At 43.0% G+C, this 270,607-nt stretch overlaps 18 protein-coding genes and 3 long non-coding RNA genes across 46 annotated transcripts; 12 read left to right on the forward strand and 9 right to left on the reverse strand.

Moving 5' to 3' along the window:
* Positions 1-1,262: 1,262 nt before the first annotated feature.
* pold3 (polymerase (DNA-directed), delta 3, accessory subunit) lies at positions 1,263-13,222 on the reverse strand. 2 transcript variants are annotated; one of them, XM_021618679.2, is made up of 12 exons: positions 13,075-13,222; positions 12,528-12,583; positions 12,340-12,439; positions 12,109-12,148; positions 4,297-4,429; positions 3,939-4,185; positions 3,771-3,843; positions 3,306-3,453; positions 2,974-3,083; positions 2,756-2,847; positions 2,549-2,627; positions 1,263-1,894 (listed from the first exon to the last, which is right to left on the reverse strand). In XM_021618679.2, the coding sequence occupies exons 1-12, from the start codon at positions 13,129-13,131 to the stop codon at positions 1,692-1,694; spliced, it is 1,338 nt and encodes a 445-aa protein (XP_021474354.1). In that variant the 5' UTR covers positions 13,132-13,222; the 3' UTR covers positions 1,263-1,691. The 2 variants fall into 2 exon arrangements, with proteins under 2 accessions (XP_021474354.1, XP_021474353.1); XM_021618678.2 differs by having other exon boundaries at positions 2,756-2,856.
* A 3,074-nt stretch (positions 13,223-16,296) lies between these two features.
* LOC110534047 lies at positions 16,297-18,455 on the reverse strand. Its single transcript, XR_002475077.2, has 4 exons — positions 17,609-18,455; positions 17,355-17,488; positions 17,181-17,273; positions 16,297-17,086 (listed from the first exon to the last, which is right to left on the reverse strand). It is a non-coding gene; the product is annotated as an uncharacterized LOC110534047 (long non-coding RNA).
* On the forward strand, positions 18,253-19,077 carry LOC118966785. The gene is made up of 2 exons (XR_005053677.1): positions 18,253-18,344; positions 18,450-19,077. It is a non-coding gene; the product is annotated as an uncharacterized LOC118966785 (long non-coding RNA).
* A 2,303-nt stretch (positions 19,078-21,380) lies between these two features.
* LOC110534041 (sialidase-3) lies at positions 21,381-24,067 on the forward strand. 2 transcript variants are annotated; one of them, XM_021618682.2, is made up of 3 exons: positions 21,381-21,536; positions 21,747-21,995; positions 22,136-24,067. In XM_021618682.2, exons 2-3 carry the CDS (start codon positions 21,765-21,767, stop codon positions 23,129-23,131), a joined length of 1,227 nt encoding a protein of 408 aa, XP_021474357.1. In that variant the 5' UTR covers positions 21,381-21,536; positions 21,747-21,764; the 3' UTR covers positions 23,132-24,067. The 2 variants fall into 2 exon arrangements, with proteins under 2 accessions (XP_021474357.1, XP_021474356.1); XM_021618681.2 differs by having other exon boundaries at positions 21,381-21,532.
* Positions 24,068-24,164: 97 nt separating this feature from the next.
* Positions 24,165-26,662, reverse strand: wdr73 (WD repeat domain 73). Its single transcript, XM_021618680.2, has 8 exons — positions 26,544-26,662; positions 26,227-26,294; positions 26,031-26,116; positions 25,836-25,924; positions 25,687-25,754; positions 25,327-25,491; positions 24,833-25,201; positions 24,165-24,681 (listed from the first exon to the last, which is right to left on the reverse strand). Exons 1-8 carry the CDS (start codon positions 26,603-26,605, stop codon positions 24,443-24,445), a joined length of 1,146 nt encoding a protein of 381 aa, XP_021474355.2. The 5' UTR covers positions 26,606-26,662; the 3' UTR covers positions 24,165-24,442.
* Positions 26,663-29,620: 2,958 nt separating this feature from the next.
* defbl2 (defensin, beta-like 2) lies at positions 29,621-31,387 on the reverse strand. Its single transcript, XM_036934578.1, has 3 exons — positions 30,914-31,387; positions 30,398-30,509; positions 29,621-30,139 (listed from the first exon to the last, which is right to left on the reverse strand). The coding sequence occupies exons 1-3, from the start codon at positions 30,969-30,971 to the stop codon at positions 30,118-30,120; spliced, it is 192 nt and encodes a 63-aa protein (XP_036790473.1). The 5' UTR covers positions 30,972-31,387; the 3' UTR covers positions 29,621-30,117.
* A 993-nt stretch (positions 31,388-32,380) lies between these two features.
* LOC118936928 lies at positions 32,381-32,974 on the forward strand. The gene is made up of 2 exons (XR_005034355.1): positions 32,381-32,486; positions 32,706-32,974. It is a non-coding gene; the product is annotated as an uncharacterized LOC118936928 (long non-coding RNA).
* A 7,850-nt stretch (positions 32,975-40,824) lies between these two features.
* Positions 40,825-56,851, forward strand: LOC110534032 (nuclear factor related to kappa-B-binding protein-like). Of its 5 annotated transcripts, none has more exons than XM_036990450.1 (26): positions 40,825-40,886; positions 41,156-41,299; positions 44,875-45,076; positions 45,163-45,290; positions 45,376-45,547; positions 45,693-45,791; positions 45,880-45,953; positions 46,120-46,204; positions 46,328-46,508; positions 46,761-46,872; positions 47,575-47,701; positions 47,809-47,886; positions 47,998-48,077; positions 48,180-48,226; positions 48,345-48,408; positions 48,533-48,707; positions 48,800-48,906; positions 49,031-49,154; positions 49,539-49,618; positions 50,375-50,547; positions 50,664-50,805; positions 53,791-53,982; positions 54,166-54,867; positions 55,092-55,198; positions 55,310-55,445; positions 55,628-56,851. In XM_036990450.1, exons 2-26 carry the CDS (start codon positions 41,174-41,176, stop codon positions 55,763-55,765), a joined length of 3,651 nt encoding a protein of 1,216 aa, XP_036846345.1. In that variant the 5' UTR covers positions 40,825-40,886; positions 41,156-41,173; the 3' UTR covers positions 55,766-56,851. The 5 variants fall into 5 exon arrangements, with proteins under 5 accessions (XP_036846345.1, XP_036846340.1, XP_036846344.1 ...); XM_036990445.1 differs by having other exon boundaries at positions 50,664-50,916; positions 55,628-56,850; XM_036990449.1 differs by having other exon boundaries at positions 48,348-48,408; positions 50,664-50,916; positions 55,628-56,850.
* Positions 56,852-57,827: 976 nt separating this feature from the next.
* LOC110534044 (transmembrane protein 45B) lies at positions 57,828-62,595 on the reverse strand. Its single transcript, XM_021618684.2, has 6 exons — positions 62,446-62,595; positions 60,169-60,371; positions 59,824-60,036; positions 59,453-59,637; positions 59,209-59,351; positions 57,828-59,045 (listed from the first exon to the last, which is right to left on the reverse strand). Exons 2-6 carry the CDS (start codon positions 60,359-60,361, stop codon positions 58,943-58,945), a joined length of 837 nt encoding a protein of 278 aa, XP_021474359.1. The 5' UTR covers positions 60,362-60,371; positions 62,446-62,595; the 3' UTR covers positions 57,828-58,942.
* A 502-nt stretch (positions 62,596-63,097) lies between these two features.
* On the reverse strand, positions 63,098-67,413 carry LOC110534046 (guanine nucleotide-binding protein G(I)/G(S)/G(O) subunit gamma-8). 2 transcript variants are annotated; one of them, XM_021618688.2, is made up of 3 exons: positions 66,257-67,413; positions 63,650-63,797; positions 63,309-63,465 (listed from the first exon to the last, which is right to left on the reverse strand). In XM_021618688.2, exons 2-3 carry the CDS (start codon positions 63,731-63,733, stop codon positions 63,337-63,339), a joined length of 213 nt encoding a protein of 70 aa, XP_021474363.1. In that variant the 5' UTR covers positions 63,734-63,797; positions 66,257-67,413; the 3' UTR covers positions 63,309-63,336. The 2 variants fall into 2 exon arrangements, with proteins under 2 accessions (XP_036790475.1, XP_021474363.1); XM_036934580.1 differs by lacking the exon at positions 66,257-67,413 and having other exon boundaries at positions 63,098-63,465; positions 63,650-64,567.
* Positions 67,414-75,707: 8,294 nt separating this feature from the next.
* Positions 75,708-86,170, forward strand: LOC110534034 (zinc finger protein 541). Of its 2 annotated transcripts, XM_036990451.1 has the most exons (16): positions 75,708-75,932; positions 76,721-76,944; positions 77,120-77,333; positions 77,927-79,085; positions 79,179-79,225; positions 80,036-80,135; positions 80,307-80,438; positions 80,535-80,883; positions 80,979-81,033; positions 82,725-82,867; positions 83,402-83,505; positions 83,604-83,679; positions 83,862-83,950; positions 84,609-84,725; positions 84,861-85,015; positions 85,208-86,170. In XM_036990451.1, exons 2-16 carry the CDS (start codon positions 76,770-76,772, stop codon positions 85,395-85,397), a joined length of 3,105 nt encoding a protein of 1,034 aa, XP_036846346.1. In that variant the 5' UTR covers positions 75,708-75,932; positions 76,721-76,769; the 3' UTR covers positions 85,398-86,170. The 2 variants fall into 2 exon arrangements, with proteins under 2 accessions (XP_036846346.1, XP_021474346.2); XM_021618671.2 differs by lacking the exon at positions 75,708-75,932 and having other exon boundaries at positions 75,983-76,944.
* Positions 86,171-89,837: 3,667 nt separating this feature from the next.
* Positions 89,838-94,114, reverse strand: LOC110534049 (zinc finger BED domain-containing protein 4). Of its 3 annotated transcripts, none has more exons than XM_036990452.1 (2): positions 93,915-94,114; positions 89,838-92,899 (listed from the first exon to the last, which is right to left on the reverse strand). In XM_036990452.1, exon 2 carries the CDS (start codon positions 92,877-92,879, stop codon positions 90,258-90,260), a length of 2,622 nt encoding a protein of 873 aa, XP_036846347.1. In that variant the 5' UTR covers positions 92,880-92,899; positions 93,915-94,114; the 3' UTR covers positions 89,838-90,257. The 3 variants fall into 3 exon arrangements, with proteins under 3 accessions (XP_036846347.1, XP_021474364.2, XP_021474365.2); XM_021618689.2 differs by having other exon boundaries at positions 93,844-94,113; XM_021618690.2 differs by lacking the exon at positions 93,915-94,114 and adding an exon at positions 93,657-93,812.
* A 176-nt stretch (positions 94,115-94,290) lies between these two features.
* On the forward strand, positions 94,291-98,596 carry LOC110534050 (alpha-soluble NSF attachment protein). The gene is made up of 11 exons (XM_021618691.2): positions 94,291-94,500; positions 94,843-94,925; positions 95,020-95,136; positions 96,129-96,175; positions 96,325-96,402; positions 96,548-96,603; positions 96,728-96,812; positions 96,896-97,000; positions 97,091-97,159; positions 97,333-97,383; positions 97,472-98,596. The coding sequence occupies exons 1-11, from the start codon at positions 94,406-94,408 to the stop codon at positions 97,571-97,573; spliced, it is 888 nt and encodes a 295-aa protein (XP_021474366.1). The 5' UTR covers positions 94,291-94,405; the 3' UTR covers positions 97,574-98,596.
* A 3,312-nt stretch (positions 98,597-101,908) lies between these two features.
* Positions 101,909-105,822, reverse strand: LOC110534051 (radial spoke head protein 6 homolog A). The gene is made up of 7 exons (XM_021618692.2): positions 105,441-105,822; positions 105,127-105,355; positions 104,704-105,006; positions 104,161-104,610; positions 103,919-104,063; positions 102,548-102,665; positions 101,909-102,418 (listed from the first exon to the last, which is right to left on the reverse strand). Exons 1-7 carry the CDS (start codon positions 105,533-105,535, stop codon positions 102,178-102,180), a joined length of 1,581 nt encoding a protein of 526 aa, XP_021474367.1. The 5' UTR covers positions 105,536-105,822; the 3' UTR covers positions 101,909-102,177.
* A 2,393-nt stretch (positions 105,823-108,215) lies between these two features.
* Positions 108,216-116,386, forward strand: LOC110534052 (heterogeneous nuclear ribonucleoprotein U-like protein 1). 7 transcript variants are annotated; one of them, XM_036990453.1, is made up of 17 exons: positions 108,216-108,352; positions 108,911-109,197; positions 109,336-109,589; positions 109,620-109,719; positions 109,813-110,029; positions 110,497-110,570; positions 110,661-110,800; positions 110,941-111,040; positions 111,167-111,279; positions 111,383-111,649; positions 111,771-111,893; positions 111,990-112,118; positions 113,487-113,655; positions 114,502-114,759; positions 114,862-115,028; positions 115,144-115,317; positions 115,412-116,386. In XM_036990453.1, exons 2-17 carry the CDS (start codon positions 108,948-108,950, stop codon positions 115,511-115,513), a joined length of 2,637 nt encoding a protein of 878 aa, XP_036846348.1. In that variant the 5' UTR covers positions 108,216-108,352; positions 108,911-108,947; the 3' UTR covers positions 115,514-116,386. The 7 variants fall into 7 exon arrangements, with proteins under 7 accessions (XP_036846348.1, XP_036846349.1, XP_021474368.2 ...); XM_036990454.1 differs by having other exon boundaries at positions 108,911-109,173; XM_021618693.2 differs by having other exon boundaries at positions 109,336-109,719.
* A 6,306-nt stretch (positions 116,387-122,692) lies between these two features.
* On the forward strand, positions 122,693-129,028 carry LOC110534054. Of its 3 annotated transcripts, XM_036990463.1 has the most exons (14): positions 122,693-123,040; positions 123,294-123,379; positions 123,554-123,650; positions 123,745-124,028; positions 124,145-124,308; positions 124,399-124,539; positions 124,665-124,736; positions 124,893-125,004; positions 125,797-125,855; positions 125,948-126,098; positions 126,201-126,276; positions 126,398-126,656; positions 126,729-126,812; positions 126,905-129,028. In XM_036990463.1, exons 1-14 carry the CDS (start codon positions 122,912-122,914, stop codon positions 128,434-128,436), a joined length of 3,246 nt encoding a protein of 1,081 aa, XP_036846358.1. In that variant the 5' UTR covers positions 122,693-122,911; the 3' UTR covers positions 128,437-129,028. The 3 variants fall into 3 exon arrangements, with proteins under 3 accessions (XP_036846358.1, XP_021474377.1, XP_021474375.1); XM_021618700.2 differs by having other exon boundaries at positions 122,694-123,040; positions 126,398-126,812; XM_021618702.2 differs by lacking the exons at positions 123,294-123,379; positions 123,554-123,650 and having other exon boundaries at positions 126,398-126,812.
* Positions 129,029-129,181: 153 nt separating this feature from the next.
* LOC110533121 (ryanodine receptor 1) lies at positions 129,182-201,950 on the forward strand. Of its 7 annotated transcripts, XM_036990456.1 has the most exons (108): positions 129,182-129,624; positions 134,901-135,020; positions 135,112-135,213; positions 136,235-136,255; positions 137,548-137,622; positions 138,449-138,527; positions 138,610-138,722; positions 138,835-138,934; positions 139,050-139,146; positions 139,641-139,715; positions 139,819-139,975; positions 140,137-140,301; positions 140,507-140,628; positions 140,837-141,026; positions 141,349-141,484; positions 141,618-141,713; positions 141,824-141,942; positions 142,114-142,247; positions 142,346-142,587; positions 142,667-142,859; positions 142,969-143,185; positions 143,260-143,364; positions 143,453-143,556; positions 143,687-143,770; positions 144,002-144,161; positions 144,629-144,776; positions 144,974-145,179; positions 145,276-145,450; positions 145,583-145,791; positions 145,930-146,288; positions 146,642-146,768; positions 146,943-147,103; positions 147,196-147,358; positions 147,487-147,573; positions 147,797-148,023; positions 154,369-154,813; positions 154,903-155,469; positions 155,582-155,782; positions 155,862-155,973; positions 156,104-156,247; positions 158,625-158,898; positions 159,000-159,114; positions 159,231-159,363; positions 159,613-159,707; positions 159,812-159,947; positions 160,053-160,242; positions 160,367-160,481; positions 160,595-160,715; positions 160,939-161,108; positions 161,291-161,511; positions 161,787-161,877; positions 162,036-162,176; positions 162,307-162,470; positions 162,936-163,014; positions 163,106-163,195; positions 163,318-163,461; positions 163,576-163,653; positions 163,755-163,830; positions 163,949-164,072; positions 164,151-164,266; positions 164,391-164,458; positions 164,586-164,707; positions 164,915-164,964; positions 165,056-165,116; positions 165,223-165,349; positions 165,454-165,565; positions 165,738-165,819; positions 165,917-166,047; positions 166,171-166,491; positions 166,582-166,822; positions 167,410-167,497; positions 168,138-168,230; positions 168,928-168,942; positions 171,546-171,716; positions 171,856-171,915; positions 172,015-172,149; positions 172,588-172,700; positions 178,538-178,634; positions 178,735-178,841; positions 178,955-179,006; positions 179,128-179,220; positions 182,692-182,791; positions 182,968-183,047; positions 183,128-183,204; positions 183,341-183,414; positions 183,959-183,976; positions 186,758-186,838; positions 186,960-187,048; positions 187,279-187,407; positions 187,505-187,609; positions 188,470-188,475; positions 192,493-192,574; positions 192,678-193,987; positions 194,096-194,202; positions 194,366-194,531; positions 194,664-194,750; positions 196,500-196,787; positions 198,757-198,887; positions 199,002-199,044; positions 199,141-199,274; positions 199,433-199,493; positions 199,626-199,772; positions 199,860-199,994; positions 200,121-200,277; positions 200,414-200,478; positions 200,614-200,714; positions 200,803-200,854; positions 200,979-201,950. In XM_036990456.1, exons 1-108 carry the CDS (start codon positions 129,577-129,579, stop codon positions 201,072-201,074), a joined length of 15,318 nt encoding a protein of 5,105 aa, XP_036846351.1. In that variant the 5' UTR covers positions 129,182-129,576; the 3' UTR covers positions 201,075-201,950. The 7 variants fall into 7 exon arrangements, with proteins under 7 accessions (XP_036846351.1, XP_036846352.1, XP_036846354.1 ...); XM_036990457.1 differs by lacking the exon at positions 188,470-188,475; XM_036990459.1 differs by lacking the exon at positions 183,959-183,976 and having other exon boundaries at positions 179,128-179,202.
* Positions 201,909-210,231, reverse strand: LOC110534055 (tyrosine-protein kinase receptor UFO). Its single transcript, XM_036990465.1, has 18 exons — positions 209,782-210,231; positions 209,221-209,428; positions 209,016-209,116; positions 208,752-208,934; positions 208,532-208,612; positions 208,123-208,434; positions 206,372-206,511; positions 206,122-206,266; positions 205,832-205,961; positions 205,627-205,721; positions 204,929-205,024; positions 204,705-204,782; positions 204,512-204,604; positions 204,255-204,376; positions 203,987-204,096; positions 203,126-203,285; positions 202,842-202,978; positions 201,909-202,730 (listed from the first exon to the last, which is right to left on the reverse strand). The coding sequence occupies exons 1-18, from the start codon at positions 209,858-209,860 to the stop codon at positions 202,265-202,267; spliced, it is 2,736 nt and encodes a 911-aa protein (XP_036846360.1). The 5' UTR covers positions 209,861-210,231; the 3' UTR covers positions 201,909-202,264.
* Positions 210,232-214,522: 4,291 nt separating this feature from the next.
* LOC110534056 (B9 domain-containing protein 2) lies at positions 214,523-217,948 on the forward strand. 2 transcript variants are annotated; one of them, XM_021618705.2, is made up of 4 exons: positions 214,523-214,656; positions 214,923-215,036; positions 215,144-215,269; positions 216,026-217,948. In XM_021618705.2, exons 2-4 carry the CDS (start codon positions 214,949-214,951, stop codon positions 216,337-216,339), a joined length of 528 nt encoding a protein of 175 aa, XP_021474380.2. In that variant the 5' UTR covers positions 214,523-214,656; positions 214,923-214,948; the 3' UTR covers positions 216,340-217,948. The 2 variants fall into 2 exon arrangements, with proteins under 2 accessions (XP_021474380.2, XP_021474379.2); XM_021618704.2 differs by lacking the exon at positions 214,523-214,656 and having other exon boundaries at positions 214,669-215,036.
* A 1,957-nt stretch (positions 217,949-219,905) lies between these two features.
* LOC110534057 (transforming growth factor beta-1 proprotein-like) lies at positions 219,906-226,897 on the forward strand. Its single transcript, XM_021618706.2, has 7 exons — positions 219,906-221,350; positions 224,559-224,828; positions 225,082-225,159; positions 225,272-225,419; positions 225,888-226,038; positions 226,212-226,322; positions 226,464-226,897. Exons 1-7 carry the CDS (start codon positions 221,011-221,013, stop codon positions 226,509-226,511), a joined length of 1,146 nt encoding a protein of 381 aa, XP_021474381.2. The 5' UTR covers positions 219,906-221,010; the 3' UTR covers positions 226,512-226,897.
* Positions 226,898-244,062: 17,165 nt separating this feature from the next.
* LOC110534059 (spermine synthase) lies at positions 244,063-264,329 on the forward strand. The gene is made up of 11 exons (XM_021618707.2): positions 244,063-244,470; positions 245,539-245,659; positions 258,749-258,836; positions 259,096-259,160; positions 259,287-259,462; positions 261,405-261,559; positions 261,730-261,819; positions 261,962-262,076; positions 262,307-262,386; positions 262,759-262,874; positions 263,026-264,329. The coding sequence occupies exons 1-11, from the start codon at positions 244,425-244,427 to the stop codon at positions 263,054-263,056; spliced, it is 1,083 nt and encodes a 360-aa protein (XP_021474382.1). The 5' UTR covers positions 244,063-244,424; the 3' UTR covers positions 263,057-264,329.
* Positions 264,330-270,607: the final 6,278 nt, after the last annotated feature.

Here is a 270,607-nt window from a genome sequence, read left to right on the forward strand (position 1 = left end):
CCAGCAGGCCAGATTGGACCCACACGCTTGACACCCCTGTTCTAGACTCAGGTAATTATAGAGTATATTTGATGTGCTGTTGTTGGGCTCTGAAACTTCAGACCTGCGAATAACAAGTCCTTCAAAGTGTTGCAACTTTTATTTGCCTGGTTTCCTTTGTTTTGACGTTGTTTCGTTTTCATGGTTTCTGTTTCTTTGAGGATGGGTTTTTGTCAGTCTAGATGTAGACAGTATTGTTTTATGTACCAAACTACAATGCATTAGTCCAAAATACATACCTGCATGCCCCATCCACTCAAAAAGATTGATGACCAACTGCCTGCTTTTGATAGTAAATGTATCACCCAAGTCCTCCCTCACACAAACGTACCTTTGAAGAAACCTGGAAACCGTTTATCATGTTCCCTCATTGCATAGCCAAGTCTCGGAGTTGGACCATCCATGGCCTGTTTTTCCATTGCATGCGTTTGCTTAACCAGTTGCCTTTTACTCATGAAAAAATAACTTATTTACTAATTATTATTTACTTTTATAAAATGTGACGTTCATTATGTTGGCTGCTAAAATGACACATGAACCTTCATGTTCGTGACTCAGAATCTGTGTTTACACAAGCAGCCCAATTCTGATTTGCCAATAAGTCTAGTCTTTGACCAATCTGAGCAGACATTTTTGCCAATAATTGGGCAAAAGATCAGAATTGTGCTACCTGTGTAAACGCATCCAGAGCACCAAAAGTAAGATTGGGGTTAGTTCAGATTTTGTTCCTGGCGGTCAAAGCTGAACTACTGTACTGCGCAAACGTTGTTTCCATTGAATTTATTAAATTAATCCAGACATACATTCCCAAAGCACATGAACGTTGTTTAATCTTATCCTGGGAATTTCTGAGAGCCAGTTGGTTTATAAATTATCAGACTACAGCCTGTCAAAGGGTATTCTCCTGCATCAACGTGTGTAGTAAACCATGCAGCAATCAATAACACCGCTATGGCACTGGATCAGACACTTCATTTGATTCCAAAGTGTGCTTCCAGATTCAAGCCTTGCCAACGGCTGTCCATTTTCTAGCAATCACAATCGGAGAGCCTGAGTGACGTGTCAAACCCACAGGAAGCAAACCTATTACTCAAAGATAAGACCGGATACAGCTGAAATGCCACACCTGTATTTTCTACACAAACCAGTTACGTGATTGTTCATATACTGTGAATATTGAACACGGTTCAACTTGGCTTTAACATATTGTACAGAACACAATATATGAAAATAGATTTAATGAACATACACGTTCAAACATTGAAGAACATATTCTACCAGCAAAAAAATAGCATCATAGACATGTTTGTTTGTTTTGTACTGGTTCACCACAGCATGAACCCTTCAATACTTGCAGAATTGCAAACTAAAAGTAAAAACCAAATATAAATGCTGCCATGATAAATGAGCTCTGATGGTACTTTACAATGCAAGTGGATATATTTATTCAATCATATACAGTAATGTGGAAATGGATTGAAAAGTGTGATTTAAAAGAGTAGAGCATTCTACCAAATGTTGCCAAATGATAGAACATCCATCCATCCATCCATCCATCCTCTGGAGCGTTTGAAAATGTGTCCGTCTAGATTCTCTTCACTTGGGCCTCAAGCTCCTTATCAGTGTTCAGTGCAACAACATGAGTAGGTCTGTCATTTCTTCTGGAAGAATCCCATAATAGAAGCCTGCTTAGTAGATTTATTAGAGGCTACAGCAGCTTTCTTACTTTTCTTCTCCTCCTCTTTTTTGCCAGTTGATGGTTTTGGTGGGTTTGGATTCTTCGGAGTTGGTTGACTGAACTTAAAGTCATCCTCAGTCTCGGAGTAGGATTCACTCTCATAGCCTTTCTCGGTCACTGGAAGGTAGACAATATTTAAATGATTGTCAGATCAGACAGCCTATAGAATATATTTTTTATTTTGTATATAAAAGAATGGATTTAGTAACTTTGGGGAATATACAGTACCAGTCAAAAGTTTGGACACACCTACTCATTCAAAGGTTTCTATATTTAAAAAATATATATTTTCTATATTGTAGAATAATAGTGAAGACATCAAAACTATGATATAACACATATGGAATCATGTAGTAACCAAAAAAGTGTTAAAACAAATCTAAATATATTTTAGATTCTTCAAAGTAGCCACCCTTTGCCTTGATGACAGCTTTGCACTCTTGGCATTCTCTCAACCAACTTCATGAGGTAGTCACCTGGAATGCATTTCAATTAACAGGTGTGCCTTGTTAAAAGTTAATTTGTGGAATTTCTTTCCTTCTTAATGCGTTTGAGCCTATCAGTTGTGTTGTGACAAGATAGGGCTATCTTCCGTACACCCCCCTATTTGGTAAATAGATGGTAAAAATGAAGAAAAACCCTGGAATGAGTAGGTGTGTCCAAACTTCTGACTGGTACTGTAAATAACCTTCATGTTTATAACAGAGGAGTTAGGCCTAAGCAAAATGTTTTGATGTAAAATTTAAATAGAAACAAAACTCAATATATTACCGATGCATCCTTCGTCATCCACAAATGTGCGCGATTTCAAGACACGTCTCCTCTTCCTTCGTTTACAATCTGAAAGCTCCTGCATGGATCGACAGGTAGTCGATCACAAATTGGTGATTAAAACTAAATGAAACACTGCAATTATACATCCTGCAACGTCAACAGTTTAGTACCCAAATTAAATAGCAGTAAAATGTGAAAGCTTACATCTGAATGTGAAACAGCAACTGGCTCTTTCTTTACTTGAATCTCAGGACTTGGTGATGGGTCCCTCTTTTCTTGCAACTGTGGAGGAGAGTCTGGAATAACTGTTAAAATAGAATAGTTCTGTTTTCAATCATGAAACAATTGAATAATGAAGTCCAGTGTGAATGTCGAGGGGAGCCCGAGCAATACGCTTCCCCTCCCTTTACAGCTGGTCTTACCCTCATCGTCACTACTGTCTGGCTCGGGCTTCTTTATCCTCCGTCTCTTCTTCCTCCGACTCTCGTTCTTCTCCTCTTCACTATCAGAATGTTCAAGACGCTTGGTCTTACTATCGAGAGGAAAATATCCTGTTTAAGCATACTCCGTTCGAAATGTCAATGTCGACCGCAAAGACAAGATAAAAAATAAACGTTTTTGTTCTAAGATACTACACAACCAGTGTCCCAAAAAATACCTCCTTTTATAAATCGCTAAAGTACCCATTCTACTTTTGTTGGGACAAAAGTTGTATATTCATACAAGGACTCCTACCAGGTTTAATAGTACACACCTTGTATCTTTCTCAACCACAGCATCCTTTGCTAGTTCCTCCTTGACAGGAGTCTCTGCTTTAGGAGGTGGACTTGTGGGCTTCTCATCCACTGAGGAGGATGTCTGGGCTATTTCTACCTCTTCCTTGATGGATTTGTCAGGTTTTTCTGTGGTGGATATACATGATTTATCTTAAAAGATTTAAAGGACAATAGTAGTATTTACATGTGAAACTATAGAAAGACATCCACCATATACAGTGGGGAGAACAAGTATTTGATACACTGCCGAAATGCAAATTAATTACTTAATCATACAATGTGATTTTCTGGATTTTGTTTTAAATTCCGTCTCTCACAGTTGAAGTGTACCTATGATAAAAATGACAGACATGCTTTGTAAGTAGGAAAACTTGCAAAATCAGCAGTGTATCAAATACTTGTTCTCCCCACTGTATATGATATGGGATTGTTGAAATACTTACTGGCTGCTTGTTTTGCAAAGAAGTTAGTCACAGGATTTGTTTTCGGAGCAGGTTTAGTTTTGGAGGTCTCAACCTACAATATCAAACAAATGTGACATCGGAAGTTAACATTACGTCTTGCAATTTAGAGCACATGTACACACTAACCAAAGAAACACAAACACATACCACAGGTGTAACCTCTTTCTGCTCCAATTTAATCTCTTTGCTTGAATCTTGATTCTTGGAGACATTCTTGTTTGCAAACATTCCCATAATGCCTTTGGGTTGCTTGGAGGTGGGTTTAGAGGCCAGATTAGAATGGTTTGCTTTGATTTGCTCCGTCTCTGGTGGTGGGGCCTGTGTCGTCTCACAGGCCTGCTGCACCTCTGCCGAGGACCTAGGCACCGCATCAGCACAACGAATTGCACTGTACCTGCGAATAGATATTATGTTCTGATAAATAGCCTAGGTCACTAAACCTTTGAATATTTCGCCAAAATTTCTCAATCTATTATTTTCACTTTAAGTGTAAATACCGATGTACCTGCTGCAATTTCTTAGATTCTCTTTCACGGCGTCATAATCAGCACTGTACAGAGGACCACTGTCTTTCAGCACAGCCTTCTGAACACTGTACACATGTACGCTGACCGTCAGGCTCATCTTTGACTTCGCATCTAGAAAGGATGACAGATTGTGTTTTGGTGACAATTTCAGAACACTTCATATTCATCTTGATGAGAAGGAAACACCATAACAAATCAAGTCAGGAAATGAGGCAGGTGAACAGATCCCTAGTAAGTTAGGTGAATATTTCCTTTCAAGCACAATTCGATACACATCCATTGTAGATATGCCTTCAGAAGGTATTCCTACCTAGACTTATTCCACATTTGTGTTACACCCCAAATTCAAAATGTGATGAAATATATCTACACAAAATACCTCATAATGACAAAGTGAAAATTTTAAGACATTTTTGCAAATGTATTGAAAATAAAAATACAGAAATCTAATTTACATAAGTGCTCACACCCCTGAGTAAAGACTTTGTAGAAGCACCTTTGAGTCTTTCTGGGTAAGTCGGAAACATTCACTTCTTGGTAAGCAACTGCAGTGTACATTTCGCCATGTGTTTTAGGTTATTGTCCTGCTGAAAGCTGAATTAATCTCCCAGTGTCTGGTGGAAAGCAGACAACCAGGTTTTCCTCTAGGATTTTTCCTGTGCTTAGCTCCATTCAGTTTTTTTTTTTTATCCTGGAAAAACTCCCCAGTCCTTAACAATTACAAGCATACCCATAACATAATGCAGCCACCACTATGCTTGAAAATATGGAGTGGTACTGTGTAATGTGTTGTATTTGCCCCAAACATAACACTTTCTATTCAGGAAAATAAAAGTGAATTGCTTTGCCACATTTTTTGTACAGCCTTCGTTATTTTCAGTCTGACAATTAGGTTAATATTGTGGAGTAACTACAATGTTGATCCATCCTCAGTTTTCTCCCATCACAGCCATTATACTCCAACTATTTAAAAGTCACCACTGGCCTCATGGTGAAATACCCAAGCATTTTCCTTTCACCTGTATCTTTGTAGAGACACCATCCACTGCTTTTTAAAACTTCTACCCAGCTACCAATAGGTGCCCTTCTTTGCGAGGCATTGGACAACCTCCCCTGGTCTTTGCGGTTGAATCAGTGTTTGATATTCACTGCTCGACTGAGGGACCTAATTGTATATGTGGGGTACAGAGATGAGGTAGTCATTCAATGTTAAAGACTATTATTGCACAAAGAGTGAGTCCATGCAACTTATTAAGCACATGTTTACTCCTGCTTATAACAAAAGGGGTTGCATACTAATTGACTGACGACAGTTCAGCTTTATTTTTTTATTAATTTGTCAAAATAACAAAAAACATAATTCCACTTTGGCACTATGGGGTATTGTGTGTAGAACTGAGACAAACAGACAAAAATCACAATTTAATACATTTTAAACTCAGGCTGTAAGACAAAATGTGGAAAAAGACAAGGAGTGTGAATACCTTCTGAAGACACTGATAGTTTCAAACAATCTGGTTTGATTTAGCTTTTTGTCCCCACCCCACTACTGATTAACTTGTAATTTTAGGAACAGCAAAAATAGTTTGAGCAAGCAATATGTCAATATCTTTATATTGGCGTTGTCATAGCGCATCACTAATGTATTTCAATCACCATTTTATTTCAGCGGGCTTTATCTCGCTTTGAAAAAACTTGAAGCCAATTCCCAATGATATTGGGCTGGATGCTAATATGGGAAAAACTGCTGAATGATCAGAGAAATTATAGTCGAAGCTTTTCTTTTAGGCTATTTACAGAAAAATAAGTCCTGGACGCTTTGCTAGCAATAAGACAAGAAATCCACAGGGGCCGACCAATTGGATCCCGGTCTGCTTTAGTGTGCAGGGCCCATCATTGTTGGCTTAATATCCCACATTAAACATTGTTATCACGAGAAAAAAAAGCAACAAAAAAAAAGTATAGAGATCAGCTGGCGCTGCCACTTCATAAGGGCACGGATAGTAGTGATCTTAAAATCATTTTTCGCCCCATTTCAAGGCTTCCTTGTCGAGATAGGAATCTTGAATCTTTAGTAAAATGTACAACTTCGCTCTTTTTTTTTTTATCTGAGAAATGTATTTAGAATGTAAACCAATCAGGGTTTAGGCCTGGGCATAGCACCATCACAGCAACCACTTTAGTTATTCATGATCTTATCCATGCTTTAGACACTAAAAATAAATGCTGCTTTGTTTGTGGACCTGTCAAAAGATTTGATTGAATAAGTTGTCCTCGATAGGCATGAGCTCTGACGGCTGTTCATGGTTTCATGATTATCTAAGTGACAGAACTCAGGCCATCGTGATTGATGGGGTTAAGTCTGAATTTCCTGACGTACATAAAGGTGTACCACAGCGAGCGTTTTTGGGACAGTTTTTTCCCCTCACTATTTATATGTACACACCATTGGTCAATCTGCACTTCCTCTACAGTGCATTTGGGAAAGTATTTAGACAGCTTCACTTTTTTCACATTTTGTTACGTTACAGCATTATTCTAAAATGGATGTAAAAAACGAATCCTCAGGCCTCCCGGGTGGCACGGTGGTCTAAGGCACTGCGTCGCAGTGCTAGCTGTGCCACTAGAGATTCTGGGTTGGAGTCCAGGCTCTGTCGCAGCCGGCCACAACCGGGAGACCCATGACCGCACAACTGGCCCAGCGTCGTCCGGATTTGGCGGCAAGGATGTCCTTGTCCCGTCGCACTCTAGCGACTCCTGTGGTGGGCCGGGCACAGTGCACGCTGACACAGTCGTCAGGTGTACAGTGTTTCCTATAACACATTGGTGCGGCTGGCTTCCAGGTTAAGCGAGCAGTGTCTCAAGAAGCAGTGCAGCTTGGTTGGGTTGTGTTTCGCCTCTCCCGAGTCCGTACAGGAGTTGCAGCGATGAGACAAGACTAACTACCAATTGGATACCACGAAAAGGGGGGTAAAAAATTTAATTTAAATAACTTTCCTCAAACTACACATAATGGAAAATGTATTGCAAATAAAAACTGAAATATATATATTTTTTTACATAAGTATTCAGACCCTTTGCTATGAGACTCAAAATTGAGGTCAGGTGCATCCTGTTTCCATTGTTCATCTTTGAGATGTTTCTACAACTTGGAGTCCACCTGTGGTAAATTCAATTGATTTTACATGATTTGGAAAGGCACACACTGATCTACATAAAAAGGTCCCACAGTTTACAGTGCATGTCAAAGCAAGTACCAAGCCATGAGGTTGAAGGAACTGTCCGTAAAAGCTCAGAGACAGGATTGTTCGAGGCACAGATCCGGGGAAGGGCCCCAAAACATTTCTGCAGCATTGAAGGTCCCGAAGAACACATTGGCCATCATTCTTAAATGGAAGAAGTTTGGAACCACCAAGACTCTTCCTAGAGCTGGCCGACCGGCCAAACTGAGGAATCGAAGGTGGTCAGGGAGGTGACCAAGAACCCAATGGTCACTCTGATAGAGCTCCAGAGTTCCTCTGTGGGGATGGTTGTCCTTCCGGAAGATTATCCCATCTCTGCAGCACTCCACCAATCACACCTTTATGGTAGAGTGGCCAGACAGAAGACACTCCTCAGGACATGACAGCCCGCTTGGAGTATGCCAAAAGGCACCTAAAGGACTCTGACCATGAGAAACAAGATTCTCTGGTCTGATGAAACCAAGATTGAACTATTTGGCCTGAATGCCAAGTGTCACGTCTGGAGGAAACCTGGCACCATCCCTACGGTAAAGCATGGTGGTGGCAGCATCATGCTGTGGGGATGTTATTCAGCGGCAGGGACTGGGAGACTAGTCAGGATCCAGGCAAAGATGAACGGAGAAAATTACAGAGATCCTTGATGAATACCTGCTCCAGAGTGCTCAGGACCGCAGACTGGGGTGAAGTTTCACCTTCCAACAGGACAACGACCCTAAGCACACAGCCAAAACAATGTAGGAGTGGCTTCGGGACAAGTCTCCGAATGTCCTTGAGTGTCCCAGCCAGAGCCCAGACACGAACCCGATCAAACATCTCTGTAGACCTGAAAATTGCTGTGCAACACTCCCCACCCAACCTAGCAGAGCTCGAGAGGCTCTGCAGAGAAGCAGTGGATAAGCTCCCCAAATACAGGTGTGCCAAGCTTGTAGCATCATACCCAAGGAGACTTGAGGATGTGATCGCTGCCAAAGGTGCTTCAACAATGTACTGAGTAAAGGGTCTGAATACTTATGTAAAATGTCATATTTCAGTATTTAATAAATTATCAAAACAATTCTAAACCCGTTTTTGCTTTTTCCTTATGGGGTAGTGTCTGTAGATTGATAAGGAATACATTTTTGAATAATCCTGTAATGTAACAAAATGTGGAAAAAGTCAAGGGGTCTGAATACTTTCCGAATGCACTGTATATGCGGATGATACTAGCATGTATGCCATTTCCCCGACTGTTGATCTGGCTGTGTCAAAACTAGTCAGAATGTATAGCTGTGCTGGAATCCCTTGACGATTTAAAACTTGTGCTTAATACGGGCAAAACAAAATATGTTTTTAAACTCTCATAAGAATGTTTCAGATGAACTACATGTTCACTCATTAGATGGCTCATCAATCACACCTGTTCCCGCATATAAATACTTAGGCATTTGGATCAGTGGAGGACGACTCATAATAATGGCTGGAATGGACCTAATGGAATGGCATCAAACACCTGGAAACCATGCGTTTGATACCATTCCACTGATTCCGCTCCAACCATTACCAAAAGCCAGTTCTCCCCAATTAAAGTACCACCAACCTCCTTTGATTTGGATTGATATGGAGTTGACGTAAAAATAATAAAAATAAACATTTTGACGAGTTGGTTAAGTCAAGATTTAACGTTGTCTTTTTCTACCTAAACAGATCATGCCCCTAAGCAGTAGGAAGTAGATTATTCAGTCAATCTTTATCTATTCTTGATTATGGTGATATTATTTATCAAAATGCAGCTGCTGCTACTTTGAAACCTTTGGATGCCCTTTTCTGATACTCACCACTGCATCCTGTATCAAAAGGTTGGCTGAACTTTGCTAAAGACCCGTCGATCTCTACATTGTTTAGAAGGCCCTACTTCATAAACGTCCGTCTTATCGAACTTTGCTGCTGAAGTATATGTATCGGAGTTGCTTAACCCGGTCACACGATTGGTTAATTAACTCGAGGTTCCTAGGGTCTCCGACTACGTAAGTCTACTTTCAATGCACTGTATTCCTGGAACAAAATTCAAAATACATTTCATGTTGTTGTTCTGGTGCCATTGGGGCAATTTAAAGCTTTGATTGGGGACTTATTTGGGGAGGAATGTAACTATTTTTCTGGTTGATTTGTAATGTTTTATCTGTGCTTCCCATGACTGTTTATACAGACACACATAGTACCAGTAAAAAGTTTGGACACCTACTCATTCAAGGGTTTTTCTTTATGTTTTTACTATTTTCTACATTGTAGAATAAAATTGAAGACATCAAAACTATGAAAACACATATGGAATCATGTAGTAACCAAAAAGTGTCAAATCAAAATATATTGTAGATTCTTCAAAGTAGCCACCCTTTGCCTTGATGAAAGCTTTGCACACTCTTGGCATTCTCTCAACAAGCTTCCCACATATGCTGAGCACTTTGTGGCTGCTTTTCCTTCACTCTGTTGTCCTACTCATCCCAAACCATGTCAATTGGTTTGCGGTTGGGTGATTGTGGTGGCCAGGTCATCTGATGGAACACACGATCACTCACCTTCTGTGGTCAAATAGCCCTTACACAACCTGGTGGTGTGTTTTGGGTCATTGTCCTATTGGAAAAACAAATGATATTCCCACTAAGAGCAAACCAGGTGGGATGGTGTATCGCTGCAGAATGCTGTGGTAGCCATGCTGGTTAAGTGTGCCTTGAATTTGAAATAAAATCAGATTATTTGGGCTGCAGTTAATTTCCGATTTCTGAGGCTGGTAACTAATAAACTTGTCCTTTGCAGCAGTGGTAACTTTGGGTCTTCCTTTCCTGTGGCGGTCCTCATGAGAGCCAGTTCCATAATAGCGCTTGATGGTTTTTGAGACTGCACTTGGAGAAACTTTCAAAATTCTTAACATTTTCCAGATTGACTGACATTTGACTTCAAGTAATGACGGACTGTGGTTTATTTTTGCTTATTTGAGCCGTTCTTGAAATAATATGGACTTGGGTCTTTTACCAAATAGGGCTATCTTCTGTATACCAAACCTACCTGTCACAACACAACTGATTGGCTCAAACGCAGTAAGGACAGAAATTCCACAAATGAACTTTTAACAAGGCACACCTGTTAATTGAAATGCCTTCCAGGTGACTACCTCATGAAGCAGTGGATGTCTTCACTATTATTCTACAATGTAGAAAATAGTAGAAAGAAATAAAAACCCTTGAATGAGTAGGTCCAAACTTGTCCAAACTTTTGACTGGTACTGTGTGTCTATATTAGAGGTCGACAGATTATGATTTTTCAACACCGATACCGATTATTGGAGGACCAAAAAAAGCTGACACCGATTAATCGGTCAATTTTTAAATAGATAGATATATCTATCTTATCTATGTGTGTAATAATGACAATTACAACAATAATGAATGAACACTTATTTTAACTTAATATAATACATAAATAAAATCAATTTAGTCTCAAATAAATAATGAAACATGTTCAATTTGATTTAAATAATGCAAAACCACTGTTGGAAAAGTAAAAGTGCAATATGTGCCATGTAAAAAAAGCTAACGTTTAAGTTCCTTGCTCAGAACATATGAAAGCTGGTGGTTCCTTTTAACGAGTCTTCAATATTCCCAGTTAAGATTCCCAATATTCAGTTCGCAACAAGCCAGGCGGCCCAAACTGCTGCATATACCCTGACTCTGCTTACACTGAACACAAGAGAAGTGACACAATTTCAGGCACCGCATTGATTATATGCAGCGCAGGACAAGCTAGTTAAAACTAGTAATATCATCAACCATGTGTAGTTAACTAGTGATTATGTTAATATTGATTGTTTTTTATAAGATAAGTTTAATGCTAGCTAACAACTTACCATGGCTCCTTGCTGCCTGCACTCAAGTAACAGGTGGTCAGCCTACCAGGCAATCTCCTCGTGGAGTGCAATATAAATCGTCCATAATTGGCAATTGTTATGAAAACTTGAAATTGGCCAGTCCGATTAGTCGGTCGACCTCTAGTGTGTGTGTGTGTGTATATTCATGTTGTATCCTGCAGGGCATATTTGAAGAAAAATAATACCCAGGTGTCAATAGGTCTTCCCTGGTAAAATAAAAGGCTAAATACAAAATAAAACATAAATTCTACCACAGCTTTAGATTTCACCCAGTCTCAAAAGCTAATAGTTTTGATCATTTGGAACTTGCAAAATAATTGCTGTCCCCGTCATGAAATTACAACTTTACCCTGTTCATGTAAAAATGACCAAATGCACTTGTAGATCAATGTCCTACATAGTTACAACCATAGAGGTTTGATAGGCTACAGAAGGAGAGGACGCATCAATTCAGTCAACAGATTTGAGGTATTTTCAGAATAAGACAGAAAGAAAATAGTATGATTCATAGCTTTTGAATACATTTTCTGACCAATGAATACTTCATTCGGATCGGTTTGGACTCCAGCGGACCGATGCGCTCATATCTTAAACATTTGAAACGGTATTGATGCATATGGGTGAATTGTTAAATCCTTACAACTTACCCTCCAGCTGATCCTCTCGCACTACTGACACCTTGTGACTCTGAAAAGAAAGCATGAAAAAAACAAACATTGAAAAGACCTAAGCACTGCATATAACACTGGAACTAAAACAAAGTAAGAATCCTAAGTCCAAATAGGCTTACTGCTTGCTGTATGTCATGTTCTGAAGGGGCATGGTGAGCAGTTGTGTGCATTGTGCATACAAATTGGCGTGTTGGCTTGTTCTCTTACCGTGGTACCATTCTCAACAAACTTGCCAGACACAAGGTAGGTAGCATGGAGCCGAGCAGAGCCTTCTTTCCTCTTTTGATCCAAGTAATGGTAGAGCATTCTGAAATAGACACATTGTGGTGGAACCATAGACTCAACAAAACGTTGGAAGGCAAGTAATGTGGGTGGTTCTGGATAACGTTACTCACTGTTTGGCTAGGTTGACATGGACCCCAAGGGTGAGACTCAGCCATTTGTAGGTCACCTGTTTGAACACACACAAGAGAACACAACAGTCTGTCAACATAGATATGGCCGGGATGCACTAAACTCGGTTAACCGAGAACAAAAGTATTGCGTAATTGGTCAGACGTTTACGCAGCTAACGTGGTCTGTCCACGAGAGATTTGGGATGCATAACTAACTACAGTACCTAAGTAACGACGTAACTTACACCACAACAATGTATTTAACCCTGACAACTTCGCAAGCTCTGGTGTACTCCTATCTTCTAGGATTGCAGCTCCAACCTTCCCCAATTCAACCAACTGTAGCTAGTTAGCTAGTCTCAAGATGTGGGGCCTGCTGATGCTGTCCTAACCCACTGCACCATTCAAGCTGGGCGAGTGATGGCTTAAGTTAGCTAGCCAGCCTGAGCACAGTCAGATAGCTACTGTAGCTAACTTCTATTGGCCACAGCAGCAAGCTAAGAGTAGGTAGATAGATCGAGATATATTAGTTAACTAGGTGACTTACGATTTTATTCTGGTCGTTGACAAATTCATCAATATTATCCAAGTAAAGGTCATCCATTGTGCAATGTATGACGCTAACGAGTCGATAGCTCTTCTACCTCCGTTTCTGTTTCAGGCGGGAAGGGAAGACACTGACGTCACGGACGCGCTTTATTTACTTTCTTTCATCGGTTAGCGTGGGATGTGTTCAAGAGCATCAAGGGTTCGGGGTCTGTGCATTGCATTTGTACGGAATCATCATGACACACAAAGTTGATGCTATATCACATTGGTCCCTTGTAAGATGGACAGTTTTAGAAACTCATTTATTAACACAGATGTTATTGCTACCCAACTGAATTACAAAAATATTCCAGAAGCCTGGGTGACAGCCCAGGACATTTGCAAGATCCACCATCACCCTCTTGTCAAGGTTGAATAAAGTTTAAACAGCTATTTGAAAGAACACGACAGACTATCAAGGCAAACAAATGCATGATGTCATACATTACAGTTGTAATAGGCTAAATAAACTCAATCAATAAGGTTTTCCCTGCTTTCCACTGCTTTCACGTGAACCATCTTGCCAAAGCCAGAGTCAAAGCCTCTTCCTTGAAAAACACCCCTGCCCTCTAAGACGCTGGCTACAAAACAAACAGGATTACATATTCAACTAATACTATTACATACAATAGATATGCACTTCATGTAATCGATGAGGATAAAAATAGGTTTAGTAGGCCTACCTACTTAGAGAGATTTCGCTGATTGTTGTCCTCTCCTTTATTTGTATGAGCATCTCTTCAACTATTTCCCCTTTCTGCTGTATTGGTCTCAGAAGATAGATTTCCAATCTGAGAATTAAAGGTTGTTGTTTCATTATTAAATACGGATGACTGCCATTTCATTTGAATGCAGATTCCTCGTGACAGATAAAATCATATGTTGACATCTTCATTAGGCACATCCTTCAATAGTTATTCACATAGCTCACCTTTTGTCCCCCCCTCTTCTATATGGTTTCTCTATGCAATCAAGATTTTGTTTGGGATTTCTTTAAACTTGGAGATTCTTGAGTGTTTGTTCCAACTTTCTCATCACATGTTCTATTCCTGTATGACACACATTTACATTACTTAAGGTACTGCAGTGTAGCATTGAAATTGTACAAAATTGCTTTGACTCGTAGAAAAACTCGACTTCAAGTAATCATAAAAGGGCCTTCACCAACAGGCTCTGCAATGTTTGGCAACCAATATTTTTTATTTTATTTATCTGTTATTTTACCAGGTAAGTTGACTGAGAACACGTTCTCATTTACAGCAACAACCTGGGGAAAGGTTACAGGGGAGAGGAGGGGGATGAATGAGCCAATCGTAAACTGGGGATATATTAGGTGACCGTGATGTTTGAGGGCCATATTGGGAATTTAGCCAGGACACCAGGGTTAACACCCCTACTCTTACGATAAGTGCCATGGGATCTTTAATGACCTCAGAGAGTCAGGCCACCCGTTTTTCCTGTTTGGCCCTGTCCGGGGGTGTCCTCGGATGGGGCCACAGTGTCTCCTGACCCCTCCTGTCTCAGCCTCCAGTATTTATGCTGCAGTAGTTTATGTGTCAGGGGGCTAGGGTCAGTTTGTTATATCTGGAGTACTTCTCCTGTCCTATTCGGTGTCCTGTGTGAATTTAAGTGTGTTCTCTCTAATTCTCTCTTTCTTTCTCTCTCTCGGAGGACCTGAGCCCTAGGACCATGCCTCAGGACTACCTGACATGACTCCTTGCTGTCCCCAGTCCACCTGGCCGTGCTGCTGCTCCAGTTTCAACTGTTCTGCCTTATTATTATTGGACCATGCTGGTCATTTATGAACATTTGAACATCTTGGCCATGTTCTGTTATAATCTCCACCCGGCACAGCCAGAAGAGGACTGGCCACCCCACATAGCCTGGTTCCTCTCTAGGTTTCTTCCTAGGTTTTGGCCTTTCTAGGGAGTTTTTCCTAGCCACCGTGCTTCTACACCTGCATTGCTTGCTGTTTGGGGTTTTAGGCTGGGTTTCTGTACAGCACTTTGAGATATCAGCTGATGTACGAAGGGCTATATAAATAAATTTGATTTAACGACCCATCTGAAAGACGGCACCCTGCACAGAGCAGTTTCCCCAATCACTGCCCTGGGGCATTGGGATATTTTTTTTAGACCAGAGGAAAGAGTGCCTCCTACTGGCCCTCCAACACCACTTCCAGCAGCATCTGGTCTCCCAATCCAGGGACTGACCAGGACCATACCTGCTTAGCTTCAGAAGCAAGCCAGCAGTGGCATGCAGAGTGGTACTATTATACTCATGTCACCATACTGTACATAGGCATGTTAAACAAAGCAAATTACTATCCTCCTGAATATCATGAAAGAGACCATGACAATCACCTGTCACAAATACAGGTTGGTGGCACCTTAATTGGGGAGGGCAGGCTCATGGTACTGGCTAGAGCGGAATGGTATCAAATGGTTGTTTTTGATGCCATTCGCGCTGTTCCTACCATTATGAACCAGTGGAGGCTCCTCAAAGGAAGAGGACCATCCTCAGTGAATTTCATAAAAATATAAATAGTAAAACTGAGACCGTTTTTTTTCTTAATATGAAGCAGTAAGAATCCATTTTTCTTCATTTTCACTTAGCAAATGTAGCTGGGTAGTTCAGTTACTCAAATACCTGGCTTTTCAGAGGGATGCCATGTTAACTAGCTTGCTATGACTAGCCAACAAAACACTTGAACTCTTCCAAGGTAATCTTTTGATTTTACAAATTGCCACCGGGCTCCGCTGGTGTAAATGCTAAACTGCTTACTGACTGTACACTAACGTTACTGCATGATTGTGTGGTTACTAACACGTTAGTTCTATTAGCTATGACGTTACTTTAGCTAATATGGGGACAACGATGTAGGCTGTGTGTAGCGGTTATGGCATGATTTGGGTGGAATATTCTTCCCCCCCACCTGGTCACATGCAGCTGATGTGTTCTTTTGTGGATTTCAATGAAGGGGAAAGGTGAAAGTGCATAGAGCCGAGAGGGAATACAATATATACTATGAAAGTGCACTTTGTGATCAGGGGTTTATTTATGCTGATGATTCTGTTGAATCACATTACTTAAATGGAAGCAAACAAAACAGAGATTAAAAAAAACTGAATTTGTCCCTTAGAAACTGTTCGATTAATGATTACACCCTAGATAAGATAGCTGCAGGCAAGGCAGTTTTGAATGCGTCACCAATACCAAATTACATAAACTAAGTTGTAGCAATGTCATGGTGGGTATAGGGAACATTTGAGAATACTGTAGTAGCCTAAACCCATCGATGTTACATTGAACTGGGTGAATAGAATATGAATGACATCATCCAACATGCTGTAATAGAAGACATGCTCATGATTTTTTAATTTTTTTTATCTTCCTCCCTCATCATAAACGGCACTGAACGCCACTGTTATGAAAAGTCCTTCCCTCAGCAGCCACCACAAAAAAAAAAATGGCACCTCATTTTGGAAGGTGTCATCTGATGACCATTGTGATCAATCTTTCATCTCCAGAGAGCATCAATAAAGGCACCATTGGAATGTATTTATACCTAGAGAAAGATGAATGTTCAACAATTAGTTTCAACATCAAAAGTGAGTCACTTAGACCAAAATGCAGCGTTTACCAAAATATTGAAATGAAGACTGCAGTCATATTTAACTTTCCAGGTGAATGCAAAGCCAAAATGTGGATTCAATTGTTTTTGCATTTGAACCTGTCGTTTGGAATCAATACATAATATCAAAAGGTGGTTTCACAACGTCTGGTGCCAGTTTCCTAGACACTGAAAGCCTAGTCCTGGACTAAAAAGTATTTTCAATGGAGAGTCTATTGAGGATGTATTTTAGTCAAGGCTGAATCTGGGTCTTGGAAACCAGCCCCGATGTCTTCTTGCACCTAATTCTAATACCCAGCCTTTCGTGGAGGAAGTCAGTCAGCAGTACGTGGGTCACCTGGATGGGAATACAATGAATGATAAGAAAATATTTAAGTTAATAAAATCTGTTAATACTTAATAATGGCTTCACATAAGTAGAGTTAACATACCACTTCCCCCGTGTGGTCAGTGGGTTGGAGTGAATAACAAGCTCATTGAGCATAGGAAAACACAGCTACAGACAGTGCTTCTTCCTCAACAATCTGGAGGCAATAACAAGACAAGGAACTTCACTGACTCGCAGTATATAGTCTTCCTGAAATATATCTTGACAATGTACATACCTTATGATCAGCCACATTGAGGAAACAAAGCTCTGGTAGTAGCAAACCGTACGCTCCATACAATTCCTCTGTCCTCAGCTCCAGCATCAAGGAATGTGAGTGGGGGAATCGTTTTTGGATTGACCACACTCATCCTATAAGAGAAAAAACATGCAGAAAACTAGTACATGTTGGTTTTATAGAGCATGAAGTAGTAATAAAAAGCAAAGTGAGCAAAAAACAGCTACGTTACTTTGACAATATAGTATACCAACCATTAATGTATTCAGTATCCAACCCCTCAGAGACAGGAGGATTCCCGAAGTCCTGTTCATCACAATTTTGTTCCAGACACACCTGCTGGTGTTACAAATATCCCTTCTGTTGCAGGTTCCTCGGTAACACCTTCGGTACTACTGAGATGTGGTTCTCCTGCAGGTGTAAATGCTGTAGTCAAAAAACAGACAAAGACCTACACTGAGTTTACAAAGCATTAAGTGCACCTTCCTAATGTTAAGTTTCACCACTACCACACCCTGTTCAAAGCCACTTCAATATTTTTTTTGTCTTGCCCATTCACCCTTTGAATGGCACACATAGACAATCCATGTTTCAATTGTCTCAAAGCTTAAATATCCTTCTTTAACCTGTCTCCTCCTCTTCATCTACACTGATTGAAGTGGATCTAACAATTGAAATCAATAAGGGATCATAGCATTCACCTGGTCAGTCTAGGTCAGTGATTCTCAACTCCGGTCCTCGAGTATCCCCAAAAGCACACATTTTTGTTATAGCCCTGGACAAGCACGACCTGATTCAACTCATTTAGGGCCTGATGATTAGTTGTCAAATTGAATCAGGTGTGCTTGTCCGGGGCTACAATAAAAATGTGTACTGTTGGGGATACTCGAGGACCGAAGTTGAGAATCACTGGTCTATGTCATGGAAGAGCAGGTGTTCTCAATGTTTTGTACACTCCGTGTATTACCACGGCAGTTTCCAGATATGCAGGTAGGTGTGCATTATGCACTGTAATGTACTACACTGTTTTCTTTCATTTACCATACTGTGGACGGGAATAATACTACGTTTTGACACTATGACTGACCTTTTCAGGTTGGCAAGGCTTCTGAAGACACCAGGGGACAGCTTATTGTCATCTACTGTAGCATCAGCACCTCAAGAGTTTGAAATCGCATGCCATTATCCTTTGCCCTATTCAGTAGGAGTAAATATGAACATATTCCAGACACTTCTAGAATTCAAAAAGTTACTTAAGTGTCTATTGCCTATCACTATTAGCAGGTATTCTGTTCAAAAGTGTATGAAGAGAGAACACTTGGTAAATTTCTTCTCTTTGTCATCCTATACTTCCACCCAGTGGAATATAAGGTACTACACCCAACTTTTACCAGATAACAAATCAAAAGAGCCACATTTCTGAGCACTTGCACACCAGGAAGCCACTCGTTTCATTCTAGTGGTTAAACCCTGTTGAGCAGGAAGGTTTAATCTATGACTGAGGGAACTAAACCAGAAAACGGCACTTACCTACAGTTTAAAATCTACAATAAAAACAATGTGATTCCAATATGAACATGAACTCACAGCTGTGAGGGGTCATAGCGAGGGGCAGCCTTGTTGGGAGGAAGGCCTGAAGCTGATTTTGTTTGGCATGTTATTTTGGCATTAATACGTGTCACATACATTTGCAAACTATGTAAAAATATATATTGAGTTAATACAAACATGGTCTCTTTTTTTTGTTTTCTTGAGTAAGGCAGCTCTAAAATGCAGGTGTTTCAGCCTAGCTCAGTGATTTCTGTGGTGGTGAGGCAAGCCAGCAGAAAATATGGAGCATTGCGTCATGATTGGCTCAGTGTTCTGTCACTCATGGGGACACTACGTCACCGCCAAGTCTTAAGGGTAGAGCTAGAACAATCTAGCCCCGTGGGTGCTGCCATAGAGTTACATTAGTAGTGCCCATCCAAGAAGAGTCAAGGTCATTGGCCACAGATAAAATTACGGCAAATCACGTATCTACAGAAACTTTGATTGGACTGATCATGTCAACATCATACTTTCAAAATCTTAGCTAGCAGTCATCATCATGAATCAAATCGACAATCTACTGGCAAATCCTTGTCATATGAAGAGAAATAATGAAGATAAATGTAGATAAAATGTATCGTTGCGTATCGGCAATTGAACATAAACATTACACAAGTTGAAAATCGCAAATTCAACAATGAGTGGTTTGGAAGGAATCCGTGACAGTGGCTAACTGCAAGCATTGCAAAGCAATCAGTAGCCTGCTATTCGGTGGAGTGGCTGTGTGGTCCCATATCTGGGATTAAGAGTCTCTTTTCCAAGTTTAAAATGATAAACATTCAACATTGGCCATGCTGTCAATGAAGCATGATTTGTGCCGCGCTCAAAACAACCGTTAACTCTGAACTGCGAAAACTTGACTTCAGTGAGTTCAAGACAACTGGGAAGTCAGGAATAAACAAGCTCCGACTGGGAAAATACGTTTTGAACGGTCATCCAACTCAGAATTGTAAATCCAACCTCTTTCTAGTTCTACGACCTGAAGATCATGACGTCATCATGATTCAACAATGTTTTTTTATGAGTTCCCAGTAGTTTTGAAATCATTTTTTTATGGTGCTGCATAAATGATGTAAAATACCAGGGAGATATGTATACTGTAGCTAAGAAAGTAATACTAAGTGCATGTTATGTAGTAAGATGTTAGTAGCCCATGTGCCTCACCCTAATAATTTGGTCTATTTACCCCTCTTAATTTTGACTACTTTTCTGACTTGGTGGTGCACATGTAGCCTATAACCTGTTTTAGAGAAATGTAATCATCAAAAATTGTAAGAGCTTTCGATAACGACACAGGGTGAGACCCAGATGCAAACACAGGAGGCAGAAGCGTCAAGTCTCTGATATTTATTAGACAACAAGGGGCAGGCAAGAGGCAGGTCGAGGATAGGCAAAAGTTAATAAACCAGGTCAGAGTCCAAATGGTACAGGGTGGCAGGCAGGCTCGAGATCAAGGCAGGCTGAATGGTCAGGCAGGCAGGCTGTGTCAGGGCAGGCAAGAGGTCAGAACCGGGAGGACTATAAAACAGAGACTAAGAAAAAACAGGAGTTCAGAAAAACACTCTGGTAAGCAAGACAAGACACACTGGCGACAGACAAACAGAGAACACAGGATTAAATACACTGGGAATAATGGGGAAGATGGGTGACTCCTGTCTCCTGTCTCCTGTCTCCCTGTCTCCTGGGCGGAGACAATCACAAAAACAGGTAAAACAGATCAGGATGTGACACTTTAATTGTCTGCTTATATACACCCTTTGTTTATCCTAGGGTTCTGACTTGAACAGGTAGAACACTGTTAGAATGGCCCATGCTCTGAATTCTGTAACTGTACATTTCAAAAGTGCTGAACAAATAGTTATATTGACTACGTCCGTCCTACCTCGCTCATTAATGTCTTAATCGAAATTACAGGTTGCTTGTCGTCCCCTTATGTCATAGTTTGTACATCTCAATTGGCATTAGAAACCACATTTGTTTAAGCAAGTCAGCCATCAGCTATGTTTTTTTTTAAAGGCAGTAAATGAGGCTGAATGAACTGTTTCGCTGTCAGACAAGGCTCTGCTGAGAGCCAGGTGTAGCAGTGGTAAGATGTTGGGACTGTTGTTGGGACAGCTTTATGTAGGCCCTAACAGTTTGTGGGCACCGTTTGTCAGCGTTATAGTGCAATTAATGTGTTGTTTAGTATTGTGTAGTGGCTTTGTTGGCATGCATCCCACTTCCATCCCATACTAAAATCGCCACTGAGTAGGCAACCTATGTTTGTTGTGAGCTGGTTAAATATTTACACAACTTACTTTCCGATGTTATTTTCTCTCCCATAACTGTATTTGTGGGTATCCTAGCAACACGGCAACATTTGCAGTCTCGTACCACATTCCCGCCAGCGGTTGGCGGTATAGAATGATTTTGGTCTCTTTTGCGGCGCTACTGACGTCACACAGCACAAGCGATGTGCCAACTACGCTTCTATTTCACGACACGCTTCCAAATTAGCGTACAAATTGTAAGAGAGAGATAAACTTGGACCGTTTTAACTGGGTCTCACGACACAACGGTGTGATTTGTAGCCTAAAAAGCCAGCTCCCGTAAGTATGTGTTTTGACTAATTTCGACGTTAGTACGAACCTATCTTTTTGCATGTTGTTTATTATTTTTCTTGAAAGTCAGCTGTCGCGATATAACAGCAAAACGTTAGCCGATTAAACTGAGAAACAGTGTTTTCATGTCCAGGCAGGGAATATTGTGAAATTTGTGTCTAAAGTGATTTGTCATGTGTGTAAGTAATCCCTCTGTTTGCAGGAACCAGGACATTTAGCTATGGGGAATACCTCATCAAGGAGTTATTTCCCGGGAATCAAAATGCAACCTGCTAAAACGACTCTGTTCAAACGGGAGCAAACTGGGACGACATACAGAATCCCAGCTCTCATCCACCTAAAAGAGAGTCAGACATTCCTTGCCTTTGCAGAGAAGCGCTCTTCCCCCAGTGACATTGATGCAAAACTTATTGTTATGAGGAGAGGCACTCAACAAAATGGATCCACTCAGGTAAATGTCGACTTCAAATCTAAACACATCATAGTCATAATATACAGTTGAAGGTTTTCATGTTTAATTTAGTTGAGTTACATTCATATTTTTTTTTTCTTTATTGATGATTGTTTCAATACTTTCACATTGTTCCCCAGTGGTCAGAATCCCAGGAGCTATTATCAGCATGTTTACCAGACCACCGCACCATGAACCCCTGCCCGGTGTATGAGAAGAATACCAAGACTCTATTCCTATTTTTCATCTGCATTTTGGGTAACACTCCAGAGCACCATCAGATCTGTACAGGCAAGAATAAGGCACACCTGTGTTACATCACCAGTAATGATGAGGGCCAGAACTGGAGCCAGACAAAGGACTTGACAGAGAGTGTGATTGGCAAAACGGTCAGAAGGTGGGCTACATTTGCTGTGGGACCAGGCCATGGCATTCAAATGGAGAGTGGAAGATTGATCATTCCTACCTATGCCTATTATATCCACTGCAAATGCTTCTCCTTCCCCTTCCCCTTCACGGTACAGCCACATGCTCTCTCAATATACAGTGACGACTTCGGTCAGACATGGCAAATGGGCAGGATGCTTCAAAGAAAGTCCTGTGAATGTGAGATGGCAGAGATCATAGACCACGAGGGCAGCAGTCACCTGTACTGCAACGCCCGCCATAGAGGTCACAGAGTGGAAGCTTTGAGTGAGAGCAGTGGGGTTTACTTTGACAAGCCCCGCTTGGCTCCAAGGTTAGTGGAGCCGTGCCATGGTGGTTGCCAAGGCAGTGTGATTGGCTTCCCTGCCCCTGAGCAAGGTGAAGAGGGTATGGGTGGTACCACATTACCACCACTGGCCTCAGACACGCAAACCTGGCTACTCTTCACCCACCCGACCAATAAGAGGACAAGGAAAGACTTGGGAGTGTATTTGAACCGTTCCCCACTGCACACGTCAGGTTGGGACCGGCCCTGGATCGTCCACAGTGGACCCAGTGGCTACTCAGACCTGGCCTACATTGAGGACACGGAGCACTTTGCTTGCCTGATGGAATGTGGCGAGAATAGTGAGCTTGAACAGATTGCCTTTGTGTCTTTTCCCCTCAGTGATGTCATGCAGACCGTTGATGAGAAAGGAAATACCTTCTAGTTGTGTTTTTATTTAAGTACTACACTCCAATTCCAATCAGATTCCGTGGTCAGTTGAGGCACACAATCATCTTTGTCCTCAATTTATATAAAAAGAAGCATTCTGAAAATGTATTTATATCAAAGTTGTTTCGTGTAAAAAAAGGCAACTGACGCTACGATTTCTTGAAATGCGATCATAGTTAAATCAAATGTAATATAATATGTAGATGTGATCATTTTATGAAGTCAGACTGTATGCACTGCAATGCATGCTGTCATTGGATGCAATCTCTAAGCAGTGGTATATTTAAATGGCATACTTTTACTTGCATTGTACATGTACATTGAAACTCCTTTCACCTCAATGTAGAGTCATGCAATTCCTTATGTTTGCCAAGCACCCTTTGAAGACTACAACCACCCACAGGCCACGATCAGGCAACACTTCTGCTCCTCAGGCGTTACTTTAAGTCATGCGCCCTATTGAATGAACAGACATCCCTGTATCATCAAGTGGTTGCTCATCTACTGTGACTCATTTGTTCCAACTGCATTGACTTCCTAAACCCACACTCCATTCTGGTCTTTAAGCACTTTCTATCTCATGTTGGACTGTCCACAAACAGTACACATAGCACTGTAAATGTAGGACTACTTAATTTCTAAATGTTTTTTTGTAAAAAATGTATGCTGTTGTTCAGACCCTATGTAATGCACTGACAGTGAGCCTCTCTGTAGTGCCTGCTAATGCACAGGTGATAACTCCAATGTTCAAAATGAGTTGAATATGTTCCTTATCTCTAAATGATGCTACAATGGTAGTTCTGCCTCAACTACCTCCACATTACTATCCTGCCTGCATCCTTGGCTATGCAGAAGATGCATAAAAACATTGTTAATCATTCATGTGAATGGCATGCAGAGCTCTCTTTTGAAAATACAATTCTAACAAGCTGTGTTTATCTTTTTGATTGACATAATATTGTGAGCGAAGAAAATGCAATGCAAGTGATACTGCCGTCCACCTTTAGGTTCATGGTCCAGGGTTTGTCTTATTTAGCAGGTACACGAAGAGATCAGTTTAATGATAATGTTATAGTCAAATGTCTCTTACAAAATATAGTAGTACAAACCCAGAATACCTCTTCCATGCAAATGTGTGTACAGTATGGGAATAACAACTACTCATAAGAATGGGAAAACAAACAAGTGGCATCTTATCACAAATAGTGCTTTACATATTCCTTACATAATGAAAAGGACATGTCGACTTCAGGCAAGGTTTAAAGCTGCATAATGATTAACATTGAGCTGCAAGTGTGTTTGAATGTCAACAGCTGGCAGTGGCTTTGTCGACCCAGTCCCATACATGCACAGACCCGTCTACAGCAGCAGAGAGGACAGTCCTGGGTCGACTTGGATGCCAAACATGAGTGGTGACCACAGCTGATGAAGTGTCAAACTGATCATCGGACATCATGTGACCTTGGTGGATAAAAAGAGGCTGGAATTCCATCAACTCTGGTCTCCAAGAGGCAGTGTCGTAGATTTGCACCATTCCATCAAAACCTAGACGGGAAGACAAATTCAATGGAAAAGTTCTGTATTACAAGAGACTTCAATTGGAACATATATTTAGAAAGCAAGAAATGACTTTGTACTATCCATAAGACATGAATTAATCACATAAAGCAGGATGAAGGCGTGACATTTCGCTCACCTGACACAGCAAGACAGTTGTCTAAAGCGGGCGCCCATGTCACCTTCATGAAGTCATCACTGGTAGTTTTCCTCTGGACATGAAGCTGGGCTTGACACAATGGGGCTCTTAGGTCCCTTAGATCAGACACAACCACTTGGCAGGCAGAGGAGAGCCTTGCTACACTACAGGAGGATGGATCTGATGAGAACAGGTCTGTTTTAACACCCATACACCAGTGGACGCCCTCTCTCCCTCCAGCTGGGTTATTCTGAAGTGCAGAAGGCTTCCGTGTGTCCCCCACATACAGGTCACCATTGCAGGCACAAGCGAGAAATACACTGCCACTCACAAATTGCAGGGAGCTTAGTAAATCTGGAATGTCTTTCCCTGAGATGGAAGGAAAAAAGATATCCGTGACTGTTATACATGTGTTTGTACAATAACATTATACTCTATAGGAAATTAGAGTTGCGTGGAATGCTTCAGTGTCACTGTATAAAACAGGTGATTACCCAGAGAGTAGAGTGGCTTCCCTGACGTCAGCTCAGTCAGTTGAATGTCGCTGATCTGAGAGCCATGAAGAACACATGGGCCTCCAGTTAACCCAGGGGCTATTTTGACACCTTTATCTGATGATGCACTCTTCAGTTGTAAAACTCCTGTCCTCTTTATGACATCTAGCATTTGAAGACAAATCCCGCAAGAGAAATAAGATTTCAATGTGGGTAAGACCGATGCTGTCTGGGGCCTAATCAGGTTTTAAATCATCATTTGAATGTGCAGCACTATAAAGTGGAGAGCAGATAGGAACTGCAGTCTTATTATACTGTAATATACAGAAAAGGAGACAAGGAAACAGTAGGTCTACTCACCACAATCGTCTCCTCCTACGTCCCACACCTGGAGATTGGAGTTGAAGCCATCATTGGTAACGACACACCTTAACAAGAAACAACAATTTGAAGATGAAAGCTCATGGCAACAAAAGGAAGTTACATAATCAATGGCTACTATGATATACCTTGTTCCTGGAATGTGTTTGAGGCAATGAATGGAGCCAACGGAGAAACCTCCATGGACCACTTTGAAATCTCGTTCTGCACAAAGACCCTGCCCACATTGAATAGACAGACACATTGGTAGTCAGTGACGTTCCAAAACATAGCTGGTATCTTGAAACGTTTTGTTTCATGCTTTAATCATTTCAATCCATTACCTGATTATCATCACTGAAAAGTTTCAGTGGCAAAAGCAGCTCTAAAATTTCATTTTTATCTGAACTGTAACCTGCAACACATATAGCTGTGGGGTAAAGACAAAAAGTAATTTAAACACAATCAATGTGGTTGGTTGGTTATAATCAAAACATACTATATAGCGTTGTAAAATGTGAAAATTATGAAAAGGCCTACTTTTTTCTGATGTCCATTCAATTACTCTTGTAGGATGTTCAAGTTGATACTCGTGAATATTATTGTATCTGAAAGAGAACTACGTGTGTAAGGTGAACTCGGTTTAAAGCAGGTGCATCACATTTAATAAGAAAAGCAGCAAGTATATACTGTTAAGAGATATTCTAGTCTTATCTGGAACGTCCTAAAACATTGCGCCTGTGAATGTACCCCTAGTGTTTTCCCACAGAGACACGTGAAGCATGATTTAAGCAACTTCAATATATCAAGGAAGTCTCAACTCACTTTCACTATTTTATAAAATAATTCGTACTTACATTTTCAAAGACTCGATAAACCAGTCATCAAATTCATTCTCAACCGAAGAGGTTTCACCCATCTCGTCCACCGCTAAACAACTTCTGTACCTCCGCCTGTATTTGATTAGTAGCAGATAAGCAGCCGTGTTGCCACCTAGCGGATTGGAGTGTAGATCAGAGCAACTCTGTAATGCGCATCCAGTCAAAGAGTGGGCAATGTTCACCAACCAAAACATAAACAATGAAGCAAATACATCCATCCCATTACATTTTCACATGCAAATAGCACTTGATTTAATCTTTAATATGACAACAAAAACAAAATAATGTTTTTACTGCTGCTCTTGAATTATTTGTTACTTTTATTTCTTGTTTGTTTTTTTCTTTTTTTTTTCTTGAAAAAATAACTGCATTGTTGGGTAAGTACTTGTAAGTAAACATTTCACTGTAAGGTCTACAACACCTGTTGTATTCGGCACATGAGACAAATAAGATTCCTGGAAATCTTTACAGACTGTCGCTGTAAACCATAGTCAAAAGTAGTGGTTGATTAGGTGCTTGTCCCACTTGACGGCAAGTCAAGAAGTTGACTGTATGATGTGTCATGGTTGCAACGTTACACTTGGTTTAGAGCAGAAAGGTTAGCAGGTTAGCTATCTGCAGAGATACAGGTTAGCAGGTTAACTATCTGCAGAGATTCAGGTTAGCTACAGGTTAGCTATCTGAAGAGATACAGGTTAGCTATCTGCAGAGATTCAGGTTAGCTATCTGCAGAGATTCAGGTTAGCTATCTGCAGAGATTCAGGTTAGCTACAGGTTAGCTATCTGAAGAGATACAGGTTAGCTATCTGCAGAGATTCAGGTTAGCTATCTGCAGAGATTCAGGTTAGCTATCTGAAGAGATACAGGTTAGCTATCTGCAGAGATTCAGGTTAGCTATCTGCAGAGATTCAGGTTAGCTACAGGTTAGCTATCTGAAGAGATACAGGTTAGCTATCTGCAGAGATACAGGTTAGCTATCTGAAGAGATACAGGTTAGCTATCTGCAGAGATACAGGTTAGCCCTCTGCAGAGATAAGGCCATGAACAGTCATGACATGGAGGTAGGTTTGTTCTGCCAGTCAAAAATATACGTATTTTGATTCACTTTCAAAGCAAAGCATACATTTAATTATCTGCCCATAATTGAGTCTTACTCTTTAATGTTAATTATTTTAATACACATCAAACAGTACAGTACTAAAGAGAAAAATATCCAAAGTTACACCGTGTTGTTCCAGAAAAGAGCACTCATGTTTCTGTTAAACAACGTTCAACTCAGCACAATTATTCTTAATTTCAAATATAGCAGGGTATTTGTTAAAGTCTCTTTTCAAAAGAAAAAGTTTCAGTTGATCAAAATAAAGTACTAGTGAATAACATCAGAAACCCACCCTGTTCACTCCCCCTAAATTGCTGGGCTAAACCAGCTGGTGTAAGGTCTGTGTGGTTTACTGTGATATAACTGTGACGATAGAAAGCCTCAATAAACAGATTTGTGGGGTTTACCCCATTGTGGTAGTGTCACGCTGTGCTGACTGAATAGCAGAGGTACAAAGATAGACTGATAGACGAAGAATACAAAGCAGTGCACAAAGCAGTGGCACTTGTTTACAGATAACATCCATGCCTTTAACCTCTACTGCACCAGGCCAGTCACAAGCCATATCTTCCAGTGGTGTAAAGTACTTAAGTAAAAATACATTAATGTACTACTTAAGTAGTTTTGGGGGGTATCTGTAATTTACTATTTATTTTTTGCCAACTTTTACTTTTATTTCACTACATTCCTAAAGAAAATAATGTGCTTTATACTCCGTACATTTTCCCTGACACCCAAAAGTACTTGTTACATTTTGAATGCTTAGCAGGACAGGAAAATGGTCCAATTCACACACTTATCAAGAGAACATCCCTGGTCATCCCTACTGCCTCTGATCTGGCGGACTCACTTAAGACATGCTTAGTTTGCTAATCATTTCTGAGTGTTGGAGTGTGCCCCTGGCTATCCATCAATAAAAATAAAATAAAAATGGTGCCATCTGGTTTGCTTAATATAAGGAATTTGAAACAATTTATACTTTAACTTTTAATACTTAAGTATATTTTAGCAGTTCCATTGCTTTTCATACTTAAGTATATTTAAAACCAACTTTTACTCAAGTAGTATTTTACTGGGCGACTCACTTTTACTTGAGTCATTTTCTATTAAGGTATCTTTACTTTTACTCAAGTATAGCAATTGAGAACTTTTTCCAGCACTGATATCTTCAGTGATATCTACTAGTCCATAATAGGTTGTTACTAGTTAAAGCACTGAGTAGCTATCAATTAGAATTTCGTGACAAGTTTTAGATAATTTGGTGATGTATTACTATTTGTGAATTGGTCGCAATATATTTGTACTATAACGAACGGTGACCTGGTCCAAGACAGCAGCAGGTAAACAAGTCTAGAGGCTACTGTACATCTGCAGTGTCTGCGATATAAGCCATTCCACTAAAAGGGCAGTGCTATGGCATTGTAATAAATTGTCATTTAACATAGCATAATGGCCTGTGACAGAGTTATGCCATAGAATATGACAAACAAACATATTCATACATAGAACGACTGGTGAGATGACATAAACATGAGCATGAATTATTACACTTCATTCACAAAAGCATCATTCCACCACAGCTGCTGGCTGGCTGGCTGGCTGCTATTGGGGTCAGTCACTTGACTGTCATTGTCCCCTCGTTGTACAAAGCACACCAGTTATTTGTAGAAAGTTACAAAAAATAAAGGAAACATTTTTTTTGTTTTCATTGATTCAACCACGGTTCAGAGTATATAGTCTATCTATATATCTTATGTCTTTCATTCCAAAGCAACATGACAATGTTATTGACTAACAGCATTGCATCAGTCAAAGGATGTAAAATGAAAGCACCTGGTACACCCTTTATCATTGAATTATCATCAGTTCTGGTCAACATAGTAGAATCTATCATCTAACATTATATCATTAAAATACCTGATATTTTGAATAAAAAACAAAACAACAATTCATGTATTTTTATGCCTTTATTGTTAGTCAACCACTCATTTCCAAAGCGCATATCCACCTTTTGAAAATGCATTAATAATAGCTATGGAAATAATTTTCACTGTGGACTATAAGATTGAGCCTACAGTATTTTAGAGATGATTTCAGTACTTTGAGTGCTGCTTTACAAATGAACTCTATTTTAGTTGCATTACCATTGATCATGTTCCACATACTGTAATGAAAGCAGTCACAACTGCACGCTTTCAGGTTCCATAGCAAAATACGCTCAATTGATCTGGACATCATCTGACATTTCCACAAACATTGTCATTGTCGTTTACCATAAGGCTTGCAATTTGTTCACAGTAGGCTTTATCCAAAGGAGTCTCCCAGACTAGTTCCATAGGTGCCACCACGATCATCTATTTCTATGCCCCTTTCAATCCAATCCATGTCAAAAAGGCAGACCAGTCCTCAGCCTGTGATGTCCTGCTGCAGGTAGGAGATTGTCAGTCACTGCTAAAACCGCACGGCACAGCACCTGCAAATAATGAACAAAAACACAGTGAGGGCTTGTGCAAAAAGTCCTCTCAGATACGTCTTAGCTGACAGAACTCAACAGAATTTGAAGGGTCAGGAAATAGCACACAAAAGTGTTACATCAGAACAGCAAAAATCCAACATACGACTGTTATTGTGGATGTCTGACAAAGCTGATCAGACACCATCAAGGTCTCTCAGACAATATACATGATACAAAACGTTACATGTGTACATTTCAAATAGATCATTCATGTACCTGTATCTGCGAGGACAACCATGGTGTCCAACAATATATTCTTGGGCATAACAGAACCGTCTGCAGAGTCCTCTATAACCACACGTCCAATATTGCATCTCTGCATCATCAGCTGTTAGAATAGTAAAACCATCATGGAATAAGTAGCAGAAGAACTTTTCAACTGTACCATTTTCGTCGTTTGCTAATGACTAGAATACTTTCACATCAAATGTTCATCTGATCAAATCAGGAACTGTTATTATATGAGCTTTGATGTTGATCAATCAATGATAACAGTATGACTGATGTCAGGCTAAAACACTAACATTGAAGATCATACATGCATGATCTGTATAATAAGACATTTACAATAATGTCTTTAATGGTAAAATAACTCAGAACGCATATCAACTGTTCCGTTTCATTTCTGCCCAATACACATCAGAAAATCCACTAATATAATCCCATTTTACAGGTATGATGCATACCTGCGCCATGACATAACAAAGCCAAGGTACTTTATCCACTGCTTACCCTCAACAGCTGAGAGCATCAGGAGAAGTACAAGGACAACCAGGCCCAATCCCTTCATGTTTTGGTACCGCTAAGATCTCAGGCAAATGCAATTTCCAGGGGCTGATGCTGCATTTATACAGCATTTCACCCCAGGGGGAGGAGTCGATGGGCACTGCCCAAATCACAATTGCAGAGTGCTATTGAAAGAAAGGTGCTTTTTGGGGTTAAAATGGGTACTATATCCTTACAGAACACATCAGGTGTAGGTTCTTGGAAACGTGGGGCTGTTTTTGTTACTTTTTGTTACTTTGTTACTAGGGAAAGGTTTCTGACTACATGGGCAGAACAACATTGTGGAATCTATCCTATGATAGAGTCCAGCATAGAGCCCAGCATAGATTAAGAATTCATTGATTTAACAAATACTTTTTTTCAACATTTGTGAGACATGAGGAGAGGCAAATTTGGGCTTTTGTTTAGTACCTGATGCAATTTACTTGTACTTACATAAACCTCTATGACTGGACAGCTGCAGCATGGTCCAGCAAAGTGAGTCAGAAGAAGAATGAGCAAAACTACCACCATGAACGATTCCCTCAAAAAGAATGAGGTCTCCAAGTCAGATCACACAGTTTAAGGTGACTCAATCATCTATTTAATTAGAAATAAACCAACCCCTCATCCAGCCGTCTGTCTTTTCCATGGGGTTTCAGTACACACCGCTCTGCCCAGGTCTAAATATGGCAGTCGTTTTTGTGATACTGCTGATGCTGTAAAACTGCAATCAAACTGCACAAAACACACCACTCTGATGATGCTGGAGCTATTGTTAACTGCACAACAATGATAAGCACGTACACTCACAGTCACATGTAGCCTGTTCTACGCCCTCTAGTGCTGCTTGGTCAGACAGACTACTGGCCCTCCAGTGAGAAACAAATATACCATATGTGGCCTCATGAGCGTACCGACTTGTGGTCAGATACACTGAACAAAAATATAAATGTATAGTCCCATGTTTCATCAGCTGAAATAAAAGATCCCAGAAATGTTCCATATGCACAAAAATGCCTCTCAAATTTTGTGCAGAAAGTACACACACACACACAAACAAACAAATTTGTGCCATGGACAGCTACAACATATTTAGCTTATGTTGATGGACACATTTTTGGGGGGGGTTCTTTTAGTTGTCACTGTATTCGACTAAGCATAAGTTATTTGATGATGTTGAAATGTTAAAGTTGAAATGGTGCTGGAATAGTGGAGGCAGCTCCTGTTTTCTTTGCGACTTGCACTAACTCTCTGTGGTTCTAAATCAGTAGTTGTTTAGTAGTCCGAAAATTTCGTAAACATTAACTTGCTTTTCCCATGCTGTAGGTCATGTACTGTTTGTTACATGCAATATGCTGTTTGGACTTCACCGAAGTTTTCTCTCTGGTTTTGTGGTTGAACTTATTCTGCCACTGTGTCTTCTTATTTTCTCAGCCTTAGGCCTAAGCACCACCCTATCCACATTGGCGGGACAGCAGTGGAGAATGTGGAAAGTTTTAAGTTCCTCGTCGTACACATCACGGTCGAGGGAAGGCAGGTGTGTGTAATGATGGTGGCAGGAGTGCGTAATGCAGAGCAGCCTGGCTCCCTTGAGTGCCTGGGGGGAAGAGCGGGAGCAGGGGTGACAGCAGACAGTACATGTACATTTGTTTAAATTCAACCCATGATTGTTATGATTGTTGTTATGATTGTTATTCTTGCTGCTCTCTCAAATATAAATTGAAATCACAATGCACTATGTGTCTGTCCACTGTAGTAAAGGCAACGGATGAAGTGAGGACAATGTAGTGGCCTACTACCTGTCTGAGTTCGAAGTACCGATTGGTCAAGATTCTGCAGCGAAACTCTTGGCTCCATGGATCCGCTGGAGCGAAGTCAGCAAGGGAGGATGGGCATGGGGATGGGCCGCCGGCCAACCAGCTCATCAACAATGTAATGTCTGTAGGTACAGTACAGGGATGTGACATGTTCCCTATACTACCTCAGTATCTCCATCCCTATCTATTAAAGCATATGTTATTTTGACCTTTTGCAGTCATTTCCTTCTAATTCTCTTTTGCAAGGATGAAAAAGAGGTCTGTTAAAGATCAGACCAGATTTTTTGCTTTGCTCTTTACTACTGTCTCATATAAACCTACAGCTCTGAATGCACGTATGACAAAGGCCATCAATGGTGAGAAACATTTGCTGTGTAGGTTTCAACTATTATCTTTTTGGATGTCACAGGCCATCCATGTGCAGCTAAGTGACCTCGTCTACTCTGCCTGTCTGTCCGTCCGTCTGTCTCTCAGCCACTCCAAACCTATTCCTATCACACCCGTAAGCGTTGCACAGGCACCTTTACAGACCTGGCTTTCCTGATTCTCCGTACCCTCCAAACACAGACTTGGCGTGGAGGCTACATGCTGATCAAGGCTACAAGGTTCAACTGGAGTTTGACACCTTCAACTTGGAGGATGACTGTCAGAACGACTTCATCAATGTGTATGACTCCCTGGTGCCAATGGCAGAGTGAGAAAGTGGAGACAAGAAACATTTTCCCATTGATATTTACTTCAGATGCCTGGCTCATGACTAATGAGTTCCATCCAAGTGCAATTGTCTGCCTCAGTTAAATCATTTTTGATCTCTGCGCAGGAAATGTGGATATTATAAATGCAATGAGCATCTGTCGTTCATTTCCTCTGGAAACGTCATGCTGCTGATGCTGGTAACCAACGAGGAGAAGAACTTCCCTGGCTTCAGATCCACTTACTCTGAGCTTCCCCTAGAGCCAAGGTGAAGCTGGTTGCTGTGGATAAACTATGGAATAAATATAATTTTGTGTCCCCAATGGTGGTGATACTCCTTATCCGTTTCTCTTCCTGCATAAATTGTGGCTGTAAACTATCAGGACTTAAAGGCACCTTCACTTCTCCAAATGTTCCCTCCCATTACCCACCTCTGATCAAGCATGGCTGCAGGGCCAGAATACCAAACGACCGCGCAGAAGTGTAGAATTGCAGGATATTAGCTTTGAAACTGCAACATTTTCTCTTAGCCTCATGACATAGAATAGCATTATAAAACTGGGACATTTTTCTACACAAAATATGTTGAAATGCAGGAAGTTGAGCTGATTACTCAAAATAAAAAAAAAGTACATTGTTTGTGGAGCCTCCTGCTGCTGTTGACTTTTGATACAAGTGTGTGTGTGTGTGTGTATATATACAGTGCCTTGCGAAAGTATTTGGCCCCCTTGAACTTTGCGACCTTTTGCCACATTTCAGGCTTCAAACATAAAGATATAAAACTGTATTTTTTTGTGAAGAATCAACAACAAGTGGGACACAATCATGAAGCGGAACGACATTTATTGGATATTTCAAACTTTTTTAACAAATCAAAAACTGAAAAATTGGGCGTGCAAAATTATTCAGCTCCCTTAAGTTAATACTTTGTAGCGCCACCTTTTGCTGCGATTACAGCTGTAAGTCGCTTGGGGTATGTCTCTATCAGTTTTGCACATCGAGAGACTGACATTTTTTCTCATTCCTCCTTGCAAAACAGCTCGAGCTCAGTGAGGTTGGATGGAGAGCATTTGTGAACAGCAGTTTTCAGTTCTTTCCACAGATTCTCGATTGGATTCAGGTCTGGACTTTGACTTGGTCATTCTAACACCTGGATATGTTTATTTTTTAACCATTCCATTGTAGATTTTGCTTTATGTTTTGGATCATTGTCTTGTTGGAAGACAAATCTCCGTCCCAGTCTCAGGTCTTTTGCAGACTCCATCAGGTTCTCTTCCAGAATGGTCCTGTATTTGGCTCCATCCATCTTCCCATCAATTTTAACCATCTTCCCTGTCCCTGCTGAAGAAAAGCAGGCCCAAACCATGATGCTGCCACCACCATGTTTGACAGTGGGGATGGTGTGTTCAGCTGTGTTGCTTTTACGCCAAACACAACGTTTTGCATTGTTGCCAAAAAGTTCAATTTTGGTTTCATCTGACCAGAGCACCTTCTTCCACATGTTTGGTGTGTCTCCCAGGTGGCTTGTGGCAAACTTTAAACAACACTTTTTATGGATATCTTTAAGAAATGGCTTTCTTCTTGCCACTCTTCCATAAAGGCCAGATTTGTGCAATATACGACTGATTGTTGTCCTATGGACAGAGTCTCCCACCTCAGCTGTAGATCTCTGCAGTTCATCCAGAGTGATCATGGGCCTCTTGGCTGCATCTCTGATCAGTCTTCTCCTTGTATGAGCTGAAAGTTTAGAGGGACGGCCAGGTCTTGGTAGATTTGCAGTGGTCTGATACTCCTTCCATTTCAATATTATCGCTTGTACAGTGCTCCTTGGGATGTTTAAAGCTTGGGAAATCTTTTTGTATCCAAATCCGGCTTTAAACTTCTTCACAACAGTATCTCGGACCTGCCTGGTGTGTTCCTTGTTCTTCATGATGCTCTCTGCGCTTTTAACGGACCTCTGAGACTATCACAGTGCAGGTGCATTTATACAGAGACTTGATTACACACAGGTGGATTGTATTTATCATCATTAGACATTTAGGTCAACATTGGATCATTCAGAGATCCTCACTGAACTTCTGGAGAGAGTTTGCTGCACTGAAAGTAAAGGGGCTGAATAATTTTGCACGCCCAATTTTTCAGTTTTTGATTTGTTAAAAAAGTTTGAAATATCCAATAAATGTTGTTCCACTTCATGATTGTGTCCCACTTGTTGTTGATTCTTCACAAAAAAATAAAGTTTTATATCTTTATGTTTGAAGCCTGAAATGTGGAAAAAGGTCGCAAAGTTCAAGGGGGCCGAATACTTTCGCAAGGCACTGTAGCCATGTGTGTGAAGCCTCAGTTATCAACGACCGCTGGCCTGTCACTGCTGCCCACTGTGTCCAGGATGACGTCAAAGTCAAGTACGTACTCACCTTCTTGTTCCTACTATTTCACTCACACTACTGTACGTTTGAGCCACGTTTCCCAACTGCTCTGAGGACTGTTCCCTGTAACCTCTCCTGTTTTCAGTTCAGCTTTCAAAATCATTGTGATCTTTGTGAAATGTGGGATCGTGAACTAAGAGTGTGTATTCCAACAGGTATCCTCAACCTCAACAATGGGAGACTTACCTTGGGCTTTAATGTTCAAAGTCAGACTGAAGATTGGACAGTGAAGAAGAACCTGAAGCAGATCATTCAGCATTCGGTCTACCACGCCCACACCTCTGACAACGACATAGCTCTTATGGAAGTAGACAGCCCTGTCACACGCAACCAGTGGAGGCTGCTGGGGGGAGGACAACTCATAATAACAGAATCTTGAGTGTCATTCACTATCCCAGGTTAACATCAATGTTGTAGAAGGCATAGGTCCGCATCATTAATATCAGTGTGCAACATCCTGAAGGAAGGACAGACCACTTCCAACATGTTATGTGCTGGTGTACTGTAAGGAGGAGTAGATGCCTGTCTGGTAACCCAGCCAGCAGCTAGTCTATCCTACTTGACGCATGTTTTATCCTCCCTTACTTTAGGTTATCTTCATGCCATCTTTGCCCTGCTCCTTCTGACAGGGAGCTGCTGAAGGTCCGTTGTTCTTCATGGGGTCAGTAGACTTATCTTCCTAGCTGGAGTGGTGAGCTGGGGGGGATGGCTGTTCCCATAGGAACAAGCCTGGCATCTACATCACCAAGGGACTGGATAAACCAGAAGACTGGGGTGTAGCAGACAAGGACTGAGGTATAGCTGAGAAGACGGGTGTATCTGAGTGGGAAACCAGGTTGTCTGGCTGCAGCAGAGAAGACGAGCCTGAGCAACACTCAGCCCTCAGGAGATCATTGTCTAACTTCTTAAAATCCACAGGCTTTTGATTAGTGTGCATAACACCGGACTTTACGGTGACTCTACAAGACCCATCACATTCGTTTAAAAAATATATTTTTACAGTTATACCCACAATTCTTACTTTCTAAACAAAATGCCATTCTCACATACTTACAGTACACTCACTTTGGCTGTGTTAGTATCTTGCTTAGAAAAATACCATTAAGTAAGTTTAGTAAGCATTGATTTCTTTTGAGACCTTGTTTGTAAATTCAATCTGGAGTGCCAGAGATGGTTCTGGGCGTTTCTAAAGTCAGGTCAGAGTGTTCAGAGGGCACACTGGACGCTCTGGCCCAGGAGGAGGGTTGATCCAAGTATCTGACCTCACAAGCACCCAAGCTAACTGGCTAACGTTGGCTAGCTTCTCCCAAACACCTCACTCTGACCATTTTACTCACCCTAACAGAGCTGGTTAGGCCGTTTATGTTACCCATAGCATTGGTGACTGAAACTGTGCTGACGTCAACAATTTAATTGTACAAAAAAAAATTGCTGACGTTTATTGACACCAGCCATATTTAATCAAATGTATTTATAATGTCCTTTACATCAGCAGATGTCAAAGTTCTATCCAGAAACCCAGCCTAAAACTCTAAACAGCAAGCAATGGAGAAGCATATTCATATTATTAAATTCATCAGTAATTCTGCGTTCATGCACACTCAGACAAGAGTGCTCTGAAATCGGAGTAGCCAGAGAAAATTTATGAACGCACCCTTAATCAGTTAACTCGAGTACATAATTTATACAGCTAAAATCTACAATGCGATGTGAAAACAAGTCAGTCCCCCCCCCCATTATCTCCCCAATTTCGTGGTATCGAATTGGTTGTTACAGTCTTGTCTCATTGCTGCAACTCCCATACGGACTCGGGAGAGGTGAAGGTCGAGAGCTGCGAGTCCTCCGAAACGCAACCCAACCAAGCCGCACTGCTTCTTGACACAATGCCCACTTAACCCTGAAGCCAGCCGCACCAATGTGTCGGAGGAAACACTGTGTACCTGTGCACCGTGTCGGCGTGCACTGTGCCCGGCCGGCCACACGAGTCACTAGTGCGCTATGGGACAAGGACATCCCTGCCAGCCAACCCTCCCTTAACTCAACCAATGCTGGGCCAATTGTGCAATTGTCCCCGGGTCTCCCAGTCGGCCACGACAGAGACTGGACTCGAACCCAGAATCTCTAGAGGCACAGCTAGCACTGCAATGCAGTGCCTTAGACCACTGCGCCACTCGGGAGCCTGAAAGTTGTGACTAAGGATTTCACCTTTAACCTCAATGTTGAAAATGCCAAGTCCATTTGCGATATTACAACCAAAAAGAAGTTACTGTAAGCAACACTTTTTTTTCACTGACATCATTGCATGTGCAATAGAACAGCATAATATATACTGCATTTATTTTTTACCTTCATGCTCCCCACTGCTTTGTCAACAACACAAAAACAATAACAATGGCAGAGGGGCAAAGAGTGGCACTGTTTCCTCCTACCATAGTGGATTCTCTTTGTCACGATCGTTTGTAGAATTAACGGACCAAGGCGCAGGGTACGTAGACTTCCACATGTTTATTCAGATGAAATTCACAAAAACCGCAACCGAAACGTGCAGCAAATGGCGTGCTCACAGGTAACTAACCAAAAACAAGATCCCACAAAAACCCAATGGGTAAAGGCTGCCTAAATATGATCCCCAATCAGCGACAACGATAGACAGCTGCCTCTGATTGGGTACCATACCAGGCCAACATAGAAATAACAAACTAGAATGCCCACCCTAGTCACACCCCAACCTAACCCAAAATAGAGAATAAAGGATCTCTAAGGTCAGGGCGTGACAATCTTTAAAGAAAGTGAGCTTTTCAAATTCTGCTAAATGTTACTTTAAATCAAGAAGTCAATATTATTCTGTTTTTGTATGAAAAATATTAAATTGTAATAATTTGTTTTTCCAAACACAGCGCAAACACAATGTACAGTCGTGGCCAAAAGTTTTGAGAATGACACAAATATAAATTTTCAAAAAGCCTGCTGCCTCAGTTTGAATGATGGCAATTTGCATATACTCCAGAATGTTATGAAGAGTGATCAGATGCATTGCAATTAATTGCAAAGTCCCTCTTTGCCATGCAAATGAACTGAATCCCCAAAAAACATTTCCACTCCATTTCAGCCCTGCCACAAAAGGACCAGCTGACATGTCAGTGATTCTCTTGTTAACACAGGTGTGATTGTTTAAAGAGGACAAGGCTGGAGATCACTCTGTCATGCTGATTGAGTTCGAATAACAGACTGAAAGCTTCAAAAGGAGGGTGGTGCTTGGAATCATTGTTCTTCCTCTGTCAACCATATTTACCTGCAATGAAACACGTGCCATCATCATTGCTTTGCACAAAAAGGGCTTCACAGGCAAGGATACTGCTGCCAGTAAAATTGCACCTAAATCAACCATTTATCGGATCATCAAGAACTTCAAGGAGAGCGGTTCAATTGTTGTGAAGAAGGCTTCAGGGCGCCCAAGAAAGTCCAGCAAGCGCCAGGACCGTCTCCTAAAGTTGATTCAGCTGCGGGATAAGGGCACCACCAGTACAGAGCTTGCTCAGGAATGGCAGCAGGCAGGTGTGAGTGCATCTGCACGCACAGTGAGGCAAAGACTTTTGGAGGATGGCATGGAATCAAGAAGGGCAGCAAAAAGAGGCCACTTCTCTCCAGGAAAAACATCAGAGACAGATTGATATTCTGCAAAAGGTACAGGGATTGGACTGCTGAGGACTCGGGTAAAGTCATTTTCTCGGATGAATCCCCTTTCCGATTGTTTGGGGCATCCGGAAAAAAGCTTATCTAGAGAAGACAAGGTGAGCGCTACCATCAGTCCTGTGTCATGCCAACAATAAAGCATCCTGAGACCATTCATGTGTGGGGTTGCTTCTCAGCCAAGGGAGTGGGCTCACTCACAATTTTACCTAAGAAGACAGCCATGAATAAAGAATGGTACCAACACATCCTCCGAGAGCAACTTCTCCCAACCATACAGGAACAGTTTGGTGACAAACAATGCCTTTTCCAGCATGATGGAGCACCTCGCCATAAGGCAAAAGTGAAAACTAAGTGGCTCGGGGAACAAAACATTGATATTTTGGGGCATGGCCAGGAAACTCCCCAGACCTTAAACCCATTGAGAACTTGTGGTCAATCCTCAAGAGGCGGGTGGACAAACAAAACCCCACAAATTCTGACAAACTCCAAGCATTGATTATGCAAGAATGGGCTGCCATCAGTCAGGATGTGGCCCAGAAGTTAATTTACAGCATGCCAGGGCGGATTGCAGAGGTCTTGAAAAAGAAGGGTCAACACTGCAAATATTGACTCTTTGCATCAACTTCATGTAATTGTCAATAAAGCATTTGACACTTATGAAATGCTTGTAATTATAATTCAGTTTTCCATAATAACATCTGACAAAAAATATCTAAAGACACGGAAGCAGCAAACTTTGTGAAAATTAATATTTGTGTCATTCTCAAAACTTTTGTCCACGACTGTAGTTCTATGAAGTTTTGTGTATTATTATAATCTCATTTGTCTTTTTGTATTGTGTTTTGTTAAAGTAAGGTGGGGGTTTTAAGGAAATATTTTCATTGCCTGTAAATATAATTTTTTAAATTGCACTTCAGACTGCTGTACCTCAGTAAACCTAACAGCTTGTGTACCTGCCTGGTGTAACGTTAAGCAACCTAAAGGTTGCATGTTCGGTTTTCGTCACGGACAACTTTATAATTTGAGCTAATTAGTAACTTTTCAATTACTTTTTGGCTATTTTGCCACTACATATCATAATAGCTAATCCTCCTCCTAACCCTTCCCCTAACTCTTTAATAACCTAACTCCTAAAGTTAACCCTAACTGTAAACCTTACCACTAACCTAACTTTTTTCAGTCATCGCTTGGCCGTACCTCGAACACAACCCATATTTGGGAAATCGGAAGTACCCAAGGCTGCAGACCGGAAACAGTATCGGGTACGTCTTTATTATGATCCCCCGCATTTGACTCTTATCCGATGTAAGTGTGCTCTATTTTCAGGTAAATTCGTTAATTTTGGCTTTATTAGCCAATTCAGCTAGTTTGCATTGGCTTGTTTTTCACCCATGACATGAGAATATAATATATAGTTAGCCAACTAACTAGCAAAGTAGCTGTTTTCTGTAGAAATGTAGCTAACGTAGGCTAAAACGCTTCTAGTTAAATTTACCTTATCCTAGCTAGTTAGCTGTCAATGCCGGACACCGTGTGTTTTTAGCTAGATACCAATGCAATTCATTATTTTATAGAGCTATAGGAATATCAGAATGGATGTCCTTGATCACATGCTGACAGACCCCCTGGACTCAGAGAAGGCCAATGATGGGCACATCACTGAAGAGTGTATGTTGGGAGACTGTCGAGTGAGCCTTCCAGAAGACCTGCTTGAGGATGTGAGTAGCAAGCGTTTCCATGTAAAAAGCCACCTGAGCACTAACGTGAAGTTCTTATGCTATTTATTTTTTAATTAAAGCATATACAGTACCAGTCAAGTTTGGACACCTACTCATTCAAAGGTTTTTCTTTATTTTTAATTTCTACATTGTTGAACATTAGTGACGCCATCAACTATGAAATAACACATATGGAATCATGTAGTATCCAAAAAAGTGTTAAACAAATCAAAATCAATTTATTTAGCCACCCTTTTGCCTTGACAGCTTCCCAGAGGCAATGGCGTATTGCTGCAGAATGCTGTGGTAGCCATGCTTGTTAAGTGTGCCTTGAATTCTAAATAAATCACAGACAGTGTCACCAGCAAAGCACCCCCACATCACTCCTCTTCCATGCTTCACAGAGGTAACCAAACATCCGTTAAGAACCAGATGTCTCAAACTTGGACTCATCAGACCAAAGGACAGATTTCCACTGGTCTAATGTCCAATGCTCATGTTTCTTGGCCCAAGCAAGTCTCTTATTCTTATTTGTGTCCTTTAGTAGTGGTTTCTTTTCAGCAATTTGACCATGAAGGCCTGATTCACACAGTCTCCTCTGAACAGTTGATGTTGAAATGTGTCTGTTGAACTCTTAAGCATTTATTTGGGCTGCAATTTCTGAAGCTGGTAACTCTAATGAAATAATCCTCTCAGCAGAGGTAACTCTGGGTCTTCCTTTCCTGTGGCGGTCCTCATGAGAGCTAGTTTCATCATAGCTCTTGATGGTTTTTGCTGCTGCACTTGAAGAAACTTTAAAAGTTCTTGAAATGTTTTGTATTGACTGACCTTCATGTCTTAAAGTAATGATGGACTGGCAGTTCTCTTTGCTTATTGGAGCTGTTCTTGCCATAATATAGACTTGGGTCTTTTACCAAATAGGGCTATGTTCTGTATACCACCCCTACCATGTCACAACACAACTGATTGGCTCAAATGCATTAAGAAGGAAAGAAATTCCACAAATGAACTTTTAAGAAGGCACACCTGTTAATTGAAATGCATTCCAGGTGATTACCTCATGATGCTGTTTGAGAGAATGCCACGAGTGTGCAAAGCTGTCAAGGCAAAGGTTGGCTACTTCTGAAGAATCTCAAATATAAAATATATTTTGATTTGTTTAACACTTTTTTGGTAACTACCTGATGCCATATGTGTTATTTCATAGTTTTGATGTCTTCACTATTATTCTACAATGTAGAAAATATTAAAAATAAAGAAAAACCCTTGAATGAGAAGGTACTGTTTATATGTATATACTACATGACCAAAAGTATGTGGACACCTGGTTGTTGAACATCTCATTCCAAAATCATGGGCATTAATATGGAGTTGGTCCCCCTTTGCTGCTATAACAGACTCCACTCTTCTGGGAAAGGCTTCCCACTAGATGTTTGAACATTGCTGCAGGGACTTGCTTCCACTCAGCCACGAGCATTAGTGAGTTCGGGCAAAGCTGTTGGTCGATTAGGCCTGGCTCGCAGTCAGCGTTCTAATTCATCCCAAATGTGTTCGATGGGGTTGAGGTCAGGGCTCTGTGTTGTGGTCAGATCAAGTTTTTCCACACCGTTCTCAACAAACCATGGACCTCGCTTTGTGCACAGGGGCATTGTTTTGCTGAAACTTTTGGCACAAAGTTGGACTCACAGAATCGCCTGGAATGTCATTTTATGCTGTAGTTTTAAGATTTCCCTTCACTGGAACTAAGGCCCCTAGCCCGAACCATGAAAACAGCCCCAGTCCATTATTCCTCCTCCACCAAACCTTACAGTTGGCATTATGCATTGGGACAGGTAGCATTCTCCTGGCATCCGTCAGATTCGTCCGTCCTACTGCCAGATGGTGAAGCGTGATTCACCACACCAGAGAACGCGTTTCCTCTGTCCAGAGTCCAATAGTGGCGAGCTTTACACCACTCCAGCCGACGTTTGGCATTGCACATGGTGATCTTAGGCTTGTGTGCGGCTGCCCGGCCATGGAAACCCATTTCATGAAGCTCCCAACGAACAGTTATTGTGCTGACGTTGCTTCCAGAGGCAGATTGGAACTCGGTAGTGAGTGTTGCAACCGAGGACAGAGGATTTTTACGTGGTATGCGCTTCAGCATTCAGCGGTCCCGTTCTGTGAGCTTTTGTGTCCTACCAATTCACATTTGAGTTGTTGTTGCTCCTTGAAGTTTCCACTTCACAATAACAGCACTTACAGTTGACTGGGGCAGCTCTAGCAGGGCAAAAATTTGACGAACTGCCTTGTTGGATAGGTGGCATCCTGTGACGGTGCCACGTTGAAAGTCACTGAGCTCTTCAGTAAGGTCATTCTACTGCCAATGTTTCTCTATGGAGATTGCATGGCGGTGTGCTCGATTGTATACACCTGTCAGAAACGGGTGTGGCTGAAATCACCGAACCCACTGAATCCACGTTTGTGTGTATATAGGGTATATTTCTATGCTTGGTACAGATTTGGTCCGGTCTGGACCAACTAAATTTGGTATTGTTTGGTGGCAGAGCTCATTAGAATAATAGCCAGTGTGTAGATTAGTATCCAAACATGCAAAGGAGGATATTACATGTGTTTAACTTTTGTGTGCCTGTTCATAATTAGACATTTCTGTATAGTACAGATCAAGGACCCACGATGTCATTCTGTTACTGTCCTTTGGTTACTGGCTGTCCATCCACTTCACTTACCGTAGTTCAATAACCAAAATATATTTTCTCAAACTCAAGGTGTCATATCATAGCTGACACCACCATTCCTTCTGCAGACATCTGAATCTGTGCTGTTCTTTGAATAAATGTGTCTTTGTAACATGTTCTATTCAAATGATTCCTTGTGGATAGAGTTGTATGGTTTGATTAGCTTTGCAATCAATGGTTTTTGTTTGGCATACTTATAAAAGTGAATAATTGGGGCCTCCTGGGCAGTGGTCTAAGGCACTGCATCACAGTGCTAGCTGTGCCACCAGAGATTCTGGGTTCGAGCCCAGGCTTTGTTGCAGCCGGCCACGACCGGGAGGTCCGTGGGACGACGCACAATTGGCCCAGCGTCATCCGGGTTAGGGAGGTTTTGGCCGGCAGGGATATCCTTGTCTCATCGCGCAATAGCGACTCCTGTGGCGGGCCGGGTGCAGTGCACGCTGACCAGGTCGCCAGGTGTACAGTGTTTCCTCCGACACATTGGTGCGGCTGGCTTCCGGGTTGGATGTGCGTTGTGTCAAGAAGCAGTGCGGCTAAGTTGGGTTGTGTTTCGGAGGGCGCATGGCTCTTGACCTTTGCCTCTCCCGAGTCCGTATGGGAGTTGCAGCGACGAGACAAGACTGTAACTACTACCAATTGGATACCACGAAATTGGGGTGCAAAAAGGGGTAAGAAAAAAATTCTAAATAAAGTGAATAATCGGAGTCTCTGCATCATTCTGGTACTCGTGGAATTGCTTCTCGTCATATGCTGTGTATCCATTATGTTGTGAGATTATGTTTACTGTATCGTGATCGTTACATTTACAATTCTGTGTATATGTTGTTTTGCAAACAGCCTGAAATCTTCTTCACTGTGCTGAGTGAAAGCACATGGTCTAAAGTACTGACCGATGAACAGAGGCAGCATCTCCGTCAATTGTTACCTCAGTTTCCCGACGACAACACCTCTGAACAGGACTGCACCATCAGCGACCTCTTCAACAACCAGAACTTCTGCTTCGGAAACCCCTTGCACCTTGCACAGAAACTGTTCGGAGGTAACACTCCCCATCTCTCTCAAACTGCTCATTTTTCGTTTTTTGAGTATGTCTCTGCATTATGTGTGACCCTGTGCTCTCCCCAGATGGCCATTTTAATCCAGAAGTGGTCATGTACAGAGAGCTGTGTGCCAAGTCCCAGAAAAAATGCCAGCTCTACTCTTTGCAGCAGTACTACCACAAACTCCTCAAACAGATCCTGGTCTCTAGAAAGGTACGGCGGACATCTTCAAGCTTCGATCTCAAGCACAAGGCGAATGGCCTCCGTCAGTATGTTCATTTTATTTCGGCGGGTTTAGGAACTACTGGAGTTGGCGGTCCGCAGTGGCCCTGACATCGCGGTAAAGAGAAAGTGCCCCGCCCGGACGCCTGGTGAGATGCAGGAACAGAGGTTCAGAGGAAGAGTCTGCTGGATACTAAGGGAAGTTAAAACGGAGTGTGGAGACCGATACCCATCATCTGACGATGATGGTGAGCCTGCTTTCATCAGCCTGGATTGAAACGGAATTGCATTTAGCAGCATTGATTAAGTGTCAGAGTTCATCTTTCACTGTTCACTATGAGTCAATCCCAATCTGAACCAATCATATGTCGTCCTTTGTGTTTGCGGGTACAGCCTCTTCGCTGCCAACACCTCGGCCTCCTTCCTCTCCCACACCTACTGTCTTTGTCAGGGTTCTGCCCAGTCTCTCCACCCAGGACATGAAGACCACAGGTCAGTTACACTACAGTAGCTGCATAAGAGACTATGTATAGGCTGTGCAGATAGACCGATTGAAGATTTGGGACGTTTGCTCACACAGCTAAACCAGAGCTGGGAGAGAAGGACATGAGAGCCATGCTACGGAGACATAGAGAAAAGAGGAGACGACAACCGGTTAGTTTCTTCTATGCTTCTCCATACACACACACATCCCAGAAATCTGCCATCCATTTGAATCCTGAAATCAATGTGTGAATGGATATGAGGGACACTCTCAACCTAATATCATCTTGCACAACATCCCCTCGCGTCCTAATCCTCGTCATTCTTATTTGCACAGGATCATCCAGATTTGATGACCTCTGACATCCACTTGGGCGACATGATGTCTAGAGTGGACGTGGGTCGTAAAGGAGCCATGATGGGTGAGTACAAACACCAACACCATAAACGTCAAGCGAAATGAATCGTACATAGCTGGACTCTATATGATCCTGTGATCACAGCCAATGTCGAAACAATCTGAACTTGTACCTTCTATTATCTAGCACTGTTTGAACTGGGTCGGCCCAAGAGGAAGATGAGGAGAAAAAAGATGAGGAGAATTAAAGTGGAGTCCGAGGATCCCTGTCAGGCTCTGATGCCTTCAGAAGCTCCAGCTCTATCACTTGACACCCCAGCTGCTCTTCCTGACACCCCAGTCCCTCCACTGCCCAGTGTCAAGGAAGAGTGAGTTAATGTAGTCATCCCGCAAAGATGGCATTTTTACCTGACGAGTTTCTAATTAAATCTGGCATTCTATTGATACATTAGAACATCTGTGGTAATAGGTTTGATGGAATGAATCAAAATCCCAGCTTGACTGATATTCCTGTGCTACGGACATTTCTATGCGGTCATGAATTCAATTGCACACTGCACTCCATGCTTTTCACTCTGCGTAGGCCTGCTCTCATGTGCATCTTCTATCGCCATCTACAGGCCGTTGGGGGAGGTGCAGAACAGCCCTGTCATGGCAGAGGAGATTGCTGTGACCTTCTTCAACCTGCTGGAGAATATCCTGAGACTAGAGGGGCTCGCCAGCACAGCCATGGTATTCACTCGTGCCTGCCTACACAAGTACATAGCCACACAAAGGTTGTTTTTTTGTTGTCAGTGGTTCTCAAACTTTTGACCCTCGACCCTCCAAGAAGAAGTGGTTCAAATCTTGCATTTTGAAAACGTAAGATACAGAAATAAACTACGTTTTATACTTTCATTTTTAGCTGAAAGTCATTCATGTTAGGAGCCAGTATCAAGTAGAGATATCATGCCATTTCTCTGGAGTCCAGAGCAAGCAGCTACAGTAGGATACAGCCTGCTTGTAAGCAGGAGTGGATGAAAAGTATGGCCTTTTTTCTTCCTCACAAATATCGTAATTCATTCGCCAGAACACGTTACATCTTCATCCCATAAGTATTGAAGGAAGTGCGATGTTACTGCAGTTTTGAGAAATAGTTTTTGCCAGGCAAAATCTGGGAAAATGTCACTAATCTAGGGATGCGCGCCTAGCAATTCTGACGGCTGGTCATTCGTCAACAGTCAAGACATGCATCTTTTTGGATGAGAAGTTTGAGACAACAATTTGCTGCAATACCGTAGGCTTATGTTAGTAACCAGATCGAAATGGGTCAGTTTTACACTCGCGACCCCCAGTTTGAGAACCACGGGTGTATGTGATGAGCTGAACTCTATGTATTGGAACTGTTGTAAGACTTGAAAAGGATCTAATGATTCATGCATGTCCCCGTGTTAGTTGGAGGAGAAGGTCCGACAGTGGCAGACATCTCCAGCTAGTTCCCGGAACCCCCGGTTCTCCTCGGCCTCCTGCTGGTCAGAGATGGTGCTGCCGGCCCTGCACTTCCTGGCTGGGGAGACTAAAGGTGAGCACGGCAGACTCCCTCTCCTCTGGATCATTTAAAGCAGTAATGTGTCCCATCGTTATCTTTCTTTCTGCTCTTCGCTCACCATCTTCCGATCTCTCGTTCAGTTGGTATGATGGCTCTTCCCAGTGGCTTCACCCCTTGTGTTGTGTTCAGGGAAAGCTCACAGCAATGGAAATGGATTGGTAAGATCTCTTTTGTCAGTTAGTTGATTCGTCCAAATTCTGGTACAATGCAAATGAAAACATTTCAGAAGTAGGAGACGTAGAGATTTGTCTCAATTTCCGGTCTTGAAGGTCCAAGTGAGAATGGAGAGAAGGATTTGAGTGCTCTGTGTCAGCTGTGGGTCGACTCCAAGGGCCTGGTTGTGGTCAAGGTATTACAATGACCCATTTTCACCTCTCACTCCTCTCTGTCAGGGTGGTCGTTTTCTGTTCCCTGTAATACACTTTGAATAAAATAACAATGTCCTCCACAGGCAGAATGTGAAGAACTAGCAGAGATGACTTCTCCCACCCCTAGAGCGTAAGTTTCCGTGTTTCTCATGTCACGGATGACCTTCCTCAGAATGACTTAGTGTATGTGTTCATTGCCATAGAGGGGTTTTATTGTAATACTGACTGTTGTTCTCTCTGGAACTAAGCAGTTGGACAGACTACGTGGTGCGGTCCAGCACTGGAGACGAGAGGCATGTTTTTCAAGTGCAGGTCAGTGTCACGTCTCTACCTTTTTTTTTTAGTCTTGGATCTCTTCTGTATCGAGTACCATTCATAAAGACCACACACATTCTCTGCAATCGTTACGTGTCCGTGCTCTTGTTTTGATCATCAGGAGCAACAGCGGTATGACCAGCCACACAAAGCCTTCACCTTCAGAATGCATGGCTTTGAGTCTCCGGTGGGGCCTGTTAAAGGGGTCTTTGACAAGGAGATGTCTCTCAACAAAGCCAGAGAGCACACTCTGCTGCGCTCGGACCGCCCAGCCTATGTCACCATCCTCTCCCTGGGTAAGACTGACCCCTGTCGTCAGTGTGAGATGTTGTTGCGGTAGCTTCAGGTTAGATGTGCGGTATGTGACTGGACTGCTGCTCCTCCTCAGTGCGGGACGCAGCAGCCCGGCTGCCCAACGGAGAGGGGACCAGGGCTGAGATCTGTGAGCTGCTCAAGGACTCTCAGTTCTTGGCGCCAGATGTCACCAGTGCTCAGGTTAGAGGTTCACTGTTTCTGGGTTATTGTTGTCACTCGTATACACAATGTTTTGACACAGCTGTCCGGTCGGTGTTTGTCTGTCTGTGACTGAGCAAGGCACCCGATGCGTGGCTTCCTGCAGGTGAACATGGTTGTGAGTGGGGCTCTGGACAGGCTGCACTATGAGAAGGACCCCTGTGTGAAGTATGACATCGTCCGCAAGCTGTGGAACTACCTGCACCGCGACCGCGGTCAGGAGGAGTTTGGTGAGTAGGACATTCTGCCAATGGAATAGGATAGGAATTGTCACAAATGCTGTAACTTCGTCCCCAGGCTATTGTGCACAGCGCATATACACCTGGGATATCAACCACTCAAAGTTGGCCTTGGTGGGAGTGACCTACGGAGTGAAGTATTTGTTGTCTATTAATTTTAGCGAATCGCACGACTGCGAGGCGTGGCTCTGTGCTTTTGGCGTGCTAGCGACTGGGTTAAGGCTAGGGTGGAGGTGTTGTGGGAGATCTGTTAGTAGTTTAAGCCAATGCCTATGCGCCGAGAGCTTCTCCCGGCTCTCTGTATTGGCTAACGAAAGGCCACATTTGACTATTACAACTACTTTAACTACAAGTTGTTATTCTTTCCCCGCCCAGAGAAAATTCACCAGGCTCAAGCTGCCGCTGCCAAGGCCAGAAAGACACTTCAGCAGAAACCTAAACTTGCATCCAAGCCTGTGAGTCCCACCGCCTCTACTCTGCTGTGACTACTGCACTGCTGACAAATAGATGGTTCATAATCTCTCTTCTTACATACCCTCTCTGGAGACTTGGCATCTTTGAATGTGGAAAGTCTTGGCTTGAACCACTTGTCAATGGAATCCTGGTGGACTAATCACACTGTTTCTATATAATGAGCTCTGTTGTTGTCTGACATGCACTGAGTGGACAAAACATTAGGAACACCTGCTCTTTCCATGACACGGACTGACCAGGTGAAAGCTATGATTCCTTTTTGATGTCGGATGTTAAATCCAGTTCAATCAGTGTAGATGAAGGGGAGGAGACGGGTTAAAAAAAGAAGGGGAAAAAAAGAAGGATGTTTAAGCTTTGAGACATGGATTGTGTATGTGTGCCATTGAGGGTGAATTGGCAAGACAAACTATTTAGGTGCCTTTGAACGGTGTATGGTAGAAGGTGCCAGGCTTCACCGGTTTGTGTCACGAACTGCAACACTGCTGGGTTTTTCACGCACACCAGTTTCCCGTGCGTCTCAAGAATACTCCACCACCCAAAGGACATCCGGCCAACTTGGCACAACTGTGGGAAGCATTGGAAGTCAACATGGACCAGCATCCCTGTGGAACGCTTTCAACACCTTCTAGAGTCCATGCCCCAACTCAATATTAGGAAGGTGTTTCTAACGTTCTGGACACTCAGTGTATATTATGGTATGTGTGTTGATGGTGACGAACCATCCTGTGTGTTATAAGTCTGGCAGTAAGGAGGGCGGTGGTAAGACCTCTGGAGGCCTGGAAGCTAGTCATATGGGGGGTCCCATGTCCCCAACTCCCAGCACCCTTGGAACCCCCAAATCACCCCTAGCCCCTGTAGCCACAACCCCCACCAAAGCTGGGATCCCAGATTCAGTCAAGACCGGTCCTGGGTCAGTATAAAACCGCTTCTGTGGATGAAGTCTTATCAGGCTCAATTAAACACATTCAGTACTTGTATATTCTTGATGTTATGGAAGTACTAATGCCCTGTTCTCTTCGCTCTTAGTGTTCTCTTAGTGTCTCCTCCCCCCATTCCTCAACTGGGGACCCTGTTGTCCAGCAGCCAGTGTGGCCCACAGGTCTCTCAGCCAGCTACCTCCCAGCACTCAGCCAGGGTAGTGGGCCATCAGTCTGGCTCTCCGCCTCAGGTAAGAGTGGTCTCTGCCCAGACAGCAAGAGGACAGCAGGCCATGTTGGTGCACCAGACCCCTCGACAGATCAGAGTGCCAGTCACTGTGGGTGCTAAGGGCATCACACAGGTGAATAACTGACCATCCTGTTACCAACAATCCTATTTTTAAACAACTAACTGACCGATGTCTGTTCAATTATTTGAATATCATTTTGTTTGTTCTTTTCCTGTGGGCTCTGTGTAGTTTCTGTAGAGATAAATCAGATCAAGCCTGAATTGTGCGATGTAGTAAGGAGCTGTAGTTACAGGCCAAGATTCTACATACACTGCTCAAAAAAATAAAGGGAACACTAAAATAACACATCCTAGATCTGAATGAATGAAATATTCCTATTAAATACTTTTTTCTTTACATAGTTGAATGTGCTGACAACAAAATCACACAAAAATGATCAATGGAAATCAAATTTATCAACCCATGGAGGTCTGGATTTGGAGTCGCACTCAAAATTAAAGTGGAAAACCACACTACAGGCTGATCCAACTCTGATGTAATGTCCTTAAAACAAGTCAAAATGAGGCTCAGTAGTGTGTGTGGCCTCCACGTGCCTGTATGACCTCCCTACAACGCCTGGGCATGCTCCTGATGAGGTGGCGGATGGTCTCCTGAGGGATCTCCTCCCAGACCTGGACTAACGCATCCGCCAACTCCTGGACAGTCTGTCGTGCAACGTGGCGTTGGTGGATGGAGCGAGACATGATGTCCCAGATGTGCTCAATTGGATTCAGGTCTGGGGAACGGGCGGGCCAGTCCATAGCATCAATGCCTTCCTCTTGCAGGAACTGCTGACACACTCCAGCCACATGAGGGCTAGCATTGTCTTGCATTAGGAGGAACCCAGGGCCAACCGCACCAGCATATGGTCTCACAAGGGGTCTGAGGATCTCATCTCAGTACCTAATGGCAGTCAGGCTACCTCTGGCGAGCACATGGAGAGCTGTGCGGCCCCCCAAAGAAATGCCACCCCACACCATGACTGACCCACCGCCAAACCGGTCATGCTGGAGGATGTTGCAGGCAGCAGAACGTTCTCCACGGCGTCTCCAGACTGTCACGTCTGTCACGTGCTCAGTGTGAACCTGCTTTCATCTGTGAAGAGCACAGGGCGCCAGTGGCAAATTTGCCAATCTTGGTGTTCTCTGGCAAATGCCAAACGTCCTGCACGGTGTTGGGGCTGTAAGCACAACCCCCACCTGTGGACATCGGGCCCTCATACCACCCTCATGGAGTTTGTTTCTGACTGTTTGAGCAGACACATCCACATTTGTGGCCTGCTGGAGGTCATTTTGCAGGGCTCTGGCAGTGCTCCTCCTTGCACAAAGGCGGAGGTAGCGGTCCTGCTGCTGGATTGTTGCCCTCCTACGGCCTCCAACGTGTCTCCTGATGTACTGGCCTGTCTCCTGGTAGCGCCTCCATGCTCTAGACACTACGCTGACAGACACAGCAAACCTTCTTGCCACAGCTCGCATTGATGTGCCATCCTGGATGAGCTGCACTACCTGAGCCATTTGTGTGGGTTGTAGACTCCGTCTCATGCTACCACTAGAGTGAAAGCACCGCCAGCATTCAAAAGTGACCAAAACATCAGCCAGGAAGCATAGGAACTGAGAAGTGGTCTGTGGTCCCCACCTGCAGAACCACTCCTTTATTGCGGGTGTCTTGCTAAATTCCTATAATTTCCACCTGTTGTCTATTCCATTTGCACAACAGCATGTGACATTTATTGTCAATCAGTGGACAGTTTGATTTCACAGAAGTGTGATTGACTTGGAGTTACATTGTGTTGTTTAAGTGTTCCCTTTATTTTTTTGAGCAGTGTAGTTTAGTGCAGAAAACATGGTAATTAACTACAATGCCCATAATCCATTGCGCAGCCGTTTAAACTTGTCCGGTCTGTGCGGAGCAGAGAAGAGAATGCGCAATCGAGAGGGATTGAAAGCATTTGCTTCGAGAGCATGAAAGTACTACGTGATTGATAGTTATTCAGCAGTCATAAAAGTATGCCTTATTTTCTTTGATGTCTTATTTACTTTGAAGAACTACTATAGAGATGAGATTACTTGGAATGAAGTAACAAAGTCATCAAATATTAAAGTAATGTGAATAAATTATGGTTAATAAGTGGACAGTAGTAATGGACAGCAGTGGTTTAAAGTACTTAAGTCAAAATACTACTTAAGTAGTATTTTGACTTATCTGTACTTTGACAACTTTTACTTCACTACATTTCTAAAGAAAATAATGTACTTTTACGTCCCTACATTTTCCTTGACACCCAAAAGTACTAGTTCAATTGTGAATGCTTAGCAGGACAGGAAAATGGCCTAATTCACACACTTCTCAAGAGAACATCCTTGGTCATCTCTACTGCCCCCGATCTGTTGCCCTCACTAACACATGCTTCGTTTGTAAATTGTGTCTGAGCATTGGAGTGTGCCCCTGGCTATCAGTAAATTAACAAATAAAATGATTCTGGATCATTTTCTTTATATGAGGAATTTGAAATGTTACTTTTACTTTTGATACTTAAGTATATTTAAGACCAAATACTTTTAGTATTTTACTTGGTGACTTTTATTTGAGCAATTTTCTATTAAGGTATCTTTATTTTTACTCAAGTTTGACAATTGAGTACTTATTCCACCACTGATGGACAGTCTCTACCATCATGGGATTTTTAGAAATGGTATTATTCTGTGTTACAGCGTTCAACCCACATAGTTCATAGTGCGTTTTAATGTTCCAAAAAATAATCGATACCGTGAAAAAAAATTCAGAATTGAACCAAAACTGAACCGACCTCAATAAGCACAAATTGCTCAGCACTATTAATCAGACATCGTCTTGAACCACAGATAAGAGACATTTCTTTGCTGTAATGCACCGGTGCATGTAAATGAAGGGTTGTTTCTCCTCTCTTCACACTGTTACCGTGAGCAGACCGTGGTGTCGTTACCACTAAGGACCCTGTCTTTTGGTAGCCCCATCCAGGGGCAGGTAGCCAGAGGGCAGACGACCCTGTCGATGTCAGGCCTGACCACTGCTCAGACTGGCTTCCCTGGCAGCCCTGCACACCACACAGCCTCCCCCGCTGTCCTACAGGGAGTCACCAGCCAGAACATCATCCAACAGGTGAACACGAACATTTTATATTTTCGTAGGAGCCATTTTAAGAAGGGTTTACATGGAAATAAGCTTTCAAAGAGAACATTTTAATCTAGTTTCAATGTAATGTGTTCATGAAAGAGCCTTCTTTTTACATTTTGTTGAAATCATTTTCTGTGTTTCATGCTCACATAATTTCTGTCTCTAAAGGTGGCCATCACAGGCCAGATGGGCGTGAAGGCTCAAGGTGGAGCAGCTATTTCAATAGCCGCTACGGATCTCCGCATCCAGGGCAAAGATGTGCTCCACCTGCCCCCCTACTCCAAAGGACAGACGGTGCTGCGGATCACACCTGAAATGATGGCCACCCTCACCAAGTCCCCCGTCACCACCACCAAACTCACCCCCGACATGTTAGGCACCGCCACCACCAAGAGCATATCTGCTACTCTCCATTTGACCCCACCCCAACACTCCTCCCCCTGCAGCCCAGCCTCCTCCTCGGGTGGCGTTCTGACGAACAAAGCCTCCGCTGGCACCACCACCCTGCTGAAGGCTGCAGGGGACGCTATGCGCCTGATGCCCACCCTGGCGGTCGCTATGGCCGAGCAGAAGGACCAAACCTTCTCCACCGTCTCCTCGTCTGACTCCAAGAGTGGCACCACCATACGAATAATGCCCGGACTCGGGGTCATCCCACAGAAACGGGCCAAAGCCATCACCGTGACAACGGCCACCAGCAGCAAACCAGTCTCCACTGGGGCTGCGACTGTCCCCAAAGCCACCAGCGGCTTGGCCGTAGCTGAAGGGGTGACGATTGGCCCTTCTGCCTCAGGCTCCCTGACTCTGGGAACAGCCACAGATACTGTCCGCCAGGTCCCCGTCACAGCCACAGTGGTGTCCACACAACCAGTAAGACCCACAGCTTCATCAACATGACTATTATCTGCCTCTTCTATTTACTGTGGGATTCAGGATGGTTGTATAATAACAGCACTGTAGTTGGGAGGTTTATCGTCAATGGATATGTTTTCATTTCAAGACATTCTTCCTAGCCACGTTCTCTATAGCCCCCACCACCTACCTTTGAAATGGTCTTCCAATGATTCTCCCCGTCTTTGTCTTTATTTCCCCAGGGGAAGCTACCAGCTCGGATCCCAGTGCCTCTGTCTGTCCTCAGCCAACCACTTAAAAGCAAGAGTGGGATGACCACGCCCATACTGAAAGGAAACATCAGTACGAAGTGAGTCGTCATGTTCAGCCTTAATGGTCTGTAACAATATATGTGTCAAGTCTTCCCAGTGGCAGTAAGCAGCCTGGTATAGACTGACTGGGGTGTCTCTGCTCTGTGCAGTATCAGCAGTCTGGGCAGGAACATCATCCTCACCACCATGCCTGCAGGCACCAAGCTGATAGCTGGGAACAAGCCAGTCAGCTTTGTCACGGCGCACCAGTTACAGCAGCTGCAGCAACAAGGGCAGACCACTCAGGTCAGTCAGCAGCTTATTCAATACTCACCCAGCACCCAAACAAACTGAATTCAGTTGTAGGAAAAGTAACGTTTAGTATGCAGGAGCATTTCCTGACCTTGTGATGGGGGGGGGAAACTCCTGGCCCGTGGCATCGGGTATAGTAGTTGGTAGGGCTGGTTGATGTGCCTTGTCTTCCCCAGGTGCGTATCCAGACGGTGCCTGCCCTGCAGCTCCAGCAGCTCTCTGCAGCAGGCTCCCCCAAGTCTGTGTCCGCTGCCGTAGTCACCACCGCACCCTCACCCAAACGAACCCCGGACCCGCCACCGCCGGCACAGTGAGACGCAGTCCCAGAGCCTGCTACTGCTCTGTGCGGTGCCACGACCTGCGCTTCAGAGGCAAGTGATGCTTGGGAGCCATAGCGCATCTCTGCTCTCTCAATGTTTTGGAGGACACTGATGTCTGGAGAGTTTGCAGCAGATGAACGGAGTAATCCCTGGACAGCGTAAACCATTTGGAGACATTTGGTTTCACCTGACATACAGTGCCTTCTGAAAGTATTCATACCCCTTGACCTATTCCACATTTTGTTGTTACAGCCTGAATTCAAAATGGATGAAATAGATTTGGTTTCTCACCCATCTACACACAATGCCCCATAATGATAAAGTGAAAACATGTTTTTAGAAATGTTAGCACATTTTATTGAAGATTAAATGCATATCTCATTTGCATAAGTATTCACACCCCTGAGTCAATACTTTGTAGAAGCACCTTTGGCAGCGATTACAGCTGTGAGTCTTTCTGGGTAAGTCTCTTAAGAGCTTTGCACATCTGGATTGTGCAACATTCCCCATTATTCACTTCAAAATGATCAGCAACCTCTGACAAATTGGTTGCTGATCATTGCTAGCCAACCATTTAAGTCTTGCCATAGATTTTCAAGCAGATATAAGTCAAAACTGTAGTTCGGCCACTCACGATCATTCACTGTCTTTTTGGTAAGCAACTCCAGTGTAGATTTGGCCTTGTGTTTTAGGTTACTGTCCTGCTGAAAGGTGAATTCCTCTCCCGGTGTCTGGTGGAAAGCAGACTAAAGCAGGTTTTCCTCTAGGATTTTGCCTGTGCTTAACTCCATTCCTTTTATATCCCGAAGAAATGTATGATTACAAGCAGTGGAGGCTGTTGACCGGAGGACGGCTCATAATAATGGCTGGAATGGAGTGCATGGAAGCCACATGTTTGACACAATTCCATTTATTCCAGTCCATCCATTACGATGAGCCGTCCTCCCTTCAGCAGCCTCAACTGATTACAAGCATACCCATAACATGATGCAGTCACCACTATGCTTGACAATATGGAGAGTGGTACTCGGTAATGTGTTCTTTTGGATTTGCCCCAAACATAACACTTTGTATTAAGAACAAAAAGTGAATTGCTTTGCCACATTTTTTGCAGTATTACTTTAGTTCCTTGTTGCAAACAGCATGCATGTTTTGGAATATTTTTATTCTGTACTGGCTTCCTATTTCACTGTCAATTAGGTGAGTATTGTGGAGTAACTACAATATTGTTGATCCGTCCTCAGTTTTCTCCAATCACAGCCATTAAACTCTGTTACTGTTTTAAAGTCACTGTTGGTCTCCTGGTGAAATCCTGATTCAGAGGGGTTGTGTTAAATGCAGAAGACACATTTCAGTTGAATGCATTCCGTTGTACAACTGACGTGTGTGTGTGTGTGTGGTGTGTAGGCCAGTGACGACAAAAATCTACATTTAATCCATTTTAAATTCAGGCTGTATGGAAAAAGTGAAGGGGTGTGAATACTTTCCGAGGGCACTGTATCTGTTGTGAAAGGCTAAGAGTTTGCATCACCATGGAATAGATGGAATTGAATTGCTTTACTACAGTAAGTGTCAGGCAAGGTTCGGTCAACCGCTCGCAAATGTCATTATGCAAACTAGACTGAAACTACCCTAGTTTCTACTCATGGTAAACAGACTGGAGGTGGATTTTTTTTCCCACCCGACCTGTTGATCTATATAAAACATTTCAAGTTGATTTGCTATTCATTCCCATCCACTTTAACGCCTGACTAGTACGATGTCTAAGCAGATACATTGTTCTAGGTATCTTTAATCTCATGGATGCAGTGATGAAGCCCACCATAGACTAATCTTATCACTGCGATTAGTGAAGATTTGAGTGCAAAGTTTGTAGTTCCATCTTTTGGGTATGGTATGAAAATATATCACACAATGTAATCTCTCTCCTTTATAATCTTCTTTCATTTGTTTGTGTTAATTTTTGATGAATCTGGTAGCAATAAAGTGTTTTATGTGGTCATGTAAGTATTTTGTACCTAAAATAATCATTATTTAAAAAAATTAAACTACACAGTGAATGAAAAAATATTTATTGGAAATATATTATCTCTGACAATCATTAGACATTCTGTTTTCCGGAGGGAAAGAAGCATGTTGCTCTATAGCAGGGCTCTCCAACCTTGTTCCTGGAGAACTACTGTCCTGTTAAAATCTCCAACCCTAACCTAGCACACCTGATTTTAATATTTAGCTGGTTGACCAACTGAATTAGGCTAGTTACAACTTGGACTGGTGCGAAAACCTACAGGACTGTAGCTCTCCGTTCTGTATAGCCATAGGCAGGACGAGTATGCAAATGTTTCAACTGGCTTAAGAGGAGAGGAAACCCCAGCAGGTAACATTGTCGTGTTACAATGTCGGGTGTATTCATTAGTCAGATTCCATTTTCAAAATGTTTGGTTTCGCAACAGAAACCGTTTTCTCCAAACTGAGTACGTATTGCAACAGAAATAATATTTCATTATTGGACAAATTCAGGTAGGTCCTATCCCCCGTTTTTGTTCTGTTTGGTTTTCCATTGCACAACATAATGAATACACAACAGGTGTTAATGTGTCACAAGAAATGTTGAAATTCTCTCACCTCCATGGAATACTTTTACATCTCACCTATTTTCCTTGGTCTCATAGCAACCTCCTCAGTTTTGAAAATCAGTTATTAGCTTTTATACTTTGAATTACATTACATTTGTCCGGGCTCAGTAAAGCATTTTATTTCAAATTAATTTGGCTTGAATCTTAACTCGACAAGGCATGTCGTTATTTCATTGATAAAATGACACTCAAAATACACATACACAGTAGCAGGGTTACAAACCTCGACTCACCGGTGCCCCCCCACTGACTCTGTACTGGTACGCCCCTGTATATAGTCTCGCTATTGTTTTATTGCTTCTCTTTTTTTACATTTATTTGTATCTTCTTTTTTTTTCCCCCTTTAAGCTGCATTGTTGGGGTCCGTAAGTAAGCATTTCACTGTAAGGTCTACTGTTGTATTCGGCGCATGTGACTAATACAATTTTGATTTGATTTGAAACGAGAGAAACCAGTTAATCAAATTTCAGACAAACAATTGTGGAGAATCGCGTAACAGTGATCTACTACTGGACACACTTCATGATGCGTCTGTCTACTCTTCGTCTGACTCCTCTAGCAGAGCCTTTTTGGAGCTGGATGTCTTTCTCATCATGATCTCTATGTCACTTCCTCTTCCTGAACATCGTTGTACACAGCTGTTAGGACCAGAGAAGAAGAAGCCATGGATTAGCATTGGCTCATGCAGGCAGTGAATTTACCCAAGCAATGGCAATGGAATGACTTTATTTGATGAAGTTAAACTGACCTATTAAAGAGGCGATATGACAAAGGTATATTGATTAAAAGGAAGATGCTCACCACCAGCCCATCCAGTAGTTGATGCCAACGATCAGCAGGGCCACAGCTAGATGCCAGCAGAAACACATGGTGATGAACATGGTGTTATCGTGTGCCTGCAGATCCCACTGTACTCCGTTTAATGGGTACAGCACGAATCCAATCTGAAAGAGTACCCACTTTGCTCAGTTCCTCTGTGTGAGCGTGATGGGATTGACTCGTTTGAAAATGACAGTGGTTCATTTGGTGGTGGTTACTGTTCTACCTGAAAGAACCAGGAGCCTTGCAGGATGGTCATGCTGGTCCTGAGCAGTTCCAGTACGATGTTATCTCGCATGAACACCTCCAACAGGGTGATGGCCGCCCCACCAAACACCGGCACAAACAGCATGGAGTGGATGTGGGTATCCAGAGGAGGGCGCATGTGCACATGGAAGTAAAACAGGAGCCCTGGAGGGGAATGGAACATCCTGGAATATTGATACAATATGCAGATAACATCTAATCTGTCTAGTGGTCAAAGAGCATATGAAAACAGACAATTATACTGATGGTAGGAATACCTGCTAATTCAAATCTGCCTCTAGTCTGGTAAGGGATATGTAACAAATAACATTCAAACTCTTGACACTGTACCTTCAATAAAAAAAGCCAGGGAGAGAGCAAGGCGGTCAAGACCAAGTGGGACTGGAAGCGGTGACATAGTGAGGACTTTAACAACTCCAGCGATACTGAAGAAGAGGTACATAGTGCTGTGCTGCCAGTTCATCAGCTTCACCCAGGACTGGGTCTCTCTGTTGTACAGGTGGGCATGGGGCCCATCAGGCACAAACTGCTCTGCCATGATGCCTACAGAGTGACAGGACAACATCAGGGTCAAACAGCAAGCCTCTTGCAGATCATTCAGAGGTTGAGAGATTCCATAGTGTAAGATCTTAAAGAGAGAGCAGTCCAAATAAGTGCACGAGGGAAGACACTCACCCACAAAGGCAAAGAAAATCATAAGTGTCCCCTCGATTAAGTCTATTCTGTTAAAGAACAGGGGCAGTTTTTGTCTTGCTTTAGGCTGATGCCTCCTCCAGCAGTGTCGGAGAGGGTACATCACTGACCAACACAGGCCTAACAGCAGAAAGCAGCTGCCAGGAAGGGCATGTCCCTTGAAGTTGGCCATCATCCAGTCAACCCTGACAAATGAGAAATGTGAATTATGCATTAAATGTGAAATAAATTATAGGAAAGTTGTTTTGTGCTAAAAGTAATTACCATGGCAAATAACTGTTTGAGTAACTTTACTGTTTACATGAAACTTTAATAAAAATGTGCAAAAAGGTGTGTGTGAACTTGTCAATCATTGGCTTATTGGTGAAATCAGCAATCAGACAATATCTTCTTTAAGTCACACAATATCAAAATGTCAAACCAGACAGTGGTTACTTCTCTTTATCTAGTTCCGGTCTGACTCAGACCAAGCCTGCAAGCACACTCTCACAACAGCCAGGGCTTAACCACAAAGACTAATATAGATGGCTTGTGCAACGTATAGTGGCAGAGTTTTACACACATAGCAACAGTATCTGATAATAAGGCCTGCAGCAAAACCTATGAATCTTAAAGGTCCCCTTAAACAAAAATGGATAGGGTCTTTGGAACCCACCCCCTACAAATAAAAATGGAAATTATTTTAAAATAGGCCCATTCAGTCGTTAGTAATCCAGATTGTAGTATTTGTTCATCTTGTGAGGTCAATTTAGAACAGGCATTGTGTACAGGTAATTCCTTCCATGCATCCAGGACAAGGCTGGATTACCGCATTTGGGGCCCTGTGGCAAATTTCCTGCAATTCTACACATTTTGCCATTGCTTATGACGTGTTCAAGACGAATAGTTTGAGAAATGGGATCTATCTCCTGGAGGGCTGGATTATCAAATGGGCACACAGGGCACATGTCCTTTTTTTAAAGAGGGGGTTGTGGGCCCCCAGGAGGTCATGGGCCCCGGAGCACTTGCTCTGCATGTCCTTTCGGTAATCTGACCCTCCACAATCTTGTGGATACAAGATACAAGTTCAAACCATTTGTCTTGCAAATGGAAAAGGCCTATTAATTTGTGCAGCCCCATAGGAGAGAAGGGTAGAAAGAAGCCTGAGGTGAATCGTAAAGGATAACAAGGCAAGACAATTCTGTAGTTTGCACACCAGTTTGTCGTTTCCAGCCATGTCAGATAATTGACGTTAAAAATATGTCATAAAATATTTTGTTTGTGAGATATTGACAGCGAGTTCCTAAAAAGGCACCTGGTATTATTGTGAATGTACCTTACTAAAAATGGTGTGTTGACTATGCGCTGAGAGGCAGGCTACATTTTGCTATGTTGTCTTTACTTGAAAAGCAAGAGTTAGAAAACCGGCCGTGTGAGTGATGTAGGTGATATCATTGTCCTTTAAGTCATGCTCGCAGTGAATATCGGTTTGTTATTTGTTTATTAGACTTTACACGAGGCTAAAGTGCCATCCTTTTTATTTGTTGGTAGTTACTTTCGCTGTAATGTAATGTAATGTATAGTATACCTTTGGTTGGTTAAAGCTTACCGTTGTTTCGACAGAGGACATATGAATAAGGTGTGTGTGTGTGTGTTGACTTTAATATGCACTCCAGGATCTTAAGCACAACAAAGTTGTAACATATAGTGCAAATTGGATTCATAACATATGAATTGCAAAAAATATTTATAATAATAATAATAATTTGCCGGCCGTGACATATTTTACGAAATGGATGATGTAATACACAAATTGAGGAAGTAGTACACAAAAAGGGGGCCCACTTTTGGCTCGTGAGCACCACTTTCAAAATTACTGGCTGATATAATCAAACGTTTGAGAGTGCATATTTAACATGGAAGAGGAGTGGTCGGTATTTCTACTTGGATTACTATTTGTCAGACAAGGTTTTCTCGACTGGTCGACCTCGCATTCGACATTGCGTAGAATATAGTATTTTTTCTGTCAATTTGTATTTTCTCATTAGAGTGAAAAACTAGGAAGCATTGATTTGAAGTTTAAATGGAGCAATTTCTCCTCTTCTGTCCAGTCCTATAAATGTAGCCTTCAGACCTGTTGACATTTGGACCATTGTCGGGACAACGCCATATACTTTGGACCCTTTACTCATCAATCATGAGAGAACAATGGTTTTACTCTGCTATTCATAAGTTACACAACAACCACAAACACACAGAGACAATTTGAAATGTTCAGACCTTGTTCGTTGTCACGGCGCAGTTGGCCGACCTCTCCCTCTCAAATCAGTGAATCCTGTTAGTTGAGATGAATATTGAACTAACAGTGGCCCTAGTACCTGTGTCCACACACACACCTGCTCATCTACCTGTAGTGTAAGCATCACGTGACACCGCCCTTGCTTGCTTTGCATGACTTGACTGCGACCAAGGAGCACAGCACCCAGGGTACTATTTACAAATGGACAACACATGATATGCTTATGTTGACTATCTGTTTGTTTAATTCATATATTTTTCTTTGATCGCCTGTAATGCATCAATGGAATGATGTGAGGCACCTGCAGTGTAGGCCTACTTCAATAACACAACACTAGTTTTATATGCAAACAGTTTGATCCTCAATATAATATAGCTATTTTGTGTTAAAGTTGTCAATTTCAAAATAACCAAAATTGGGCTATTATTGGCACTAATGATGTTGAAACCCTGAAAAGGTTCACAGCACTCTTAGATGTTAGACATTTTACAGTAAAGTATTGCTGAGGTTTTTAGACGGATTTAGGTGCAATTTAAGTTAATGTGTAATCTCTAATTGTCAGGGCAGTGTGCTGAAAGGGAGAGGCTAGTATGTAAGCTAGGTTTGTAGGCCTCGAATGAACTTTGCTCCCATCGTAAAGAACGTTCTATTTCAGTCAATCAGATCAATCCAGATAAATCATTCAAGCACATACATATACACCTTTTTAAAATACAAAAAATCATCACACTGATTAGGCCTACCAAAACCAAAATGTTCAAGGGTTCTTCAACTGTGTTAGCATTATTTGTCCTGAGAACTGTCAATTACTTATTGCTAATAATGACACAAAACGTAGAGTTATTGTATTTAATAAAGTGAATTTGTGGGGATTAGAGTATGGCACAGAAGAATTTCTTCTCCCGAAAAGGGTTCTCAGAGGATGACACTGGTATCACCAGAGGGTCCTCCTTGGCATGAGCCTCACAGAAGGCCATCAGATCAGCTGCTGCTTTGGACACCTGCACATAGAACACATGATTAACAAGGACAACGCTATCAGATTGGAGAGTGGGAGCCAATGTGCTCTATTTACAATGTAAATTGACAATGGACAGCTTGTTTGGTACCTAAAGAGATCAAAAATAAAACAGAAAATGATCTTGTGCCTAATAACCATTGTGCCTTAAACCATTCCTTGCTCACCATCATTCTTTCGATGTTAACTTCCAGTTTCAGCTGTTCCACTGTCTTGCGGATATCTGTAATCTTAGCCATGTTATTGGACATCCTGCTTCCTCTCACTGTACCTCAGCCTGGTACAACAGTTTGTAGATCATGTATTATGTTAATGCTTTAAAGAAGAATGATCAGAATTTTTAAAAAAAATTATCAGTTATACAGGTATTGCCATATACCATGGATCAGACGTAAATGCCAAAGCACGAGATGGAACCATGCCAATGTATAATGGTTTCATTTGCTTGTTATTGCTGCTGCCTGGTCCTAAGCTGGAAGTGTCACAGTGAGGGCCTCAGAGGGAAGAGGTGCAGGGAGAGGCATGCATAGGCAGCGGCATTATGATTCCCTGATAAAATAAAGGTGAAATAAACTAAAAAATAAATTACCCAGGGTGTTTCTGCTAGCACATCACCTGTTTCCCTGTTGCGTATCTGTTAATAAAATGTGCTGAACACTTGTTATTACCTTGTCATGATAGTCTTACTGTATTTGTGATGATTCAAATTAGTAGCATTAGTTCTCTTACAAATTGCATGTGAATAAAGCAAATAACAGAGGAAATTCCGCAATCACCTCTCTCATCCCTCCATAACCAATTATGTAGCTGGTCATCATGTGGCACAGTGTGGCTCTCAATGACAATTGCCCACTCGGCCCCTTCAGAGGGCAGTTTCTTTTCGTTAATTTGTCCTCAATTTCATAGACAACTGATGAACACTAGCTTTGTTTTTTACATGAACATTTACATAACATGTAGGCCTACTACACTTTAATGAACTGTACAACAACACTGTACAACAACACATATCTCAAACTTTATAGTTTGTTGTCTACATCAGAACACAGACAAATATACACTGAACAAAAACATACAGTGCCTTCGGAAAGTATTCAGTATTTCAGTTGTATATTTGTAATACATTTGCAAAAATGTCTTAAAACCTGTTTTTGCTTTGTCATAATGGGGTATTTTGTGTTGACTGAAAAGAAAAACAATTATTTCATCCATTTTAGAATAAGGCTGTAATGTAACAAAATTTGGAAAAAGTCAAGGGGTCTGAATGCTTTCCGAATGCACTGTAAACACAACACGCAACAAAATGTCTAAGATTTTCCTGAGTTTACAGTCCACATAAGGAAATCAATCAATTGAAAAAAATAAATTAGACTCTAATCTAGGGATTTCCAATGACTGGGAATACAGATATGCAACTGTTGGTCACAGATACCTTAAAAAAAGGTAAGAGCGTGGATCAGAAAACCAGACAGTATTGTGTGACCACCATTTGTCTCATGCAGCTCGACACATCTCCTTCACATAGAGTTGATCAGGCTGTTGGTTGTGGTGGCCTGTGGAATGTTGTCCCACTCCTTTTCAATTGCTGTGTGAAGTTTCTGGATATTGGCGGGAACTGGAACAAGCTGTCGTACAGGTTGATCCAGAGCATCCCAAACATGCTCAATGGGTGACATGTCTGGTAATTATGCAGGCTATGGAAGAACTGGGACATTTTCAGCTTCCAGGAATTGTGTACAGATCCTTGCCACATGGGGCCGGGCATTATCATGCTGAAACATGAGGTGATGGCGTCGGATGAATGGCACGACAATGGGCCTCAGGATCTCGTCACGTTATCTCTGTGCGTTCACACTGCTATCGATAAAATGCAATTGCATTCAATGTCCATAGGTGCCAAGGCCTGCCCATACCATAACCCCACCGCCACCATGGGGCACTCTGTTCACAACGTTGACATCAGAAAACCGCTCTCCCACACGATGCCATTCACACTGTTTGCCATCCGCCCAGTACATTTGAAACCGTAATTCATCTGTGAAGAGCATACTTCTCCAGCATGCCAGTGGCCATCGAAGGTGAGCATTTGCCCACTGAAGTTGGTTACAACACCGAACTGCAGTCGGTTCAAGTCCCTGGTGAGGATGACGAGCACCCAGATGAGCTTCCCGGAGACAGATTGTGCAGAAATGTGGAGGTCCTGGGCTGACGTGGTTACACGTAGTCTGCGGTTGTGAGGCCAGTTGGACGCACTGCCAAATTCTCTGAAACAACGTTGGAGGTGGCTGATGGTAGATAAATTAACATTAAATTCTCTACCAACAGTTCTGGTAGACATTCCTGCAGTCAGCATGCCAATTGCACGCTCCCTCCAAATTTGAGACATCTGTGGCACTGTGTTGTGTGACAAAACGGCACATTTTAGAATGGCCTTTTATTGTCCCCAGCACAAGGTGCACCTGTGTAATGACCATGCTGTCTAATCAGCTTCTTGATATGCCAGTCAGGTGGATGGATTATCTTGGCAAAGGAGAAATGCTCACTAATAGGGATGTAAACAAATGTGTGCCAAACGTTTTTGAAATAAGCGTTTTTGACTATGGAAAATGTCTGGGGTCTTTTATTTCAGCTCATGAAACATGGGACCAATACTTTACATGTTGAGTTTATATTTTTGTTCAGTGTATATCAATATTCTATTTACAACAACATCAACTGTCACTATGGACCAGAACACAATCAATCTAATTTAAGGATTCTAATTAGCCACTTACCGCAAAAACAAGACAGACAGGTTGGTAGGTCCAGGACTCCCGAGTTGAGGTGGAATGGTTGAACAAGGCAATCTCTCTACAAACAATTTGAGAGTTCCAAATGGAGAGAGATTAGTGAGTATGATGGGGAGGAGGGCTTGAATAGGTTCCCTCCTCTCATACAGTAATTACCTCTCGTTCTTCCCCCATGTTGGGCTCAATGCAACGAAAGCAGACGACATAGGGTGTGACCTTCCTCTCTTGACAGTGCCTATCATTTGATTGTCATCAATCAGACTTGTCATTTTAGCTGTTTACTTTAGAGGAGACTCGTACAATTTTGTTGTAAAAGGTTGTCATTTCATCCCCTAATCATTTTTTCAGGCAAATTTGGGTTATGCTTATTGGGTCTGATTATTTATTATAAACAAAAAATAATCTGTGTTGCTCTTACATTTTCTGTTTAAGACTGTATTTATTTTGTATTGTTGTATTACTGTACTACAGTTCTGTGGAAAAAGTAAGTGATTTGCATGTAACCAAGAGCCTTAGGCAGGAGAGGTGTCATGAGAGATAAGCCTAGTGGTTGTTTTCCACATGCTACCCACAACAAATATTTACCTGAAAGATTACAAGGGGGAGGCTTCGTACCACCGTTGTTGTGCTACACTGTGGCATACTTAAATACTTGTGTAGTACGGAGTGTTATAGTGTCTAATACCATATATTGTGTGATTAGGGATCCTGATGGTCTAAAATGGAGTGTGATGTGGAGTCTCTGAAGAGGAAGTTACATTTAGCTTCCAGTAACTCTAAGTACTGTCTGGATTTTCAGTATCTCTAGCAGGGCTTGCAGGGTTGCCAGGCTACAGCAGGGGCTGCAGTGCCTGCCTCATAGTTTAATGCCAAGTGCATCATTAGCAGGTGTTTCCCTGCGTTGATTGGTCGTCTCACTGCAAGTAGAGTGCTTCCAACCAGCACAGCCAGGTAAAGTCCTTCAACACTTACGCTTTCTCTGCTGCAGGTTGATGTTTATTGTAATTAATCTTGCCCTGGAGGCAGAACTGAGCAGTTTCCACTAGATGGGCCAGCTGCAAAGTCAAAATTGGCATTTCCTGAAAACAAAAAATGAGCTTTTTGGTCTTAAATTTGAACCCATAACAGTCTAACCTATTAGCCCGTACAAACGCATTGGATAACAGATTCCCTACATGGATCAACAGATAGTCCGCCCAGAAAATCTAAAGGAAGTTTGTTCTGAAGTGTCTGTCATATATCTGTGAGATATAAGAGAGGTTCATATAATCTCCATATATACTGTACTTCCATTCATTTTTTCAACTGGTACCAGGGGACCTTCGGACTAGACTTGTGAGACCTGTGGGAGTCTTAGAGCAAAGCAACATACATGTACATTACCGTTAAAAAGTTTGGGGTCACTTAGAAATGTCCTTATTTTTGAAAGGAAAGTACATTTTTTGTCCATTAAAATAACATCAAATTGATCAGAAATACAGTGTCAACATTGTTAATGTTGTAAATATTGTAGCTGGAAACGGCAGATTTTTTAAATGGAATATCTACATAGGCCCATTATCAGCAACCATCACTCCTGTGTTCCAATGGCATGTTGTGTTAGCTAATCCAAGTGTATCCTTTTAAAAGGCTAATTGATCATTAGAAAACCCTTTTGCAATTATGTTAGCACAGCTGAAAACTTGTGTGCTGTTTAAAGAAGCAATAAAACTGTCCTTCTTTAGACTAGTTGAGTATCTGGAGCATCAGCATTTGTGGGTTCGATTACAGGCTCAAAATGGCCAGAAACAAAGACCTTTCTTCAGAAACTCATCAGTCTATTCTTGTTCTGAGAAATGAAGGCTATTTCATGCGAGAAATTGCCAAGAAACTGAAGATCTCATACAATGCTGTGTACTACTCCCTTCACAGAACAGCGCATACTGTCTCTAACCAGAATAGAAAGAGGAGTGGGAGGCCCCAATGCACAACTGAGCAAGAGGACAAGTACATTAGTCTCTAGTTTGAGAAACAGACGCCTCACAAGTCCTCAACTGGCAGCTTCATTAAATAGTACCCGCAAAACACCAGTCTCAACGTCAACAGTGAAGAGGCAAGTCTGGGATGCTGGCCTTCTAGTTGCAGAGAAAAAGCCATGTCTCAGACTGGCCAATAAAAAGAAAAGATTAAGACGGGCAAATGAACACAGACACTGGACAGAGGAAGGTTGGAAAAAAAGTGTTATGGACAGACAAATCTAAGTTTGAGGTGTTCGGATCACAAAGAATCGGATGTCTCATGGTCTGACAAACTCCGCTCTAGCTCTGTCACCACAGATGCGGAAGTGCAACATCGGCAGATGCGGTGAATTAAGACGCATCCAGTGCACAAATAAACTCAGCAAAAAAGAAACGTCCCTTTTTCAGGACCCTACCGTTCAACAATAATTTGTAAAAATCAAACAACTTCACATATTTTCATTGTAAAGGGTTTAAGCACTGTTTCCCATGCTTGTTCAATGAACCAAGAACAATTAATGAACATTCACCTGTGGAATGGTCGTTAAGACACTAACAGCTTACAGACGGAAGGCAATTAAGGTCACAGTTATGAAAACTTAGGACACTAAAGAGGCCTTTCTACTGACTCTGAAAAACACCAAAAGAAAGATGCCCAGAGTCCCTGCTCAATTGCGTGAACATGCCTTAGGCATGCTGTAAGGAGGCATGAGGACTGCAGATGTGGCCAGGGCAATACATTTCAATGTCCGTACTGTGAGATGCATAAGACAGCGCTACAGGTAGACAGGATGGGCAGCTGATCGTCCTCGCAGTGGCAGACCACGTGTAACAACACTTGCACAGGATCGGTACATCCGAACATCACACCTGCGGGACAGGTACAGGATGACAACAACAACTACCCAAGTTACACCAGGAACGCACAATCCCTGCATCAGTGCTCAGACTGTCCGAAATAGGCTGAGAGAGGCTGGACTGAGAGCTTGTAAGGCCTGTTGTAAGGCAGGTCCTCACCAGACATCACCGGCAACAATGTCGCCTATGGGCACAAACCCACCGATGCTGGACCAGACAGGACTGGCAAAAAGTGGTCTTCACTGACGAGTCGCAGTTTTGTCTCACAAGGGGTGATGGTCGGATTTGCGTTTATCGTTGAAGAAATTAGCGTTACTCCGAAGCCTGTACTCTGGAGCAGGATCGACTTAGAAGTGGAGGGTCCGTCTTGGTCTGGGGCGGTGTGTCACAGCATCATCGGACTGAGCTTGTTGTCATTGCAGGCAATCTCAATGCTGTGCGTTACAGGGAAGACATCCTCCTCCCTCATGTGGTACACTTCCTGCAGGCTCATGCTGACATGACCCTCCAGCATGACAATGCCACCAGCCATACTGCTCGTTCTGTGCGTGATTTCCTGCAAGACAGGAATGTCAGTGTTCTGCCATGGCCAGCGAAGAGCCCGGATCTCAATCCCATTGAGCACGTCTGGAACCTGTTGGATTAGAGTGTGAGGGCTTGGGCCATTCCCCCCAGAAATGTCAGGGAACTTGCAGGTGCCTTGGTGGAAGAGTGGGGTAACATCTCACAGCAAGAACTGGCAAATCTGGTGCAGTGCATGAGGAGGAGATGCACTGCAGTACTTAATGCAGCTGGTGGCCACAACAGATACTGACTGTTACTTTTGAATTTGACCCCCCCTTTCTTCAGGGACACATGATTAAATTTCTGTTAGTCACGTGTCTGCGGAACTTGTTTAGTTTATGTCTCAGTAGTTAAATCTTATGTTCATACAAACATTTACACATGTTAAGTTTGCTGAAAATAAACGCAGTTGACAGTGAGAGGACGTTTCTCTTTTGCTGAGTTTAGATATCTCTATCTTAAAAACTTATTCGGGATTGGTGTCCCATCCATGGGACGGTTAACCTAACATAGGTCTAATGTAATTAGCATGAGGTTGTCGGTAACAAGAACATTTCCCAGGACATAGACATATCTGATATTAGCAGAAAGCTTCAATTCTTGTTAATCTAACTGCTCTGTCCAACTTTCAGTAGCTATTACAGTGGAAGAATACCATACCATTGTTTGAGGAGAGTGCACAATTTTGAACATGAAAAGTTAACAAATTAGGCACATTTTAGCAGTCTTTTGAATTTTGAACAGAAATCAATGGTTCATTGGATCAGTCTAAAACTTTGCACATACACTGATGCCATCTAGTGGCAAAAAAAATCTAAATTGCACCTGGGCTGGAAAAATACATTATGGCCTTTCTCTTGCATTTCAAAGATGACGGTACAAAAAAACTGTTGGTTTTTTCTTTGTATTATGTTTTACCAGATCGAATGTGTTATATTCTACTACATTCCTTTCACATTTCCACAAACTTCAAAGTGTTTCCTTTCAAATGGTACCAAGAATATGCATATCCTTGCTTCAGGGCGAGCTACAGGCAGTTAGATTTGGGTATATAATTTGAGGCAAAAATTGAAAAAAAGGGGTGGATCCTTAAGAGGTTTTAAACTAACATAAATATAAAAATATTATGCAAATTAGATTTCCGTGGGGGGTGCAGAAATTTACTCTAGGGGTTTAAGATTAGGGTTAGGCATTAAGGTTCTCAGTGTGGTTAAGGTTAGGTTTCAAATGAGATTTTGTGACTTTGCAGCTGTGCCAGTGACCACTCTGCAGACTCTGCAAATCAAATCAAATTGTATTTGTCACAAGCGCCGAACAGGTGTAGGTAGACCTTACAGGGAAATGCTTACTTACAACACCCTAACCAACAAAGCAGTTACAAAAAAAAGTTATAGATATGAATAACAAATAATTAAAGAGCAGCAGTAAATAACAATAGTGGGGCTATATACAGGGGGTACCGGATGCCTCTAGTACATGAGTCACCCCAATAAATGTCAACCTACTTCTCTGCTGCTAGGGGCATTGTAACGATTTTCTTCTTCCTCTGAGGGGGAGTATGAAAGTTCGGACCAATGCGCAGCGTGTTAAGTGTCCATATTTTAATGAAAGATAACTGAACACAAAAAGAACAGGAGAAATAAATGAAAACCGAAACAGTTCTGTATGGTAAAACACAGACAGAAAACAACTACCCACAACCCATTGTGGGAAAACAGGCTGCCTAAGTATGTTTCTCAATCAGAGACAACGATAAACAGCTGCCTCTGATTGGGAACCATACCAGGCCAAACACAGAAATAGAAAAACATAGAACACATAGAGAATGCCCACCCCAAATCACACCCTGACCAAACTAAAATAGAGACATAAAAAAGGAACTAAGGTCAGGACATGACAGGCATAGGTTGAAAGTTTGCCCATATACATTTTGTCTGTAAAGTAGAGATGTTTTATTTGATTGAATTGATGTTATTTTATAAAACTTTTACTCTAGTGTATCCATGGTGTAATGATATGGCAGTTACCACAGTAGTATGAGGGCTATGCAGCTGGATGGGCCATTCAGATGTTTATGGGTTAAATAACAGCAGTTCCATGTACATTTGATGATACAGTATATTGTGCTGAAATCCATAATCCACACTGAACTGGATGAATTCTGTAGACAATAATGACGGCCCATTGTCAGACAATAACTTGTTCAGAATACACGTGAGACTGTCCAGGTGCATTTTTGCAGTTGTTCCTTACTTCATACCATGCTGCCTATCCATTTCCATTAATGTTTAGTCAATTAATATATTCCAAATATATTTTTTAAAGCTGTACTTAGTTTTAAGGCCTGTTATTATGAACTGACCGGAACAAAACATATTTCCTGTAACAAATTCACATAGGCAAAAACACTACCGGTCAAAAGTTTTAGAACACCTACTCATTCATGGGTTTTTCTTTATTTTTTACTATTTTCTACACTGTAGAATAATAGTGAAGACATCAAAACTATGAAATAACACATATGGAATTATGTAGTAACCATAAAAGTGTGGATCAAATCAAAATATATTTTACATTTGAGATTATTCAAACAGCCACCCTTTGCCTTGATGACAGCTTTGCACACACTTGGCATTCTCTCAACCAGCTTCATGAGGTAGTCACCTGGAATGCATTTCAATTAACAGGTGTGCCTTCTTAAAAGTTAATTTGTGGAATTTCTTTCCTTCTTAATGCGTTTACGCCAATCAGTTGTGTTGTGACAAGGTAGGGGTGGTATACAGAAGATAGCCCTATTTGGTAAAAGACCAAGTCCATATTATGGGAAGAACACCTCAAATAAGCAAAGAGAAATGACAGTCCATCATTACTTTAAGAGATGAAGGTCAGTCAATACAGAAAATGTCAGGAACTTTTTGAAGTTTCTTCAAGTGCAGTCACCAAAACCATCAAGCGCTATGATGAAACTGGCTCTGATGAGGACCGCCACAGGAATGGAAGATCCAGAGTTACCTCTGCTGCAGAGGATAAGTTCATTAGAGTTACCAGCCTCAGAAATTGCAGCCCAAATAAAAGAAAACCCCTTGAATTAGTAGGTGTTCTAAAACTTTGGACCGTTAGTGTATATTAATGTATTGTTAAGACACAGGATATCATCATCATGCGGCCATAGACTGTCTTGATTGGCAGACTCTCCTGTTAGCGCGCATTTCTTGCATGATCTCAAACCTCATGATAATTACGCACAGCAATTCCTAGGAATGGGCAGAAGTGTATGGTGAGTGAGGTGACAGGATCTCTACCTCTAGCACCAGCCCTAGCACTCACAGTAGTATCCAGAGATGTATTTTCCCCATGAGCTTAAAAGAGGCGATATTTGATTCCAGCCATGAACTTGGATCTGCTTCCTGTTTTCTTGGTGTAGTCCCAAACAGTGAGGCTGCAAACCTTTGTCACAACCAAGGAAGAGACGCGGTTGATGATATGGACGTCAATTCAACACCTATTCCACGTTGATTCAACCAGTGCATGCCCAGTGGGCGGGTAGGCATCAAGGTACTCTCCCGCGCAAATGTTCTCGCAATAATAGTGACTGTCCTCCAATATGCACGCACAAAACTTCACGCCGTCTGCTTCTTTCAAACTATAGGGTTATCGGCATTGTGCGTTGCGGACTTCAAAGCACAAAAGTGGTCCGAAGCAGAACGATCATCACATTCATGGTTGCCTTGTGTGGACAGAAGGGGTACAGTTATCTCCTTAAGTGACCAGTGTGTACCATACACTCGCGTCAGCTGTTGGCAATTGACCCTGTCTTCTTTGTTCAGTACCACATGCGACTTGTCTTCATGGCCATGCAGAGGCCCAAAGGCACGAGCCCACCAGAGAACTTCAGTTTAGGTGCATCAAACAGAAGGATGATGCGGTCGACACGTTCTGCAAACCAGCGCAGCACTGCTGGGGAATCATATCCTAAAATAAGAAAGAACAGCACAGTAATTTTATGAGTGCATTAAAACAATGGGGGAAAAGTATATGAATAAGGACAACATGTATAATCCCAGTGGACCTCAAATATTGTATTGGATTGAGTGTTGTTAGCAGCTCCACCCATAGATGAATATCTCCACATATATGAATCCATCTGTCCTCCCATCCCATACATACTGTAATTTAGTGTCATCATCCATTCTGCTTCAAATCAACACCAGCTCGTCATGGCAAAATGCTAGATGGATACGGTATGTGCAGTAGGCATGCACTATTGACACGTTTTTTCATATCAAACAGTTGATTTGAAAATAAGGTCTTGACGATGACGGAGGTGAGCACGCACATCGTTGAGGCAGCCACGGTGTTTTGGTCGATGATCGTGGTTGGGTTTACTTATTTGTTTGTTCATTTTTGGATCACAAAAAAAAAATAATAATCTGAGCTACTGAATATTAGGGACACATTACCGGACTGCTTTTGTCCTAAAATTCTGTCATCAGCAGAATATATACTACTGTCGGATTTGAAACCGAAGCAATGGGACTGTGCAATGGAGACACAGGGGAGGTGAGCCGGGACACTAGTGCGTTTCAGAAGGCGAGGACTCCGTGCCCCTCTGCCGGGCATTTTCCTCCCCAATGTGCTTTCACTCGCCAACAAAACCGACCAGCTACAACTTCTGACAAAAAAATGACCTTTATTCACCTTGTGAATTTGCCTCAGTCATTCTGAGTCTACATTGCGCTGAGCCCCTGTACACATACAGTGCAACAGCTACTGGTTGATCAGACGCAGATCACAGAGTTGGAAAGGAAGCACCCGGATTCTACTTTGAATATCATGGGGATTTTAACCACACCAGCGTGTGGTTAACCACACAGGAGCGTCCCAGATACAAAGAATTTGTGAAATGTTAAACGAGGCAAGAAACAATTCTGGACCCTGTTTACAGCACTATTAAATGGGAGGTACTGGAGCGCTAAATCAATGTCCAATAGGCTCCTTAATAGCTTCTTCGCCCAAGCTATAAGACTGCTGAACAATTAATCAAATGGCCAGTATTTGCATTGACCCCCCCCCCCCCTTTTATTCTGCTGCTACTCGCTGTTTGTCTATGCATAGTCATTTTACCTCTACCTACCTATGTACAAATGACCTCAAAGACCTCTAATAACCTGTACCCCCGGACATTGATTTGTACCGGTACCCGCTGTATATAGCCTTGTTGTTATTTTATTGTGTTACTTTTTTTGACCTTAGTTTATTTAGTAAATATTTTCTTAAATGTATTTTCTTAAAACTGCATTGTTGGTTAAGGGCTTGTAACTAAGCATTTCATGTTAAGGTCTTCACCTGTTGTATTTGGCGCATGTGACAAATACAATTTGATTTGATAGAGACCAAGAAAAAGCTCCCATCAGGAATTAAGGCAGCCAAACAGCAGTACAAAGACAGGCTAGAGCAACAGTTATCCAGCAACAACTGTACGTCTGTCTGGAAAGGACTGAAACAAATTACCAAATACAAACCTAAATGCCCTTCAATCACCAGGACAATGCCCCCCTCCACCTACCCCTGCTTGCCACTTCACCCTCACCTATCTACCCTACCCCTGCCATCCCAGGAATCCCCCACTCACCCTCTGTCCCCCCACCCCCCTCCTCCACCCCTGGTCATCACAGAGCAGGTGGTCAACAGACTCTATAGGAAACAGAACAGCAGGAAGGCTGCAGCCAGGATAAGGTCTCTCCAGCCACACTTAAGTACTGCGCTGACCAGCTCTCCCCTGTTTTCACTGACATTGTCAACCATTCACTAGAGCAATGCACTGTTCCTGCCTGAGTCAAAACTTCCATCATTGTTCCAATCCCCCCAAAAACGTTGGGATTTAATATATATATTAAAAGTAAACCATTCCATCCAGTGTAAGTAACATTGTAATATTGAATGAAAAATCAAATGAACCATCTGGTGAACGTTCCAAGGCCGGAGGCTTGCTGTAGTGGCAGTCAGTTGAAAAAAACGTATATTTGACCTGGCTGTGATACCTCACCAGTCATTGAACCTCACACCCACCCTGTCTGGCCTGGGTGAGACAGATCGGGGACAGACAGACAGACAGCTAACCGTCGGCATCCGTTTTCCCTCTCAATTCAGATATTGAAGTGTAGGCCTACAGTTTTTTAGCAGTTAGCTCTCTCTACCTGCCATGGAGAATATCTGGAAGACTTGAGTAGAATTTATAAGAGGTGAGTTCCTATTAAAACTATTAACTAGCTCGTTAGCTGATAACAGTCAAAGAGCTTTCTAATTGGTGATATATAGCTAGCTTTCTCATGAAACAGCACCATAAATAACGTTACTGCCTTTGACCACAACGTCAACTTCTTCGCCTTGCTAGCTAGCTAGCTAACTGTTACTCTCTAGTAGCATAGGAAATTCTGAGGTGATTCTGTTTTAGTAGCTAGCTAGCTAAGTTTGCTTACTACCATGTGGATGAAGATCTTTCAGCCAACCAGATAGCTAACGGTATGTCAAAGCAGATTTAAAATAAATAACGTTTAGCTAAAACACAATTTGTTTAGCGAATTAGCTACTTGAGGCGAATCATTCACCAATTGGAACTAACAGTTAACGTTAGTACTGTAACAAGCAAGCACCTCTTTCTAGCGTTTAGCTAGCTAGCTCGCTTATTGATTAACCAATAAGTTATTGATTAACCAACCGAATTTTTTTCACCCAAACTGTTAACCTAAATCCAATGACATGGTGACATTTGTTATAGATTTTACGTTCACGTTAGTTGACATCTCAACCAAATGTAAATCAAAACTAGACCATGACGTCTGTGCCCAGTGAGTAGACTCCACATGCTGTTGGGCTTAAGTTACTGTTTGTCCTTTACCCTACAAATTAACACATGTCAAGTAATTAACTCCGTTCAATGACTGGTACCTTGTATTTTGTTTTAGACAACATGACTGTGTGTAACGTTAAAGTTACTGTCAATGAAGGAAGTAACTACATTTGGTTGCAGATATGGCAAACAAGCAGACATACTGTATCAGGGCCTCTTAAGAGAGACAATGTTGGAGACTGAGGAATGCACCAAGGGGTGTTTCCCCCCCCATTCTACCAGTGAGCACTTCACTATTGATGATGTTGACGTCCTCAACACCCCCAACCCACCACTTCCCTTCTCGCACCCATTTCACCCAGAGCCTTGGATGGGATGTGAGCCAAATAGAAACATGGAGATTGGTGAGCAGTTGTTGTAGCAGAATATAACAGAATATAGGCAAATAAATGTGTTGTCTGAGTAAGCAGTTTGGGTGCATTGAAGAACGATAATGCCATCCCAATTTGTGTTAGTTTTATGTTTGAGTATTAGCTAGGTGTGCTTAGCTATATGCCTTTTTCTGCAATATCACTTCAGATAACTCCTCTGGTCCTGTCATCGTGGGAGAGGGCACTCTGTTGGAGCCATTTTCATTGACAGTACCTGTCAGGTCTTCACCTTATGAGTGTACGCTCTGCCATAAGATGTTTGGAACAGCCAACACACTCAACAAACATTTACTGACCCACCAACAGGAAAGACCACATGTTTGCCCCATCTGCCAACGAGCATTTAAACGTCATGATCACCTGTGAGTCATATCCCCCCGCTCTAGAAACAATAATTATGTATTAACAATTACACTGAGTGTACAAAACATTAGGAACACATTTTTCTCTCAGAACAGACCCAATTTGTCAGGGCATGGACTCTACAAGGTGTTGAAAGTGTTCCACAGGGATGCTGGCCCATGTTGACTCCAATGCTTCCCACCGTTGTGTCAAGTTGACTTGATGTCCTTTGGGTGGTTGACCATTCTTCATACACATGAGAAACTCTTGAGTGTGAAAAACCCAGCAGCATTTCAGTTCTTGACGCTACTACCAAACCCCGTTCAAAGGCAGTTAAATATTCAGACTTGTCCATTCACCCTCTGAATGGCACACATACACAATCCATGTATCAATTGTCTCAAAGCTTAAAAATTATTCTGTAACCTGTCTCCCCTTCATCTACACTAATTGGATGTACCATGTGACATCAATAAGGGATCATAGCTTTCACCTGGTCAGTCTATGTCATGGTAAGAGCAGGTGTTCCTAATGTTTTATACACTCGTATGTTTTTTGATACAGTCATTTGACATTTCAATGCCCTGATGAAAATGATAACATCTCTCTGCAGCAATGGCCATATGTTGACCCATCAGAAACGCAAGCAGTTCCGATGTGCTGAACCTGGGTGCCAGAAGAGCTACTGTGATTCTCACTCCCTGAAGCGCCACTATATCTCTCAGCATGGTCTCCCTCTCATCCCGCCCATGTCCCAAAGCCCCCCGAAACCAAGCCACCCAGCCCACTCTGCTACTACCCAGTGGGAGCATGTGGATAGTGCTGCATATTTGGGAGGTTCGACAGCTCACTGTAATTACCGTCCCATGTTCCTGACCCAACCCAAACCGACATCAGACACTCAACAGAAGGTCGCTGATTACTCTGGCTTTTTCAGCTTCAACAGTTACAAGGGGTTTGCTCCTCCAAGTGGCTTACAACTGAACAACTACTCAGAGCAGAACATCTCTCAGTCAAGGCCTATCTTAGTCCTGGACACCTGGATGCAGCAGTCTGACAAAGGTCCTTGTAGTGAGTGCCCAGGCGAATTAAATCCACCCCAGTGGGCCCCTGAGCCTAGTAACATCACTGCTACTTTACCATCACTACTTCCTGGAGTGGATGGCCCAAGTCCTCATGGCTGGGAGAGTGTAGTTGACTTCCCTGTATCTGACCTCCAAGTGCTTGAAGAAATGTTGTCCTGTCATCCCTGTAGTGAGGCTGGTAACCGGGAGTGTTTAGTGAAGCCAGCGTCCCCGGAGAAGAGCTACTCTCCATCTAAGCAGGAGCAGTCGACTTATGGCCAGATGAACTCGGATGGAAAACCCCAAGTTAACACTCAGCTGCACTCTTTTGAACCAACAGCAAGCTCAGATTCCAGTGTAACATCTATGTCGTTTCCCAACACTGTTTTCATCCACTCAAGCTCAAGTCTTCCAAACAAGCCCAACCCAGTCCCACCTATCCCGCCGCCACCAGCCATCGTCCTACCCTGCCTCTACAGTGTGCAGAAGTCAGAGACTTGCAATACAAAGAGCGACAGTAAGAGAAAGAGAGAGAGGAGGAAGAAGGGGAGGACTGTAGAGCTTCCTGCTCCACCTCTCCCCACACCTCGCCCCACCTCTCTCCTGGCTCCCCGACGTCCCCGCCCTCGGCCACACTACCTCGTCTCTCCAAGCCAGGTGGCTATGGCCTCTTTTAGCTCAGACAGCAACCCTCGGCAGACCTTCCAGGTATGTGCACTACTAGCAGTGCTCAACAATTGAACACTTGCCAGTTTGTTTATCAATACTGTATTTATAATATTTCTATATTCCCCCGTACAGGGAAGAAATGTCAGTGTGCCAGGAGAGGGACAACAGTGTAGTGACGGGTAATGATGAATAGAAATAAAAATACACTGTTTCATGAGCTGAAATATAAGATCCTAGAAATGTTCCATACTTACAAAAAGCTGATTTCTCTCAAATTTTGTGCACATTTGTTTAAATCCCTGTTAGTGAGCATCTCTCCTTTGTCAAGATAATCCATCCACCTGACAGGTGTGGCATATCAATAAGCTGTGTAAACAGTATGATCGTTACACAGGTGCACCTTGTGCGGGGGACAATTAAAGGCCACTCTAAAATGTGCAGTTCTGTCACACAACACAATGCCACAGATGTCTTTAAGTTTTGAGGGAGCGTGCAGTTGGCATGCTGACTGCAGGAATGTCTCTGTTGCCAGAGAATTGAATGTTTAATTTCTCTACCATAAGCCGCCGCCAACGTCGTTTTAGAGAATTTGGCAGCACGTCCAACCAGACTCACAACCGCAGACCATGTGTATGGCTTCGTGTGGGCGAGCGGTTTGCTGTTGTCGACGTTGTGAAAAGAGTGCCCCATGGTGGCAGTGGGGTTATGGTATGAGCAGGCATAAGCTACAGACAACGAACACAATTGCAATTTATCTAGATCCTCAGGCCCATTTTTTAATTTTTTTCCTGTATCTGAACGACAGATGCATATCTGTATTCCCATTCATGCGAAATCCATAGATTAGGGCCTAATTCATTTATTTCAATTGATTGATATCCTTATATGAACTGTAGTAACTCAGTAAAATCAATGAAATTGTTGTATGTTGTGTTTATATTTTTGATCAGTAGAGATTGGCCTCTTAACTGCTGGCCTTCTTCCCATAGGATATTCCCTAGCTTTCACAAGACAGAACAGAGCTACAAGGCCAGGTCCTCAAGTAGACCATGTGCACCCTCTATTAAAATGGAACCTTACTCTCCAGAGGTAACAGCCATATTATTATTTACATTATGATATTATTAAACATTAGTCATCTTGGGGCGCTATATTTATTACATGTCCAGATGTCAAGTAAGCACAAGTGTCTTTTTTGTAAGTACAAACTTTTGTCATTACAGACTGTATGTCTATTTGTGCCTATGATGTTTCCTGTAGCCTGGAGAGAGAGCACCACAGACTCAGAGGTCTCCATCTAGAACAGAAGACATGCCTCTGTCTCCTTTGGTCATCCCTGTTTCAGTTCCAGTCTCTGCGAAGACTGATCCTGACACTCCTTCATCACTCAATGTAAGTATAGGAAAAAAGAGATCAGTACAACGGTCAGTGCCTTCTTAAATAATTACTTATACACTGATAACCCCCCTGTGGTTGGTTGTGTGGCAGGCAGAGAACCCTCAGAATGGTTCAGGGAGGTCAAAGAGGAGCCGACGTCTTGACTTCATGAAGACTCTGATCATTCCTCCCCCCATGCTCCCACAGCCGTCCCCACGGAGGCTCCTAGGCGAGGAGGGTGGGGGTGCTCCCTGGTGTCGTGCAGCAGGCGGCTACCCCAGTCAGCTACGCTCCCCCATGTACCTGGCAGACCACCTGCTCAACCCCAGCTTCCAGCCTCCTCCTTACACACCCCCACCCATGCTGAGCCCCCTACGCCCAGGGACCGGCCTGTACTTCAGCACAGTGCCTTGGCTTCACCCCGGCCCTCCTCTGCCCAGCAGCTACACCGCCTCTTTGGGTTTGTTTTTCGTGTTAGGAAGTATCTTCCCAGGTTCAGAGTTTTGCCACTGAAATATATGAAGAACTTTATATTTTATGGCTTCTGCTTTTCAGATGGAGCTGATGGAATCTCCTTGATGATGGACGACACAGTGGTCAACATAGAGCCGTACGTTTCTCTCTGAAGTGTGTTCAGCCAAAGCTTTAGTGTTACAATTCATGAGAGTCAGTCTGTCTATATACGGTGCATTCTGAAATTATTCAGACCCCTTGACTTTTTCCACATTGTTACATTACAGCCTTATTCTAAAATTGATTAAATATGATTTTTCCCCCCCCATCAAACTACACATAGTACCAAATAATGCCAAAGCAAAAATTGGTTTAATTTTTAAAACTAATTTATTAAAAATATTTAACAAAAAACTTGAAATATCACATTTACGTAAGTATTCAGACCCTTTACTCAGTACTTTGTTGAAGCACCTTTGGGAGCGATTACATTCTTGAGTCTTCTTGGGTATGACGCTACAAGCTTGGTACACCTGTATTTGGAGAGTTTCTCCCATTCCTCTCTGCAGATCCTCAAGCTCTGTCAAGTTCGATGGGGAGCGTTGCTACACAGCGATTTTCAGGTCTCCAGAAATTTTAGATCGGGTTCAAGTCTGGGCTCTGGCTGGGCCACTCAAGGACATTCAGAGACTTGTCCCAAAGCCACTCCTGCGTTGTCTTGGCTGTGTGCTTAGGGTTGTTGTCCTGTTGAAAGTTGAACCTTCACCCCAGTCTGAGGCCTTGGGTACTCTGGGGCAGGTTTTCATCAAGGATCTATCTGTACTTTTCTCCGTTCATCGTTGCCTCAATCCTGACTAGTCTCCCAGTCCCTGCCGCTGAAAAACATCCCCACAGCATGATGCTGCCACCACCATGCTTCAGAGTAGGGATTGTGCCAGGTTTCCTCCAGATGTAAATCTTGTCATTCAGGCCAAAGAGTTCAATCTCAGTTTCAACAGACCAAAGAATCTTGTTTCTCATGGTCTGAGAGTCTTTCTGTGCCTTTTGGCAAACTCCAAGCGGACTGTCATGTGCCTTTTACTGAGGAGTGGCTTCCGTCTGGCCACTCTACCATAAAGGCCTGATGGTGGAGTGCTGCAGAGATGGTTGTCCTTCTGGAAGGTTCTCCCTTCTCCACAGAGGAACTCTGGAGCTCTGTCAGAGTGACCATTGGGTTCTTGGTCACCTACCTGACCAAGGCCTTTCTCCGATTGCTCAGTTTGGCGAGGCGGCCAGCTCTAGGTCTTGGTGGTTCCAAACTTCTTCCATTTAAGTATGATGGAGGCCAGCCACTGTGTTCTTGGGGATCTTCAATGCTGCATAAATGTTTTGGTGCCCTTCCCCAGATCTGTGCCTCGACACAATCCTGTCTCGGAGCTCTACGGACAATTCCTTCGACCTCATGGCTTGGTTTTTGCTCTGACATGCACTGTCAACTGTGGGACCTATATAGACAGGTGTGTGCCTTTCCAAATCATGTCCAATCAATTTAATTTACCACAGGTGGACTCCAAGTTGTAGAAACATCTCACAGATGATCAATGGAAACAGGATGCACCTGAGCTCAATTTCGAGTCTCATAGCAAAGGGTCTGAATACTTATGTAAATACGTTGTTGTTTTGTTTTTGTAAATTTGCCAACATTTCTACAAATCTGTTTTCGCTTCATCATTAGGGGGTGATGTGTGTAGATTCCTGAGGATTTGTACCTATTTGAGAATAAGGCTTTAACGGAACAAAATGCGGAAAAGGCCAAGTGGCCTGAATACTTTCCGAAGGCACTGTATAAGGAGCCTGTGTGATTTCCAGGAGAATCAACGTGGGCCAACGTTTCCAGGCTGAGATCCCACCCATTCGTAACCTGCTTCTAATGCTATATGACGAGCACCCTGCTCAGCTTGTCTGGGCTCCATGGGGAGACATATCCAGCAACGTGGAAACACAAAAAGGGGGTGTGTTTCTCTTTTTAACGATCACACACACACACGGTTGTACTATATATTGGTATGAGCTACTGTATTGGTAGTACAATTGATACTAGGTTGAATATATGCAGGTTAGGATAACATAATAACTCCAGTTTGAAAATAGACAAATTCATGGGACCAGCAGCGTTGCTGATTCTACAGGATTAGCATTGAAAACATGACCCGCGGTCGGGGAATCAAGTAATAAAGTTGCTGTAGATCATTTTTAAAACTTTGAAATGAATAGAATGACAGTAAAGCAGTTATGATATGTGTTTGCTGAGTAGTTAGCCAAAATTCACAACATATCTCACTGATGGCGAAATTTCTGTTCTGCTAAAACTCACTTCCAGCAATTTTAGCTCGCATTGCTTGTCCCATTGTTTAGAATTATTCTGCATTCATGCAAGGAGTTATGGGATATTAGAATTCTCTTGTCCTAACTTGGGTATCTTCAACCTAGACCTGATGTCGACATGAAATGTGAGAGGTGACTTGTCGTTTTGACTGTTTTTCCAGTGACTAAACTGATAGACTTGTGCTGTTCCAGTGTGCTGCCAGGAGGGGGCACCAACACAGAGCTGGCCCTCCACTGTCTGCATGAGGTGCAGGGAGACATTCTGGTGAGCAGTACAACAGTATGGTACCTGAGCTCAGCTCAAATTGAAGACAATGTTGATTTATGACAACTTATGGTATACGTCGTGTGTTGTGTCCCTAGGCTGCACTTGATTTACTGTTAGTCAGGGGAGACTTCCGTTCCTCAACACACCCTTTGTGTGACTATCACTACCCAGGTACCCAATTTGATACTCTGAAAAGTGGAATGAAGATAAACAAGTTATGAATATTGACGCACATTTCAAGACCATTCAATTATGTTCTTTGATGTTTACATGTTTAGTTCAAGCCATGCGGTACATGCTACTAATACTTTAACTTCTCGTCATAAAACTGTCATAAAACCTATGGCTGACAGGTTCAGATGATTGGAGTCCTCAAGAGAAGAAACTATTTCGTAAAGCGCTGCTCACCCATGAGAAGGACTTCCAGCTTATTCACAGTGTGGTAAGAGAATCATAATATTGAAATGCCCAAATACACTGACTGTACAAAACATTAAGAACACCGTCCTAATATTGAGTTGCAACCCCATTTTTGCCCTCAGAACAGTCTCAATTTGTCGGGGCCTGGACTCTACAAGGTGTCAAGCATTCCACAGGGATGCTGGCCCATGTTGACTCATGCTTCCCACAGTTGTGTCAAGTTGACTGGATGTCCTTTGGGTGGTGGACCATTCTTGATACACATAGGGAAACTGTTGAGCGTGAAAAACCCAGCAGCATTTCAGTTTTTGACACAAACCGGTGCGCCTGGCACCTACTACCACACCCTGTTCAAAGGCACTTAAATCTTTTGTCTTGCCCGTTCACCCTCTGAATGGCAGACACACAATTGTCTCAATTGTCTCAAGGCTTAAAAATTCTTTAACCTGTCTCCTCCCCTTCATCTACATTGATTTGAAGGGGATTTAACAGGAGACATCAATAAGGGATCGTAGCTTTCACCTGGATTCACCTATCAGTCTATGTCATGGAAAGAGCAGGTGTTCATGTTTTGTACACTCAGTGTATACTTGTAATGTCGTGCTGCCATTGGACAGGGTATAGACAGAGAAGGAAGACTGAAGAAATGGCATTGACCTGACAGTTGTCTCACACTGAAGTTACAGACTAAGTCCGTGACACAGTGTGTGGAGTACTACTATGCAATGAAGAAGCTCAAGAAGTTCAAGCAACGCAGTCGAGGATCAGACAAAAAGGAAGCAGTTGGTGAAGAGCTTGTGAGTTTATTGTAGTATTGTGTATAGTATTGTATTGTAAAATATGTATCAAACCTCCTTTACAGTACAAACAGTTATGTCAAACAAGTCGGACAATATTTTCCAGTGAAATAATTTACACTTCCTGTATATCAGCAGATGGAGTCACCTGGCTGTTGTGAGGACAACCATGTGGGACGGAGAGTGCCCAGGAGGACACTTACTAAACCAGGGAACGGGACTAAAGGGGTACAGGAGGAGCAGACTACCACAGGAGGTGCTTTGGAGTACATCTGTCGAGAGTGTGGGCGGTCAGTTGAACTTCACTAAAACGATGCCAGGGACACATCACAATGATATCGCAAAACATTGCTGTCTTGTTGAGCATTCCCTCAGTTAATTAATCCAGGATGGCATATTGACCCCCCTACCCCTCTATTTCTGAGCACCTTTGATCGTTCTCACGTCATCATAGTGACATGTACAATTCTGTCCCCATCCAGGGTATTTGACAAGGTGAAGAGTCGTAGTGCTCATATGAAAACCCACCGGCAGCAGGAGAGGGAGTGGCTGACCAGGTATGTCTGGCCTATGGGCTGCCCTGCAGACAACCCTCATCAAGGAGATCCCGGCCAGGACTCTGCCAAGGTGCCTTTACTCTACTGTACGAGAGGAATCCTCTATAGTACATAGTGGTGAGCACAGGACTGTTTCAGTTACTGGCAAGTCAAGTATATGTCGAAATCTTACACATGACCGAAATTCACTCACTATGAATTCATATTGGCAGGTATTTATTGAAAATCACTTTAAAATAATGTTTACCTAAAGAAAGCAACAACAATTGATGTTTTTTTCTCTCCAAAAAACACACCCTACTTTACTATAAGGTTTAGAACTTTATGTGATGTTGCATTCGTGTTCCTTGTCATTCTCTGTTGTTGGACAACACGTTCTGTTATTGTTGGTTCACATTGTCCTAAAGTTTCTAAACAGCATGCTCTTTTTAAGCAACCTGAAATCCTTGCTAAAATATCCTGTGCTTTTAATTACATTTGCATCAATATGAAAGCCAAAGTTTGCCTGGTATGTTCAATTGAATAATCCATTGTAAAATAATTCAGTTATTATATGAGTTATTACTCTTTGTAAACAACGACAAGACATTGACAATTGGTCATAAAAAATGCATATGAATCAGGGTTAGATCCTGGGCAGCTGAGAACAGAGAATTTATTTACTGAACTGTGGCCCGCTCCTCACAAACAGTTTTGGCCTGAGTTTAACACTTCTGGATTGGATCTTGTGTTATGTTCTTTAAGTTAAAATTCTTGATGAACAATCCACTAGTTCAGAACGAGTACGGGCTTTACCTGACTGGCATGTCCTCTATGTGAGAGTGTTGATGAAAGTTAAACTTGTTGTCTCACTCAGGTGTTGTTTTAAAATAAATGTGTTTGTCTGAACAATGTTGTTTTCAACCATTCCTTTAATTACAACAGTTTTTCTACAGTTAGTGTTTGAGACATTTCTAATTTCTAAATCGACATCATGCTGCAATTACTGTACAAGCTTTTCATTTGAACCAGTGTTTTTACTTTATGCAAACCAAGGATAACATGCATTTCTGTTGCCATTCAGCAAGAGTGACCGTACATCTACAACTTCTCACACATTTACACATAGGCTACATATTTTTGAAAGCACTTTACAATGATGTATGATGTAAATCACAACTCAAATGTAGATATGTTGGCCAGACACTATTTTACATGTAAATACAGACGCCACACAAGTGTGGCTTTGAGTCCAGTAGCTGCATTATTTGCTTTGCCTTGTCGTTGATTTTTCTGTTTCAAATATTTTTATTAAACACACACAAGAATGGTGTATAAGGTATACAAGACAGGTATACAATTCTTATCTAAACATAAAAGAGCATACAAGAACAACAAGACCCAGAGTTCTGGGTGCAGAACAAATAATACAAAACACGACATACAAAACAAGGACATGTAGAAAGAAAGAGGGAAGATGTCCCCCCCTATCCCCCCCCTCCCAACTGCTCGGGTGGCAGGGCCATCACATGCTGCGCAAAGGTAGATTCAAATATTACAATTGAGAGTGCGTTAATAAGTACAAATTCACAGCGCCGACTCGTCCAAGTAGGAGAGGAAAGGCTGCCAGATTTGATCAAATGTTGATAATTTATTGTTCAGAATATATCTAATTCTTTCTAAGTGTACAGTGTTTGCCAATTCACTGAGCCATAATTTGGTAGAGGGCGCTTCCCTCCTCTTCCAAAACAACAATATTAGTTTTTTTGCCGAGATGAGACCGTACGAGATTAGTTGTTTTTGGGGGTTGGTTAATCCGTTTAGGGACTCAGATACTCCCAGGATTATCAGAAGCGGGTCTGGATCTATTGAAGTCTCCAAAACTTCAGAGAGGATCCCAAAAATTCCACTCCAATAACCATGCAAGCTAGAGCATAGGGCAAAGCAGTGGAGTAGTGTACCCTCCGTAGCCTGACATTTATCACATGTAGGGGATGTGTCAGGAAATATCCTATGCAGTTTAGTTTTGGAATAGTGTAATCTGTGTAATACCTTGAATTGTATGAGACGATGTCTGGAATTAATGGAGCATGTGTAGATATACTCCAAGCTCTCTTCCCAGTCTGCCACCGAGATGTCAGTCCCTAGTTCTTCCTCCCATTTTGCCTTGATGGCATCAGTGGAAGGTGTGCTAACAGATTGAAAAGCATCGTATAGACGCGATATCAGTTTATCGGAGGTGGGGCATATTTTTATGCATCCGTCAAACATGGAAGGTTTAGCATTCCCAAATGTTGGGAGGTGTTTTCTAACGTAGTCTCTAATTTGTAGGTATCTGAAAAAATTACTTCTGGGAAGGTTATAAGTTTCCCTCAGCAACTCAAAGGAAGCAAAGGTCCCTTCTATGTATAAATCCCCTATGGTACTTATCCCCAACTCTCCCCATCGCTCAAAGGTCTTATCAAGGTTAGAAGGGGCAAAGGAGGGATTCCTGGCGACAGGGAGCATGAATGACATTGGTCTAAGCTCAAAGTGGACTTTAATTTGCTTCCAGATTCGGACTGTGCTATGTATAATAGGATTGTTACAATAAAGTGACATCTCTAGATTGACAGGCGACAAAATCACAGCGCCAATAGAGAAGGGGTGACACTCCTCACGCTCCATACTAAGCCAGCTGGATGCCGGAAGTACGTCATCCAGCAGAAACGTAACAATGCGGAGGTTAGCGGCCCAGTAATAAAATATAAAATTTGGGAGAGACAATCCTCCTTCCATCTTGGATTTACAGAGGTGTTTTTTACCTATCCTGTGTGTTTTATAATCCCAGATGAAAGGATTGATAATTGAGTCCAGTTGTTTATGAAAGGATTTAGGTATGAATACTGGGATGTTCTGATATAGGTAGAGCAGTTGTGGGAGGAAGACCATTTTAATGGCATTAATTCTTCCGAGCAGAGAAATTGGGAGAGTTCTCCAAAATAGTATGTTTGCTTTGAGTTTTTGTATCAGAGAGGGGAAATTCTCTTTAAATAGTAAGGAGTATTGTTTGGTAACTACAATTCCTAGGTAGGTACATTTTTCTGAAGATAACTTAAATGGGAGATGTTCTAGCCAGGAGGTATTTTGCGACCGTATGGGCATTAATTCACTCTTGTTCCAATCTGTATCCCGAGAAGGTACCAAACAAATTGATCGCATCAAGAATAGCTGGGATACTAGCCTGGGGTTCTGTTACATAGAGGATGTCATCTGCGTATAGGGAGATCTTATTTAGAGTATCTTTAGTATTATAGCCGTGTATTGCTGCATGAGATCTAATCGTCTGAGCGAGCGGTTCGATAATTAGGGCGAAGAGCATAGGCGACAGCGCACAACCCTGCCTTGTCCCCCTGTTGAGGTTAAATCGGGGCGACAATGATTGGTTAGTGAGTATTCTGGCACAGGGGTTCCTATATAAAAGCTGGATCCAATTTATGAACCTATCTCCAATATTAAATTTCTGTAGGACCTTGAATAGATAGGGCCACTCAACTTGGTCAAAGGCCTTTTCGGCGTCAAGAGATATGACGGCAAGGTCCACGTTGGGTAACCTCTGAGAATACATAATATTGAAGAGGCGCCTGAGATTGAAGAATGAGTTTCTGTTAGGGATAAAGCCGGTCTGATCCGAATGGACCAATTTGCCAATTAAAGTGCTAAGCCTGTTAGCCAGAGTTTTTGCTAAAATCTTTTGGTCTGTATTAAGGAGAGATATTGGTCTGTATGACCCTACCTCTTCTGGATCTTTACCCTTCTTATGTATAACTGTAATGAACGCTTCGTCCAAAGTAGAAGGGAGAGCTCCATCCTCATTGGCCTGAACCAACATTTTGTGCAGATAGCGAGAGAGCATGTTGCTGAATGTTTTATAGAATTCACCAGGGTATCCATCTGGGCCCGGGGTCTTGCCACTCTATAGAGATTTAATTGTTTCTCGAATTTCATCAAGAGATATTTCCTTATTCAGGAAGTTAGAATCTTCCTGGTTCAGGGCAGGAAGACTACAGTCCTCCAAAAATGTTTGCATAATTAAGGGTTTAGGATCCGCTTTAGATGTATATAGAGTCTCATAAAACTGCCGGAATCTGTCATTGATGTCTTTGGGGGAAGAGAGTAATTCCCCAGATGCAGATTTAACCCTGTGAATCATTCGGTCACTCACATTTTTTCGAAGTTGTCTGGCGAGTAATTTGTGTGGTTTGTCACCAAACTCAAAATATTTTTGCTTGGCATAGAGAAAAGATTTAGCAATTTTAGCTGAGAGAATCTGATTATATTCAAATTTTAAAGAGGTAATTTTTTGATGTTTCTCCATAGATGGGTGGCTAGCATTCTCCCTATCCAGTAAGTGAATTTGTCCCTCCAGTTCTTCCAGTTTTCCTCTGTTTTGCCTACTCCTGGCAGCCTGAAAGGAGATGATACAGCCTCTCAGATAAGCCTTCAGTGTTTCCCACAATAATGCTGGGGAGGTCTCTGTGTTGTCGTTGGTATCAAAGAAAAATGTAATTTGGTCTTTAAGATATTCACAGAATGTTGGTTCTGTGAGGAGCTGAGGATTCAACCTCCAGACCCTCTCGTTTGGTACAATGTCACCCAATCTCAGGGAGAAGGTGAGTGGACTGTGGTCCGAGATTATAATATCATGATACCTCACATTACAGGTATAAGGGAGTAGTCTAGCATCCAACAAAAAGTAGTCAATTCGAGTGTAAACCTTGCGAACATGAGAGTAAAAGGAGTATTCCCTACCCGTAGGGTTAGCGATCCTCCATATATCAAATAAGTTAGAATTTTTTATGTAGGTATTCAAGAATTCGCTTGAATAGGAGGTAGTTGTCGTTGATTTTTCAAACTCTGCATCCAAGATGAGTTGAAGTCAGATACATCTTGGGCATGAATGGAGGCCTATGCACAACATAGTTCTTTACTTTATAAAATAAGGTATGTAGACTGATCACAACTTCTCCCCTCCCACCCAAGCCTTGCTCTCATAGGACACTAAAGACTGATACAGAGTCTGCTTGGCTCCATTCCTGTCACTGCCCCTCTCTTCATGCCCTGTAGACCCTCCCATCAGTTTCTCCACATAGTCACTGTTCTGGTGAAGGAATAGAATATGATCTAAATGCTGGGGCCCCAGAATGGCCCTGCGTTGAGCAACAGTAGTCTCTCTAGGAGCAAAGGCCCTGTCTGCAGGCACAGCAGTAGCAGGGATAGCCAGAAATGTGCGGGCAAGTCTGGCCACGGCAGGGAAGCGATGCTCCTTAGAGCGCCACCAGTGGAGAGGTGACAGGCTGCGTTTGCACAGCGGCTCTGCAATGTAGTTCCCCAGCTGTTGGTGGATCTCAGGCATTCGCTCAGTGGGATCCTCTCCAAGCAGTATGTCGTACATGCTTTTGGGCACATGACTCACTTGCCTATAAGCAGGGGGCTGCAGGTCTCCTTTTAACAGGCTAGACAGTCCTGCTACTCTCCTGGGACCATTTCCAGCACTGCAGCGCGAGCCTTCACCCAGTCCCTCTCCACTGACCTGTGACGGGGCAGTCTGGGACAGCCCCTTTAACTGTTGCTGCAGCACAATAATGTCCCCCTCTTCATTTGATTCACAGGACACAGGTGAATCCAGAGGAGCAATGGTTGACTGTGAGTGATCCAATCCCCGATTCCTCACTTCCTTTTCCCTTCCCTCTTCGCCATCCTCATCCTCGCCTCCTTTGTCACACTCTCTGCTCATTTCCTCCACCTCTATTTGTGCTTGGGCAGATAATAGTTCCTTGACCTTGTCGTGCAGCCTACTACGTGCATGTGGGCTGAGGAAGCGCAGCTCCTTAAACCTTGGGTCCAGGAATGAGGAGAGGACGGCAGGGCTGTCCAGTAAGGCTTCCTCTTCACCCAGTCTCCACTGTCGCTCCATCCCTGACCGCACCGTCTCCATTACTCCCCGAGCCACAGGGCAGCTGGTCTCTGCGATATGTTGCTCTAGGACACGAGATACACCATGCAGGCACGGCATAAGGGCGGAGATGGACAAATTGATGTCCTCGCTCAAGAAGGAGGCAGCGATGCGCACGGTCTTAAGTACTGGCACCAGTTCCTGGAGGAGGCGCCACTGGTGGTCCGCTAAATTTGGAGCAGCTTTCTGCTCCTCGAGAACGGAGCTCACCACCCACTTCAGCTCGAGCAGACTCTCACACATGTCGATAGCAGTCGCCCAGCGCCCTGGGTCATCCAGCACTAGACAAGCGCCTGCCTTATTCGCCGCTTCTGCCTTGTGGATCAGAGCGGCGGCAGCAGGTGCATCATGCTGGAAATGTGAGATAATCCTGCGGGCCTCCGCAAGAGCCTGTCTGACAGGTTCCATCCATAGTCCGTCCTGGATGCAGAGTTTGAGGGCTTCCCCTGCACAGTGTAACGCTACCCAGCCTTCTGGGAGATCCTGAGGTGATTGGTGTGGTCCAGCAGTACGATTAACTTTTTCTTTCGGAACTCCCATATTCTCAGTCCCTTTGGCCTCCGAGATCCTGGGAGTGTCATGTACAACACAGAAAACAGAGCTCTGGGGAAGATGGAATTCAGAGAGAACTGCCTTCAGCGTGTCCCCAAATTGAATGAACCCTCTTTCACAAATCTTCTCCCTGATATCGGGCATGGGACAGGTCTGCAGCACACAACGGGCCAAGCGCCAGTCTTTGTCAACAAAATGTGCACTTACAGTGAAGAAGAGGCGACCGCCTGCTCCCACCGCACAACCTGCTACGGACTGCCAGTACTCAGTGCAAAGTGTTATGCAACGTGGAGCCAGGCCAGACTGAAGATACTGCTGCAGGTGCCGTTTCAGAACATCATAGTGATGCCAAAGGAGGCTGCCAAGCTGAGAGGGAGACGGCACTGGGTACTGTGGTTCTAAGTAGCTCAATAGAAGACGAAATCCCCTCTCCTCCACCACAGACAGTGGCTGAAAGTCCCTGTACACCATTTCCAATATTAGGTAAGTCAGAACCCCAGTACGCTTGCCATTGGATTCTTTGGTGGTGATACCACTATGGCTGGTGACAGGGATTGCATTGGCACCGCCTCCTACATCTAGGGGAGGAGCACATGTGATTCGGGCACGTTTGGCCATCCCTTGTTCAGGAGATAAGTCAGCATCCTGCTGCTCCTCTTTTACAACTATGTGCAAATCTGTCTGGAACATACATGTGTTGGCTGTGGCAGATGTAGTAGAGATGTTGCAGGGGAATCCGGGCTGGGCCCTTGGCTGGAGTGATGTAGCTGGAATCGGGGCCCCGGCCACTGCTGTGTTATCAAGTACAGGTGGCGCGTTGTCGCGTATATTATGTTTGCGGACAAGGTGCTCCCTCATAGTCGTAGTGCTGTTGTGAAAAGACAACTGCCTCTTGCATATATTACACTCAACATACATCTCATTAAGCTGGATGTAGTAATTCCAAACGGTTGACTTGCGCCTATCCAGAACCAGTCCTGTTGCTCCCCGTTCGCCCCTTCTCCTCAAATTTGGGGCCAGACTGCTGGACAGGGGGTACCCTCGGAAATCCATGTTCCCTCGGAAATCCATGTTAGAGTTGTCGGAGATCACTGGAATGGAAGATAAAAAACATTTTTGTTCAGTGTTCGGTTAAATTGTGTTTTGTTACATAGCTTCCAAATATTAAGATGTACAAATAATTGCCATGTAACTCGATCAGTAGCCTACTACACAGTAACAACTAATTCAAACGGGCACAGCAAACATGCACCAATTGTAGGATGATGATGATACACCATCATTTTTAAAATGTTGTTTTATTTTTACCCCCCTTCTCTCCCCAATTTCGTGGTATCCAATTGTTAGTAATTACTATCTTGTCTCATCGCTACAACTCCCGTACCGGCTCGGGAGAGACGAAGGTCGAAAGCCATGTGTCCTCCGAAACACAACCCAATCAAGCCGCACAGCTTCTTAACACAGCGCGCCTCCAACCCGGAAGCCAGCCGCACCAATGTGTCGGAGGAAACACCGTGCACCTGGCTACCTTGGTTAGCGCCCACTGCGCCCGGCCCGCCACAGGAGTCGCTGGGATACACCATCATTTTTGGCATGCATTGAGATTTTCCTTTCTATATATATTCAAAACAGAATAACGATCTCAAGATGTTCTCCTGACTGAAATATTTTCACCGCCAAGGAGTTTGAGGTTCCTAAACTCCTGGGCTGTCTCAATTCAGACTAGGGACCGTTGATCACCTGAGATAAACAATTATGTCCAACCAGCCACTAATTACCTAGAGTCCAGAATAATTTGAATATGAAAAATAAAACATTCACACAAATATAAGAACCCCACGTGAATACCTTCATAAAATTACGGCGCTCGTTGTTTCTCTATCAACAGCTGGAGATTTTTGACCCGTAAAAGATCAAATACTTTGGGATATAGTCAAACGTTCATGCGCTCCAGATAACCTCTTAAAAACGAGAAACCGTCAAATAACCAAATACAATTTTGCCCAATGAACACATATATGATATCCTAAAATACCTGTGTTTTTTTCCCCCGCAAATGGTATTGCAAGCGTATATTGCTGTGATGGTAGGAAAAGCTTTGCTCACAATGAGAACAGTAGACTGTGCTTTTTTTAGCATCCAATTTAAAGCCAAAACGTCTATGTAAACTTCAACTGAGTGGTTGATAGTCATCCATTGTTTGTAGTAATATTTCGGTGATAGGCGCAATGACACAAATGTATCCAGAAGTATTCTTCCTACAACAACGTATCACAGCAGGAGCGTATTCATTATGGAAACCGTTTACCGAAACAAATGGTACGAAATGGGAGTTGTCCAATAGAAACTGTCGTTTGCTGTTTCCGTTTGTAGTAAACGGAAGCAATTTTGCAACAGACGAAACACCCAATGTTGCCTACCATCACGTGTTTTTATGACAGATCACCTGATTTGTACTTCCGGCTTCAGTGTGACGTGACGGTATAATAACAACGGATGTTACGCGTTGCTAAATGTAAATACAGAGCTTACTGTGGTCTGCATTGAATACCACGTACAATTTCCAGAGCTAACGAAGAATAAATTGTTTAAAAAATATGGATAATTCTGGGAAAGAGAAGGAGGCTTTGGCTCTCATCGCTGAGGCTGATAAAAAGATGAAATCCTCAAGAGGATTTGGGGCTTTGTTCGGGTATGTGCCAAATAAGTTTAGCTATCCTAGTTAGCTTATTTGATTTGTATTAGCTAGCTACGACTAATTCAGATCACCATCCCATATGTATTTTAACATCAAAGTATGGACCTACGAAAGTACTCACCTAAGAATAATTATATATAAGATGACAACGTTGACTAGCAAGCTATGCTACACCAAATTGTGAGCCACAGGGAGTATTCAGTCAAATATTCCCTTCTCATCTAGCCTGGCTATATCAAATTTCTTCCTTGTTCGTTCATTGCCATGCCAAACATGTTTAGTATTGATATGTAGTATTCATAAGGTCTAAACAGCATTATCTGTGTATTTCTCCAGAGGTTCATCCCGGAAATATGAGGAAGCGTGTGACATGTATGTGAGGGCAGCAAACATGTTCAAAATGGCCAAAAATTGGAGTGGTAAGATTTGGTTCGAGTTTTATAGTGGACATTTAGAACAAGCGGGATTATGTTGGATGTAACCAACCTAATATTGGTTCACATTTTGTTCCAGCTGCTGGTAACGCATTCTCCCAAGCAGCACACCTCCATCTGCAGATGGACAACAAACTTGATGGAGCCATCAACTTACTTAATGCAGGCAATGCTTTCAAAAAAGCAGACCCACAAGGTAAATCCCATTTTACTAAAGAGATTGCAATTGCATTATCAAAATTATAGTTGGGTTTATGGAACAGACATTACATATAAATTGTATTATATCCTCAATTGTTGAACAATTTGTGCCACTGTGTATGCCCTATTACAGTGGTCACGAACCTCTGATTCCAAGAACAGATTCCAAGAACACAGGATGAGATGTTACTATCCTTTGTGCAAGCACTTCCAAGAGTTAATGAACAGTGAGCCTGGTGAAATTTGGGGAGCGCATCATCAGTAGTCTTCCAGCTGATGGCGAAACTCTGCCTCATGCACAAATTCATGTTGTTACTCATATGAACAGAGAAAGTGAAATATTCCTTGAAATTAAAAAACACCCAAGTCGCTAATAATAACAACACAAACCTATAGATACACTTTCCTACTCATTCATTACTGCTGCACTGCCTGTTGTAATGCTGAGTGGAAATAGAAAGAACGTGCATTTTATGGCTTAAAAAAGTGTTGACAGTGCTGAGTAAGAACTTAAACATGAACTCACTCATAAAAACAGCAGCTCTTTGCTGTATTTGACAGTCTCTCTAGTCATGGTTTTAAACATTTTGAAATCTCAGTATACATTTTGTGGTAGATTTCTTTTATGCCTGCTACCTTACTGCAGACTCAGTCATCTGAGCAATCTGATTGGCCATGGGTGGCATAGTGCACTTGATTTCCTCTCCATGCCCACCGGGAAGGCAGAGTTTGTACCTTCAGACACATGAAATGGCAACAGTTTGCTTAGGGCAGTGCAGCTGAATTGGCTGCACCTACCACCAACAGCCCAAGACTAATAAAAAAAATAGGAACACAAGGCTTTATCGTTGGGTTCTTTACTGCAATGTTTGGCGATCGACAGGTTGGCGACCACTGCCCTATTAGAATCCTACACTGAAGATCCAAGGTAAACAGTGATTCCTGTTTGACTTCGATTCTATTTGAATGTACTTTTTATCTCCACAGAGGCCATCAACTGCCTGAACCAAGCCATTGAAATTTACACAGACATGGTGAGAAGCTAGGAGTATTTCTGCATTTACTACACAGTGTAACAAAGAACTAAATCTCAAGCCTGCTCAATGAGAGTAAAATTGTGCCTAGTGTTCAGGAGCACTAGCTGTAGGGTGTTGATTATTATTTCACCTCTTCTGGTCTGCAGGGCCGTTTCACCATTGCAGCCAAACACCACATATCTATTGCTGAGATATACGAGAGTGAGCTGTTAGACGTTGATAAGGTCAGTTACCCGAGCCTTATAGGGTGTTGTATCCTGTTGTATCCTGTAATGTACTGTTTTTTTTTATTTTTAGATCTTTCACATATTTCAGCCTTTGATATTAATAAGTGGCCATGACTAGTACATGTACCTCTTTAATCCACAGGCCATTGCTCACTATGAACAGGCAGCAGATTACTACAAAGGGGAGGAGTCAAACAGGTGTTTCAATGTTCTGGCATAATCTCTTATGGTTTTATTGGTCTATTCCATCCCACTTTTCATACATTTCTTTTAGTGTTGTGTGTCTTTTGAACTGATTATTTTCCTGCCAATCTAATTGTAGTGCTGCAAATAAGTGCCTTTTGAAAGTAGCCACCTATGCTGCCCAACTGGAACAGTACCAAAAAGCCATTGAAATTTATGAACAGGTGTGTATTCAATTACCAATTAACTGCTATAGTGGGCTTTCCCAATGACCTTTTTTTATGAGTTTGTTTCTTGTGATGCTTAGATTGGAACATATGCAATGGACAGCGTCCTGTTGAAGTATGGCGCTAAAGACCACTTCTTCAAAGCAGCTCTTTGTCACTTCTGTGTGGACATGCTTAATGCAAGGGTGAGTCTTTGTTTTCCTCATACCTACACATCGACACTTTGCCTCTATGTAGTAGTTTTGACTTTGCTCTGATCTGTTGTCTACCGTCAGCTGTCTGTACAGAGATATGAGGAAATGTTCCCAGCCTTCTCAGACGCTAGAGAATGCAAACTGGTTAAGGTAGGTCTATTATCAAATCATGGGTCACTATGTTTGTGTGTTGTATTTCTGCTTTATTTTCTCTTTGAATGGCTTTAAATCTGAGTGGATATAAAAGCAAACATGACACATTTAATGAGGGATACGTATTGTGACGGTGTACAATAAAATGCCTTCTGCTGTCATTTTAACAGAAACTTCTAGATGCATATGAGGAACATGATGTGGATGCATTCACTGATGCGGTAGGTTTTTCTCATGCCATTTCATGATGACAGAATTTAATCTTTAAATGATGTTTTGTCTGTTGAACCAGTTCTCCTTCTCTAACAGGTGAAAGACTTTGACTCCATCTCAAGATTGGATCAGTGGAACACCACTATGTTACTTCGGATCAAGAAACAAATACAGGATGATGAGAGCGACCTTCGCTAATCCTTCCCCCTGCCAATCCATCAGAACACACCTGGAAGTTTACCGCTATATATATATATTTTTTTTTCATGTCACATTCCTGAATAACTTTCCATTTTTCTCTCTGGCTGGTCTCATCCTTTAATCACAGGCATTGAACCCTTTAAATGAGTGTTTCCTGTCTATCTATTAATCTCTGTGTTGTCAAGCAATTAGGGTGCTGGCCCAGACACCAAAGATAAACTACTGGCAAAATCCTGTGTAGAATAGCACCAGGTAGATAATGAAGTGTAGCTATTAGCTATCCCATCCAAATAAGGTGGATAATTACCTGAGACTAAACATTGTCGTGGTTTATTTCTTGTCATGTGTTGTTTTCTATCACAGTAACTCCACGTCACTTTTAGGTAATGTACGTCCTGGACATTTCCAGAGGCAACATTATATAGTACTGGAACAAACTGTCATGGACTGGTTTGTTAAACAGTGTTTCAGTTGTAAAATGTCAAGGCTTCTAATTTACTTATTTGAAGTATGTTGGGCATTGCTCAATGCTGCTCTTGTTTTAGACAATAGGAAAGTCATCAGCCAAATAAGTTTTTGTTGGGCATCTTATATTGGGTTTAGACTTTGGAAGAGATGGTAAACATTTTTCAACTCTGTAGAAGAGTATACATTATTTCAGAGGAGTCTGCTAGCAGCCATTCCCTTTTTAATTATTTATTCATCTCTTAAATGTTAACATGTTGAATTAATTATTCAATAGATACTATTTCTATGTTGTCATTCCAAAGGAAATCGCTTTAAATTCCCACACAGGGAGTTGGATTTACCTCAGTGCTATGGGTAGAACTAAGATGATTACTAGCCCATGTGCATAAAGGTGGTGGCTTATTACAATCTTGCACATAACCATTTTTATTTATTTCCCATCTTGATTAATCTTTGATTAAACATTTTGTTTTAAATGATAAAATTATCTTGTGGCTTGATTTAATAAGAGGTAACGCAAAGTATACAGTTGATGTCGGAAGTTTACATACGCTTAGGTTGGAGTCATCAAAACTCGTTTATCAACCACTCCACAAATTTCTTGTTAACAAACTATAGTTTTGGTAAGTTGGTTAGGACATCTACTCTGTGCATGACACAAGTCATTTTTCCAACAATTGTTTACAGATTATTTCACTTATAATTCACTGTGTCAATTCCAGTGGGTCATAAGTTTACATACACTAAGTTGACTGTGCCTTAAAACAGCTTGGAAAATTCCATAAAGTGATGTCATAGCTTTAGAAGCTTCTGATGGGCTAATTGACATAATTTGAGTCAATTGGAGGTGTACCTGTGGATGCATTTTAAGGCCGACCTTCAAAACTCAGTGCCTCTTTTCTTGACATTGTGGGAAATCAAAAGAAATCAGCCAAGACCTCAGAAAAAAATTGTAGACCACAAGTCTGGTTCATCCTTAGGAGAAATCTCCAAACACCTGAAGGTACAACGATCATCTGTACAAACAATAGTATGCAAGTATAAACACCATGGGACCACACAGCCGTCATACCGCTCAGGAAGGAGATGTGTTCTGTCTCCTAGAGATGAACGTACTTTGGTGCGAAAAGTGCAAATCAATCCCAAAACAACAGCAAAGGACCTTGTGAAGATGCTGGAGGAAACAGGTACAAAAGTACCTTTATCCACAGGAAAACGAGTCCTATATCGACATAACCTGAAAGGCCGCTCAGCAAGGAAGATGTCACTGCTCCAAAACCGCCATAAAAAAGCCAGACTACGGTTTGCAACTGCACATGGGGACAAAGATCATACTTTTGGAGAAATGTCCTCTGGTGTGATGAAACAAAAATATAACTGTTTGGCCATAATGACCATCGTTACGTTTGGAGGAAAAAGGGGGAGGCTTGCAAGCCGAAGAAAACAATCCCAATCGTGAAGCATGGGGTTGGCAGCATCATGTTGTGGGGGTGCTTTGCTGCAGGAGGGACGGGTGCACTTCACAAAATAGATAGCATCATGAGGTCGGGAAATTATAAGGATATGTTGAAGCAAAATCTCAAGACATCAGGCAGGAAGTTAAAGCTTGCTCGCAAATGGGTCTTCAAAATGGACAATGACCCCAAGCATACTTCCAAAGTTGTGGCAAAATGGCCAACAAAGTCAAGGTATTGGAGTGGCCATCGCAAATCCCTGACCTCATCCTACAGAAAATGTGTGGGCAGAACTGAAAAAGTGTGTGCAAGCAAGGAGGCCTACAAACCTGACTCAGTTACACCAGCTCTGTCAGGAGGAACAGGCCAAAATTCACCCAACTTATTGTGGGAAGCTTGTGAAAGGCTACCTGAAACGTTTGACCCAAGTTCAACAATTTAAATGCAATGCTACCAAATACTAATTGAGTGTATGTAAACTTCTGACCCACTGGGAATGTGATGAAATAATTAAAAGCTGAAATAAATCATTCTCTCTATATTATTCGGACATTTCACATTCTTAAAATAAAGCAGTGATCCTGACTGACCTAAGAGAGGGAATTTTTACTATGGTTAAATGTCAGGAATTGTGAAAATTTGGCTAAGGTGTATGTAAACTTACGACTTGAACTGTATATCCATTACACATTAGTCAAACATCTGTATTACAGCGCAACAGATTAAACAGAAGGATGATGATAGTTAATGATCCTGCTTACTTTCATTTACAGAATTGTTTCTAACCTAATTCACAGGGTTAGCAGAGATTCAACAAATAATGAAATGTTTTACCTATTGCGTTACATTGCCATGCATTCTGTGTTTTATTTTTATGCCAAATTAATACAAAATCTGTCCTTCTTATTCTCTACCTCTTTTATGGTTATAGAGATATACATTACCAGTCAAAAGTTTAGACACACATACTCATTCAATGGGTTTTCTTTATTTTTACTATAGTAGAATAATAATGAAGACATCAACACTATGAAATAACACATGGAATCATGTAGTAACCAAAAAAGTGTTCAAAGTAGCCACCCTTTGCCCTGATGACAGCTTTGCACTCTTGGCATTCTCTCAGCCAGCTTCACCTGGAATGCTTTCCCAACAGTCTTGAAGGAGTTCCCACATATACTGAGCACTTGTTGGCTGCTTTTCCTTCACTCTACTGTCCAACTCATCCCAAACCATTTCAATTGGGTTGAGGTCGGGTGATTGTGGAGGCCAGGTCATCTGATGCAGCACTCCAGCACTCTCCTTGGTCAAATAGTCATTGTCCTGTTTAAAAACAAATGATAGTCGCACTAAGCGCAAACAAGATGGGATGGCGTATCGCTGCAGAATGCTGTGGCAGCCATGCTGGTTGGACTCATCAGACCAAAGGACAGATTTCCACCGGTCTAATGTCCATTGCTCGTGTTTCTTGGACCAAGCAAGTCTCTTCTTCTTATTGGTGTCCTTTAGTAGTGGTTTCTTTGCAGAAATTCAACCATAAAGGCCTGATTCACGCAGTCTCTTCTGAACAGTTGATGTTGAAATGTGTCTGTCACTTGAACTCTTAAGCAGTTATTTGGGCTGCAATTTCTGAGGCTGGTAACTCTAATTAACTTATCCTCTGCAGCAGAGGTAACTCTGGGTCTTCCTTTCCTGTGGCGGTCCTGATGAGAGCCAGTTTCATCACAGCGCTTGATGGTTTTTGCGACTGAACTTGAAGAAATTAACAAGGCACACCTGTTAATTGAAATGCATTCCAGATGACTACCTCATGAAGCTGGTTGAGAGAATGCCACGAGTGTGCAACGCTATCATCAAGGCAAAGGGTGACTATTTGAAGAATCTCAAATATAAAACATATTTTGATTTGTTTAACACTTTTTGGGTTTCTACATGATTCCATGTGTTATTTCATAGTTTTGATGTCTTCACTAGTATTCTACAATGTAGAAAATAGCAAAAATAAAGAAAAACCCTGGAATGAGTAGGTGTGTGCAAACTTTTGACTGGTACTGCATATACTTATTGAAGGCTCACCCCACATGTTCTGACATGGCCAATTAAGGACAGGAGCAATTACTGAGGTATTCAGTTACTTGCCTGCTTCATGTGGAAAGTAATAAACAGTGAAGTCTGCCTTGCCAACACATCTGACAACGGTCTGATGTCTAAAAAAGTATGTCAATTAAATGCACAAACATTGTTTCATTAAAACCTGGTATTGGGGTGGGACACTGTTGGGTCGTGGTGGGTGAGGGTGGGTTGGATTTGGTAGGGGATCAGTGTGTGTTTTGCTCTCTACCTGTTTGTCTGTATAATCTTTAAAAAATGACTAATAAAAAAAACATGTACAAGCATTGTTCTCTCAGTGGACATTGCTGTACGAATTGTTTTATTTGTTCTTAATAAATTAGGGGCTCTATTTAATCTATCGCTGAAGCGTTACAGATTCCGCAGTAGAAATGTAAAGGCAATTTTGAGCCGGCATATGCGGCGTTTACCATGAATGCAGTCTCAGCTAAAGCCGGAACATTGCCTTTAAATTTCAATCACGCTGTAAAGCTGAACTTTGCGACGCGGATTGAACAGAGCCCAGTAAATGTTGCCTATTTTGTAATGTAGTGTTTGTTAACTACAAATTTAATCATCCTCTTCTTCCTCCTCCTCTTCATCTTCACCCAAGGCCTCTGTCTCTTCTTGGGCAGCCCTCTGCTCCTCCAGGGTTGCTTTCAGGGCTTGCTCTTCCTCCAGACTGGGGTCCAGGGACTCTGTGATCTCTGGCCCACTGGGGTATTCTCTCTGGGGCATTGTTGGAACAGTTGGGATGTACCCTTCCCCTGCAAATTTCAGGCCCCAACCAATGTAGATGTTCTCAAACTTCCTAATTTAGTAAACAAACAAAAACATATTTATTCTATTGGGGATATTGTCTGTATCCCACAGTTATAATAATATATAATACATTACCCCTACAAAGTTCTACAAATAAATAAATGATACTCAATCTTACTTTCCACTGGCATAAGTATAAGCCCCCGGCCAGAGGTTTGAGCGCAGCACTGCAATAGCAAACTGAGAGATGAGGGTGGAGGACATCTTGGAGCTCCAGGGAGGGGTGTTGGTAGTCTCTGAAATGCATACACATCATGCATTTGAAAGGAGTTTAACACATAATAATAATAGACATGCCACCAGCATGGAGTGAAAATGTAGGCCAACCAACAGACTGAGAATAGACCAATGATTATATATGAATGGACAAAGCCATCGCTCACGTGACACCATTAATTCCTATGTGAAGACTCAATAGCGCATTGAAGCCAAATGAAGTTGGTTAAGATGGCATCTGATGGAGACATAAAATGCGCAGTTTGAGCTGAAAAAGGCTATAAGGATACGCCTGATGCCCAAACTGATATAAAATGTCAGAATTGATCAAAATTAGGTTAGGGTCTGGGTTAAGGGTTTGGTTAAGGTTATGGTTTCGTCTAGTCGGTCATAGCCGCGGGAAGTAAGGGTCCTGAGGGTGCTGCAGCATCCCCTGATAAATTGTAATGCCAAAACTATATATCATTAAAAAAAATCTAACTATGCCTTCATTACTCCGGCCGTCATGTTTTTTTCAGCTAAATCAGTGAACTAGGTCTTTATTATTCCTGGTGACTAATGAGCAGGTCATTATTTTTCCTCAATCCCCCCTCCCTCGCCCGTTGGCAGATATTTCTCGACAGCACCCCCAAACCATGGAGTCGGTGTAAGCGTCAGCTGTGTCCTTATAGCAGAGTTTCTAAACCCAAAGACAAAACATTGCCAGATTTGAGCCAATGTCATATGCATTTCAACATGTTATTACTCCAACCTTGTGAAAGTGACACGCTGACACATTTTTATTTTCATCAAAAATGAGTGCCTTTGATTTGTTTCTTGCTACAAGTTTGATCAGGGATTTCTATTGGAAAAGCAGTTTAAGCCTATCTTCATACCCTACTGTCTTTGCTTATTGTCGCTTCTGTTTGAAGCTACTCCGGGAAGTGGCGTTGCAGGCTAGCTCAGTGCTGCCACCTCTCATTTATTACCTCAAGTTGAAGGCCGACCGGGGTACTGCAGGCTGCCATTAGCAACTAAATTACCGTTATAACTTCTTCTCTGTGCGATTTTAAAATAATCGGTTCAAGGACAAACATCTGGTGTATTAGAAGCAATTATTGGTACCATGATTGTCTTCAAATGTTGTATTTACTTACACGAAGATGTACATATTTCCATTCACTATAATGGGGGTCCTGTTTTGTGCAAACAATGCCTTCAGTACCGCGGTCGGACTTTAACTTCCATGGCTTCAATGAGAGGGGGCAGTTGTTCTCCGCTGGAATATACTGACCTGCATCCTCAGAGAGTGGAGTGAGGAGGGGAGGCCCCACCTCTGGATCAGGCTCATCAGGCTCCTCCTCCTTCTCCTCTTCATCTCCTTCCTCCTCAAAGTCATCCTCAGGCTTGTCAGCCAGGTTCACCCACACACAGCGACCCTAGGAGAAGGCCATGTGATCATTTTCAGGGCACAAAAAATGGGTTAAAAATGGCTTATCAGAATCACATTAGAAAAGGAATGTGTTTGAGTGTTACCTGTTGAAGGATGTGCTGGACATGATGCACCCAGGTGGATAGAGATTCTGCCATTTCAGGAACAGGAATTCCCTCAAAGTCAGAATTCTCTTCAAAGCTGTCTCGGGCTCCCTCCTCTTCCTCCTCACCTTCCTCCTCTGCAAACTGATAGAACCCGAGGGGACTGACCTGTGTGCCGGCAGAGATGCGAGCAATTTGGGCTCGCAAATAGTTGGCCTCATTGCCAGGAAAAGGAGGATAGCTGATGATGGGGGCATCCAGTCTCCCTGTGAAGAATTTGCGGATGTGGCGTGCAGCTGTGATCTGGGTGGGAGTGACAGTGGGCAGCTTCACCCAGGGAAGGCCAGGCTCTCTGCACACAAAGTAAGTAAACTTGTTCACACCTGTGCGATTGTCCTCCTTTGGCACCACAGGCGGGGGCTTGAAGGTGGATCTTGGGAGCGTATCAATCTAAAATGCAAAGTCATCATAAACTTTTCATACAAGAAGAAACGTAATATGAAAGCAACATATTGTAAGACAGTCATTTGTTCAGTAACTCACCACTTCCACCACATCGGCTTCCTCATCATCATCCCGAGGTTCTCCATCTCTTTCCTCATCTTCCACTGTTTCCTCATTACCCTCTTCCTCCTCCTCCCCCTCTCTGTACTCGCACTCAGCAACAAGATAGTTGCCCCCTGTGCCCAGGATTTTGCCCCAAAGTCGGCAGCGCACTAGCGGTTGGGAATCCACCAGCTGCTTGAGTGCCAGGAAGACCATCAGCATCTCCTCTCTACCCAGTCCCACTCCAGCCTGCTCGAGGAAGAAGCCAAGCTCACTCACATTGGGAAGCGGTGTTTCTACCTAATGAGACACAGACGCGTTGAAATAATTATTGATTACACTATACAACTTGCTCATTCATTCCCCAATTCAGTCTTGGTAAAGTGAATGTGCAAGGACCTGGGTCATTTCTTCTCTTACCAGTTCCTCCTCTTGTTCTCCATCATCACCCCCTCTCCGTGAAAACAGTAACCTCTGCTGCTCAGCCAGGAGCTGTGCAGCCGTTGCCAGTGGCATGTCTCTCAAGGTGCTCTGCTTGTCCTGCAGAAATTCCTGCTTCACCTCACGGCTCATGTCTTCAATTATGTCAACCACATTGTCTGGACGCTCATCCATCACCTTGGTCAGTAATCGTGAAAGATGGTCATAGCTGGAAAGGTTGGAGAACAGTGTCATACTCACTTAACTAGCACGCCACATTCACTATCCACTATGGCAATCATATAAATACTCACAGGTTGAGGTTGCTTTTTGTACTATTCTTGAGCATAAAGGCCTTGAAGCAGATCGCTGTGTGCTCCCTTTGGTTGTTCAGTGCTCCCTCTGCCATTTTTCTTGCGTTCCTAACAACTCAACAGAAAAACGGTCCTGTGGTGAAAACAGATTGCTAACACCCAATGCGCACCACTGTCGTGGTTAAGTTAAGGTTGTTTATCAACACTTTTCCCAAACGTTAAAACTTCAAAAATCTCAAAAGATAGCCATCTGGGGGATGCTAGCTATCCGAGTTCTTGTTCTTCACCAGTAAAAAAAACACAGCGAGCAGCCCGTTGCTAGGGTAAACAATACTGTTGCTGTGCTCGTGGTACTTTGCTATGCATAGAACGTCCATCAAGCGGCAGCACATCCATCACCCCTGGCACTGCTGACCTGCAAACCTCCAAAACGGATCCTTAGCTGACCCCCACTAAACCCTTAACCCTGACCCTAACCAATTCTGAAGTTAAATGTCAGTTTGCAGGTCAGGTGTGTCTGTATAGCCTTTCCCTCCTAAAACAGTCTTGAAAAGTTAAATGACTTGCAGGCATTCTCAACCAAAAACCTTAAATAACGGTTGAATTCACCGTCCACCTTTGACAGAGAGGTGATCAGTATCTGCATAGGCTGTACGTTGTTTGTTTCAAATTGGCCACAATGAAAAGACATGGGACAAATATAACAAACAAAAAGCTGTTTTCTTTTTTTTCTTATGACAGAGATTTTCTATTAAGGACTTTCAAAACAAAAATCTATTACATTTTAGTAAATATTTTCCCTACTAGATTGCCCCAGTGCATTAGGCAATTTCGTCAAATACAAAACTAAGGACACATAACATAGATATTTTGGGATGAACAAGAATCAGTGTCTACTTTCAATAGGTTCATGGTGTTAAGAGCCAGTACAAATATAGAGATGCAGTCACAATTTTGCAACTGTTCATCCTCAGTTTATAATATTCTTCTTTACGCCCTTCCGCAGATGGAGCATAATTCAGCATTTCCTGTGCCAGTCTCAGGTTCTGTGTTACTGTCTTTCGATGACCACTTTTAATTGGTCAGTGACATCTGAAGGTTCGGTAGGTGTCTCCTTCATTGGCTCCCACTGTCTCTATAGGGTCCGGAGTGGGGTTCTTTTCCACTACTGGCCAATCCACCAGGTGGAAACATAATTGAGTTATATTATCTACCATCTATCTACAGTATATCTAATAATAATTCAGCATGGGTGTTATGAGTGTCATTTTGAGGGGATACCCAGAGTGACTGTAGATGATTCTGCTCGTTATCGGTTGCAAGATACCAGTTGTGTCATTAAATCTATACCTTTTCAAAACGTTCACATGAATACAACCAACCACTGTACCAGAGACAAACAACTACAGGATTACCTGTAAACAATTATGTCTGCAGTTTCCTTTTGTCTAGCGGGGGCTGCTCCTCCATGGGCTCCTCTTCCTCTTTTGTATTTGGCACAAAATGCTGGACTGGTGGCTCTGGCTCTTTCAGCGGTGGTGGAAAAGGTTCTTGTTGTACCGGATGGGGTGCGGCCCAGATGGGGTGCAGATGTATGGTCAAGTCCCTGCAATGGGATATGGGATGGTTGATTTCAATCAACCTGGATTCGTATTATTCTGTACGTAAATCTGATGCATTTTAGTATGATATGTAACGTTTCATATGTTATGTATTCATTTGTGATGTCCATCACCCATTTCATATGATATGTTACAGATTATATGTATTATATGTATTATATTATATGTATTATGTATTATATTATATGTATTATGTATTATATGTATTATATTATATGTATTATGTATTATATTATATGTATTATGTATTATATGTATTATATGTATTAGGTATTATATGTATTATATTATATGTATTATGTATTATATTATATGTATTATATGTATTATATTATATGTATTATGTATTATATTATATGTATTATATGTATTATATTATATGTATTATGTATTATATGTATTATATTATATGTATTATGTATTATATTATATGTATTATGTATTATATGTATTATATGTATTAGGTATTATATGTATTATATTATATGTATTATGTATTATATGTTATGAATTTGGCTTAAAAATCCTTCTTTAGCCTGTCTCCTCCGCTTCAACTACACTGATTAAAGTGGATTCAACCGGTGACATCGATAAGGAATCATTTCTTTCACCTGGGTTTACCTGGTCAGTCTGTGTCATGGAAAGAGCAGTTGTACCTAATGTTTTGTACATGTTCACTGAGTGTGACACCTGCTCTTTTTATGACAACAACTGACCAGGTGAATCCAGGTGAAAGCTATGATCTATTATTGATGTCACTTGTTAAATCCACTTTAGTATATTTTGCCATTGAAAAAGCACATGATACAATGTGGCGGGAAGGTCTATTGATTAAATTGAATGAGTATTAGTGGGAGAATGTACACCTGGATTATGGATTTCTTGTTTGACCGAACCTTCCAGGTCAGGGTGGGATCGGAGTTATCAAGAGGAAGTTGGAAAATGTAACTACACAGGTTGGTGCTATTAGTCCTACCTTAGTCATGTTGATGATTGATGATCTCTTTCTGGATATCGGACAGGGGGGCCTTATATGCAGATTATGGTTAGTTAAGAGAATATGGAGGCATAGATAGGTCGTGACCGGTCTCACACTCCAGGACAGTAGGTGGCGATGTATGCAGCTGTCAGTTGGTAGCGATTCGGAAATAAAAACTTAAAGAAAAAGAAACAGACATACAGCGCAAAGATGTTTACAGCTTCGTTAGCGACAGAGTCGTCCATTTTGTTTTAGTTGAGTTGGTCGCTGCATGAATCTCTAGCAAGGACATTATAGGGGTGAGGAAAGAGGTTAGTAATGTAAATTCACATGACCTAGCTACACTATACTATCTATGGGCTCTCGAGTGAAGCAGCGGTCTAAGGCACTACAGACCCTGGTTCGATTCCAGGCTGTATCAGAACCGATCGTGATAGGGCGGCGCAGAATTGGCCCAGGGTAGTACGGGTTAGGCCGTCAATGTAAATAAGAATTTGTTCTCAACTGACTGCATAATTTAAATAAAGGTTACAGAAAAAAAACATGATTGTATACAGCTAGTTATGTTGGTGTGACGTCAGACCTAAACTGGTTCTCCAGTAGAAATCTACCTAGCTAGCTAACTTTAAGAAAACTGTTGGATTTTGACCCGTGCGTTGTTTCGCAGTGTATTTATTGTATGTTTATGCTACGCGAGCGATGTCCGTGCATGGTCCTGTAATGCAACGAAATAGCGAGCTAGCTAGCTCAGGTGGGGCAATAATGTGTAACTAACTACAGTAAATAGCTAGTTAGCCAACGTTACCACTACTAGGCGGTTAAGTACATTTCTAAACTGAATTCCTTGCCTGTGCATTAATTTCGTATAGATTGGAATTTCTGATCACTGAAGAAGTTGCATGAAAAATGAGTGGAATCAATGTGAAGAAGCTCAAAGTCAACGAGCTGAAGGAGGAGCTTCAGCTGCGAGGCCTGGATACTCGTGGGCTGAAGGCGGATCTCGTCATAAGGTTGCAGTCAGCACTTGAGGCCGATGCTGCAGGTGAAGGGGATGGGCCACCGATTGCCGATGTTGGGGAGGAGGGGGATCAGCAAACCGATATTGGCGGAGACGCTGGAGATGGTGGTGACGGTACAAATATTGGGGGTTCAAAGTGTATGTAGACCGTTGTAAAATTGCACCAATACAGCCAAGGCCACTGTTGTTCACAGATTGTTTGCAGATGAAACTGCTGTGCTACTCCAAATATGTAAAACAAGCAGCTTGTGATACTGACACTGTTTTCTTTTTTAGTTAAAGATGATGGGGAAGAAGAAAAATATATTAAGGACAAGGAAGTACAGTTTGTCCCGCAGGCTGATGAGGCGAATGGTGATAATGAACAGAGTGAAGAAGACAGCCGGGATGGGGCGCAGATGTATGGTCAAGTCCCTGCAATGGGATCTGGGATGGTCGATTTCACAGAAGATGTGATGGAGCCACAGATTCCGCAGGCGTATGAGTCAGACAAAAGACCAGAGCCACAGGTGCTAGAACCGGAGATGGAGGAACCTGTGCAACCAGAACCTGTGCAACCAGAACCTGTGCAACCAGAACCTGTGCAACCAAAGCTTGTGCAAAAAGAGCCACTGGAGTCGGAATCAATTGAGCCTGTGGAGATGCCTGAAATTAAGCCAGGTCAGTAATAACTTGTTCATGCTTAGTATATTCTCTCAATTCACACTGTTGCTCAAGCAGTAATTATTGACAACATTGACCTCATTGGTGCAGAGGAGTTTGTGATGAAAGCAGAGTTGAAAAAGGAGCAGGAGCAGTTGAAGGAAGAGAAGGAGTCCCAGCAGCCAAGGGCTCATCATCCAGAGCCAGCCAATGAATGGGGGGCTGAGCAGGCGACCCAGGCCAAAACGGAGGATAACCGACACAACCGTAAGAGGCCATACGATGAAGGCCGTGGCTATGGATACTATGAACATCGGGAGGAAAAAAGGTGTGTTAGAAACATTTTAAGTGGAACAAGTTTGAAATAGGGATGGGGGTTTAAAATAATTTCGCTATTCGAATAGTATCATGAATTTTTGTTGGATATCCAGATATTTGAAATGCATGTGTTGTTTTTTTTAAAAACTGCTGTGCGAGGGGAAAGGCTGGTGCTCTATTGTTTTATTAAATAAAATATTTGAAATGTCATGGTAGGATACTTGTATGGATACTTGTATGACATGTATCACATGGATATTATAATTTAATTTAGAATAAGCATTTCCAGTGTTAAAACAAGTCCATAAAATGTTTTGGCACAACAAATTATACTCACACAATATTCCAATACTAACGCCCGTTTCGGATATTCCAATAACTGCACATCGCTAGTTTGAAAACTACTTCACTAAAGTGTCTTGAAAACATTCTATAGAACTACACCTCTAGCTTATGCTCCACACTCCCGTCACACAGGGGACGTTCTCCCCAGCCTCCAGCAGAGGAAGAGGAAGAAGATTTTGATGACACTCTTGTGGCCATTGATACTTGTGAGTGAAAGAACTATGTTTCGGGATTGTAGTAGGATTTGTTTAAATGGTTTATTATTGACTTTTGATGAGGTCTTGTTTTTTTTGCAGATAATTGCGATCTGCACTTCAAGGTATCTCGTGACCGGTATAGTGGATACCCGCTGACCATTGAAGGTTTTGCATACCTGTGGTCAGGTGCACGAGCTTCCTATGGCGTCAACAAAGGGCGAGTCTGCTTTGAAATGAAGGTAGAGTATTTCCTTTTTAAATGAAGTTGCATTTCACTTAGGTGCTTTGCAGATGGAATATTCCTTTTTATTTATTTTTTGCTGTCAAGTCTCATTCGATTTTTCGGAATAATAATTTGGTGCATGTTTTTCTTGCCCAGATAAACGAGGAGATCTCTGTGAAGCACCTTCCCAGCAGTGAGCCTGATCCTCATGTAGTGCGGATTGGCTGGTCTCTGGACACCTGCAACACACAGCTCGGTCAGTTTAAAAAAAAAAACGCTTCTGTACTTGAGCTGGAACACTTGGGATTATGTCATTGTTACTATCAATATTTCATGTGATTTGAAACAACACACAAACTCCTGTTTTTACTGCTTATTACAGGTGAAGAACCGTTCTCTTATGGCTATGGAGGAACTGGCAAGAAATCTTCGAAGTGTAAATTTGAGGATTACGGGGAAAAGTTTGGTGAAAACGATGTCCTTGGGTGCTACATTGTAAGTATTTGTGATGGTGCAGAATATTCACTTAGATTCATCTGACTCATAGAAGCTGAGTACTCAATAAGCCTAAACGTTTTCCTCTCCATGTCTTGTTCAGGACTTCGATAGCGGTGAGGGAGTGGAGATGGCCTTCTCAAAGAACGGCAAGTGGCTAGATGTGGCCTTCCGTGTGTCACGGGAGGAGTTGGCCGAGCGGCCACTCTTTCCCCACGTTCTTGTGAAGAACTGTGCCATTGAATTCAACTTTGGCCAGAAAGAGGAGCCCTTCTTCCCCCTGCCAGAGGGATACACCTTCATTCAGAACGTCCCTCTGGAGAACAGGATGCGGGGGACTGTTGGGCCTGCCTCCAAGGCTGACTGTGAGGTGAGTGCCAGCCATGTTGGATCATGAATTTTTTTTATTCGTTAGACTAGATTGCTTCTGTCATCGGTAGCTGTGAGGTTCCATGACCAATTGCATGTTTGACCCTCTTGTTTTACCTCAGCTATTGATGATGGTTGGTCTGCCTGCGTCTGGGAAAACCACTTGGGCCTTGAAGCACGCGGAGGAGCACCCTGCAAAGAAATATAACATCCTGGGCACCAACGCCATAATGGAGAAGATGAAGGTCAGTTGTTATCTTTGTTTGAACACAGAATCCTTTAGTCTTGGTCTTTTTTGGTGTCAAGTTCCCCTCTAACGTAATGAAAACCTCCACCCTCAGGTGATGGGGCTGCGGCGTCAGAAGAACTATTCAGGTCGGTGGGATGTCCTGATCCAACAGGCCACACAGTGTCTGAACAGGCTGATCCAGATCGCTGCCCGCAAGAAGCGTAACTACATCCTGGATCAGGTACTGTCTGATTTCTCATCCCATGCTGTGTTTTTGTGCTCACCCTCCCTCCTTCCCAACCCTGCCCACTGTTGTTCACTGATGCACATGTCCATTAATGCACTCTGTGATGCGGTCTCTCTAGTGTAGAGGCCTCGATCAACATCTGAACTCCTGGAAGTTATCACCCTGAACATGCTGCTGAAAAAATTATTTCTGTTTTGCTTAAATGAAAGAGGTGTTGCAATTGTATGTTTTTACTCAATATTTTTTGAATATCCTCTCTATGTTCTGTTCTTAAAGAGCTATAAGCTGTACAAATAGTCCATGTCTATAATAAGATGTTGAAAAACAAGTAAACACTGCCGGGTGGTGAGTAAGAAATACACCTTCTGTTCGTTAACTGTAAGATTAGTTCAAGTTTAAACTCTCATCACCTCTGATGTATGATAGTTGATTTATACATACAGACAGCATATGGAACTTTTAAAAAAAATGTTGTATGTTAAATAAATAAGACCTTAAGGTAAGTGAACTAACATGAATTTTCAGGGCGTTTGCTCAAGTTACTCAAGGTAGGTGAGGTCCTGGACGTTCTAATGGGTGCCACAGTGTGAGTGAGTATTGACAGGTAGGTATTGTCTGTTGTTATTGTCATGAGACAGTTGGGCTATTGACAAAAAGGTAGGTTCTGGTAAGTAAATGGGGACCCTGTTATTGTAGGTGAAATATTACCCAACTTTTAAAAATGCTAAATTATTTGTTGATCTTTTTTTTTAGAGGTCATTATCAGAGCAGTGGTGTAGCAAATACCTGCCACATAGAACAGTTCATTGATTGTCCTTAAGGGTTTACCTGGAGACAATTCATATGATTTTACAGATGTAGTTTTTCTACTGTTAATTATATGGAAGTGAATGTGAGCTGTGTGGCAGAAGGGATTAATGGGCACATTCATCTATTTGCTCAACCTTGTAAGGGTGCGTTGTAAACATGGCAAAAATGTATTAAAGGATGCAGCATATTTTTGTAATAGATTTTTTTTTTAAACGCAACTGTTATTTTGTAATGTAGAATCTGGCCTTAAGTAGCTAACGCTCTCAGCTTTTCACTGGAAACGTTGACCAGTTGAGAACTTGCAAGAATTTAGCCAATAGATGGCTAACATGGGTCCCCAAAGTTCTTTCTCCCAGGAAATGTATTCCAGACACAAAAGTAAGTTGTGAGAGAACCATATGTAGTTCCAGAACAGTATGGGGGGGGTAAAAACTCTCACTTTCACCGTTGCAGGAATCCAATTTCCCTCCTATGGAACGCAAAGCCATAACAAAAGCAAGACAAGTGAACAATAATAAACAGCTTCTACTTTTTTCTTGTCAACTTTGCTAGACAAATGTATATGGATCAGCCCAGAGACGAAAAATGCGTCCTTTTGAAGGTTTTCAACGCAAGGCTATTGTAATATGTCCCACGGACGAGGATTTAAAAGAGCGAACGTTAAAGCGAACTGATGAGGAAGGGAAGGATGTGCCCGATCATGCCGTATTAGAAATGAAAGGTAGGAATTCCATGGATAACAAAAATTAAAAACCACACAAAGACAAAGCATTTCCTATGTTTTTTGTTTGTTTGTTGTTTTATCGAAACTTGGAAGATCCCACCCGTCCCCCGCCCCCCTTCAAAGAGCTATTCCCACTATTTCCCCCTTTATCATCTATCATTCTCTTGTTTTTTTAACCATTTCTTTCATCTTTCTCATTCATCTATTTAGCACTGCAAACTCAGGGTGCAGGGGGATGTCCATTTCAAGTGTTGGTTTGGATTCTGACCCTTGAAGGATGAGATTTTTAATAGATTATCAATTGAAAATTTTAACAAAACCATTGGCAGTGCAATTTCCAGTACCAGGGGAGTGGAAGAAAATCCACATTTATTACTTAAGGACTAACTGAGAACATACGCCCACAGGCTATGCTTCCTTCTGTAAGCTATGCTTGTGGTTTACAACTGAAAACTCTACATATTCATCACTCTCCTTAGTTTTGTTATTTTTCTATGGTCTCCTTTGATTCCAGGCTATATCATTATTGGGAGTCCCATAGGGCGGCGCACAATTGGCCCAGTGTCGTCCAGGTTAGGGTTTGGCCGTTGTAGGCCGTCATTGTAAATAAGAATTTGTTCTTAACTGACTTGCCTAGTTAAATACAATTCCTCCCTAAACTGGAGCAAATTCTCCCCTGTTCCCTTGAGGTAATGTTTTGCTATAATTCTGGTATAACTCTCCCCCACTTCCCTCTTCCCCTTCGTCCTAGTATTGTCTATCAGATAGTAATAATGATTTTCTTTCTTTCGACGGTGCCGCTATACTCGTCCTGACAACGTCCAACCCCTCTGCTTCCTGTAGCCAACTTTGTGCTCCCAGAAGCTGGTGAGTTTCTTGACGACGTGACCTTCATCGAGCTGAAACGAGAAGAGGCTGACACGCTGGTAAAGCAATACAACGAGGAGGGCCGCAAGGCCGGCCCACCCCCAGACAAACGCTTCGACAACCGCCAAGGAGGATTCCGTGGTCGTGGTGCACCCTACCAGCGCTATGACAACCGTGGTGGTCCCCAAGGGGCAAGGGGAGGCTATCAGAGTCAAGGTGGCAACTTCAGAGGAGGTGAGGTGGAAGGTTTCTGTGGAATTTATTTCGTTTTAAAAAAAAATATTTTTTTTGCATGTTAGTGAGCCTACTTAACTGCTTTTGCTTTAAACTTTACAGGGTATAACCATGGAGGCTACCAGCAGAACCGCTGGGGGAGCAACCGTGATGGTGCTGCAGGAGGACAACATGGCTACAACCGCAACCAGCAATCTGGAGTGAGCTACAATCAGCACCGCCAAGGACAATATAACAAGGGAGCCACTGGGAGTTACAGCCAAGGACAGGTAAACTGTGTTAAATGGCATCTCCCTACATGTGGTTCTCCCTCTGGAATATGTTCCTCTGTCAACTCTTCACCAGTCCTTCAAACTTTCTGACATCGTATGTTTTAATTTGTAGCCACAGACATACAACCAGGGATACAATCAGGGCAACTACAACCAGGGTTACAACTACGGCAGCTACAGCCAGTACCCAGGTTACAGCCAAACTCCTGCCGCCTCCGCTGCTCCTGTTGCCACTGGACAGACCTACAACCAGCAGCAACAGACCTACAACCAGCAGTATCAACAGGTGAGTCGGGCCAACCTAGTTTCTTAGGTTGTCCCATATATCATGTTCACCTGTCTAAAGCTCTGTTGATAATGTCTTGCTCTCTCTGATCCAGTATGCACAGCAGTGGCAGCAGTATTACCAGAACCAGAGCCAATGGAATCAGTACTACAGCCAATATGGAAACTACAGCCAGGGTTCTCAGGGCACACAGTAGGCATAAAGTAGTGCGCTGACGAGACGGATCTCGTTCCCTCAGCAGCATTCCATTGCTTATCCTGCCTGCAGGCTAGACCTCTGCCTTTTCATTGTCATACATCTCCTTAATGATTAGCCTGCACTTTCTTATAGCTTACATTTTCAAAAATGTTTAAGGGTCCAGTTTTTCTTCCCTGCCTTTTTAGATACAGGATTTTTATTCTTGCCACGCCACGACGTTAGCATTATGTTTGCAGTAGGTCCTGCAACACTTTAGTAACACGCAGCTTATTTTTCTTGCCTGTTCTCAATGTTGGCTATTTGAAATGAGCAACAGAGGTGTAGTTTAACATGCAGATGTAGGACAGTTTAGTGTTGCGCAAGTGAATGTTTGTTTATTAGAGCTCATAAAAGGTAGCTGGGATTTGCATGTGTACATTTCAAATGTGTTTTTAAGAGATGGAATATTTTTGGACAACATTGTTTTTGTTTTCAAATTTTGCTATTGACAAGACATTTTTTAGTTTTAGATCAAAGAACCATAAGTTTTAAAGAAACTGGTGGAGTCTGGACTTATTATTCTCGTTTTGATTTAACCATTAATATTTTGCCCATATTTATTGAAATTGAAGACTGACATTTTGATGACTTTTTTTTATAAAAAGAGAGATTGTAAAACCACATTTACCAGCATTTTTCACACCATTTAAAATATTCTGTAACATGTCCCTAAAGTCGTTTTTGAATCTTGTGATCAATAACTAGTTTGTGTGGTTGTAAAACTGTATAGAATGTATGTCAAACAGTATCTGCATATGGTTCTGTGTTCAAACAAAATGTAATCTTTTTGTATTTGAGAATATAATCTGAAGATTTTTACTTCAAAATTGAATTTAATTTGGTTGTCTCTTTTTCTTTCTGTCTTGTTTCCTTGAGTACGGCTCACAAAAGTCCAGATTTTAATTATGGATCATTACAAGAACCACACAGCTATAACATTGGACACCTAAAAGTTAGTGTTTTTAAAGGCACATTGTAAAGAAGTAATTAGGTGGCTTGGGGTTAAACACCTCACTGGGTTAAACTTCCTGTAATTTTCACAGAAACCACTTTTTCCACACTTTCATTGGCTGCCACTACTCTTGCTTAACAAAATGTTTTATTTGTCTCATCTCAAACATTTTTGATGTACATTGATATAATCATTCCCCCCACCCCCATCATAATGAGGATATTAATAGATGTGAGATGTGTAATGTCATTTTTACTTTTGATATTTGAGGGGGGGGGGGGGGGGTGTTTTGCCCCGATCTAAAACAAAAAAAAATGATTCTGCCCACTTCTCTTTAAAATGTGTTTGCTTCCGGATAGTTAGTACTGTATGTACATATCTAAATCTTACCAAAGGTTGCTTTTGGTTCTCATAAAATACATTAAGGGGTCGTTTCCCCCCAACACCCTACAACACTGCAGGCAACAACTAATATTATTACAAATGCCCCAATGCACATGAGTTAATTGCAATTTAGGTAAATTTAGAACTACACAGAAGTGGATATCTCATATGTCATGTGTGGTGATTTGATACAATTTATTTAACATTCGCATCGGTGCATCATCTTGACTCAATTATCGACATATGGAAACAGGAAGTTACAGTTTCCGTATCTTTGTCAACAAAACATTTGCGAAAGCCTGAATAAGAACATTACTCTCAGTAAGTACAATAGTACAATTTGTGAATATAATGGGGAGAGATAGGAACAATATGCTATATGGGTGAGTATATTGAAAACTGATTAGATAATGTTGACTTATTTATTTTATTATGGTGTCATGCCTCTTCTCACGGATCCCCAGCCCACATGAGCTTATAAAACACTATTTGCTGTAGCAAAGTAAAATAATATATACACACTTGACTTATTCCACATTTTGTGTTACAGCCTGAATTCAAAATGATTTCAATTGTTCTCACCCATCAACACAGAATACTCCATAATGACAAAGTGAAAACATGTTTTTAGAAATGAACAAATGTATTCAATTAAATACAAATATCTAATTTACATAAGTATTCCCACCCCCGAGTCAACACATGTTAGAATCACCTTTGGCAGTGATAATCGCTGTGAGTCTTTCTGGGTAAATCTTTCTCTGCAGACATGGATTGTACAATATTTACACATTTTTAAATTCTTCAAACTTTTAAGTTGGTAATTGCTAGACAGCCATTTAAGTATTGCCATATATTTCCTAGCCGATTTAAGTCCAAACTGTAATACGGTTGATGTCAACACCCCTCATCGAATATTTTAAAAAGTGTTAAAATAACGAGATGTATCTACTAATCCAAAGAGGAACAGGCGGGAGCTTGACAGCTAAACATGGAGGAGTCTTCTCTGCTTACAGATGTGTGCCATCAGGTAAGGATGAGACAGACTCCGACGGGAATGTGATATTCAAAGTGTCAGCAGAATTGTGCTGTGGATGCACATTTCTCGCACTGACTTCGGTTCAGGTGGAGTCACGTATTGCTGTGACAGAGCCTCTGCTGGACACCAATCTCAACCCTGAGCAATTGGTAGTTTGTCAAAGGAGGGGGTTGGTTTTCCTCATGACAGTGCTGAAGAATGTCTCAGTTTTATAAGCCTTACTTTTCACTAGGTGATTCATTTCTCCATATGTTTTTTAAACCCATTTACAGGCAAATCCATAAGATACATCAAGATCTATTGGAGGACTATTAGTGTCAATGCCAAATGATAATCAAACGTTTTCAGGTTACGCTTCAGTCCTTGGCCTAGGGTAATATGCAGGCTAAATCTATGTCCACATTAAAAGCACTAGAGCGCAAAGATTGAATTCTAGTCAATGGTGCGCAAACATATTCTCAAATCGGGCAGAACGAGACAGTGCAGCTCAGAGGCGTGTGCGCAGCACAGAAATGGATTTGGTTCCTATTATCACTTGTAGGGCTGCACGCGCACCACCCTGAGCAGTCTGGGCAAGGCACATATCATATCTGCTAAATATGATAGTGTGATAAGATATTACCTGTCCAACTCTAAGGGCCGTATTCAATCAGCGCCCGGTTTCCCAAAAGCATTTTAAGGCTAAGTACATCGTTAGAGCTTCGTTACATCTCCGAGCTGTTTCCCAAAACAATCGTTAAATTAGCTAGTAAGTGCAAGCTAACTAGCTAAATTGCCATAAACGTTTAATGCTTTTCGACCTGTTCCCAAATTAATATAATTGGTTCAGAGTTTGTTTTGATATTTTAACCTGCGTGTTGTGATCGCGTTTGGTGTTGGGGAACAAAATTAATTCATGCACGCGCGCAGCCGGTTTGGATTCGGTGTATAACGCTTGCCTCAGACTACCCATAGAAGTGCATCAGTGGATGCTTTGTTGCCCTCCGGCGTCACATATACATATTTAGATCTCCGCTAAACATAACATCACATGGTTTATTTGTCTCTCTGGACCACGGATAACTTCAGAACAAAGTTGACAACAAATACAAAGTTGCCAATGTCTTTGCAATTGATACAAACAAGCGATGTATAAAATATGCTTCAAATGAAAACAGAAATAAAATAAACAGTAGTCTATAGGCCTATTTCAATCATATTGAAATACGTTTAATGTTCAATTACGTTATATTTTTCTACTTGTAGGCTGTCTGTAATTTGCCTCAATATATTTCATAATGTGTAGTTTAACATAGTTAAAACATTCCTAAGCCTAAATTCCAAACTATCGGGAAATTGGGCTCGGGCCTGTCAACTGACCTGTATCCTTACAGCGCTAAAATACATATTTTTAGTCAGGAGCAAAGCTTGGCCTCAGATTGTGAGCTCAGGGAAGAGAACAGAAGAGCAACATAATTTTGAGCACTTAAGAGGGCACAGCAAAGTGCAGTGAGGAAGTCAGAACCAGAAGATGAGTACAGCTCCACAGAGTCAGCAAGAAAATTAGTATGAGGACGTCTGTGTAAGTCAGTCAGCATGAACATTTAGCATAATTATATGAAGTGCATATGGATGTAGACTTTTCTCAGTAACGCTTATATATCCCAAACATATCTTGTTTAGTTATATTTATTTGTATTGTTAATAGCTATATTAATGATGAACCTTTTTCCATGTTCTCCACAGCTGCGCAGCGCAGTGCACCTTGTCTCCCCGTCTCTTCCGCTTGCAGCAAGAAAGGACCAGTCTTACATTTTGCTAGTAAAGGCAGGGGAAAAGCATTGCAGTCTACAAGGTATGCTATAGCTTAGTAACTCTGAGTTTTGTGTTTGACTTTAAAAAAAATTAAGATAAAGAGAGAAACTGCTCTGATTCTCCTCTGTCTCTGTTGACGGTATTGATGGCCGGTGTACCATTCTGTGGGTGGACGGCCAAGAGAAATTGAGGCCCCCACGCCCATGTGGGAGGGCCGGACTGAGGGAGGAGGCAGGCGGCATGGAGGAGGACGTGGAGAGCAACGTCAGCAACATCAGAACTTTTCTGGAAAAAAAGAAACGCACGACTGAAATTATGTGACAGAATTGATCAAAAATGGAGATAGAAAGACACCCACAAGGAGGGAGATTACATAATTCATGCAGATCCACAAAAGTGGCATCCTGACATTTTACTAAAAGTCAAATTCATAAACATTGTGTAGATTTGAATGTGCACTTTCAATTAAATTGTACTATATTTGATGATGCATGTGTAAATAAGAATGGACTATAACCGTTTTATATAATATTATTTTTGTTGGACAAATAGGAAGTTGAGTATATGGATGGATACAAGTCATTGTATTTAAAAAAAAAGATGTGATATATATATATATATATATATATATATATATATATCACATCTTTACATTTGAATCATTTAGCAGACCCTCTTTTCAAGAGTGACTTACAGAAGCAATTAGGGTTAAGTGCCTTGCTCAATGGCACATCCACTGATGTTTCACTTAGTCGGCTCAGGGATTTGAGCCAACAACCTTTCAGTGACTGGCCCAATACTCTTAACCGCTAGGCTACCTACCACCCCGGGAGTGTCTATTCATCGTTTGATTGACATTTCTCAAAATAGAAAGTAATCAAGCTGTATCTGTTTAAATAAAGACAAGTACTTCCTTGTACTTTTTTCTTGTTTTGTCATCATGAGAAAACAACTTGCACAGTAAGATCTGTTAACTTTTATCAAATCAAAATGTATTGGTCACATACTGTACACGTGTTTAGCAGATGTCATTGCGGATGTAGCGAAATGCTTGTGTTTCTAGCTCCGACAGTGCAGTAATATCTAACTATTTCACAACATATACACACAAATCTAAGTAAAGGAATGATGAATTAAGAATATATAAATATATGGATGAGCAATGTCAGAGCGGCATAGACTAAGAGACAGTAGAATAGAATATATACATATGAGATGAGTAGTGCAAGCTATGTAAATATTAAAGTGACGAGCGTTCCATTTATTAAAGTGGCCAGGGATTTCAAGTCTATGTATATAGGCAGCAGCCTCTAATGTGCTAGGGATGGCTATTTAACAGTCTGATGTCCCAGCTTTGATGCATCTGTATTGACCTTGCCTTCTGATGGATAGCGGGGTGAACAGGCAGTGGGATGGATGGTTGTTGTCCTTTATAATCTTTTTGGCCTTCCTTTGACATCGGGTGCTGTAGGTGTCCTGGAGGGTAGGTAGTTTGCCCCCGGTGACGCGTTGGGTATACCGCACTACCCTCTGGAGAACCCTGCGGTTGCGGGCGGTGCAGTTGACACACCAGGCGGTGATACAGCCCGACAGGATGCTCTCAATTGTGCAACTATAAAAGTTTGTGAGGGTTTTAGGTGCCAGGCCAAATTTATTCAGTCTCCTGAGGTTGAAGAGGCACTGTCACCACACTGTCTGTGTGGGTGGACCATTTCAGTTTGTCAGTGATGTATACGCCAAGGAACTTTAAGCTTTCCACCTTCTCCGCTACAGTCCTGTCAATGTGGATAGGGGGTGCTCCCTCTGCTATGTCCTGAAGTCCACGATCATCTCCTTTCTTTTGTTGAGTGAGAGGATATTTTCCAGGCACCACACTCCCAGAGCCCTCACCTCCTCCATGTAGACTGTCTCGTCATTGTTGGTAATCAATACTGTTGTGTCGTCTGCAAACTTGATGATTGAGTTGGAAGCGTTCTTGGCCACACAGTCATGGGTGAACTGAGATTACAGGAGGGGGCTAAGCACGCACCCTTGTGGGGCCCCAGTAGTAGGTAAAAATCTGTCATTCTGCCCCTGAGCAAGGCAGTTAACCAACTGTTCCAAGGGGCCAAAGACATGGCTGTTGATTAAGGTAGCCCCCCCCGCACCTCTCTGATTCAGAGGGGTTGGGTTAAATGCGGAAGACACATTTTGGTTGAAGGCATTCAGTTGTACAATTTACTAGGTATTTCCCTTTCCAGTGTTGAGGATCAGCGGAGTGGAGGTTTTGTTTCCTACCTTCAGCACCTGGGGGCAGCCGTCAGGAAGTCCAGGACCCAGTTGGTTCAAGCTTAACGATGAGCTTGGAGGGTACTATGGTGTTGAATGCTGAGCTATAGTCAATGAACAGCATTCTTACATGTGTATTCCTCTTGTCCAGATGGGATAGGGCAGTGTGATGGCGATTGCATCATCTGTGGATCTATTGGGGAAGTAAGCAAAGTGAAGTGGGTGACAGGTAAGGTAGAGGTGATATGATCTTTGACTAGTCTCTCAAAGCATTTCATGATGACAGACGTGGGTGCTAAGGGGCGATAGTAATTTAGTTCAGTTACCTGTGCTTTCTTGGGTACAGGAACAATGGTGGCCAACTTGAAGCATGTAGCGACAGCAGACTGGGATAGGGAGAGGGAGAGATTGAATATGTCCATAAACACAGCAGCCAACCTGTCTGCGCATGCTCTGAGGACGCGGTTAGCGATGCCTTCTGGGCCGGCAGCCTTGCGAGGGTTAACACGCTTTTAAGAAAAGGCCCTATGAATCAATGTCAATAAATGTGAAATATGTCCATTCCTGTATGGCGTGTATGTATGGGGCTCTTTTTCATTATGTATGGCGTGTATGTATGGGGCTCTTTTTCATTATGTACTGACCATTTCAAACTATATTTGTGACTTCAGAACAGACAAGCGTCTCTGTGAACCGTGCCCATCACACCTACATTACGCCTTATTTGGGCACAGGTGACCGGAAGTATCTAATTTGATGGCGGCGGGATGAAAGGCTCAAAGACGTGCAACAACGTAGGCAACATCATTTTTCTACCTAGCTCTGACGAAATGTCGGTTTTTAATAGTGATGGAGTTTTCAAAAGCCACTACTTTCAACTTATTTAATTTTTAAAGAAGACATCCTAACTGGATCTACCAATGCCAAACTCCATGGACGACCGTCTGCGCGTGGTGGCGGTGATACACGCTTTGAAAGCATCTGGAGTTCGCGTGAAAAACTGGAAGAACTTATTGAATGGGCCATACACGAGCGACCCTGTCAGACAGGTAACCAACAAGGCCAATATGTTTTCTCAACAATCAATCTCAATGCGTCAATAGAGCATGTTTTCCATTGTCCACAACACGATATGCTGTCACAGACTTTTGATTACTTGATTGATTACTGTCAAGGTCACGTTTCTTAAATATTCAAATGTACTTATCATAATTTGCAAACTACCAGTGTTGAGGTATTGATTTGTTGTAGAAAGCCTTTTTAGCACATCACCATGATTTGTTGTTGATGGATGTCTTTCAGGAGAACCAATCTAAATTTGCTTTTGGTCGGGACCTGATATTGCTGCCACAGTGTGATTTAACTGATTTGAGTGGGACAGTGCCAAAGTATGTGAACTTGAGTTGTATGGTTGCTTTAAATACAGTCATAACTGGGAGATGTGATAAAAGAATCTAACAAAATCTAATGTGGCCTATTCTGATTACAATGAACAACTGAAAGCCCAACGTTTTGGTTGGTCATGACTTAACTTCCATTTGAGTGATCTAACTATTCCATAGGTTCTTGGTGGATGCCTGTGAATTTTTATCCCAGCATCTTCATATTGAAGGGCTGTTTCGAAAGACCGGGTCGTTTAGTCGGATGCGAGCTCTGAGGGTGAGGCGGCACAGGAGGGATGTGCAGGAATGTACATTTTCTTACCTCCATGGGTCTATCTTTTCTATGTTGACGCTCTACCTCCTCATGACAGGCTGGCCTGGAGCAGGGGGAGCCAGTCTTTTCTCTGCCACATTCAGCCACTCTGCAGCCCTGTGATGTGGCGTCTCTTGTGAAGCAGTTCTTACGGGAGTTGCCCTCGCCCCTCATCCCTATGGATCTACAGGTGCCACTGTGTCGTGCACAGGGCTTCGACGAGGAGGAGGGTCGGCAGGAGCAGGGCGAGGATGGAGCTCTTCTTCTCACAGCCCTGTTCCCCCCGTCGCATTCACGGGCCCTCCGATACTTCTGCACCTTCCTGAGACAGACGGCTCAAAGGTTTGTTTCCAGAAGTTCAGGAGGACTTCTTCTTTTATCTGGGCTAAGAGAGCGGGAGGTCTGTGTCTCTCTGTGCCTAAGTTTCTCCATCCTCTCCTATCACTCACATTCACTAGATGTAAAGAGAATCGTATGGAAGTGGGCAATCTGGCTCTTGTGATTGCACCCAATCTGCTACATTGTCCAGCTGGGGGCTCTAAACTGACCGCAGGTACAGAGAGACGACTGCATAGACAAGCAGCAGTGATCAAGAAACTCATAATACATGCTCATCGCATTGGTAAGTTTAGAGAAATATACATTTGTATAGTAGCTGATGACGGATGTTAGGTTTAAAGTTGATACTAATTTCACTCTTCTATGTCCCCAGGTGTTGTCCCCCCTTCTATTATGGACATGGCAACAGTAGCAGAGTCCTCCACACCCCCAGTTGATGGGGGGAGGTTTCAGGAGAGGGCAGGACTTGGTGTGTATAGACTTTTAGGACATCAAAGGAGGCGCAGTGTTGGAGGTGAGAGTTTTGCAATGACTGGATAATGAGGTTTATACTGTGATAATAATTTCAGAATAAATACGTTGCTGGAAAATGTATGAATTCAATTCAGATTATTATATTTTTTTGCTTGATCTCTCCAGAGATATTTGTGGATGCTCTCAGTAAATTGAAGACGGGCCGCACTCACACTGACCTTTTACATCCCCCAGACAGTACGTGCATAATGTTGTGGTAATGATGTGATTTTTGCTGCTTGTTAACTGGTTGCAAAGTTCAAATGCTGTTAGTAAAAAGTGATGCAGAAAGGATTGTCGTCAATAAGGGCCAATCAGTGTGTTGCCTCTGACTTTATAACCTTGACCTCACAGGCCAGCAAAATACAAAGACCGCTCACCACAACACACCTGAATCACCAATCACATCTAAACGAAAGTCGACTGAAGATCCTGTCCCTGATGTCGAGAGCTCTGCTAAAAAAAGGTACTTGCATTTAACTGTCTTTAAAAAATAAATACATACACACTACCGTGCAAAAGTTTGGGGTCACTTAGAAATGTCCTTGTTTTTGAAAGAAAATCACATTTTTGGTTCATTTTAAGATAACATCAAATTGATCAGAAATACAGTGTAGACATTTATTGTTGTAAAAGACTATTGCAGCTGGAAACATTTTTTAAAATGGAATATCTACATAGGCGTACAGAGGCCCATTATCAGCAACCATCACTCCTGTGTTCCAATGGCACGTTGTGTTAGCTAATCCAAGTTTATCATTTTAAAAGGCTAATTGATCATTAGAAAACCCTTTTGCAATTATGTTAGCACAGCTGAAAACTGTTGTTCTAATTAAAGACGCAATAAAACTGGCCTTCTTTAGACTAGTTGAGTATCTGGAGCATCAGCATTTGTGGGTTCGATTACAGGCTCAAAATGGCCAGAAACAAAGACCTTTCTTTATCTAACACAACGTGCCATTGGAACTCAGGAATGATGGTTGCTGATAATGGGTCTCTGTACGCCTGTGTAGATATTCCATAAAAAATCAGCCGTTTCCAGCTACAATAGTCATTTACAACATTACCTATGTCTACACTGTATTTCTAATCAATTTGATGTTATTTTAATGGACAAAAAATGTGTTCTTTCAAAAACAAAGACATTTCTAGGTGACCCCAAACTTTTGAACGGAAGTGTATATTTTGATGAACCACGTCTCTGAGATTTTTATTTTAAATGCTTTATGGAGCTAATATTATCCTTCTCTGTATACAGACGCTCAATCCATGACCTTAGAGAAGAAAACCAATCCATGAGCAAACAACCCTCCAATGGTCACGTATTTATAGCCTGTACTGCAGTATAGCTTTTAGTCAGTGGCATAAGATACGGTATGAGAAGTTCTATGTTTTGATTGTCCCAGCAGATTTCGAGGCGGCAGTCGGCCAAAGCCCTACCCGTAGTCACACTTCTGTCCTGAGTGGAGTGGAGGGCAGTAGGGAGCACGAGCGCTCTGTCACTCTCACTGCCCCAGAGAAGAGGAGGAATCACAAGAAAGATTATAAAACATCAAACAAGTTAATCTAAAACATCATAAGCATTGATTCTAGTTCTTCTATTTAACCCTTGTTTGTCTATCGCCTTGTTTTTGTGTCTGACTGTGTCTGTGTTTCCCGAAGGCATCCGGTGCAGGAGGACAAGGCTCATCGAAGGACATCTCTTAGATTCTTCAACATGACAGTCTGGAGCAGCCCTGTAAGTCTGGCGCTGTCCAATATTCTGTCCTAACACTGGGTCTTCACGTTGCTCATGCTTGTCTTTTGACGCTGAGCTCTATTGTTGGACTTATCTACTTTCTCTACGACTTTATTCTCAGGACCCTTCCCCCACATCCATTGGGAATGACACTGAGAATTGGATCATGGGCAGTATATTGGTCACTGATGGTATGACTGAAGCATCCAGCTCTGAGGTTGGACCATCCAGGATTCCTGTCATAATGACTGATGGTATGACAGGACCATCCAGGATTCCTGTCATAATGACTGATGGTATGACTGGACCATCCAGGATTCCTGTCATAATGACTGATGGTATGACTGAACCATCCAGGATTCCTGTCATAATGACTGATGGTATGACTGAACCATCCAGGATTCCTGTCATAATGACTGAACCATCCAGGATTCCTGTCATAATGACTGATGGTATGACTGAACCATCTAGGATTCCTGTCATAATGACTGAACCATCCAGGATTCCTGTCATAATGACTGATGGCCCAGGGCAAGGTTTATATTTTTTAAAATATTTTTTCAGTTACATCCATGTATCTACATGTTAGTCACTTAAATACTCAATGTGACATTTTATCTGTATTCAGTTCTAGTGAGGAGTGAAGTGGAGGATGACCCTGATCTGCCAAATTACAGCTTTGCTGAAAATCCCGATCACTTCCTGGATCTCGCGACATTGGCCTCACCTTCCAGGACACAAGCTGGGGAATCATGTGAATGCTCTGGTGTCAAGTTGGAAACCGAGACGATAGTGGAAACCGTTAGACAGTATGAAACAAACCATGTATTGAGGGATCCAGAGCAGGTTGGGATAAAAGAGGACCCTGACGACGTGGGTCTAAGCAAGAAGCAGTCAGAAGTGGATATATCTGTCAGTCAGAAGCCCCGTCACCCTCGTCGCTCCATCAGTATGCCAGAGGTGGCATTGGACCAACTGAGGATTCAAGATGAAATTTACAAGAAAGAGAAAACAGATTGGATGATCGAGAAAGAAGATGGAGTCTCTGGGGACACACTTCAACTGCCGGTGAAGAAAGAGAAGATGACAGAGTCAGGACTGGGTTTTAAGAGGACACACATGTCTGTAGCAGAGCGCATCAGGCGCTTTAACGCTCTGACAACGCTGCTCCGTAACCCCAGGGTTCCTCCAAGGCCCCCTGAACCTCAGCTCAATGATGTCCTGCATGAGAGTCAGCGGGAGGGGGGTCAGCGGAGCGTTGTACGTCTGCGCCGGCAGGGAGCACGGCGGTTTGGACGCTCCATCAGTCATGATGGTGTTCCCGGACCGTGGCCAGGACAAGCCTCTAAAAATCATCAAGAGGTGCCAGTGGTTGTTCAAAGCCTCAGTGAGCCAGTCCTATGTCCACCTCCAGAGCCAACTCCTAGTGCTTATCAATTTGCCCAAGAGGGACAGTTTGAAATCCAACATACTCCTCAACTACAACAGGAACACCTCATGCAGACCATCCAGGATTTGTGCGCTCCTCCGTCACCCAATCCAAAGCAGAACAAGGACTCCTGCCAAGTGACGTTTAAAGAATCACAATTGAATCTCAAAGAAAGACAATTGGAACCGGTGGAGGAACAACCTAAGGAGTCAGAGCTACATGATCTGCTGGAGATGCACTTGAATACATGCAATCCAAAAGAGGAGCAAGACAAACACCTCACAGTTCCAATTCAGGTGAATAGACCGTTTCTGACCGACACGGTCTTAGATGGTCCACCTCAGACCATGGCCCCCCTACAGCAGGAGTCCAAAAGTACAGAAGTCAAATTCCCTCTCCATTTTCCAACGAAGCCCTCCTCTCTCTCTCAAACAGAAACATGCTCTCCCATTCCCAGTGGACCCTCTCCCACACCAATAGACAGAACATCAACTGACCTCTACACTGCACACTTGGTGGCTAACTGCTCCCCTTTCTCTGTCACGACCTTTGGCTTTATAGAGATAGACATGGGGGTCAGTGAGAGTGATGGGGGTTCTCTCCCCGTTGAACTCTCTCCATCACCAGCCTTGCAGTTCAAGCTCCCGGCCACCAAGAGACGCTACAGAGACTCGCCCTGCTGGCCCGTCCATGAGATTAGCATGGCCACAGGGGACCCATTGCAGATCTGAGGGGTACAGGACAGACTAAATGGTACTCCGTAACTAGCGCATTGGTCTTGAGTAGTAGGGTTTACAAATGGGAAAATAAGATCACTCGCACAAAGAATGCCATATGTTTTTTTAATATATTTTTTAAATGTAATTTTCTGTTATGCCAATAGGTTATCCTAGAAAAGTAGTATTTTAAAGCGGCAGTCAACAGTAGAACAATAACAAAGTGGCCTCCCTGTTTCGGTAAAAATCTGAGGGATGGGGCTGGAGAAATGTAACCACTCTCAAATGTATCGACAAAGCTATAGATGCAAGGCCTGCCTGTCCATAATATAACAATTATAGTTTTAACCATGTATTGAGACTAAATTGTGTTTGTTTACATTGTTTTTCAAACATTGGAGTAAAATAAGCTTATTTTGGGTTCTGATGGTGTACAAATGTTACTAAGCTGTCAATCAATGGGTAAATATCATTATATCAAGTAAATTATATTATGTAGCAACTGCTGATTGCAGATTTTATTATTGTGAAGTTGCGTTTTACATATCTGACTATATAATTTGTGTAAGTGTATGTATTTCAGTTTGAATAAAATGATTTATTTTAATATTTTGATGTATTAATTGATATCAGATTAGTCTATCCCTCTTAGTAAAATTAGAGGTGTTTTCCTGATTTGTTTAGAGGTTGACTTCATTTTTCTGACCTAGTAGGTAGCAAGGTTTAAAAATCTGTGTATTCACAAACCTGTTGCAGACCTCACCAATGGCAATCCCTTTGGGTCTAATGCAACGACACTAACGTTTTAGGCGATGGCTTGGTCACTGACACATATTGTAGATATTTAAAATCGGACACACGTTTACCAGTACATTTGTTAATATGGTACAACAATTCTATAGGACTTCGTAAAGGTGGCACCATGTTTTACAGTTCGCTCCACCCACTTTTCCCTTGTCATGTTGCACGGAGCAAGGAGTTAGTAAACTGTCACTCTGTCTCATAACACAGCCATTGCCACTGAACCCACATTGTCCTTCAGTACGCCCACACGCAGACAGACGCTGGGAGTGAGAGAAAAGAGGTGGGAGAGAGACAGCGAGGCTTGCTGAGGAACAACCAGGGAGAATAGAGTGATAAGTTATACATTAGAGGATGGCGGAAGGAGGAGATGGAGAGGAGGAGATTCAGTTCTTACGTACGGTGAGTGATGCTGGACTCCTTTGGCTCTGTTCGTTTCGATTGTAACTGAAAAAGGCTGTGAGAGAGAAACCATACTGCAGTATAACTACGATAAGTTGCCTTATCTTGCCGTAGGCCTAATGTGTGACTTTGGTGTAACTTCTAGTCCAATGCATTAACTTCCATACGTTTTGATAGTGGCTTCCCTTTGACTTTGGAAAGACCAGATTGACATGGACAGATGCTGGGCTTGTCTGCATTGTTATCTATTTTTATACCAGAGCAGCTTGAAATGTTACTGTTTGGGAGTTGGGCAGTTTGCTGGGTGCCAAGTAACAGCTGACGCTGGCAAATAGAAACGCATGAAAACGAGGGGTAGTAATACAAAAATAAAAAACGAAGAATGACGAACATAAGATGTAATGGGATGCGGAATCAGATTGACTATCATATTGGATTTTACTTTTAGGTGCAGTAATATGGGTTTTCAGACATATCAGGTCATGAGGTGGCAGCATGATGGAAAGGAGTGGTAGGTTACGTTGGTGCATCGGCGCATTTGGTCCAGTCAAGAGAAGGCATGTCTTCACAGCAATTTAGTGACAGACTACAGCACATTTTGAGACCAGCATGATAAAGATGCTGATTTCCACACTGTTCGTTTTCTGAATGGCGAAGATGTATTGTGTTAGACACCTTTTCCTAATGGTGTGTTGTGACCTGTTCTTAGAATGAGTTCCGTCTTCAGCTGTACAGTAATTACAGACTGGTCTGCTTGTGGAGGGTTAGACCATTCATACCACTGACCCAGTGCGGAGAGACACTCTCGCACCACGTCTCACTGAACCTCTGGGGACATGGTGGAGCAGAGACAAGAAAACCTTTACCCCATCAGTTTTCTCACAGGGACCGAAGGCCTCGGATGACTCAAGCATGTCGCATTTCATATCTGTTATATTAAGATACACCGAGAAGCGAGTTAGTGGAAACAAGTATAACGCTAAGCACTGATATTTTTGGGAACAGGCATTGGCATACTGTATTAGAGACTGTACACATTATTTTCAACGTGAATATATCTCTCTCTCAAAGACTACCTGTAAGCTACATAGAATGTACAATCACAACAAGGCATTGACAAAGAGCATGGCATGCAACATGCCTTTTCTGAAAAAGGCTCTCCTGTTTCGATTGAGGCAGAGCTCTTTTCCTCATTAGGGACTCCCATGCTGACGTGAGGCTGAATCACATTTCAAAGGCACGGTTTTTATATAACATGTATTGCTGTGTCAAACCTGACTGATGCCAGGCAGAGATGGAGTGTTGTGTGTACTTGTCGAGGTATTATTCACCACCAGAGCAGAACACTTTCTTTTTATAGTGCCTGCTGCATATAAAGAGCTTTGTCCTACATTGCCTCTCTGCTTTGTTAAAGGCCCAGAGCAGCTGTTTTTATATCAATATCAAATATTTTTATGGGGTAACAATTACAGTGCCTTGCGAAAGTATTCGGCCCCCTTGAACTTTGCGACCTTTTGCCACATTTCAGGCTTCAAACATAAAGACATAAAACTGTATTTTTTTGTGAAGACATTTTTTCCCATTCCTCCTTGCAAAACAGCTCGAGCTCAGTGAGGTTGGATGGAGAGCATTTGTGAACAGCAGTTTTCAGTTCTTTCCACAGATTCTCGATTGGATTCATGTCTGGACTTTGACTTGGCCATTCTAACACCTGGATATGTTTATTTTTGAACCATTCCATTGTAGATTTTGCTTTATGTTTTGGATCATTGTCTTGTTGGAAGACAAATCTCCGACCCAGTCTCAGGTCTTTTGCAGACTCCATCAGGTTTTCTTCCAGAATGGTCCTGTATTTGGCTCCATCCATCTTCCCATCAATTTTAACCATCTTCCCTGTCCCTGCTGAAGAAAAGCAGGCCCAAACCATGATGCTGCCACCACCATGTTTGACAGTGAGGATGGTGTGTTCAGGGTGATGAGCTGTGTTGCTTTTACGCCAAACATAACGTTTTGCATTGTTGCAAGAAAGTTCAATTTTGGTTTCATCTGACCAGAGCACCTTCTTCCACATGTTTGGTGTGTCTCCCAGGTGGCTTATGGCAAACTTTAACCGACACTTTTTATGGATATCTTTAAGAAATGGCTTTCTTCTTGCCACTCTTCGATAAAGGCCAGATTTGTGCAATATACGACTGATTGTTGTCCTATGGACAGAGTCTCCCACCTCAGCTGTAGATCTCTGCAGTTCATCCAGAGTGATCATGGGCCTCTTGGCTGCATCTCTGATCAGTCTTCTCCTTGTATGAGCTGAAAGTTTAGAGGGACGGCCAGGTCTTGGTAGATTTGCAGTGGTCTGATACTCCTTCCATTTCAATATTATCGCTTGCACAGTGCTCCTTGGGATGTTTAAAGCTTGGGAAATCTTTTTGTATCCAAATCCGGCTTTAAACTTCTTCACAACAGTATCTCGGACCTGCCTGGTGTGTTCCTTGTTCTTCATGATGCTCTCTGCGCTTTTAACGGACCTCTGAGACTATCACAGTGCAGGTGCATTTATACGGAGACTTGATTACACACAGGTGGATTGTATGTATCATCAATAGTCATTTAGGTCAACATTGGATCATTCAGAGATCCTCACTGAACTTCTGGAGAGAGTTTGCTGCACTGAAAGTAAAGGGGCTGAATAATTTTGCACGCCCAATTTTTCAGTTTTTGATTTGTTAAAAAAGTTTGAAATATCCAATAAATGTCGTTCCACTTCATGATTGTGTCCCACTTGTTGTTGATTCTTCACAAAAAAATACAGTTTTATATCTTTATGTTTGAAGCCTGAAATGTGGCAAAAGGTCGCAAAGTTCAAGGGGGCCGAATACTTTCACAAGGCACTGTAAGTACCTTACTGTTCTTTTTTTTGCCCATTTTAATCCAAAACTCCATCCCACTACAACAGGCTGAAATGTCATGCAGTCTTTTCAAACAGCTCTCACACTAAAATGGCATTATTAGCAATTTCACAGTAGTATTCCAACTTCAAAATGTGGAAATATACACTGAGTATACAAAAAATTAAGAACACCTGCTCTTTCCATGATAGACTGACCTATGGTCCCTTAATGATGTCACTTGTTATATCCACTTCAGCCAGTGTAGATGAAGTGGAGGAGACAGGTTAACGAATGAGATATAAGCCTTGAGGCAATTGAGACATGGATTGTGTGTGTGAGACATGGATTGTGCGTGTGTGCCATTCAGAAGCTGAATGGACTAGACAAAAAAATGTATGTGCTTTTGAACGGGGTAAGGTAGTAGGTGCCAGGCGCACCGGTTAGTGTCAATAACTGGGGGCGTTTCAAGCGTTCTACAGGGATGCTGGCCAATGGTGACTCCAATGCTTCCCACAGTGGTGTCAAATTGGCTGGATGTCCTTTGGGTGTTGGACCAACCCAGCAGAGTTGCATTTCTTGACACAAACCGGTGAAGCCTGGCACCTTCTACCATACACCGTTCACAGGCACTTAAATCTTTTGTCTTACCCGTTCACCCTCTGAATGGCAGACACACACAATCCATGTCTCAATTGTCTCGAGGCTTAAAAATCCTTCTTTAAGCTGTCTCCTCCCCTTCATCTAGACTGATTGAAGTGGATTTAAAACGTGACATCAACAAGGGATCATAGCTTTAACCTGGATTCACCTGGCCAAGTCTGGCATGAAAGAGCAGGTGTTCATAATGTTTTGTACACTCAGTGTCTCTATAAACACAGGCAAATCACGTTTTTGACTGCACTGGGCCTTTAAGTCTGTTTCGTGCTTCTCTCAGGATCGTTACTTGAGTCGGTTAGATTCTTATTGGAGTTTAATTAGAGAACCGCAGACATGTACTTTATTGTGAAAGTACAGTACTTACTACGAACATAAAGTAGTGTAAAGACATCTACTGTATTCATGTCCACGTTTGTGTGTGAGCGTGCCGTGACTATCGTTATAGCAGTGTGTGGAAGATGACGCTCTCGCCAAGAAGGGAACCATTTTCTTGAGCTGGCCAGCTGAATGTGGAGGTGTGAGAGAGGCTGGCCGTCACTTGCTTTGATGCTGTTCATCTTGAACTCTGCTGAGTTCTATATTTACGGAGTCTTGGGATTAGCAGGTTTATAGCCAGGGCCATGGGAGCACCTGTTTAGTTCTGGCCCTATGAGAACTGCACTCGCTCTACACATTGAGTATGATGAAGTGCTTTCGATTATATTATCTTTTGCCAGGTCAGAGTGATGGCGTCGTGTGTATATATATGTCATGTGTTCTGATAGTTTTGGTATGATTGACAGTGGTAGTACTAGTACAAATGAACTGAAGTACACTGAGTTCTACAGCACTGTAGGCTTTGTAAAAGGTTTCTTGTTACATCGACTTATCGGTGTCCACTGTTCTTCTGTCATAACTAAGGAGTATGTCTTTTGCCCACTTTTGGCTGGTCTCTATGGTTGACTTTGGCCAGGTTTAGTGTGACTTGAGCTGTCAGCCTAAGAATGATAGTTTGACACCGGGTCTGTCTGTCTCACTGCTCTCTGTGTGAGTGCATTACAAATTATTATGCCAGGCCGGGTCTCAAATATCCACTGCTCCACCGAGGGGAATGTGGGAGCAGCAGGTGCAAGGTTCTGAAATAGAGGGCCGGGAGGAGCGGGTGCTTACCCACAGTCCGACTACCAAGGAGATTAGTGTTAGGACAGGGGCAGGGCCCGGCACAGAAGAATGACAAAGAAAATGTGGATGTGAAGGTTAGGAATGTGAGATCCAAGACCAGAGAGGGTCTGTTGACCACTCTTTGTTTGCTTTTTGACCTACTATGTTTCGGCTCCCCGTTACGACGGCTTTATCACTCTGCTGGCTCTATCTACTCTCGTTATTGTTACCATATGTTGGTCAGGGTTGCATCCTTGTTCTTATGCGACATAAAATATGCCTGTTTGGTGCACAGGAATCATATTCACGCTTTTACTATATTCTCTTCCACTACAACCATTACACATCCACACTTAAGCCCCTCTAAATGGGTTTTGGCTGTAACTCTACCCCTGGCCAGTATTCATGTCATATGGGCCTATCAAGGTTATGAATGGCAAGTTAAATATAAAGTACTACTTTTGAAATGTTACCCAAGTGATGAAACATCTTAATGTAAAACAATTAAATAACAATTATGATATAAACTAGCTCAGCTGATTAACGTAATCTGTTTTGGCCTTTGACCTTTTTTCTCTCTCCTGTATGTAGGATGACCAGGTTGTGCTACAATGCACTGCCTCCATTCTGAAAGAACAGATCAAACTGTGTCTTTCATGTGAGGGCTTTGGGAACCGCCTCTGCTTCCTGGAGACCACCTCCAATGCTCAGGTAGAGAGAACCACGTTCCCCACTCTGATTACGTCTGTACTCCAGCCGTTGCCGTTCCCTGGGTTTTGCTGACGGATGTGTTGTGTTGTAGAATGTGCCACCTGATTTGGCGATCTGCTGCTTCATCCTGGAGCAGTCCCTGTCGGTACGAGCCTTACAGGAGATGCTGTCCAACACCATGGAGCTCAACGAGGTAAGAGACCAGTAGAGGGGCTGATGGTTCTGTTGTGTTGGGATTAAAGGAGCTTCTTTTACATTCTTTTACATGATGTTAAACAATTCTACAGTGCACACTGAGTGTACGAAACATTAGGGACACCTGCTCTTTCCATGGCATAGACTGACCAGGTGAGTCCAGGTGAAAGCTACGACTCCTTATTGATGTCACTGATTAAATCCACTTCAAATCAGTGTAGATGAAAGGGAGGAGACGGGTTAAAGAAGGATTTTTAAGCCTTGAGACAATTGAGACATGGATTGTGTCTGTGTGCCATTCAGAAGGTGAACGGGCAAGACAAAAGATTTAAGTGTCTTTTAACGGGGTATGGTAGAAGATGCCAGGCTTCACCGGTTTGAGTCAAGAACTGCAGAGCTGCTGGGCTTTTCACGCTCAACAGTTTCCCGTGTGTATCAAGAATGGTCCAACACCCAAAGGACATCCAGGCAACTTGGCACAACTGTGGGACGCATTTGAGTCAACATGGGCCAGCGTCCCTGTGGAGCGCTTTCGACACCTTGTAGTCCGTGCCCCGATGAATTGAGGAAGTTCTGAGGGCAAAAGGGGGTGCAACTGAATATTAGGAAGGTGTTCCTAATGTTTTGATCACTCAGTGTACAGTACATGGAAATAGTTTTTCTTTGGCTGGAAAATAGAGGTGGTCTTTGTGTAGTGTCTGGTGAGCTTAGTTCTTTCTGAATCGAACTAATACAAACAAATGTAATGTTTTTCCCATAATATGGGAATCAGTACTTTTGGTTAAACATTTCAGAAAATACTGTTATGCCTTATATGGTAGTGAGAACATCCTCTCTTATGTCATCGACACATGGTTGTAAAAGTAGCATTGTCGTGAATAGTTATGTGCTAATGACACATCACTGATGCATTTGAAATATGAGTATTATGTCAAGGCCTTTTGTATTTTTTAGCAACTTAACTTCGTTTTGTCTCTTTTCTGACCCCACACCCCTCACCTCCCACCTGCCAACCATAGGCAGTCGATTTGGACAAATGGGTATGTCTGCTCATGTTTCCCTTCCTGTCACATTTCCCCAAAGTTTTCCCCTCCTCTCCACCCCTTGTCTACCGTGAGAGTGCTCTCATCTCTCACCCAATGTCCCTGTCTCAAACAGTGATGCGCCACTTTCGTCTGCCCTCACTCATACTACCTAACTCCACACTTTGCTCAGTGTTGTCATAGCTGAAATACCGAGCGGCGTTTCAGATGACACTCGAGGAACGATTCCTGTCAGCAACACAGGAGCAACTAAGAAGCTCTCTGCCGTCGAGGGCTTCTGGCTGCCGTATAATCTCTACACTACGTCCAACAGCAGAAACGTGGACCACAGACCTAGTGTTGGATGGTGTCATTTGAAACAAGGCTCTTTACTGCCCTGTGACATTGTCCCTCTGAATGTCTCCTATACAACCTTCATCATACTCCCATCTTCACTCCTCACAGGCACATAAGTCCCGTTCATTGAATGTGGAACCAGACCAGCCCTTTACGTTTTCTTAATCCTTGCTATTCCGTCATCCTGTGAGTTACTGTGGTTTGACCAAACCATCACGGCAATTCATCTTAATCTTCAGAAAGTCTGGAATGTAGGGCAAAGTGTAACCTTGAATATCAAACTGCACGCACGCACGCACGTATACACACACACACACACACACACACACACACACACACACACACACACACACACACACACACACACACACACACACACACACACACACACACACACACGGGTTCACTAAATCTGACCTAGAAGTCAGTCTTGCGCTGTGTTCTGACTCTCCACTTACTCATGGAATAATCAAGATGATAACAACATTGACGGTGGAAATGATAACCACTAATTATAACAAATGTTGAAGAAACAATATAGTTTGATTGTCTGAATGTCACTTTTTCTGCCTTCCAGTTAAATGTGACATGTGACTTTCTGTGGTATTGTTTCTTGCTTCCAGTATTGTTAATCATTTGACTTTTGTTAATCAATTTCCCTTTCCACTCACCCCTGGTTTGTATTGACACAATGTGGACATGTTTGCTGTTGTGTTGGTTCTCTGTGGTGGGCTCTCTGACTCCTCTCAGCCAGATACGTTCAGTACACAGGTTCTCTGTTGCCTGCCACGTTGTTCTCAGTTTGGTACGAGGAGGATGACTCGCTCAACTCCTGTCTCCCTCCTCGGTCTTTAACAGTCCTGTGTGCCTGACCTTAGTAGGCTGAATGTTGAATCATACACGACTCTCTTCGGTTGGATTTTTAACTTCTCGCTCTCCTGTGTTCTGCCCAGTCATCTCAAGGAGGGGGCCACCGTACCCTGCTGTATGGCCATGCCATCCTACTGAAGCACACTCACTCCAGCATGGTAAACAGACTCCTCTGTCGCACTGCGTAGTTTCACATGTTTCTCATTTCACCAACCCACTATCAGTTTCACATGTTTCTCATTTCACCAACCCACTATCATCCACTTCTTTCTACTTCTAACTCACCCAGACTACCACCCACACTACCACCCACACTATCTCCCACACTACCACCCACACTACCTCCCACATTACCACCCACACTACCACCCATACCAACACCAACACTATCACCCACACCAACACTATCGCCCACACTACCACCCACACTATCACCCACACCCACACTATCACTCATACCAGCACTACCACCCACACCAACGCTATCTCCCACACTACCACCCACACAAACACTATCACCCACACCCACACTACCACCCACGCCGACGCTACCACCCACGCCAACACTACCACCCACACCAACACTATCACCCACACCAACACTATCACCCACACTATCTCCCCCACCACCACCCACGCAACACTATCTCCCACACTACCACCCACACGATCACCAACACTACCACCCACACTATCACCCATACCCACACCATCTCCCACACTTCCACCCACACTATCATCCACACACAATCTCCCACATTACCATCCACACTACCACCCACACCACACTTTCTACCTCTATCTCACTCGTCATAACCACATAAGTCCCATTCATTGAATATGTACTATACCAGCCATTTACGGTTTTAGTGTGGGTGGTAGTGTGGGAGATAGTGTGGGAGACAGTTTTGCAGTTACATGGGTTTGCTTTTCAATTAGCGCTTCATTATTCATTGTGTAATTTTTACTCTCTGTGTGCTGCAGTACCTCAGCTGTTTGACTACCTCAAGGTCACTCACAGACAAACTGGCCTTTGATGTGGGCTTACAGGAAGATTCCACCGGTATGGCCTTTACCATAGAGAACAGTGGCATATTAATTTTCTGCACAGTGTTCCGTTCAGTGACGCAAGTGTTCCTCCACAGGGGAGGCGTGCTGGTGGACTATTCACCCTGCGTCCAAGCAGAGGTCAGAGGGAGAAAAGGTCAGGGTGGGAGATGACCTCATCCTGGTCAGCGTGTCCTCTGAAAGATACCTGGTGAGCCGCTTTGGTGACACACTGCCAAGTGGACTTTCAACCCCAGCAGGTTATGGATGGAGCTGACATGTTCTCTCTCTCTCTCTCTCTCTCTCTCTCTCTCTCGCTCCAGCATCTCTCCTACGCCAGTGGTGACCTCATGGTGGACGCCTCCTTCATGCAGACGCTGTGGACCATGAGCCCTGTGATGTCTGGCTGTGAGCTTGCTGAAGGTGTGTATATGTTTTTATTGTTTTTCTATTTCCTAGTCGTTAGCTGATCATCTAGAAACACTACACTTGACTGCCGTGTCTTTCTCTCATTGCCAGTGTAACATCAACCCCTCAGGCTTTCTGACTGGAGGCTATGTTCTTAGACTGTTCCATGGTCACATGGATGAGTGCTTGGCTATCCCTGCTGCCGAACAAGGAGACGACCAGCGCAGGTGATGAACACTGTTGAACTATTCCACATTTACATTTGACATTATATATATATATATATATATGGGGAGGGGGCGGGGTGCTGTGAGATAATTTAGATACTGTTTGAAGAGGTAGGGTTTCAGATGTTTCGGGAAGATGGGCAGGGACTCTGCTGTCCTGGCACCCATTGGGGTGCCAGGACAGAGACGAGTTTTGACTGGGCTGAGCGGGAACTGCCCTCCCGTAGGGGTGGAAGGGTCAAGAGACCTGAGCTGGCAGAACTGAGTACTCAGGTTGGGTTGTAGGGTTTGAGCATAGCCTGAATGTAGGGAGGGGCAGTGCCTCTTGCTGTTCCGTAGGTAAGCACCATGGTCTTGAAGTGGAAGCCAGTGAAGTGTGCGGAGGAGCGGTGTGACATGGGAGAACCTAGGAAGGTTAATCAGATGTTAATCAGATATTTAATCTGACACTGCATAAACACCACCTGTCACTAACAGCCCATCTCTGTTTTCAGAATTGCTCATTATGAAGGGGGTGCTGTCTGTAGCCATGCCCGGTCACTATGGAGACTAGAACCCCTCCGGATTGGGTGAGTGGATGCCCTTCTGTTCATCAGCTTTATGTAACAAAAAACCATTACAATTGTCTTACATGAGTTCTCTCTTTGGGGTTGTACTTATGGCTCTGTGTAGATGGAGTGGAGGTCACATGAAATGGGGCCAGTCGTTCCGAGTGCGTCATATAACCACAGGCCGCTACCTCTGCCTGGATGAAGAGAAAGGACTGCTGGTGGTGGACCCTGAAAAAGCCAACGCCAAGATGTCAGCCTTCTGCTTCAGAATCTCCAAGGTCAGGGTGCTCTGTTCATATAAAGAGCAGTGTGAAAAAACGCACGTGGTCCTTTTCATAGAATGGAACAAAAGCTTCTGGCAGCGTTCATATCATCCCTCCGTACCTAGCGCTGTTGACAGTCATTCTTTCTCCTTGTTGTTCCGTGTTCCAACCTGCAGGAAAAGATCGAGGTGGCTCAGAAGCGAGATGTGGAGGGCATGGGCACACCAGAGATTAAGTATGGGGAGTCCATGTGTTTTGTACAGCACGTCTCCTCTGGCCTCTGGCTTACATACGCCTCTGTCGATGCCAAGTCTGCTCGCCTGGGACCTCTTAAGAGGAAGGTATGGAGAAATCGTGCGGCAAGATGCCTAAAAACACCTGAGCTAAAGGACAGGAAGAACAACAGCAAAGGAAATGCTAAGAGATAATGAAGACCCCCGTAATATAGGGATTTACTGTGAATGCATTTTGTTCAGGCTTTTCAAATGCTCCGCTTTCCCCTGGAGTGCAACTGGTGTTTATCCATGTTGTCAATGTCTCTCTCAGGCCATCCTTCATAAGGAGGGCCACATGGACGATGCCCTGACCGTGGCCCGCTCCCAGACAGAGGAGTTCCAGGCTGCTCGTATGATCTACAACACAGCAGGCCTCTTCACTCAGTTCATTAAGTATGTCCCCTCTCCAGTCCCAATGTCTTCCCTATGGCTCTCTGAGAAAATACTTATCTAGGAATCTCTTGAGTTTGTACACATTATGGACGTATGTATAGACCCCTTCGACTTACTGTTATCCTTCAGGAGGGGCGGAGCGCCTTGGTTTAGTGTTTGACCTCGTGCTCAGTACAGTGACGTTTTCCCCTGTTCCCTGTGTCTCCAGAGCGCTGGACTCTCTGAGCGGTAAGAACAAGTCTTCTTCAGGCCCCCCGTCTCTGCCCATGGACTCAGTGGCCCTCTCCCTGCAGGACCTCATCTTCTACTTCCGGCCCCCTGAGGAGGAGCTGGAGCACGAGGAGAAGCAGACCAAACTACGCTCCCTCAAGAACAGACAGAACCTCTTCCAAGAGGAGGTCAGTGCTCACGCACAACAGATGAGGATTTTTTTTTATTTTTTTTATTTTACCTTTATTTAACCAGGCAAGTCAGTTAAGAACAAATTCTTATTTTCAATGACGGCCTGGGAACAGTGGGTTAACTGCCTGTTCAGGGGCAGAACGACAGATTTGTACCTTGTCAGCTCGGGGGTTTGAACTCACAACCTTCCGGTTACTAGTCCAACGCTCTAACCACTAGGCTACCCTGCCGCCCCATGATGCACTGTATGTTGAAAATATTCTTCCCGCACTGCTCCTCCCTTTGGTGTTCCTATATTATATGTGTCATTCCGCACAGGGCATGATCACCCTGGTGCTGGACTGTATTGACCGACTCAATGTCTACAACACGGCGGCCCACTTCTCCGAGTTTGCAGGGGAGGAAGCTGCCGAGTCTTGGAAGGAAATCGTTAATCTCCTGTACGAGCTGCTGGGTATGTGACCTTCTATTCATCCCGTTGTTTCAGGTCCCATCATGTGTCTGCATGGCTGTGGTTACTGTGGCAACATGCCCTTTCAATCTGAACATGACATAGCTCTGATCTCTGTCATTCTCTTCCTGTGAAGCCTCTCTCATCAGAGGTAACCGGGCCAACTGTGCTTTGTTCTGTGATAACCTGGATTGGCTGGTCAGCAAACTGGACCGTTTAGAGGCCTCCTCAGGTTAAGTCCCACTACAACACACTCCATCACCTTTCAGCACTGAATCACATTGACTTGAACGTGTTACGGGAGTGCCCTCTGTGTTTCATTGCGTGTTATGCTCACCACAGGCATCCTGGAGGTGCTGTACTGCGTTCTGATTGAGAGTCCAGAGGTCCTGAACATCATCCAGGAGAACCACATTAAATCTATCATTTCTCTACTGGATAAGCATGGACGCAATCACAAGGTCAGTGAATACGTGTGCAGGTTATTGAAGTTTATTATTATTATATTTATTATTTATATTATTAAGTTGTATTATTTAGGCCTGTGCTTATCCAGAGAAGTGTTCATATGTTGTTGACAGTCCATCTCCTTATGATTTGAGGGCTGATTTTAGAATTTTCTCTCTCCCTAGGTGTTGGATGTGCTCTGCTCTTTGTGTGTGTGTAACGGTGTGGCTGTAAGGTCCAATCAGAATCTCATCACAGAGAATCTGCTTCCAGGTCGCGACCTCCTCCTGCAGTCCAACATCATCAATTATGTCACCAGGTATACAGACATCTGGCCGTACTAAATATAATTTGTGAAAATACAACCACGGCAATTCGCTTTTTTCCTTCCAACCATTAACTGTTTTTTCATCTCAGTGTGAGACCCAACATCTTCCTCGGAACCTGTGAGGGATCCACACAGTATAAGAAGTGGTATTTTGAGGTGATGGTGGATTATGTGGAGCCTTTCCTGACCGCCCAGGCCTTCCACCTGCGTGTGGGCTGGGCTCTGACCGAGGGCTACAGCCCCTACCCTGGGGGTGGTGAGGGCTGGGGCGGCAACGGGGTTGGCGACGACCTCTACTCCTACGCTTTTGATGGACTCCACCTGTGGTCAGGTACGGCATGCAGGGGCTCGCTTTAGAATGCAGAACTCTATTACTGGTTGACGTCTTATAGATCCGTGTGTCTCCACAGGACGAGTCCTCCGGCATGTCGCCTCCCCCAACATGCACATCCTAGCGGCAGACGATGTGGTCAGCTGCTGCCTGGATCTGAGCGTGCCCAGTATCTCGTTCCGTATCAACGGGCACCCGGTGCAGGGCATGTTTGAGAACTTCAACCTGGACGGCCTCTTCTTCCCTGTCGTCAGCTTCTCTGCAGGTGTCAGGTGAGAACCGACGATAGGGCTTACAGAGCCGCTGTCATTTTACAGTCTTAAGAAAAGGAGTGATGTCAAATGAGTGATCACTGTTCATGTTCTCCTTGCAAACGCCAAGGGTTCGTTTTCTCCTGGGAGGGCGGCATGGGGACTTCAAATTCCTCCCACCGCCAGGCTATGCCCCGTGCTATGAGGCTGTGCTGCCCAAGGACCGACTGCGTATTGAGCCCATCAAGGAGTATAAGCATGATTTCAATGGTGTCCGCAATCTGTTGGGGCCTACACAGTCCCTCTCGCACACTGCCTTCACCCCCTGCCCTGTGGACACAGTACAGGTACAACCCTCGAATGATCTGTGCACATCTCGTTCTCCTAGCTCTTGCCTCCATTCACCGCGTTGTCCTTTCAGATTGTGCTTCCGCCTCACTTGGAGCGCATTCGGGAGAAGCTGGCGGAAAACAGCCATGAGCTATGGGCCGCCACTCGCATTGAACAAGGATGGACCTACGGGTCGGTGAGTGCTTCCCATACTGCCTCAGTCAGATCACATGACTTAAGGATATCTACTTAATCCAATATCTTGATTCTTTCCACTCCTCCAGTTCCGAGATGACAACAAGAAACTGCACCCCTGCCTGGTGGATTTCCAGAGCCTGCCAGAGCCAGAGAAGAATTACAACCTCGCAATGTCTGGAGAAACACTCAAGTGAGTCAAGGTCATGGACACGCACTCTCAAGGTCATGGACACGCCCTCTCAAGGTTTTGGACACGCCCTCTCAGCCTAGTATGTCTGCATGTGCTGGGTGTTCACCACCTCTCCTTCTGCTTCTCAAAGGACTCTGCTGGCGCTGGGCTGTCATGTGGGCATGGGGGATGAGAAAGCAGAGGAGAACCTGAAGAACATCAAGATGCCCAAAACGTGAGCGATACCTCAAGATTGTGATCTGACTTATTTAGGCATGACGTCATTATTCTCTGATATTCACATACGTGGTTGAAAAGTGAATGATCTGTTTGACATTATCTGAGATGGACATTGTGAAATGTTGGATTGTCATTAAAATTGAGGCCTGTTCACTTTAGTGAGATGAATAGCAATAATGACATCTGACTTACTAGTGTAATCATGACATCCCTTTTGTTCCATTAGGTATATGATGAGTAGTGGATATAAGCCTGCCCCTCTGGACCTCAACCATGTCAAGCTGACACCCAACCAGACCAACCTAGTGGAGAGACTGGCAGAGAATGGGCACAACGTGTGGGCTCGTGACAGGGTCCACCAGGGATGGACCTACAGCATTGTACAGGTAGCTTCTCCTCCCTCTGCCTGTCCTTGGTTCTCGCAGGAAACTCGCACACAGCAAGTAAGGCCAAACCTGTGGTAATACTGTAGCTCAAGTCCTTTTCAAACAAGGACTATTGAATCTCAGTAGTGTTTTTGTGGGGTGGGTTTTAATGCGCACGTAGGCGTGCAGGTGGGCACACAACAAGCTCACCTAAAGTGACGCAGCTATAGTACTTTATAAAAGTTGAACTCTGGGTGAAGCATTATTCATACCTGACTCATGAGTCGTTGAAGTCGGGATGTTTTCGGAGCCAACATTTACGCAACTGTTCAAGACAAATAGAATAAAAATCTTCTTTTTTTTTCTGGAGCTAGTGCAGTATCACTCTTTCTAAGATGTATCAAGATGTAAGTCCATGACTTACAGAAAAAAATGTATGACTCCCACAATCGTTTGAGTTGATTTCAAGTCTTTATTTCCATGTTCAGGACATTATGAGCAAGCGCAACCCGCGCCTGGTGCCGTACAACCTGCTGGACGAAAAGACCAAGAAGACCAACAGAGACACTGTCTGTGCAGCTGTCCGCACTCTCATCGGCTACGGTTACAACATTGAGCCACCTGACCAGGAGAGCAGTGAGTCTGTCTGTCTGCCAAGTTGTTCATATTTCAGTACTGTACTGAACTAGCTACTAGTCCTGTTAAATACAGCTAGATATACTGTACACACACATACATATGGTCAAGGGTGCCAATAATTATGTACCTGACTACTATATATATATATATATATATCATCTTAATAATGACACCTGTATCTCTGTTTGTGCAAGGTGGTAATGGAGAAGGTCATTCCCGTGGAAATAAGATCCGTGTGTTCCGGGCTGAGAAGTCATATGCGGTGACTCAGGGGAAGTGGTACTTTGAGTTTGAGGCTGTCACCGTGGGGGATATGAGAGTGGGTTGGGCCAGACCCAGTGTCCGCGCTGACACAGAGCTGGGGGCGGATGAGCTCGCCTATGTCTTCAATGGTTTCAAGGTATGGTCGGTGATGAAGGATCTGTTCTGTGTCTGTTTTAGGGAAAACATTTACTAATGTGTCCTACTCCAAAACGTTGACTTTTCTTTTTTGTAGGCTCAGCGCTGGCATGTGGGCAATGAGCCGTTTGGTCGTAGCTGGTTGCCAGGTGACGTGGTAGGCTGTATGATCGACCTGGTAGAGCAGAACATCTTCTTCACCCTGAACGGAGAGATGCTGATCAGCGACTCTGGCTCTGAGATGGCCTTCAAGGACATAGACACAGGAGATGGTGAGTGACTGCTGTGGCAGATAAATCCTTATAGGTTGGATCTGCTGCCCAAGAGGTGGATAGTATGATTCCGTATGATTCAGTGTCATTTAAATCTATGCCATTCATTAAACTGTGTCTCTCTTTCTCCAGGCTTTATCCCTGTGTGTAGTCTGGGCCTGTCTCAGGTTGGCCGGCTCAACCTGGGCCAGAACGTCAGCAGCCTGCGCTACTTCACCATCTGTGGCCTGCAGGAGGGCTTTGAGCCTTTCGCCATCAACATGAAGAGAGATATCACCATGTGGTTCAGCAAGAGCCTGCCCCAGTTCATCCCTGTTCCTACAGAACACCCTCACATTGAGGTACAGCATATCTTGTTCAGTAACAGTGGCTCGTTATGCTTAGAAATGACTTCTGTTCCCATATTACATGATAGTAAATTGACAAATGTCAAAGTTAGGTTTCTCTTAGATATCCATCGTCCCATGTACCCTTTGTAGGTGTCCCGTGTGGATGGGACAGTGGACAGCGCTCCGTGTCTGAAACTGACCCACAAGACCTTCGGCTCTCAGAACGCCAACACAGACCTGCTGTTCCTGAGGCTCAGCATGCCCGTGGAGTTCCACGAGACCTTTAAGGTTATGGCCGGGACCACGCCCCTCACCCGAGCTCTGACCATCCCTGAGGACGAGGTTCTGGAGGTTGACCCCGACTCTGACTTTGAGGTGCTGAAAAAGTCTGCCAGCCGCACAGAGAAGGAGGAGGAGAAGAAGGAGCCCTCTGTGCCTAAGGAGATCCCTGTCAACGAAGGAGGAGAGAACGTGAAAGATGCCTCTACAGAGAAGAGCAAGAAGAAGGGGTCAGTACTGAGCAGGGGTCAGATGGGTAAAGAGAAAGACAGTAGTCTTTGGACAGGCTACAACAACTCTGTTGGAAAAAAGTAGAAAGTGAATGCTGAAAACCAGGATTGGGGTCAATTTGAATTGAAATAAGCCAATTCAGGAAGTGATTTGAATTAAAAATGTGAAAATCAGTTAATTGAGGAATCGTTGAGCACAGATGCCCTTTTTACCCTATTAAATTGGAATTTCAGTTGACTTCCTGAATTGAACTGCTGAAAACTGCACTTTAACTGCAACCATCGTCGTGTTTTCTCAGTCGTCTTGTATAGGAGGTCCTACTCCACTGCCACGTTGTTTGTGTGCCCCTCAGGTTCCTGTTCAAGGCCAAGAAGGCAGCTTTCACTCCGCCCCCTGTTGTTCCCACCATGCCCCGCCTGATGGAGGAAGTTGTACCAGACGATCGAGATGACGACGACATCATCCTCAACACCACCACAGTATGACCTTTTTACGTGTGACATCTTCAGACCCTAGTGTCTAAACCTAACTCTCTGAATGGATAATCACTTCTCTTCACCAGGACATTTTTGGAGTGAGGATTATTATTTGTTGTTGGGTTTAGTTCAATCCATTGTTAAGTCATGTTTTCTGCCCACTTCCTCTGTGTGCAGTACTATTATTCAGTGCGAGTGATTGCGGGACAAGAACCCAGCGGTGTGTGGGTGGGCTGGATCACCCCGGACTACCACCAGTACGACCTGCACTTTGACCTCAGCAAAGTCAGAAATGTCACTGTCACCGTGGGAGATGACAAAGGCAACATCCATGACAGGTGAGACACAAACACACACATACATACACAAACACACAGAGATATTAAGATATTATCTTAGCGTAATGTTTTCTCTCACCTGTCTCCCTCAGTATGAAGCGCAGTAACTGCTACATGGTGTGGGGAGGGGAGTTCAGCAGCTCCCAGCAGACCCGTGTCAGCCAGGAGGACTTTGTGATTGGCTGCCTTATTGACCTGGACACTGGCCTCATGACTTTCACAGCCAACGGGAAAGAGATCAACACCTTCTACCAGGTGAGATGCTGTACTCACAGTGTAAGCATGTATTTATTTACTCGGAAGCTTGTCACGGGTTAATGGACTTAATGGGAAAAGTACAAACTGCTATGGGCTTCGTCTGTGATACTGGTTGTTTGTTCCAGGTGGAGCCCAACACTAAACTGTTCCCAGCTGTCTTTGTCCTGCCCTCCAGTCAGAACATGCTGCAAGTGGAGCTGGGCAAGCTCAAGGTCAGACTCACAGAGAATCCCTCAAGTACATTTGTCACTGTCTGCTTTTACAGTGTTAACTCATTACTGTCTGCTTTTACAGTGTTAACTCATTACTGTCTGCTTTTAAATTGTTATGGATGTGTTTTTTTCCCTTTAATTCTCTCACTCAACCTATCATGTCACTTCAACGACCACCCTTCTGCTCTCCAAAGTAAGTGTTTGTTCTCTCCTCTCGCCGTAGAACATCATGCCCATCTCGGCAGCCATGTTCCGCAGTGAGCGTAAGAACCCGGTCCCCCAGTGTCCTCCCAGGCTGGACGTCCAGATGCTGACCCCAGTCATCTGGAGCCGTATGCCCAACCACTTCCTGTCCCCAGAGACGGGCCGTGTGAACGAGAGGCACGGCTGGATGGTGGAGTGTAGAGAGCCTCTCACCATGATGGCCCTGCACATCCCTGAAGAGAACAGGTCAGAACACGGCCACATTTACTGACCTCTAAGCAGAGGATTATTGTATTTGATGAACTGATTATCAAGTAATCAAGAATGGTAGGTATTGTTCATATGTTGAGAACTTACAAATACTTCAGAAAGTATTAATACCCCTTGACTTATTAAATTAAATATTTTATTCTCACCCATCTACCTACAATACCCCATAATGACAAAGCAAAAACATGTTTTTAGGAATGTTTTCAACTGTAATTAAAATGTAATACATAAATATCTCATTTGCATAAGTATTCACACCCCTGAGTGAAAATCACCTTTGGCAGTGACTACAGCTGTGAGTCTTTCTGGGTAAGTCTCTAAGATCTTTCCACACCTGGGTTGTACAATATTTTCCTATTATTCTTTTCAAAATTCTTCAACCTCTGTCAAATTGGTTGTTGATCATTGATAGACAACCATTTTCAAGTCTTGCCATAGATTTTCATGTAGATTTATGTCAAAACTCTAACTCGGCCACTCAGGAACATTCACTGCCTTCTCGGTAAGCAACTCCAGAATAGATTTAGCCTTGTGCTTTAGGTTATTGTCCTGTTGAAATGTGAATTCATCTCCCAGTATCTGGTTGAAAGCAGATTGAAGCAGGTTTTCCTCTAGGTTTTTGCGTGTGCTTAGCTCCATTCTGTTTCTATTTTATCCTGAAACACTCCCCAGTCCTTAACGAATACAAGCATACCCATAACAAGATGCAGCCACCACTATGCTTGAAAATATGGAGAGTGTTTTATTGGATTTGCCCCAAACATTATCAATTTTTTGCAAATAGGATTCATGTTTTGGAATATTTGTATTATGTACAGGCTTCCTTCTTTTCACTCTGTCAATTAGGTTAGTATTGTGGAATAACTACAATGTTGTTGATACGTTTTCTCATCTATCACAGCCATTAATGTAACTGTTTTAAAGTCACCATTGGCCTCATGGCAAAAATCCCCGAGTGTTCCTCTCTGGCAACGCGATATCATCCCTGAGCGTACCGGACTGCTTTTCTCCACTACATCACCAGATTCCTGCCGTAAGCTCTGGATCATTACTCCAGATTATCGCAGCTAGCTGCTACCGAGTGGCCCAGCCCCGAAGCTAGCCTTGAGCCAGGCCCATCTCCCGGCCTGCTCAGTGGACCCTATGATCACTCGGCTACACAGCTGATGCCTCCCGGACTCTTCACTAACACGACTAGAAGCCACTATACCACCGGATTCCTGCCGTAAGCTCTGGACCTTTGCATCGGTTCATCACAGCTAGCTAGCTGCTACCGAGTGGCTATAGTGGCTAACGCCCTTGTCCCGAAGCTAGTACCAGTTAGCCTCGAGCCAGGCTCATCTCCCGGCTTGCAAACGAAATTACTCCAACTACAATACCTCTTTTGCCAATTGGCCTGGACCCTTTGTCGACACGGAGCCCCGCCGATCCATCACGAGTGGTCTGCCGACGTAAATCCGTCCATTGTGCCCTCAACCGGCCTTTGCCGGACGTCGGCGAAACACGCTTCTGCTAGCTCCGGCCTGCTATCTTTATGAATGCCGTGTCTCCTGCTTGCTAGCGTAGGAACGACTACCTAACAGCTTCCCTGTTTCCTCTATTACTGTTCACTGGACCTGGCTACATACAGTGGGGAGAACAAGTATTTGATACACTGCCGATTTTGCAGGTTTTCCTACTTACAAAGCATGTAGAGGTCTGTAATTTTTATCATAGGTACACTTCAACTGTGAGAGACTGAATCTAAAACAAAAAAATTACATACCTCTGCTTGCTTTGTAAGTAGAAAAATCTGCAAAATCGGCAGTGTATCAAATACTTGTTCTCCCCACTGTAGCTGATGCCTGCTGGACTGTTCATTAATCACGGTACTCCATTTTGTTTATTTTGTTTATCTGTCAGCCCCAGCCTCAAACTCAGGCCCTGTGTGTAGTTAACTGACCCTCTCTGCCTATTCATCGCCATTTTACCTGTTTTTGTTGTCTTAGCTGATTAGCTGTTGTTGTCTTAGAAAATTAAAAAAGGTAAAGTAGACATCCACCTCAAACCGGGCGTGAAACTGCATATAAACTCTTATTCCAGAAATTAACTTGAAATGCTATCTGGCCATGAATTGAGTCCAGCCAAATGTGTGCGCCCAAATGTGTACGCTATTGTTGTCTGTAAATGTTTGTCTTAGCTAGCTCTCCCAATCAACACCTGTGATTGCTTTATGCCTCGCTTTATGTCTCTCTAATGTCAATATGCCTTGTATATTGTTGTTTAGGGTAGTTATCATTGTTTTATTTTACTGCGGAGCCCCTAGCCCCACTCAACATTCCTCAGATACAGTACCTCTTTTGTCCCACCTCCCACACATGCCGTGACCTCCCCTAGCATAACTAGTGCCTTCAGAGATGCAACCTCTCTCATCATCACTCAATGCCTAGGTTACCCTCAACTGTACACGCACCCTACCATACCCCTGTCTGTACATTATGCCCTGAATCTATTCTACCAATGCACTAGACGACCAGTTTTGATAGCCTTTAGCCGTACCCTCATCCTAATCCTCCTCTGTTCCTCGGGTGATGTAGAGGTTAACCCAGGCCCTGTGTGTCCCAAGGCGCTCTCATTTGTTGACTTCTGTAACCGTAAAAGCCTTGGTTTCATGCATGTTAACATAAGAAGCATCCTCCCTAAGTTTGTTTTACTCACTGCTTTAGCACACACCGCCAACCCTGATGTCCTTGCCGTGTCTGAATCCTGGCTTAGGAAGGCCACCAAAAATCCTGAAATTTCCATCCCTAACTATAACATCTTCCGACAAGATAGAACTGCCAAAGGGGGAGGAGTTGCAATCTACTGCCGAGATAGCGTGAAGAGTTCTGTCATACTTTCCAGGTCTATGCCTAAACAGTTCGAGCTTCTAATTAAAAAAATTAATCTCTCCAGAAATAAGTCTCACTGTTGCCGCCTGTAATAGACCCCCCTCAGCTCCCAGCTGTGCCCTGGACACCAAATGTGAATTGATTGCCCCCCATCTATCTTCAGAGTTTGTTCTGCTAGTTGATTTAAACTGGGATATGCTTAACACCCCGGCCGTCCTACAATCTAAGCTAGATGCCCTCAATCTCACACAAATTATCAAGGAACCCACCAGGTACAACCCTAAATCCATAAACATGGGCACCCTCATAGATATTATCCTGACCAACTTGCCCTCCGAATACACCTCTGCTGTTTTCAATCAGGATCTCAGTAATCACTGCCTCATTGCCTGCATCTGTTATGGGTTTGCGGTAAAACGACCAACCCTCATCACTGTCAAACGCTCCCAAAAACACTTCGGCGAACAGGCCTTTCTAATCGACCTGGCCCGGGTATCCTGGAAGGATATTGACCTCATCCCATCAGTAGAGGATGCCTGGTTGTTCTTTAAAAGTAATTTCCTCACCATCTTAAATAAGCATGTCCCTTTCAAAAAATGGAGAACTAAGAACAGATATAGCCCTTGGTTCACTCCAGACCTGACTGCCCTCAACCAGCATAAAAACATCCTGTTTCCTCCTGGCTACCCCAACTCCGGACAACAGCTCCGCACCCCCCGCAGCTACTTGCCAAATCCTCCCCAGCTTTTCCTTCACCCAAATCCAGATAGAAGATGTTCTGAAAGAGCTGCAAAACCTGGACCCGTACAAATCAGCTGGGCTAGACAATCTGGACCCTCTCTTTCTAAAATGATCTGCCGCCATTGTTGCGACCCCTATTACTATTCTGTTCAACCTCTCTTTCGTATCGTCCGAGATTCCTAAAGATTGGAAAGCTGCCACGGTCATCCCCCTCTTCAAAGGGGGTGACACTCTAGACCCAAACTGTTACAGACCTATATCCATCCTGCCCTGCCTTTCCAAAGTCTTCGAAAGCCAAGTTAACAAACTGACCATTTCGAATCCCACCGCAACTTCTCCGCTGTGCAATCCGGTTTTCGAGCTGGTCACAGGTGCACCTCAGCCACGCTCAAGGTATCAAACAATATCATGACCGCCATCGATAAAAGACAGTACTGTGCAGCCGTCTTCATCGACCTGGCCAAGGCTTTCGACTCTGTCAATCACCGTATTCTTATCGGCAGACTCAACAGCCTTGCTTTCTCAAATGACTGCCTCTCCTGGTTCACCAACTACTTCTCAGATTGAGTTCAGTGTGTCATATTGGATGGCCTGTTGTCTAGACCTCTGGCAGTCTCTATTGGGGTACCACAGGGTTCAATTCCTGTGCCGACTCTTTTCTCTGTATATATCAATGATGTCGCTCTTGCTGCTGGTGATTCTGTGATCCACCTCTACGCAGACAACACCATTCTGTATATATCTGGCCCTTCTTTGGACACTGTGTTAACAAACCTCCAAACGAGCTTCAATACCATACAACACTCCTTCCGTGGCCTCCAACTGCTCTTAAATGCAAGTAAAACTAAATGCATGCTTTTCAACCGATCGCTGCCCGCACTCACCTGCTTGACTAGCATCACTACTCTGGATGGTTCTGACTTAGAATATGTGGACACCTACAAATACCTTGGTGTCTGGCTAGACTGTAAACTCTCATTCCAGACTCATATTAAACATCTCCAATCCAAAGTGAAATCGAGAATTGGCTTGCTATTTCACAACAAAGCCTCCATCACTCATGCTGCCAAACATACTCTCGTAAAACTGTCTATCCTACCGATCCTCGACTCGGCGATGTCATTTACAAAATAGCCTCCAACACTCTTCAGCAAACTGGATAAAGTCTATCACAGTGACATCCATTTTGTCACCAAAGCCCCTTATACCACCCACCACTGCAACCTTTATGCTCTCGTCGGCTGGCCCTTGCTACATATTCATCGCCAGACCCACTGACTCCAGGTCATCTACCATAACAACACCCACGTGCTCCAACAGGAATATCTCACTGGTCATCCCCAAAGTCAACACCTCCTTTGGCCGCCTTTCCTTCCAGTTCTCTGCTGCAAATGACTGGAACGAATTGCAAAAATCGCTGAAGTTTGAGACTTATATCTCCCTCACTAACTTTAAGCATCAGCTATCTGAGCAGCTCACCGATTGCTGCAGCTGTACACAGCCCATCTGCAAATAGCCCATCCAACTACCTACCTCATCCCCAAATGGTTTTTATTTACTTTTTTTGATCTTTTGCACACCAGTATTTCTACTTGTACATCATCATCTGAATATCTATCACTCCAGTGTTAATTTGCTAAATTGTAATTACTTCGCTACTATGGCCTATTTATTGCCTTACCTCCTTACTCCATTTGCACACACTGTATATATATTTTTTTCTATTGTGTTATTGACTGTACTTTTGTTTATTCCATGTGTAACTGTGTTGTTTTTGTCGCACTGCTTTGCTTTATCTTGGCCAGGTCGCAGTTGTAAATGAGAACTTGTTCTCAACTGGCCTACCTGGTTAAATAAAGGTGAAATAAAACAATTAAATGGGTTCCCTTCTTTGCGAGGCATTGGAAGACCTCCCTGGTCTTTGTGGTTGAATCTGTCTTTGAAATTCACTGCTCGACCGAGGTACCTTGCAGATAATTGTATGTGTGTAGTACAGAGATGAGGTAGTCATTCAAAAACACACACAGAGTGAGTCCATGCAACTTATTATGTGATTTGTTAAGCATATTTTTAGTCCTGAACTTATTTAGGCTTGCCATAACAAAGAGGTTAAATATTTGTTATTTATTTAACCTTTATTTAACTAGACAAGTCAGTTAAGAGCAAATTCTTATTTACAATGACGGCCTACCCCGGCAAAACCCTAACCCGGACGACATTGGGCCAATTGTGCACCACCCTATGGGACTCCCAGTCACGGCCGGTTGTGATACAGCCTGGAATCGAACCAGGGTCTGTAGTGATGCCTCTAACACTGAGATGCAGTGCCTTAGACTACTGCGCAACTTGTGAGCCAATACTTATTAACTCAAGACCTTTCAGCTTTTAATTTTTAATTAATTAGTAAAAATGTAATTCCACTTTGACATTATAGGGTATTGTGTGTAGGCCAGTGACCAAAGCATCTCAATTCAATCCATTTTAAAATCAGACTGTAAAACAACAAAATGTGGAAAAAGTCAAGGGGTGTGAATACTTTCTGAAGGCACTGCAGCTTTTAACAAAGATCACATGATTTGTGGATTTCAGTGTTTGCTATAGTATTGGAAAATAAAAATAACCAATAGCCACCCACTCTGGCTCTGATGCAATAGATTTGTCAATCTATACTGCCTTGTGCCATACCGTTCTCTCCCTCTGTCCCCTCTAGATGTATTGACGTCCTGGAGCTGTCGGAGCGTATGGACCTGCTGAAGTTCCACTACCACACTCTGAAATTGTACGGCTCGGTCTGTGCTCTGGGGAACAACCGCGTGGCTCACGCCCTATGCAGTCATGTTGATGAGTCCCAGCTGTTCTACGCCATAGAGAACACCTACCTGCCTGGACCAATGAGGAGCGGCTACTACGACCTGCTCATAAGCATGCACCTGGAGTCGGCCAAGAGGAACCGCCTCATGACCAACAAGGAGTTCATCGTGCCCATGACAGACGAGACGCGCAGCATCAACCTCTACTCAGACACTGACAACTCCCATGCTTTACCAGGGGTGGGCCTCACTACCTGCCTGCGCCCCAAACTCCACTTCTCCCCCACTGGCTTTGTGGGGACAGACCTGGACATCTACACCCTCAGCCCATTCATCCCCCTACAGGTAAAAAGCCTCAGGCCGATGAAAGGAGAGAGGACAGGTTTTCTGCTTGAACTGACCAATGGTGATTAATGTCTTTCTTTCTCCTGTAGGTGCTGAAGGCGAAGGCCCTGACCATGCTGACAGAAGCTGTACAAGACGGTGGTCAGGCCATGAGGGATCCTGTAGGAGGCAGTGTTGAGTTCCACTTTGTCCCCATCCTCAAGCTCATCAGCACCCTGCTCATCATGGGCGTGTTCGAGAATGAAGATGTCAAGCACATCCTGAAGATGATCGAGCCTACGGTGTTCAGTGGAGAGGCAGAGGCTGCTGCAGAAGAAGCAGAAGCCACAGCCAAGGGCGCGGGGAGCCAAACGCTGGCGCTCAAAGAAGGGGGGGAGGAGGTGAAGGAGGAAGAGGAGGGAGCAGTGGAGAGTGGACATGAAACAGAAATGGAGGACGAGGGGATGGGTGAGGAAGATGAGGAACTGGAGGCAGAGCTGGAGGAGCTGGTAGAAAAAGAGGAAGAGGAGGACGGAGAGAAAGTGGATGGAGAGAAAGGTGCTGAGGAGACAGAGAAGGAGGCGACGCCTGGAGAGGCAGACGGAGAGGCAGAAGAACAAGTAGGTCTGGAAGAGGGATTACTGCACATGAAGCTGCCAGAGTCTGTCAAGCTACAGGTTGGTGTGTGTCTCTTATCACTTCACTGTAACTTTCAAAATCCTCCCAAGTTTGACCAATTATACTAATCAATATTGATACATCTCATGTCTTTTCCTTTCTGTATGTCAGATGTGCACTCTGCTTCAGTATTTCTGTGACTGTGAGTTGCGTCACAGGGTAGAGGCCATCATAGCTTTCTCAGACCAGTTTGTGAGCCAGGTGCAGGCCAACCAGAGAGCCCGCTACAACGAGCTCATGCTGGCGTTCACCATGAGCGCTGCCGAGACGGCCCGCAAGACCCGCGAGTTCCGCTCCCCACCGCAGGAGCAGGTACCTTCAGCCTCTGAGTACTGTCCCACTTGTAACAGTACATGAACGGTGACAACAACGTGTTGTCTTTCACCCGCAGGTCAACATGCTGATGAACTTTAAGAGCATTGCGGAGGATGAGGAGTGTCCTGTGCCTGATGAGGTCCGCGATGCCCTTCTGTCTTTTCACAAGAACCTGCTTGCTCACTGCGGTCAGTCAAACTAATTCAGTACTTATATCGCCCAATGTAACTTAGAACGTCACTTATACACATGTATATAGCCTAAATCTGAGGTGAGCAGCTAGTGGCAATGGTCTTTCATCCCTCATGTCACCTTCAGGAGTACACATTGAAGAGGAAGAGGTGGAGGAGGAGTTGGATATGTCTCTCAAAGGACGACTCTTCAGAATTTTGGACAAGTTGAGGCACCTTCGCAAGAAGAAGGTAGAGGAGGCGCCAGAACCTGTAGAAGAGACCAAACCCAGTGAGTCTCACTCTTTATCACTCGTCCCACTGAAAAACAGTCAAATCAAGCCAGCGATGTACCTTCAATGCCAGAAGACAATCTGAATGATTGATTGATTTGATTTCGTTTATTGGATAATTACGTTTATTGGATAACTTTTTGGGCGACCTGACCAAATTCACATACAGTTAAAGTCGGAAGTTTACATAAACTGCTCCACAAATGTATTGTTAACAAACTATAGTTACACGTGACAAGTCGGTTAGGACATCTACTTTGTGCATGACACATTTACAAACAGATTATTTCTCTTAAAATTCTCACGCCCTGACCTTAGAGAGCCGTTTTATTTCTCTATTTGGTTAGGTAAGGGTGTGATTTGGGGTGGGCTGTGTTCTGTGCTGTCTATTTCTTTGTTTTTGGCTGAGTATGGTTCCCAATCAGAGGCAGCTGTCTATCGTTGTCTCTGATTGGGGATCATGCTTAGGCAGCCCTTTTTCCCACTTTCTGTTGTGGGATCTTGTTTTTGTTAGTTGCTGGTTTAGTGCTACATTACTTTACGTGTCGTTTATCTTTCTTGGTTTTTTGGGTTGTTCATTTAATAAATTCAAAATGTACACCTACCACGCTGCGCCTTGGTCTCATTCCGACGACAGCCGTAACAAAAATTCAGTGGGTCAGAAGTTTACATACACTAAGTTGACTGTGCCTTTTAAACAGGTTTGAAAGTTCCAGAAAATGATGTCATGCCTTTAGAAGCATCTGATAGGCTAATTGACATCATTTGAGTCAATTGGAATGTACCTGTGGATGTATTTCAAGGCCTACCTTTAAACTCAGTGCCTCTTTGCTTGACATCATGGGAAAATCAGCCAAGACCTCAGAAAAATAATTGTAGACCTCCACAAGTCTGGTTCATCCATGGGAGCAATTTCCAAACGCCTGAAAGTACCACGTTCATCTGTACAAACAATAGTACGCAAGTATAAACACCATGGGACCACGCAGCCGTCATACCGCTCAGGAAGGAGACGCGTTCTGTCTCCTATAGATGAACGTACTTTGGTGCGAAAAGTGCAAATCAATCCCAGAACAACAGCAAAGGACCTTGTGAAGATGCTGTAGGAAATGGATACTAAAGTATCTATATCCACAGTAAAACAAGTCCTGTATCGACATAACCTGAAAGGCCGCTCAGCAAGGAAGAAGCCACTGCTCCAAAACCGCCAGACTATGGTTTGCAACTGCACATGGGGACAAAGATCGTACTTTCATCTGATGAAACATAATGACCATTATGTTTGGAGGAAGAAGGGGGAGGCTTGCAAGCCAAAGAACACCATCCCAACCGTGAAGCACGGTGTTGGCAGCATCATGTTGTGGGGGTGCTTAGCTGCAGGAGGGACTGGTGCACTTCACAAAACAGATGGATCATGAGGGGGGAAAATTATGTGGATATATTGAAGCAACATCTCAAGACATCAGCCAGGAAGTTAAAGCTTGGTCGCAAATGGGTCTTCCAAGTGGACAATGACCCCAAGCATACTCCCAAAGTTGTGGTAAAAACGCTTGAGGACAACAAAGTCAAGGTATTGGAGTGGCCATCACAAAGCCCTGACCTCAATCCTATAGAAAATGTGTGGGCAGAACTGAAAGTGTGTGCGAGCAAGGAGGCCTACAAACCTGACTCAGTTACACCAGCTCTGTCAGGAGGAATGGGCCAAAATTCACCCAACTTATTGTGGGAAGCTTGTGGAAGGCTACCCGAAACATTTGACCAAAGTTCAACAATTCACCCCATGCTAACAAATACTAATTGCGAGTGTGTAAACTTCTGACCCACTGGGAATGTGAAGAAAGAAATAAAAGCTGAAATCAATCATTCTCTCTGCTATTATTCTGACATTTCACATTCTTAAAATAAGGTGGTGATCCTAACTGACCTGAGACAGGGAGTTTTTACTTGGATTAAATGTCAGGAATTGTGAAAAACTGAGTTTAAATGTATTTGGCTAAGGTGTATGTAAACTTCTGACTTCAACTGTACGTTTAGTTTTTGCGTCTATTACTTTAGATTTTGTACACTAGCTTCAAACAGCTGCAAATAAATTTTAAAAAATTGTTATTGAAAAGTGTTTTACAATGATTCTCTAGACTCTGAGTGCTTGTTTTGTCACATTAACTGACATTTGGCGAGCTATTCGAATTTTAGCAACCAGCAAATGGCATAGCGATTCCTGCATATTGCACCTTTAAAAGCAGTAGGCTGCTCCAGCTGGAGACAACATTACAAAATTGAAATGTCAGTCTAGTCATGGGATAATTTCATTCGGTTTCAACAATCAATCAATCAAGTGATGCCTCTTGTTTATAACCTCCCCTTTCTCTCCACAAGGCACCCTCCAGGAGCTCATTTCCCACACTATGATCCACTGGGCCCAGGAGTCGTTCATCCAGAACCCTGAGCTGGTGCGTCTGATGTTCAGCCTGCTGCACCGTCAGTATGACGGGCTGGGGGAGCTGATCCGGGCATTGCCCAAGGCCTACACCATCAACGCCATCTCCATAAAGGATACCATGGACCTGCTGGAGTGCCTGGGACAGATCCGCTCGCTGCTCATCGTCCAGATGGGCCCCGAGGAGGAGAGACTCATGATCCAGAGCATCGGGTCAGTAGTACACAGTAGACCAGTAAAATAATTTACTATACAGAGAACTGGATGGATTGAGGAGGAACTGAGAGTCAATATGAGCCTTCTCTCTCCATCAGAAACATCATGAGCAACAAAGTGTTTTATCAGCACCCCAACCTGATGCGAGCGCTGGGCATGCACGAGACTGTCATGGAGGTGATGGTCAACGTGCTGGGTGGTGGCGACTCCAAGGTAAAGTGGTTACTTGGCTCATAACAACAAGATCAATGCTTGGCTGAACATGGGAATGCGTTAAATGTTATTACACCGTAGTCAGTGGATTCCCCCTTGCATGTGTTCCTCCGCAGGAGATCAGATTCCCTCGCATGGTCACCAACTGCTGTCGTTTCCTGTGCTACTTCTGTCGTATCAGTCGCCAGAACCAGCGTTCCATGTTCGACCACCTCAGCTACCTACTACAGAACAGTGGCATTGGCCTTGGTGAGGGACATTGATATCTTCCAATTGGCTCATTCATCCCCCCCTCCTCTCCCCTGTAACTATTCCCCAGATCGTTGCTGTAAATGAGAACGTGTTCTCAGTCAACTTACCTGGTAAAATAAGGGTTAAATCAAAAATCTTCTGCCAATACAAGTTTGTATTCTTATAAGGGTAGTTTGACATAATCCCTCTAAAGGCAGAATAGTTTTGCTGTGTGTTGGGACTGAACATGTCATGTATGTCTTTCAGGAATGCGTGGCTCCACCCCTCTAGACGTGGCTGCAGCATCCTGCATTGACAACAATGAGCTGGCTCTGGCTCTACAGGAACAAGACCTGGAGAAGGTTGGACAGCCTCAACAAACACATGCAGTTTCTCTGATGCGGCCGCATATAGCACATTGGTCATCTCTCTTTCTGCCTCTTTTGTCCTGTGTTTTTCCTCCCAGGTGGTGAAGTACCTCGCAGGCTGTGGGCTCCAGAGTTGTCCCCAGCTCCTGGCTAAGGGTTACCCTGACATTGGCTGGAACCCGTGTGGCGGGGAGAAATACCTGGACTTCCTCCGCTTCGCTGTCTTCGTCAATGGTCTGTGTTTTGCGGACCTCGTAATGGAATACACCACTGTTGGGATGATGTCTTTCTGTTTACCTTTCATCACTGAGCGTGGTTTGGCTCTATGCCCCCCTGTAGGAGAGAGCGTAGAGGAGAATGCCAATGTGGTGGTGCGTCTTCTGATCCGTCGGCCAGAGTGTTTTGGCCCGGCTCTGAGAGGAGAGGGTGGGAACGGCCTGCTGGCTGCTATAGAGGAGGCCATCAAGATCTCTGAAGACCCTGCCAGGGACGGCCCCACTGTGAAGAAAGACAGGCGCTTCCCCGGCATGTAAGAGCCAAACCACTGAGGGACTGATTGAATATCTACAGTATTTACTAGTGTAGTAGATGAGAACACGTTCTCCTTTGACAAGTTTTGGGCCTGCGTGTTGATTCTTCCTTTTCACTGGTAGGTTCCCTGGTGGGGAGGAGCAGCATGAGGAGAACAAGGTTCACCTGGGGAATGCCATCATGTCCTTCTACTCAGCTCTCATTGACTTGCTGGGACGCTGCGCTCCAGAGATGCATGTGAGTACTGAGCGTTGGAAAACATTAAGAGAGAAGCCAAGGGTTATGGAATGGAGCTGGCAAGCTGCTGCGGTTCATTCGAAGACGTTGCTATTTTTTGTTTGGCCCCGCAGTTGATCCAGGCTGGGAAGGGCGAGGCTCTGAGGATCAGGGCCATTCTGAGGTCCCTGGTGCCTATGGAGGACCTTGTCGGAGTCATCAGCCTCTCTGTCCAGATACCAGACTTTGGAAAAGGTGAGTCAGAGGCAAAACCGTTCGGATTCAATGAACTCTTGTGCTGGCTCAAGGAAAGAGAATCTTAACGTCTTGATGAGGAAATGGAACTAAAGAGGGTTTAAGTTTAGTTTGATCATAATATATTCCATTTTATATCTGTAATTAGTCAGAATCGTTAAATAATGTGAATCCTAACATTATTCTCCTCTTCAACTTCCCTCTGTCTTTTTGTGATGTTTAGATAACAGCGTCATTGAACCCAAGATGTCTTCCAGTTTTGTGCCGGACCACAAGGCTCCCATGGTGCTGTTCCTTGACAGAGTGTATGGTATTGACAACCAAGACTTCCTGCTTCATGTGCTGGAGGTGGGCTTCCTGCCTGACATGAGGGCAGCTGCTTCTCTGGACACAGTGAGTCATCCTTTCTCTCTCTCACTACTCATATACACTACATAAGGCATTCACTCTGTCTGCTCTTATGCTCCTCTTTTGATTAAAGGCGTCATATGAACACTTGCTTTGTATTGAAAAGGTAGTGTGTGGTCTTTTGAATGCAGAGAATATGACCGTTTAAATGGATCTCTCCCCACTAGGCGGCTTTCTGCACCACAGAGATGGCCCTGGCCCTGAACCGCTACCTCTCTCTGGCCGTGCTGCCCCTCATCACCAAGTGTGCCTTTTTGTTCGCCGGCACTGACCACCGGGCCATCATGATCGACTCTATGCTGCACACCATCTACCGGCTGTCCCGCGGACGAGCCTTCACTAAGGCCCAGAGAGATGTCATAGAGGAGTGTCTCATGGCTTTGTGCAAGTGAGTTGGACTTATTAGCCTGGCACGGTTCACCTTCTAACTGTCGTTATCTAACAATCTGTCTATCTGCATTGCGTAAGTGGAATTTCTGTCTTTGTTTCCCCTATAAGTTAATGTTAATGTCTCCTGGACATTGGGATGTCCTCTTCTGTAAGCTATTTGCACAGTGCACTTTTAGTGAGTTGATTAACCATGCTTGATGCATTTATTTATTTATTTATTATTATTTATTCAGATTATTTACATGCGCTTATTTATTTGCCTCTATTTCTTAGGAATCTGCGGCCGTCCATGTTACAACACCTGTTGAGAAGGCTGGTATTTGATGTGCCAATTCTCAATGAATATGCCAAAATGCCACTCAAGGTATGGACATGTCTTAACCTGTCATTGGACAATCAAAACTTAATAGAAACAAAACAACTAAATGAAGATGGCCACGTCAAGATAGTCAATGAATTTATCATCCAGATGTTAGTATGCCAGATTAAGCTGATTTCATACTGTTATTTTGTTGGCTGCAGCTTTTGACCAATCACTATGAGCGTTGTTGGAAGTACTATTGCCTGCCCAACGGCTGGGGCAACTTTGGAGTGTCATCCGAGGAGGAGCTGCATCTCACCCGCAAACTCTTCTGGGGCATCTTTGAGTCCCTGGCCCACAAGGTTACACTATTACACTACTCTATCAGCTGCATGGAAACCTAGGAAATGTTTGCCTCCAATAAGAAAACGTTGATATGGTATATCGTTGTATAGACAAATATTTCGCTATGTCCTCTGGTTCTGGTTTCAGAAATTTGATGCTGAGCTGTTCAAAATTGCCATGCCGTGCATATGCGCCATTGCTGGGGCCATCCCTCCAGATTATGTAGATGCCAGCTACTCCTCCAAGACTGAGAAGAAAGCTTTGGTGGATGCAGAGGGAAACTTTGATCCCAAACCAGTGGAGACCACAAAGTAAGACCCTGGAATGGGAGAAGGCAGTAAACCAATAGGAGAATACTCTAAAACAAATTATAAACTGGGTGGTTTGAGCCCTGAATGCTGATTGGCCGAAGGCCATGGTATATCAGACCGTATACCACGGGTATGACGAAACATTTGTTTTACTGCTCTAATTGCATTGGTAACCAGTTTATAATAGCGATAAGGCTCTTCAGGGGGTTGTGATGTATGGCCTATATACCACAGCTAAGGGCTGTGTCCAGGCACTCTGTGTTGCGTCTTAAGAACAGCCCCTAGCCGTGGTATATTGGCCATATACCACACCTCCTCGGGCCTTATAGCTTAAATAGATAAGACACCGTATCAACGGACAGTGTTGATATTTTCATAAATATTACGCATTATCCTCTGCTTTTAGCTACTGTATAGTAAGTTATGACTATGGTGTACTGAAGTCTACGATGTTTTGTATTCTAGTACTATCATCCCTGAGAGATTGGATGGCTTCATCAACAGATATGCTGAGTACACACATGACAAGTGGGCGTTTGAAAAGGTCAGAAAAAAAGATCAACTTGAAGTGTCTGTGTATCAGTACAATGTGCTGTGCAACTGAAGTAATTTGCTGCATGTCTGTTCACCTGCAGATTCAGAATAATTGGACGTATGGAGAGATGTTGGATGAAAATTCGAAAACTCACCCCATGCTCCGACCGTACAAAACATTCTCCGAGAAGGTAAGAGGCACAGTTGATCATTTTCTTCCGCAATGCATAGTGATTTCTGTCAACCACCGGAAGGTCTTTATGTTGCTGCTCACTGATGCCCTCAGCCTGTAAACGATCTCTTCCCTTTATAGGACAAAGAGATCTACCGTTGGCCCATCAAAGAGTCCATGAAGGCCATGATTGCATGGGAGTGGACTCTGGATCAAACGAGGGAAGGAGATGAAGCCAAGACTGAGCAGAAGAAGGCCGCCCGGAAGATCTCTCAGACTGCGCAGGTACAGAGAAGTGGGAAGATCAAAAAAAGGATGGGGAAAAAAACGTTTTTCAGATCAGACAGAGATGATGAAAAGTCTTAATGAATGTTACGAATACAAATATGTGTATTTCAGGCAACATATGACCCCAGCCATGGCTACAGTCCCCAACCAATTGAAATCTCCCACACGGCACTGTCAAGAGAGCTGCAGGTATGATGACGCTGAAGTCTGGACTGTCCGTCCTGTTTGCTTCACGCGTTCTTTTTTTTACCCTGTGTTTTTTTTCTTCTTCTAATGTCTCATTTGCCCAGTCAATGGCAGAACAACTTGCAGAGAACTATCACAACACCTGGGGTCGAAAAAAGAAGATGGATCTGCAGTCCAAAGGTCAGAGGTCATTCTGTTTTGCGGTGTGGGGGGGTGAAAGGGAGAATATAGACTACGGAATTACCAGTCACTTTTAGCAAAGTTAATGGCAACTCTTGTGTGTTTTGACTGTGTGTAGGAGGAGGCGCCCACCCTTTGCTTGTGCCCTATGACACCCTGACAGCGAAGGAGAAGGCACGAGACAGGGAAAAGGCTCACGAGCTTCTCAAATTTCTCCAACTCAATGGATTTGCAGTCACCAGGTAAAAGGAGAAGTCATTGACGTCATCGAAGCAACTGCCTATGTATTAACAAGTCGTGCTTTTCAATGCTTTCTCTAGAGGAATGAAAGACATGGAGTCAGACATCTCATCTATCGAGAAGCGCTTTGCCTATGGTTTCCTGCAGAAGCTGTTGAAGTGGATGGAGATCGCCCAAGAGTTCATAGCTCATCTTGGTAGAGTGCACTCTGGGAGGAGGGTGGATGATAATAACCAATGAAATAGTGCTCAGTTAATGTCCGCGTTGACATTTCACTTGTTAACAACACTCCAATATCTTTTCCCTGTGTGTTTTTCCAGAGGCTGTGGTGAGCAGTGGCAGAGTGGAGAAGTCGCCTCATGAGCAGGAGATCAAATTCTTTGCCAAGGTGAGAGCAGAATCACTTTGAAACAGGCCCGTGTTCGAGGGGAGGACAGATTACATTTGATTCAGCTGTTACATGTTTCCTGCAGGGGTATAACGATATATGTGATGATGAACTGTGTTTGTCTCAGATCTTGTTGCCCCTGATCAACCAGTACTTTAAAAACCACTGTCTGTACTTCCTGTCCACACCGGCCAAAGTCCTGGGTAGTGGAGGACATTCCTCTAACAAGGAGAAAGAGATGATTGCCAGGTAACTCTCGGTCACATCGTCTTAAGGATATTGTTACGCCTCACTTTAGTTAGTCGACTTTAGACACTTTTATCTCTCTTCATCCTCTCAAGTCTCTCTTTTGAACCTGTGCTGTAATTTCTCCTTTTCTCTTACCTTTATTTTCATAATTCATTCCCTTTCTCTGCATTTCCGCCTCTTTTCTGTTGGATTTCTCTCCTGTCGTAGTATCTTCTGTAAAATGGCTGCTCTGGTGAGACACAGAGTTTCTCTCTTCGGTAAGACATCTGCATTGTCCTGATGATTTAGTTCTGTCTGGTCCAGTCAGCCGTTGTCTTTTCCCTTATGTTTTCCTCTGCACTATTTCAGGGAACGACGCTGCTGCTATTGTCAATTGTCTTCACATCCTGGCACGATCACTCGATGCAAGGTAATCGGGCACTTGTCTGAAATGTTTTCACAATCCGAATACAAAGGCATTGGATCAAGATTTTCTCATAGCCGTACTTTTCCCCTCCCTGCTCTGAATTCCTCAGGACGGTGATGAAGTCTGGGCCTGAGATTGTGAAGGCAGGGCTCCGGTCGTTCTTTGAGGGTGCAGCTGATGATATCGAGAAGATGGTGGAGAACCTCAAACTGGGCAAGGTGTCTAAAGGCAACCAGGTAAGAGCAAAGTGTCTACAAGAGAACAGGTAGGAATTGAACAATTCCAGAACTTTTGCCTTTTGGTCTGAAATGTCTTGTCCTACTGTATGGTCCGTCTACAGCAGGTGAAAGGCGTGTCCCAGAACATCAACTACACCACCATTGCTCTGCTCCCAGTCCTCACCTCCCTGTTCGACCACATCTCTCAGCACCAGTTTGGAGATGATGTTATGTGTGAGTCATATGCCATCACAGCATTCATGACATAGCATTCATGTGATGACACAACATTCCAGTTTACTTACTCTCAAAACTTTGAAAAGGTGTCTTGTTGATAAAAAATAAATAAATAAAAATAAAATAAAAAAAACATTTTTGTTTTTTTGTGTGTGTTCGTGGTGGTCAGTGGATGATCTCCAGATGTCGTGTTACCGCATCATGTGCGCCATCTACTCCCTGGGCAGTGTCAAGAACCCTCATGTGGAGAGGTGAGTCTGGATCAGGCTCTGTTTCTCTGTGTTAACAGTACAGCAATACAAACCTGATCATCTGTGAGTTTGACTGGCCATGACATCCCTCCTCCAGGCAGAGGCCAGCCCTGGGGGAGTGTCTGGCCCATCTGGCGGCTGCTATGCCTGTGGCCTACCTCGAGCCCCATCTCAATGAGTACAATGCCTTCTCGGTTTACACCACCAAGAGCCCCAGAGAAAGAGCCAGTGAGTGTCCATCTGCTCCTGTGACGTGTTCTCTGTCCAACCCCTGACTTTTTAGTTCCTCAACACTCTCTCCTCTAACCTCTCTCTCTGTCTCTCTCGCTCTGTCTCTGTCCATGTCCATAGTCTTGGGTCTGCCCAACGAGGTCCAGGAGTTATGCCAGGACATACCAGAGCTAGACGTTCTGCTTAAAGAGATCGGGGACTTGGCAGAGTCAGGTGCCCGTTACACTGAGATGCCCCATGTGATCGAGATCACTCTGCCCATGCTGTGTAACTACCTGCCCCGCTGGTGGGAGAGAGGATTAGAGAACTTCCCTGAGCTGGAGGGCCAGATCTGCACCGACGTCACCTCTGACCAGCTCAACCAGCTGCTGGGCAGCATCATGAAGATCGTGGTCAACAACCTGGGCATTGATGAGGCCTCCTGGATGAAGAGGCTGGCTGGTGAGGTTGCCACAATGCTGTGTGTGTACTATGCCTGTCTGTGTGTGTTTTCTTGCCATCTCACCATGGCCACTCCTCTTCTATCCCTAGTCTTCTCCCAGCCTATTGTGAGCAGGGCCAGGCCAGAGATGCTCAAGTCCCATTTCATCCCCACCATGGAGAAGCTGAAGAAGAGGACAGGGAAGGTGGTGGCCGAGGAGGACCACTTGCGTATGGAGGGGAAGGCCGAGGGGGACGAGGAGGAGGGCACCATCAGGGATGAGTTTGCTGTGCTCTGCAGGGACCTGTACGCCCTCTACCCTCTCCTCATCCGCTATGTGGACAATAACAGGTACAGCACACAGGCAAACCAGTGGCCAGTCATGTTTTTTTCTTTAGAAATGTACACCCTTTCATGTCCAGTATTCTACTGTATGCTAACATTCCATGTCAGAAGCCATTTGTAATGCCGTGTGTGTAGGTGTCAGGGAAGTCAGGCGCAGGAGAACCGAACTTGGTATAAATGGAGTAGTTTAATAACGTTTAACAAAACTCCAAAGCCAAAGTACAATTATAAATAAAAGTGGGTACAAGAACCCGTTGCGCACCAATCCAAAATACACAAGCATAAAAAACAAACCATCTCTGACAAGGACATGAGGGGAAACAGAGGGTTAAATACACAACATGTAATTAATGGGGTTGGAACCAGGTGTGTAGGAAGACAAGACAAAACCAATGGAGAATGAAAAATGGATCAATGATGGCTAGAAGACCGGTAACGTCGACCGCCGAGCACCGCCTGAACAAGGAGAGGCATCGACTTCGGCAGAAGTCGTGACACCATTCCCCCTGCCAGTTGTCTTTGCCTACATGTGTGTTGTGGTGTTGGCGGTCTCTTGGTCACTAAAACCTTAAAGAGATGTCCTCCATTTGCAGGGCGAGGTGGTTGACATGCCCTGACCCAGATGCAGAGGAGCTCTTCAGAATGGTTGGAGAGGTCTTCATCTTCTGGTCCAAATCTCATGTGAGTAAATGGTTGAAAGGTGACCACTTTCTCTGTCATATCACCAGCAGCATACCACCCTGCATCCCACTGCCAGTTTGCCTCTGAAGCTAAGCAGGGTTGGTCCTGATCGGTTCCTCGATGGGGGACCAGATGCTGCTGGAAGTGGTGTTGGAGGGCCAGTATGGGGCACACTTCTCTCTGGTCTTAAAATGATCGAATCCCAATGCCCCAGGGCAGTGAAGGGGACATTGCCCTGTGTAGGGTGCCATCTTTCGGATGGGACGTTAAACGGGTGTCCTGACTCTCTGCGGTCATTCAAAACTCCCATGGCACTTTTCGTATCAGTAGGGGCGTTTACCCCGGGGTCCTGATTAAATTCCCGAACTGGCCCCATTTCCATCATGGCCACCTAAACATTCCTAATTGGCATATATCACTCCTTACCGCTCCACCATGCTAGCTGATGTGTGGTGAGCGTTCTGGCACAAAATGGTTGCCATGCGTCACCCAGGTGAGTGCCACACATTGGTGGTGGATGAGGTGAGTTTCCCCCTAACTGTGTAAAGCTCTTTGAGTACCTCAGTTGGTGCTATATAAACCCAATCTACTATTATTGTTATTGTTATTCCTTTTCTTTCTCTTTCTTGTGTCTCTGTAGAACTTCAAGCGAGAGGAGCAGAACTTTGTGGTGATGAATGAGATTAATAACATGTCTTTCCTCACTGCTGACAGCAAGAGCAAGATGAGCAAGGTGAGACCATCTGGGGTTAAAGAGCCGTTCAGTTACCTTCAGCGTTGAAATGTTGTGACACGTTAGACTGATGCCAGCGGATTTGGGGGAGACTATGGATTTCTGAAACGTCGATCGTAAATGAGGTCATAAATGAGGTCATGGAGCCGCCGTTTCATTTCACGTCCTGCATCATTTGCTTTCAAATGTTTCAACAGCAACACCAAACAAAAAAACATGTCTGACGTACTTAATTGTCAATTCCTTTTTTGATCTTCTCCTAGCCTATTGGAGCAAACCGTGTTGTGTTTAATTTACCTATACAAATCGGGTGTATATTTTTCAAAACTGTGTACTTAATATCTGCATAGCACAATGCTGTATCATCACTGACAATAACCACACAGAAAAGGCTCTTCTTTCAAGTCTTTTCCCTACGACATCTTCAGCAGGTATTGTATATTAGAAACCTTTAAAAAAATGTTTGTTTTTTTTGCTAGATCATTTTGGCAACTTTTCAGCCATGTTTTTCATGCCGGCCTTGGCCTCTCTCTCTCTCTCTCCGTTTGAGGACTAAGAGAAGCATACGATCCTAATCTATAAGATTAGTCCGTGTATATGCCAGTAGAGAGGTCGAGTATTGTAGCGATAGCAGGTGTGTTAAGTGTTCTCTCTTTGACCCTTGTCCTCTTTTTCTGTGTTGATGCTGGGTTTCCAGGGCAGCGACTCAGAGGTTAGACTTTTGTTTCTGCACGACCGCTGTGCTGACCGCATGGCACCTCACTTTTGAGGGGCTTTTCATCAACCCCTCCGACACACTGGCACACCGGGATACCACAACCACACTTCTAGCGTGTTCCAATACAACACCCACACACAGCTAGCGGCCAAATACTTTGTATATAGAGACAGGTGTGCATGTCCACTTGGTAACTAGCTACGTGTTTCGCACTCTACCGCAACACCAATGGGACGAAACTGGGTCCAGCATTTCACATGTTTATATCTGCACGATGACACACAGAAATAGAAAACAGTTGGTCTGAATTGACTTACATGCGTCACTGATATGCTTTAGATCCAGTTACACTGTCGACAACACTGGGGACTGGCTTGTGTTCACATATCTAGACGGTGACATACACTCAGCTAAACGTCCAGCTCTTAATCTCTCATAAAACGTTTACTTTTCATCTGCATAGAATTACATTCATAAACACACTTGTGTGACCGAGTGTGTGACAGGCACAGTAGAAAAGGCCAGAGAAAAGCAGCATACTGATACAACATTATTGGACGAAGGGCCGGGCCATCGTGGGCCACCCTCAGTCCTGCCAGTGTGTGACGGGGGGAGTCTGGAGGAGCTTGATGAAAGTACTCTGCCTTAGAGTCGGGCTCATGGCACTAGGCTCCGCACTAGGCCTGCCCAAAGCAGCAGTGGGAGCAGAGTGCCATCATCCTGCCAATGAGTTTGCACTTAGTTGATTGTAGTTGGGTTGGAGTCATCCTGTCATGTCTTTACTTTTCTGTTGAAGGTTGGTTGGTCTATAGCGTTTGTGATCAAGCTCACTCCGCAAGGGGATGTTAGCCCCCCTCTCTGCGCTCAGCACTCACTCCCTTTAACTGTGTCAGACCATGGCTTAGCTTCTTCATATCCCCCAGTCAGTCTCCACCCACCCACCTGTCCCACTTTAACCCTGACCTGACACTATATTTAACAGGACTGAAGCAGGTCTCTGGGACAAGCTCTATACTACCCTATGTAGAATATGCCTGATGTGACTTTACCTCACCTCATTCTATTTTAATCAAACCTGTCTTCTAAAATCTCCCCTAAAACCATCGCACCCACCTTCCTCTAAACAAGCCTTATTCGTAACACACTCCTTGCATTGAAGGACTGGTTTGGAGAAGCGGTTGAATCTGCCTGGACTTATCAGTGGCTTTGAAACACTCCTACCACTCACACACACACTCCCAGGGAAACGTAACGGGGAAAAGCTAGATGCACTTTTTTCGGCATGTAGGGCGTACTCTGAGCTGCATCTACATAGAGCAGTTAACTGTAACACATTGTTCTCACTTTTCACCACTGCAGAGTCCCTTAGTCCTTCAGTGCATTTATCTACGACACGTTCTCTGTTCGTACGAACTTTGCCATAGAAGTAGCAGTTAGAATACTAATTTAATAGGATCTCTATGGGCTTTGCATCCTCTCCTGTTCTGTGGGGCGGCCATTACTATGGGCTCCTCTGTTATCTTCACTCCTTTGGCCATCCTCAGCCTGCTGTATGACACACACATACAAGCTTGCTGGGGACGTCATAGAGGGCAGACAACAGACAATGTTCCCTCACAGAAACAGCACAGGAGTGCGGGAGTAGAGCACAGGGGCGACGGAACGTATCCCATTTGGGACATTTGGTTTGCTTGTGTGATTTGCTAGTTGGTAGCTAACACCTTCAGTCTGATTCTAGTTCCCATCAACATGGTGCTACTAACAGCACATTGTTTTGTGTGTTTTCAACAGGAGCGTCTGTTACTCTCCGACACCATATAACATATTCATTCTTCACCTAGTTCTGCTGGTGCCAAACTCACCTGAGAAACATACCGTAGAAGGTTGTTTTCCACCAGTGTTTCCATCGAATGCTGGATGGTTTTTCATGTGGACGTAATGTGTGTGTTGTAAGCATGTTTTTATATGTGCAGTTTGACTGATTTCCTGTCCTACAGATTAGAATGATTCCTTTCAGTTGTCGTCCCCCAACCCCATCACCTTCCCCCCCCCACCCCAGCCCCCAACCCCCCCAGTCCTTCTCAATACACTATTACATTCTCACATTCCCCTCCCCTTACCAGCCAGGAGTTCAGAGATTCAGATCATTATGGTGCTGAGATGTAGCCCTCATTCCGGGTATCCGTAGGTTTCTCATTCAGTACATTGCTTGTCCACATGCCGCAAACACTGAAGGATATGGTAATGTAAAGGAAGTGACCTAGACTGAAGGGTTCAGAGAGGAGTCCATGGCTCTTGATATTACAGGGTGTTAATTATTGGTATTGTGATAGCTACTGTCCGGGTGAACAGGTAGGGGGACACTGTCTAACTCAACAGGTCATTCAAATGAGAAGAAATGGTCACATGTCCACTGGAATACAAGTAGCAAGTTGGGAATAATGCGTGTTGTGACATTGAATCAGTGCTGTCATGGCTTCAATGCTAAGCAGTGTTACTTGATACGTGGTACAGTGCCCCTGCATAGTGGTTGTGGCGCCAACCGTATGTATGAGGAAGACATGCGTAACGCCTTGGTCCCTCCTTATGTTCTCCAGGCTGGTGGCTCAGACGTGGAGCGTACCAAGAAGAAGAGACGGGGAGACCGTTACTCGGTGCAGACGTCACTTATTGTGGCTGCCCTGAAAAAGATGCTCCCCATCGGCCTCAACATGTGCTCCCCTGCTGATCATGAGCTTATCAACCTGGCCAAGATCCGATACTCGTTGGTAGTGTGCCCTCCCTCGGCTGTCTTGAATAACTCTGCCATAGTAACCATGTAGACTAGTCTTATGTGACGGACCATAGGGCTGTATATCTAGACAAAGAAATTGTTCCCAAAATAAATATCAAAACATTTTCTTCCAGAGGGACACTGATGAGGAAGTAAGGGAGTTCTTGCAAAACAACCTGCATCTTCAAGGCAAGGTAAGATGGAGTGGGTAGGTACAGGAAAGTGATACATGTTGTTCCCCCAGCTGCAGTGTGTGTTCCCCCAGCTGCAGTGTGTGTGTGTGTTGTGTCCAGGTAGAGAACCCGTCCATGCGCTGGCAGATGTCCCTGTATAAGGAGATGGCAGGGAAGGCTGAGGATGCTGACGCTCCAGAGAAGGTGGTGAAGAGGGTGCAGGAGGTGTCAGCTGTGCTCTATCACATTGAGGTGGTGAGTAGAGTAATACACCCATGTTCAAACCTACAGCGTCAATATAATCCTACAGCGTCAATATAATCCCACAGCGTCAATATAATCCTACAGCGTCAATATAATCCTACAGCGTCAATATAATCCTACAGCGTCAATATAATCCCACAGCGTCAATATAATCCCACAGCGTCAATATAATCCCACAGCGTCAATATAATCCCACAGCGTCAATATAATCCCACAGCGTCAATATATTCCCACAGCGTCAATATATTCCCACAGCGTCAATATAATCCCACAGCATCAATATAATCCCACAGCATCAATATAATCCTACACCGTCAATATAATCCTACAGCATCAATATAATCCTACAGCGTCCCTATAATCCTACTTGACACACATGGCATGATGTCAGTGGTGCCGTTTCTCTCAGTTCTTTCTTCTCTCACTTAGACGGAGCACCCCTTCAAATCCAAGAAGATGGTGTGGCACAAACTGCTGTCCAAGCAGAGACGCAAGGCTGTGGTAGCTTGCTTTAGGATGACGCCACTCTACAACCTACCCAGGTCAGAGAGACTACTACAGCCTTGTATTCAAACACATATACACACATATACACAATGTACAAAACATTAAGAACGTATTAAGAACACATATGAACATTAAGAGCCTATATGTTGAGAGAATGCCAAGTGTGTGCAATGCCAAGTGTGTGCAAAGGCAAAGGGTGTCTACTTTGAAGAATCTAAAATCTAAAATATATTTTGATTTGTTTTAACACTTTTTTGGTTACTACATGATTCTATGTGTTATTTCATAGTTTTGATGTCTTCACTATTGTTCTACAATGTAGAAAATATTGTGTGTGTGTGTATTTACAGTTGAAGCTGGAGACTCATATCTCCCTCACTAACTTTAAGCACCAGCTGTCAGAGCAGCTCACAGATCACTGCTGTACACAGCCCATCTATAAATATCCCATCCAACTACCTCATCCCCATACTGTTTTTTTTCTCCTTTGCACCCAAGTATCTCTACTTGCACATCCATCTTCTGCACATCTATCACTCCAGTGTTTAATTGCTGAATTGTAATTATTTTGCCACTATGGCCTATTTATTGCCTTACCTCCCTTATCTTACTTCATTTGCACACACTGTATATATATACTTTTTTTCATATTGTGTTATTGACTGTATGTTTGTTTATTCCATGTGTAACTCTGTTGTTGTTTGTGCCGCACTGCTTTACTTCATCTTGGCCAGGTCGCATTTATAAATGAGAACTTGGCAGTTTTAACGACTCCAACCTATATGTATGTAAACTTTATACACAGTTGAAGTCGGAAGTTTACATACACTTGTTGGAGTCATTAAAACTTGTTTTTCAACCACTCCGCAAATTTCTTGTTAATAAACTATATTTTTGGCAAGTCGGTTAGGACATCTACTTTGTGCATGACACAAGTCATTTTTCCAACAATTGTTTACAGACAGATTATTTCACTTATAATTCACTGTATCACAATTTCCAAGCCTTTAAACAGCTTGGAAAATTCCAGAAAATTATGTCATGGCTTTAGAAGCTTCTGATAGGCAAATTGACATAATTTGAGTCAATTGGAGGTGTACCTGTGGATGTATTTCAAGACTTATCTTCAAACTCAGTGCCTCTTTGCTAGACATAATTGGAAAATCAAAAGAAATCAGCCAAAACCTCAGAAAAAAAGTATTTTTCATCCTTGCGAGCAATTTCCAAACTCCTGAAGGTACCTCCTTCATCTGTACAAACAATAGTACGCAAGTATAAACACCATGGGACCACGCAGCCGCCATACCGCTCAGGAAGAAGACGCATTCTGTCTCCTAGAGATGAACGTACTTTGGTGCGAAAAGTGCAAATCAATCCCAGAACAACAGCAAAGGACCTTGTGAAGATGCTGGAGGAAACAGGTACAAAAGCATCTATATCCACAGTAAAACGAGTCCTATATCGACATAACCTGAAAGGCCGCTCAGCAAGGAAGAAGCCACTGCTCCAAAACCGCCATAAAAAAGCCAGACTACGGTTTGCAACTTCACATGGGGACAAAGATCATTATTTTTGGAGAAATGTCCTCCCGTCTGATGAAACAAAAATAGAACTGTTTGGCCATAATGACCATTGTTATGTTTGGAGGAAAAAGGGGGAGGCTTGCAAGCCAAAGAACACCATCCCAACCGTGAAGCACGGGGGTGGCAGCATCATGTTGTGGGGGTGCTTTGCTGCAGGAGGGACTGGTGCACTTCACAAAATAGATGACGTCACGAGGAAGGAAAATTATGTGGATATATTGAAGCAACATCTCAAGGCATCAGTCAGGAAGTTACAAATGGGTCACAAATGGGTCTTCCAACTGGATAATGACCCCAAGCATACTTCCAAACTTGTGGTAAAATTAAGGACAACAAAGTCAAGGTAGTGGCCATCACAAATCCCTGACCTCAATCCTATAGAAAATTTGTGGGCAGAACTGAAAAAGTGTGTGCGAGCAAGGAGGCCCTACAAACCTGACTCAGTTACACCAGCTCTGTCAGGAGGGATGGGCCAAAATTCACCCAAGTTATTGTGGGAAGCTTGTGGAAGGCTACCCAACACATTTGACCCAAGTTCAACAATTTAAAGGCAATGCTACCAAATACTAATTGAGTTTATGTCAACTTCTGACCCACTGAGAATGTGATGAAAGAAATAAAAGGTGAAATTGATCATTCTCTCTACTATTATTCTGACATTTCACATTCTTAAAATAAAGTGGTGATCCTAACTGACCTAAGACAGGGAATTTTTACTTTGATTAAATGTCAGGGATTGTGAAAAACTGAGTTTAAATGTATTTGGCTAAGGTGTATGTAAACTTCCGACTTCAACTATATATATATATATATATATATATATATATATATATGTGTGTGTATGTGTGTGTATACACACGCATCTTTTTAAAATATATTTTCCACTACCATCCCCCTCCCCTAATTGGAGTAAACTAATGAACAACAACACTTAGGCTTCTACTTCTAGCTTATACATATATACATTTTACGTACACAATCTATTTTACAATAGTTATATTTAGTTTGTTTTAGTCCGCACCCTTCAGCTCCGTTCAACTCCTCCCATCTATCTCTTAACACCATCCATATTGGATTTCTATTTTTCGTATATTTTTCAACTGCGCTGTGATGCTTCACAAAAGTTGTGAACCTTTCTATTTTCATAGTTTCTATAGATTGTAAGTTAAAGAAAATGTTTTGCTGAAAGTATTATTGATTGATTGACGATGACTTTTCAAATCACCCAGTAGTGCTATCTGCAGATTTAGCTCCAGGTAAATGTTGCAATTCTTCAGCCATTCCTGGACCTGTGACCCAAAACTAGCTACATATGGACAGTCCCAAAATAAATGACCTAATGACTCTGTTTCTTCGCAGAAAAATCTGCAGAGCTGGGAAGCTTGTATCCCCCATATATGTGGACATATATATATATTCTATTCAACATTCTATTGGTTGCAAGATTTTTGTATAATAATTTAAATTGAAAAAGTTTTGAATCCGGTGTCGTTTTCCGTATCATTTCATAAACCACGTTCCATGGAATCGATACATCGAAATCTCTTCCCAACTATTTTGCAATCTATAGGGTACAGCTGTTTTATTTTTTGGTCCTTAAATGAAACTGGTACATATTTTAATTCATCACAATTTTCCTTAACACATTTTGGTCTTTATTGCAGGGCCGACAGACCAGTTCCTTACTTTTTCCACTTTCCTCTTCCATTTTTGCGGTAATGCTGCAATTAGTTGGTTGCAATTTTGGGTAAAGCAAACATTTCCATATATTTTTGTTAGCTGCATGTGTGACAAAACTCCACCAGTTCTATTTATGATATAATTTACAAAGTTTATACTTTTTTATAAAAAAAGAATGGTTCTGTTATATTTGAGTAACCACAATATTTGTTGTATTATTTGTTCAGTCTTTTCTGGTTGATTAAACTGAAATTGCAACCAACTTTCTATGGCTTGTTTTAAAAATAACAATATTTTTTATCGTTTTCAAATAAACGAAAGTGAGAGGTTGTAATCTGAATAAAGGGAAAAAGGCCATTCTTGAACATGGGGGAGACATTCTTACTAATTTGCTAGAGAACCCGTTTGGATTGAATTATAACTTTTTTATGATTGATGCCTTTAATGCTTTAATATTTAATCATTTCTGCCCTCTGAATTCATATTCATTATATAAATAGGCCCTTTTAATTTTGTCTTGCTTGCCATTCCAAATCAAATTTGATATTTTTTTGCTCGTGTAAGTACAAAAAGGGTCGCTAGGTGTAGGCAAGACCATAAGCAAATGGGTGAACTGTGATATGACTACGGAGTTATTGAGATTTTTTCCCCCCACAAATAGACAGGTATTTTCCTTTCCGTGGTAGCAAGATCTTATCTATTTTTGCTAACTTTTGATTAACATTTAATGGCGTAAGATAATTTCTTTCTTTCGGGATATGTATATCGAGAATGTCCACATCCCCGTCAGACCATTTTATTGGTAAACTACACGGTAATGTAAAAGTTGTATTTTTTTGTGATCCAATATGTAATATTTATCATAATTTGGTTTTAATCCAGAGAGGTTAGAAAAAGTACCTAGATCCTCTATGAGGCTGTGGAGGTATCCAAATGGTGGATTTAAAGAGAACATGAATCATCAGCTTACAATAACACCTTTTGTTTTTAAGCCCTGGATTTCTAACCCCTTAATATTATTGTTGGATCTGATTTTAACAGCTAAAATTTCGATGGCAATAATAAATAGATATGCCGATAGTGGACAACCTTGTTTTACTCCTCTTGACAGTTTAAAACTTTCTGAGAAGTAGACATTATTTTACTATTTTACACCTGGGTTACTATACATAACTTTAACCCATTTTATAAGAGATTCTCCAAAATTGAAATATTCCAGGCATTTATCAAAAGCCTTTTCAAAGTCAGCTATGAATACCAGGCCTTGTTTCCCAGATGTTTCATAGTGTTCTATTGTTTCCAGTGCTTGTCTTATATTATCTCCAATGTATCGTCCATGTAAAAAACCTGTCTGATTAGGATTAATAATATCCAACAATACCTTTTTAATTCTATGCGCTAAGCATTTTACTATCATTTTTGCATCACAACACTGTAGTGTAAGAGGCCTCCAATTTTTTTAATGGACTATATCTTTTAATGTACCACTTGGATCCTGTTTCAGTAATAATGAAAGCAGACCGTCCGATACTATAACGGTCCTCTGAGTATATCAAAAAAGGTTTGGTATACCTCTGCCTAGAAGGCCAGCATCCTGGAGTCGCCTCTTGACTGTTGACGTTGAGACTAGTGTTTTTTGGATACTATTTAATGAACCTGCCAATTGGGGACTTGTGAGGAGTCTGTTTCTCAAACTAGATACTCAAATGTACATGTCTTCTTGATCAGTTGTGCACCGGGGCCTCCCATTCCTCTTTCTATTCTGGTTAGATCCAGTTTGCTCTGTTCTGTGAAGGGAGTAGTACACAGCATTGTACAATATCTTCAGTTTCTTGGTAATTTCTCACATGGAATAGCCTTCATTTCTCAGAACAAGAATAGACTGACGAGTTTCAGAAGAAAGTACTTTGTTTATGGCCATTTTGAGCCTGTAATCGAACCCACAAATGCTGATGCTCCAGATCCTCAACTAGTCTAAAGAAGGCCAGTTTTATTGCTTCTTTAATTAGAACAACAGTTTTCAGCTGTGCTAACATAATTGCAAAATGGTTTTCTAATGATCAATTAGCCTTTTTAAAATGATAAACTTGGATTAGCTAACACAACATGACATTGGAACACATGAGTGATGGTTGCTGATTATGGGCCTCTGTACGCTTATGTAGATATTCCATTACAAATGAGATGTTTCTAGCTACAATAGTCATTTACCATGTCTACACTGTATTTCTGATCAATTTGATGTTATTTTATTGTATGGTCACTTGATCTTTCTTGAATAAGTTCCTCCATTTCTTTTTGTTTTCCCTCTAACTTATTCTGAGCCTCTATGGTACCATTGCTTTTATTGCTGTTTATCTGTACTGTTAGTCCTTCCATTTTCCTATGGACTCTTTCGACCTAAATTGCTTTTGCTTTAGAGATGGGCACTGAATTGCATGGCCTCCAAATGTAAATGCTAAAAGTGTCCCATACAATAAGGGGATCTGCTGTACCGCATTCTGTCCATTATCAACACTTTTTAAACTTTTGGTGCCACTGTATATTTAATAACACCCAGCTACAAGTAAAATACAGATACTAACATTTTTTTTCTGTCTGACTCACAGGCATAGAGCTTCCAATATGTTCTTGGAAGGGTACAAACGCAACTGGATCCATACTGAGGGCTACTCCTTTGAGGACCGAATGATAGACGACTTGTCTGTAAGCTCTGCCGCCGCATGCTTGACTCACCTTTTGAGGATTTCAGGATCTGAGAGTTTCCTCCTATAGTTTTACTCCCACATTTCTTTCTCTAACACAGAAAGCCATGGAGCAGGAAGGAGAGGAGGAGGAAGAGACGGAGACCAAGCCAGACCCCCTTCACCAGCTCATTTTGCATTTCAGCCGTACTGCTCTCACAGAAAAGAGGTGGGACTCCTTTTCTCCCTCGAGTATTTTAGTTGAGCAGCTTTTGGATTGAATTCAACACATCTCCACCTTTGATATGTTGCCTAAACCTCTGGTCCTTCTGTTTGTTACAGTAAACTTGATACAGATTACCTATATATGGCGTACGCGGATATTATGGCAAAGGTGAGTTATCTTTCTGTTTGAATGACATTTTAGGAGGTTATGGTTATTTGTATGTTAATGTGTTGTTGTTTTGTTTACAGTATGTCATGTTTTTTTTTCTTTTTTTTTCTTTGCGTTGTAGAGCTGCCACATTGGTGAGGAGGACGAAGGGGGAGAGGAGGTGGAGGAAGGGGCTGAGGATGAGATGTCCTTTGAGGTGCGACAGACAGAACTGGTATGGGGCGACCAGGGACAGGGGACCGGGGAGACACTGGAGCGGTAGCTCTCGACGCATCGAGTGACCACATCATTCACTGCACATCAGCCCCCATGCATATGTCTTTCTTCTGTCTCTCCTGTCTGTTTCATCTCTCTTTCTACTGTATGTGTGTTGCTTCATCAAAAATGTTCTGTCCCTCTTTCTCCTTATGTGTGTTTTGCGTCAACCCAAATGTTTCTGGATTGTACCTTGCCATTGTGGTTAACATCGTGGTTAACATTCTGGAGATGTTGCATGACAAAGTGATCCGGAAAAAAAAACACATTCTGTAGACCAGGCATCATCAACTAGATTCTGCCGCAGGGGAAAAAATGATTGAGTGGATGGTTGGGGGGGTTGGAACATAATTACAAATCATTTGTAGACTGCAAATTGATTGAAAGAAGCCCCAACAGATATAATATTGGACTAAAGCAATCATTTCAAACTTTGCTTACATTTGTATATGATCACGTGTCTCTATTATGCGTGGGAATACTTGGGAACAGATTTCCAAAATGAAAATCACTTGGAGCTGATTTCCTGGTGTTTTTACCCAATTGTATGTCCATCAAAAAAAAAAATATATATATATATTATAAAAAAATAATGTTTGCTCAGAAACCACCTGCGGGCCAACTACGGCCGCCAGTTCAGCAACCCTACTGTAGACCATACAAAAATCATGTGGACCCTCCTAAAGCATCGACCTACCTGCTAAGCACAAAGTTCCACTGATGTATATTCCTTCATTTTGGCAGGCAGAATGTGTTTACATGGGTCAAATTAATGTTGTCAAGATATAATGCCTCCTCCATTTTTTTCGCCAGTATATACACTCAGTGGCCAGTTTGTTAGGTACACCACCCCGTTTCACGAAAACGATTCGCTCCTACAGACAGTGAGTAACGTGGCTTGCTATATTAAGCAGGCAGACAGGCATCAAGGCATTCAGTTAGTGTTCGATTGAACGTTAGAAGGGGCAAAACGAGTGACCGAAGTGACTTTGAGCGTGGTATGATCGTCGGTGCCAGGCGCGCCGGTTCCAGTATCTCAGAAACGACCGGCCTCCTGGGCTTTTCACGCACGGCATTTTCTAGAGTTTTCCAGAGAATGGTAAGAAAAACAAAAAACATCCAGTCATCGCCAGTCCTGTGGGGGGAAAACAGCTTGTTGATGAGAGGTCGAAGGAGAATGACAAGAATTGTGCAAGCTTACATGCAGGCCACAAACAGGCAAATATAGGCGCAGTGCAACAAGTGGTTTGTAGAACGGCATCTCGGAACGCACAACTCATCGATCCTTGTCACGGATGGGCTATTGCAACAGACGACCAAACCTGCTTCTAGTCCTATCAGCTTAAAACAAGAAGAAGAGGCTCCAGTGGGCACGTGATCACCAACACAGGACAATTGAGGAGTGGAAAAAGATTGCCATCGGCATGACGCAACAGGAACTGGGATTTGTCGGACCAAGCAGAGTCAGGGTTTGACGTATGCGGCATTACCTTTATATCATATATTATATGGCCCAATCCTGCCTGGTGTCAGGGGTATAGGCTGGTGGTTTAATTGTGTGGGGAATGTTTTCCTGACGCACGTTAGGTCCCTTGATACCTATTGAGAAACGTGTCAATTCCCGAAGAATTCGGTTGGTTCTGGAGGCAAAGGGGGGTCCGACCTGGTAGTAGATGGGTGTACCTAATAAATTGTGTATATCGGTAGTGTATATCAGTATATTTTAATATTTATATATAGTAAGTGGTATGTTTGGATGAATAGGAATTCTGTAAATAGTTACCTTTTAGAGTGGAGGAGGTCATTAGCCATGTTGTTAGCTACATGTATGCTACTACACAATGTCCCAAGTCTAGCCTATCACTGTCAGCTCATACCCCTTGTGTACTGTATGGTCTTTCATGTAGATTCAGATGGGAATCTCTAACAGAACAGATCCTGTCTGTTTCTCAGATGGGAGTCTCTAACAGAACTGATCCTGTCTGTTTCTCAGATGGGAATCTCTAACCGAACAGATCCTGTCTGTTTCTCGGATGGGAATCTCTAACAGAACTGACCCTGTCTGTTTCTCACACCGTAACCAACTAATGAACCTTTGACTGACTTCTGTCCGTGGCAGTTCCATGTTCTCTTTCCGCTCTCCCACTTACTCTGGCATAACACGTTCATTTCTATTGACGGAATGTTACTAATCAATGTTGTTCCTTTCCATACTTACTTAGCGTATTGACCAATAGACTACAGTGAAAGCCAGTCTACTCTCCTAGACACATAGGCAGACACATACAGTAACAGTATGTGTACACATAGTTACAGCACTTTCACTGGTAGACAGACTGTATACTATACCTCAGGCTGGGCTTATCCCCCAAAAAACTATTGTTTCCATGGATTGGAAAACCTCTAAGTAATGCCAAGTGCACCTTCACCACACTTACTGGGTAGACCATGGTCAGGCATACGCGGGCGGTGGGTGGTGCTTTGGGTGGGTGTGGGTGGGTTAGGAGGGTGGGGGGCTGTGGGTGGGGATACTGATAAAACATGTCTGTATTTTGTTTGAATTCAATCTTGTTTTAAAGAAAATGTTGGTTACAGTATTACATCTGGTTCGTTTTTATACCTTTTTATATATGCTGAACTGCATTACAGTAAATGTGGTTCTGTGACAAAGAGATGTTTTGGGTTTTTTAAAATAGAAACGTCATCATATTCCTTTGAGCAGAACAGCTCCACTCTGAGGGCTGTGTGAAGTTCAAAATGTGATTATAAGACACCAGGGGAGAAGCTGTGGTTATTCAATATATCCTGTATGGTCCCTTTGCATTTGCTACCACTGCATTATGCAAGGCCATCGGGGCTGTTTGCTGTAGTCGAACGTTTGCTCAAGTCGGCAAACGTGAAGAACTAGTGTAACGACTCCATGACTAATTAACCGGGGAGAGAGAATGAGACAGACAGGTGATATAAAGCTAATGAAAAGTGGAAAAACGAGTCAAAAAGCACACCAAGCATGCAGGTTTGAATTCGTTTTTTTTCCACACAATGAAAGGAAAATGACAAAGAAATAGAGACTGAGAATGAGAAACCATATCAACTGTAGACAGACACAGTATGTAGCACAGGATGCTGGTGAGGGGAGGACGGCTCATAATAATGACATGGAAACTATGTGTTTGATACCGTTCCATTTATTCCATTCCAGCCATTCCATTGAGCCCGTCCTCCCCAATGAAGGTGCCACCAGCCGCCTGTGACATGTAGCATGTACAACTATAGGCCTGCACTATTAAAACATTTACGGCTGTAAGTCCGTGGAGGTTAGGGAGAACGTCTAGCCAGCTAGGAACTAGCTGTGTGAATGCAGAGTGACTGCGGGGTGGGATGCGTGACCACCAGGACACAGTCACAGCATCTGTGTCTCTTATCGCAGGAAAAAGAGATGGAGAAGCAGAGGCTCCTATACCAGCAGTCCCGTCTCCACAACCGTGGGGCGGCTGAGATGGTGCTGCAGATGATCAGCGCTTGCAAAGGTACTTCCCCGGCCTGTACAGTACATCATGCACGCTCCCTACAGGCTAGCCCTACAAGTCAACGTCTCTCAGTCACGGTGCACGTATTTGAAGGATACCTGTCATGGTCGACACATTACGAAGACTATTTATACCCGTCATCTAGAATGGTAAAGAGTACTTTTTGCTCCATCTAGGTGAGACTGGCTGCATGGTGTCCTCCACTCTTAAACTGGGCATCTCCATCCTAAACGGTGGTAACGTTGAGGTTCAACAGGTTAGTGTCACCCCAGTGGGCTCTGTCCATCTGACCTGAGGTTATAATCGTTATTGACTGGTCTCACTATCCGTTTGCAGAAAATGCTTGAATACCTGAAGGATAAGAAGGACGTCGGCTTCTTTTTGAGTGTCCAGGCTCTAATGCAGACGTGCAGGTTTTTGTCTTCACCCCTGAATTACTCAAGTATAGAATAGAACTTACATACATACTGGAAAACGGAGTCAACAGCTTACAAAGTTTGATTAAAGGTGACTATGTATGCTTAGAAAAGTGTTGGTTTTTCATGGCAGTGTCCTGGACCTGAATGCCTTTGAGAGACAGAACAAGGCAGAGGGGCTGGGTATGGTGTCGGAGGAGGGAACAAGTAAGTGTTTAAACCTCTGACCGTACAGGACGCTGGTTCTCCACCTTTGCCTTACCTTGCACCACCTTTGCACATCCATGTCCTGTCCAGGCAATCACACACACTTGTTCAGTATCAGGGCCTATGGTCACTGAGTGATAGTTCCTCCACTTCATTCCTCATCTTACGAGTGTTAACGAGTAGTAACATCCATCAACTCTGCTGTCCAATAATGATTGTATGATTCGATGTTTTGATCTAACTGTGTAATTTTGTCAGATGTCGATTTGAATTTACAGAGTGTCTGTCTAGTAGTGTATTTTGACCTGCTAATATTTTGTGTTCTTTACACTCAATGTTTATTTGTAGAATATTTTTGTAAGTCTAATGTACTTGTAAACTAATTCTACATTAGAATTGTTGACAATAGACTGTTGTTAACCTCCCCTCCCAACTCCTAAGTATTCTACTGTTGTCTGTCAACTCACTACCCCTCTCTTTCCCTACCTTGCCATCATTGCGTCCCTCCCTCCCCTCTCCCATTCCATCCTTTGCTGGTCCTCAGACATGAAGTCCGAACGGGGTAAATGATACCTCTGTCCCTCTGTTTTTCTACCTTTTTCTCTTTCTCTCCCTGTCACCTTCCCCTGTCTCTTCATCTCCTTCAGCTCTTTTGAATGATCTCGTGTTGTGGCGCCCCCACCCCTATTCAATTTCACACTCAAAGAGTTTATGAAATAACTTCTCAGTCATGTCAAGTAATGCCAATGCCGTTGTTTTCTTCAGGTAAATACATGTCTATGTATACATGGCAAACTTATTAAACTCTCAAAGAGGTCATTGCACTAGCAACAGACAGTGACTGAAAAGCATTCTTTCCCCTTGAGTGTCTAACCGCAGATCTACTGAAACTCCGAAGCTCGCCACTATTGCGACTTATAAGAATTCCTGAGCACGGAATCAGCGCAATATCTCAATCCATTGATCTCTCAAATTCACCCTTAGTGTTAACTCGCTAACCCTGGTCCCTAGCCATGATTCCCCGATAAGCCCTTTGTGTCTGCTCACATGACTTACGCTGTAATCCTCCTCCCCCCGCAATGGCATCAACCCTCGAATTTACCTTGCTCGGACAGAACACCAAACTCTGGCCCTAACCTACACTCAGGGAAGTTAGAGGAGTATAGCAGGTCTGTGCTGCATGACTCTGTGTTTCTGCATGCACTGACTAAGGAAGGGGAGTAAACTTCTCAATTGCGTTGTATGTCTGTATACCGTGATGTCCATTGTACCTATCCATGTTGATGTGACCATGTACTTTTATCTGTGGATACTGTGCAAACAGTGGGGCAAAAAAGTATTTAGTCAGCCACCAATTGTGCAAGTTCTCCAACTTAAAAAGATGAGAGGCCTGTAATTTTCATCATAGGTACACTTCAACTATGACAGACAAAATGAGATTTTTTTCCCCAGAAAATCACATTGTAGGATTTCCACACACTGTTGCTGGTATTTTGGCCCATTCCTCCATGCAGATCTCCTCTAGAGCAGTGATGTTTTGGGGCTGTTGCTGGGCAACACGGACTTTCAACTCCCTCCAAAGATTTTCTATGGGGTTGAGATCTGGAGACTGGCTAGGCCACTCCAGGACCTTGAAATGCTTCTTACGAAGCCACTCCTTCGTTGCCCGGGCGGGGTGTTTGGGATCATTGTCATGCTGAAAGACCCAGCCACGTTTCATCTTCAATGCCCTTGCTGATGGAAGGAGGTTTTCACTCAAAATCTCCCAATACAATTCATTCTTTCCTTTACACGGATCAGTCGTCCTGGTACCTTTGCAGAAATACAGACCCAAAGCATGATGTTTCCACCCCCATGCTTCACAGTAGGTATGGTGTTCTTTGGATGAAACTCAGCATTCTTTGTCCTCCAAACACGACGAGTTGAGTTTTTACCAAAAAGTTCTATTTTGGTTTCATCTGACCATATGACATTCTCCCATTCTTCTTCTGGATCATCCAAATGCTCTCTAGCAAACTTCAGACGGGCCTGGACATGTACTGGCTTAAGCAGGGGGACACGTCTGGCACTGCTGGATTTGAGTCCCTGGCGGCATAGTGTGTTACTGATGGTAGGCTTTGTTACTTTGGTCCCAGCTCTCTGCCTTTCATTCACTAGATCCCCCCGTGTGGTTCTGGGATTTTTGCTCACCGTTCTTGTGATCATTTTGACCCCACGGGGTGAGATCTTGCGTGGAGCCCCAGATCGAGGGAGATTATCAGTGGTCTAGTATGTCTTCCATTTCCTAATAATTGCTCACACAGTTGATTTCTTCAAACCAAGCTGCTTACCTATTGCAGATTCAGTCTTCCCAGCCTGGTGCAGGTCTACAATTTTGTTTCTGGTGTCCTTTGACAGCTCTTTGGTCTTGGCCATAGTGGAGTTTGGAGTGTGACTGTTTGAGGTTGTGGACAGGTGTCTTTTATACTGATAACAAGTTCAAACAGGTGCCATTAATACAGGTAACGAGTGGAGGACAGAAGAGCCTCTTAAAGAAGAAGTTACAGGTCTGTGAGAGCCAGAAATCTTGCTTGTTTGTAGGTGACCAAATACTTATTTTCCACCATAATTTGCAAATAAATTCATTAAAAATCCTACAATGATTTTCTGGATTTTCTTTCTCATTTTGTCTGTCATAGTTGAAGTGTACCTATGATGAAAATTACAGGCCTCTCTCATCTTTTTAAGTGGGAGAACTTGCACAATTGATGGCTGACTAAATACTTTTTTGCCCCACTGTATAGTATACTGTGTTTTTCCGTGTTTATGGACAACTGTTTCTGTACGTGTTTTATGTATGTGACGCTAATGGTGTTTGATTATGTGTATAAAAGTGCAGAAGTTCTTATCGTTGCTTGTTGCTGTGAATGTGCTTTTTACACGCCAACCTCTTGGCTGGGATTCCAGCAAGTGTTTGAGGTTTCCTGTTTTGTAGTCACACAGCGAGCAACCCCGGTATCCAACTAAAACGGTTGTTCGTCTATGTTTCCAAGGGGATCAGGAAGATGGACGGTCTGTAAGGAGGTCACTGCAGCTCTTACTAATGCGATTACCCAGACGTGATGGAGAGCTGTGCAATGATCATCACACTCATCTTATTGCTGCAAGCTTGTGTGCTGCTGACCATGGCACGCACAGGCTAACACTCCGATGAATGGCGCAAATTGTCTAGTTAGCCTCCCAGCCTACACCGCATACAGATAGATACAGCCTGACTGAACCCCCCCCCCCCCCCCCCCTTAAAGACTTCCAGTATTCCTAGAACTAGTCTGATGCTCTGTCCCTTTGTCTCTCCCCCTCCCAGGTGAGAAAGTCATGGCGGATGATGAGTTCACCTGTGATCTGTTCCGCATGTTGCAGCTGCTCTGTGAGGGCCACAATAACGGTGAGAGGAATTATGACAATGGTGTTCTAGTTAAGGAACGACAGATTTATCATTGAATCAGGACTTGAATCATGACTCGCTGTAATGTCTTTGAGTGGACTCTTACTGTGTGTTGTCTCAGATTTCCAGAACTACTTGCGGACACAGACAGGCAGCACCACCACTATAAACATCATCATCTGCACTGTGGATTACCTCCTCCGACTGCAGGTACTGGGACTCTCTGACTATTAACACATACCTGTTAAAGAGGTGTCCTGTTATCCCTTTCACCTTGCACATTTTTCACACTCTCTCTCTCTCTCTCTCTCTCTCTCTCTCTCTCTCTCTCTCTCTCTCTCTCTCTCTCCGCTTCTCCTCTCGCTCTCTCCGCTTCTCCTCTCGCTCTTTGCTTCTCCTCTCTCTTCTCTCTTCTCTTTCTCTCTCTCTACTCTCTCAAGGAGTCAATCAGTGATTTCTACTGGTATTACTCTGGGAAAGATATCATTGATGAGCCAGGCAAGAAGAACTTCTCCAAGGCCATGACAGTGGCTAAACAGATCTTCAACAGTCTGACTGAGTACATCCAGGTGAGTATAAACCCATTCATCTGTACAGCATGTAGATGACTGGATGTTACTGGGTATGGTATGTGTGTGACTGTACCTGGTGCCCCCCACCCCTCAGGGTCCATGTACAGGCAACCAGCAGTCCTTGACCCACAGCAGGCTGTGGGATGCAGTGGTGGGCTTCCTCCACGTCTTTGCCCACATGATGATGAAGCTGGCACAGGTACAAGCTGCCTACCTCAACACATACTGTACCCATCTCTCACCATACAAAACACCGCCAGCAGCATTTAGAAACCACAAGTGATCAACCTTAAGCGAACATTGATTTGTTGTGCATGAGGAAATGACACAGTTGAAATATCACACACATGTATCTGATGTTCTCGTGCAAACCTGTGTGTAGCTAGTATACACTGCTTGCTGTGAACAACATACACGATCAGCTTGCAAATGCACCTACAAGATAGTGGTTTCACAATCAAAAGTGATCTGTGTTACCATTGCAGGGGTGAACATTTGTTATGAACTTACACTTGACTGCCAACTTTGCACTTGACAAACACTTTTCAAGTACACAACTTGAATTATTTTGTTGCATTGTTTGAGTCTGTCATTTAAAAAATATATATATATTTACGGTAGAAGTAGTTTGTAGAAACTGAATCTGGAATGGTGAACTAAATATTAGTGTGATGCTAAAACCTCTGCTACATCAAAGTGTCCGCTCTTACTCCCCCCCCCCCCCCCCCTCCTCACAGAGATCTCCTCATGCTCTCTTTTTACCTGACATTCACACAAATGCACTGGCTTGCAGACATACCACCTATATGACTATGGCAGTGGTAATTGAAGAAATGAACACCATATTTGTATCGTAGTTAGTAGATTGGTAAAGTATATGTAAAGTACTTAGCGTTACGTATATTAGTGATGTCATGTTAGTACATAACACCTTGATAGAAGTTTCACAGGAAAAACCAAAGTACTTTGAAATGTAGCACTGTCTTTGCGTTCTTACTCTGCTTACAAAATCGTATGAGATAATGATTATGTAAACTGTCTTTCACATGGTCTATGCAGGGTAAAGTATGTATTCATTTTATTTATCTATCATTGACGTGATTGAGTGTTTACCAGTTTTTTTTCTTCCTGATTCATCCCTGGTTTCCTTTTTTTTCCCCCGGTTTGTTTTATACTCACCTGCCTTTTAAAGCTGGAATAAGAACTAGAAAAGTACTCATTGTTTTTGTAATGCAACATCCAAAACAATTAAAACAACTGAAAACAACCTACTGCGACAATAAAAAGCAGAGGTCCACATTGCTTTATTTGGTTAACGCAAAGTGCTTTATAAAATGACATTACTAACCTACCTGCTGTATATTGGATTCTCATTCCAGACTTTACTCAACTTCTTTATTAAAGTGGCAATCAGCAGTAGAATCAATAACTAAGCGTTTTCCCTGCCCCGTTTCGGGTAAAAAGCTGAGGGAAGGGGGTGGAGAAATGCAACCACTCTCAAATTCATAGACCGAGCTATGGATGCAAGGATTGACCATACATTATATCAAAATGACAGGGTTTCACCATGTTCTTGTTTACATTTACATGATTCATTTCAATAGAATGGATGTAGCAACTGCTGCTTGCCCCTTTAACGGTCTGCATTAGGCATAGTAACATGAAAGGCTTTAAAGCAGGTGAATGTAAAGCTGACTGAGAAAAGAGACAGCCCTTTAACAATCCCTGATGGAGCATACACTGTATTAATCTGCCCCTCTGTGTGACCTCATTTATGACTTGGATGACCTCGAGACACAGTAATGGATGGTTGGCTGTATACTGTTCACTTCTGACCTGATGCTTTCTGACTAATTCTAACTTTGCCCCGGCATAAAGTCGGAGTTGCATGCTACTCTCTAGTCTTTCTGTGTTCAATTAATATTCTTTTTTCACTTTTTAATAGTTTTTCAACTAATGTTGTTGGCCCAAAAAAAAACAAGTGAACATACAGGTTCTCTTGAATTGTAAGTTCCGTACATGTCAAATGTAACTTGATGTGTGTGTGGTACATTTTTTTTTTTTTCTCCTGATTTGTTAATTGTTTATGGTGAAATATTTTAAATGTGTGTCTCAAATAAAATGCAAGCAAAGGATCATCTTCAGGGTAAGGTGATATATCCCTTTAACCTTCAGCCTCTTATGTCTTAACATGGAGACATTTACTCTAATGGCCGTTTCGTACTAGTTCATAATGTATTTCTTGGAGTACATATAGGTAACTGCCAGAAATAAAGGAAACACCAACATTAAGTGTCTTTAAAGGGCGTTGGCCGCCAGAACAGCTTCAATGCGCCTTTCGCATACATTTCTGGAACTCTATCAGAGCGACGTGACACCATTCATCCCATGATAAATTCCACCATTTGGTGTTGATGGTGGTAGAAAACGCTGTCTCAGGCACCGCTCCTGAATCTCCCATAAGTGTTCAATTGGGTTGAGATCTGGTGACTTAGACACACACGATTTAAACCCCCTATACTCCTGTGAGACCCCTCTTTCAAAGTCACTGAGATCTCTTCTGCCATAGTAGCCAAATCAATGGGCAACTGGGCATTTTTATACAGGACCCTAAGCATGATGGGATGTTTTATTTGTTTTAACTCAGGAACCACACCTGTGTGGAAGCACCTGCTTTCAATATACTTTGTATACCTCATTTCGTCAAGTGTTTCCTTTATTTTGGCAGTTACGTGTATTTTCAGCGCAGACCCCTGATGACGTAGAGGAGTAGTTATTTAACCACTGTGGGTGAATTTATCAAAGAAGATATAGCATGACTCTCAGGAGTAGTGGAGCACATAGTCGGTGGGAAAGGACATTTTAGATTTGGAGACTCATTGTGCTGGTGAACTCATTGAATACTCCTTAATGAAATGTGTTTGCACTGAAATCCAAACCATATGGGTTCAGGCCATCCCACTACTGTCATACTGCATGAATACTTCTAGATTCCATTGGCATAAGAATTATCTTCATTATCATTATAAGTCTACAGGCCTAAAATGTTCTGCACAGTGTCTTGAAGAAGTATTTGCACCCCTTGACTTTTTCCACATTTTGTTGTGTTAAAGCCTGAATTTAAAGTTTATTACATTTAGATGTTTTGTAACTGGCCTACACACAATGCCCCACAATGTCAAAGTATTTTTTTATGTTTACAAATGAAAAATGAAAAGCTGAAATGTCTTCAGTCAATAAGTATTCAAGCCCTTTGTTATGGCAAGCCTAAATAAGTTGAGGAGTAAAAATGTGCTTAACTTCGGGATCGGTGTCCCTTCCATGGGACGGTTGAGCTAACGTAGGCTAATTCGATTAGCATGAGGTTGAAAGTAACAAGAACATTTCCCAGGACATAGACATATCTGATATTGGCAGAAAGCTTAAATTCTTGTTAATCTAACTGCACTGTCCAATTTACAGTAGCTATTACAGTGAAAGAATACCATGCTATTTTGTTTGAGGAGAGTGAACAATTTTGAACATGAAAACTTATTAATAAACAAATTAGGCACATTTGGGCGGTCTTGATACAACATTTTGAACAGAAATGCATTGGTTCACTGGATCAGTCTAAATCTTTGCACATACAGTGCTGAAATAATACATTATGGCTGTTCTCTTGCATTTCAAAGATGGTACAAAAGAAAATACAAAATAATGTTTTTTTTCTTTGTGTTATCTTTTACCAGATCTAGTGTGTTATATTCTACTACATTCCTTTCACATTTCCATAAACTTCAAAGTGTTTCCTTTCAAATGGTACTAAGAATATGCATATCCTTGCTTCAGGGCCTGAGCTACAGGCAGATTTGGGTATGTCATTTTAGATGGAAATTGAAAAAAGGGGCTAATCCTTAAGAGGTTTTAACAAGCCACATAAGTTGCATGGACTTACTCTGTGTGCAATAATAGTGTTTAACATCATTTGTTTAATGACTACCTCGTCTCTGTACCCCACGTATACAATTATCTATAAGGTCCCTCAGTCGAGCAGTGCATTTCTAACACAGATTCAACCACAAAGACCAGGGAGGTTTTCCAATGCCCCACAAAGAAGCAGACATTAAATATCCTTTTGAGCATGGTGAAGTTATTATTTACACTTTGGATAGTGTAATACACCCAGTCACCACAAAGGCTTCCTTCCAAACTCAGTTGCCCGAGAAGAAGGAAACTGCTCAGGGATTTCATCATGAGGCCAATGGTGACTTTAAAATAGTTACAGAATTGAATGGCTGTGATAGGAGGTAACAGGATGAATAAACATTGTAGTTATTCCACAATACTAACCTAATTGACAGAGTGAAAAGAAGGTGAGCCTTTACAGAACAAAAATATTCACTCGCCATATTTTCAAGCATAGTGGTAGCTGCAGCATGTTATGGGTATGCTTGCAATTGTTAAGGACTGGTGAGTTTTTCAGGATAAAAAATAAACAGAATGGAGCTAAGCACAGGCAAAATCCTAGAGGAAAACCTGGTTCAGTCTTCTTTCCACCAGATACTGGGAAATGAATTCACCTTTCAGCAGGACAATAACCAAAACAAAAGGCCAAATCTACACTGCAGTTACTTACCAAGAAGACAGTGAATTTTCCTGAGTAGCCGAGTTACAGTTTGACTTGATTCTGTTTGAATAATTATGGCAAGACCTGAAAATGATTGTCTAGCAATGATCAACAACCAATTTGACAGAGCTTGAATAATTTCTTAAAGAATAATTGCACAATCCAGGTGTGGAAAGCTCCCAGCAAGACTCACAGCTTTAATCGCTGCCAAAGGTGATTCCAACATGTATTGACTTGGGGTTGAATACTTATTTAATCAAGATATATTAGTGTTAAACTTTTTATATATATATATATTTTTTGCAATTTAAAGTAAATGTCCTTCCACTTTGACATTACAGAGTATTTTGTGAAGAGCGTTGACCAAAAAAGACAATTAAATCAATTTTAATCCCACTATGTAACGCAACAAAAAAAGTCAAGGGGTGTGAATACTTTCTGAAGGCACTGTATGTGTTTGTACTGTATCATAGGATTCCAGCCAGATTGGCCTGCTGAAGGAGCTACTGGACCTCCAAAAGGACATGGTGGTTATGCTGCTCTCTCTACTTGAGGGTAAAAATGAATTTTTATGACAATCTTTCTGCTGTTTCTGCCCTTTCTCTTTCATTTCTCTCACCTTCTTTATCATTTGCCTCCATTTTATGCCATGTTTCAGGTAATGTGGTGAACGGCACCATTGCCCGTCAGATGGTGGACATGCTGGTGGAGTCGTCCAGCAACGTGGAGATGATCCTCAAATTCTTTGACATGTTTCTCAAACTGAAGGACATTGTGGCGTCAGACGCCTTCCGTGATTACGTGACCGACCCCCGAGGGTTGATCTCTAAGAAGGACTTTCAGAAGGCAATGGACAGCCAGAAACAGTACTCTCCCTCTGAGATCCAATTCCTGTTGTCCTGCTCAGAGGCCGATGAGAATGACATGATCAACTTTGAGGAGTTTGCCGACCGCTTCCAGGAGCCAGCTAAAGACATTGGATTTAACATTGCAGTGTTGCTGACCAACCTTTCTGAACATGTCCCTCATGACCTCAGGCTGAAGAACTTCTTAGAGCAGGCAGAGAGTGTACTCAACTACTTCCGCCCCTTCCTGGGCCGTATTGAGATCATGGGTGCCAGCAGGAAGATAGAGCGTATTTACTTTGAGATCAGCGAGGTCAACCGCACACAGTGGGAGATGCCTCAGGTCAGAGAGTCTAAACGACAGTTCATCTTTGATGTTGTCAATGAGGGGGGCGAGTCGGAGAAGATGGAGATGTTTGTCAACTTCTGCGAGGACACCATCTTTGAGATGAACATCGCCTCCCAGATCTCAGAGCAGGAGGAAGAGAAGGAGGAGGAGGATGATGATGAGCCGGCTGAAGGAGGAGCTGAGGCAGGAGGAGGTGGAGGGGGAGATGAAGAGGGCAATGGGGAGGAAGGAGAGCCAGAGTCCAGCTCTGCCTTTGCAGACTTCATCAATAGCTTATTGAACTTCCTGAGTATCTTCACCTTCCGTAACCTGCGCAGGCAGTACCGCAGGGTGAGGAAGATGACCATCAAGCAGATAGTGGTGGGTCTGGCCACCTTCTTCTGGACTATCCTCATTGGCATCCTGCACTTCATCTACAGTGTATGTAAGGGCTTCTTCCTGCTCATTTGGCAAACTCTCTTTGGAGGAGGCCTGGTGGAGGGAGCCAAGAACATCACAGTGACAGAGATCTTGGCCAGTATGCCCGACCCCACCCAGGACGAGGTGCACGGGGACCTGCCAGGGGAGCCTAGGACTGGGGAGGAGCAGGAGGCAGGAGGGGTGACTGACCAAATGGACACAGGTGGTGGAGAGGAGGAGGAGGAGGACAAACAAGACAAGGAAGGTGGGGGGCCTCCACGCATTGATGCTCCAGGAGGACTTGGTGACATGGGAATTGAGGCCACTGTTGAGCCTCCTACTCCTGAGGGTACTCCTTTGACCAGGAGGAAACAGGTGAGGCACCTTTCCTATTTAATGCAGAGACTAAAAAGTGCATTGTGAGCTTTCCAGTAAAGTATGTCTACATTACTTATACTAATTAGCTTTTCTTGTGGTTTGCAGCAACCAGAGGAGGGTGCTGCTGCAGCTGCTGATGGCCAAGCTGCTGAACCTGCTCCTGCTCCTGCTCCTGCCATAGAGGAGCCCCCTCCAGAGCCTGAGAAGGCAGAGTGAGTACCTCAGGCCATCTTCCTTCATGTACAGTAGATAAACCTGTCCTGCCTCCCTACACTCTCCCATCCCCCTTTATTAACCAATACTGTACATGCGTTCATCTTTTGGTGTTTGTTGGAACGTGCTATAAACCAAACACCCCATTTACTTAATTTTCAGCACCGAAAATGGAGAGAAGGCTGAGAAAGAAGCTGAGACCAAAGAGGAGGAGAAACAGGAGGAACCGAAGGAAAAGAAGGCCAAGGATAAGAAAACTAAGAAACAACACAGGGAGCAAGGGTTCCAACTCTGGACTGAGCTGGACATCCAAAGAAACAAATTCTTGGTTAGACATGGCAATTCAATAATTGCTTTCCTCTAATAGTTTTTGTGACTTGCTGATGTGGCAATTTGGATACTGTCAATTCCTCTGTACCACCTGCGGTTTAATACAACGTTTTGTCTCTTTCTTTCCCAGAACTACCTCTCTCGGAATTTTTACAATCTGCGTTTTCTGGCACTGTTCATTGCATTTGCTCTAAACTTCATTCTACTCTTCTACAAGGTGAACAAATTCTTACAGGTTATATATAAAAAATAGCTGTCACTTGAAATACACAATATATGCAAAAGTATGTGGACACCCCTTGAGAAATTTCCATTCCTGCTATAGCTACCCCGGTCAACTATAAGTGCTGTTATTGTGAAGTGGAAACATGGTACAGTAGGCTACACAAGCCTACCATTTGATTTGAAGCTCACAGTGGGACCACCGAGTGCTGAAGTGCGTAGAGTGTAAAAATCTGTCCTCTTCAGTCGTAACACCCACTAACGAGTTCCAAACTGCCTCTGGAAGCAACGTCAGCACAAGAACTGTTCATCGGGAGCTTCATGAAATGGTTTTCCATGGCCGAGCAGCCGCACACAAGCCTAAGATCACCATGCGCAATGCCAAGCTGGAGTGGTGTAAAGCTGGCCACCATTGGACTCTGGAGCAGTGGAAACGTGTTCCCTGGAGTGATGAATCACGCTTCACCATCTGGAAGTCCGACGGACGAATCAGGGTTTGGCGGATGCCAGGAGAACGCTACCTGCCTCAATACATAGTGTCAACTGTGAAGTTTTATGGAGGAGGAATAATGGTCTGGGGCTGTTTTTCATGGTTCAGGTCACTTAGCTCCAGTGAAGTTAAATCTTTACGCTACAGCATACAATGACATTCTAGACGATTCTGTGCTTCCAACTTTGTGGCAGCAGTTTGGGGAAGGCCTTTTCCAGTTTCAGCATGACAATGCCCCCGTGCACAAAGCGAGGTCCGTACATAAATGGTTTGTGGAGATTGGTGTGGAAGAACTTGACTGGCCTGCACAGAACCCTGACCTCAACCCCATCGAACACCTTTGGGATGAATTGGAACGCCGACTGCGAGCCAGTCCTAATCGCCCAACATCCGTGCCTGACCTCAACCCCATCGAACACCTTTGGGATGAATTGGAACGCCGACTGCGAGCCAGTCCTAATCGCCCAACATCCGTGCCTGACCTCAACCCCATCGAACACCTTTGGGATGAATTGGAACGCCGACTGCGAGCCAGGCCTAATCGCCCAACATCCGTGCCTGACCTCAACCCCACCAAACACCTTTGGGATGAATTGGAACGCCGACTGCGAGCCAGGCCTAATCGCCCAACATCCGTGCCTGACCTCAACCCCATCAAACACCTTTGGGATGAATTGGAACGCCGACTGCGAGCCAGGCCTAATCGCCCAACATCCGGGCCTGACCTCAACCCCATCAAACACCTTTGGGATGAATTGGAACGCCGACTGCGAGCCAGTCCTAATCGCCCAACATCCGTGCCTGACCTCAACCCCATCGAACACCTTTGGGATGAATTGGAACGCCGACTGCGAGCCAGGCCTAATCGCCCAACAGTCCCCGGCCGCAGCAATGTTCCAACATCTAGTAGAGGCTGTTATAGCAGTAAAATGGAGAAAACCCCATATTAATGGCCATGATTTTGGAATGAGATGTTTGACGAGCAGGTGTCAACATACTTTTGGTCATGTAGTGTATCTGACCATCATTTGATTTGTTTTATGTGTGATACCCTCTCCAGGTGGGAAGTGACATGTGGTTGTATAGTGTTCTGACCTAAACATTACAGATAGCCAGGGTTTTAGATTTTTAAATTCAAAGAACTTCCAGAATTGACTGCCTTCAATTGGAATTGACCTCATCCCTGCATAACACGTCAAGTGTTAAATGTTCAAATGCATCTGTGTTGTGTCTCTGCCTGTGTCCATTGTTCAGGTGTCGGACAGCCCCCCTGGAGAAGGTGATGAGGTGGAGGGCTCTGGCATGTTTGAGGGCTCGGGGGTGGGGGCGCTGTTTGAGGGCAGTGGGCTGTTTGAGGGCTCAGCAGAAGAGATGGAGGGATCTGGTGGGGATGAAGGAGGAGACGAGGAGGAGGAGGAGGAGGGCCCAGTCTACTTCTTCTTGGAGGAGAGCACTGGCTACATGCAGCCCACCCTCACATTCCTGGCCGCCTTGCACACAGTCATCGCCTTCCTCTGCATCATCGGCTATAACTGTCTAAAGGTGAGGTTCATGCAATAGTAGATACTACTACTACCATACATACATACATACATACATACATACATATACTACTACTACAGTGGAGGCCGCTGAGTATCAAACATACCATTCCATTCACTCCATTCCAGCAATTATTATGAGCCATCCTCCCCTCATCAGCCTCTACCGTATTACTACTTCTACTACTACTACATACTAATCAAACCAAACTGTATTAGTCACATGCTCCGAATACAACAGGTGTAGTAGACCTTGCAGTAAAATGCTTACTTTACGAGCCCCTAACCAACAATGCAATTTAAAAAATACGGATAAAAATAAGAAATAAAAGTAACAAGTAATTAAAGAGCAACAGTAAAATAACAATAGCGAGACTATATACAGGGGGGTACCGGTACAGAGTCAATGTGCGGGGGCACCAGTTAGTTGAGGTAATATGTACATGTAGTTCAAGTTATTAAAGTGACTATGCATAGATGATAATAAGAGTAGCAGCGGTGTAAAAGAGGGGGAGAGATGGGGGAGGCAATAAAAATAGTCTGAGTAGCCATTTGATTAGACGTTCAGGAGTCTTATGGTTTGGAGGTAGAAGCTGTTTAGAAGCCTCTTGGACCTAGACTTGGCGCTCCGTTACCGCTTGACGTGTGGTAGCAGAGAAAACAGTCTATGACTAGGGTGGCAGATTGTTGTTGTCTACCCTTGCCACCTGGGGGCAGCCTGTCAGGAAGTCCAGGATCCAGTTGCAGAGGAAGGTATTTAGTCCTAGGGTCCTTAGCTTATTGATGAGCTGTGTGGGCACTATGGTGTTGCACTCTGAGCTGTAGTCAATGAACAGCAATTGGCTGTCTCTTTTGTCCAGGTGGGAAAGGGCAGTGTGGGGTGCAATTGAGAATGCGTCATCTGTGGATCTGTTGAGGCGGTATGCGAATTGGAGTGGGTCTAGAGTTTCCGGGATGATGGTGTTGATGTGAGCCATGACCAGCCTTTCAAAGCACTACATGGCTATTGACGTGAGTGCTACGGGGTGGTAGTCATTTAGGCAGGTACCTTTGCGTTCTTGGGCACATGGACTATGGTGGTCTGCTTGAAACATGTAGGCATTACAGACTTAGTCAGGGAGAGGTTGAAAATATTAGTGTAGACACTTTCCAGTTGGTCCGCGAGTGCTCTGAGTACACACCCTGATAATCCGTCTGGCCCCGCGGCCTTGTGAATGTTGACCTGTTCAAAGGAAAGTGTGATCACACATTCGTCTGGAACAGCTGGTGCTCTCCCGCATGCTTCAGTGTTGCTTGCCTCGAAACGAGCATAAAGGGCATTTAGCTCGTCTGGTAGGCTCGCGTCACTGGGCAGCTTGCGGCTGTTTCCCTTTGTAGTCCGTAATAGTTTGCTAGCTCTGCCACATCCGACAAGCGTCAGAGACGGTGTAGAAGGATTCAATCTTAGTCCTTTATTGACGCTATGCCTGTGTGATAGTCCATCTGAGGGCATAGCGGGAATTCTTATAAGCGTCTGAATTAGTGTCCCGCTCCTTGAAAGTGGCAGCTCTAGCCTTTAGCTCGGTGCGGATGTTGCCTGTAATCCATGGCATCTGGTTGGGATATGTACGTACGGTCACTGTGGGGACGACGTCGTCGATGCACTTATTGATGAAGCTGGTGACTGAGGTGGTATACTCCTCAATGCCATTGGATGAATCACAGAACATATTCTAATCCTGTAGTGTAGCATCCCCGTCATCTGACCGCTTCCGTATTGCGCGAGTCACACTACTACTACCACCAACTACTACTACTACTACTACTACTACATACTACTACTACACACTACTAATACATACTACTACAACTACAATAACAACAGACATCAAGTGTATCTTTGCCCCATAACAGTTTTCATCAAGAACACGAGTGATCTGTATCAGGACATAAACATCTGAATGACAACAGACAATGTGCGTTCCTCTCAGATCCCTCTGGTGATCTTTAAGAGGGAGAAGGAGCTGGCCAGGAAGCTGGAGTTTGATGGTCTTTACATCACAGAGCAGCCTGAGGATGATGACATCAAAGGCCAATGGGACAGACTGGTCCTCAACACACCGTAAGCAAGCTCCTAGAAGGCCACCTCTACCAATAATATTATATCATCTCCTTTCAGAAAGTGTGAGGAATTACAGCTTAAATGATGCACATCTTTCCACATTTCTATTCACAGTTCTTTCCCAAACAACTACTGGGACAAGTTTGTGAAGCGAAAGGTAAGACGCTTTTTGGTCTTGGAGGCTCTGAAGGGATGAAGTTGGTTAAGTTGGTCTCTGGATGGAATGGTCCATGTTGTATGTCTGTGTGGCCAGGTCCTGGATAAGTATGGAGACATTTACGGCAGAGAGAGGATCGCAGAGCTCTTAGGCATGGATCTAGCCTCGCTGGACGTCAGTCAACAAACTGATAAGAAGCCGGAGGAACCAGACAATTCCACGTTGGCCTGGTATTAACCAATGCTGTTATTGCACACTTCTCTAATCTTGATAGGGGAGCTTTTCATGGGGTTTTTGAGCCACTTAAATGAACGGTATATTGTTAACCCTACTAGCTACATAAATACTAGAACATTTTGTCATTGAAATCCAATCCTATACTTTTCAGGTGTACATCTATTGACTTTAAGTACCAGATCTGGAAATGTGGAGTTGTGTTCACAGACGGGGTAAGAGGGATCAAAGATGAATAGTATTTTCTATATTTGTGCCGTAGATGTATTGGTTATAAACAATTGTTCATTTTCATACTGTAGGTTGAAGACAAGCTTTATATGACTATTTCAATCTCTTCCCCCCAGACTTTTCTCTATCTGTGTTGGTACACGATCATGTCCTTGCTTGGACATTATAACAACTTCTTCTATGCCTGTCACTTGCTGGACATAGCCATCGGTGTGAAGGATCTGCGTACTATCCTGTCCTCTGTCACCCACAATGGGAAACAGGTAGGGAGCTGAACAGTAACACCCTTCCAGCCTCCGTTTGTCAGTGAATGTGCTGCTGATACGACTCATTCCCTGTCTCCCTCCTAGCTCATGATGACATTGGGCTTGTTGGCAGTGGTGGTGTATCTCTACACTGTAGTGGCCTTTATCTTCTTCCGCAAGTTTTACAACAAGAGTGAAGATGAGGATGAGCCGGATATGAAATGTGACGACATGATGACTGTGAGTCGGTGCTATGTTTCCTGCCAGCTCTATGCTGTACCATATACTCTATAGCCGTACAGTATGTTTGAGTTGACTTACTACTTCTCTGTATTCAATGTGCTCTCTTCCCTCCACTTGTGTCAGTGCTACCTCTTCCACATGTACGTGGGAGTGCGTGCTGGCGGTGGCATAGGGGACGAGATCGAGGACCCGGCGGGAGACGTGTACGAGCTCTACCGGGTGGTCTTTGACATCACCTTCTTCTTCTTTGTCATTGTCATCCTGTTGGCCATCATTCAGGGTAAGGCACCGTCCCTCTTATGCATTCCAAAACACTACTCCACCACTGTACAGTACCTCAAGCTAATGGCAATCTCGGATAGCTAGTCATAATGTCATTCGACTGTAAGGGATGTGAGTTTGTGTGTTTCCTACAGGTCTGATCATTGACGCCTTCGGAGAGCTCCGAGACCAACAAGAGCAGGTTAAGGAAGACATGGAGGTACAGATCTTTTTTTTTATCTAAAATGTTATTGTATCTTTGGCGTTCATCAGTTTTAGGTGAGTTTAAGTCAGTCACATAGTTGGGCACATACCACCATCTTGCCTACTGTTTCTGTTTATTTGATTCTTGTAGACCAAGTGCTTCATCTGTGGAATTGGAAGCGACTACTTTGATACAACGCCGCACGGCTTCGAGACCCACACCCTGGAGGAACACAACTTGGCCAACTACATGTACGTGTTCTCCCTGTAATCAGTCAACAGTGTGTGTCCATGACCATCTGCCATCACGCTGACCTGCCGGTCTGTCTGTCCTCTGCAGGTTCTTCTTAATGTACCTCATCAACAAAGATGAGACGGAGCACACTGGCCAGGTGAGTCTGTCAGTCAGTCTTTGTGTTCGTGGCACCAAATGCCTCCCATTTTGTAGCCATTAATTTCAATTGGCTGTCTCTTCTTTTCTCCCTCTGTCCTGGTTCCTCCTCTCCTCTGTTCCAGGAGTCATATGTGTGGAAGATGTACCAGGAGCGAGCGTGGGACTTCTTCCCTGCTGGGGACTGTTTCAGGAAGCAATATGAGGATCAGCTTGCATAACCATACTACTACAATTAGTAGGTTTAATAACATAGTAAACCATACTGAAATAGCTGCACAATACTGTATGGAAGAGAGTTGGACCCAAACACATGAAAACTAAATAACTGCATTTAGAAGTGTTTGTAGCAATGTCAAGTTGAAACATTCAGTGACAGTAATTCTTGAAATGTCATTGTGCGCGTGAATGTGGGAAAATACTCCCATTTGCCAACACCCACAAATATTCTCAATAATTAAGTGCATTATGCATGTCAATTTTGTAAAACTTCAGTGCCTCAATTATTGGAACAAACTTTATTAGTCGTATACTCCAGAAGCATCTTGATACTGTACCAAAACTGTCATGTTTGGTATAGTACTTTGATATCTCCTCCTACTCATAAAGCAAGAGATACCGGTACCAGATATACTGTAAACACAACTGGAGTATAGTTGATGGTACCTTATCCTTCCAAGCTATTTACACAACAGTCTCTTAGATAATATTGTACCAGCCCACTGGGAAAGCGCTATAACCACTACATACAGTACAGTATTGACTTTAAATGCTCTTCAACTGCTGCTTTTCAACTGACAAGGTTTTTCCCTGAAATGTTCTTTGTATCTGTTTTAATTATTACTATTTCTCTCAACAGAACTGATGATGGTTACTGTGTTGTTGACGTAGGAACTAGGGTTTGTGTATTTATTTGTTTTTAATTTATTGAATGTATTTTAAGCCTGGCTAGTCTGAATGCCATGAATGCATTATTGTATCCAGTACATTGTTTAGTTTGAGGGAACTCGCTACTTTGTTTTCTTAAAACAAACAAAAAAATACTGGTTTATTAATGGGTTTGTTCATTGGTTTATTAAATAAAAGGCTTTGATGCACTTACAGTTTGATGCAGTTTCCTTTCAGTGAAGGGTTATACCAATTTATTACACAGTCCGTGCCAACGGATTAGTTGATTTGGTTTCTTAATATTCATATTGGGAAGATAAATATTTATCTAGCATGTGATTTGGTGGCTCCACATGAGTGACAATTGACTACAGTGTATACAGTATGTACACAACTGTTGAACCGTCCGTAACACAACCAATCCTTGATTTGTTCATTTGACTACCGTATTGTGGTGAACTTGTCTACTTTCTTCAGTATTTCTTCACAACTACTGGAAGTCCCTCTGTGAGCCTTTTAAACCTCACTTCCTGAAGACCCTCCGGTCCCATCCTTCTCCTTCCCTGTTGTCCTGCCCGTCCAGCAATAGAGAGGCGGTGGGGGAGGAGGAGCAGGAGGCCTGGAGCTGCAGGGTGGGGCTTGACGAGGAGGCCATCCAGCTCAGGCTGTCAATAGAGTCATTGAGATAGGGCTGGGCCTCGCGCTGAGGGCAGAGTACATAGCGATCAGCATGATGATGATGCACCTGGACGGTTTCCAGAGGGCCCATGTTCTTCTGGTAGGACGGGTGAGGCAGTCCAAAAGGCTCCCAGCCCCCCACGGCCCCCGACAGAGAGCCTGAGGGCTCCTCCATGTTGACGTAGAGCAGGTCATCAGCCTCCTCCTGCTCGGGCATCTCCTCCAGGGCTTTCTCCAGGTCACAGCGCAGGGAGGGGAACCCCGGGCGGTCCTTAGGACTCAGTAGCCAGCAGGAGAACATCAGGGAGTAGCTACAGTATAAAGGACATACAAAATTACCCAAAATCCAGATACTCCAGGAAAGGTACATTGGTTGCCTCTACTATACACCACTAAATACAGATCCAGAAACAGGCACTCACATGGTGTCCAGGCAGCTAGGGGGCTGTTTGAGGCGGTTGCCCTGTCTAAGGTAATCGTAGATCTCACTGTTTTCCACTCCAGGGTAGGGCGTCTGTCCCCGAGTGGCTATCTCCCACATAGTCACTCCAAACGACCACTTCGAGAGAGGGAAATAAGCACCGTCACAAAAATAATGTACTTGTGTTTACCCTTTGTTATGAATTCTTCTGCAGGATGTTAAAACACAAATACAGTAGGAGACATGGGTCACATAATGTAGCTGGACAAAGTTTGGATAGCTCACCACGTCACTCTTGGTGGTGTACACTCGGTCTGCCAGGCTCTCGATGGCAATCCATTTTACTGGCATCTTTGAAATGCGTCCTTGTCTATAGTAGTCTCCATTATAGATCTTCTTAGATAGGCCAAAATCAGCCACACACACAGTCATATTCTCGTTCAGCCTGCAGGACAGATATATACTGAGTGTACAAAACATTAAGGACACCTGCTCTTTCCGTGAAAGACTGACCAGGTGAATCCAGGTGAAAGCGATGATCCCTTATTCTTGTTAAATCTACTTCAATCAGTGTAGATGATTTAAGCCTTGAGGCAAATGAGACAATGGATTGTGTATGTGTGCCATTGAGGGTGAATGGGCAAAACGAAAGATTGAAGTGCCTTTGAATGGGGTATGGTAGTAGGTGCCAGTTGCACCGGCTTGTGTCAAGAACTGCAACGCTGCTGGGTTTTTCACACTCAACAGCTTCCCGTGTGTATCAAGAATGGTCCACCACCCAAAGTACATCCAGCCATCTTCACACAATTGTGGGAAGTATTAGACTCAACATGAGCCAGCATCCCTGTGGAACGCTTTCGACACCTTGTAGAGTCCATGCCCCGAAGAATTTAGGCTGTTCTGAGGGCAAAAGAGGGTGGGTAGAACTCAATATTAAGAAGGTGTTCTTCATGTTTTGTACACTCCGTGTGTGTGCAGATGAGCACACACAACGTAATAGCAGCGTAAAACAGTACTGTTACTTGTATCACTCAACATGCTCAACTTGCGTCACAATCATTCTCTCAGACCATCACAGAAAAACATTGAGGAGTATGTGGGAGAAACAGGAGGACACGGACAGAACAGAGAGGCGAGAATCCCCACATGCAGTTTCGCGCTGCCAGGTCTCTATGGATGAACCTCTTGTCGCTCAGGTATTCCATTCCCCGTGCGATGTCTGTCATGAACTTCACCAACATCTGAGACGGCAGGGACTGATGAATGGAGACAGAGACGATAAGATACAGACAGGGGGTGCTATACAGCAGCACAAATGGAACACGCATTGAAAGGAGAAAAGAGCACAACGCTACAATTTTTATTTGCGTAACAAAAAACCTTTCCGATCTGCGTGGGAGGGAAGGGAACTGACCAAAGGACTGTCCCCGAGTCGAGAGTAGAGCAGGAAACTGTGCAGGTCCCCGTGTTTCATACAAGGCAGGATGACGACAGGGGATGGGTAGCCTCCCCTCTCTACCGTCTGCAGACACACTCCTACAGGGAGGATTGGGGAAACAACAGAATGAATCGAGTCAGGCCTACTTGGTGACGGACACTTGGGAGACAAAAACGGCCGCGTGTTAATCGTCGCTCGATAAGTGACAAAAGAAAATCAGCCCAGTCTCTCACCGAGGAGTCTCATGACGTTGGGGTGGTCAAACTCCTTCATACAAGCAGCCTCCCTGAGGAAGTCCTCCATCTCGGTGCGAGTGCAGATGGAAACTACGAGAGGGAGAAGGAGAGGGTGGCTGAGGTCAAACTGACACATACTGCACCATGGGAGACGCACAATGGGGACATCCGACACTGTCCGATCACTCACTCTTCATGGTCTTCACAGCCACTTTGAGGACAGTCTCTTCATGCACCAGAAGCCCTTCCATGACGGAGCCAAACTCCCCTGCAGATCAAGACATGGACGCTCTGTTAGTCCGGTGGGTTGGTGTAGCTGGGGATCTAAGCCTCTTCAGGCCCTAGGATGTAGTCGTTCATGACTGACTAGGTGACAGCACATAGCGTATGACGAAGGCTTCAGCCGGAGCTCACCCTCGCCGAGGGTCTTGCCCAGGGTCAGCTTGTGTCGGTCCACCATCACATCCTGCAACTTGTGCTTCAGCTCGTCACTGATCACCAGGCTGTTCACTGCGGACAGGGTTAATACTCTCTCTTACACAGAAACAGGGATTCTTAAAGCATGAAGTATTGGAAAAATAACTTGAGCGTTAATCCTCTCCCACTGCCCTTAAACAAATGAGAGATTCCGTTTTGAAGAACAATGCAGAATATGAGTCCATTATTGTGAAACTGTTCTAGGCTTACAGTCTATGTTTTCTCTTCCTGTTTTGTCTTTTCACAACGATGTGTGTCGAAACAAAATGCTCTGGCAACAAAACACATCCCAAAACTATGATTTAGAACATTTCCCATTTGTCCTGAAATAAATATAATTCAATATTTGTCCCCTAAGAATAATAGCAGCGTGACTCTGCAAAGATTTGAACTCCATTCTCAAACTAATTTCTCTGTGTTCTCCAGCGGATTGTGTTGTTAACAGCCAGATCCTGACACCACTCTGCCCCCCCCCCCCCACCACCACCACATCTGGCACAGAACAACATTGAGCAAACGGATGAAATCTGATCTTCAACATCTGTTCCTGAACTCCCACACTTCATGACACACCGCTTGGTTCCAAGGCGTTTACCGGTGACTGTTCCTCTTACGTCACTGGCATGACAACTCACGTGTGGCCTCATTCGACTGGTGATTGTAGGTGCGTCGGGCGCTGTATCTTACGACGAAGTCCCCACCGCCGTTTCTCATAGGGTCAAATGTTTTCCTGTCGCGCAACACACAAACACACAGGTGTTTTTAATTGATCATCGAACAGTAATGACGACAACAAAATAATGGAACAAAGGGGATACAGGGAGACCCATAGGTACATACCCAAAGCATGTCTCTCTTTGACGCAATATGATTGCATACACCACGATGAACCCTATCAAGGCCAGACCGACAGCAATACCCATGATCACATACCACCAATGCCAGGAAAATGCCTGATGTGGGGAGAGATCTAAAAAGGCAGGAAAGAGAGGTATGTCAACTATTACACAGACACTAGAATATGCTACCTGATGAATCAACTTGAACATTTGGAATCTCCTGCCGTTTTCTCCTCTCCTTTGCCCCATCCCAACCATCCTACTGTCTCCCTCTGTTCTGTCCAGACTCACCAGGCTGTTTCTGTTTGAGGGTTTGGACAGGGCTCCAGGGGCCACACCCTGCCACAGTACAGGCACTCACACTCAGGGACACACTGTCCAGGAGGCTGGAGAGCGGGATAGCTAGCTCAGAGGACTGAACTGACTCCATAACAGCCTGAAGCAGGAAAACAAAACAACAGCAAAGATAGCCATTACACTCAGAGAGAGAGAGAGAGAGTCTACAACATATGTTTACTTTGACAACAGTAACATGGGTTACCTTGGACTTGTTAGGGGTTCTGTACTCCACTCTGTACCCTAGTATGTGGCCATTCAGTCTGCCTGGTGGCTTGGTCCAGCTGACAATAACCTCTGTTCCATTAAACAGTCCACTCACATTGTCTGGTGCTGCCTCTGGTACTGTCAGATCCATGCCAAAAAATGAATAATGTTTACAACATATCAAATGACCTGTAAAACACACTACCAGACTCACGCTGTTAAAAACCAGTGTGCAAAGTTCCGTGCGTAAAATGTTATCTTATTAAGAGGACAATGTAAATAAAGGCATTTTTGTCACATTGTGAGTCTTAGCGTGGGCTGCGGCTGGGGCCTGTACTGGACCCTGCCTGGTGATGTCATCGGTGAGTGTTCCACTGCTGATCGTTTCCATATGTGGCTCCACCCCGGCCAACAAAAACACAAGCACCTTCCCCTCTCCCTCCATCTACCCGGCTCTTTCTCTCTCTCGCTCACTCCCTCAGCCCGCGGCCCTCTCACTCCCCTCTACCTCTGACCCAGGAGCAGTGGAGAGAGATGTAGATGGGAGGGATAAGATATTTTTACTTTGTGGGGAGGTCGGGAATATAGTTCGCTCGCACACACACACACACACACCTTACAGGTCTGTGCCACGTCATGCGCGCATGTTATTTTCAGATTAATAGGACAGACAAAAGCAAAAACTCTAAATGGTTTAGTTACGCTAAACACTAGGAGTCATGAGTTATCTACTGCATGCAACAACAACAAAAAGTGTTTGAAATGAATGAATTTGACAGTGACGGTCAGCATCGTTTAGCTAATGGAATCAAATGAATCCAAACATGCATTCTCCCAGCACAAGAAGGGTGTTTTCTTTTAAGCCTGACATCTGGTAACCGATTTGATAGAATGGAACATTCTTTAGTGGTCAGTTGATGGTGTGTTGATGTGCACTACACCACTGTGAAATTGGCTGTTTCCCCCTTTCCCCTTCTCTCCGAAAGTCTCTCTTTCTATTTCCCTTCTACACAAACATGTCTACATTACAGACTGCGGAAAGCATGAGTTGGCATGGAAAAACCGCTTCTCCACCGGCCATAATTCAAACACACTGCGGCATTATATGGACACAGCAGGATTGAGCCACCTCTGCCAAACCATGAATAGAGAATGCTTAATCTGTTTCCCTCCTGCCCTCAGTACCTCCTCCTTCGCTCAAGCAACTTTCTCAATATAGAAGTTTATATTTTAAAACACTGAGGATGGAGAGAAGGGTGTTCTTACTGGCAAATGTGACTGTCTGTTGCCAGCTCAGAGGAATAGCACTGAAAATCTTGATTTCACGTCAGGTTCCATCCATCTGGCCCTTTTCAGATGAATATTTAGAATGAAAGACGCCAAACCCCTCTGCTTTTCAAAACCATAAACCTGTATCTCTTCTGTCTGTTTCATCAAAAACACTTGAGAATCCTTAACCAATTCCCAAACTTTTCTTCTTCTTTCCAGAACAATCTTTGACCCATAACCAGCCTAGCTTCACAGTCACTCAACTCTCGTTGTTCCCCCTGTAGGTCACTGACCTCTGCTACATAGGTATCGCACTTTAACATTAACTCATTGTACTGTAAGTCACTCAGGACAAAATCATCTGCTAGAATACCTAAGAGTTGTATATGTGAAAACATAACAAAATACATGATCAGTAATAGAATTGCTATAAACACACGCTGATGGGTGGCGGGTCGAGGACTGTGGCAAACAGCTTACCTCCTTCAGATGTGCGCAGTGTTACCCATGGTGTCCAGGGGGAAGCACCTTGACTGCTACGGCAAGCCACCCTCACGTCATAGGAGGAGTAGGGCTCCAGGTCTGGGATCAGGTGTCGGGCAGGTGGTACATTTACATTCTGATTGTGGACCAGGTGATTAAGCAATGCAGTGCGGTCAGGACCAGGTGGAGCTGCCTGTATAGAGCACACAGAGACAGGATACACCCCTCCAAAGCCAGGCTCCCAGGAGATCAGCAGGGAAGAGATGGTAACCTCTACAGCCTGGACTTCATGTGCCTGGGAGGGAACCACTACACCCAAGACAAGAGAGGTAGTCATGAATAAGGCCAAACAAATCAACATAATCATAAGTCGTTTACGTTGAACGACTTCCCTGTTGGTACGGACCTGTCACTGTTCCCGAGGCTGAGGTAGCCACACCTTTACTGTTGTGGGCTTCACAGGAGAAGCTGCTTGTCTGGTTGAGGCCTAACAACAGGGATGCAAGGAGGTGGTCAGTCAGACGGACAGAAAAGCAAATAGACAGTTACAGAATGCGGTTTCAATTTTAAGCCTGTATAATGTGCTGTTTGTAAGCAAAATGCAAAAGTAAGAGAGAAGTCTTTACCTGTGATGTTGCGAGTGGAGGGAGAGTGGGATACAGGGTCCTGGAGCGTGTTGAGTGGTCCTCCATTCTGCAGCCAGATGATCCTGACAGGTTCTGGAGGCCCATGGGCCATGCACTGCAGGCTGAGGCTAACATTAGCCACTACTGTCATGTCATGAGGCTCCACTGAGAAATTAGGGATTCCTGGAAAAGACGATGAACTGTGAGTAAGATACTGTCGAAAATAAAAAGACAGATTATTGAAGAGACAGAGAGAAACTCTACCTTCTAGCTGAATGACCCCTTCCTGAGACATCAAGTCCTTCCGCCCCACTGTTGCCATGCAACGGTATCTCCCAATGTCTGACAGTTTCACATGATCAATTCTGATGACAGACAAGACATATTACTGTCACTGAAAAAACGATAAGTCAGACCAAGAATGTGTGTCATAAACAGAGAGAGAGAGAGAGTCATAATTGAGAATGACCTGAGTTCACTGAGGGTCAGCCAACTTCCTTCAGTGACAGGCACTTGGACTTGATTGGTGTCAGCGTAATCCAGGGATTGACCGTCCCTAAACCACACCACATCCGGAGGTTCCTCTCCACCTCCATCTCCCTGGAGAGTACAGAGCACCTGCACCGGCTTACCCAGGGATGAGGTTACATTGGCTGGGCTCTTCACAAACTGAAACACTTGATTCAAAGGACACCCATTAATCTGAATGTTAAACTGACATTCAGTAAATATGGTCCCTAAATTAGATTAATGGATACCAAGTTCACTCGGGGAAGCATAAATTAAGTTTACCATTAAATATAGTGTCAAATTGTCTTGTCAATCAACTGTAATATTATACTAACCCTATATACCTGCCTAAAACGTTCATAAGTAAGATAAACCGCAATGAAAGAAAAGAACATACGTTTTTCAAATAATACAATTTATGTTTTTCAAATGATAAAACATACGTTATGGTCATTTCTGAGAGGTCATTTATATTGCTAAAATGACAACATAATCTCTGGTATCATCAATGCTGACTCACCTGGCACAGGGACCACTGTACCTATTATACCCATCAACAGAAGAACAAATAACGGCAAACACCCTCTGCTGCCCTTCATCCTCGTTCAGGTTTGCTATTGAAGAACAAGATTGGTTTCTACTACGACTAAAAGTGTGCCTCAGACAGACATCTTTCCATCCTTCCAGGCAAGAAATGAAATTCTTCCTCGCACAGTATCCACGTTAGACTATTTCCTTAAGGTTTCAAACGCTTTCCAAAAAGTTATCCTTGAGAGTAGACTATGCCATTCATAGAAATTATTGAAAAAGTTTCTTCTTCCAGGAGTCGAATATACAATATAACCTACTACTGCTGGATATGATGTAGCCTATCCCCGAGACTGAATTTAGTTTAATAGGCAAATAGTCCGCGAGTATTAGGCATGTCTCTCACGATTGAATTACTCATAGGGAAAACTTTAGCTCTTGACTAGCTCAACTGGCCGCAAGATGGCGCTATTATTCCATTGCGAAATAATAGCGCCTTCCTGCGGCCGGTTGGGCTAGCTCTTGACATTTTCCCCCTCCATTACTCCCTCTTCTTCATTCACATTTCTGACTTTCATGCACACTCAACCGTTGAAGAAATAGTACATTGAGAATAGTACATACTTTTAAAGAATTTGTTCCGCCCCTAGCATACATTACATACTATGAAGAAATAGTTTTTCTATTTATCTGATGTTGGAAAGTATGCTGCGTTCGTAACCAAATGGGATGTGGGAATTTACCAGTTGGGAAGTCGTAAATACCAGTTGGAAACGCTGATTTGTTAATGGCAAACAAGCATTATGTCAATAAAATAAATATAATATGAGATGCAAATGTCCCTCCTGGGTAAATCCATTTCAATTCAATCACTTTTTGACAGCACCCCTTTTGATTTGAACAAAATCTTCCATACATATTTTGCCCATTTGTAAAAGTGCTCAGAAAGTGACTTTTTGGGCCTGAATGACAAAACATTCAATAAATAAAGGTGCTCAAAGCTCACCTATTTCGCGTACCATACCATGAGACACCCATGTCTTCATCACTGGAAAAGATAAACGGTTGATATTGATATAATTTAAAAGCTTACAAACAGGGTTGTCAATCCATTTAATAATTTGTTTATTTTTTGTAGTTGTCTTTTATAACCTTAAACGTCAATTATCTAAAAACCTGTAAACTCCAATTGTTTTCATTTTCACATATGTTGTAGCTTAGACCCTATTTTACATAATCTGAGTTTTTTTGTGTTGTGTTGCCGTTGGTTTACAACATTCTCGAATACATATTTAGGCTGATAAATTTACTAAAATGGGAGAAATTAAATGTCAACTTTCGAATTGCACCACAAAGATGGTTGTTGGAGGTTCACACATCAGAGAATGTTGACTCGGATGGGAATATTTGTTTTAAATTATACTGTCAATCCTCCCTATTGAAATCATAGAAATATAGACATGACCATTAAAGTTTAAATTAGACTGTGGGAGGACCGGTGGCCATCTTTGTGGCAGTAATTAGAAGTTAAAATTTCAAGTCAATTTAAATGTCAATTGTGTACCAGCTAAATTGCAGTGTTCTGAAGGGATATGTCCATTCTATGAATTATATTTCTATGATTAAAATGAAACCCATACTGTATTCAAGAGCATGATGTGTCTCAACCGATGGCAGGCACAACACAAAAAAAATGAGTTTAAGCGTTCTTAGATAATTTACGTTAAAGGTTAAAAAAAAAACATTTTCATTCAAAAACATTTTCTTTCAAGAAATTATACAATAGTTTGAGAAGACTGTTTGCTAGCTTTTAATAAAATAATATCAAACACAACGGTTTATCTTTTCCAGTGATGAAGGCATGGATGTCTTATAGTATGTTGGGGTAGGGTGAATTTGGAAATGGTGGGACATCATATAAACTGGGGCAGTTTAATCCTGCCGTGTTTATTTCTTGGTCTGACAAGAGAAAATCTAAACTATTGTTACTAAACCACATTATAAAAATTCCATCACTTCATTGGTGTGACATCACAGAGGGGGGGCACAGCAAGCTTCAAACAGGAAGCTCAAGGTAAGGCTTTTTTTTTTTCTCTTTCGATGTTAAGGTTCTAAACTGTGCATACTATGTACTGGTGCATCAAAATATATAGAACGTTGCCAATATTATGTTTCAATTTTGTAATTCAGTTATTTTCTTTGTTTACCAACCATAGAGGTAAAAGTAGGACAGTATGGAGTAGATAAAGTGGGACAGCATAATACGCCTTTCCAATGGAGAAAAGAGATCCAGTTTTTATTTGAGACTCCATATACTTAGATTAGTCAGGGCTCTGGTTCTTGCAGTACTGTTTTTTTGAGTTAACCTCTTCAGACATCTATCCAACATATTATCCCAACACGTGATACATTTTTGAAATCCTCAGAAGTTTCCTAATCACACAACTTTATTGAATTGTCATTGGGGTACAATTAGGACTAAATTAAGGGTGTCCCAGTTTAGCTAACCTGCTGTCCCAGTCTACCACATGCAAATTTAAAATATGATTTTGCCTCAGTATACACAAATGGGTGTCATGCCTCCTGTAAATATGATATCAAAATGTTGTTGTTTTTTTAAATTAGAAAACATCTTGATTTCAGAAATATATCATGTATTGGGTTAATATGTTAAATAGATGTCGAAAGAGGGTACAGAAGACGGAAATGCAAAGTGTCCCACTTATTCGTAATTCACCCTGTGCAAAATGGGTCACCTTTGAGCCCCTTTTATTTCCTAAATGTTTTGGTATTCCGGTACAAAACGTAACTTTCTGACCACTTATTCCATGTGCAGACATGTATGGAAAGTTTTGTTTAAATCAAAAGGGATGCTGTCAAAAAGTGACTGAATTCAAGTGGAATTTCCCTCCTCATAACTAGCCAGTTTGTTTCTAACATGTGGAAACGGGGATTGTTCGACAATGCAGCCGTCAGTGAAGGAGACTGCTGGCTGACTGATCTACAATGCCGCGTTAAAAACAACTGGGAACTTGGAAATCTCTGACTTCCGACTTCGGTGCGTTCAACACAACATGGGAACTACGAAAAAACACGAGCTCCGACTGGGAGAAATCGTTTTGAACGGTCATCCAACTCAGAATTCCAAGTCTGGAACTGGACCTGAAGATCCCTGACGAGTTCCCAGTTGTCTTGAAAGGACCATAACCTCAACTCCACGTCATATGATGGAGTTCAGCGGTGACGAGTGTGGGCGGACTGCACCCCCGATGACATCGAATCCCTATCTGTCGATAGTACAAATTTGAATTCTTTAATGCTTTCTTTGTACCTATGTTTGTCCTGTGTAAATGCAAGCTTTTCTTTGGGTGCTGAAAGCCAAAGTTTTTGATAAAAGTAGATTGTAGATTGCAATTAAGGATTGTAGATTGCAATTAAGGATGTGCATGACAGATGTTCTCTCTACCATCCACCACAGGCATGCAATCTCCCCACATGAAGAGGAACAAAGGGACAAATAGTCCAGTGGACTATTGGCACTAGCCATGATGCCCAGGCAGTGAGGGCTGTGTATTTACTGATGAGAAGGGCTGCTGCTTCCTCTGCCATGGCTTACCTGGGTGCATTCTCTGCTAACTCTGACGCAAGGCCTCCTGACCTGCCGCCCAACCACAGACTTCTCTGACCTGGGCTCAGCAGGGGTGCACCACTCCTGCAACCAGACTGTTGACTCTCCTCACTTCCACAACTTTGGCTTTAAAGGGGTTTGACTCTGACTTTTATGTCTTTGACTGTGGGGGACATTCATTCTAGTGGGGAAATGATGACATCTACTGCCAAGACTTTCAATCCTCCTGTCCATCCTTAATAGAGCCCCACAGTGGAGGTGTCAATACCCATAAAACCTAGAGGTCAAACAGGGAAATGGTTCCAATCGCTTTTACACCATTTTTCCCATAGGGAATTTTAGAAAAGCTTAAAATAAGGGCTGTGTTTTGTGTCGGCTTACCATGGCATGACGTTTTGACAACCATGTAAATCTCTCTCAGACAAGGTGACTTCTAAAATCCCCTATGGGAGAAATGATTGGAACCATTTCCTTGTTTGACCGCTAGGTTTTATGGGTATTATGACTCATGCTGTGGTACTCTATGAAAATACAAGGGCAATTGCCTCTTATTGTTGACCCATTTGTGAGTGATATGTGCTGATAAAAAAACATTGAAGCTCTATTTTCTTGTTTTTTATCCTTCTCTGTTTTCAACCTGTCTGATGCCATTATCTGGCTGTGGATAGAACATGGCTTTCTTGATACTGTTTTTAATGATGTACTGTAAGCATACCTTCTCTTTTCAACGGTTTGTTTTTAGTTGAATTATATGTTGCTTAATTAAATACCAGGGTCCAATGGGAAAGTGTTTCATTGTCTCTTACCCCCATAGCGAGCAATATGCAGCAGCCTTGTGTACCCTAGTTAGTACACAATAATGTATCATCACAAACATTTGATTGATATAAATGTACACAGCCGGCTAAACTGTTGCGCATCTTTGTCTACAGAAAACAGTCTTCCATTGCAATAAGGCAGTTCACAATTTTCCTAGTTTTCTACAAGGTCATCCAGGCAAGGAGTACAACCATAAGAGCATTAGGTAAACACCAATTATTGATTTCCAAAAAAAAGTTTATAAAGACAAATTCCCTCTCTTGACATAAATATTGGATTCCCTTGTGGAAGGAAGGGAACAGAGCGGTCAAAACCTTTTGCCGACTTCTCTCAACGTCAGCTTCCGTAGTTTATTGTTTGGTTGCCAAGGAAATGAGGATCATGGTGGCTTCAGCATTTTCATCTGATTGAATCCAAGCGGTAGCTGTGTTTTTGACATTATTGTTTTTGTTTTACTGACTATGTTTTGTATAAAGTGATGTATTAAAACGTTAATCAAATGTTCTAGTTTGCTAACTAACTAACAACCATATTTCAGGCCAGCTATGTTGACAAATGTATAATTTGAACCTAGGACTACAGCTAGCTAACGTTAGCCAGATAGCTAACTAGCTAGCTAATCCCAGCTAGCCACTGACACTGTAAACACATGTTCAATTCAGCGTTATTACGTGCTCTACCTGCAGGCAGAGGAGCTGCACATATACCGGTAATGGCAGAGCTGCACATTGTCGGTCAGATCGTTGGGGCAAGCGGCTTCCCTCAGAGCAGTCTCTTCTGCAAGTGGGGAATTCATACAGGTGTCTTTTGTTGTATTCAGATTATTTTATTGAGCATTTTACTTCACCTCATCCGTTGTGATTGTGGATTATCTGTTTCCAACCACACGTCTATTTCGTTATGTAAGGGGGTGCATGGCGACTTCTCTCTGGCTTGAAGGAGGGGCAGACCCAAGTGGATTTGCCTCAGACAGGGGACATGGCATACTGGAGTCATCCCATTGATCTGCACTACACCACTAAAGGACTGCAAGGTAGTTAGCTACCTTCCTGACAATTTATAAGTAGCAGTTCATCACAGATGTCAATTAAAAGCTACATAACTTACATACCTACATCTACCAAGCCTAGCTTTCAGGTTAAAAATAACAGAGTAAGACTGGAACATTTTCAAAGACTCCAGCCACCCAAGCAATAGACTCTTCACTCTGCTCCTGCATGCCAAGCAGTACCGGAGCGACAAGTCTGGGACCAAAAGGCACCTGAACAGCTTCTACCCCCAATTCATAAAACTGCTGAACAGTTGATCAAATGGCTACCCGGACTATTTGCATTTACCTTTTTTTTGCACTGACTCTTTTACACTGACTCTATGCGTGGACACTCACTGGACTCTACCCACATACATACACTGACACCCCAACACATGCACACACACACACACGTTACACACACATGCATATAGATGCCTCACACAGACACTTTCACACTCCACATACGCTGCTGCTCTGTTTATTTTCTATCCTGATTGTCTTGTCACTTTTACCCCTACCTACATGTATATATTACCTCAACTACCTCGTACCCATGCACATTGACTCAGAACTGGTACTTGTATGTAGCCTCGCTGTTGTTATTTATTATGATTGTGTAACTATTTTCTATTTTTATTTGCTAATTTTCTTACTTTATAGCTGCATTGTTAAGCATTTTACAGTAACGTCTACACCTGTTGTATTTGGCACGTGACAAATAAAATGTTACTATATTTGACTTCTCTTCCCCATTAGGCTGGCCCAAGCTTCACCTGCAGGTTTGGCACCAGGATGCATTTGGGCGCTGTCAGCTGTATGGGTATGGATATTGCCATGTGCCCTCCAGCCCAGGGCACCACCATGTACGCTGTGTGACCTGGAGACCACTGGGATCCTGGCAAGAGCAGATAGCTCAAATCTTTGTGGGTGGAGGTCCCCAGCTGCGCTCCCCGGACATCATATACAGTGGGGCGGACAGATATAGGCTGCACACAGTGGCTATGGGCAGTGTAGAGCTGGAGCTAGGCATCATCATGCGACACTTTGACAAATATGGTGTAGAGAGCTGAAATGTTGAGAGATTGGACAGAGCAAAGGGTGAATGGAGAGAGGCCTGAATGGAGCACTGTATTGTTAGTGGGTGTGGATTTTGACCATATCTGCAACGGGTACATAAGACTGAGCAGGTCAGATTAGATATTTTGCCTTGTGAGATGTGTTGATGTTGCATACATTCACTATAGATACAAAAGTATGTGGACACCAATTCAAATTAAGGGATTTGGCTATTTCAGCCACACCCATTGCTGTCAGGTGTATAAAATCAAGCACACTGCTATGCACTCTCCATAGGAAAATATTGGCAGTAGAATGGCCTTACTGAAGAGTTCAGTCACTTTCAACATGGCACGGTCTTAGGATGCCATATTTCCAACAAGTCAGTTTATCAAATTTCGGCCCTGCTAGAGCTGACCCGGTCAACTGTAAGTGATGTTATTGTGAAGTGGAAACGTCTAGGAGCAATAAATGCTCAGCCGTGAAGTGGTAGGCACACAAGTTCACAGAACGGGGCCGCCGAGTGCTGAAGCGTGTACCGTGTAAAAATCATCTGTCCTCGGTTGCAACACTCAATACCAAGTTCCAAACTGCCTCTGGAAGCAACGCCAGCACAAAAACTGTTTGTCAGGAGCTTCATGAAATGGGTTTCCATGGCCAAGCAGCCATACACAAGCCTAAGATCACCATGTGCAATGCCAAGCGTTGGCTGGAGTGGTGTAAAGCTCGCCGCAGTTGGACTCTGGAGCAGTGGAAACATGTTCTCTGGAGTGATGGATCACGCTTCACATTCTGGCAGTCCAACGAACAAATCTGGGTTTGTCGGATGCTAGAAGAATGCTTCCTGCCCTAATGCATAGTGCTAACTCTAAAGTTTGGTGGAGGAGGAATAATGGTCTGGGGCTGTTTTTCATGGGCTAGGCCCCTTTTTTCCAGTGAGGGGAAAACTTAAAGCTACAGCATACAATGACATTCTAGATGATTCTGTGCTTCCAACTTTGTGGTAGGCCTTTTCCTGTTTCAGCATGACAATGCCCCATGCACAAAGCAAGGTCCATACAGAAATGGTTTGCTGAGATCGGTGTGGAAGAACTTGACTGGCCTGCACAGAGCCCTGACCTCAGCCCCATTGAACACTTTTGGAATGAACTGGAGTACCGACTGCGAGCCAGGCCTAATCGCCCATCATCAGTGCCTGACCTTACTAAAGCTCTTGTGGCTGAATGGAAGCAAGTCCCTGCAGCAATGTTCCAACATGTAGTGGAAAGCCTTCCCAGAAGAGTGGAGGCTGATATGGCAGCAAAGAGGGGACCAACTCCATAGTAATGGCCATGATTTTGGAATGAGATGTTCGAGCAGGTGTCCACATAATTTTGGTCATGTATGTGTATGCTGAGAAGACCCCAACATGCAAATGTGTGTCTTTCCCCTATTTCTCCACAAAGGGGGGGTGTGAGCCTTTCAACACAATCTGCCTTCCTGATTTTAAATTTTTAAATTTTTTATATAACAGGTATTTAAAAATGCAAACCAGATTTTATACTGTACTTAATTTCAGTTTTCTATTTTCCTATGAACTTTTTTTTTATATAGTAAAATTATGTAAATAAATCATTACCTGCATGCCTGTGATCTATAACCTAACCTGCATCATTTTGCTTTACAAATATTCCCTCAAAGTTTGCAAGTTTCATATCTAATGACACAATTAATTCACTCATCAATCATTTTATTTTTCGTAATAATATGCAGTTGTTAAAGTTTGATAGTAGATTGTAGTAAACACAGGGTGGAGACAAAATACACTTAATATACAAAGCATTAGGAACACCTTCCTAATATTGAGTTGCAAAAAAGCCTCAATTCGTCGGGGCATGGACTCTACAAGGTGTCGAAAGCGTTCCACAGGGATGCTGGCCCATGTTGACTCCATTTCAGCTTTTATTTCTTTCATCACATTCCCAGTGGGTCAGAAGTTTACATACACTCAATTAGTATTTGGTAGCATTGCCTTTAAATTGTTAAACTTGGGTCTAACATTTCGGGTAGCCTTCCACAAGATTCCCACAATAAGTTGGGTAAATGTTGGCCCATTCCTCCTGACAGAGCTGATGTGACTGAGTCAGGTTTGTATGCCTCCTTGCTCGCACAGGCTTTTTCAGTGCCCACAAATGTTCTATAGGATTGAGGTCAGGGCTTTGTGATGGCCACTCCAATACCTTGACTTTGTTGTCCTTAAGCCATTTTGCCACAACTTTGGAGGTATGCTTGGGGTCATTGTCCATTTGGAAGACCCATTTGCAACCAACTTCCTGACTGATGTCTTGAGATGTTGCTTCAATATATCCACATAATTTTGCTTCCTCATGATGACATCTGTTTTGTGAAGTGCACCAGTCCCTCCTGCAGCAAAGAACCCCCACAACATGATGCTGCCACCCCCGTGTTTTATGGTTGGGATGGTGTTCTTCGGCTTGCAAGCCTCCCCCTTTTTCCTCCAAACATAATGGTGGTCATTATGGCCAAACAGTTCAAATTTTTGTTTCATCAGACCAGAGGACATTTCTCCAAAAGGTACGTTCTTTGTCTCCATGTGCAGTTGCAAACGGTAGTCTGGCTTTTTTATGGTTTCTTCCTTGCTGAGCGGCCTTCCAGGTTATGTCGATATAGAACTCGTTTTACTGTGGATATAGATACTTTTGTACCCATTTCCTCCAGCATCTTCACAAGGTCCTTTGCTGTTGTTCTGGGATTGATTTGCACTTTTCGCACCAAAGTACGTTCATCTCTAGGAGACAGAACACATCTCCTCCCTGAGCAGTGTGACGGCTGCATGGTCCCATGGTGTTTATACTTGCGTACTATTGTTTGTACAGATGAACGCGGTACCTTCAGGCGTTTGGAAATTGCTCCCAAGGATGAACCAGACTTGTGGAGGTCTACAATATTTTTTTCTGAGGTCTTGGCTGATTCCTTTTGATTTCCCACAATGTCAAGAAAAGAGGCACTGAGTTTGACGGTAGGCCTTGAAATACATCCACAGGTATACCTCCAATTGACTCAAATTATGTAAATTAGCCTGTCAGAAGCTTCAAAAGCCATGACATAATTTTCTGGAATTTTCCAAGCTGTTTAAAGGATGTCAACTTAGTGTATGTAAACTTCTGACCCACTGGAATTGTGATACAGTGAATTATAAGAAAATGCACAAAGTAGATGTCCTAACCGACTTGCCAAAACTATAGTTTGTTAACAAGAAATTTGTGGAGTGTTTGAAAAACAATTTTTTTAATGACTCCAACCTAAGTGTATGTAAATTTCCGACTTCAACTGTATATGAACTATAAAGATATTGTAGCCATGCCAGTCTTTTTAGATGATACTATGGATGATGCTACGTTTTTAGCACTTGCAGGTGGATTGAATTTAGCAAATCAACCAGTTATTTTAAGTTCTTCCATGTGTTGTCTTCCAGCAAAGCTAACAGAACAAGCAGCCCTGTGCTTTGAAATGGCAGAAGTTTCACAATGCTGCTCACTTCCTGGACTTAGTGTCATACATTTTTAGTGCAAGAGAGGAACTAGACAGAAATTCAAAGGAACTGGAGAAAAATATCCGTGGCTGAGAATGACTAGTAAAACAAACTGCACAATGAATGTGTGAACAGTAGGGTCTAACAGGAAAGATTGTGTCCAGAGTTTTTATTTTAGTCTGAAACGTTTTAACTAACTGGATCTGAATATAGTAAGACAAGAGAAGGAGCTGTAACTACGTGTGGGCGAGTTTGTTGTTGCTGTTAGGATGTGTCTGCTCTTTCATTTGTTGTGGTGTTCTCTGGCAAGGTTGGGATTGGAAAGTGCGTCTACTGGTCTAGTGAGTGACAGCATCAGTCTTGGAGAATTTGAATTGAAGCTAGGCAGTAGTTTTCTGACTCCTAACATTTCTTATGCTTAATGCAATATGCTGTGTGCACGTGTTTATGAATAACTTAAGACCACTTCTCAATATTGTGATTTTTCTACACTAATGAAATGGCCCTTTTGCTTGGAAAAGGAATTGGGTCAATTGACAAAAATTTCTTCAGTAATGTTGTAAGAAGACTGTCACATTTGCAAAAAAAAATGTGCTTAGGAACGGATTTTAACAAATTTAAAGTTTATAGAGCGTGGGGAAGAAAGTTGAGACAACTTGACAATTTTCATTGAGATTTCCCTTTTATAGTTCATGACTTTCCAAATCTCACAGTTTACACAGGGCCACCTGTTTCCAGAGCTTGTTTGTTATATTAACGTGTGTGTGTGTATTTGGGTCCCAGGGACAGGTAGTAATGTGGTGATGTGCTGTAGTTCATTCATTCCTTGAGTTGAGACTGCCTCTAGGGAGCACTGAGAGTATGCGAGGCACCGTACCAGTGAGACAGTGACTCAGTCTAGGCTGAGCTCTTGTGGTGCTTCTCCGTGGTCTGACCTCGGTTCCGCAGCGTGCGCCAGTCACAGAGGAGCTCAACTTGAGATCCTGAAGAGCCTCCTGTGTTTCAGTGAGTATTGTGACAGCAGCAGGAGTAGTGCATTGAAATCAGCTCCCGCAACGGGACTCGGCGAGCTCAAACAGGACGGTAAATCCACATAATTTTCATCTCTGAAAGCCTGCTGTCTTTAGACGTCGTTCCTCTTTTGAAGTGGGCCATGAGGGCAGAATGTTTGACGCTGGCTGTCTTATTGGCGCTAGAATATGTGTGTCGGAGTGAAGCCATGTCCACCTGTAAGTCACTGGACTTGGAGCTGGTGAAGAGGAAACGTATTGAGGCCATCCGTGGACAGATACTGAGCAAGCTGCGGCTGCCCAAGGAGCCAGAGATTGACCAGGAGGGAGACTCTGAGGAGGTCCCAACCTCCCTGATGTCCATCTACAACAGCACAGTGGAGCTGAGTGAGGAGCAGGGGCAGACGTACATACTGCCCACTCGGGATGCAGAAGAGGAGGCATACTTTGCAAAGGAGGTCCACAAGTTCAACATGAAACAAAGTGAGTACACTCAGTGCACTAGCTTTGCAAGGATAACGACGCCAAGCCTTTTTCTAAAATGTTTTATGAGATTAGTGGACACATTGGAAGGGATCTTGGGATCTCAACCAAGGGGTTGCAAGATCGAATCCTCGAGCTGACAAGGTAAAAATCTGTCGTTCTGCCCCTGAACAAGGCAGTTAACCCACTGTTCCTAGGCCGTCATTGAAAATAAGAATTTGTTCTTTATCTGATTTGCCTAGTGAAATAAAGGTGAAATAAAAAATGCCTCCATACAGAATCTTTCCAGATCCTTGATACCCTCGTCTGAACTTATGGACTGCCCTCTTCGTATCAAACCACAGGTTTTCAATGTGGTTCAAGTCCGGAGACTGAGATGGCCATTGCAAAAAAAAAATGTTTTGTGGTATATTAACCATTTATTTGTGGATTTTTTTATGTGTGCTAAGGTTATTGTCTTGCTGGAAGATCCAATTGTGGCCAAGTGTCATCATCTTGGCAGAGGCAACCAGGTTTTGGCTAAAATGTCCTGGTACTTTGTAAAGTTCCTGATGCTGTTGACCTTAACAAAGGCCCCAGGACTAGTGGAAGCAAAATGGGCCCATAACACCATGCCATTGCAAGTAACAAAATATATTTTGGTACTTGTAACAAGTAGTATAATATAATTTCCAAATGTTTTGAGCATGCTATGTAGCTCGGTATCTGTGTGACTTGTAGTATTTTTTTGCTAATCTTTATCAAGGGGGCCAATAATTCTGAACCTACCTGTATATCCATGCATGCTGCTGCTTACACAGATAATAAGGCCTGGGTAATTCCAGTCCCCGGGGGGCCTCATTAGTGTTACACTTCTTCTCCATCCCTAGCAAACACACCTGATTTTAAACTAATTGCATTCTAAACTGAGGATCATGATTAGTTGATTTATCGGAGTCAAGTGTGTTAGCTGGGACTGGGGCAAAAACTGTGACACCAATCAGGCCCCCGAGGACTGGCGTTGCCCCGGCCTGCGAGTAGCTTGTCAAGTTAAAGGGGATGTTTCCCTAGCCTTACTTTAGTCAGGTATAGGCGTGTTAAATGCTTGATGTGTGTAAGGGGCTCTTCAAAGCCTTTAATCAAGGCTGGCCGTTGTGTACAGTTCTTTTGAAGGTTTCGTCTTAGGGCATACCATTGGAGAGGCGTGTGAAATATTTGCAGACCTATGCCTATTTGGCAACCCTTTTCCCACGTCGGAGAGTATATCCGTGGACGGTTCTGATAAGGAAATTGTCGTTTGCATCGCTGTGCAGTGCCCAGGAATGAATTAAGTCCAATTGTCAGATGCTACCTACCACCCCCCTCGAAATGAAAACCAAACATGCTCAGTTCTACTTCCCCGTCTGCGGCAGCAAGTTACCCAATTGCGGGTCTGATTATCTATTCTAGACAACATGTGAAACACCAGTGTGTTTGCTAAGCTAGACACAACATGGATTCAATGTCTGGTTTTGATTTAGAGGGGGTGGGGACATTTTAACAATTGGATGTCATTTCTTCCTTGGGCAAAGCTTAGGAACGATTTCCTTATCAGAACCGTCAACCGACCACTGATGTACTCTCCGATGTGGGAAAAGTGTAGCCAAACAGAGTCAGCAATCTCGGCAAGGTGGCTCAATGTTATACAGTTAGACCAGAGTAATGTTAGACCATATTGTCACTTAGAATGTGGAGGGTGAGACCGATGGATGGGGCAAAGGGAGGTTTCCTCGGACTGATTCCTGTGTGCATATCTGAACAGCTGGCAGGAAGGAACACTTCAGGATACATTCTGTTAAATGACTAAAGTCGTGCCCTCGCAAATAAAATGGCTTCTATCCCTGTAAACCATGAAGCATCTGTCAACCTTTTCACCACACTGGATTGTGCGACGTAGGATGATGCAGTGAGGGTTAGCAGACATGCAAATGATTAAGCTAATCAAGGCTATTTCAACCATGTCATATGTTGTGAATATGATGCATTTGAAATAGTGCTGTAGTTTCTGACTGAGCAAATTTAGAAACTGCAGTTGGTGGAACTTTTTTAGGATGTAAATGTGTATAATTATGTCCTTTAGATAAGGTTGTTGACTGGAAATGGGTGTTTCTTCCATTGGTTTACTGAACTGACTGCAATGGCCCTGTCTGCTGTGTTTAAAACCACGGCCTGCCTCAACCTTTTACCTCTCCCTACCAGATGTTTCCTTCCCTTTGCTGGATCCTTCCCCTTTTCTGTCTTAAAGACAGTATAAATCTCTGCAGTGTAAACTTGTTGTCCAGGCAGTCACTGAGCCGGTTAGGTTTGCCCTAGAAGCTCTCAGGATCGTGACCTCTGATTAGCTCTCTTTTTCGTTTAGTGTAATGCTATGTGGTGATGCATCATGGTTTGCTCTCGAGAACCCAAGGTGGCATTCTGCTCAGAGTTCTCAGGCGTAAGTATCGCCCAGAGGCTGGGACCATGTGAACTACAATCCCCACACTCTGCTTTAATGTTTATAAACGTTAATAATCCTCACTTGCAATAAGGTTTTGGAAACATAAAGCCCTCTCTTTTCACATCACAAAAAAAATAACTTCACAAATGCAAATTATACACTGTTTTAACACAGTTGCAGCCAACAATATTTTTCAATTGAGAACTTGTTCTCTAACTAGCCTACCTGGTTAAATAAAGGTGAAATAAAATGAAAACACTTTTTTGGCTTCCTTATTCCGTTACACGCAGGTGTTCGGAGCACTCTAGATAGCTAATTAGCACAGGTCGCCTCTGTCTTCTGTCGGTCTTCTGTAAGCAACCGCTGTAACATGGAAATATGGCTGGGGTTCCCCCTCCCCCACCCCGGCAGAAGATACCTTTGTGAATAGATGCTAGAGTTAGCTAGAGGCTACATACAGCGTGGTGTGATATGGCCCCCAGAGCAGGCTCACTTCCTCAGCGGCCTTTCCAATGTGTAATTATTGTTACAGACTCACAGGGGTAATTTTGGCTCCAGCGGAGAGTATTTGAGGCAAAGCCAAACCTGAAACTGCTTTCGCCTCTCCCTGAGAGTGTCTTTTTATATAACAGAATCTATCCACAATAGTTTTATTACCGGTACAATGCTTTCTCTATGGCCTCCTCTCTTACACCGACTGGTCCTGTAGTAGAAATAATTAACAATCACTGATGGACTCTCTTTCTTCCGCAGGTGAGAACACCAGTAAGTACCAAATGCTCTTCAACGTGTCTGAGATGCGGTCTGTATTGGGGACAGATCGACTGCTCTCTCAAGCTGAGCTCCGTCTCCTCATCAAAAATCGTGGCATGCACGACAGCAGTGAGCAGAGGCTGGAACTCTACAGAGGCACTGGAGATAAGGCACGTTACATGCAGTCCCATTTTGTCTCAAAGGAATGGGCCAATCGCTGGGTCTCCTTTGATGTTACACAGACTCTGAGGGAGTGGCTGAAAGGGGCTGGTAAGTTACAATTTCCTTTAGGGTTGTAGTCATAATTGAATAACACAAACAGTCTGTTGAATCACTGACAATCATATTCTGTTACAAATCTGTGTTTGATTTAAGTGGCACTACAAAGAAGGCCTATGGCAAAGCATGTGTAAGAACTTTCCAATATACTTTTACACCTAAAACAGCAGACCTATTCCTTCAGGTTTAAAAATAAAAAATGTTGATACACAATTTATATTTGGATTTTTACAAAATTTTCCAGGAGAGGAGCAAGGATTCCAATTGAAGTTGCCTTGTGAATGTGGGAAAGCAATGGAAGAATTCCTCTTTGAAATATCAGGTATTTGCAGTCTACTAGCTATATTCACTATACTGAAATCAACTCAAGCAACACTTTTTCTGACAAAGCTCCACTGTAAATCTCTTTACTGACAAATGTGTCAATGTTTTAGGGATGAACAAGCCAAGGGGAGATAAAGAAACTCTCTTCGTGAACATGCCAAAGCCTCACATTTTACTGATGTCACTGCCTGTGGAACGCCACAGCCAGCTTAGCTCTCGGAAGAAACGACAAAGCACTACTGAAGAGATCTGCTTAGAGTGAGACTATTCTTTATTCCACCTGCCCAAGAAAACATTTTATAACTATAAATTGATGTCTCTTAAATGTGTGTTAATTAAGCAATAAGGCACAAGGGGGTGTAGTATATGGCCTATATACCACGGCTAAGGGTTGTTCTTATGCACGACGCAACGCGGAGTGCCTGGATACAGGCCTTAGTCGTGGTATATTGACTATGCACCACAAACCCCCGTGGTGCCTTATTGCTATTATAAACTGGTTACCAACGTAATTAGAGCAGTAAAAATAAATGTATTGTCATGCCCATGGTATATGGTCTGACATACCACGGCTGTCAGCCAATCAGCATTCAGGGCTCGAACCACCCAGTTTATAATCTCTTTTAGCTGATGGATATACTGTAGGCCTACATAGACGCCTTGTTAATGCCCTGTTTTTAAGAGATGAGGTGTATAACTCACAGGTGTGTGTGTACGTACCCCCAGCAAATCGGAGAGTTGCTGTGTGCGAAAGCTTTACATTGACTTCCGTAAGGACCTGGGCTGGAAATGGATCCATGAACCCACTGGCTACTTTGCTAACTACTGCATGGGCCCATGCACCTATATATGGAACACAGAGAACAAGTACTCCCAGGTAATGCTACCAATCATGTACCTGTAAGCCTCCCTATTGTTTACTGTCTCTAAAGGATCTGTACAATAATGCCACTATGTAGCCACGGGGTGAGATTGAGACTATATTCAGAACAAGATGGTCTGTAACTGTTCCATGAGATATCTAGTAACCTTTTGTTTATTTAACCACAGGTACTGGCTCTGTATAAGCACCACAATCCTGGAGCCTCTGCCCAACCTTGCTGTGTTCCACAGGTCTTGGAGCCCCTACCCATTCTCTACTATGTGGGTAGACAACACAAGGTCTGTGAATACTGTATTGCTAACTCATAACATCCTCACTGAATTGAAATGATAGTCAACGAAGCTGCTGGGTTAAAATGTTTCTGAACAATGTCTATCCACTGAAGGTACTCTTCCTTTTTTTCTTCTTTTCTTGCACAGGTGGAGCAGTTGTCCAATATGATTGTTAAGTCCTGCAAGTGTAGCTAGAATTACATATATATCAATTTTCTTATTCATCGTATTTCCTTGTACTCATGGAGGGAGTCCTAGCGAAAATCTGGATGTAGTCCAGACATCATTTCCGAATGTTAATAATATTATTTGACATATTTCCCAGCCGAGGATTTCCCTATTCACTGATTAGTGTTTTTTTTATTTACATGTTTTATTTACATAGTGGTTTATGGAGTTTTTTAATAGTTATTTAGATTTGCCAATGTCCTGGGTGTGTCAATAGACTTGTCTTATTGCCATTGTGTTTCAGTATTTACAGTGTATTCACAAAGTATTCTGACCCCTTCTCTTTTTCCACATGTTGTTACGTTACAGCCTTATTCTGAAATGGATTAAATTAAATAAAAATCCTCATCAATCTACACCTGTAAAAAAAGGTTGTCCCCCTCCTCTCCTCTCTACCTAACTTCCATTCTGAATGGAGAAGACTCATGTGTCTGAGGACTTTTTATTGTCGACAGTAACATGAAAGTCTGACTGTTGTGTGTGAGCGTCGAAGATCTTCCCCAGATCTGGGGAAGGGTACCAAAACTTTTCTGCAGCATTGAAGATCCCCAAGAACACAGTGGCCTCCATCATTCTTAAGTGGAAGAAGTTTGGAACCACCAAGACTCTTCCTAGAGCTGGCCGCCCGGACAAACTGTGTAATTGGGGGAGAAGGGCCTTGGTCAGGGAGGTGACCAATAACCTGATGGTGACTCTGACAGAGCTCCAGTTTCTCTATGGAGATGGGAGAACCTTCCAGAATGTTTGTCAGTGGCAGGGAGTGGGAGACTAGTCAGTATCGAGGGAAAGAAGAACAGAGCAAAGTACAGTGAGATCCTTGACGAAAGTTCCACCTTCCAACAGGACAACGACCCAAAGCACACAGCCAAGACAATGCAGGAGTGACTTCGGGACAAGTCTCTGAATGTCCTCGAGTTGCACAGCCAGAGCCCGGACATGAACCAGATCGGACATCTGTTGAGGCCTGAAAATAGCTGTGCAGCGACGCTCCCCATCCAACCTAACAGAGCTTGAGAGGATCTGCAGAGAATGGGAGAAACTCCCCAAATACAGGCGTGCCAGGCTTGTAGCGTCATACCCAAGAAGAATCAAGGCTGTAAAAAAAAAATCAAAATGTATTTTTGCTTTGTCATTATGGGGTATTGTGTGTAGATTGATGAGGAAAAATGTATTTAATCCATTTTAGAATAAGGTTGTAACGTAACCAAATGTGGAAAAAGTCTAGCGGTCTGATTACTTTCCAAATGCACTGTATGCTCCCTGGGGCACTTCCTCAGGAAGTATAGAGGAAGGAGACGGGATTAGTTTGGGTCTGTTACTCAAAATACTGAATGTGCAATAGCATGAACTCCCTCTTATTTGTTGCCGTTCATCTTTTAAAGGAATGCATCGTCATCACACCCCTTCATCAAGTCTCTAGAAGGTAATGGAATATAAAATACAAAATAAACAAATTATGATTAAGCGTACTTGACCAACAGTTGACATAATTTGTAGATACCGTGTGCCTTTAACTATAAATAAGTTAACAGGCTGCTTGACTGACACTCTCTGATGGTATGTCAGGTCGACGTGATAGTGCTGGTTGGCTCTCACTCAAGGTTAAGTGCATGTGAGAGTCTTTGTGCTTGCAGACACCTGCAGCCCACTTTTCACGTTTCCCTCTCCGCAGTGCATTCCATCTGGTGGAAATACAGTACCACTCCCTCAGTGGGAGGCAGTCTGTAGGTGATTAACACAATACAAGTGAATAAGGGGGAGGAAGATCAAGTAGCTTGAATGAAAGGGTTCTCATCTTCAGGGGTGAACACATGGCTAATAACGAGACACCCAGGTGTCCACGACATGTTAAATTCATCTGAAGTTAATCTACAAGTAAACTGTATTTTGAAGCATGGCTGTACAAAATAAAGGCTGCCTTTTGAGACAATATTATTTCAGGCTTTCTCGGCCCGTGTCTGGTCTTTAGTGCCCTCTAGGGGCTTGACTCAATAAACAAATTTACAGTGTTGAACAAGGTTTCCCAGTAAATCACTGTCTCAGACATTTTATATATAAATACATTTTACATATAAATATATATATATATATATTTATAAATATTTTTAATAATTTAGGCAGGGGAGTCCCATTGAGATCGATGTATTTTTTTCAAGGAAGCCCTGCATGACAAGACCAAGCAATTACACAATAAAAGTTACAGTCAAGGCAGGAGCATATGAAACACACAACGAAAAAAAAAACTAAAAACACAATCATAAAAAAAACATCTACATTCCTCAGCGAAGACGTTCTCTACCAACTCTCTGAACTGCCCGAAAGGCACCAATGCATCCAACTGCAGGGTATTCTGTAGATTGTTACAGAAGTGAGATGCGAAGAAACTAAAAGCTATTTTACTTAAATCTGTAGTGACAGAAGCAATTTCAAAGTTCGCCAGCCCTGTGACCTGGTATGTTATCTCGTACATCTAAAGGTTAGTAATGGCAATAGGTAATGCGGGAGTTTTTGCAAAACAGAATGCTTTTTTAATTTTTTTTTTATTTTATTTATTTATTTTTTTTACCTATGCGACGTCAAAGAGGGCCAGCCTACTTTCTGATAGAGAGTGCAAAAACTGTCACCTGTGGGGGAAAAATGCAGTGTGCTGTGGTAAATGGCATCTAATAGCTTTAATGAAGTGGCAGCTGCCTTCATGGAGATCAGGGGTTCCCAGCATTGGGGAACAACACAGAGTTACACATAAACAAACGTACAGTCAATAACACAATAAAAAAATCTATGTACAGTGTGTGCAAATGTAGAAGAGTAGGGAGGTAAGGCAATAAATAGGTCATGGAGGTGAAATAATTACAATTTAGCATTAACACTGGAGTGATAGATGTGCAGATGATGATGTGCAAGTAGAGTTACTGTGGTGCAAAAGAGCAAGAGGATAAATAACAATATGGGGATGAGGTAGTTGGGTGTGCTATTTACAGATTGGCTGTGTACAGGCACAGTGATCAGGAAATCTGCATTGACAGCTGATGCTTAAAGGTCGAGTGGGACATATAAGACTCCAGCTTCAGTGATTTTTGCAATCCGTTCCAGTCATTGGCAGCAGAGAACTGGAAGGAAAGGCGGCCAAAGGAAGTGTTGGCTTTGGGGATGACCAGTGAAATACACCTGCTGGAGCGTGTGCTACGGGTGGGTGTTGCTATGGTGACCAGTGAGCTGAGATAAGGCAGGGATTTACCTAGCAAAGACTTAGATGACCTGGAGCCAGTGGGTTTGGCGACAAATATGTAGTGAGGGCCAGCCAACGAGAGCGTGCAGGTCGCAGTGGTGGGTAGTATATTGGGCTTTGGTGACAAAACGGATGGCACTGTGATGGACTACATCCAGTTTGCTGAGTAGAGTGTTGGAGGCTATTTTGTAAATGACATTGTCTAAGTCAAAGATCGGTAGGATAGTCAGTTTTACGAGGGTATATTTGGCAGCATGAGTAAAGGATGCTTTGTTGCAAAATAGGAAGCCGATTCTAGATTTAATTTTGGATCGGAGATGCTTAATGTGAGTCTGGAAGGAGAGTTTACAGTCTAGCCAGACACCTAGGTATTTGTAGTTGTCAATATATTCTAAGTCAGAACCGTCCAGAATAGTGATGATAGTCGGGCAGGCGGGTGCAGGCAATAATCGGTTGAAGAGCATGGATTTAGTTTTACTAGCATTTAAAAGCAGTTGTAGGCCACGGAAGGAGTGTTGTATGGCATTGAAGCTCGTTTGGAGGTTTGTTAACACAGTGTCCAAAGAAGGGCCAGATGTATACAGAATGGTGTCGTCTGCGTAGAGATGGATCAGCGAATCACCAGCAGCATGTATACATATTGATATATACAGATAAAAGAGTTGGCCAAAGAATTGAACCCTGTGGCCCTCCGATTTGACACACTGAACTCGATCTGAGGAGTAGTTGGTGAACCAGGCGAGGCAGTCATTTGAGAAGCCAAGGCTATTGAGTCTGCCGATAAGAATGCGGTGATTGACAGTCGAAAGCCTTGGTCAGGTCGTTGAAGACGGCTGCACAGTACTGTCTTTTATCAATGGTGGTTATGATATAATTTAGGACCTTGAGCATGGCTGAAGTGCACCCATGACCAGCTCGGAAACCAGATTGCATAGTAGAGAAGGTACAGTGGGTTTCGAAATGGTCGGTGATCTGTTTGTTAACTTGGCTTTCAAAGATTTTAGAAAGGCAGGGCAGGATGGATTAAGTGGGGCAAAAAAGTATTTAGTCAGCCACCAATTGTGCAAGTTCTCCCACTTAAAAAGATGAGAGAGGCCTGTAATTTTCACCATAGGTACACTTCAACTATGACAGATAAAATGAGGGGGGAAAATCCAGAAAATCACATTGTAGGATTTTTAATGAATTTGCAAATTATGGTGGAAAATAAGTATTTGGTCACCTACAAACAAGCAAGATTTCTGGCTCTCACAGACCTGTAACTTCTTTAAGAGGGTCCTCTGTCCTCCACTCGTTACCTGTATTAATGGCACCTGTTTCAACTTGTTATCAGTATAAAAGACACCTGTCCACAACCTCAAACAGTCACACTCTAAACTCCACTATGGCCAAGACCAAAGAGCTGTCAAAGGACACCAGAAACAAAATTGTAGACCTGCACCAGGCTGCGAAGACTGAATCTGCAATAGGTAAGCAGCTTAGTTTGAAGAAATCAACTGTGGGAGCAATTATTAGGAAATGGAAGACATACAAGACCACTGATAATCTCCCTCGATCTGGGGCTCCACGCAAGATCTCACCCCGTGGGGTCAAAATGATCACAAGAACGGTGAGCAAAAATCCCAGAACCACACGGGGGGACCTAGTGAATGACCTGCAGAGAGCTGGGACCAAAGTAACAAAGCCTACCATCAGCAAGGGCATTGAAGATGAAACGTGGCTGGGTCTTTCAGCATGACAATGATCCCAAACACACCGCCCGGGCAACGAAGGAGTGGCATCGTAAGAAGCATTTCAAGGTCCTGGAGTGGCCTAGCCAGTTTCCAAATCTCAACCCCATAGAAAGTGTTTGGAGGGAGTTGAAAGTCTGTGTTGCCCAGCAACAGCCCCAAAACATCACTGCTCTAGAGGAGATCTGCATGGAGGAATGGGCCAAAATACCAGCAACAGTGTGTGGAAACCTTGTGAAGACTTACAGAAAACGTTTGACCTCTGTCATTGCCAACAAAGGGTATATAACAAAGTATTGAGATGCACATTTGTTATTGACCAAATACTTATTTTCCACCATAATTTGCAAATAAATTAATTAATAATCCTACAATGTGATTTTCTGGATTTTGTTTTCTCATTTTGTCTGTCATAGTTGAAGTGTACCTATGATAAATTACAGGCCTCTCTCATCTTTTTTAAGTGGGAGAACTTGCACAATTGGTGGCTGACTAAATACCTTTTTGCCCCACTGTAGGTTCATAACAGTTTGGGTCTAGAGTGTCTCCCCCTTTGAAGAGGGGGATGACCACGGCAGCTTTCCAATTTTTGAAGATCTCAGAGAATACGAAAGAGAGGTTGAACAGGCTAGTAATAGGGGTTTCAACAATTTCGGCTGATAATTTTCGAAAGAGAGGGTCCAGATTGTCTAGCCCAGCTGATTTGTAGGGTTCAGATTTTGCTTATTGAAATGATCGATTATCGTAGATTTATCGGTGGTGATAGTGCTTCCGAGCCTCAGTGCAGTGGGCAGCTGGGAGGATGTTCTCTTATTCTCCATGGACTTTACAGTGTCCCAAAACCTTTTGGAATTAGTGCTACAGGATGCAAATTTCTGTTTGAAATAGCTCGCCTTAGCTTTACTAACTGCCTGAGTATATTGGTCCCTGACTTCCCTGAAAAGTTGCATATCGTGGGGGCTATTCGATGCTAATGCAGAATGCTACAGGATGTTTTTGTGCTGGTCAAGGGCAGTCAAGTCTGGGGTGAACCAAGGGCTATATCTCTTTTTAGCTCTACATTTTTTGAATGGGGCAAGCTTATTTATGATGGTGAGAAAAGCACTTTTAAAGAGCAACCAGGCATCCTCTACTGACGGGAGGAGGTCAATAGGATACCCGGGCCAGGTCGATTAGAAAGGCTTCCTCGCTGAAGTGTTTTAGGGAGCGTTTGACAATGATGAGGGGTGGTCGTTTGACTGCGGATCCATTACGCACGCAGGCAATGAGGCAGTGATCGCTGAGATCCTGGTTGAAGACAGCAGAGGTTTATTTAGAGGGCAAGTTGGTTAGGATGATATCTAAGAGGGTACCCATCGTTATGGATTTAGGGTTGTACCTGGTAGGTTCCTTGATAATTTGTGTGAGATTGAGAGCATCTAGCTTAGATTGTAGGATGGCCGGGGTGTTAAGCATGTCCCAGTTTAGGTCACCTAACAGTACGAATTCTGAAGAAAGATGGGCGGCAATCAATTCACATATGGAGTCCAGGGCACAGCTGGCGGCTGAAGGGGGTGGATTTTTAAAAGTAGAAGCTTGAATTGTTTGGGCACAGACCTGGATAGTATGACAGAACTCTACAGGCTATATCTGCAGTAGATTGCAACTCCGCCCCCTTTGGCAGTTCTATCTTGTTGGAAAATGTTATAGTTAGGGATGGAAATGTCAGGAATTTTGGTGGCCTTCTTTTTTTGTAACAGTATTTTTATTGGAATTTCACAATTTTCACCCATATTAACAACAGAGACAAAGCACACAGAAAAAAAACAAGAAAAACAGCACCCACTTACACATATCTACGCGTATATCTACATACATACATACACATACACACACATACATACACCCATACATACATACACTCATGCATATACACACATATACGCGTACGCACACACACACATACACACCCATACATACGTACACCATTTTCCTCTTCCCGCTCGGTGCTTCTCTTACCCCATCACCATCATTGCGTCTCTCAATACATACATTTTAAACAAACTTACAAACAGAAATTAAACAAAAAAAAGCTCAGTTTAAACCAAGAGGTTAGGTTCCACACATGGAACGTACAGTGTAGTTCTGAAATACATAGATCCCCGCCATTCTACGAGAATCCTTGCAGCATAATAGCTGATACCTCAGGTTCTAGGTAATTTAGATAAGGTTCCCATACTTTGTAGAACTGGTCTGTTTTAGAATGCAATGTTCATGTCAGATATTCCAGAGGCACCCATTCAAATAGTATCTTATGCCAATCTTTAATAAAAGGAACCTTATCACTAATCCACTGTAAAAGGATGTTTTTCCTCGCTGCGAAGGTAAGGATGTTGTAAAGCCTCCTTTTACCCACAGAAGTAACATGCCTACTAGGGAGACCTAACAGTAAAGAAACTGGGTCCAATTCTAGATCAACCCCTACGATCTTTTCAATTTCTTGCAGAACACCAGACCAGTATCTTTGTATTTTGGTAGATGACCATAAACAATGTGTTAGGGTGCCTGTATCAGTTTTGCATTTAAGACACTGAGGGGAAGAGGAAGTGGGGCTAAAAGCATGTCTGCGATTTGGGGATATATGCAATCTGTGTATTATTCTTAATTGGATTGCTCTAGTACGATTACATATAGATAATGTTTTTGCATATCTCCAAATGTCCTCCCACATCTCTTTGTCAATAGTAACAGACAATTCTTTCTCCCACACTTGTTTCACCCTCTGTGTGTTGACAACAGAAAAGGACCTTAAAGTATCATAAAACAGACTTACAGACATTTTCCTTTGTGGGAAAAAAAGCATTCTTTCAATGACAGATACATCAGGGTTACCAATTAAGGTGGTGCTCTTCAGAATATAATGTCTTACTTGTAGGAAGCGGAAAAAGTCCTGTTTTGGGAGTCGATATTTCTCGACCATCTGCTCAAATGACAACTGACTTAGTTAGGTTAATCTTGTAGCCTGAGAATTCGCTGAATAATTCAATAATATTAATAAGAGATGTAATTGAAGTCTCGGGACTAGAGATGAATATCAGGACATCATCAGCATACAAGCTTATTTTATGGTGAACATCACCAATGAGCAGCCCCTGTATAGCAAGCGTTGCCCTGATTGCCTCGGCCAGTGGTTCCATAACGAGTGCAAAGAGGAGGGGGGATAAAGGACAGCCCTGTCTGGTACCTCTGTGTATAGAGAAGCTATTTGACCGTAGCCCATTAGTAAGGACAGCAGCCTGAGGTTCATCATATAAAACTTTCACCCATTTTATAAAGTTGTCACCCAGACCAAATTTATTTAGAGCAAATAATAGGTAAGACCACTCCACACGATCAAATGCTTTCTCAGCATCTAGGGAGAGCACAAGACCATCCACAGCACTTTGTTGGTAGGCTTGAATTACATTAAGAAGCCGCCTGACATTGTTGCATGACTTACGGCCCTTAATGAAGCCAGTTTGGTCTCCTTTCACAATTAGTGACAGTGAGTCCTCTAATCTTGTGGCTAGAATTTTAGAAAGCAATTTTCTATCCACATTGAGAAGGGAAATTGGTCTGTACGAGGAACAAGACGCTGGACATTTTCCCTTTTTGAGAATAAGTCAAATGTTGGCTTCTCTCAGCGTTTGAGGGAGTTGGTCATTTGAAAATGAGTGATTAAACATATCACGCAGTGGCTCAATGATCAGGCCATGGAACTCTTTATAGAACTCACTACAAAACCCATCTGGTCCTGGGGCCTTACCATTTTGCAGATTCTTAATTGCGAACATTATCTCTTCCTTGGTAATAGGGGCATTAAGGAGGGACCTCTGCTCTTCGGAGATAGTAGGGAGCTCAATCTTACAAAATAAGTTCTCCATTAATTTGGGTGCATCATTTGGCAGTTCTGAGGCATAAAGGTTTGTATAAAATTTCTTAAATGAGTCAGTTATCAATTTATTTTCATATAAATGATTACCATCAGAATCAGTAATAGTAGCAATTGACTGAGAGTCAGCTCTCTTTTTAGCTAAGTATGCCAAGTACTTTCCTGGCTTATCGCCATGTTCATATAGCTTTTGCCTGACAAATCTCATTTTCTTTTCAGCGTCCTGTGTTAGGAGAGAGTCTAACGTTGATCTAATGACTGATATTTCCTTTAATAGGGCAGGAGTGGGCGTTTTAATGCAGTCCTTCTCTTTAGTTCCTAATTCACCCTCTAACATTTTTTGCTTTTCACGCTTTTTCCGTCTCTTAGTAGCTGTGTATGACATAATCAGACCCCTGGCATACGCTTTACAGGTCTCCCAAAGGAGCGAGGGGTTATCTGTTGATTGAGAGTTAATAGAGAAAAATGCTTTAAACTTTGTAATAAAATATGATGTGAATGTATGGTCTTTAAGAATGGTTGTGTTCAACCTCCAATGTCTTGACCGATTGAATGCCCCGTTGAGTTTTATGTCCAGGATCACCTCAGCATGATCAGATATGACTATGCTTCCTATCCTAGCGGATAAAACAGACTGCAGAGACGTCCTGGGCATAAAAAAATAATCTATTCTAGTCTGACATCCATGAGGTGCAGAGAAAAAAGTGAACTCTCTGTTGGAGGGATGAAAAGCTCTCCAGACATCCGCATACCCCAGATCATCACAAATAGCTTTAAGTGACTTAGCTTGAAGAGAGAGTGAAGCTATACCGCTGGGAAACATATCAATAAGGGGGTTCAACAAGCAGTTAAAATCTCCTCCAACCACTGCAGTGTCCGAGTTTAATTCTGAAAAGTCTAGAAATACCTTAGTGAGGAAATCAGGGGGGTGAGCAGGGGGGGAAGTAAATATTCATTATAGAAATGTTCTGCCCTTGTAAAGTACCATTAATTATAACAAAGCGACCAAATTTATCTTTCACACAATTCAAGACCTTAAGTGGTAAGTTCTTTTTCACCAGAATTGCTACCCCTCTACTTCTGGATGTAAATGATGAGAAAAACACTTGACCAAATCCCCCTTGTTGTAATTTCAGGTGCTCCTTATCATCCAAATGAGTTTCTTGCAACAGGGCAATATCAATATTTTCTTTTTTCAAAAAAGACAGTACTTTCTTCCTCTTAATGGGGTTATGGCTCCCTCTAATGTTCCATGTACATCCACGCAGTCCGTTACCTGCCATTGTATCTTGACCATTCAACATCCAGGCTGGATCCCACTGTAAAAGTGGGGTGGTACCTTTTTCCATGTGTTGAACTCTCCTCATCTCACCGAGCATAAACAAACGATATGAACCCTGAACTCGAACTATACTAAACCCAAAAATTAAACATGTAAAGATCCAAAAGGGGGTTTTCCCACTAGCTAACATGCAGGGGATTTCAACTCTCCAATGTAGACTCTTAAGTCTGCATCGCCGCTCAATAGCCTCATCCTTTATATGTATGGAAAAGAAAATCAATAGAAGAAGATTGAGGCTCTTCCACCTAAAACCAAGCCTGGGCACCAATATGGATTCACACATATTTCAGCCTGAGCTATAGCGGCTATTACTTTAGCAAGAAAAATAATAAAGATACGAATATCACTGAGCCGGAGTACGTGAGGACTCCCACCACTGTTTCATGATCAGATTCAACCAAAAATAAACAAAGTTATCCAATGCTGCTGAGGTGCAGCTTAAAAGTTATTTACCCGAGAGAGTCAATAAACGCAGCAGCCTCTTCAGGTGTGTAGAGCTTTTTAGGCGATCCGTTGACCGTAATCTTCAATGTGGCCGGGTACAACAGTGCGTAGTCCATCTTCATTCTCCTGAGTCGAGCCTTCGCCTCATCAAACGCTTTGCGTCTTCGTACAACCGCAGTGGAATAATCATTGAAGAATGAGACCTTAGGACTTTTACGTTGACTACCATCAGAGCCGATGTATCTAGCCGCGTCCATGACGCGCTGCTTGTCGGTGAAGTTGTGGAACTTTATAACCACCGGCCTTGGGCGCTGATTGGGACCGGGTATCGGTGCTTGAGAGCGATGGGCTCTGTCCAGCTTCACACGACCAGCCTTAGTGTCCATTTGTAGGTAGCCAGGGATCCATTCTTCAAAGAATTTTACTGAACGTGTCCCTTCAGAATTTTCCGGAAGTCCCACAACACGAATATTGCATCTGCGTCCTCGATTATCCAAGTTGTCAATGTGCTCCGCCATTTCGTGCACCTGTTTCTCAAGTGCTTTTATTTTAGCGTCCATAGATGTAGTTGAAGGTTCCACTGCATCAATTCTTCCTTCCGCCTCAACAACACGTTTCACAACCCTCTGTAGTTCAGCTGAATGGCCTGCTATTGCTTCCAAGACCGTTCTTATCTTAGCATCGATCACTTTAGTAATGTTATCAGTCATCTTTTGAATCACCAGGTCCATTGTGCCTGGATCCGCAATGGTGTTAGCCTCGCTAACGTTAGCTAGCTCCTCATGCACATCCACAGGGGTGGTGGTTTTGGTCGACTTCTTAGTAGTTCTGTTGGGCATGTTGTCGGATATTTTTGCGAAATAGCCGTCAAGACTCATTATATGGTAACTTATTTAGCCAATTCTACCACTTTTTCAAGCTATGAGATTAATGTAAAAATATAAATTTACGAATGCCATGAGAGCTCACTGAAACACTGTGTTCTCTCTACGACGCCATTTTGTCCCCCCTTGGTGGCCTTCTTAAGCCAGGGTTCAGACACGGCTAGGACATCAGGGTTGGCAGAGTGTGCTAAAGCAGTGAATAAAACAAACTTAGGGAGGAGGCTTCTAATGTTAACATGCATGAAACCAGGTCTTTTACAGTTACAGAAGTCAACAAATGAGAGCGCCTGGGGAATGGGAGCGGTGCTGGGGGCTGCAGGGCCTGGGTTAATCTCTACATCACCAGAGGAACAGAGGAGGAGTAGGATAAGGGTACAGCTAAATGCTATAAGAACTGGTAATCTAGTGCTTTGGAACAGAGAGTAAAAGTAGCAGATTTCTGGGCGCGGAAGAATAGATTCAAGGCATAATGTACAGACAAGGGTATGGTAGGATGTGAGTACAGTGTAGGTAAACCTAGATATTGAGTGATGATGAGAGAGGTTTTGTCTCTAGTGGCACCATTTATGCCAGGTGAGGTCACCGCATGTGTGGGGGGCTATCTACTGCATATTGAGCAGGGCTGGAGGCTCTACAGTGAAATAATACAATAATCACTAACCAAAACAGCAATAGACAAGGCATATTGACATTAGGGAGAGGCATGTGTAGCCGAGTGATCATAGGGTCCAGTGAGTAGCAATAGATGAGTCAAGGAGCCAATCCAGTAGTCGCTACTACGCTAGGCGAACTGGAGACATGACGATTCAGACAGCTAGTGGGACGGGGCTAGCAGATGGACCGCAGGCGACGTTGCAACGGAAGAGCCTGTTGAAACCACCACGAACGGTTATGTCGGCAGACCAGTTGTGATGGATCGGTGGGGCTCCGTGTCGGCAGTAAAGGGTCCAGGCCAAACGGCAAAAGAGGTATTGTTGCCCAAGAATTGACTGATGGACCTCTTCGACTAGCCGGGAGATGGGCCAGGCTCGAGGCTAGTTCCAGGTTAACTGGTGCTTGCTTCGGGACAGAGACGTTAGCCAGGAGTAGCCACTCGGATAGCAGTTAGCTAGCTGCGATGATTCGGTGTAAAGGTTCAGAGCTTGCGGTAGGAATCCGGAGATGTGGTAGAGAAAAAAGCAGTCCGATATGTTTTTGGTTGATATCACGCTGTGCAGACTGGTAGGAATTGACCGGGCTAAGTCTGGCTGATGTCCGAGTTAACGTTGAGTAGCTATTTAGCTGGCTAGCTTCTGATGCGGGTTGCAGGAGAGTATATTCAGTCCATAGATGGAAAGTGAGGTTAAAATATATACGAAATATATACAAAGAAAATTATATATACACGGGACAGGATGGGACAAGACAAAACACACGTCCGACTGCTACGCCATCTTGGGTCGTCCGAGTTAGGGGAAGGTTAGGCCGGCAGGGATGTCCTTGTCCCATTGAGCACTAGCGACTCCTGTGGCTGGCCGGGCGCAGTGCACATTGACACGGTTGCCAGGTGTACGGTGTTTCCCCCAACACATTGGTGTGGCTGGCTTCTGGGTTAAGTGGGCATTGTGTGAAGAGGCAGTGCGGCTTGGCTTGGTTGGGTTGTGTTTCGGAGGACGCACGGTTTTCGACCTTCGCCTCTCCCGAGTCCGTACGGGAATTGCAGCGATGAGACAAGACTGCAACTACCAATTGGATAACACGAATACGGGGTAAAAACCAAAAAATAAACACAGCCAATGTGCTTAACAAATAAAATAATGAAAAATGTGACAGAAAAACTGTTTTCTTTACAAATATATAATTAAGATAGACAAGAATATAATTAAGAGACAATTTTTTGTGGTAGTGGAATAAGTTTAAAAAGTTTTACTTTAAACATGTTATTTGAGTAGTGAAATCATTTCAAATGCCCATCCCTAGTCAGTAGTGGTCAGTAGTTGTGTGGTTGTGGTCAGTAGTTGTGTGATCATTAGTTGAGTGGTTGTGGTCGGTAGTTGTGGTCAGAGGTGGTCCCTAGTTTTAGTAAGTAGGTGTGTAGTTCTGTAGTTGTGGTCAGCAGTTGTATGGTTGTGGTCAGTAGTTGTGGTCAATAGTTGTGGTCAGTAGTTGTGTGGTTGTGGTCAGTAGCGTTCAGTAGTTATGGTCAGTAGTTGTGTGGTTATGGTCAGGAGTTGTGGTCAGTAGTTGTGAGGTCAGTAGTTAGTTGGTTGTGGTCTGTAGCTGTGGTCAGTAATTGGGGTCAGTAGTTGTGTGACTGGTCATTAGCTGTGTGGTCAGAAATTGTGGTTAGTAATTGTGTTGTGGTCAGTAGTTTTGGTAAGTAGGTGTGTGGTTCAGAAGTTGTGGTCAGTAGTTGTGTGGATATGCTTAATAGTTGTGGTCAGTAGATGTGTGGTTGTGTTCAGTAGTTGTGTTGTTGTGGTCAGTAGATATGGTCTGTAGTTGTGTTGTTGTGATCAGTAGTTGTGGCCAATAGTTGTGTGGTCAGTAGTTGTGTGGTTCAGTAGTTATGTGGTTGTGGCTAGTAGTTGTGATCAGTAGTTGTGTGGTTGAGGTCAGGTGTTGTGTTCAGTAGTTATGGTCCCTAGTTGTGTTGTTGTGGTCAGTTGTTGGTTGGTTGTGGTCAGTAGTTGTGTGGTTGTGGTTAGTTATTGTAGTCAGTAGTTGTGGTCATTAGTTGTGTGGTTCAGTAGTCATGTGGTCAGTAGTCGTGTAGTTGTGGACAGGAGTTATGTTCAGTAGTTGTGGTCAGTAGTTATGGTCTATAGTCGTATTGTGTTCAGTAGTTGAGTGGTTGTGGTCAGTAGTTGTGTGGTTCGGTAGTTGTGTGGTTGTGGCCAGGAGTTGTGATCAGTAGTGCTCCGTAGTTTTTTAAAAGTAAGTGTATGGTTCAGTAGTTGTGGTCAGTAGTTGGTTGTGATCAGTAGTTGGGGTCAATTGTTGTAGTCATTAGTTATGGTCTCTAGTTTTCTTGTTGAGTTCAGTAGTTATGTTCAGTAGTTGTGCTCAGTAGTTATGGTCTCTAGTTGTGTTGTTGTGTTCAGTAGTTGTGGTCAGTAGTTGGTTGGTTGTGGCCAGGAGTTGTGATCAGTGTGGTCCGTAGTTTTTTTAAAGTAAGTGTATGGTTCAGAAGTTGTGGTCAGTAGTTGTGTGGTTGGGGTCAAGGTTGTGTTCAGTATTTGTGGTCAGTAGTTGGTTGGTTGTGATCAGTAGTTGGGGTCAATAGTTGTAGTCATTAGTTATGGTCTCTAGTTTTGTGCTCAGTAGTTATGGTCAGTAGTTATGGTCTCTAGTTGTGTTGTTGTGTTCAGTAGTTGTGGTCAGTAGTTGGTTTGTTGTGATCAGTAGTTGTGGTCAGTAGTTATGGTCTGTAGTTGTGGTCAGTAGTTGTGTGGTTATGTGCAGTAGTTGTGAGTAGATGTGTGATTGTGGTCAGTAGTTATTGTATGTAGTTGTGTTATTTTGGTCAGTATCTGTGTGGTTGTGGCTGTGTTCAGTAATTGTTGTCAGTAGTTGTTGTCAGTAGTGTTGCGGTTAGTAGTTATGGTGTATGGTTCATTAGTCTTGGTCAGTAGTGTTGGAGTTGTGTTCAGTAGTTGTCTGGTTGTGGTCAGGAGTTATGGTCCCTAGTTGTGTTGTGGTCAGTAGTTATTTGTATTTAATCTTCATTTAAATAGGAAAATCAGAACAAATTCATATTTACAATGACGGCCTACCCCGGCCAAACCCTAACGACACTGAGCCAATTATGCGGCGCCTTACGGGATTCCCAATCACGGCCGGTTGTGATACAGCCTGGAATCGAACCAGGCACTGAGATGCAGTGCCTTAGACTGCTGCGCTACTCGGGAGCCCAGTTGTAGTTGTGGTCAGAAGTTGTGTGGTCAGTTGTTGGTTGGTTGTGTTCAGTAGTTGTGGTCAGTAGGTATAGTCTCTAGTGTTCAGGACTTGTGTGATCAGTAGTTAGTTGGTTGTGGTCAGTAGTTGTGTGATTGTGGTCAGGGGTTGTGTCCAGGACTGCTGGGCTGAAGAAATGCCAGGGCACGCAGAGACGCAAGAGATTGATCTTCACTGAGTTCGCTCCATTAGTTTGCACTATATATATATATATAGATCAACGTTTTTTTTCTGTGATCGAATCAACATTATATCAGCCCCTTTTCAATGCAAAAAACTAAACAAATCTAACTTTGCAAGATTGAGTCTGTGATTTTGTTACAGGCAGAGCCAGAGCACAAAAGGGAGTGGGGGTAACCCACAAGTGGTCTTTCAATCACCCAGGGTTGAATGTGTTTTTCAAATCAGTTCAGATCAGAGCTGTGCTGGTGCAAATTTGTTGATATTCTTTGCTAGTTATTAGCCCAGTTATAGATAAGTATAGGTCAGCAATGGGGAATTACTGCTTCCTACAGCACAAATCGTTTAGGCTTAGGCTACATTTCAAGCTGTCTTTGAAAAGCCAGTCAGGTAAAAAGCTTATGTCTTAATGGGGCAGTGTTGTATTTTGAGACATGATTGAAGACGCAAATAAGCCAATAGGCAAAGAGGAAGCCTACATTGTCTAATTCTCTCTATGGTAATAATAAATCATTTTGTTTTGTAAAGTGGTTTCTTGCATCATACAACACATTACTTTGCAATTTACAGTCACTTCTTTGGCTCATGGTGTTACAAACCAAGTAAAAAAATAATTAATGTCAAGCCCTTCATAATGTAAAAACGTTTTTAAAAGTCTCATACAAGGAGGCCACATATAGGCTACTGTAGGCTATATCATAGAAATCAAAAGCTATTTCCATGTGAAATTGTTATGGGATTTGCTCCATTGGTTTTGTTGGTAGGCCTACATTATGCTCAAATAGCCACAATAGTCTAATGCCTAAAACTGTAAGGGTACAGTCTCAGTGTTCACTGTAAACGAGCGCCGGAAGATTCAACTCAATATTAGGAAGGTGTTCTTAATGTTTTGTTCACTCAGTTTATTTGTCTCTGACTATTACCAATGTGCTATAGTGAGAATGATTATTGAGGGATCTCCACTAAAACTAAACATGTTCATTATTGCTGAATGCCAGCACTCCCATTCAAACGCCAAATCCAATACTGAAGTTTTCCAAACTTTCAATAGTCGAGTGAACGAGACAGGACTTGGAAGGACGTCCACACGACACTATAACAGATTACATGTAACAAGGATTATAATGTAATCAGATTACGAAAACTAAGTAACTAATCAACCCAGATTACTTAAATGTGTGGCCCTAATCAGATTAAAATTACATTCTTAAAAATAGCCAATTACATGTTGGATTACTTAATCTAATTTCAAGATGTGGGCTGCAAGTGTTTTCATCAAACACACCGAAATTGCAGATTTGTTGTATTCATTTTTTACGTCTAAGAGCCACTCAGCTTGAAGTCACCTTTCAGCGGGAATGGAAGCTTTCTCTTCTGTTATTATTTATCTGAAATCTCCAAAATCTCCCCCATTTAACCAGGATCTTTGTATCAAAGGGACATTTTTGATTAGTCAAAACAGTTCCCTTCCCAAGCACTGAGATGAAATACATAAGAAATCAACTGCTTAGACTACTCAGCTAAATCTCTAGTTTCATTAAACTAAATTAAATAAACATTTTTAATAAACATTTGTATCTCAATATCAAATGATTTCTGGGTAACAGTTAAGTACCTTACAGTGATTGTTTTCCATAAAAATTCTCCCCAATAAACAAAAAATAGCCTCTTAGCAAAGAGCCATTTCTGAAGCAAAAATTGTTCTAGGACTGTCTGGGAGTGGTCTGAGTGGGGAAGGGAAAAATAAAAGTTATTGGCAGATCTCTTTCTTATTGGTCTATTTACTAGTTTACCACCTGATGAGGTCACCAGGCAGGCCAAAACTCCATCCCACCAAAACAGGCTGACATTTCAGGTGTTCTTAATTATCATAATTTTCATAGTATTATTCCAACCTCAGTGTGAAAATATATATATAGAAAACGTTTTTGACTGCACTGGGCCTTTAATCTCAATAAATAGTTTTTAAAAAAAGTTACTTTGGGAACAGGTCTTTCTCTGCCCAACTCACAGGAAGCCTACTGTAGACCCAGTCTGAACAAAGCACGAGGTAGACTAGCCACAAAGTCATCGGACCATCCCCCTGCGTTGTAGAAAACCCTCTCACTCAAACAGCAGCAGCGGTACTGGCAGTACGATCAAGGCCCTTCCTTCAGTCTCCACAGGCAAACTCCGTTTTCACACCGGCTGCCTACTCCAGGCATGGCTGACGGCTGTACCCAGTCATGGCACTGCGACATTACACCCTCGACTTCAACCTCTCAGCGCCAGGTAAATTGCACACACGGGCATTCGTTAGACTACGAACGGTTTCAGCACGAAATATGCTCTGAGACCAGGTTGCACTACAGGACATGGGCCGTTGTCTTTCCGCATCTAGCTAGCTAACTACTTACTGTACGTTAGCTAGCTAATCGTTGACAATACGCGCAGTCTGTCCAATATACTTGCATTATATCGCTAGCTAGCTATGCACGATTAGTGGGGGTGGGGGGTTCTCCGAGGACATAACTCGTTAAAACTGAGTAAGAATATTTCTAGCTAAATGGCATCCGCTATCTTGATAGCTAGCTAGGTGGCATAATTCCAAGTCACTGGTTGCCAGCAGATTGACAGGCAAACGGGTAATATGACCTTTCGTGCAGTTGCTAACTAGATTAGCAAAGCCATGTGTCTGCTGCTGCGCCTGTCTGCGTGACTGGACAGTCAAACTGCGACTAGCTAAACAATGGTGACCATGCTTATTGATGAGGCTAGCCATCAATAAAGTACAAGGTCCCAGTGGCCAATAATCGGTATGATATCCATAGCCACTCACTGTAAAAAGGCTTGCACGATCAATTTTCTAGTTAAATTAGGCTACTGCCATCATTTTCTTTGCATTGTGCTGCATAGCACTTTCAATTATTCGTAATTTTCGCCAACTATTATAGGTGGTTGTTACAAGATACAGTTCCGGTGTGCAGTAAGAAACCCATTCTTATTTACCTAGGAAGATAACACCTACTTAAACCTGCACAGGGACTGCAGTCATTGGCACTCTCGAACACACCTGATACATTCTGTTTAGTTGGGGTTGGAAGAGGCTCCCAGGGCTAATCCCTTACCTACCAGGCCTACTCACATTAGGAGCTGTGAAACACTGAGATGTCTGAGCTATAGCTTACTTCTCCCGTCCAATTCAGTCATCAATCAGGCTAGGCAGAAATGAGTCTGGGACTGCCCTCTGGGAGAATGGGCCATTATCAGTGATTCTGTCTGGAGGAGGAATTTCATGAGTGTGTTGTTGTGGTCATAACTGTGTTCTCACCATATATACCCCTCTCCTATAATGTTTAGCTGACTGTCCTTCGACTGTGCGTGGGCTGCAGTCTATATTTCAAGAGCAGGAAATGACAGAGACTGTCCATGACACTGAGGGACATGGATACCTTGCTACCTTCATTGGCAAGAATGGCAGGTAGGCACCAGTTCAATCAACACTGTCATTATTTATGTCACAATCAATATATTTGGTAGAATTTTTTATTTTTTTTAAGTCAGTGCTATAATAATAATAATAATTATTATGATTATTATTATTATTATTATTATTATTATTATTATTATCCTTCATTCTCCAAGATCGCATAGCAGTTCAGACGTCTTTTGTCCTCGTCTTGTCGTGTCCTGTATATATATATATTTACAACTTTTTTTCACATACATTTTATTTTTATTTTCCATCAACTCTTCTTCTAAACACTCTCCTGCAACCAGCCTCACCAATTTATATTTATAAAAAAGTATTATTTACCTCAGATCTGCAATCCTTCAGGAAGCTAGCCAGAAACTCCAGGAGGCTGGCCAGAAACTAGCCAGAAGCTAGCCAGGAGCTAGCCCAGAAGCTAATCAGAAGCTAACCACGGTTTGTGGTCATCGGCTGTCCTTTAGTTCGAAAATCTATCGAAAATCTATCGCCAGTTTTGTACGGCGCAGCGCGGCTCGGGAAACGGAACATACCGGACCATTTTTTTTCTCTCCATGTCCCTGGATTTCAACTGCTCTCTGGACGTTCATACCCGGATCTCACAGCTAGCTAGCTGCTATCCGTGTGACAGTCGGCTTTCGTCGATTCCGGAGCAAACATCGATTGTTCCGGTGCTAGCCAGCTCCGTCAATCACGCCTGAGTTCCATCATTCACTCCTGGGCTGCAGTCACCTATCCGGACCCGTTTCACTGCCTACGCGGAGCCCCACCGGGCCTTCACAACCGGACTGCCGACGTTATCTACCTGAAGGAGACCCGGCTGGCTCCTCTGTCGCGACGTTACCGGAACGCCCATCTGCGGCCCGCTAACCGTTAGCTGTCTTTCCGGCTGCTATCTGAATAGACAATCGGACAATTTATTTATTTGAATTATTATGTTTTCTTCTCGGGCCTCTATAACTATATCTATTGTTCTTATTTTTGTTGTTGTGTGATTTGGATTAATCCCCTCTACCACACGGAACCCCACTAATCTACTGACCGAACGCAAGAGGTGGCTAACAACAGACTCCATCCTATGCTAGCTTGCTACCGGTTGGCTTGGCTAGCTGTCTAAATCGCCGTGACCCTAAACCAACCTCTCCACTCACTGGACCCTTTTGATCACTCGACTAAGCATGCCTCTCCTTAATGTCAATATGTCTTGTCCATTGCTGTTCTGGTTAGTGTTTATTGGCTTATTTCACTGTAGAGCCTCTAGTCCTGCTCACTATACCTTATCCAACCTATTAGTTCCACCACCCACATATGCAATGACATCTCCTGGTTTCAATGATGTTTCTAGAGACAATATCTCTCTCTTCATCACTCAATACCTAGGTTTACCTCCACTGTATTCACATCCTACCTTACCTTTGTCTGTACATTATACCTTGATGCTATTTTATCGCCCCCAGAAACCTCCATTTACTCTCTGTTCCAGACGTTCTAGACGACCAATTCTTATTGCTTTCAGTCGCACCCTTATTCTACTCCTCCTATGTTCCTCTGGCGATGTAGAGGTGAATCCAGGCCCTGCAGTGCCTAGCTCCACTCCTATTCCCCAGGCGCTCTCTTTTGACGACTTCTGTAACCGTAATAGCCTTGGTTTCATGCATGTTAACATTAGAAGCCTCCTCCCTAAGTTTGTTCTTTTCACTGCTTTAGCACACTCTGCCAACCCGGATGTTCTAGCTGTGTCTGAATCCTGGCTTAGGAAGACCACCAAAAATTCAGACATTTTAATTCCAAACTACAACATTTTCAGACAAGATAGAACTGCCAAAGGGGGCGGTGTTGCAATTTACTGCAAAGATAGCCTGCAGAGTTCTGTCCTACTATCCAGGTCTGTACCCAAACAATTTGAACTTCTACTTTTAAAAATCCACCTTTCTAAAAACAAGTCTCTCACCGTTGCCGCCTGCTATAGACCACCCTCTGCCCCCAGCTGTGCTCTGGACACCATATGTGAACTGATTGCCCCCCATCTATCTTCAGAGCTCGTGCTGCTAGGCGACCTAAACTGGAACATGCTTAACACCCCAGCCATCCTACAATCTAAACTTGATGCCCTCAATCTCACACAAATTATCAATGAACCTACCAGGTACCTCCCCAAAGCCTTAAACACGGGCACCCTCATAGATATCATCCTAACCAACTTCCCCTCTAAATACACCTCTGCTGTCTTCAACCAAGATCTCAGCGATCACTGCCTCATTGCCTGCATCCGTAATGGGTCAGCGGTCAAACGACCTCCTCTCATCACTGTAAAACGCTCCCTGAAACACTTCAGCGAGCAGGCCTTTCTAATCGACCTGGCCGGGGTATCCTGGAAGGATATTGACCTCATCCCGTCAGTAGAGGATGCCTGGATATTTTTTAAAAATGCCTTCCTAACCATCTTAAATAAACATGCCCCATTCAAGAAATTTAGAACCAGGAACAGATATAGCCCTTGGTTCTCCCCAGACCTGACTGCCCTTAATCAACACAAAAACGTCCTATGGCGTTCTGCATTAGCATCGAACAGCCCCCGTGATATGCAGCTGTTCAGGGAAGCTAGAAACCATTATACACAGGCAGTTAGAAAAGCCAAGGCTAGCTTTTTCAAGCAGAAATTTGCTTCTTGCAACACTAACTCAAAAAAGTTCTGGGACACTGTAAAGTCCATGGAGAATAAGAACACCTCCTCCCAGCTGCCCACTGCACTGAAGATAGGAAACACTGTCACCACTGATAAATCCACCATAATTGAAAATTTCAATAAGCATTTTTCTACTGCTGGCCATGCTTTCCACCTGGCTACTCCTACCCCTGTCAACAGCACTGCACCCCCAACAGCAACTCGCCCAAGCCTTCCCCATTTCTCCTTCTCCCAAATCCATTCAGCTGATGTTCTGAAAGAGCTGCAAAATCTGGACCCCTACAAATCAGCCGGGCTAGACAATCTGGACCCTTTCTTTCTAAAATTATCTGCCGAAATTGTTGCCACCCCTATTACTAGCCTGTTCAACCTCTCTTTCGTGTCGTCTGAGATTCCCAAAGATTGGAAAGCAGCTGCGGTCATCCCCCTCTTCAAAGGGGGGGACACTCTTGACCCAAACTGCTACAGACCTATATCTATCCTACCATGCCTTTCTAAGGTCTTCGAAAGCCAAGTCAACAAACAGATTACCGACCATTTTGAATCTCACCATACCTTCTCTGCTATGCAATCTGGTTTCAGAGCTGGTCATGGGTGCACCTCAGCCACGCTCAAGGTCCTAAACGATATCTTAACCGCCATCGATAAGAAACATTACTGTGCAGCCGTATTCATTGATCTGGCCAAGGCTTTCGACTCTGTCAATCACCACATCCTCATCGGCAGACTCAACAGCCTTGGTTTCTCAAATGATTGCCTCGCCTGGTTCACCAACTACTTCTCTGATAGAGTTCAGTGTGTCAAATCTGAGGGTCTGTTGTCCGGACCTCTGGCAGTCTCTATGGGGGTGCCACAGGGTTCAATTCTTGGACCGACTCTCTTCTCTGTATACATCAATGAGGTCGCTCTTGCTGCTGGTGAGTCTCTGATCCACCTCTACGCAGACGACACCATTCTGTATACTTCCGGCCCTTCTTTGGACACTGTGTTAACAACCCTCCAGGCAAGCTTCAATGCCATACAACTCTCCTTCCGTGGCCTCCAACTGCTCTTAAATACAAGTAAAACTAAATGCATGCTCTTCAACCGATCACTACCTGCACCTACCCGCCTGTCCAACATCACTACTCTGGACGGCTCTGACTTAGAATACGTGGACAACTACAAATACTTAGGTGTCTGGTTAGACTGTAAACTCTCCTTCCAGACCCATATCAAACATCTCCAATCCAAAGTTAAATCTAGAATTGGCTTCCTATTTCGCAACAAAGCATCCTTCACTCATGCTGCCAAACATACCCTTGTAAAACTGACCATCCTACCAATCCTCGACTTTGGCGATGTAATTTACAAAATAGCCTCCAATACCCTACTCAACAAACTGGATGCAGTCTATCACAGTGCAATCCGTTTTGTCACCAAAGCCCCATACACTACCCACCATTGCGACCTGTACGCTCTCGTTGGCTGGCCCTCGCTTCATACTCGTCGCCAAACCCACTGGCTCCATGTCATCTACAAGACCCTGCTAGGTAAAGTCCCCCCTTATCTCAGCTCGCTGGTCACCATAGCATCTCCCACCTGTAGCACACGCTCCAGCAGGTATATCTCTCTAGTCACCCCCAAAACCAATTCTTTCTTTGGCCGCCTCTCTTTCCAGTTCTCTGCTGCCAATGACTGGAACGAACTACAAAAATCTCTGAAACTGGAAACTCTTATCTCCCTCACTAGCTTTAAGCACCAACTGTCAGAGCAGCTCACAGATTACTGCACCTGTACATAGCCCACATATAATTTAGCCCTATCAACTACCTCTTTCCCAACTGTATTTAATTTATTTATTTATTTTGCTCCTTTGCACCCCATTATTTTTATTTCTACTTTGCACATTCTTCCATTGCAAAACTACCATTCCAGTGTTTTACTTGCTATATTGTATTTACCTTGCCACCAAGGCCTTTTTTTGCCTTTACCTCCCTTCTCACCTCATTTGCTCACATTGTATATAGACTTGTTTATACTTTATTATTGACTGTATGTTTGTTTTACTCCATGTGTAACTCTGTGTTGTTGTATCTGTCGAACTGCTTTGCTTTATCTTGGCCAGGTCGCAATTGTAAATGAGAACTTGTTCTCAACTTGCCTACCTGGTTAAATAAAGGTAAAATAAATAAAATAAATAAATAAATAATAATAAGACATAAAAAAGCACAGGAGACAGTCAATGGGGATGTATTCAAACTATTGATAGATAACAAGCTACCATACTATGCTTCAACAGGGGTTATTGAATTGAAGATTATGTGATCATGGTTACAATCTTCAAAGATAAAATGGGATTGAATGAATTTTTTTTAGGCACTCCGTAGGGCAGGGTGCCACTAGTTCATGTATGGACATTTCCATGTGACACAGACTCACTTTCACTTTAAAATGTTTGCCAAACAAAAACATTGATTGCAAAGTTTAACAAACCATAAACCTATGTATATGCAAAAGTCGACTTTTAACAATTGCCACTGAAAATGTTGCTGAAACACATTTTCTTGAGGTGAAGATGCAAAGTTTGGTAACAGAATGACAGTTAAATCTCCCTCAGTTTGTGACTAAGTTTTTCAAAAACTTGGTTAAATATCTACTCCAGATTAAGATTCAAAGATGTCGGCAGAAAGAATGACGTGACACCTTGAATTTGAAAAAAATCTGTTTTGGTTATTGAACTACAGTAAGTGAATAGAAGAAGGTCAACACCCAGCAACAGAATGACATCATGAGTCCTTGATTTGTACTATACAAAAAGGCCTAATTTATAAATGTCATGAATTGTTACAAAGGTAGAACATTTTATTATGCTCCTTTGCATGTTTTGATATTATTCTACACACTTGCTATTATTCTAATGAGCCACATTTGGTTGGTCCAGTCCGGACCAAATCTGTACCCTGTCTCCTCTTGCGGCTGCTTAGATTCACCATAAGTTTGCATGCTGTTCTGTTAGGTCAAATGCAGTCAACAGATTGTTCCAAACTAGAACGATGTTGCTTTCCACTGCTTCCTGATATAAATAATTATATTTCTATAATCACGTTTCCATCCAACCTTTTTTTGTGCAAGTAAAGTACATGTTGGATAAAAGAATGTCACGACAGGCCTGATGGAAACCTGACATTTGTCGGTAAACTTTACAAATGTCGACAAAACAAAATACGCTAGACACGGTAGGTTCTTTTTGTGCCTGAAATTAATTATGTAAGAAATGGAGGTGAGGTGCCTTTTTTTAATATGCGCAAACATTGAAATAACAACCATCATATTGAAGTAAATTTGGAGTCACGCAATAACATGTGTGGTCCAACCACTACGACTCGGGAAAGCATGCAGTTTATTAGGCTACAGATTAAATAAGTTATAATCAACTTGGCAGGGTGGTGAACGTGCATGATGATGAGCTTGGTGCTCCTTTCCAATAAATATTGAGGGTATTATTCTGGTGACGTGATGATCGATGCTTGACTGCCGTGTGACAAGATAAAATTTTGCTCAATTGTCCATTTTGTAATCTCATGTAGGGAGCCTACACGCACTTTATCTGTGAGCTTTTGACTGGAGTACACATGCCAAGACCAGAGTGGGCCCTCAGAACAACCTCAATTTCTCAGGGCATGGACTCTACAAGGTGTTGAAAGTGTTCCACAGGGATGCTGGCTCATGTTGACTCCAATGCTTCCCACAATTGTGTGAAGTTGGCTGGATGTCCTTTGGGTGGTGGACCATTGTTGATACACACGGGAGACTTTTGCGCATGAAAAACCCAGCAGCGTTGCAGTTCTTTTACACAAACCTGTGCGCCAGGCTCTTGCTAACACACCCATTCAAACGCACTTCTGTTTTGCCCATTCACACTCAGAATGGAAAACATGCACAATCCATGTCTCAAGGCTTAAAACATGTGAATAGTTCGCTTTATTTCAGTTTGTGTGACAAAACAAGCAGTCATTGTGTAGGGAATCATTGTAAATCAAATGTTATTTGTCACATACAAGTGTTTAGCAGGTGTTTATTGTGGGGTGTAGCGAAATGCTTGTGTTTCTAGCTCCGACAGTGCAGTAATATCTAACAATTTCACAACATACCCCAATACACATATCTAAGTAAAGGAATGTTATTAAGAATATATAAATATATGGACGAGCAATGTCAGAGCGGCATAGACTAAGATACAGTATATACATATGAGATGAGTAATGCAAGATATGTAAAATAATGAAGTGACTAGTGTTCTTTGTTTATTAAAGTGGCCAGTGATTTCAAGTCTATGTATATAGGCAGCAGCCGCTGTGCTAGTCATGGCTATTTAAGTCTGATGGCCTTGAGATGGAAGCTGTCTGATGCACCTGTACTGACCTCGCCTTCTGGATGATAGCGGGGTGAACGGGCAGTGGCTCGGGTGGTTGTTGTCCTTAATTATATTTTTGGCCTTCCTGAGACATTGGGTGCTGTAGGTGTCCTGGAGGGAAGGTAGTTTGCCCCCGGTGTTGTGTTGCCATTTCAGTTTGTCAGTGATGTGTATGCAGAAGGAACTTGAAACTTGTACCATCTAAACTGCTCTGAAACATATTTTACATAACCAAAAATGTTGTATTTTCAGCTGTTTGAAGCTGGTGTACAAAACTGAAGAATGGGAGGCATAGAAATTGATCTGCTGCTTCTTAGGCTTGCTTTCAATGAGTGACAGATCTATAACTATCATTTCTATGTGAATTTGGTTGAGTCCACCCAAAAGTTACATATTGTAGCTTTTAAATAAAGTTTGATTTAGTCCTCTCCTTTAACTTTAATACTGATTAGGATTAAGCCAGGAGCTCAGATGAAACTATCCAAGCATTACATATGCTTTAAATGTTGATTTTTGGTTGTTTGTCAACCAAACAGAATTCAATAATACTTTTGTTATACAGTAAGGCGGAGATAAGTAGCTGAGATCGAGACGTGCATGTGTAGTTTACAGCAGTGGATGCATCAATTCATACTACAAGCATAGTGAGCCTAATGACAATCGCCGAATGTCATTACACTATTAGATTTTTTTGTAACATAATTCTTTTTCCATTCATTAAATTGCGGGTGCACTTTTGAGATGCTGGAATTATTTTGTGAGTGGACAAACGTGCATGGCTAGCCAACAGGATCGGTTTTGGAGTGATTGTTTGACAATCGGACACAAACGCCATAAATGAATGTGTTCCTTATGTAAATCTATGACTATATATAGTTGGTCCCATACCGGTAAGACATGAAATTTACTTTCACCCCTGAATGTAACAGTATTTATTCAACCTTTAAAAATGAGTAATGCATCCATGGCCACATTTTGAGGTTAGCTTACTGTAACTATACATGTCTTCCTATGCAATCATATTCTGCAAGGAATCTTGGTTGTGCTGTTAGCTGAAGCACAGTGATAACTCATTAAGTTGACGTATACAGTTGAAGTCAGAAGTTTACACCTTAGCCAAATACATTTAAACTCAGTTTTTCCACAATTCCTGACATTTAATCCTAGTAAAAATTCCCTGTCTTAGGTCAGTTAGGATCACCACTTTATTTTACGAATGTGAAATGTCAGAATAATAGTAGAGTGATTTATTTCGGCTTTTATTTCATTCATCACATTCCCAGTGGGTCAGGCGTTTACATACACTCAATTAGTATTTGGTAGCATTGCCTTTAAATTGTTGAACTTGGGTCAAACGTTTCAGGTAGTCTTCCACAAGCTTCCCATTCCTCCTGGCAGAGCTGGTGTAACCGAGTCAGGTTTGTAGGCCTCCTTGCTCGCACACGCCTTTTCAGTTCTGCCCACAAATGTTCTATAGGATTGAGGTCAGGGCTTTGTGATGGCCACTCCAATACCTTGACTTTGTTGTCCTTTAGCCATTTTGCCACAACTGTGGAAGTATGCGACCAAGCTTCAACTTTCTGACTGATGTCTTGAGATGTTTCTTCAATATATCCACATAATTATCCTTCCTCATGCTGCCATCTGTTTTGAGAAGTGCACCATGCCCTCCTGTAGCAAAGAACCCCCACAACATGATGCTGCCACCCCCGAGCTTCACGGTTGGGATGGTGTACTTTGGCTTGCAAGCCTCCCCCTTTTTCCTCCAAACATAAAGATGGTCATTATGGCCAAACAGTTCTATTTTTATTTTTTACTTCATCAGACCAGAGGACATTTCTCCAAAAAGTACGATCTTTGTGCCCATGTGCAGTTGCAAACTGTAGTCTGGCTTTTTTATGGCGATTCTGGAGCTGTGGCTTCTTCCTTGCTGAGCGGCCATTCAGGTTATGTTGATATATGACTCGTTTTACTGTGGCTATAGATACTTATGTACCCGTTTCATCCAGCATCTTCACAAAGTCCTTTGCTGTTCTGGGATTTATTTGCACTTTTCGCACCAAAGTACGTTAATCTCTAGGAAACGGAACGCATGTCCTTCTTGAGCGTTAAGACGGCTGCGTGGTCCCATGGTGTTTATACTTGCGTACTATTGTTTGTACAGATGAACGTGGTATCTTCAGGTGTATGGAAATTGCTCCCAAAGATGAACCATACTTGTGGAGGTCTACAATGTTTTTTTTATTTAAATTTTTTAGGTCTTGGCTGATTTCTTTTGATTTTCCCAATGTTGTCATGCAAAGAGGCACTGAGTTTGAAGGTAGGCATTGAAATACATCCACAGGTAAACCTCCAATTGACTCAAATGATGCCAATTTGCCTATCAGAAGCTTCTAAAGCCATGACATCATTTTCTGGAATTTTCCAAGCTGTTGAAAGGCACAGTTAACTTAGTGTATGTACATTTCTGACCCACTGGAATTGTGATACAGTGAAATAATCTGTCTGTAAACAATAGTTTGGAAAATTACTTGTCATGCACAAAGTAGATGTCCTAACCGAGTTGCCAAAACTATAGTTTGTCAACGATAAATTTGTGGAGTGGTTGAAAAATGAGTTTTAATGACTCCAAACTAAGTGTATGTAAAGTTCTGACTGCAACTGTAATACAAAATATCTGACATTTTGTATTCCCATTTTAATATATAATAATCCCATTTTAACTTTGCTGTGCTTTTAAATGGTTGAAAGCACAGTGATAATGCATTTTACAACTTAACAAAAAATCAGACATTGTTTTTCCATTGGAATTTGATTGTGTTTTTAGATGGTTGAAACCATAGTGATAACACATTGAGCATTCAACAAACTTCTGTCTGTCTTTTTAAATGGGTGAATGAAGGTTGAAGTCTCGTTGATACATTTCTCAACCAAATATTACCCAAATTTCCATATTGAAATGACGTGTTGTGCCTGATTTAGTAACAGTGGCGCATTTCAATCACTTATTCGTAAACAAAATTGTTAGCAGTAAAAACACTACATAATTGGTAGGTCTACTTTTACTTGTTACTTCTGAACCTATAATTAAAAGCATGCACACCAATAGAAAATATTTTGTGTAGAGGTGCTAACAGCGAATAAACTGTAAGCTATAAAAAAAAAAATAGTTCCACATTCTCTCTCATATGTGTATGTATGTACAGTGCCTTGCGAAAGTATTCGGCCCCCTGGAACTTTGCGACATTTCAGGCTTCAAACATAAAGATATAAAACTGTATTTTTTTGTGAAGAATCAACAACAAGTGGGACACAATCATGAAGTGGAACGACATTTATTGGATATTTCAAACTTTTTTAACAAATCAAAAACTGAGAAATTGGGCGTGTAAAATTGATCAGCCCCTTTACTTTCAGTGCAGCAAACTCTCTCCAGAAGTTCAGTGAGGATCTCTGAATGATCCAATGTTGACCTAAATGACTAATGATGATAAATACAATCCACCTGTGTGTAATCAAGTCTCCGTATAAATGCACCTGCACTGTGATAGTCTCAGAGGTCCGTTAAAAGCGCAGAGAGCATCATGAAGAACAAGGAACACACCAGGCAGGTCCGAGATACTGTTGTGAAGAAGTTTAAAGCCAGATTTGGATACAAAAAGATTTCCCAAGCTTTAAACATCCCAAGGAGCACTGTGCAAGCGATAATATTGAAATGGAAGGAGTATCAGACCACTGCAAATCTACCAAGACCTGGCCGTCCCTCAACTTTCAGCTCATACAAGGAGAAGACTGATCAGAGATGCAGCCAAGAGGCCCATGATCACTCTGGATGAACTGCAGAGATCTACAGCTGAGGTGGGAGACTCTGTCCACAGGACAACAATCAGTCGTATATTGCACAAATCTGGCCTTTATGGAGGGGTGGCAAGAAGAAAGCCATTTCTTAAAGATATCCATAAAAAGTGTTGTTTAAAGTTTGCCACAAGCCACCTGGGAGACACACCAAACATGGTGGTGGTGGCAGCATCATGGTTTGGGCCTGCTTTTCTTCAGCAGGGACAGGGAAGATGGTTAAAATTGATGGGAAGATGGATGGAGCCAAATACAGGACTATTCTGGAAGAAAACCTGATGGAGTCTGCAAAAGACCTGAGACAGGGACGGAGATTTGTCTTCCAACAAGACAATGATCCAAAACATAAAGCAAAATCTACAATGGAATGGTTCAAAAATAAACATATCCAGGTGTTAGAATGGCCAAGTCAAAGTCCAGACCTGAATCCAATCGAGAATCTGTGGAAAGAACTGAAAACTGCTGTTCACAAATGCTCTCCATCCAACCTCACTGAGCTCGAGCTGTTTTGCAAGGAGGAATGGGGAAAAAATGTCAGTCTCTCGATGTGCAAAACTGATAGAGACATACCCCAAGCGACTTACAGCTGTAATCGCAGCAAAAGGTGGCGCTACAAAGTATTAACTTAAGGGGGCTGAATAATTTTGCACGCCCAATTTTTCAGTTTTTGATTTGTTAAAAAAGTTTGAAATATCCAATAAATGTCATTCCACTTCATGATTGTGTCCCACTTGTTGTTGATTCTTCACAAAAAAATACAGTTTTATATCTTTATGTTTGAAGCCTGAAATGTCGCAAAGTTCCAGGGGGCCGAATACTTTCGCAAGGCACTGTGTATATATATATATATATATATTAAACTCCCAGTCATTTATTTGGTTAACTACCAACGTTTCCGCATCATGCCCTTTTCAGACCTTAAAGAAGGCCTAGTGATGCTGAAATAAATGACTGGGAGTTTATATATAGAGTGCGACTGTCTTTATTTATTTTTAACTTCTGTGAACTTCCTCACGAGGTAGAGAAATTCGAAAATATAAAGATGTTGGTAACGGAATGGCAATTTCATAAGCTTTTACAGAAAGCATATCATTTCTGTAAAACTAAATATAAATGTTGATATTTGTTGGCAGGGGACTTCAACATGGTTGGGTTTTAATGTATTTCTAATACCTTAGGACTTTTTCTAGTAATGTTTTTTTAACCCATTTTCCATTTGTGTGACCAGAAATCAAAGCCTTTGCTTGCTTATTCCTTATTTTTAGGATGGAAAATGGTTGAAAAACGTATCAATGCTTTAATTTCCCCAAAATATTGACTCTTTTCAATTGACACCAAATGTGATCTGCTCCTATAAACTTCACTTGTTGGTGCTCATGGGTCCTTTTTTACATGGAAATGACTTATCTGAACTGTATTGGTAGATAACCTCTTAGATCATCACAAAATTGAAATTCCAAACAATGTACGTAGTAGCTCAACAGTGTAATATTACCTCAGCAAATACTCTAACAGCAGTTATCTGTCACGGTTAGTCAGGATGAAAGGGAAGGCTATACAGGCTGCACAAAAATGTTGTAATTGAGAAATATTTAATGTGTGTGAGGAATTTGTAAAATCCCAGTTCTTTTTTTACCAATACCCAGACTGTCCAATGAAAACACCAGGTGTGTTAGTGGTCAGACATCCTTTAGGAAGACCATTGATTGGCCAGTTAAGTGTATCATTGGTACAACAATGGCTTTCGTTCAGTTGAACGCATGGCCCTTTAGTGGCTTTGTGTATCGGATCAAAGGGCTTTGCTGCTTCCTGTTTTGTGTGGTGAGTGGTAAACACAGCTGGTGAGGCATTGTGGGCCTAAGCCTGCATGAATATGGCTGCCCGCAGCAACACAACACACCATTTTGGATAAAAAATGCTCAACCTTCAGCTGCCCCTGGCTCTCCACTGTGCTTTCAGAAAGGTTAGGTCAATAATAGGTCACAACCTGGATCATGCCACAGCCGTAGCTTATAGGATATCTGTTAATCATGAGCTCTAGGTTTAAGGAGAAGTGAGTGAAAAGTTATAGCCTAGAATCAATGCTATTCTCCCCCTCACTTTAACTCTGCGCCTCTTTCTTTCTGTCTGTCTCTCTTTTCAGGTTGGTTATTCTGCGTGTGCACTCCCAAGGTCTGGTTACCGTTGATCTGCAGTGTTGTGAAGGAGATAACATTGCACAAGTAGATAATGTAGGTGACGAGAGGAAAAACAATTGTCTTTGCACTGGACCTGCTAATAGCCAATCACAATAATGGAAATATAAAAACAAAATATATATTCTATTTAACAGACCTTCAGAATGCCCTTAGTAAGACACCTTTCCATGAGTTCGTTACAGCAACACTTGACCATAGGCCTTTGGACTATTTTGACATTTAGGATATTTTAGCTTAATGTAACATTGGGATATGCAACATAATAAATACGATTTTTCTTTTTTTCACTCAGCTTTTGAATGCACTGGAAAAGAAGCTAAAAAGTATCCTACATGGAAACATTAGGGGGGTCAAGAGGTAAGCCCTGATCTGACTAGTGGCCTTGTTGTGTGATGACTGGAGAACTACACAAGCTGTAGTGTGACGTGATTACCCTGTCACCATGAACATGATTTCGACTATTTCCCCCCCCTCCTTCCCCAGGCTCCCAGCTCTGACACGAGGTGCAGCTGTTGATCGATACTGGCCCACAGCCGACGGCAGACTGGTGGAGTATGACATTGATCGGGTTGTATACGATGAGGACTCTGCATACCAGAACATAAAGATCTTGCACTCACAGCAGTTTGGCAATATCCTGATCCTCAATGGGGATGTTAGTAAGTAAAATATAACCTTCCTACCAGAGTATGTGAGCGTGTCCAATATGATTGGAGCACGGAGCGAGTTTCCCAAAGGCTGGAGCGTCAGCCTTCTCACCCGCTCCATTTTCGCGGAGGGCATGCCTGGCCCAGCAAGCATTTGTAGGCCACTTGTGTGCTGCTATAGACCCTTGCTTTAGCTACTGTCATGGAGTTTGCTAAATATTTTCATACAGAAACAGATTAAACACACAGGTGCAAAATCAAGGTGACTTACAAAGATGAGGAGGACCAAGAGCAAGAGAGGGAGTGCGGTGATGTAGTGTCCACAACTAAAGAACCATTGTGGAATCTGAAAAGCCATATCCCGAAAGCATGAGGGTGTACTTACTACGTGCACATGAGAAAGGAAGGAGGTAGGTAGCTAGCTAAGTGTCATTGTAGCAAAGTGTGTAAAACACATTTAAAAAAATAAAATAAATAAATAAATTCTGTTCTCTTTAAGTTTTGTTATGATATATGATAAGGCTATCGTTGATGTTTGCCCAATAGGCCTAGCATATTACCTCTTTCAAGGAGCTTTCTGTTTATTTTGCCTAAAAACCTTTAAGGCCTACCTAAATAAAAATATAACTCCGCATCCCTGTCCAGCCTGGCTGGAGTGCTTCGAAGGGTGTTTAGCATCCCCAGTGGTTCTGCAAGTATGGAGAGGATATTCTCCACTGCTGTCCTGCTCTCCAGGCACCATCCCTGTCCAGCCTGGCTGGAGTGCTTCGAAGGGTGTTTAGCATCCCCAGTGGTTCTGCAAGTATGGAGAGGATATTCTCCACTGCTGTCCTGCTCTCCAGGCACCATCGCATGAGCCTGAAGACACTGACTAAACTCGTGTTTCAAAATTCAAAGACACTGTAGATTGAGCCTAATAAGGCATTTTTTGTTTAATTTTTATTTAATTCTAAGTCAGTCACAGCCCATATGTGCAATTTATAGACTAATGTTTAAATGCTGAGCCCTATAATGTCCCTGCCAGCCTAGTGTGTCGAATTCGCAAATGCTTCACAATGTATGTATTTGTAGGCTTATAATATATTGATCCTTATTAGGATCCCTGTCCATATGATTTCATTGAAATCATCAAGTTTGGTTTCAATACTTCAAAATCATATTATAGGTCCAGGTAGACACACAAATAGATGTTTTTTTTGTTTTTTTTTACATTTGAGTTTGGAGCGGTTTTTAGCGTAGCGGTTGGAAAGGATGTGGAACTCCGGTGCGCAAACACCGTAAGCGATGAGTGGGATTTCCAACCACTCAACTCTGTACTTTGATTCCTACGGGCTGTGATTTAACGGGATAGTTCACTAAAATGACATATTGGTTTCCTTACTCTGTAAGCAGTCTATGGATGAGGTATGACACCAATCCATGCTTTGGTTTAATTTCCCGGGCACTGTTTCCAAATGCTCTCGTTTTAGCGTTTGTGGCACATCCCATTTAAGTCACGGTACCGATATTAGTGTTTTTCCACACATCATGTTCTAATCATCTATACATGATTTTTGTTGAGCTTCACAATACATTTGACATACTTTCTGATTAATTGGACATGTGTGAGAAATGCATGACTTAAATGGGATTTGTCCAACAAATACTAAAACATTAGCATTTGAAAACAGCCAGGGAAATCTAAAACATGTCTTACCTTGACCTTACAAGGTAAGGAAACGAATGTGATATTTGTGTGAACTGTCCCTTTTAAGATATAATTTGAGAATTATTCCATCACTTACTGCTCACGTATATCATTCATTTATATTTACTTTTATAATTGTTATTTACTGTAATTGAGGTTACTATTGTAATTTTTTTAAATTTGAAATCTGAATCTAATAAGATGAACATTTTGACTGGGTTCCAGTAATGGCATATCTAATGATATTGTAATGTAATTATATGGCAGATCTGGCAGAGAGTGACCTGCCCTACACGCAGGCCATCATGGGCAGAGGGAAAGAGAACTATACAGGAAAGGAGGTGCTGATCTTAGGAGGCGGTGATGGAGGAATCCTCGCTGAGGCCGTCAAACTCAAGCCAAAGATGATCACCATGGTGGAGATATCCTTTCAGGCCGCCATCTGTCACTTCCCTCTGTGCCCAGTTAACATATTGCTTCAGGGATTTGCACCGAAAACTATTTAAACCTTTGAGCATTTTTTTTTTTAGATGTAACCCGGTAGAACTATCTGGTCTATGTCTGGTTTGTAATGCCTTGACAAAGTGTCTACATCGACCAAATGGTGATTGATGGGTGCAGGACGCACATGAGGAAGGCTTGTGGAAGTGTTCTGGACAACCTGAAGGGAGACTGTTACCAGGTGAGGATGACAGTGCTGTCCATTGCACTTTTCCTTAGTAGAGATGGAACATTTGTCATTTGCCCACTACTCTTGAAAGGGTTGAACCGGTCTGTATGGTCTTTTATGTTACTACAAGGGGTTACCATGACTGTATTTCCAGGTGTTGGTGGAGGACTGTGTTCCGGTTCTGAAAAAGTATGTGGAGGAAGGGAAGACGTTTGATTACGTCATCAATGACCTCACAGCAGTTCCTATCTCCACAGCGCCAGAGGAGGGTGAGTGACAGATGCTCTCGTGCTGTTCTCTTGGACATGAATTTCTAACTGTATATTGATGAAAACCGGTATGGCTCATGTAAAGAGGAACTGCATTGTACCTCATCGCAAAGTATTGATCTGATTTAGGATGTGGACAGTGTAATGTTAAACTGTTTCTTGGATAGGAGGAAATAGGCTTATTTGGCACACTCACATAATTGATTGACAGATGGTTTACTCTGTCTCAGACTCTACATGGGAGTTCCTACAGCTTATCTTGGATCTTTCAATCAAAGTACTGCGTCCTACTGGGAAGTACTTCACACAGGTAAAACTGCCTTTCTCATATTAGCTGAATGCTTCACACAGTCACTCTACTAACTAGTCAAGTCAGTTAAGGACAAATTCTTATTTACAATGACTGCCTACCCCGACCAAACCTTAAACCGGACGACACTGGGCCAATTGTGCGCCGCCCCATGGGACTCCCAATCACGGCCGGTTGTGATACAGCCTGGAATCGAACCAGGGTCTGTAATGACGCCTCTAGCATTGCAGTGCCGTAGACCGCTGCGCCACTCAGGAGCCTCTTTAGTCTTTGTTGTTGATGAGAGAAGTTTATCCTATTGTGATGTTTTTAATGATACATATATTTTGTCACATGTGGTCCATGTTTTAACCCTGAGTTGTGTGTCCTCAGGGAAACTGTGCAAATCTGACTGAGGCACTGGCTCTCTATGAGGAACAGCTGGGAAGGCTCTCATGTCCTGTGGACTTTTCCAAGGAGGTGGTTTGTGTGCCCTCTTATATGGAACTGTATCCTTCTAAAAAAAAAATATATATATATATATATATATATTGTCATTATCAGACACTCCTGTCATTTACAGTCAGACATAGTCGAACATTCATACAGAGACGTGTGGTTCCTTGTTTGCATGCAATTCTCCTTAACGGACTGACTCAGGTGGGTTTTCTACACCGTTTGGAAAAAGTAAAGAGCTCCCTCTCCCCTTCAAGCCCTGCCTGCCGGAATGTGAAAACTGTCCCCCCACCCATGATCTGCTATCGCACTGAGGGGCGATATGACCCCCCCCCCCCCCCCCACCCCCCCCAAAAAAACAAAATCTCTACTCACACTATTTTTTTTATCCTTCTAAGTCCAACTCTCAAACTCTTTTTAGATGTTGGTTTTATAATTTTATGTCTAAACTTGCAAGAGATTGTATATCTGTTAATTGGATATTTTGAGTTGGGCTGTTTTTGCATATGTGCTCCAGGGAGAGCTGTGGGGCTGCTACCACTGGATACACTGAAACCTACTGTAGAGGATGACTCAGCATTTCTATAGCTGGTCCCAGACCTGTCTGTGCTTTAGACTTCTCTGACTATAGCCTGGTCCCAGACCTGTCTGGGCTTTAGACTTCTCTGACTATAGCCTGGTCCCAGACCTGTCTGGGCTTTAGACTTCTCTGACTATAGCCTGGTCCCAGACCTGTCTGGGCTTTAGACTTCTCTGACTATAGCCTGGTCCCAGACCTGTCTGGGCTTTAGACTTCTCTGACTATTGTTGTCATGCCATACATGTTACATGTCTTATACATGTTTGAAAGGGCAACAATACTCCTGAGGAGTTGCCTGAAGCTCATAGAGATCTGGGACCAGGCTATAGTCAGAGAAGCCTAAAGCCCAGACAGGTCTGGGACCAGGCAAGTATTGAAACACTTTATGCACCTGTACTTTTCACATTTGGGTTATAAAAGCAGCACCAACATACAATAGCTTTTGGGTTCTGATTGTGTGATAGAATATGTGCTCCCCATAGTTTCAACTGAATGTCTGTTTGTGTGATTGTTTTTCCTCTTCTGTTGTAACTGTGGCTTGAGTGTGATTTTGATTACAGGTGCTTGTCAAGATGTTGAAAAGGCAGTGTGACCCTGCCCATTGAGGCTGAAGTGTCCGAACGTGTTCTTAAAAGGGAAAAGGGTCCTCCTTTGTGGCGGTTTCTTGCTTGTAATGATTTATTTTTACATACTTCGTTTTAAATTGGTCTAAAATTCTGTTTGGTGCATGTGCTGGAAAAGGAAAGTTTTATTGAATGTAGCTTACCATATATACACAGTGCACATTCATGCCTTTTGATGATTATTGTGGTGCTTTGTTACATTTATTTATTGGATATTATTTCACCAAATGCTGTTTTATCCCACTGGAAAAATGTATGTTGTTCAGCAGTGACTACCTGCTATTAAAACGAGTTGGAGAATAAAATATTTGGATTCTTTCTTTTGCAGGGAAATGTTTGATTTTTCCATAGTGTATCGGATAGTTTTAACATCTTGGATTACTAACTAATCTGACTGACAATTTCAGTTACAACTAAAAATCAAGTAACCAATGCAAAACTTCAGAAGGAGAACTGGGGTGTACAAGTATTTAATTGTGTTATGGCAGGTGGTAACTTTTGTAATAAGACTTTCAGTAATTTGCCTACCCTGCTGCTGCATACTCAGTGTGGTTCTAAAATCCACCCACACATTTCTACTTGTGAGTTGTCACAACTCCTTTGTCTCAACTGTATTTGCCCCATCGTTTGTTTTGCCGTCGAGTTTGTATATTGTCAAGTAAACACTAGTAATACAGTATTTCTTTATTTTCCTTGAGCAGGCTTTCCTTAGTCTTTTGTGGTTCTATGAAGGAAGCATTTGACATTTGTTCAATTTGTATTGGCGTTCTTAGCATATTGTACTGTTTGCGTATTGTCTTGCTTGTGCGTAGAACCAGAATGGCCAATTCTCAGGTAACAATTTTAAGAGGGACGCCACTGGATAGGTCTGAACATGAGAAAATCATACAGGGCCATTGTCTTTCACCATCATTAGCCCCTCTGTGATCTCTGCCTGTGAATTTTCTCAGTCCAGCTTGTATATATGAATCGGATATAGAACACATGAACAGAGTATGCAGGGTCGGGGAGTAAATGACACGTAATCTGATTACAAACAAACCAGATACGTTACCAGCTGAAATATTGTAGTCCGATTAGATACTTTTGGAAAAACTAGATTACTTCTTGTTTGCGTTCTGTTCTCTCCATGACATTCAATCCAGAATTGAAAAAAAAGGTGCACGTTTAAGTTTATTCCACCTGAACGAGTCTGACAACTGACACACCATATGTGTTTAATGTATAATTTGTCTTCTAATGCTTTTTAAGGGGAAAGTCCTCTCAAAGTAATCAGATTGTTAGAGTTTGGGTATGCAAAAGTTACATTACTGATTCAGACAGGTGACTAGATTATATTTAGAAAGTAACCTACCCAAACCGAAGAGTATGTAGTAGTGTGTGGCCAATTGACTACTGAAGATGGGTATGATCAGGACCTGACTAGTGCCTCGATCACACCGAAAGTGCTCCACAAAATGTGACGCGGCATATGTGTGCAACTAAAGTTAAACGTTCAACTTTGATACCATTTCTGCCAAGCCGTCTATCCAGTTTGACTCACACGTTCGATAAAGCAAATGCTCCGCAATGCTGCAAGGCAAACGTAGCGTTCCACTCGAAACGAATGTACTTCTGGTATGCCAAAACGCAAGGGGTACTATCGGTGTGATCGAGGCGTAACCACATTTGGGGGTCAGCGGGCTCATTCATAATCGTCGCGTACATTTACCACTAAATATCTCTGTGCGCCATTTCTAAAACATTGCACATGTACAACAATATTGTGATTTATAAACTTGGCGTCCGCCAAACACGTTTTGTGGTTAGGAATCAGACCGGTCGTAAAGCTGCGCTCGTGAACGAGCAATATGACTGCCTGGACAACTCATCATTCACCTTTTATGGTGACAATAACGCCCCTACTTGCTGTATACGTTAGAAGTATTGGAATTAGGCCAAGATAACAATGGCGAAGTCGGTCAAATGTCTTTGGAGGTGTTGGCAGAATGTTTTCGTTTGCAGAGACAATACCTGTATCTGACGTTTCTGAATTGTTGTGGACCTAAACAGATCGTTTAAAAATAATGTTGCACTGTACGCGAATTATGAAACATTGTCTACTCGGAAATTAAAACTTCCATATCCCTACTTACAGTGGTAGCATACACACTTCAATTAAAAATATCAACTGTCTGTTGTAATATTTGTGTGGTGGAAAAAATAACCAGTCAGGAAACGGGAGTACAGTTCAGTGTCATTTAGTAAAAACCTATCGTGCTCTACAGCTGGGCCCAATCGTGCACATGAGCCTTTCCAATTAGGTGTAACATAACACTGCTTTAATATATGACGGCTTAGTAACAGCATAGTAACTCAAATAAACAAATATCACCGATACTACATCTGTAATTTGTTGTATGGCTATTTCGAAAATATGAACTCAGCATGGCCAGAAAAGGTGAGGAATTTATTCTGCAATGGTTATGATACACAAGTATGTGGACACCACTTCAAGTTAGTGGATTCGGCTATTTCAGCTACACGCGTTGCTGACAGGTGTATAAAATCGAGCACAAGGCCATGCAATCTCCAGAGGCAAGTATTGGCAGTAGAATGGCCTTACTGAAGAGCTCAGTAACTTTCAACATGGCACCGTCATAGGATGCCATATTTCCAACACGTCAGTTCATAACATTTCTGCCCTGCTAGAAATTGCCCCGGTCAACTGTAACTGCTGTTATTTTGAAGTGGAAATGGCTAGGAGCAATAAAGTCTCAGCTGTAATGTGGTAGGGACTGCCATGTGCTGAAGCGCGTAGCCCGTAAAAATCGTCTGTCCTCAGTTGCAACACTCACTACCAAGTTCCAAACTTCCTCTGGAAGCAACATCAACACAATAACTGTTCGTTGGGGTAGCTTCATAAAACGGGTTTCATTGGCTGAGCAGCAGCACACAAGCCTATGATCACCATGCACAATACCATCGGCTGGAGTGGTGTAAAGCGCGCAGCTATTGAACTCTGGAGCAGTGGAAACACATTCTCTGGAGTGATGAATCATGCTTCCACATCTGGCAGATTAATCTGGGTTTGGCAGATGCCAGGAGAACGCTACCTGCCCCAATGCACAATGCCAACTGTAAAGTTTGGTGGAGGAGAAATAATGGTCTTGAGCTTTTTTTCATGGTTTGGGCTAGGCCTCTTAGTTCCAGTGAAGGGAAATCTTAACGCTACAGCATACAATGACATTCTAGACAATTCTGTGCTTCCAACTTTTTGGAAACATTTTGGGGAAGGCCCTTTTCCTGTTTCAACATGACAATGCCTCTGTGCACAAAGTGAGGTTCCATACAGAAATGGTTTGTTGGTGTGGAAGAACTTGACTGGCCTGCACAGAGCCCTGACCTCAACTCCGTCAAACACCTTTGGGATGAATTGGAATGCCGGAGTGCGAGCCAGGCCTAATCGCCCAACATCACTGGCTGAATGGAAGCAAGTCCCTGCAATAATGTTCCATCTAGTGGAAAGCCTTCCCAGAAAAGTGGAGGCTGTTATAGCAGCAAAAGGGGGAACAACTCAAAATTGATGCCCATGATTTTGGAATGAAATGTTTGACTAGCAGGTGTTCCATGTCATTTTGGTCATGTTGTGTATATATAATGTAATGTTTATGAATTAAATATTGTCAATTCGAGAAATTTGACAGTATTCAGAAGTAGCCTACAAACGTAAAAGGTGAACCGTCTGTGCTTAAACGTTGAATCGCATAAAGCAAAATACTTGAAATAGCTGATCTGTTAACTACTGTGAACTAGGTCAAATTACAATGAGAGATGGGATGAATGATAGCCTATCCTAATTTAGGCTATTTGGAAATTAAATAATAGGAAATGGATGCCTATTTTTAAAAATTATGCAAAGATTAAATACAGCAATCTTCGCTCTTCACTAATGGCAAATGATTGCATCTTATTATATTTAGCTAACTATTTTCTTCTTATGAATAACAGTGTCGTCACAAGGCTACTAGGATACGCTTGCCTTGCAATGCTGGAAACCGGAAACTGTGCAGTTTGCGGGGAGGAAAGCACATTCTCAAGTCAAGTTCACATAAATTCCACTTTTTGCACGCGCACATTTTGTGGTCTATTTTGTACGTACGCACAGTTTAAAAATCCCTGATCAAGAACATTTTGGAGACCCCTCTCATGGTAGTGGAGCGATTTTTTTTTTAAATCAAACTTTCAGCAGTTACACGCATTTTGCCATGGGTCTGAGAGAAAATGTTGTCGTTTTCAAACAAATTCCTTGCTATTAGTGTCTTTACATTCTGCTATGACGTGTTCATATGCTATCTGAGCAGGACAGCTAGCCTTTTGGCGCTCCCTGCTGGTGAAAATTATATTAATAAATCACTTTTCATGAAACAAACTATCAGTCAACTGCTAAACATGAGAGAGGAATGTGACAGAGCTGTACTGCAGTGTGTTGCAACACTTTGTAACCTACATGTTTATATTGTCATGTTACTGGATATAGCTCTTCCTAGCTACTGATGCGTGGATGAGGAATTGCCAGGACAAGAATGAGTCAATTTTGATGCAAATGTACTGAAGGAACTTCTCAGATAATACAGGTATGATGATGATGGGAACTCACAATAATGGCATTCAGTAGATGTTATTATACAAATGGAATTAACACAGGCTATGTCTAGGTGCTCTTGCTCGGACACAGAATGATGTCCACGTCCATGTGATGAGCATGCTAGCAAACCTTCAACTACTGTGGGAAAAACTAGACAACTGGCTAACTTAAACATGGCACGCCCAGAATGACACAAATATAAATTTCCACAAAGTTTGCTGCTTCAGTGTCTTTAGATATTTTTGTCAGATGTTACTATGGAAAACTGAAGTATAATTACAAGCATTTCGTAAGTGTCAAAGGCTTTTATTGACAATTACATGAAGGTGATGCAAAGAGTCAATATTTGCAGTGTTGACCCTTCCTTTTCAAGACCTTTGCAATCCGCCCTGGCATGCTGTCAATTAACTTCTGGGCCACATCCTGACTGATGGCAGCCCATTCTGGAGTTTGTCAGAATTTGTGGGTTTTTGTTTGTCCACCCTCCTCTTGAGGATTGACCACAAGTTCTCAATGGGATTGAGGTCTGAGGAGTTTCCTGGCCATGGACCCAAAATATCTACTTAGTTATCACTTATGCCTTATGGCAAGGTGCTCCATCATGCTGGAAAAGGCATTGTTTGCACCAAACTGTTCCTGGATGGTTGGGAGAAGTTGCTCTCGGAGGATGTGTTGGTACCATGCTTTATTCATGGCTGTGTTCTTAGGCACAATTGTGAGTGAGCCCACTCCCTTGGCTGAGAAGCAACCCCACACATGAATGATTTCAGGATGCTTTACTGTTGGCATGACACAGGACTGATGGTAGCGCTCACCTTGTCTTCTCCGAATAAGCTCTTTTCCAGATTCCCCAAGCAATTGGAAAGGAGATTCATCAGAGAAAATGACTTTACCCCAGTCCTCAGCAGTCCAATCCCTGTATCTTTTGCAGAATATCAGTCTGTCCCTGACGTTTTTCCTGGAGAGAAGTGTCTTCTTTGCTGCCCTTCTTGACACCAGGCCATCCTCCAAAAGTCTTCGCCTCACTGTGCGTGCAGATGCAGTCACACCTGCCTGCTGCCATTCCTGAGCAAGCTCTGTACTGGTGGTGCCCCGATCCCGCAGCTGAATCAACTTTAGGAGACGGTCCTGGCGCTTGCTGGACTTTCTTGGGTGCCCTGAAGCCTTCTTCACAACAATTGAACCTCTCTCCTTGAAGTTCTTAATGGCCTGATAAATGGTTGATTTAGGTACAATCTTACTGGCAGCAATATCCTTGCCTGTGAAGCCCTTGATGAGCAATGATGACGGCACGTGTTTCCTTGCAGGTAACCACGTTTGACAGAGGAAGAACAATGATTCCAAGCACCACCCTCCTTTTGAAGCTTCTAGTCTGTTATCCGAACTCCATCAGCATGACAGAGTGATTTCCAGCCTTGTCCTCGTCAACACTCACACCTGTGTTAATGAGAGAATCACTGACGTGATGTCAGCTGGGCCTTTTGTGGCAGGGCTGAAATGCCATGGAAATGTTTTTTGGGGATTCAGTTCATTTGTATGGCAAAGAGGGACTTTGAAATGAATTGCAATTCATCTGATCACTCTTCATAACATTCTGGAGTTTATGCAAATTGCCATCATACAAACTGATGCAGCAGACTTTGTGAAAATTAATATTTGTGTCATTCTCAACTTTTGGCCACGACTGTACATTACTCCCCTCCAGGAGTACCAAGTTCCTTCGGTACAGGTTACTTGCTGTAGACTGGCTTAAACAATAAAATGAATAAACAAAGTCCACAGTCTCTCTGACTTATAACTTGACTGGAAACTACACAGTCCATGTTTTTTCTTTTCCTTATTTAACTACTGTTGTATCTCACAGGTTTGTGAACCTTTTGTCCACGCAGTGTCGTCTTCACTGTCTTGTTTTCTGTCGGGTCTTTGTCTTCGTCCGTGTCGGATGTTTCCACTTTT

Source organism: Oncorhynchus mykiss, chromosome 10 (genome assembly GCF_013265735.2).
Source record: "Oncorhynchus mykiss isolate Arlee chromosome 10, USDA_OmykA_1.1, whole genome shotgun sequence".
Taxonomy (NCBI): domain Eukaryota; kingdom Metazoa; phylum Chordata; class Actinopteri; order Salmoniformes; family Salmonidae; genus Oncorhynchus; species Oncorhynchus mykiss.

Excerpts from the sequence above, each read along its gene's own strand:
- LOC110534041 (XM_021618682.2), top strand. The coding sequence starts at position 21,765 with ATGGGGAATACCTCATCAAGGAGTTATTTCCCGGGAATCAAAATGCAA. Across the intron at positions 21,996-22,135 it reads AACAAAATGGATCCACTCAG|TGGTCAGAATCCCAGGAGCT; the intron begins GTAAATGTCGAC and ends ATTGTTCCCCAG.
- LOC110534050 (XM_021618691.2), top strand. The coding sequence starts at position 94,406 with ATGGATAATTCTGGGAAAGAGAAGGAGGCTTTGGCTCTCATCGCTGAG. Across the intron at positions 96,813-96,895 it reads CCATTGAAATTTATGAACAG|ATTGGAACATATGCAATGGA; the intron begins GTGTGTATTCAA and ends TGTGATGCTTAG. Across the intron at positions 97,384-97,471 it reads TGGATGCATTCACTGATGCG|GTGAAAGACTTTGACTCCAT; the intron begins GTAGGTTTTTCT and ends CTTCTCTAACAG.
- LOC110534032 (XM_036990445.1), top strand. The coding sequence starts at position 41,174 with ATGGATGTCCTTGATCACATGCTGACAGACCCCCTGGACTCAGAGAAG. Across the intron at positions 50,917-53,790 it reads GTGCTAAGGGCATCACACAG|ACCGTGGTGTCGTTACCACT; the intron begins GTGAATAACTGA and ends TACCGTGAGCAG. Across the intron at positions 55,446-55,627 it reads AACAAGGGCAGACCACTCAG|GTGCGTATCCAGACGGTGCC; the intron begins GTCAGTCAGCAG and ends TGTCTTCCCCAG.
- LOC110534052 (XM_021618693.2), top strand. The coding sequence starts at position 108,948 with ATGAGTGGAATCAATGTGAAGAAGCTCAAAGTCAACGAGCTGAAGGAG. Across the intron at positions 109,720-109,812 it reads GATGCCTGAAATTAAGCCAG|AGGAGTTTGTGATGAAAGCA; the intron begins GTCAGTAATAAC and ends TCATTGGTGCAG. Across the intron at positions 111,280-111,382 it reads ATGTCCTTGGGTGCTACATT|GACTTCGATAGCGGTGAGGG; the intron begins GTAAGTATTTGT and ends TGTCTTGTTCAG.
- LOC110534034 (XM_021618671.2), top strand. The coding sequence starts at position 76,692 with ATGAAGGAAGTAACTACATTTGGTTGCAGATATGGCAAACAAGCAGAC. Across the intron at positions 80,439-80,534 it reads ACACTCCTTCATCACTCAAT|GCAGAGAACCCTCAGAATGG; the intron begins GTAAGTATAGGA and ends GTTGTGTGGCAG. Across the intron at positions 83,506-83,603 it reads AGGTGCAGGGAGACATTCTG|GCTGCACTTGATTTACTGTT; the intron begins GTGAGCAGTACA and ends TTGTGTCCCTAG.
- LOC110533121 (XM_036990456.1), top strand. The coding sequence starts at position 129,577 with ATGGCGGAAGGAGGAGATGGAGAGGAGGAGATTCAGTTCTTACGTACG. Across the intron at positions 143,771-144,001 it reads AACATCAAGATGCCCAAAAC|GTATATGATGAGTAGTGGAT; the intron begins GTGAGCGATACC and ends TTGTTCCATTAG. Across the intron at positions 158,899-158,999 it reads CTCATGATCCAGAGCATCGG|AAACATCATGAGCAACAAAG; the intron begins GTCAGTAGTACA and ends TCTCTCCATCAG.
- LOC110534056 (XM_021618704.2), top strand. The coding sequence starts at position 214,886 with ATGTTCAATTCAGCGTTATTACGTGCTCTACCTGCAGGCAGAGGAGCT. Across the intron at positions 215,037-215,143 it reads CAAGTGGGGAATTCATACAG|GGGGTGCATGGCGACTTCTC; the intron begins GTGTCTTTTGTT and ends TCGTTATGTAAG. Across the intron at positions 215,270-216,025 it reads CACCACTAAAGGACTGCAAG|GCTGGCCCAAGCTTCACCTG; the intron begins GTAGTTAGCTAC and ends CTTCCCCATTAG.
- LOC110534049 (XM_036990452.1), bottom strand. The coding sequence starts at position 92,879 with ATGGATTTCCGAGGGAACATGGATTTCCGAGGGTACCCCCTGTCCAGC.
- LOC110534054 (XM_021618700.2), top strand. The coding sequence starts at position 122,912 with ATGCCAAACTCCATGGACGACCGTCTGCGCGTGGTGGCGGTGATACAC. Across the intron at positions 123,380-123,553 it reads TTGAGTGGGACAGTGCCAAA|GTTCTTGGTGGATGCCTGTG; the intron begins GTATGTGAACTT and ends ACTATTCCATAG. Across the intron at positions 124,540-124,664 it reads AAGGAGGCGCAGTGTTGGAG|AGATATTTGTGGATGCTCTC; the intron begins GTGAGAGTTTTG and ends TGATCTCTCCAG.
- defbl2 (XM_036934578.1), bottom strand. The coding sequence starts at position 30,971 with ATGAAGGGATTGGGCCTGGTTGTCCTTGTACTTCTCCTGATGCTCTCA. Across the intron at positions 30,510-30,913 it reads GATGCTCTCAGCTGTTGAGG|CTGATGATGCAGAGATGCAA; the intron begins GTAAGCAGTGGA and ends CTATTCTAACAG. Across the intron at positions 30,140-30,397 it reads GGTTGTCCTCGCAGATACAG|GTGCTGTGCCGTGCGGTTTT; the intron begins GTACATGAATGA and ends CATTATTTGCAG.
- LOC110534051 (XM_021618692.2), bottom strand. The coding sequence starts at position 105,535 with ATGGCAGAGGGAGCACTGAACAACCAAAGGGAGCACACAGCGATCTGC. Across the intron at positions 104,064-104,160 it reads TCCAGCACATCCTTCAACAG|GGTCGCTGTGTGTGGGTGAA; the intron begins GTAACACTCAAA and ends GCCTTCTCCTAG. Across the intron at positions 102,666-103,918 it reads TCCACTCTCTGAGGATGCAG|AGACTACCAACACCCCTCCC; the intron begins GTCAGTATATTC and ends TATGCATTTCAG.
- LOC110534044 (XM_021618684.2), bottom strand. The coding sequence starts at position 60,361 with ATGATGGCCAACTTCAAGGGACATGCCCTTCCTGGCAGCTGCTTTCTG. Across the intron at positions 59,352-59,452 it reads AAGGCTCCTGGTTCTTTCAG|ATTGGATTCGTGCTGTACCC; the intron begins GTAGAACAGTAA and ends GTACTCTTTCAG. Across the intron at positions 59,046-59,208 it reads AACTACTGGATGGGCTGGTG|CTGTGTACAACGATGTTCAG; the intron begins GTGAGCATCTTC and ends TGGTCCTAACAG.
- LOC110534059 (XM_021618707.2), top strand. The coding sequence starts at position 244,425 with ATGGCACTGCGACATTACACCCTCGACTTCAACCTCTCAGCGCCAG. Across the intron at positions 259,463-261,404 it reads GATCCTCAATGGGGATGTTA|ATCTGGCAGAGAGTGACCTG; the intron begins GTAAGTAAAATA and ends ATTATATGGCAG. Across the intron at positions 262,387-262,758 it reads CTGGGAAGTACTTCACACAG|GGAAACTGTGCAAATCTGAC; the intron begins GTAAAACTGCCT and ends GTGTGTCCTCAG.
- LOC110534057 (XM_021618706.2), top strand. The coding sequence starts at position 221,011 with ATGAGGGCAGAATGTTTGACGCTGGCTGTCTTATTGGCGCTAGAATAT. Across the intron at positions 224,829-225,081 it reads GGAGTGGCTGAAAGGGGCTG|GAGAGGAGCAAGGATTCCAA; the intron begins GTAAGTTACAAT and ends AAAATTTTCCAG. Across the intron at positions 225,160-225,271 it reads ATTCCTCTTTGAAATATCAG|GGATGAACAAGCCAAGGGGA; the intron begins GTATTTGCAGTC and ends TCAATGTTTTAG.
- wdr73 (XM_021618680.2), bottom strand. The coding sequence starts at position 26,605 with ATGGGTGAAACCTCTTCGGTTGAGAATGAATTTGATGACTGGTTTATC. Across the intron at positions 26,117-26,226 it reads TGAATGGACATCAGAAAAAA|CTATATGTGTTGCAGGTTAC; the intron begins GTAGGCCTTTTC and ends TTTACCCCACAG. Across the intron at positions 25,202-25,326 it reads GAAGCCACTCTACTCTCTGG|GGAAAGACATTCCAGATTTA; the intron begins GTAATCACCTGT and ends CTTCCATCTCAG.
- LOC110534046 (XM_036934580.1), bottom strand. The coding sequence starts at position 63,733 with ATGTCCAATAACATGGCTAAGATTACAGATATCCGCAAGACAGTGGAA. Across the intron at positions 63,466-63,649 it reads TTAACATCGAAAGAATGATG|GTGTCCAAAGCAGCAGCTGA; the intron begins GTGAGCAAGGAA and ends TTCTATGTGCAG.
- pold3 (XM_021618678.2), bottom strand. The coding sequence starts at position 13,131 with ATGGATGACCTTTACTTGGATAATATTGATGAATTTGTCAACGACCAG. Across the intron at positions 3,454-3,770 it reads CTTTGCAAAACAAGCAGCCA|AAAAACCTGACAAATCCATC; the intron begins GTAAGTATTTCA and ends TATCCACCACAG. Across the intron at positions 1,895-2,548 it reads GGATGACGAAGGATGCATCG|TGACCGAGAAAGGCTATGAG; the intron begins GTAATATATTGA and ends TCTACCTTCCAG.
- LOC110534055 (XM_036990465.1), bottom strand. The coding sequence starts at position 209,860 with ATGAAGGGCAGCAGAGGGTGTTTGCCGTTATTTGTTCTTCTGTTGATG. Across the intron at positions 209,117-209,220 it reads CTGACCCTCAGTGAACTCAG|AATTGATCATGTGAAACTGT; the intron begins GTCATTCTCAAT and ends GTCTGTCATCAG. Across the intron at positions 202,731-202,841 it reads CCTAGCTGCCTGGACACCAT|CTACTCCCTGATGTTCTCCT; the intron begins GTGAGTGCCTGT and ends TTTATACTGTAG.